At 39.9% G+C, this 269,042-nt stretch overlaps 15 protein-coding genes and 2 long non-coding RNA genes across 28 annotated transcripts; 12 read left to right on the forward strand and 5 right to left on the reverse strand.

Moving 5' to 3' along the window:
- Positions 1-420: 420 nt before the first annotated feature.
- On the forward strand, positions 421-23,114 carry fstl1b (follistatin-like 1b). The gene is made up of 11 exons (XM_038720693.1): positions 421-575; positions 715-771; positions 13,080-13,181; positions 13,270-13,399; positions 15,109-15,141; positions 15,442-15,572; positions 17,841-17,959; positions 18,303-18,415; positions 19,038-19,148; positions 19,248-19,342; positions 21,703-23,114. Exons 1-11 carry the CDS (start codon positions 573-575, stop codon positions 21,742-21,744), a joined length of 936 nt encoding a protein of 311 aa, XP_038576621.1. The 5' UTR covers positions 421-572; the 3' UTR covers positions 21,745-23,114.
- Positions 23,115-25,149: 2,035 nt separating this feature from the next.
- On the forward strand, positions 25,150-40,902 carry lrrc58b (leucine rich repeat containing 58b). Its single transcript, XM_038720694.1, has 4 exons — positions 25,150-25,889; positions 37,545-37,673; positions 37,835-38,112; positions 39,057-40,902. Exons 1-4 carry the CDS (start codon positions 25,432-25,434, stop codon positions 39,251-39,253), a joined length of 1,062 nt encoding a protein of 353 aa, XP_038576622.1. The 5' UTR covers positions 25,150-25,431; the 3' UTR covers positions 39,254-40,902.
- Positions 40,903-44,963: 4,061 nt separating this feature from the next.
- Positions 44,964-56,909, forward strand: gpr156 (G protein-coupled receptor 156). Its single transcript, XM_038720695.1, has 10 exons — positions 44,964-45,243; positions 47,765-47,917; positions 50,987-51,114; positions 51,215-51,350; positions 51,435-51,545; positions 51,886-52,011; positions 52,287-52,382; positions 53,183-53,419; positions 54,118-54,276; positions 55,030-56,909. Exons 2-10 carry the CDS (start codon positions 47,801-47,803, stop codon positions 56,404-56,406), a joined length of 2,487 nt encoding a protein of 828 aa, XP_038576623.1. The 5' UTR covers positions 44,964-45,243; positions 47,765-47,800; the 3' UTR covers positions 56,407-56,909.
- Positions 47,924-50,950, forward strand: LOC119904209 (E3 ubiquitin-protein ligase TRIM21-like). The gene is made up of 2 exons (XM_038720696.1): positions 47,924-48,671; positions 49,057-50,950. Exon 2 carries the CDS (start codon positions 49,059-49,061, stop codon positions 50,709-50,711), a length of 1,653 nt encoding a protein of 550 aa, XP_038576624.1. The 5' UTR covers positions 47,924-48,671; positions 49,057-49,058; the 3' UTR covers positions 50,712-50,950.
- Positions 56,910-59,356: 2,447 nt separating the features above from the next.
- Positions 59,357-93,289, forward strand: gsk3ba (glycogen synthase kinase 3 beta, genome duplicate a). Of its 2 annotated transcripts, none has more exons than XM_038720698.1 (11): positions 59,357-60,206; positions 69,586-69,779; positions 78,463-78,546; positions 84,465-84,575; positions 86,159-86,289; positions 87,395-87,501; positions 87,746-87,843; positions 87,975-88,082; positions 89,034-89,220; positions 89,947-90,045; positions 90,192-93,289. In XM_038720698.1, the coding sequence occupies exons 1-11, from the start codon at positions 60,119-60,121 to the stop codon at positions 90,260-90,262; spliced, it is 1,278 nt and encodes a 425-aa protein (XP_038576626.1). In that variant the 5' UTR covers positions 59,357-60,118; the 3' UTR covers positions 90,263-93,289. The 2 variants fall into 2 exon arrangements, with proteins under 2 accessions (XP_038576626.1, XP_038576627.1); XM_038720699.1 differs by having other exon boundaries at positions 59,358-60,206; positions 87,975-88,070.
- Positions 93,290-94,457: 1,168 nt separating this feature from the next.
- Positions 94,458-102,421, reverse strand: nr1i2 (nuclear receptor subfamily 1, group I, member 2). Its single transcript, XM_038720702.1, has 9 exons — positions 101,832-102,421; positions 100,348-100,541; positions 99,528-99,658; positions 99,182-99,351; positions 98,854-99,098; positions 98,595-98,740; positions 95,553-95,669; positions 95,266-95,371; positions 94,458-95,178 (listed from the first exon to the last, which is right to left on the reverse strand). Exons 2-9 carry the CDS (start codon positions 100,533-100,535, stop codon positions 95,022-95,024), a joined length of 1,260 nt encoding a protein of 419 aa, XP_038576630.1. The 5' UTR covers positions 100,536-100,541; positions 101,832-102,421; the 3' UTR covers positions 94,458-95,021.
- Positions 102,422-102,980: 559 nt separating this feature from the next.
- cfap91 (cilia and flagella associated protein 91) lies at positions 102,981-109,843 on the reverse strand. 2 transcript variants are annotated; one of them, XM_038720701.1, is made up of 17 exons: positions 109,763-109,843; positions 108,624-108,700; positions 107,965-108,122; positions 107,733-107,813; positions 107,487-107,543; positions 107,210-107,388; positions 106,848-107,025; positions 105,822-105,979; positions 105,528-105,704; positions 105,269-105,408; positions 104,652-104,765; positions 104,489-104,560; positions 104,206-104,352; positions 103,904-104,125; positions 103,664-103,812; positions 103,481-103,572; positions 102,981-103,286 (listed from the first exon to the last, which is right to left on the reverse strand). In XM_038720701.1, exons 3-17 carry the CDS (start codon positions 108,096-108,098, stop codon positions 103,075-103,077), a joined length of 2,112 nt encoding a protein of 703 aa, XP_038576629.1. In that variant the 5' UTR covers positions 108,099-108,122; positions 108,624-108,700; positions 109,763-109,843; the 3' UTR covers positions 102,981-103,074. The 2 variants fall into 2 exon arrangements, with proteins under 2 accessions (XP_038576629.1, XP_038576628.1); XM_038720700.1 differs by lacking the exon at positions 109,763-109,843 and adding an exon at positions 108,821-109,691.
- Positions 109,844-114,075: 4,232 nt separating this feature from the next.
- si:ch211-214p13.9 (cell surface glycoprotein CD200 receptor 1-A) lies at positions 114,076-118,541 on the forward strand. 2 transcript variants are annotated; one of them, XM_038720703.1, is made up of 7 exons: positions 114,076-114,438; positions 115,575-115,631; positions 116,261-116,572; positions 117,021-117,290; positions 117,464-117,560; positions 117,661-117,709; positions 117,803-118,541. In XM_038720703.1, the coding sequence occupies exons 1-7, from the start codon at positions 114,372-114,374 to the stop codon at positions 117,887-117,889; spliced, it is 939 nt and encodes a 312-aa protein (XP_038576631.1). In that variant the 5' UTR covers positions 114,076-114,371; the 3' UTR covers positions 117,890-118,541. The 2 variants fall into 2 exon arrangements, with proteins under 2 accessions (XP_038576631.1, XP_038576632.1); XM_038720704.1 differs by lacking the exon at positions 115,575-115,631 and having other exon boundaries at positions 114,077-114,438.
- Positions 118,542-121,078: 2,537 nt separating this feature from the next.
- On the forward strand, positions 121,079-124,267 carry LOC119904214. Its single transcript, XR_005444664.1, has 4 exons — positions 121,079-121,269; positions 121,688-121,783; positions 122,188-122,275; positions 122,914-124,267. It is a non-coding gene; the product is annotated as an uncharacterized LOC119904214 (long non-coding RNA).
- Positions 124,268-132,963: 8,696 nt separating this feature from the next.
- On the forward strand, positions 132,964-138,721 carry LOC119904215 (cell surface glycoprotein CD200 receptor 1-B-like). Of its 3 annotated transcripts, none has more exons than XM_038720705.1 (7): positions 132,964-133,117; positions 135,673-135,729; positions 136,337-136,648; positions 137,403-137,672; positions 137,887-137,983; positions 138,076-138,121; positions 138,207-138,721. In XM_038720705.1, exons 1-6 carry the CDS (start codon positions 132,973-132,975, stop codon positions 138,077-138,079), a joined length of 885 nt encoding a protein of 294 aa, XP_038576633.1. In that variant the 5' UTR covers positions 132,964-132,972; the 3' UTR covers positions 138,080-138,121; positions 138,207-138,721. The 3 variants fall into 3 exon arrangements, with proteins under 3 accessions (XP_038576633.1, XP_038576634.1, XP_038576635.1); XM_038720707.1 differs by lacking the exon at positions 132,964-133,117 and adding an exon at positions 133,948-134,099; XM_038720706.1 differs by lacking the exon at positions 135,673-135,729.
- si:ch211-214p13.7 lies at positions 138,672-142,538 on the reverse strand. The gene is made up of 5 exons (XM_038720708.1): positions 142,467-142,538; positions 141,806-141,948; positions 141,062-141,081; positions 140,928-140,968; positions 138,672-140,587 (listed from the first exon to the last, which is right to left on the reverse strand). The coding sequence occupies exons 2-5, from the start codon at positions 141,823-141,825 to the stop codon at positions 140,399-140,401; spliced, it is 270 nt and encodes an 89-aa protein (XP_038576636.1). The 5' UTR covers positions 141,826-141,948; positions 142,467-142,538; the 3' UTR covers positions 138,672-140,398.
- A 181-nt stretch (positions 142,539-142,719) lies between these two features.
- Positions 142,720-147,173, forward strand: LOC119904218. Of its 3 annotated transcripts, XR_005444666.1 has the most exons (4): positions 142,731-143,730; positions 145,706-146,023; positions 146,099-146,142; positions 146,229-147,173. It is a non-coding gene; the product is annotated as an uncharacterized LOC119904218 (long non-coding RNA). The 3 variants fall into 3 exon arrangements; XR_005444667.1 differs by lacking the exon at positions 145,706-146,023 and having other exon boundaries at positions 142,720-143,730; XR_005444665.1 differs by having other exon boundaries at positions 142,726-143,730; positions 145,706-146,142.
- Positions 147,174-151,687: 4,514 nt separating this feature from the next.
- Positions 151,688-156,862, forward strand: si:ch211-214p13.8 (B- and T-lymphocyte attenuator). Of its 2 annotated transcripts, XM_038719704.1 has the most exons (7): positions 151,712-151,865; positions 153,337-153,654; positions 153,746-153,784; positions 153,876-154,004; positions 154,103-154,134; positions 155,066-155,293; positions 155,884-156,861. In XM_038719704.1, the coding sequence occupies exons 1-7, from the start codon at positions 151,772-151,774 to the stop codon at positions 155,887-155,889; spliced, it is 846 nt and encodes a 281-aa protein (XP_038575632.1). In that variant the 5' UTR covers positions 151,712-151,771; the 3' UTR covers positions 155,890-156,861. The 2 variants fall into 2 exon arrangements, with proteins under 2 accessions (XP_038575633.1, XP_038575632.1); XM_038719705.1 differs by having other exon boundaries at positions 151,688-151,865; positions 155,066-156,862.
- A 1,386-nt stretch (positions 156,863-158,248) lies between these two features.
- Positions 158,249-173,820, reverse strand: zgc:113337 (uncharacterized protein LOC503741 homolog). 3 transcript variants are annotated; one of them, XM_038720712.1, is made up of 7 exons: positions 173,259-173,820; positions 172,516-172,629; positions 172,096-172,416; positions 168,147-168,476; positions 164,747-165,031; positions 163,576-163,677; positions 158,249-160,484 (listed from the first exon to the last, which is right to left on the reverse strand). In XM_038720712.1, exons 2-7 carry the CDS (start codon positions 172,595-172,597, stop codon positions 160,477-160,479), a joined length of 1,128 nt encoding a protein of 375 aa, XP_038576640.1. In that variant the 5' UTR covers positions 172,598-172,629; positions 173,259-173,820; the 3' UTR covers positions 158,249-160,476. The 3 variants fall into 3 exon arrangements, with proteins under 3 accessions (XP_038576640.1, XP_038576638.1, XP_038576639.1); XM_038720710.1 differs by having other exon boundaries at positions 173,211-173,820; XM_038720711.1 differs by having other exon boundaries at positions 172,516-172,599; positions 173,211-173,819.
- A 691-nt stretch (positions 173,821-174,511) lies between these two features.
- On the forward strand, positions 174,512-180,545 carry si:ch73-390b10.2 (Golgi pH regulator). Of its 2 annotated transcripts, none has more exons than XM_038720715.1 (14): positions 174,512-174,754; positions 175,683-175,742; positions 175,905-176,008; positions 176,092-176,198; positions 176,306-176,407; positions 176,556-176,676; positions 176,811-176,891; positions 176,970-177,079; positions 177,198-177,286; positions 177,677-177,769; positions 177,920-178,015; positions 178,374-178,463; positions 179,593-179,658; positions 179,756-180,545. In XM_038720715.1, the coding sequence occupies exons 1-14, from the start codon at positions 174,713-174,715 to the stop codon at positions 179,960-179,962; spliced, it is 1,368 nt and encodes a 455-aa protein (XP_038576643.1). In that variant the 5' UTR covers positions 174,512-174,712; the 3' UTR covers positions 179,963-180,545. The 2 variants fall into 2 exon arrangements, with proteins under 2 accessions (XP_038576643.1, XP_038576644.1); XM_038720716.1 differs by having other exon boundaries at positions 176,970-177,070.
- A 387-nt stretch (positions 180,546-180,932) lies between these two features.
- Positions 180,933-187,334, reverse strand: pdzk1 (PDZ domain containing 1). Its single transcript, XM_038720714.1, has 8 exons — positions 187,231-187,334; positions 184,876-185,093; positions 183,989-184,202; positions 182,193-182,522; positions 181,887-182,083; positions 181,582-181,806; positions 181,182-181,505; positions 180,933-181,073 (listed from the first exon to the last, which is right to left on the reverse strand). The coding sequence occupies exons 2-8, from the start codon at positions 185,086-185,088 to the stop codon at positions 181,020-181,022; spliced, it is 1,557 nt and encodes a 518-aa protein (XP_038576642.1). The 5' UTR covers positions 185,089-185,093; positions 187,231-187,334; the 3' UTR covers positions 180,933-181,019.
- Positions 187,335-193,501: 6,167 nt separating this feature from the next.
- Positions 193,502-217,634, forward strand: LOC119903476 (cholecystokinin receptor). The gene is made up of 5 exons (XM_038719697.1): positions 193,502-193,970; positions 205,080-205,331; positions 211,660-211,921; positions 214,378-214,505; positions 216,582-217,634. Exons 1-5 carry the CDS (start codon positions 193,808-193,810, stop codon positions 217,115-217,117), a joined length of 1,341 nt encoding a protein of 446 aa, XP_038575625.1. The 5' UTR covers positions 193,502-193,807; the 3' UTR covers positions 217,118-217,634.
- The last annotated feature ends 51,408 nt before the right edge of the window (positions 217,635-269,042 follow it).

Consider the following 269,042-nt stretch of genomic DNA (forward strand, 5'->3'; position numbering starts at 1 on the left):
TCTGTCTCAAGCTTTATTTGATGCATAACTCTTTTATGTTAGGATGTGCATCTGTCAGCTTGGATTGGAGTTCTTCTGCCCCCTAGTGGCCACAGGTTAACTAATACAGTTTTAACTGACTGGTGAAACTAACCTGACTATTGGTGATTTTAAGTAGAAAGCAACTGCTGTATTCTTAGGGCAACAGAAAATAATGGCATGCGAAATATTCTGAAATTATCTTCTATAGGATCAGCGTGGATGATAATGTGGTAGTGATGAAACTGTGCATGAATATAATCCAGGCAGCAGCCTTTAAAGAGGTGCGTAACGTTTTAGACGTTTGCGCACACTATTCAGCCTCACTCTCCCCGGTTCCTCCCCCTCCTCTACTCTTCTGTAAACGACGAATCCAGACATTTTCATTGGCCCCGGCGGTGAGAGAGGAGGAGGAGAGACTGACGGACTGGCACGCATTCCTCAGCGCTCCTCAGATTTCTTGAAATCACGGACCTCCTGCTCGCCTCTGTCCCGACACACATCCAGACCAGCTCCCCACCTCCTCCGAGCCGAGCAGAGCAGCTTTTTACGAAATGGTAACACTGAAAGTTGCATTTTTCTTCAAGTTTTCTCCACCTGCTGAGGAACTGGTGTGGAGACGAGTGGAAATGTTAAACTCTTCCCGCCTTTCTCTTTCGCTAAACCTGACTTTTCCCTTCTTTTTTTAATGTGTAGATGTCGCGAAGTGTCGCCGTGCTCCTTCTGCTGGCCGTAGCGGTCTGTAACGCGGAGGTAAGTTTGGCCAAGAAGGCTTTTTTTGATACTCTGAAACAAACAAAAAATCTTTGTAGGGTTTCAGTTGAGCACCAAATGCTGCCATACATGTTTACTAAGCTCATGGTTACCTTTCCACGCAAAGCTGTCCGTCTGGAGTAACATTACTGTCACAGCAGCTTTGCTCACAAAGAGGAGCTGGAAAACATCTGGAAAGCGTCAGAGTCAGCCTCTTATCCGACACAATATGGGGCTGTGGTGAAAATTAGACGTTTACAGCTGGGGTGTACAGAGCCTTAGCTTAGACTAAGTTATCTTCATAAGGATAACCAATTATGTTGCCACTCAGGCGCAATTATTAGCTTAATTGTAGAGACAATCTGACTCACAGTTTAACTAAATTGCCTCTGGGACAGTTTCTTTCAATAGGGACACCATTCGCATTTCTAAAAATGATTGCACATATGAGATGGTTTGATAGTTATTTTTGTAACCTGAAACAACAATATTGTGGGACCACACACACACACACACACATATACACAGATATACTCCTCCTTGCTTTTTTGTGGAGTTGTGAAGTTAACAGTAGTGACAGACAACTGTGAAAAGAAAAGAAGGGAGGCTGGTGTTTGTGTATATCTCCCGAGCTCTGCTGGCCTTGGGAGTTTCATGGCCCTCATCATCAGTATTGTAGGATGCTAAGGTGCCAAACTCTCCACCGACTGACAGCTGCCCTAATGGTATACAAACACCGTGTTTGGGTGGTCAGTCAGTGCGAATGTATGTCTGTGTACTCAGTGGCGGCGAGTGTGCTCAAGGGTTGTGAGAATACTCACCTTATGGGTCTCGCACTGCGGTGCTAAGTAGTCCAGGCTCCGAGTAAACACAGAGATAATGTGCTGTTAGATTAGCTGGCCTGATGGCACCAAGGGACCGCCTCAATCTTCTCATCTAAGTTTGTGAGAGAAGCGCATTTCCCAAAAAATGATTCCTTCAAGAAATAGAAGCACACACACACACACACACACACACAACACACACATACCAGGTGGTGGTTGATGGCTTCAACCTCACCGGACACAGCTGTTGAACACCTGGCTTTGTGTTGACACCTCTGTTGACCTGCACAACAGTTGTAGGCTGAGGGAATAAACAGGGGGAATAGCTGTAGCCTAATTAGAGGATCGATCTTTGAAACACTTGCAGCCATGCCAAATGCCAAACACAAAGATAAACCAATTGTCTGCTGCCTAATCTGTCTTTATAGCTTCACGCAGATGGGCATTTAGTGTCTCATCATCACTCATATAGCCTGGCATGTTAGCCCTACCCCGCTGACCTTCCACTGCTGCCCCTACCTTTGCCTGCTGGCTGGAAAATGTGCCATTGTGTGCGCCTTTATTGGATTCGTGGCCGTGATCTGTGAGGTATGGCATGGCGAAGCCCGAGCACACAGCAGAGTGTGTTGAGCGCACCCACGAAGTTAATAGGGAGGCATTAGAAAGACGTTTATTCTCCAGAGGTAATTACCCTGATAATATATGGCCTGTTGACTGGCCATGGGAAGGGCCTGAACTTGCATTCCAGTGTGCTGTCTGAAGGAGGTCAACAAGTTGCAGCAAAGCTATCGCAGGAGGGAATGTGATGAACCTACATTGTGAAGACTGATTAAAAACAGGATTATTTGTGTGTGAATGTGGTTATTTCTTGGCACAAGTTGTAGGTGATTAAAATCTGGACACCAACTCCTGATTTATTATGAAGGAGCAAGCCTGTGTGCTTCCTGAGGTGAGAAATTGCAGCCTTTGAAGACAAGCAGCTCAGAGATGTAGTATGGCAGGGCGGTCTGGGTCGGGACTCTGTGTAGAATCTGTGTGTGTGTGTGTGTGTGTGTGTGTGTGTGTGTGTGCAGGCTGGAAACGAGATATGGATCTTATAATAAAAGTCTTACTCAAGCACACCAGGAGCTTGGTATGCAAAGGAGGTCATGATGCAGGCATAGTGAAAGTCATAAGAGTTTGCAGCCTCAGGGGACATGTGTGCACACACACCAGCATATAAACAGAGAGAGACAGAGGTGTTTATATTTCAGTTTTATATGGCATGCAGTGTTGTTGTATTATCCAGCGTCATCCACGGTGACAGGGTGGAATGACACAGTGGTTAATTTAGTTATCTGCGCCGGCTCCAGATCTTGAAAAATACAGACGTCAAGAGGAGGTCAGCCCAACAAGGCTACCATGACAAGCTCTCCTCTCCGCTCAGAGTTGAGAGGATAAAGAAGACAGATTGAAGAGAAGAAGAAGAAGAAGAAGAAGAAGAAGAAGCTGGTTTTCTCGTTAAGGCCCTGGATCTGTAGCCGACTCTGATTGAGCCTCTCAGGCACCCCCGCCATGTTGCCATGTTGGTGCCTGTTCTCTCTCATTCAAGGAGGGCTAAAAATATCTGCCCAGGTGGAAGGAACATAAGCATGAGGGGACGCTGTGTCCTCTGTCTCTATCAGCCTGCTCTAATTACTGTAGCCCAACATCCAGTCATGGATCCTGCGCAGGGATTGTAGAGGGCGGTGAGATAGAGTGATGTAAAACAGAAAGGAGATGGAGCCACAGTCATGCAATTATAGCAGGGGAGATTGGGGGTGAGGTAAGACTTGGTTGTGTAGTGAGGGGGTAGAGAAACACAAAGAGGGGGGTGTACTATGTCTCATGTTGCTGCAGTGTGTTCTCTTCACTCTTGGCTTGGCTTAAAAGGAGTCCTCATTTAGCTTAGCAGCTGTACTGGTGCCTTATCATTACCGGCACTCTGCACTCAAAGGCACTACACACATGAATTAACACACACACACACAAATGACAAAGAACAGCGCTAGTCTACTCAAAGAGTTTGGGAGTAAGAGATAATGAATATGTAACATACTATCTTACTCATGCATACTAAATGTTAAACAAGTGGCAAGCCTTATATCAGTTCAGTCAGGAGAAGGGGACTCAGTGATGCCCCCTGAATGCAGGTTATAAAGGGCGACAATTCCCCATTGTTTTCCTCTTTTTAGCTCACAGTCAAAGGCAATAAATCAGCATCATTAGTGTCACGTGTTAAAATATAGTTTTGAATTCCACGGACTCTCCGTTTTTACCTCAGCGCAAAAATAAATAGCTTTCTGATAAGATAAATTGTCAAAAATAAATATATGCATACTACCCATTTACATCTCTTACATCTCGTCCTGCATCCAGCTGCCTGTGTAGAGGACGCACCTTGAAATCAGGCCCTGCATCTGAAACGCAGTTTGCTTGGTGGAAAGAGGGTCACTGTGGGATGAGTGATTAACTGGCATTGTTCTCTCAATTGTTGTTAAATTCTTCGACAGTTAACCAGAAGGCCTTGACAACTGCTATGACTTAAAAGTGGCTCATTTACACAGTTTTAACTCCAAAGTGGTTTCTGTAACTGGATTTATTTTCTTGTGATGTGTGTGATCTGAGATGTGAGATATTAAAATTCTGTTCTGTGTGCTGTATTACCCAACCATCAATCTAGTGTTCAGAACAAATTTTGTTTAATAACAAAACAACTAGGCTACACTTTATATACTTTTTCAGTTTGTGAGTAATTTAATAATGTTGGGTGCCAGTTCACCTTCTCTTTTTTTAGAGCTGAAACAATTAGTCGATCAACAGAAAAATAATTCCCGACTATTTTGATAATCGATTAACCGCTAAAGTGATTTTTCATTACAAATGCCCTGCATTTCATTGTTTCAGTCTCCATATTGTGAGTATTTGAAACTTTTCTTAGTTGTGTTGATAGTGGTGGAAGAAGCACTTCGTTCTCAGTGTTTCTTAAGTAAAAGTACATTTAATAAGTCATTGATATTATTACCAAGATGTACTGTAACTAGACTCAGACTCGTAGCTGACATGCTTAACTCACACTCACACTATTTTAGTCATTCTGGTCCATTCCTGACCTTTGAGAACAGTATGTAACACAATAATCTAAACTCAAAGGCCCACTTACTGGCTTTTCTGAGCTTTCCACCCTTATATTACAGTCTTTATTTAATGGACCTGTTGTTGCTTTAATGCATATTGAAGTATGAGAAGTGTATTAGGAACGATATAAAGCCGAACATCCATCCATCCATCGTCAACCGCTTATCCTGCGTACAGGGTCGCGGGGGGCTGGAGCCAATCCCAGTTTACATTGGGCGAAAGGCGGGGTACACCCTGGACAGGTCGCCAGTCCATCGCAGGTAAAGCCGAACATGCTGGGCTTAAATACAGAGTAGAAATACCAAAAATTAATGGTTTGAAAGTATGATCAACAGTTACAAAGTATTTTCATTATTGCTTGAAAAATAGTCAGTTGATTATCTTTTGTCAATACATTTTCTTTGACTCAATTGACAATTTGACTATTCGTTTTAGCTGTGACTGAATAGTGTTTTTTGTCAGATACTTTAATCTTGTGTTTATTTGTCAAAGTTGAACCAGGCATACGAGAAATCTCATAGGTTTTCTATGAATATGGGAAAAATAAGATAAGAGACCTTGTCTGTGTCCCAGATTAAATTCTACGGCTGTATCAGGACACACTGACAGTCTGACATGATAAAGGTTTCGGTCTCAGAGCAGATTTTAAATGGCTGCTTCACACACTCTGCAAACACATCCTGCTGTCTGAAAATCTTCCTTTTTCCTTCTACAAACATGTTCCAGCCGTTAGACCCAATACTGGCCTCAAAGACGGAGCAGAGAAGAGGGCAGGGTATCTACTCATTCCCCTGGACTGAGCATAGCATGGGCCCTCCTACCCTCTCTTCCTCCCCTCCTCCCTTTCTCCCCCCTTTTCCTGGCAGTGGAAAAATGCCCAGAGTAGGGGTGGGAGAGAGGGAAGTGAACGGTGGTAAAATGACTGGAGACAAAAAGAGAGCAAAGAATTTGGGGGAAATTAGGTGAGCTTATTGGATCAAGAATAAGAGAAAGACAGACATTAAAGTTGAAATTAAGTGTAGGGTAGATCAGGGGAAATTGAGCTGGGATGGTTCTGTACGGGGTTGACGTAGGTCAGGGGACATTTTTGTCCTAGCAGAGTGTCAGCAGGGTGCATAGGGGAGGGGAGGCCAAGGGTGGTGCTGCGTTCATAGCATTTTATGTTCTGTGGTGACGTTTTAACTGCTAGCAGATGTGGCTCTGCCCAGACCGTGACTTATTTCCTGCCTTTCTTTAGTCTCTCTCTTTCTCTCTGTTTTACTTTCACTGCATGTTTCTCACTTTCTTTCCTTCCCTTCTGTCTTATCTTTCTTCCTTTTGTTTCTTCTTCTTGTTTCTCTCAGGGTGTAGTTGTTAGATTTTAGCTCTTGAACGGCGGGGCTGGTGGGTGTAAAATAAGAGGCTGCAGACCGGGGTGACATCATCCTGTCCGTTGGTGCATTCCTTTGACACTGAATAAGAAACAGGGAGAAGAATAACAGGCTCGATCCGTGTAAACTGGTCGTTACCAAGGGTCCCTTTGTGTCTGCAGTTTTAATCTCAGACCTGGCCCCCTAGAGAGTGTTTAGGACCACCCGTAAAGCTCATATCTTTATGACACACTCAAATTAGTCTTTCTTTGGCCTCATTATTCGAAGGACATATTCGGCCAGTTCTACTATCAACTCATTCTCATATAAATCTGTAAAATACTATAAATAAAACTAAGACTTTCTCAGTGGAGGCTGTGCTACTGTATGTCTGATCTCAAGAGGCTGTCAAGCACAGAAGAGACTGAACCTGATTTGATATGTAAGAAGATACAGATGAATAAATTCAGAAGGAAGAAACAGTTAGAGATTTGAGACATGAGGCACTTTAATTATTGAGGGCAAATGCTACAGAAAACCAGAGCCAATGATAGTCTTTTATGTGTCTCCCCTGTGAAATAAATTCCTTAAAGAAGGAAACTGGTTCATAGTTGGCGCACAGCTTGTGGAGTATGAGTGGTTCTTGTTCTTCTTTGGCTGTGCTCCACTTGTCTTCTGGTAAGGCCTGCTTAGATGGAAAGAGAAGTGAGAGGGAGGTCTGCATGGGCAGAAGGAGCCCAGTTTGAGCCCTCACTGTCCTTTTCGCTCCTGGCGTGAGCCCACATCTCATGAAGCTGACGAGTGTTGGACAACCTAGTGCTGGAGAGGCAACACAGGGGGAAAGCGGGAAATGCTGGAGAGGGGGAGAGCAGGGGCCACCACTCTGACCTAATTACTGAGGAGATTTTGGCTCATAATGAACTCTGGCAGACCCCAGCTGAGGCACAACATAGCTCAGGAATGTTCCCCCCTGCCGCCTGATTCTGTCTCTTGTCTACATCCCTAATTTTCACATCTTTTTTCTCCCTTCAATTTTTCCCCCTCTTGTAATTAAAAACATGCTTGTAAAACACTGGGTTGCATTTTGAGGTTGCGAGAGCGAGATCTTCTTGCTGTGAGCGCATTTGTCAGTCCATCTGTCAGTCCAACTCTGCAGTAGTGAAGTACATGATTTAGGCAATGGAGCCATTGTAGGTAAGAAACAGACAATATTAGTGTTCTGCTTTCAGCTGCATGAAACTTCACACACAAATCTAAATACAGTATGTTTTTACGTGTATAAATTGCACACAAGGAAACATGCTTATTCGCTTTCTTGCCAAGTGTAAGATGAAAACTTTGACACCGTCTTGTCTGTTCGCTATTTCCGAAGCTTCAACAAGCAGCCGGTTAGCTTAGCTTAACATAAAGATTGGAAACTAGGGGCAACAGCTATCCTGGCTCTGTCCTCTGTGTGATTTTACATGTTTTATGTGACACATCCAACTTGCTGTTTATACTCTAGATTTTGTACCCAGCATTTGTAGGCCTCCATATCTTTGTACAGACCCAGGCTAGCTGTTTTCCCCTGTCTCCAGTATTTATGGTAAGCTAAGCTAACCTGCTGCTCCATATTTAATACATACATGAAAGTGGTATTTATCTTCTCTTTAATCTTGGCAAGAAAGTCAGCAAGTATCTCCCAGAAATGTCAAACTATTCCTTTCATGCCCTCATCTTTACATAATATCTTAGTAGTTGTAAAGCAAACCATGAGCAACAAAATGTTGATCAACGATACTGTTTTAAGCACACATTTTACATTTTGCTGATTATAAAGGCCAGCTAAAAAGGCTCTAAAAGGAGTCAGATTAATGCCTTCAGAACACAGCTGGAACCCTTAATGCCTGCCTTGACTTGACTGCCTCATCTGTTCATGTCAGCATCATTGTTATAACTCCCTAATGAGTTTTGAAATATAATTTATTTGATGAATAACTGTGAGTTTGGGGGTATAAGCTGTTAAATAAAACATCTGAGCAGTTTTTAGTTCTTGTAATCACGTACCCTTTTTGTTTTTCTCAATTCAACAGTCATTATTTTGGCAGTGTTTTTGCTGTTGCAAATTCTGAAGGGAAAGCAGGTCTGTGAATGAGATCTAGAGCCTCTTTGCCATACAGACTTGAAATATATACTAGTAACCAGAATGAATAGAAAACATCATTACATGTCCATCCTCTTGCATCCTTCTGGAATGATTTTTTGTTTTAATATTTCAAGTTGTCAAATGCCATAATATTTTATTCATAAAAACACTCATCAGACTTAGTGTACCTTAGGGGAAAGAGGAAAATATTTTGTCAAATGTTTGTGTCTTTTACACGGAGGTGCCAGTTTAATAGATACATCCAGCTACATCCAATAAATCCAATACAGCAGCTCTGCAACCCTTTGTATCTTTATGCAGCTTATCATATTTAGTTATTGTTGAAGCTGATGCAACTCAAGCTGAACCACCTTTCACCTATTTGTGATGCAGTTAGGGGTAATTCAGCAGCACTAGAAGATTCAGCCACCGCAATGAGCATAGCACTGAATCAACACCTCTCTAACACAGTTTCAAGAAAAGCTCATTATGAAAGGATTTAATCCCGAGCTGTTACATTGGATTGCATTAAATGAAGCCCTGAATGGCCAAGAAACCGATCAAGCTGATTAAACTGATCTTGATCGCCATAGAAAGTCATATTGTTGTACAATTAATTAATAGAAAGGTTAAATTCAGTATTTAAAACATTTAGTTTTTCAAGTAATTTTCATTATGCTGTTTGTCACTGTGGGCATATCCATGGCAGCGTGTAAATCAATGTTTTCTATGCTAATGTGGGGCATGGTGCATTGTGGGAATGGATTCACAGTGGCTGTAAAGTGACACCCACAGGAGAGGAGCATTGATTGGTCTGCTAAATCAATGATGCTCACCGAGATACACACACACTCAGACATACAAGCACATATATATGCACAAAACACAAAACAGTTAAGAGGTGGATGGGCTCTATTACTCATACTATTGTGTGTATGGACAGATGCACAAAGACATGCAGATTGATGTTCTCATGTGTTTTGTATGTATTAGTGAGGGCAGATTTAGCCTGGCTGCTGTTGTACTGCCTGTGTCCTTATCAGCAGTGGAAAGTGACATTTTTTTTAACTGAAGTGAAAATACATTGCCCTTTAACTGTAGTCTGCCTCAGCATGGAGCCATTCAACACATGGCAAGGGAGAAATTGACTTCAGAGCGTGTATAACCCCGCCTTTCTTCTTTTAGCTTCACCATCTACCTGTTTCTTAATAGTGAGACTCTCAGCTTCCTCCTTTAATTCTTCCTCTCTCTGCTCACCTTTTTTCCTCCTTCGACTTCCATCTAGCTCTGCAAAGCAGGTCTTGCCCCAGTGGCATGCCTCTCTGCAGCCATAAAAGGGCATGGCACTGGGAATAAGATGACAAGACAGAGAGAATTACAGCAGAGGAGAAATTAAAGTACACTAGACTTGAATTGAGAGGCACCACTCAGAGATAGGAAGATGGAAATGAAGCACTGAGGGTTTTGAGAAATATCACTTAAATCTTTTAATCTTCTTAAAACCTTTAAATACTTCTAACCTCCTGACAAAAAGATTTGAGGAAAATGAGCTGTGAAATGTGTGTGTGTATACAATATATATAAAATCAGTTTTAGGCTTGAAGCAGCTTTCTGGGTGAAGGCATGATTCACCAGTCACTTATTAGAGTTCCGGCTATTGTGATTGGTTTTAAATGGGAGAAAGGGAAATAAGGCAGCATGTGTTGGCTGCAGTGGAAAAAAAGTAATTTAAGTAGGACACTCTCAGAGGGTGTGTTTTTGTTTGTGCTGAATTTGTACATTTTTCTAATGTCTGCTTAGACGGTGATTGGGTTAATGAGTCTGTTTACATGCTCTCTAGTATCCCAGTTATGGTGGGGTTTGTGGAGGATCCTGTTTATGTGAATAACTCCATATCTTGGTTTTGAGAAACGTGAATATGCTACCTATTGTTATCAACAGGCGACCTTATCCAGTTTTCTGATCACTGCTTGCCATATGCACAGGAGTGTTCTTAACTCAAGTTACATCATAGTTAGTTTATTAAAACAAAAAGATAGAATGACAAATGATGCAATGATGATCTACACACCAAAATGAGAAATAACATTCTAAAACTGGTCAACTGGTCATCAAGGACAAGTTTGACATTTTGGTAAATAGATTTGCTTTCTTTCCCTGAGTTAGATGAGAAGATTGATTCCACTCATGACTGGACAGTAAATATGAAGCTACCACCAGCATCCCGTTAGCTTAGCTTAGCCAATAGACTGGAAATGAGGGGAAACAGTTGATTTGGCTTGCTCCAAAAGTAACAAGATCAAATCTGCCTACCTCTAAAACGCATTAATTTACATCTCTTGGAGTTTTGATGTCACTATGTGGTCACCAGGCAACCAAATAAATAAATGCCATATCCTTAATTATGAGTGTACTTAATGATGGTGCAGGTAATGGGTCATGACTTCCCACTCCTGTTAATGGCAACAATGAAGGCTACATGCAGGCATGATTTATGACCACATAAGGCAGTCTTATTTCCCTGGTTTGCTGAACATTGGTTGGGGGATATTAGAGTGACTTTGTCCATAATTTTCTAGTCTATGTCAGTCATAAAGTCAGAACAACATGCTCGTCTGTGATCTCATTATGGGGTTTGGTTCCATTTGCCTCTTTTGATTGACACTTCTGTGATCTTGCCACTACAGGAACCTGTACATGCTCTCACCATAGCAACAATCCACTTGAATCAGATGAAATAAGAGCCTTGTGCCTCTGTATTCATTAGCTAAATGCCAGGGATCCTCTCCTGATTCTACTCAGAGAGAGATGGACAGACAGAGCTTTGCTTTTATCCATTATTCATGTTCTCATTGAAGGTTTCTACAGGTTTCAACAGGCTTCCAGCCCATCTGTGTCTAACAAACTAAATTGTACAACATGCTCAAAGCCACAGGGATCGCTTTGAAGATTTTCCATGACCTCAACTTCGTAGTGTGTGTGTGTGTGTGTGTTTAAACCGTGTATAGAAATGGACTAAAAACCCACAATCCTTCTCCTCTAAAGCTGCAACACTGTGATGTGTGCATGTGACTGCCCCCCTCCCATCTTGTTGTATTCTATCATTAGTGAGCTTAATAAGAGTTTGGTCACAAGAATAAAAGTTTCATTTTAACCTACATACCCGAACCTGGATGCAGAAACGCACTTGGCTTGAAAGCCAGCTCACGTGCACTCATACACAGGAGGCCAACTTTCTGTCTGACTCTTACAGGAAACAGCGGCTTAAGGAGGAGGAGGGGAGTCTAGAGAAGCGGGGAGGAGAAAAGATTTCACAGAGCATGGGAATGGGCCCAAAGGAAAACACAGCTCAGACTCCAGATGTGGAAACACCCTATACACACACACAAACACAAACCCAGACACATATACACAAGACACAAATAGGGAAAGGAGGAGGTAATGAGGGTTATAAAGCAGCTCTTGGAGTCTGCTTGGCATCTTGTGATTGGTTGGTTTGTAGCTCCAGTGAACTAATTTTCTACAACAAACAAGCAAAAGATAAAGTAACAAAGGCTTGGAAGTGTCAACAGGAGAAAATTAGACTGACTAAGTGTATTAGAAGATAAAGTTTAACTGCAACAAAAACGAAGGAGGATTTTTTAAAGCTGACAGCTTGGTTGTAGTCTTATCCCGCTTGCCTGTATGGTCTTAATTCTGTCTTCATTGTTCCCACAGCACTCACATACAAATACAAAAACCCGCAGCCTTGCCTTGTTTAACCTGCACAAAAAAAGACATCTTCCCTTCTTTTCTAAGTGGAGTATGGTCAGCTGTCGGTCCTTGAGCTGACTCTGACCATCGTTGACATGGCAACTATGCTGGCAAACATAAGTGACCAGGGGCCTCAATGAAAGTGCAGACACTAAAACATGAACTAGGTGTGCTAAAGAACATAGATAAGGCAGCACATAGGAAGCATATTAATCTTAATTTGTTATTTTAACAACAGAAGTGTTTTCATTTTAGAATGTGCATCTTGATCCAGATCTGTATCAGAATACCTAGTGGTAGGTAATGCTGCTGATTGAGAGATTGCGTCATTTTTGGAGAATATCTCAATTATGATGAGGAATATTAGGTCTTTGTACTGGTTGAAATGTGCAAATTTTCAAGTCAGAATCATCATCTTCATCGTCATCATCAAGCATGTTGGCAAGGTAGCGCCACCTAGAGGGAAAATGCCATAGAACATTGCAGGATGGCTCAGAGTTGATATATACATGTGTCTTGGATTTGGCTGAAATTAAATGCTGCGTTTAGTATCAGTCTGTGTTACATAGGCCACACTTACACGTACATATGTAAGAGATAAAATATGTAAAATAATTACAAAAAGTTTGAATTGAAAATGGATAGATATGTGTTACACCAAGGAATTCAGGGAAAGAAGTATTTTGAATTCCACAGTTGAGGAGCTAGCACGACAAAGCATACAGTTCTTTATAAATGGCATCATAAAACTAGACTAATCATTCTTGCTTTGCCCTTGGTCTAACTTTCCACAAAATCTGTAATGTAGTTTTTGAGATAACTTGCTGACTAACAGAAAAAAGGGAGTGCTAAATCAGTGTGCCTTTATTTTGAATGTCATCAGTGAAGAGGAAACCATATCTCTAAATCTGTGACAGAGGATCAGCTTTGATAAACATAGTTTAATGTGAAAGTATGATACATTTGTGTTTTCTAAGTGTTTTAAAATGTGGTCAATGACAAATGGGCCTCTTAATAGGGTAACAGCGCTGCCCTGTGTGTGGAACCTTTAGAAAGCAACAGTATTTCTAAAGTGCCAGCAATGTCTTTCCTTTCTTTCAGGAGCTGCAGAGCAAAAGCAAAGTGTGTGCCAATGTGTTTTGTGGGGCCGGCAGGGAGTGTGCTGTTACCGAGAAGGGGGAGCCCAGCTGTCTGTGTATAGAGGTGAGTGTGAGAAAAGAGTAGGAATGTAAGAGAGATTAAATCTTTTCCTGGCTGTCACTTCATTATCGTTCTCTTTCTCTCTTTCCAGAGCTGTAAGCCCCACAAGAGGTCAGTGTGTGGCAGCAATGGTAAGACCTACAGAAATCACTGTGAGCTCCACAGGGATGCTTGTCTGACTGGCTTGAAGATCCAGGTGGCCCACGATGGACACTGCCAAGGTACAAGCAGCAGCACAGGTTCCATTAATAGCTGTTTTGGAGCGTTCATTTGTATCACACAATCTTCCCGGGCAGATGGGAGTTTGCCCAGTTATCATGGAATTGAAACTGCCCTTTTCCTTGAACAACTTCTCATCCATGTTGTCTTAAAAGTTGAGATTGGAAGTTCCTTATTAAATTCGGTGCTAGTTTCGTCAACTGTGGTTTCCAAGGTGACTTTTACTATCCAAATAAATTACACCCACAAGTGTGGTTAAGACCATAATAATGTTATCATCAAGAGATGTTCATATCAAGGGCAATGAAGTGTTCTGATAGTGAGTGGAAGACTAGGGGGCCTTCCCTAGAAACCTTGTGCCTACAATTTAACATTGATATTCTAAACATGTTTCAAAATGATTTAAATGTGGTGAGACTTTAAAAATACCCTTTACATTTTTCTTTGCTACTGCTTTCTGATTCTGTAAAAGTTGGTGTTGCTAAGTAGAGACACAGGGAATCTTTTTGTCAGAAGGTTAGAAAGTTTTTTTCTCCTGATATCAATTCCAATACGTTAACCCTGTAATGTAAAGTCTGTAGATACCGAGCAATGATCCAATACCAGTGCTCTCTTTTATTCAAATTTAAAATATTTCACTGCATTGAGAATTGTTTTGAATAGAGAATTTATTTGTTTAACCAGAAACATTTGCTGTATCACTCGTCAAAAGCACCAGACTCCCATGACAAAAATAGTAATTTTACAAAACACAGAAGTTGCAGGTCTACCTAAGTTACCCTTTAATGCCATTGACCAAGAAACTGTAAATCGGCCATTATAAGTGTTCTGTTGTTGGGAGTCAAATGTCACTTGCAGGGTGGAAGCTCAAATATTATAGTCTAATTTTGTTATTGCTTTCATATTTCAGCGTTGGCTCAATATGGGCAGTAACCTCTCAAGTTAATTATCCCAACAGGACTTTCTACTGAGCCTGAACCCCAGTGCAACCAATTTTCGTCAGAACACACATTAAATTAGATTGGGAATCTCATATTCTTACTACGCTTTGATTTGTTATAGGTGTGAGGTAGAGAGGCCAAAAAGCCAGTTTTGTGCCCTTTAAGTGGGATGGCATTTTGCTCACCTGACAGATGGTGCAAGTGCTGATAACACTGTATATAGTAATTGAACTGATTAGCATGTGATCTCTGAACTAGCTCATATTCATGGAACTGATATGCGAGGTGACCGGGTTGATAGTGACCCATGTAAGGCCACCCACACGTCACTGAGACAATCTGCCGTTCCATTCACACTCCTAGCCTTGACTTATCTATTAATGTGTCTATGAAGATTCTCAGTCATCCAGGTCATAGTTATCCAACGAAGGTTAAAATGAAGGGCAACTGGACTTGGTTGAAGCTACTGGAAACATTTGCTGTATTTGCTGTATCTATTAATGTGTTTAATATTAGCATCTTATCTTGAACTTTCACTGTTCACACTTGCACACTTTGTGTCCCCGCTGGCCTGAACATTGCTCTGAGCTGTTGCAGAAAATGTAGTCAGGGAAAATAGTTTTATCACACTATCATCTTAACAGACCTTTGGCCAAATGCTCTATGACAGCCAAGTTTATCTCCATTAATCTGAATCAAGTCAATGCTGTTCAATTGATTTTTACGTGCCTCAAATGTACTATTCTTTCTCTCTTTTTAATCACCTTTAGAGAAGAAAAGAGAGCAGGCAGCTGCCAGCCCTGGTGAGTTTGTGTGTATGTGTGTGTGCGCGCGTACGCCTGGTCAAAATATATATGTATTAATTTATGTTGAGGACTTTAAAATTTTAATGAGATATGAAGAAACTCCAAATGTAATTGTTTTTATTTGTGTTCACTTTAACTTCAGAGTTATTTTTTGATTTACGTCATGGTTCACAGATGGGTGATGGGTATGCACAGAAGGAGACAGGGGTCAATCATGAAATAGCTGAAAAGATAGATTTCATCCTTTGGATTATACATTAATGCTGCGGACCTATGGAAATATTATCACCCCTGCAGTGGTGTGCTATGCTGCTGACCGTAATGAGCTGAGGAGTCGTGTAATTCAGTGGCTGCAGACTGAGGTGGTCCCAGACGGCTGGTTTGTCAAGGGATCCAACTTCTCTGAAATCCTGCTGAAATACTTCAAGGTGGGCTTCTTTTCTCTGTTGGACTGCAGACAGATAGAATGGACCTTGGTCTCTATTAGTGCACACAGTTGCTCCTTTGCCAATATTTTTATAGAATACCCCGGTTTATTTATCTGTGTCGACCTCCTCCTAAAGCCACCTCAGACTCTAATTATTCATGTGACAGACCATTCAAGCTTGTCAGCTGATGGTTTTAATTCAATTTAATGAGGATCTCTGTCCTGCAGAGGAGGATCCCTGACACTCTATGGGCTGACATGAATGACATTTAAGCAAGCACAGATGGTTGTTTGAACAGTTTGTTTAAACTGCAGTATATATATATGGCTGGTCTTTCCCATAAAAATATGCTGCATATTTGAGAGTGCACACATTGCACACATATACAACTGTATATAGCGTCATGAATGTTTCCAGGTTAATCTGTCTTCCTCACACACATCACATGGTCATATAATACACTCACCTAAAGGATTATTAGGAACACCTGTTCAATTTCTCATTAATGCAATTATCTAATCAACCAATCACATGGCAGTTGCTTCAATGCATTTAGGGGTGTGGTCCTGGTCAAGACCTCTCCTGAACTCCAAACTGAATGTCAGAATGGGAAAGAAAGGTGATTTAAGCAATTTTGAGCGTAGCATGGTTGTTGGTGCCAGACGGGCCGGTCTGAGTATTTCACAATCTGCTCAGTTACTGAGATTTTCATGCACAACCATTTCTAGGGTTTACAAAGAATGGTGTGAAAAGGGAAAAACATCCAGTATGCAGCAGTCCTGTGGGCGAAAATGCCTTGTTGATGCTAGAGGTCAGAGGAGAATGGGCCGACTTATTCAAGCTGATAGAAGAGCAACTTTGACTGAAATAACCACTCGTTACAACCGAGGTATGCAGCAAAGCATTTGTGAAGCCACAACACGCACAACCTTGAGGTGGATGGGCTACAACAGCAGAAGACCCCACCGGGTACCACTCATCTCCACTACAAATAGGAAAAAGAGGCTACAATTTGCAAGAGCTCACCAAAATTGGACAGTTGAAGACTGGAAAAATGTTGCCTGGTCTGATAAGTCTCGATTTCTGTTGAGACATTCAGATGGTAGAGTCAGAATTTGGTGTAAACAGAATGAGAACATGGATCCATCATGCCTTGTTACCACTGTGCAGGCTGGTGGTGGTGGTGTAATGGTGTGGGGGATGTTTTCTTGGCACACTTTAGGCCCCTTAGTGCCAATTGGGCATCGTTTAAATGCCACGGCCTACCTGAGCATTGTTTCTGACCATGTCCATCCCTTTATGGCCACCATGTACCCATCCTCTGATGGCTACTTCCAGCAGGATAATGCACCATGTCACAAAGCTCGAATCATTTCAAATTGGTTTCTTGAACATGACAATGAGTTCACTGTACTAAAATGGCCCCCACAGTCACCAGATCTCAACCCAATAGAGCATCTTTGGGATGTGGTGGAACGGGAGCTTCGTGCCCTGGATGTGCATCCCACAAATCTCCATCAACTGCAAGATGCTATCCTATCAATATGGGCCAACATTTCTAAAGAATGCTTTCAGCACCTTGTTGAATCAATGCCATGTAGAATTAAGGCAGTTCTGAAGGTGAAAGGGGGTCAAACACAGTATTAGTATGGTGATCCTAATAATCCTTTAGGTGAGTGTATATCTTTAATTATCTGAAAGGTCCACCTCCATTACTGCCAAACTATTTCAAAAGGCTTTGTTAAGTCACCATGCAGAGACAGTATTACCGGTAGGTTAACAAACAGCTCCGATGGTAATTCAGTGTGAGCAATGAATAGGTATTCATATTGAGATGTATGCCAAAAATACTTTGAGTAGAATCTTTAATGCTCCTACACCAATTTCTGATCCAGCCTAATATTAAAATTTTACAAAATAAATACATACAGTAGCTAGAGCTGGTACTTGAAATGCTCATATTAAATTGAAACCACTTAACATCAGAGTTAGAGCATGATTGTCATGGCAACTGGTGTGCTATTTTTTCTGGCAGTGACTGCAAATTTACTGGCAGCCTGGACTGACCGGTCTCTTAGAAACACCAATGATTTCATTCAGAGTAATATTTGCAGTACACAGATGTACATGACACAAACTGATCAAAACAAAGTGTGACCCTCTGAAGATGTAATGTTTGTATCATGCAGAATAAAAGTTCAGTATGAACAGTTTTTGTGTACATATGTGTTAACTGGGCCTTTCCCACGTCTGTCCATGTTCCTACAGTCGTATGACAATGGTGACTCTCAGCTGGACTCCTCAGAGCTGCTCAAATTCATCCAGCAAAATGACTCGGTTGTGGAGTTGCAGTCTTACGCAGACCAGGAGAGCAACAAGCTGCTCAGGTCAGTGTTAGTTTGGGGAAACTGCTACTGTTTGCATTATTTTATTTTGTGTCCCTATTTCACTTCCCTTCAAACTCTATGAATATTTTCTTCTGTGGCAATGCTTGCACATACAGATCCATGTCTGTGTACTGCTGTGCTATTTTAAGCAACGTAGTGTAGCGCAAACTTTACTGAAGGCCTCCTGTGGGAGCGCGCACTTGCATAAACACCTGTGCTCTGTGGAATAAAACACTCCAAACTAATTATCATTTCTACAGTATTCTTATTTTTTTGTTCTGTTGTCACTGTTTGGAGCAGCTAATGTTTATTCTGCATTTGCACGTATGTTTGTGCTTCACAGGAGCCTGTGTGTTGATGCTCTCATTGAGCTCTCTGATGAGAACGCCGACTGGAAGTTGAGCTTTGATGAGTTCCTCAACTGCCTGAAGCCTGGCTTCAATCCACCAGAGAAGAGTGAGCTTATACTTTGACATAATGGAACATAAAGTTACACACCAGTAGATACAGTATGTGGTTGCATTGACATAAGCTCAGTCAGGCAGTCCTGACTCCCAGAAAACTGTGGAAATGAGTCTCAAATTGCTACTCTTTTCTGAACAGCTTGAGACACAGTCAGAGTTTTGTGGTAGTCACTTCTGATCAGTCATGTGACGCCGATATATCTAGGATAAAGTTCACAGGAAGTGGAGAGAAAACTAACATTCACTATGCAGTACTCCACTCTGGAGATTTACCAGACACACACACATGCACACATTTGACTTGCTTTGTGTGTTTGTGTTTAGAAATTTCACATATACAGTGTTCCTTTTCTAAAAAATCTCTGATACACATGCTTGCCACAAAAGTTCTGCTTAGTGTTGGTGTCGGCAGATTTGCTGACTTTTCATTTCTAAGCTAAAACTTGCCAAAGACCTGTGACTTTAAAATTAAGCTACTGGATGAATTATATAGCATTTTGAAATGCTGACGAATCTTGGTCATGGAAATTGATTACTGTGTAATGCTGTTTCTGTTATCATTCTGTCACAGCCTATTATCTGTGGTTTTGGCTGAATAGTTTGTCATTCTGCAGAATGTGCCTTGGAGGATGAGACATATGAGGATGGAGCAGAGACCCAGGTAGAGTGTAACCGCTGTGTTTGTGCATGCGGCAACTGGGTCTGCACTGCAATGACCTGCACTGGTAAGTTAAAATACTGGAGATTATCTGTATTCTATTTATTCTTTTAAATCAATCACACATTAAGACAAATGCCCCGTGACTATTTTGTTATCTGTCCAGACAAAACAGCAACTGTGGATGAGTCAGCAGATGCTGGGGCAGAGATGACTGAGGAGGAGTGGAACCTCCGTGTGGCTGAACTCAACAAGCACCAGGTCTGGCTTTTGCAATCTGAAAACTGCTGTAAACAATAAAAAAATGGAATGTAATCAATCATATCAATGTGAAGATAAGTCAGGCTCTGAAGTGCATACCAGAATTTCTCTCAGGACAAATCGCCTGACCATAGTCACAACTTTTAAAGTACATTTCAAAGCTCCATCACAGCCCACAGCTCATAAGATTCCATGTGGTTATAAGGTCCATAAATATTACTGATATAAGCCATATCCCAAGTGTCTGCTTTAAGATTCCTGTTGGATATAACCTTTGATTACTTGCAATGTGTTTCTGAACTTAAAGCATTTGAAATCAAACTGCTCAGCTAGCACAAAACGATTCACACAGAGATGGGTAGGTGTACATTTTTATGTCACTGTGTACCAACTTAACACAGCTCAGTGAGCCAAGGTATCAGCAGCTTTATGACTGCTGGCATGAAAAGTGAAACAATAAATCAAAAGCTGTGGAAAAAACATTTTCTAAATTAGATCGATAAAACTTTGGAATGGCCATGGATATGAAAGAGGGGCAGATAGGAAGAAAAAAAGAGCCAAATGATCACCAACAGTTTCCTTTTTATTATGGACTGTAGAAGGGTAGGGATGTCTTCAACTAAAAATTTGTATGGATGATTCAGAATCATCAAATCGTATACTGTAGTTAGTTATTCCTAACTGTGAATATAATATGCATTGGTGAAATTAGGGAAGAGGGTCTTAAAGGGCAACTCCAATGATATTACACATCAGAGTCTGTTTCCAGGTCTTAGGGAGTACTACTACTAAAAAAAAAATTGCTTCAAGTAATGTCACTTGAGACAGTGTTATCTGGTCTACAGGCATCTGTAGCCCACTCCTAAGCTCTGCTTGTGGCTAGCAGCTCAAGGCTACATTAGCTGCTACTATCATTTAACCCAAATCTCAGACCAAACTGTCAAGGGTTGAGTTGAATTGTGGGTAATGCAGGCACCAGGTTTTGACTAGGAAGATGAAAGCGTGGAATAAAACAGACAATATCTCTGATTCTGCTGCATCGATTTTGTTATTTTTAACATTATAGTGGTGCAATTCTGAATCACTGATGTAATCTATTAATTAAACAGCCTATTATGAGGTACAACACTGTGATAGAAACACTTGGCTTCAAAAAGGCCTAAAAATACTGTACTGTAAAGTAGTGTCGGTACACTGAACATAATGCCTATGAGAGCATGAGGCTCACAAGGAAGAACTAGGGCTCGGCTTGAGGCCATGGCTGAGTCAGCAAAGTCATGTACTCTGTACTCCAGAAGGGCAGCTTATAAAGCCAATGTAAACAAATGTTTGGATTTGTGTGACCAGCTGTGTGCTAAAATCAGTCATGAGGACCTTGCTCCAAAACACAATGTTGCTTTGGATAGATAGAGTATTCAAGTGATATGTGTACTTTTAAAAAATTTAAATAAAACTCTTAACAAGCTTATTGATGGTTATACAAATATGTACTTATATCATTAAAGAGGTGGTATTATGCTCATTTTCAGGTTCATAATCTTATTAAGGGGCTGTACCAGAACAGGTGTACATGGTTTAATTTTCAAAAAACACCATATTTATTTGTCATACTGCACATTGCTGCAGTTCTCTTTTCACCCTTTGTGTTGAAAGCTTCGTTTTAGCTATGGAGTGATTAATCTTGCCTCTACATGTTCTTGCACATGTGCAGTTCCTAGTTAAGGACTACTAGTCAATCAGAAGCAGAGTTGGGAGGGCCCTGAGAAGCCATAAAAACTGCTTCGGTTCAGCTGTAGATGTTTCCCTTACCAGTTTAGCAACATGGACTGGAGCAAGAGTTCCAGAGTTATGAGTTATTAATCTGTAACAAAAGTATCTTTCATCCTTAAAGTTTTAACTGAGCTCTGTCTCTACGTCACAGTAACAACTTTATGTCCATTGACTGCCTGGAGGGTAGCTAGTGTTTGGAAGGGAGAGGAGAGGCAGCAGGCAGACGTCTTGTCATGTGTGCTGCAGCACTCGTGTATTTGAGGGCGTGTCGGACTAGCCGCTTAGCGAGCGTTATGATGCGTATTTTGCTGTGTCGTCACAGGGATGAAAGGGAAACGGCTGGACAACAAACAATCTGTTTTCATGCAGTTCAGAGCAGTGCTTTCTGTGAGAGATGGGAACTCCCTTTGTGGTGGACTTTGGGCTTTTTCACTTTGAAACCTCTTACATGCACAAAAAAGATATATAACTTAATAAAGGAAAGGGAAAAGCTAAAAAGCACAATACCACCTCTTTAAGTGATTTTATTCATTTATTCGTTAAATGATATATCATTTTTTTGTCAACTCTTGTCATTGTTTTAAATACAGGAAACAGTTGAGAAGATGAAGTCCAGCACAAAGGAGGCCTAAATAAGGACGCAATGAAGGAGAGGATGCACCCCATCGCCATTTCTCCATACTTGATTTACCTTGCGGCCATGTGTTATTCATGTTTCTCTACTATGTTAATTATTACACATTTTTTACAATGTTTAAGTGTTTGTGTTGATGTTTGTTTAATTCAGGGGCAATCAAAGAGTATAATAGGATTGCCTTGTGTTCAGTACTGTCATATTTTATTGTATTACTGCGCCTCTACACTAGCCCTGGGGCTATTTTTACTACAATCCTTATATTTTTACAGGTATTCTGAAAAACTGTCAAGTTGTCACTGTTTTGGAATATGGAAGTCATTGTTTGAGAAGGTAGTTAGGCTGGGGGGCTTAGAGAACCCACCTCTTGAAATGAGGGAGCTGTCTTGGTATAGAGAAAGCTGACTACTTAAAACCTTGTGCACCATGTTTCTCCACAGCCTCATAAGTTTTACAGTCAGCAAGTTAGTTAAAGAAGCTGGGATAAGAGGGTAAAGCTTGTGATTTTGATGCCATTTAGAACTGCCACAGTGGACCACTACTTGACCAATACACTTCTCTTTCTTTCTCCCAGGCTTTCTTAGGCTTTAGTTTATCACAAGCCTGAAATATTGTTTGCATCTTACTGCGAAAGTAATAATTTTGTTGTAAGTTTGTTGCTTCTATGTACAGTATGTTATTGGCTTGAGTTGAAACTCATCTTGTTCCCATGTTATGCTCAGGCAAGTCTCTGGTGCTTTTCGGTTAATCTTTTCAGCGTTGAGCAGCACAACTGCACCTAAGTGAGACCTGACCTGAATATAGCATGGTGAAAACTGAAACCAAAGTCTTGATGAAATGTTTGATGATGATTCTCCAGGTAAAACATTACTCTGGACCCAGCAACAACACTATACCTGTTCTTTCAAATCACTCTTAACAGAAGGACTAGCCTCACTGTCAGCTAAAGTAGCTTAGACGCATCACTAACTGGGTGCATATAAATGTGTGTGTGTGTGTGTGTGTGATTGCTTGTGTTATTAAAGTGTGATGATGAGAGTAGTGTGGCTTGTTAAATGTGTTTATTTGTTAAAATCCTGTGTGTGCATTGGGAGATTTGACAATAAAAATCGGTGCCTTAGACCTGCAAACAGTATAGGTCTCTACCTTTGCCTGCACGTAGGCTATAATGCCACGTGGCATTGCAAGAACAAGCGTGCTTTGCTGTAGTTTAGCAGTAAACTAGTGCTTTGTGATTCCATCCTTGATATGTCTGTGTGAAATTTGCATTACTAGGTTCAAGCTAAATCTTTATATTCTAAACACTAAAAGTGCAGAGACTGTAAGGAATACGTATGTATGCCAATAAAGCCCATACTCCACAACAAAGTTTTGTCATTTTGTATGTGTGCCTACTTTTTTCAATTTCAGTTATTGTGAGTGAGAGGAAGAAGGAGTTGCCCTTGGAGAATAATAAATAACTGACTAACAAATGCAAAGTGCAGGGAAACCATTACTTCACTATTGGACTGTCTCCTTTGGCTGCCAGTGGAGTTTAGAATCCAATATAAAAATGTGTCATTATTACCTATCAGGCACTACATGGTGAAGCCCGCGAGTACATTTCTAAAGTGTTGTACAGGATGAATATTATCTACAGGGTGATCCCAGACCCAGCTTTAAAAGACAGCTCATTTACTGTCTGTCACAAAAATTGAAAAACGCTTTCTCTCATGACATTATTCAAATAAATTGTCATTTTTAAACAAAACTTATCAAGACTCACTTACATTCCCTTGCTTTTCTTGTTTTGTGTTAGGGGTGGTGATGGTGCAGTGGATAAGACACATGCCCTTAGTGTGGTAGACCCTGGTTCGAATTTCCATGTGACATCCACCAATGTGTCCTTGAGCAAGACACATTATCCCTAGTTGCTCCAGAGGCATGCGACCTTTGACATACATAGCAACTGTAAGTCGCTTTGGATAAAAGCATCAGATAAATGACTACTCTGTTGTGTTATTTCTTAATTCAAGTGGTGGAAAGTAACTAAGTACATTTACTCAAGTACCGTACTTCAGTAAAATTTTGTGGTACTTGTCACTTGAGTATTTCTATTTGCTATTTTATGCTTCTACTCCACTACAATTCATAGGGAAATACTTAACTTTTTCTTCACAATATTTATTTGATAACAGGTTAGCAGTTACTTTGCAGATTCAGATTAATAATACAAATTACAATCAACAAATAAATGATGACATTTTTACAGGTTAAGATAAGGTGAGGCTTTATTGACGTGTGTGGGAAATTCACAAGCAACCCAGCTGTATATAAAGTAATTAATAATTAGCCCCACCTTTAGCTTGCCTTGTCTTACAAGCTGCAACATTAAAGTGATGTCCATACAGCAAATGAAATTTAATATACATTATTCTGAAATGTGCCATTCTTCATGCTTTTACTTTGTGTGCGTCAGGACTTACTTGTAACAAAGCATTTGTACACTGTGGTATTGCTATGTTTGCTTTAGTAAAAATCGGAGTACTTCCACCACTGTTTAATTCTCTTTTGTTGTGTGCATTATTAGGCTTCCTGTTTGATATTGTGCTAAATTCGTTTTACTTGTAAAGCACTTTGAAATGTTGCTTGGAAAAGTAAATACATATACCTTTACATACATACTCTATTAAAATACATAGTGTAGTAATGTTTGGGCAAGTGGCATACTGCATTTTCAGGCTTCCAGTTGTAAGCAATATTGTTGTGTTTTAGCTGATCCAAAGGTGGCACAAAGTCTACTTTCAAATACTTGTTGGTTGTTTCAACAGTCATGATGCATCTTATGATATGAGTATATGTCATTTTTATTTTATTTTATTGTAAAAAAAATTAAAAATAAAATAGCCTACATATTAACTAGTAACTAAAGCAGTCAGAACATGTTCCTCAAAACTACTAAATCTCCCATTCCGCCTCTAGAATTTACGCCAATTCTCCTCATAAAGAAATTTGAACAGAAAAGAGCTGTGACAGCCACATGGATAGATCTGAATGCAGTGGGAGGAACCCAATTATCCTGTACCTAGTTCTCATTCTATGCACATCTAGGTCCTCAGAGTATTGCACAATGTAACAGAAGAGGGGTATTGCATAATGGCAGACCCAGCAGGGCATTGGGCATGATGGATAATAGGCCACTATTCTCCCGTTGTTGCAAGACTTAAATACTTAATCAGTGCAATTACACACAACACCATGGAAGTATACAACTATGAAAATGTAAATAAGTTGTGCAATAAACCTGTTATAAATCCCCAATTAATAGTTATACCGTAATATGACAGACTGGGAGACTAACCAATCCAGCGGTTGAGTGGGCGGGGTTTGTCTTAAGAATTAGCCAATCTCTAAACATGGAAGCAAATATTTCACTCAAAGAACGGCTGAATTGTAGGTCACTTCGACCTGTGTAGTTACATGTAGCCATAGTAGCATGTCCTCAATACTAAATTAGTGACCAGGATTTTCACTAGAGATGTGGTTGAATGTTGCGGGCAGGTGCATAGAAATATCCCACTTCTCCTTGTCAAAAAAAGGCGTAAAATCTCGGAGCTAACTCGCTGTACACGGGGGCGTTCAGCCTAGAGCAAAAACTTCCGCAAGGACTTTTTTCAGGGTTTAAATTCACGCAAAAATTCCCAAAATGGAGATCCACGAAGGGGCAGCGGCAGCAGGCGACAGCGTGCTTGACTTTTCCCACTTGAGTCTGAACACTTTTAGCGTTGACACTATCAGCGAGGAAAGGAAAAGGGACACCAAACAGCTCTACCTGAACTACAACCGGCTACCGTCGCTCCCCTCGTCAATCAGCCTATTCTGCAACCTCGAGTTTTTGGACATCAGCAACAACGGACTGTCGGCCATCTGTGAGGGCATTACGCGACTGAGCAGGCTGAAAACACTGATAGCGAAGAACAACCGCCTGGACGAGTTTTCGCTGCCCAAAGAGTTCGGCTCTCTGCAGCTGGAGGTGTTGAACTTCAGTGGGAACCGATTTGAGGAGATCCCGCTTCAGTGTATGAAGCTGCTGCGTCTGCAGTCGCTTTCACTCGGCGGAAACAGACTGAAAAGTATACCTGCAGAGATAGAAAATCTAACCAGGTAGGTCGTGGAGGGTAACAAATACCACAAACAGTAACGTTAATGGTTAGCTAACGTTAACTTAACACAGTTGTTAAAAGTCCAAATCAGTATCTAGAAAGGCAAGGTATCCAGCAAGCGACCACTGTCAAAATAACGTGAACTTAACGTTACACTCACATTTACTCTGTTGCTAACTAACTGCTAGCTGGGTTCTAGTTAGCGGTTACGTGGTGTAATCGAAGATAAGTAGGTTATAGATAACGTACTGATAAGTCGTAATAATGGACTGAGTGGAGACGAAGAGGCCAATAAAATGACCTCAGATTCTATTATTTTATGTATTAGAACACCTCAGATTATATTATTGAGGAAAGGAAATTGTGATTGGCATCTTTCACATGTATATGGCAGACAATAGACCAAATGATTTATCAAATAGTTGAGTAAGTAATCAAGAGTATCAACTGACAGTGAGTAAGTAGCCAAACATTAGTCCCTTTATTCTCTATATTGCAAAAGATGATCCTGATGAAGGAAGTCTTCTCTGCTTACTTTCAGCTTTTATCTGTTGCAGTTGTTATATATGTTGCATAAGCTCCATATGAAAAGTTTTCACTCCCCTTTTATCAGTTGTGTCATAGAAAGTAGAAAAGCGTGATCTATACTTCTGTGTTGAATCAACGGCGTAGCCTACGCGTAGCCCTGTATCCTAAGAAGTAGCCTACGCTATAGCCTGACGTGCACCTCCTTAAAAATGTAACTACACATCGGGGTGGCGTATAACAACTGTGATTGGTCGGTAGCCCCACAATGCCTCTGAGCCGACAGGAAGTGCCCCGTGCTTTGAAGTAACTTTTACTAGTGGTCAAACCCGCAGCTGTAATACGGTGGATCAATGTATTTGAACGTCACAACCCAAGCGAAATGAGTCGTTTCACTATCAGACTGTGATCCATTCAGTCAATAACATTTGAAAAGTCGAACGTATATAATTTTACCCACGTTCAAGTTAGCAGAGGGCTAAACTGGAAGTTAGCCTGCTTCGCTGGCAACAGTCAACACAGTGGACACTGTAGCTTTACCGCCAATTAGTGTTAATTGCAGAAAAACACAGACACCGATGCACAAGTATAAATGCATGGCTACGTGCGTAGCTGACGCCATAGGCTACGGACAAAGAAGTATAAATCATAAATCACACTTTAGTCACACTGCTGTTTCACATGAGGCAGCTGACCCACCTATTTAATCAAGCAACAAAATGTAAAACCATTTACAGTATCCATTACACAGTGACACCCAGGCGACCTGTAGCTTTTTTATGGGGTTAATAGTATTTACCACTTTCACTTTTACATCTATTTGTATGTGTCATGTTAATTTCCTGAGAGTTTATCCTGTAAACACCATGATTCATAGTGTGTGCACTGTGCAGGATAACTGTCGGTACTGTTCCACTAAGTATTCCTGGACTGGTTTTGGAGATATTCAAACTAACAGTACTTACTAATGCAGGAAAGTGGTAGTGTCATGGAAAATATTTGAGATACAGTCATTATTATAGTAAAATGTATTCAAAGAAATTTACACATAAAATTACTGCAAATAAAGGCGGAGACACGTGGCCATGCAGGAGAGAAAAATAGTCTTCTAGTATATCTAACAATTCTGTAAAGAAAAAAAAGTATGGGGAAAGAACATGACTGATTACAAAACAGACAAGAGAATTGAGACAAATGGAACTCATTTTAAAACAGCAGCAAACAGTTATCGTGTGCATTTTGCTGCAGCAGTCTTTTTAAGGCTTTTTTCCTGTTGATAGAAAAGGAGGCACGAAAGTGGAGGCGCTATGGGATTATTTCTGTTTTACTCAGTTTAACAGTAGAAAGTGATGTGACCCACTGTCGGAGATCAAACACTCAAGCCTCTTCACTTCATCACACACACATACAAACACACTAGTATCGCCCAATCACTAATGAAGTGAGTAAGAGGATGAAAAAAAGTTTGGTAGGATATCAGGCTTCTCTACATAAGTAAAAATAACACAGAATAATCGATTGCATAAGTGTTCACCCCCTGGCCACTGTTTATCAAGACAACTAAGAAAGTGTCCTCATTGGGTAAGTATTGTATTTTATAATAAGATAGTTTTTCTCAAAATTTAAATTCCCTATTATTTTGATGCCAACAACTAATGGAAATACTTAAATAGTCTTTATATTGGCTATCTGGCTTGAATTTCCTATTAAAGGATTTTTATTATTAATTAATAATCAAGCACCAATGTATAATTTCCAGCCTATAGTTTTATTTGCATTACATTTAATGTGGCACCAAATGTTATAGATGTTTCTTTCACAATGAAGTTAGTGTTGTTGATAATCCTGAAATGTTCCCTCTGGAGGGGAAATTTACTTCAGTTAGAGCAGCACAGACAGATAGTACAATGTACAGATAGCTACATAGTTAAACCTAAGATAAAATAGATACATTATAAGTCAAAACTCAATCTTCCAGGCTATAGCAGTACACATATGGTCCCCACAACTGGTGTTGTATATGAACTGTGCAATATCATCCCAAGCAAAGTGACTTGCTTTATTAAACTTAGAGTAAATCCGGTGTATTTGGAAGCATACATATTGACTGATGCACATAATCATGTGTTATGATTAGTGCTGGGCAACAATTAAATCTCGTGATTTTCTTTTTCTTAGTTATGCACAAAATTGAATAATGAATTCTAAAGTAGTGTATTGCCCACTTTTAAATTAAATGTTCTGCTGTATGATCAAAATGGCGGCTGCCTGCTGAGACTCGGCGCAACACTCTCCCAAAACGTTCAAATAAACCTTGGTACGTGTGACAAGATTGTTATGTAAAGAAGGACATTTTCAGCTTAAACCTATATCTTGTCAATGCGAGAAACAAGATAGTCGTCTGCAGCCAAACAACATATTATGACTGAAGTAAACAAGCAGCTGGGTGAAAACAATGCGACCCTGACTCAGGCCATTGATGATTTAATGGCCAAATACTTCAAAGAGACTGACGAGAAAGCCGAATCACGCATCAACAGGCTTGAGAAGCGAATTGACAGTATGCATTCAACTTTATCCAAGCATCCAAGAAATACGGATAATAAGCTCAGATACAACCCAGTTAAAAGAGCGCGTGAGTGAGGCTGAACAAACTGTCTGACAGTGTGTGGAAACAATGCACAAATATCAAGCAAAACTCACAGAAATGGAGGAGAAAAGAAGGAGTTGAAGGTGCAAATGCTCTGGATTATCTGCAAGAACACCTTCCCAAGTGGTACCCTGCTCTCGCTGACACCAGCTCCGGAGCTGATGTGATGTCACCGGCTTGGACGTCTGCCCAAGCCAGGTACCGGGAATAAGCCACGGAGACCACGGCCGCTGATTATCAGATGTTTCCGGTACACTGACAGGGATCGTATCCTCAAAGAATCCAGGAAAAATCCCCCAGAAGTGGCTAATATCCAACTTCAGTTTGCCGCGGACTACAGCGAGGCCACTTCAAAGCATCGTAAATCATGCTACAAGGTGATGCATTAAGCCCATACAAAGGGGTTTCAGGCTTTCCATCTGTACCCCGCGACAATAAAGTTCACCAAAGGGAATGACAATCATCTATTTCAAAACGCAAGTAAGGCTGAGCTTTTCATTTCAACTATAGAGGACTAAAGTAACTCCAGCGCAGTGACTTGGTAAGGCTGCTATGAGGCAATTTTATTTAGACTTTTTGTCTTGCACTTATGAACATTTGATGATTTTTTCTTAGTTTGTCACAATGACTGTCACTTTGCTAAAATTCCTGGGAGACTGGAACTATTATGAGCACTGACTTATTTTATGAATGGGAGGGTGGGGGGAGGGATGAGTGGGGGATGAGTGGGAAGGGAATGTTCAATCACCAATATTTTGTTTTGGTGAATTTAATAAATTTTTTATTAATATTGGGGAAAATATTGCCAAATCAATTGATACATCTAACCAAAGTCAAAATGCTACCTGTAGAATGGAAAGTAGATTAATGCAGTTCATGTTCCTGGGTGAGGTTCAGGAAAATGATATTTTGTCTATTGTTAACAAATGTGAAAATAAAACATCTACTGATAGTGATGGACTTGACATGACCATTGTGAAAAGGACCATTGTCTGTATGATTAAACCACTGACTTTTATTTGTAATTTGTCTATACATTAGGGTGTCTTTCCTGAGAAGATGAAGGTCGCTAAAGTTGTTCCACTTTTTAAAAATGGAGATGTACATCACTTCAACAAATACAGACCAGTGTCATTGCTCTCTGTTTTCTAAAATCCTTGAAAAGTGGTTTGCTCAAAAACTAAATACTTTTTTAGAAAAACATAAATTAATTACTGAAAAACAATATGGCTTTAGAGTAAAAAGATCAACAGCTTTAGCATGAATTAAAAATCACATCTGCAACTGAGAATAAGCAATACACAGTGGGGGTCTTCATCGACCTAAGCAAAGCATTCGACACCATAAATCACAGTCTGCTATTGTCAAAATCATACAACTATGGCATCAGGGGTCCAGCTCATCAATGGCTTAAAAGTTAACTCAACAATCGACAGCAGTTTGTTCAAATTAATGATCAAAGTTAAAAGATATAATATGTGGAGTTCCACAAGGGTCTGTTTTAGGCCCGTTACTTTTTATTTTGTTCATTAATGACCTCTGTGAAGTGTCTAAAATATTACAGTTTTTGTTGTTTGCTGATGATACTAATATTTTTTTACTCTGGAAATAATCTGTCAGAAATTACTGAAAAAGTTCAGAAATGGTAAAAAATTAGGAAATGGTTTGACAAAAACAAATTATGTTTAAATTGGGAGAAAACAAAATACATGATTTTTGGTAATCGAAAAAAGAACGAAAATGTAAGAATAGCAATTGAAAGCACTAATATTGAAAGAGTTGATGAGATAAAATTTTTAGGTGTTACTTTGGATGATAAATTAAATTGGAAAGCTCACATAGATTATAATAAGAGTAAAGTTTGTAAAAGTATTGGGGTCTTGTATAAAGTTAAAGATGTTTTAGACTATTCTTCGTTGCATATGTTGTACAATTCCCTGATACTCCCATATTTTACATACTGCACTGAAGTCTGGGGTAATACATACCCTAGTAACACAAAACCTCTGTTTTTGTTACAGAAAAAAGCATTAAGGATCATCAACAAGACAGGCTACAGAGAACACACCAATAGTTTATTTGTAAATTTTGGACTTCTAAAATTCAAAGATTTGGTTCTGCCTATGGTTTTACAAAATTTATTCACTCTCATATCAGAGGAAGATGGCCATAGAAGGCAATATTATTTTACTCTTTTTGCACGTACTACACAAAAACAGATGTGTTTGTCTATTTACGGAGTTAAACTGTGGAACACCTTGGACTATGAACTGAAGTGCTGCAAAAGTGTTTGTAAATTTAAGAATTTGTATAAGAAAAAAATACAGGAATGTTACAGGAAAAATGATGCTAAACACGTTTAAAAAGGCAGAAAAAAAAGATGAAAATTAAGTGTAAAGATAGATATTACTGAAAATGTTGATTGGGGAGAGGATTGGGGTTGATCCATTCATAAAGTGGCTGTTTTTCTGTTTATTTTGATGTGCACAAAAAGCAACAGGCTACTACAAGATTTTTCTTATTCCTGTTCCTTTTTTTTTCGCTCATGAAAAAAATTTAATTATATATATATATATATATATATATTTATACACACACACATATGTGTGTGTGTGTGTGTGTGTGTGTGTGTGTGTGTGTTTATTGTTGGTCTGAAAGAAAGCCGAACAAAATGTTGTAAAACGGCATGAATGAAATAAATAAATGAAAGTGCAAAAACACGTGGTTTTCCAAACACTTTAAACAAATAAGGTGCTTTTTTTTTACCAGCAGTATTCCCTTTACACAGTAGCAATAAAATATTTCTTTTAAATCTCAACTTAAACATTAATGTAATGAAATCAAATATAAAACGAAAGCTATCTAACACAGGGCATTACCTTTTATAGCTTGTTAAAACAAGTTAGTCCAGAGCCATGATCATAACACAGTTTACATTACAGTTAACACATGTTTAATGTTACTGTACAGACAGGTGTATTGATAAAGTATTGTCTTTGTACTTGCGAAGGTTTTATCGCACATACTTACAGTAACGAGCGTAGCTGTCATCAACTAATGTTACAGTAGTTTGGAGCTAACTTAACCCTCACCGTATTCCATGGCGACGGCACAGCCTCTCGCTCTGCTGCCGCTGTGTGTGTGTGTGTGTGTGTGTGTGGGAGCCGACATCTAAATTAGATTTGACGCTCGAGACTTAACGTTACATCATAGGACCCGCAAGTCTGGATAGCAGTATCGATAAGCTCGAACCTTATTGATTTTCGGGTTTTGAGAAATTTTGGAACCGGTTCCTTTTGGAACTGGGGTCTCGATCCCCTTCACTAGTGCAGGTGCCAAGTCCTGTTGGAAAATGAAATCTGCATCTCCATAAAGTTGGTCATCAGCAGGAAGCATGAAGTGCTCTAAAACTTCCTGGTAGACGGCTGCGTTGACCTTGGACCTCAGAAAACACAGTGGACCAACACCAGCTGACATGGCACCCCAAACCATCACTGTGGAAACTTTACACTGGACTTGGATTCTGGATTCTGTGCCTCTCCTCTCTTCCTCCAGACTCTGGGACCTTGATTTCCAAAGGAAATGCAAAATTTACTTTCATCAGAGAACATAACTTTGGACCACTCAGCAGCAGTCCAGTCCTTTTTGTCTTTAGCCCAGGCGAGACTTCTGACGCTGTGTCTTGTTCAAGAGTGGCTTGACACAAGGAATGCGACAGCTGAAACCCATGTCTTGCATACGTCTCTGCGTGGTGGTTCTTGAAGCACTGACTCCAGCTGCAGTCCACTCTTTGTGAATCTCCCCCACATTTTTGAATGGGTTTTGTTTCACAATCCTCTCCAGGGTGCGGTTATCCCTATTGCTTGTACACTTTTTTCTACCACATCTTTTCCTTCCCTTCGCCTCTCTATTAATGTGCTTGGACACAGAGCTCTGTGAACAGCCAGCCTCTTTAGCAATGACCTTTTGTGTCTTGCCCTCCTTGTGCAAGGTGTCAATGGTCGTCTTTTGGACAGCTGTCAAGTCAGCAGTCTTCCCCATGATTGTGTAGCCTGCAGAACTAGACTGAGAGACCATTTAAATGCCTTTGCAGGTGTTTTGAGTTAATTAGCTGATTAGAGTGTGGCACCATGTGTCTTCAATATTGAACCTTTTCACAATATTCTAATTTTCTGAGATACTGATTTTGGGGTTTAAATTAGTTGTCAGTTAAAAGGAATGAACACTTGAAATATATCAGTCTGTGTGGAATGAATGTATACATTATACAAGTTTCACTTTTTGAATGGAATTACTGAAATAAATCAAAGCTAACCAGCTAGGATCATCACAAACAGACAGACAAGACAGTAATACTGAACCTGTCGTTTATGTGGAACAGCAAAGCTAATGTTACTCACCTGTCCAGCAGAAACAGAGCAACCTCAGCATCGGTTTCCATTCCTTTCTAATCTCGTAGATTTATCCGGCATTGAAACCCCTCACAGATGTTAACACAGGTCTTCCCCACACCTGGTCATATAACTTCTTTCACAGTTCCTCAGACCTTTCCCTCTGTGACTGTTTCTCAGTCCTCTTCACAGCTAAAGTCCCGTAACGAGTCCAGAGGGCTGTTTCACAAAACCAAGATAGCAGATTAAGCCGGGATTTTCCAGATATCCTGCCTGAATTAAGCCGTGACTCCGTTTCACGAAAGCAGTAGCATTTAAGTTACCATGGCGATTTATTCTGTGCAGCTAGCCTGCTCCAGACCAGGCTAACAGCCAGGCTTAGTTAATCCTAGTCCCTTATCTGTTCAGTCAGCGGTCACGCTGATCAGAGTGTTTTTTTCCCCCAGTTATTCCATGTTCTTTTGTATTTGTTTTGCATATTTTTAATTAGCCTGTATTAAAATAGCAGTTTGTGGTTATAAGGTTTCATAATTGGAGAAGACGCGTGCACCATACTTTTCACACAAGGAGCATCAGCGAGTAGGTTTACGTGGAATGAAAGCACATGTAAAGAAAAATGATAAATAAAATAAAAGGTAACTCAGGCACAGTAATAAGAAAGTGTGGCAGCCAATAGTGGACCGACTGAATGTGTGAGAACCTAAAAATATCACTGCTCTTAACTGAAACTCAGTCATAATTGTAATGTTATATTGTGCCTTAAAAATGAGCACCGGATGTTATATGTCACTCAAGAAATTTATGGCACACACACTATATAGGAGATATATATAGGCCTAAATAATTTTCATTAGGTTTCATAATTGAATAAAACTCCCAAATTACAGTCCCACTTCAGTAAGGAGACTATATTGTGCACTGTTTATTCATGAAATAACAGGGAGGGGACACCACAATGTTTTTTGACCTTTTTTTTCTCCCTGGGATCACTCGTCTGCTGGGAGCTTGGGAGAGAAAACAATGATTAATACATCATGCTACAGTTATGCTACAATGTGCTTTGCAATGATCACCTCTCCTTGTAGTTGCTGGATTTCCAATTTCCTCAGTGCTTCTTTTTATCTCCATATCTAGGTCCAAGTCCTGTTTATAATTTTGTTAATTTTTTCAAGTGTGTGTAGTTCAGACATCAGACAGTTTGTAAAACACATTAATTAGCACAGCAGGAATTGTTCACCTGTGAGTGTCCTTATACTTAAACTAAATTGCCAGACTGGCTGTCAGACTGTAGGACCACAGCCTCAGGGTCAAATATCATACAGTATTTTCTATGAGCAACACATCACTGACTTATTATCTATTATCCATACTGACTTAACAAGTACACCATTTTCACACACAATTGACATATCTCCAGCCTCTCTAACAAAGAATACTATACACATTTATATATATACACACACACACACACACACACACACACTATTTTTACACTATTTATTACTCTATATTTGTTAAAAATGTTGCTTGCAATAAAAAAAATGGTAAATAACGGAAAAGGCTTTAAGAAAGGTTTATTTGCACAAAAATAAAACATGCAATGCAATGTAAACATAGAAGAAACATATGTGCATTGTCCAAAAAAAGTAACTTAAGCTAAAAGAACAAGCTTCTGATTACTGCATTATATTGTTATATTTTGAATTGTAACCTGCCAGCTGAATTTTGTGTTTCCTTTTTATAAAAATAAAGACATTTCCACCACAAATTGGTGCAGAATATTTCTCCAGAAGTCAGAAAATTAAGTGTTTAATGTTCAAAAACATCTGGGGGAGGACCCTTAGACTCCCCACTCATATATCTCAGCATTGAATACTTCAAAATAGGGTTAAATGGTCACATGGTCACACCCCTAATCTGAGCTCTTCCCCACCACTTTTCAACACAAAGTTACTTTTTCTATCTGTCTATCTGTATATATACACAATACTATGAGTAAAAGAAATGCTTGTTTTGAATTGCCGCTATAAATACAATTTAATTGAATAGATAGTATGTTGATTAGTGGTTGTAATTAATACATTTGCTGAGTGACATATTAATGTCCACTGCTCAATTTTAAGGTCTGACATAATGTTACCATTCATGGTAACATTTTAATTATGACAGCTTCAGTTAGGAGCAGTGACACTTTTAGCTACTTACTTATTAAGTCGGTCCTCTATTCTCTGCCACACTTTTTCTCGCTCTTTTAATACTTCTTTCTTTACTTTTTAAAAAATTATGTGCATTTTTTCATCATAAACCTTCTTTACACATAGTGAGTAACAGCGAATAAAGTATGCTGCACACGTCTTTAATGCGTTTCAATATCAATGAATCTGTGATCGACCGTGTGGTCTCTTGAAGAAAGCTGTTAACGCCCATTTATCTGAATTACTTACACCTGGCTTGACATAGTTGCACCTTCTGAGCCTGGTTTGGCCTTTGTGAAACTGATAAAGCCAGGTGCACTGATCACACTAGATCAAGTCTAGCTTTATCTCTTATCCTGGATTTCTAAATTCTGCTTTTGTGAAACAGCCCTCAGCATGTTCGAATGTTCCGCTCTTTGTTTACATTCTCTCTCCCACTGCTTTGAGCGCGCCACCGCCACCTGCTGCTCGCTCTGAGCAGCTTTGTTTGTGCTCAATTTACCGGAAAACTGGACACATACAGTCTAAACATGAGCGAATACTGTGGAACAGTTCTATGAAATAATATGTCTTGATGTGTGTAGAGAAGAGAACATGACCCTGGGTTTCTTAGGTGGAATGGCCCCCAAAAAAGGCTTTGGTGTAGTATACTTGTGAAAATTGACGGTTTTGTATATTGTCCTTAATACACACTATAAGTTACCACTCTCAATATCTGGCAGCTGATTTCTGTCACTGTGTCGGGGAGGGCATGGACTAGACCCTGGATGTCTCAGTTCCCGTCACAGAGGGGGCTAGTCGGTGCTCAGCCACCAAGGACAGTATAATGGCTTCCTGTCTCGTAGTCGCTGTGTCATCAGTTCCTGCAGGCAGATGGCCTGACAGCTTACTTTCGCTGACCAGCCATCCATTGCACACTCCCTGTCTCTCTGTTCCACTCCCAATTACTCCCCTGTGTACTCCATAGTTCCATTAACCTACTAGGGTGCTTTTGTTTTGTTAAGACCAAAAACATGTACATATCAGTTTAGTTTAGTTAGTTTAGGAAGCAGATGTTCCCTGGTCATCACATATGTAATCAAGTTTATCTTTTGTAAAGAAAATTATTATGTAAATTTATTCCATGTATTCACTTTTTTATAGTGCCACTCTTCCAGTGAGTGGGAGATGCATAGATGTGTGTGCTGTACAGAACATGTCCTGATGATCAGAGCTAATTTTGGACCTGTATTTGTTGCTGTACCCGTTAACCTCTGTCTTTGTTTTTTTTTGATGATTTCTAAGCATGACCCCCACAAACAAATTTCAACACACAGAAACACAAGCGCACTGACACATTGAAACCGTGCACCTTTAGCTCCCCCTTGTGGTATGAATTAGTTTTAATCACTCTGTTTTGTTGACCAGAGCAATGTTCTCTTTAAGCATTATTAAACATGGCTATAGCATGACTTTGGTGGCGACAACGGTTTGTTTGAATAATATAAGATTTTATACTTTAAAGTACTGTTTTCTAAGTCTGGCTCCTGACCCCCCCTTAATCACAGGACCAAATGATGTTGTACAAAATGATCAGCTAAATGATGTCAAGTGATCTCTCCCATTAAAATATCTTCATTGCAAAATATCTTCATCCCCTTTGGCCTGTAAAATTCTGTGTTTTTCTTTTTTCAAACTCTAGCTTACGTTAAAACAAACTCGACCTCAGCCAAACCACAGCAGTAGTCAATAAAATGCAGTTTGAGAAAAATAATTGGGATTAATTTAATTTGGGATGCCATAAAATAGAGCATCTAAAACAAAATTAAATCACTGTTATACTGTGAGGTATTATTCAGAGGTAAAGGATATTCAAAATAGACTGTCTTCCTCTTTCTGATTTTTTTTTCTGTTAGTCTGGAGCTGTTGTATCTGGGTGGAAACCTCATCTCAGCCATTCCTCCAGAAGTGGCCAACCTGCCCTACCTGAGCTACCTGGTCCTATGTGACAACCGCATCCAAAGTGTCCCCCCGCAGCTCACCAGGTAACTGCACATACACCACCAATATCTTACCAGTGTAACCGGCAGTAAACCTTAGAGATTACATAGCTAGATATGTATATGATAGTGATTGCCCTGCCTGGATCCTGTAGTCATGTTTCATAGGTGACAACGTTTCAAAGTGCCTCTCTGTCTACTTTTAGGCTTCACTCGCTGCGATCTTTAAGTCTCCACAACAACTTGCTCACTTATCTGCCGAGGGAGATCCTCTGCCTGGTGCACCTGCAAGAGCTCAGTCTCCGGGGCAACCCGCTGGTGGTGCGCTTTGTCAAGGAGATGACCTACGACCCCCCGTCATTGCTAGAGTTAGCAGGACGTACTGTTAAGAGCAGAAATATTCCCTATTCCCCCTGCGACCTGCCCTCAAACCTGGTGCGCTACCTTGACTTGGCCAGCAAGTGCCCCAACCCCAAGTGTGCCGGTAAAAACACTATTTTTCACAGTATCTGAATAAAATGCACAGATTGATGTTGTGCTGTTTTTTTCTGTGAGATGTTAGGACTTTTTGCCAATTCTCAAGAGTGATGATGCTCGTGGTCTTTCGGCCGTTTCATTTTTCATTTTTCCACCGATATGTGATTATGCATGGTTAGGTTCTCAATCAGTCGCAGATGTCTACCAGTTGTGACTTCTTTAAACTAGGGCTGGGCAATAAAACAAAAACAATAATTATTGCGATATAATGTTCAATAAATGTTTGATTTTTTTCTCATTCATATTTGTTGAAAAAATATTTAATTGTTATTGTTTTGAAAGTTCTACTTCAGATTTGTTAAGTGATCCACTTTTTGGCACCAATCATTTGTCATGTTCTGACCATAAAGAAAAGAAAACTACAATTAACCATCTAGATTCTTCAACTTTCACTCAGGAATCAGCCTTTAAACTTAAAGAAATAATGATTTATCATTTATCATTTATCATGATTATCAATATTGAATATGTATTTGTTTACCTTACTGAACAGAGATCTGAAGAAGTAAAAAGTATCCAGTTATTTACCAGAACAAAAGGCAAAGATTAGAAAAACATCTGATATATAAATACTATTTGTGTAGCATAATGTTTTGGCGACCCGGCAACCCTGTACACAGGATAAGCAGTTGACTATGAGTGAGTGATGTTTTGGAAACTCCTTAATTTTGTTGTATGGGTGACCCAGTCAGCAGGTTGAGAACCACTGTCGTAACATTTGCTGTGTTTGTTTTTGCCTTTACTGTTTGCTGCCTGTTTGGACCGTCTTGCTTACATCTGAGTTTATGACGGTGATTTCATGTATGAATATTGTTTCACAGAACAATACAAGCCGCTGACGTGCCACCTGAACCTAGCTTTCTTTTTCCTGTCACTCTCGACTTTCTCCAGGCGTCTACTTTGATTCATGCGTGCGCCAGATCAAATTTGTGGACTTCTGTGGAAAGTACCGGCTGCCCCTCATGCACTACCTGTGCTCCCCAGAATGCACCTCTCCCTGCAGCTCCAACCCCCCAAGCGATGCGTCGGAATCAGAGGATGAGAGCAGCGTGCCCGCTTACCGCCTGCAGCGGGTGCTTCTAGGATAGTACGACATGGAGGAGCCCCTGACTCTCTCATCTGGCCAAGCCCAGCCCAATCAGTCTTTCACTGTGTTCAGCATTTATACAGAGATGAACTTGGCTGTCAGACTTTACTACACATAAACACACACAAAAACACTAATACCGTTCTACAGGCAGCCTAAGTGGAGGTATCTAACACACAGAATGTGAGCAGCACTTCCCATTGTGGCCCTGAAAACATTGTTTTGGAATGGAATCCCTCACTCACCACACACCACTCTACATAACATGAGTCAAAGAAACATATCTCCCATGTAGCCTTGCAAATCCAATCTGTCAGTCATGGCTCCATGAGGGTGCTGGTCTCATGGTTGACCATAGGAGGGCAGTAAAACTCAGTGAAGACTGAAGGAGCGTCAGGATTCTTCTTTCTGTTTGTTCAGGGCAGCATACTTTATCCTTCATAGGACATGTGGTGCTTTTAGGTAGCTACAGCACATTATTCTAACATCTGCATTTTCTGAAAGTTTGGATATGAACAATGTGGGTTTTGTCCAACTGCTAGTTACACACAGCCTACTTTCATTGAAATGTCTCTTACCAGGTGAGCATCAAAGCTGCTTTGCCAACTAAGAAAAAAGGTCTGGGTCAGCAGAAACATTACAGTATTCTGAATTGATTGAGTACAATGTGTGAGATGGCCTTATTTACGCTGTGTGTGGTCCTGCTGGGGGAATGTTTCATGCAGTAAAGCCGTACAACGCAATATCAAAAGACCAAGGTTTATCTGTTTTTGCAGCACCGTGGTCATAGCACACCAGCCTTCAAAAATTTGTCGTTTTAAATTAACCCAGAGTATGGGTTATGTGAGGATGTGGAAGAAGGCTTGTCCAGGCTTACTCACAGGAAGTGGATGTGGGGTGGACCAGGGAAAACCGTTGCTATGCTAGCACAGAAACAATAGCTATTCAGCAAAACACAGTGGCAACCTTCATGTTTATGTTGAGGGCTGTCTGTTTTCTGTCTGCATACGAATATAGATGTGTGTTAACAGAGAGTTTGCGTTTTCTCAATTGACTTTTTTTTTTTTTTTAAACAGAAGGTTGTTCATTTCTAACAGGAAATTACTGTTTCTGTTCCTTGTTACATCTCTGCTTCATCTTCCTGCTTGTTTGGAAAGCTGGGAGATTTTATACCCTCTCAGGCAGTTCATGTCCATAAATGAGAAGGAGGAAAAACTACCCCTGGCTTCACAAGAGACTGAAGTGTTTAGAAAACAGAAGACCGCTCCTCTATGTTACAGTCACACCTATGCTAAAGCATTTTATAATGGTGACTTCTAACACAGCGAAACAGAGTTTGAAGAAACATGTATATAGTGATATATGCACCCTTAAATGTGATAAGATTAACATTATGAATTATAAAATCCTTTTTTGAGTGATTTTGTAGCCATCAGCTTAACAAAAGTAACGAGAAAAAGTAACTGCTTTTATAGAAATCCTTTTTCAAATGTTTGAATGCACTACATGTTTAAATGATCTGCAGAATAGACGGCACTTAACATAAGATATATTGAGATATTAGCTGTATTTACTTGTACTCCATTCAGATAATGTAAGTAGACTGTACAGATTATAATAACAATAAAGACTGATTGCAGAATCTTTCAATTGTGTTTGTAGTGTGACCTTTTATGATTTGATTCATGTGTTGATACCAAGAACATGTTGAAAACATTTCCATTTGACTGTTGTACCTTTTTTAAGTTTACATCGTATAAGCAGTTTTTCTTGCCAACTGCTAAAAGGCAAGATATCTATATATCGAACGTGGGTTTTTGTGCATAACAGATACACAGCAACTGTTGAAGAGTTTACAGAACCCAATCCAACCATTTTGTCGTTTTGAATGTGTCCAGGTTTCATTTGCATATGAAGGTGAGTTCATTATCGAGGCTGAATACTGAGAGACCTTTTCTGTAACCCAGAACCAAAAGATGCCAGGGCGAGTGCATTCTGCCTCGCACAATCTGCTAATCCTTTAACATCACCCGCCAATAGCCACTAACTACTTTGTTTCCCCTTCTCTAGTCTCTTTTCACCCTTTCTGTTTCCCTCTCAGCATCTCATTTAATTTCTTTTCACCTCACTGTTTCTTTCAGTCTGGCTGGCAAGAGTGATGTTTTGAGTTTCACATATTTTGTTTGTTTTGAATGGTCTTTGACCAAGTCACAGCTGGGTTCCAGTGTTTTTGCACCGTTTCTTTTCCCTGACCTCCTCTGACTATCTTTCAAAAACATGTGCATATACGACCCGTCTACCAACAGCCGGCACCTAGGAAACTTTCTAGCACATTGTGTGGAGTTAAATTACAGCAAAGGCTCGTGTGCACATGCGCTCACACATGCGCATGTTTTGTGTGTTAGAGAAGAGGATGCTGTCACAAATGCAACTTGAGACGGAACTGTGATGCAACCATGATGAACTGGAAGCAATGAGCTGTGACTGGCAGATGAGGAGAGGAGCTGTCCCCAACTCTCAAGCATCAAACCAGCTTCAGTTGAGGTTACACTCAAACTAAAGCGAGTCTTGAATTTGGGGCGTTGAAAACTAGAATTTGAAGTGGGATTGGTCATTGGTCAAAGAAGGAAGGTGCTGCTTCTGTTTTAGCCGTCTGCAACTCTGCAAGGTAAATGTGTGTCTCTGCGTGGCCACATTTTTCATATATCTTGTTGACATCTCTGTCATATTCGAGGATTAATTCCATCTAAATTATTATTTTTTTTGTTGCTTAATTTCATTGGGACATCAGTCTTTCGACCCTCTCATTGACTAAGAACAAAAGATTCAGTATTGCAGGTGATCAGCAGATCAAAAAGTAAAGTGCTTTGGTATACTTTGCTTTGAAACTCTAAGCCTCTTATCGCCCACAGTCAGAGGCATACCAGCTCATATCAGCTCACAGTACAGCCAGTGTGCATGCCAGACCTCACACATGACAAGTCTCAAATATACACTCAGCTGAGCCTTAACACACGACACCCACACACTGCAGACACCCTCACAACAATCAGACGTTGTCCTCACACTGTTAATCTTACAAGTAGAAAGTCTGGTTGGAGCCCAAGAAACGGTTAAAATCTGTGGAAAAAGCTCTGATTTTTTTTTACTTTTGTCAATTGATTTTGTTATTTACTGTTTCCAACATGACTGAACTTTCAAGTCATTGCTGAACCTTTGACACACTTAAGAATGCAAAGCCTCGCTGTCACACTATTAGGAGAAATTGTGATTGCAACTTCAATTTAAATACTTCAAGCTGCTAGTTTGCAATATTAATAATACCATTAATAATGCCAATATGTCAATGTTGTATCTACAGCTTGTTGCAGGGCCTCCAAGTGGCCAAAAATGAATCTAAGGAAGGTTAAAGTAAATAACATAATCTGCTAAACTGCACATGAGTTTATTTCTACTTCAACAGCCTTTTCATCTCATTCACAGGTTCAGCTATTATCTGCCAGTTATTACGTCATTACTTGGCATGCTGCTTTTTCACCAAATGAAATGGAAAATCATTTTTGAAAATGGAATGATTGGATTGATGTTTCTCCCCCTATGTTTACCATAATTACCGCCTTCAGTAGAAACACCGTGACTTGAGCCTGCTGTGGGGCTTTGATCCAGTGCTGGTAATCCAGGTCCATAGCAACACTGCAGGAGGAGCTTCAGCGTTCCAGAGACGGATTTCGTTTTGGGTATGTTAGTGGGCAAACCTGGGCATGTCAGGGGGGAGCGTCCAGGCTCTGGCAAGGACAGTATAGGCCTGGAAGGGGTTGGAGATGCCTCACACAAAGCACAATGCATTTACACCCACACGATCTCAAATACTTCAAAATGGTGGGACTCACTGGCACCGTGTTCAGATGTTGAATCACAGCTGCAGATGCTTCCATGTCAGGAAACGGTGTCGCTGCCTGTCAGGAGCGGTTCAACAGGAAATGGTGTGTCACATGGCTTAAAAAACTTTGCTTGCAATTTATTTAGGTTGGTGGACTTCCAGCTGATACATGTCCACAATATGGTAGTCCAAAAAAAGATGCAGACTGTAAGTCGCACCTGTATTTGGTAATTACAACACGTTAATGTTAGAATCGCTCTCTAGTAACCTCAGTAGAACGACATGTGTCCTGTTTCATCCAGCTCACCATCCCTCCCCTCTTAGACTCATGCTTTTTGAGTAACTCAGCCTTGTGTCCCCAGATGAAATATTCAAGATCCTAGTAATCTGAGCATCATTGCAGTCCACCTGCCCCTGGTGGAGTCTGTCTTGAACCTGATCTTGAGGGAAACCTGAGAGTGATTGCCATGCTTTGCGTGTAAAAGAGCTGGCAACAGTGTTGTCCTTCAATGGGGTGCTAACATTGTGTCATTTGATCTGATTCTCTCTTGATCTTGTTTTGCAGCGCTACTATCTGTTTACAGCTATTGCAGTTTGCAGCCAATATGCAAAAGTCTCCATGTATAGCCTACAGTACAGTGTATCTAGAGTAACACTTCACTGACCTGAATATTTGAGTGCATATTTGACTGATGGTGATGCTGCTTGACCTGTTGGCATGGTCTGCCTATGATGTTTCCAGCACTTTACAGATGTTTAAACCAAAATGTGTTCTAATTTTCATACATTGAAATTCTGCATGAAGCCGCTTTGGTAGCTTCAGTTTTGAAAAACCTTCTTGGATTTTGCTGGAACATCTCACTGTGCTTAAACACAATTAAATGGGTGTTGTAGACCTTGAAAAATCTTCTTTTAGAGAACAGGGAGCTCACTGGATTGTCAGACATCACCATGCTGGCTTTTATTGGCAAAACCTGGAATTTGTGCAAAAGTCCATCCTGAGAGAAAGAATGATTGATGATGCTTTATAGGTAAAACCTACGGTTGCTTAGGATGTGAACCTTATGTTTTAGAATACAACTAATTATACTGGTTTCATTCCTGAAGGATTTGGGGTTTAATCCCAGGGAAACGTTCTACACTTTAAAACCCCAAATATTTAAAAGAGATTAAACATTTTAGCAGAGTCTGAAATGAAGTGCACCCACGTGAAAGAAAACTGTTGGGGTTGATGACTGGATGAATGAATATCCGCGTATTCTCCTCTTCTTTAATAATCTCTCTTTGTGTCTCTGCTCCCCTTAAAGCTTCCAGTGGTGGTGACACTCCCTCATCAGGAATGACCTGTCAATAGACTCACACTGTAAATCTCTGTGACGTCTTAATAACACCTTTATGCCTCTTATGACTGGCGAAACAAATACAAATAGTTCTGCTAGCTCACTGCAAGAGAAGTTTTTATGTGATTTACCATCAAGTAATGAGGTATTTTGCCAATGTCTCTGAGACCAGCGTTTGAAAAAAAAAAAGAGATGATGTGTGTTTCTCTTTCCATTAAAACAAGTGCTGTTATTCAGTTTAGCCTATTTATTTGCACTGTGGACACAGAGTGTCCCGCCCTTTCCCATATGCCACCCTGTCCCCCGGGGGCTCCTGCAACATGCTGCACCCACACAGCCACGACCCTCCTACCACATAGGTTACATCACATTCCCATGAAACCCATGTGAGTTGGAGCTTGAAAGTTTAGAAAAGAAAGAGAGAGGGAGACACACACGCGCTCACGCACACACACACACACACACACACACACACACTCCTATGGGTGACACACGCCTCCCTCCCTCAATTCTCAAATGAAAACTCCGGCAGTCTGGTAAACTTTTCCTGAGTGACAGGATCTTCCCGGGCTGTGGACTGACAGTTTAACGGGCAGATTAAGTCGTTGGATTCATTACAGCTCTGCAGCTATGGGACCTTTGTCGCTATGTTAGATAACATAATACACAGCTGCTTGTTTTCCATTTTTATTATAACGTTCCTGAGTTTTGTGCAATGGAGCCTGGATCTGGACGAGGCGATCGGATCCTCCATGCGCTTTGGAGACCGAGGTTGGCTTTATAACATTTTCTGTTCTTTCTCTCTTATGGTTACTGGTTTACGTCTTAAATTTTTAAGTTCACGCGGGTTGATTGGGGACGTTTGCTGTTTTACGGTGCAACGTCACCAGCCGTGAGTGAGCACATGTTTTTACGCATCTCTTTCTCCAAACAGGATCACTTGAACTAACAGTTGATTAATCCGCTGTTGGTGGAGATCACACATTCAAATAGATGTTACACAATGTACAGTATACCATCGTTATATTCCCTTATAATAATTCTCTATTATTCGTGTTCTTAACGTATCTTTTCTAACTAATGGATAACTAGGCTATTTTATGTAGACCAACCGAAAAGTTGCATCTCCACCGTGGTGCTTTGCGTCAGCAGTTTTCCTTGAAATGGTCACATGGTTTCACACAGCACCGGTGCAGACTCTTCATTTGGACCATAGATGACTTTTGATGAAATTCTGGCAATTTGGGGTGACTTTTACTGTAGAACCAGGCTGCAAAATGCACCATACCCAGAATGATGTGCGCCGGGCTTGAGGCGGGATTTCAGTGCCAGTAATTGCATTCTAACTCAGCTTAAAGAATAAACTTATAAACGGATTATGGACCCGCTGAGGAGGAATGTTTCAATATTGGCCCCTGAACCGGGCTTTACATCTGGCAGCGCCCGTGGTTTCAGTGCTCTAATCTTAAAAGAGAAACAGAGAGATTGACAGGACAATGAATGGGCTTTACCTCCATTTTTTATTCAAACGTCTTATGTTAAATTCCATGTAAAACTGTCTCTCTGAGCCCAGAGGCCTGTCAGAAATGGTTGAAATATTCATAATAATATTAAAGTAACAAATTAGAGAAAATGGGATATAAAGACAGGCCCAAGGGTAGGTGAACATGTGAAAGCTAGCTGTACACAGGTTAGGCCCGCCCTACATTTAAGTAGGCTAAAACATCCAAGGCCACAGGTAGCTCAGGTATTACTTGCGGTTTAGCCTACAGGACTTAAAAAGACACTCCTCATGACTATTCTGAACTGTCAAAACATGTCTATAAAACCTATCTCAGCCTGGGGAAGGGCCTGCTTCTTGCTGCTCACACAGTGACCCCCACAGCTGGATGTTGGCCCACCTTTGTTGACCTCTGCAGGGTGGCAGGTTTTCTCCCAAACTGAAAACTACAGAGGCAGGATTTTCAAAAACTGGCGGAAATGCCTCTCTCTGCCGGCCTTTCCTGCGGGAAGCTGCAGAACTGTGATCTAAACTTGGAAAATGACGAAAGGACATGAACAGGAACTCCAGACATTTCCCAGAGATGCTGCCCGGTGGGCTTCCTTGTTCTGTTGACACCATAAATTTCAGTAAATGGGTCACTGTGAGCTTCACTTAATAACTTAAACCTAGCAAATCTTTCAAACAGAATAATAGAGAATATTCAAATCCAGTTAATGGAAATTTCCCACATTGTTCTTTTGATTGAATCCCATAATCCAACTAGCCCTTTGCTTACCTTAGTCATTCTACAGACAATGACGAGACACGTGTTGCCTAATAACATGCTACTCATGTAAACACTCACCTGTCTACCAATTTGTATCGATACAAGTGGTCTAACATCGTCTCAGCAACATGCAGCTGAGTCACTGCAGCATTTTCAGTCTGTAGTTACAGCTCAGAGTATCAGTTGATACCATGGCGCATAATTAAATCTACAACATGTCAGTGCAGCACCGATAGCCTCATAAAAATGCCTCTGGCAAGAGTGACATTTGTTTAGTGATAGTTTGTCTTCAGTCTCAGTTGCCTTAAATAACTGGGCTGATTTCAGATGATGATGCACGCAGTGAAACTGAAAATGATAGCTTTGGTATACTTATACGTTTTCCTTAGTTTTGCTCTGTCTTTGGCCTTGTGCACAGATGTGTGTCGCAGCAGAGTGCATCCCTGTGTTGGCTGGTTCAACTGACTGATGATGTATTGCTAGTGGAAACTGAGGATAAGCAGAAACACACAGGCTTCCTGTCACACAGGCTGATTTCTGGCTTCTCCGTTTGTTTTGTGGTGATAAATAATTTACATTTTATTTGGGATTTTTTAAAATTCTAATCTTAATTTGATCCTGACCTTAGTATCTGTTGGGTTTATTTGTATGTATGTTCTAAAGTAGTGCAGAATCACATCCATACTCACATCACTCCTTCTCTCAGAGGTTTCTGTCAGAGCACCACACTGTGGTGGCTACAAGTCTTACAACTGTTTAGTGAATTATAGACCTGGAAATAGAAGCAGGATTTCACCTAATGTGTGTTTCCCTGGTCTCCAGGGTCTTCTGTTTTGGAGCTCAGTGAGTGCTCTCATGAGATATATAAAGGTGCAGTGAAAATGTTATGGCCAATCTGGGGACTTGAATGGTCAGAATGTATGGGTTGGCCCTCTGAATGGTTGTAGGTCAGTTTTACAAAGATTAATGAGTTTAATCTTCAGGTGTCATCATATTTGTCCTATCATTTGTTTTTTCCGCAGGATGTGCGTGTGAAAGTGGACAGACTGGGGTCAGTCATGGAGCCTGAGTTGAACTGCAGCTCCCAGTGTGATTCCCTACTCTGCTTCATCAACTCAGGAGTCAACAGGCAGGAGGGTCTCGACATTCTGCAAAGACTATGCAGTCTCAGCACGGTAATCACACAGGCACAAATGCTCAAAACATGCAAATCCACTAATAACAGTTACAGATACACTGTGCATATATCTTCCATATGTAAATACCATACACACGCACATACATGGTGCTTGCCTGTATACACACATATATAGACACACAAATGGTGGTTCCACACAGTCCTGACATATGTCAAGGCTCATATATCCACACATGCTGGGAGAGCCTGTTGGTCAGCATGGCTAACCAACACGCTATTTTTGGCCCTCCCAGAGATTAAAGGGTAAAAAGATATCCAATATACATATATTCATTTTGAATATGTAGTCTATCATTTTGACAGCACTTGTAACAAACCAATCACAATGATGACCTAAATTAACCTTTTTTAATTAGTTCAAAAGTCATTGTTTGCAGTTTTTGTTAAGCCTTTGAAACTTTGAGCCATAGCTTAAGATCTTATATTGCCGAAAACACCCAGGCCAAAAAACAAACAAAAACAAAAACAAAACATTCTAGAAACATGTTATTTACAACACAGTTCAATAGCCGAGATCTGGTAACGCTGGTGGACTAGTGGAGCTATGTTTAGTGTCGTCTCTGTCACTTGTGCCTTTAAGAGAAGAGTGAGTGGAACGCAGCAACATGAGGCGGACAAGTCTAATGTGACTTTCCAAATAGAAACTAAAGTAGAAGAGAGACTGTGTCAGAGAACACAAACACTCTCCTACAGAATCCTTTCCTCTTCATGCTACACCCCATAAGAGCAAGGTGAGTTATCTTTTTGATTTGTTATGTTCATTAATGCATGCATCGGTTGGGGCAAATATCATCCTCACCCATAAGGGGAAGGGAACAGTGAGCGCAAAATTGTGTTTGCATTGTTGTGGTAATGGATTGTGTGATGAGATTGTATTTTAATGTACTGTTTTATTTTATTTTTATGCACTAACAATACCTGTTTGTTATTGTCTGAACTCAGTGGACATGAAAAATGTTGAACTGAAATCTCCTTTGATGAAATTTAACACCATGCATTTGTTACTATTTGTAGACGTGGACAGCTCACCAGGCACAACTGTTTCTAACTAATAGGGTTTAGAGCTGGCTTATTCCATAAAATCCCACCTGCTTTTCTTTCTGGATGTGTTCCCAGATATGGCGACTGCTGGCAGCGTGCTGTCTGAAGAGCAGCTACTTTGCCCCATCTGTCTGGATTTGTTCAACCAACCAGTGTCCACTCCTTGTGGGCACAACTTCTGCAGGGACTGCATACAAGGATACTGGCAGAGTGCTAATCTGTCACAGTGCCCCATGTGCAAGCAGAAGTTCTACAGGAGGCCTGAGCTCAAAGTTAACACCTTCATATCCGAGGTGGTTTCTCAGTTCAAGGAGTCACTGGAAAAGAATGAAAATGAAGCCAAACCCCTGGACCAATATTCAGCCCACAAAGGAGAGGTTTCATGTGATGTGTGTGTTGGAAAAAAAGTCAAGGCTCTTAAATCGTGCCTGGACTGTTTGGCCTCCTTCTGCAAGACTCATTTGGAGCCCCATCATGTTCTAGGCACCTTCAAGAAACACCTCCTGACCAACCCCATGACGAACATGCAGGACAGAGTGTGTAAGAAGCACGAGAAACTCCTGGACCTGTTCTGTAAAACCGACCAGACATATGTGTGCCAGATCTGCATTAAGAAAGACCACAAATCCCATCAGACTGTACCTATAGAGGACGAGAGCAGAGACAGGAGAGCTCAAATTGGAAGGATAAATGCAGAGGTGGAAGAAATGATCCACGTCCGACTGCAGAAAATCAGTGAAATCAATCAAACGGTTGAGCTCAGCAGAGGAAACACAGAAAGAGAGGTCGAGGAGAGTTTGCAAGTCTTCAACAAACTGCTCCGCCTAGTCCAGAGAGGCAAAGCCGAGCTGCTGGAGGTGATTGGTGCAAAGCAGAAGCAAGTTGAAAGCAGGGCCAGCGGGCTCATCATGGAGCTGGAGCAGGAGATCGGTGAGCTGAGGCGGACAAACGCTGAGCTGGAGCAGCTCTCACACACAGAAGACGACCTCTATCTTCTCCAGAGCATTCCAACTTTCACCACGCTGCCCGCCACCAAAGACTGGTCTGACGCCAGCATAGAGAGTGTCGTATATGTGGGCGCGGTGAGGAGAGCAGTCAGAAGAGTAGCGTGCCAGCTGGAGGAGACGGTAAAGGCTGAGGTGATGAGGCTTTGTGAGACCGAATGTCAGAGGGCTCAGCGGTGTGCTGTCGATGTGACTCTGGACCCTGATACTGCTCATCCCAAACTGGTGCTGTCTGAAAACAAGAAACAGGTCTATCATGGCAATGCAGCGCTGAGCCTCCCAGACAACTCAGAGAGATTCTACCCTGGGGTCAGTGTTTTAGGAAAGGAGAGTTTCTCCTCGGGCAGGTTCTACTTTGAGGTCCAGGTGAAGGGGAAGACAGAGTGGGATATTGGAGTTGCGCTTGAATCCATCAACAGAAAAGGAGGGAATATGCTAAACCCTGAAAGAGGCTACTGGACGCTGGGGATGAGAAAGGACAAGAGCTACTGGGCCCTCTCCAGCACGCCTATCTGTGTGCCGCTGGTGGAGAAGCCCCAGAGGGTCGGGGTGTATGTGGATGTGGAGTGGGGGCAGGTTTCTTTTTACAACGTGGACTCTTCTTCTCATATCTACTCATTCACTGGATACTCATTCAATGAAAGACTCTTCCCTTATTTTAACCCCCGGCGTAATCATGGCGGGGTCAACTCTGCTCCTCTGATCATCTCGCCTGTCGACATCTAAAATCTGACAAAATTTCCTCTCTTCCTGCTTCTAGAGTTATTCAGTTATTTTTTAATCATCATTTTCAGATGAAAGTTAGCGATGGTTGGCGTGATGTGTGTGGCTGTTTTTCTTAATAAAGTTTGTTTACTCATCTAAATCCTGTGTAAATCTTTTTGTTGCTTTTGCGTCTGTTATTTACAAAAAAGAGAGTTTAGAAAGTCATGTCTGTGTATATGAGCTACACCTGTAATGTTTCCGGCTTGACTGACACATGTGCATATGTGTGTGTGCAGATGGCAGTGGAGCTCCCACGGCGGCCTCTCTCCCCAGTGTTAAGCGCTGTGGTGTGGACGCTGCTCTCCTGTGGCATCCTGCTGGCTTTCTGCTTCCTCCTCTTCACGCTGCGCTTCAAAAACAACAGGTAGTCTACAAAGTGAAACACATAGACACGTTGAAGAGATATTTACAGGAATGAATTCATCGATCAACTATTTGTATGTTCGCACACGTTGTATTACCAGGATAGTGAAGATGTCCAGTCCCAACTTGAACATCCTGACTCTCTTCGGAAGCGTCCTCACCTACAGCAGCGGCTTCCTGTTTGCCGTGGATGAACGAACACACTCACAAGGTGGAGCATTCACAGCCGTGCTACAAGTAAGCCCCACAGTCTCCCTCAGTCCTCCATTATATTGTTGGATAAATAATTCTAGGATAATTATGCAGCATTCTCTCCTACAGGCTCGGATGTGGACTCTCTGTATTGGCAGTACCCTGGTGTTTGGCCCAATTTTGGGGAAGACATGGAGACTGTACAGAGTGTTCACCCAGCGAGTGCCTGACAAAAGAGTGGTAGGTATACTCCACTGGCCTCCCGGTGGTCGTGTCTGTTTCCAGCATTGACAACCTTGTATTGTGATTATTTTATCCGGGCGCTTAAGGATACATTAATAATTCTATTCTATTTTATTCTATTCTAAATGAGTTTTCAAAGGCTAGCGGAGAAGTTTTCTGTCAATTTTGAGGATTTAGAAATTTAAGCCTTGGTACTCTGAGATTTGTTTTTCTTTCTATAGCTTTCTTTTATGTAACCAGAGTCTCCCAGAATGATATGCATGAAGCTATATAATGACTAGATTTGTTTTGCAACAGTATGACACTGACGTGATTGGTGACTTTACTTTCTGCTCAGATCATCCGAGACATCCAGCTGATGGGCATGGTGGCTCTGCTGATCCTGGTGGACATGCTTGTTCTCACCGCATGGAACCTCACAGACCCCATCAGGTGTTCACGGTCTGTTGGAGCTGTTGTCAAGGTAGAATTTTTTGGGGGGGTGCTAAAAAGCAAGTTGTAAAACCATTGTTTGGTTTTTGTTTTGAGTGACTGCAGAACATAGTGACGATTATAACACAGTGCTTAGATCTGAATGTGCAATGCTGTCAAATAATGATTATTTGTATGAAACTGCAAGAAAGCTTGATTTTGTGACAGCAAAATCCCAAACTCCCACATCCCATCCTCCCATCTTAATATAATTAACTATTGAGATGACAATTTTATTCAGGATTCAATATGTTTTCTCTACTCTAGGTGATGGAGAGAGACATTTCATACTCTTTGTCTCAGCTGGACACCTGTTCCTCTGTATACTCGGATATATGGGTAATCGTTATAGCTGTTCAGAAGGTAAGTAATCTCTTTTCTATTTAAATACTATGATGAAATAAATGACTTGAACTTGTGATTTTATTTCATGCGTTCTCTTTATGCAAAAGTACTTTGTTTCAACGTAGAGATAACAGACTGGAGAGTCAGTCTGTGTAGTGAAAGAGAGGTTTCTTCATATTACAAAACTGATACTCTGTGTATATTACTACAAGGACCTCAGACGGTTAACTCAATATGTGTGAGGTGAACTGCTGTATGTCCAAGATCAAAATAAATATGTAGAGTAAAAGGCTTGCATTTAAAATCAAATTAAAGTAAAAATACAGAAGTATGATCAGCAAGTATGAAAAGCAAAAGTTCTGCAGAAAAATTGCTCCTGACAGACATAATTTTAGACATTATTAGATTGTTAATACTGATGCAACAATGTGTAAGCTGTTTACTGTTGTAGCTGGCTGAGGCGGAGCTCAAACAGTTATTTGAATTAAACCATCTTAAAGGTTTGGAGGGGAAATATTTTTTTGGTGGAACTACTAACAACTTATTGACATCTCAAGTCAAAAAGGTTAAGAACCACTGGTTAAATCTTTAATATTAATATGAATTAATAATGATATTTGTATTTTATAAGCTTGTCAAATGTTGTTTAATGATAAATCTTAATCCGAAAACTAGTAGCTATAGCTGTCAAGCATATGTGATAGAGTAAAAAGTATACTATTATTTCCCTCTGAAATGTAGAAGTAGAAATATATGGATAAATAATATAATAGATGGATTTTCTTTGTCTTTTCCTTTGTCCCTGCATTTCTCCTTAGGGTTGTCTTCTCCTCTATGGGACTTATCTAGCTGGGCTGACCAGCAACGTCAGCCACCCTCCTGTCAACCAGTCTCCCACCATCATAACAGCCGTCACTTTGGTCATGCTCTTTTCGGCTGTGGCTGTCCCTGTGTCCAGCTTCCTGCAGGCCTGGCCCAACCTGGTCTACAGCACGGTGGCTGGAGCCATTTTCATCTGCACGCTTGCTATCAATTGCATGCTGTTTGTGCCCCAGGTACAAAAAAATGCACAAGATCAAGATACACATACAAGTTGCACTAAAAAAAGTTTGTAGCTTTGGAGAAAGTGCAAAAACTCTGACCAAAAAAACGCTGACATCTCCTTGTTTCTGGCACTTTTGTAGTATCTCTAAAGTAGAAGCCACTAGCAAGGTTTTTTTTTATTTCAGGCAGAGCTGTCATCTACTCATAAGAATCTATGTCTGGAAACCAGCATTAAAAACAGACAGTCAGAAACTGAAGATACACATGCGTATGACAGACAGACATGAATGAGAGATGCTTGTATGACTTTCTCTTTTAGTTTTGACAAAAGTAGTAAATGCTATGACTGACGGTTTTGCTCACACCTCCGTTTTCCATATATATGTCAGTTTGCCACGTCTTTCATGTCTGTCAGTGGAGTGTGACTCACCGCAGAAGGTGTTTATGAGTCAAAACTACGTAGGCTGTTGCAAACAGGTTTATGACTCTTTAAGTGTCTGGCAGTGGGTTTATGTTACAATAAAGGAATGCATCTTCAGTGGAAAGGAAGGAAATATTTGAACAGTGAGCAACACACTCAAACACACCTGGTCAAAGGTTCCAATGTCAAGTTTACTGTGTGTGTGTGTGTGTGTGTGTGTGTCTGTGAGGTTGCCGTAACACACACTGTATGTTTTTGTAACTCCATCTAAATATCACCATCATGCAGCTGACCCAGTGGCGGCAGTTTGAAGAGGATCAGAACAACCCGAGTCAGATGGCCAAGTATTTCAGCAGCCCCAGTAAGAGCCAGCCCTCGGTGTACAGCCAGGATGAGATCTACTACCTGCTGGGGGAGAACAACTCCATGAAAAAACTCCTAAATGAGGTACTGCATTGTTTTTGTTTGTTAGTGTTTTCACAAAATACACCGCTCAGTAAGAAAACCTTGTAGAATATTAAGTATAATTCATACGAGCCTGTCTTAAGTCTTGAATTTTCTAAATGGGATGATGACACAGATGTCACTGATGTCATGTTGTCACTGATCTAGGGGACACTTCTACTAAATATTATTTTTCTGGTGTTTTCTGCAAATTTGAAAATAACAGATCTTTTTGTTTTCCTACTTTAAGCTTTCTGCTCACGCTGATTTTCATTAAATACAAAACACAACTTTTACGGTTTAATGATTTTTGGTTGTGCCGTTTGTTTGGAAATAAAACTTTTAGTCTTTATTGTGTTTTGATCCTCAGTGATTGTAATTACTGCTGCGCAGTTGTTCTGTATTTTTAATCATCAAATAAAATCAATCAACTTCTCCAAACTTAAGCTAGATAATTTATACGTGATGCCAAGTGAAGCCAACAGTGGCCATAATCCCTCAAAAAAAACAGTTACCTCATAGATTTTACTATTTTTATTAAATGTATCTATGTTAGCTTTGACCTGCACCTAGCCATCAAATTGCAAATGCATACATAGAAAATTTGCTGACAATATTAAAATTTGTATGGAGTCCAAAATAAATCCATATCTGCTGTTTTATAATATCTTGACAATTTTCTCCCAGAGCATGACTGTGCTGTTTGTGTCAGTTTAGAAGAGTGTTTAAGCTTGTGTTTTTTGTTACAATTTTCAGAAGAACGCTGTGATTGACAGCCTGCAGGAGCAGGTGAACAACGCCAAAGATAAACTCCTGCGACTCATGTCAGCCAGCCGACACCCCGACGACCAAGACATGGACTCTTCCAACACCATCCTCAACTCCTCCTCCACTCAGACCACAGAGCTTCGGTCTGACAGCCCCTCTTCTTCTTCTCTACCTCAGAGAGACGCCAAATCCCAACACTCACCGCCACATCTGTCCCCACACCTTAGCACTGCTGCTGTTTCATCATCTGCTGTTATGCCATCCTCTGAGCCTCCCTCTGCTCCAAACTCCTCAAACCACATTTCCCCTTCCTGTCCTCTCCCCAATGATATTAATGAGAGTGAAAACCAGAGAGGTGGCCCCAACACAGGCCCTACAGGCAGAGACACATCTGAGCCCAGAACAGGGGAGGAGATCAAATCGCCAGTGCCCCTCCTGTCCCCAGGTGTTCTTAGGACAGCAGAAGAGACTGTTCACTTTGTCACTTCCCTACAATCCCATAGAGGGTTAAACCCCTCTCAGGTTGAAACTTTCAACAATCAAAGTGGCCTCACATCCCAGCTGGGACCAAATGCCAGACTGACTGGTTTCATTAGCAGCGAGCAGTTGCAGGAGATCCTCCAGGAGCTGAGTGTGGAAGCAGTCACGGGAACCAAACTTCGATCTCCCGGTCGGATGTCCAGAGCTCCTTCTCAGCTAAAATTTAGCACAGCCTCCACACTTTCCCCTCTCTCCCTGCGGACACCACACTCTCCTCATCCACCTGTCATCTTCCGCTACCCCAGCATCTCCCCTTATTCGATGAGGAAACGTCGGCCGCCCTTTCACTCCTCCAGAAGAGGTTTGGCCCCTCCCTGCTTTTACGCCGGTTGTGGGAAGACACAGGACAACTGTGAACACCAGAATCCAGGCACGCACCCTGATGGGGTCACTGCGGATGGCACCCTCCTCCAGGTTCACAACACTGACCTCGAGCTTGAGGACGAGGGGGAGGATGATGCAGAAGGGAATCAAGCGAAAAGAAAATGTCGGAAGTGTGTTTCAAGATCCCACAGATGTTTAGTCTTGCCCTGTGCAGAACACAATCACACAGCTCCACCTGATGTGGAAACGGGGCGTGATAATGAGCAGCACCACAGACGTGTCAGAGACTCCTGTGGGTACTGGGACTCTGACTCCAGCAGCTCAACAGACTACTGTTACTACCACCGTCCCTACTGCGAGTCCTGCCAGCAGCGAGGCTCTTTCCTGTCCTCAGACAGCTCCTCAGACTCCTCTGACAGCGAGTACGAAGGCTACACCAGCCTGTACCACCCCCCGCACCCTGTGGTATTCAAAGAAGACCTCAAACCCACCTTTGTGTGAGCACAGGTTTACTGCACTTTACAGGTTCATCCATTTCCACCACTTGTATTCATGTCTTAGCTTTGAGGATAAAGCAAAGCACAGAGTTCATTGTGCATCTATAATGGGAGATAGTTTGGGTGTAGCGTTCAATAGGCAAGTGTTTTGCATTCTCTATTGTATTCTTGAATCTGGCATTGTGGGACAAATTGGTTCTTGTACTCACGAGACCATTAGAGTTGTGAAAATGTGTGTAACTGAAAAGCACACCATGCTGTTTACTTCACTGTAAAATTACTGATGGCATTATTTGTACATTTCTGTTGTAAGCCTGACATCTAGAGTGGCAAATTAAAAAGGCCAGAGAGCAGAATTTAAGGTTTTCACAGAACAGTTGCTTTTGTGCAAATGCTGTATTTATTTTGATATTTATTAGTAGATGTTTCGGTGTACAGAATTACTTTCTGCCTCCTTTTTTACTGTTTTGCATTGTCATACACATTCCTTAAAGTGTTGCTATGCCATTTTATTGTATCGTCTGAATTTTGTTGTTTGAGTTTTGTTTTCATTTTCTATACAGTGTTCAAAGGTGCTTTCAGTCTATAGCTGGTTTACAAGACACCACATCCACATCGTCACACAGGTCACATTATTTTCTCAGTATTATTGTACTGACTTATTAAGAATACTTAATGTGCAAAGGTCATAGTTATCTGAAGTGTGGGTTTAACCTGCTAAGGGGCCACAAGGCAAAAATGAGCCCCTATTGAGCTCATTTTGCACATAGTCCAGCAAACCAACCAGTATTTCTGTGCTGGAAATAATGTAATGTAGTGTAATCCAGACTTGACTTGATGTTGAATGTAGCACTAAACCTGAAGTTCATTTGTCTTTCCATGGTAGAAGCAACATCTTCCCAGGATTAGAATATTTTCCAGCCTCCATGTCATGTGACTTTAATCATGACCAAAATTTAGATATAGATTGAAGAGTTTTACTGCAATACAGACAAAAACAGAGCACTACTCTCTCCCTTTCTTTTTTAGATTTCTTTCCTGACTTGGCCTCTCTCTCTCTCTCCCTCCCACTATCTCCTCTCTGTATCTGTTTTTATTTCATGTGCTAATGGGAAAATGTGTGTTTGCCCGGGGAGGTATATGAAGGAAAAACAGTGTGTCTCACATTATTTCTGCTCTGCTACCTGTTTTTGAAACGCTACTGCTCCCTATTCTGCATATGAACCATTGAAGGGCAGCCTGGGAGAAATTCCCTTTGATACAGAGCATAACAGAGTATAAATAAACTACACAAAAGACAGACTACCAGCATCACTGTGCAGGAGGAAAGACTTTCCTACCAAACTAAGATGAGTGGCCTGTATTCTGTTCAAGATGAGGAATACTAACATATTGAGGAATTGTGGCATAAAAATAGTTGTCAATCAATCACACATAGCCTACATTTCTCAAAATAACACAATAGTCCATGGCTATTCACTCTATTCTTGAACATTTATTGCAAAATTAATAAGGGAGATTAGGACACCTGAAGTTATTTTAGATCACTAGAGAAATATTAACGGTACCACTTACTAATAAGTCACATTTTGTAATGGGCTTAATGTAACTAATGGTTTTATTAATGTAATTAATAATTTACTAATGCTTTGTTGTCCAGTTAAAAGCCATTAATAAGAAAACATGGGTTGCCAGACTGTGAAAAATTCTTTGACTAATTGGACTGTGACTACTTACCTTGCAAAAAGGGCTGCAGGGAGCTGGACCAACTGTACTATTGACAATACAATTCATTTATAGCTTACCAACATTTACAACAGCATTATTACCAAATAGTAAGAAGAAACACCAGCTGAGGATATTTGCCTGGGACCAAATGTGTTCTTATTAACATCTTATAACTAATCTATAATGCCTGAGTATAGGTTTAAGGTTCAGCTTTTTGTCATTACACATGCATACAATATAGGAATGCACAGTGAAATTATGTTGTAGTCCGCTCCATGCTTCACACACATTTAGGGTACAAATAAGTCAATTATATACATTTTGAAATAAAATACAAAAAAATACTTGAAAACACAACAAAGTAGTAGCAACATTAGGCTAACTCAGTAGGCCGAGTAGCACTGAAAAAAGAAACTGCACAGGAAAATATACACATACATGTAGCTATACATTATGTAGACTACAGTATCACTGCAATATCACTCTAAGCTCTGGTGAAAATAATTGTGGTAATAGTGGGAATGAGGGTGGTGCAAAGTGACTGATATGGTGATGTGCAAACCAGAAAGAAAAAACAAAACATGCATTTATTTTATTTAAATGTATAAATATGTTTACCATTAATTAAGTGGCACCTTACTAGAAAGTAGTAGGCTACCGCATAAAAACGTAGCAGTGACAACTGAAATGAAGAGTGACGAGGCAGTGGTGCACATATTTTTACAATATTAAGCATTATGACTAATTAAATGTTTGCGCCAGATGGCTGCGTGTCTAAAAAAGCGTGGAAGAGAAACAGAGGAAGGGCTTTTGTAACTAACATAGCAACAGCGCTGTGTGACCGCCGGTACTCTGTGACAGCTGGGGCCATTTGAACTGACAGTCTGGTTTTTGGAGCTCCATTGGCCGAGAAAGTCATCAATCCTGGGAGCAGATACGCCCATTGTCCCTGCCGCGGCACGGGGAAAAGCCTTTGAAGTCGTGAGGGCGGCGCCAAGCAAATTGTGCCATGTGGTGCTCAAGAACGGCGTTCTCATTGGACCACAGGAACACGGTCAACGCCCATCTCCGAAGGATACCCTTCCTGATAGGCTAAATCTGCCACCCCAGATTCTCCGTTTGCGCGTGCACAGTTTACCTATTCCCCGTCGCGTGTTACGTCAAAAGCGTGAACCTTCTCCCATGGCAGCGGAGCAATCCCTGTAACCCTTTACGGAAATGGCGTAGCAAACGTGCGCAGCGACAAAGACAGCGAGCCCGAAACCTATGGGGAAGGAATAAAAAAAGAATTTCACTACCGTCGCACTCTGTACCTTAAAGACTATCATTTTCTGACGAGCTCGCTGCCCCGGAGGCTCGTTGAAGACACCGAAATTTGACGGCGACGAGGGCGGATTTAGAGGCAGCGCAGAGCCATTGAATTCGTTGAAGAAGACTGGCAGATTTTCCGTTGGACTGTCTGTAGGCTAGGGTATAGCGAGGGAGCCGCCATGGCAGTCGGATCATTGAGCCTCCACATCGGGATATGAAGAGGATTGTCAAGAAAACGCCGCATTTACCTTTGATCCGCACCGGATCGGCACTCTTAACATCTGATCTCACACTTCTTCGTCTTTGTGAAACTGAATTGAAGAAATCTCAGTTGGTTTTCGGGGGGCCACAGGGAGAGGCCAGATTCATGACTATTTTAGTCGGAGACGTGTCTTTAGAGGCCCGCTGAAAGAAAACCTGGAATAAAGGGAAGAAATGCTGCTCTGATTGAGCTTTGCTGGGAAAGAAAGGGTAACGTTTATTAGGTAATACGAACTAGAGTGAAATATCGTGGGGTAAAAGGGGACGCTTTCTGCCTAAGTTACCCTGTGTGAATTATAGTGCTATTCATTTACTGGCATCCTTTTTTGGATGAGAAGGTTCGGCAGAGCGATCAGCCCCGCCGTTTAGCAAGTCACAGTTCTCCGAGTCGAGAGAGAATCAAAGGGGATTGGATCATGTCGGGTCGGCCCAGGACCACATCCTTCGCGGAGAGCTGCAAACCAGTGCCGCAGCCCTCGGCTTTCGGCAGCATGAAAGTCAGCAGTAAGTACACCCCTGTGATTCTGGAGTAGCCTACCTTCTCCTGCATGCGCCAGAGGCCCAGTGTGGGCTACATACCCTCGCAAAATGTCTCCCCACTAACCAGGCTGAAAATGTGTCAAGCGAGCATGACGTTAGCTCCGGATAGCTTAGCCCTGTCATATATCTGTGTCACTGACTGAGGTTGGCCGGTGCTGAGTGACACACACACACACACACACACACACACACACACACACTGTTCGCCTCCCTGTGAGCACACACCGCTGCGCTCTGACGCGCCGGTCAGCCTGGCCAGGGTTAGCAGGCCGCGCCGGGCAGGGCTGGGCCAGAGGGAAGGTAGTGTTGGCAACGGACCAGGTCAGAAACCAAGCCTCCTCCTTTTACTGCAGATCCGGTCTCGTTATTGTCCACTTGAATGTAGATTAGAGCTCATAGGGTCATTACTAAGCGGCAACCCTCCGTATGCGTAAATCAAAGCAAAAGGGCCGGCGTCTGTTACGCAACTGTCAAAGCCGAAGGTGCGCCCATAGTTGACTCGGGTGAAACTGACGTGATCCCGGAGAGGGCTGGTTTACTGATCCCATAGTCACTGTGTCGAAATCAGACGGCGCGACGGCTGGAGGGAGCGTGACACAGAGGATCCTGTTCATGAAGCCACAGTGGCACCGTGCCGGCTGGCTGCAGAGATGTTTGCCCACACACACATATCCCCTTTTAATTTCTGCTTTATATGATCTGTGCTAATACTTCAAAGGATGTCACACCCACTCACCTTTCCACTGCCTGTTTTATATGTCAAATGTCATTTGCAAACTGGCATCTTAAAGCATTTTCATCGCTGTGTGTATCATAGATTGCAGATACTACTAGTTCAAGTATTCACGTGTCCTCATTAGAGCTGGACCATATGACAATCTCTTACTAATATGGTGAGATCATATCAGTAACAGATTGTCTTATGGTATTGGATGGATTGTCTGAAATGAGAGTGGATGTCTAGATACTAGAAATCAGACTGTATCTCACAATAATATAGTTCATGTTTTCTTTCTTTTCTTATCTTGCATGCAGGCACGCATTTGGATGTGTGTGAGGGGGGAAATATAGGCTTTTTGGGATTGTTGGTGTTTCTTCAGGGCTGTGATGTGATCACGATGTGTGTTAGTGGGGTGAGGCTCGAGGCTCTCCTCTGGGCCTCTGCACTGGAAACCACCTAGTGGACTAGGACACGCTCTGGGAGACACACTCTCCCAGCCCAGATCCAGTACCTATTTTGCCCCAGATATGGGCGTTGAAGCATTGGTGTGTTCCTGTCAGTGTGTAACGTTCATGGTTCTGTTGCTGTTAAATGCAAAGGGCGTAGAGAACTAGAGGACTCTTAAGTCTTTGGCTAATTTGTTGTTCAGACATAAAATACTGAATTGGCAGCAAATGCGAGGCAGACCGTGTGGACTTAACATTACATAAGTTGTACACCAGTGTTTCACTGTGCTTATTTTCCTCCGTGAGACACATCTGGTCAAGTCATTACAACATTATCAGTCATCAAAGGCTGAAGCTGGAGTCACCCAATTAATTAGTTGTTAAATAATCTGATTTCTACTTGCTGGCGGCAGCTACATAGAGGAAAGTAGCCTGTTTGATTGTGCAGATGTCCCCTGTGATAATCAGTAAATACATGAAGCATTTATGATAATGAATGATCTGTCCAACTGCATTTTACATAGGAGGCATTGAGAGACTGTAACCAAGAGCAAGAAGTTGGTTAAACTGAGGAACATTGGACATTTTAAAGGACAAGTCTGATAACTTTCAACTGTAGCTTTGTTTGCCTACTTTTTAGAATCATTATTGAAGTTGATACTTTGTGCTAATCACATCAGTGGGTTCCCGGCTGTTTTTACCATGCCATCCTCACTTGGTCCAACAAAAATAAAAAAAATATCTGGGAGCTGTACTAGTTAACTCTGATTGGATGCTCTATGGGCCCAAAAACATGAAAACCAGAAAAACGTTGCCTGGTGAGCAACTTTCATTGGATTAATGCGGCACCATTATTCAGTTCTCTTTACACATCCATGGAGTGAAGTGGTTAAGTAATATGTTTTAACACAATCAACTGTTATCGTGGTAAGAATTGGGTTAGAAGGTGCTTGTTGAAATAATCAGACTTTCCTCTCTTGCGTCCAGCTGAGGAACAGGTTTCAGGAATTGGCTTGATGTCTGCCATGCTGGCCTGCGCAGATCCTCTGGGTTTGAGGATATATAGACACGCAGAATAGAAGCAATTGTGCATGCCGGCTTAAACTGAAATCTAGAACTGAGGCAATACAATGATATAATATGAACAATGACATATAAGAGTATGTAACAGTTTTGGCTAAAAGTCACACCCACATGAATATTATCTGAGTATTGCACTGAAGGTACTAATTTAAGACCTCATTTTGTCGTAAGGATGTTGTCCAGCTCAAATGTCGGCGTTCTGATTATCAGGCAACCTGAAATGGGTTTTCTCAGAAGGGTGGCTGGCGTCTCCCTTAGAGATAGGGTGAGAAGCTCGGTCATCTGCGAGGAACTTGGAGTAGAGCCACTGCTCCTTTGCGTCGAAAGGAGCCAGTTGAGGTGGACATCTCCCTAGGGAGGTGTTCCAGGTACGTCCAGCTGGGAGGAGGCCCAGGACTGGGTGGAGAGATTATATCCCCACATTGGCCTGGAAATGTCTCAGGATCCCCCAGTCAGAGCTGGTTAATGTGGCTCGGGAAAGGGAGGTTTGGGGCCCCGTGCTGGAGCTGCTGCCTCTGCAACCCGAACCTGGATAAGTGGTTGAAGATGAAGATACCAAGTAAAATAGGAATCGAAAAATGTACTGTTGTGATCAGTAACTCAACCTGTGCTGGGTTCTACTCGCCCCACTAGAGACACTTGAATCAATTTATTTTTGTTGATTAATGAATAATTATTGTAAAATAAAATATTGGTTATTATTCAACACAATGGGAATTAGCAAATCCTAACATTCAATAAGCTGGACCCAGAAAATGAAAAAATTATCAAAACTTTGGTTTATCAATTAACGCATTGTTTCAGCTCTGCTCAAATGAAGGGTAACACTTGCTTTGGTAAAAATAATTGATCAACCATTCACTACAAAAATGTATATTGACTTGAAAAAAAATCTAATATTAGCTTCGTCACCCAGAGGAACACGATGTGCAACGTCAGCTGAGTCGTGATTGGACTTTGGACTGTATATGAAATGCCTTGTTAGTATCTACCTAGACTAGGGCCCCATCCTACTAGAATTAAAACGAAAACAATCTCCGTCCACAACAACGTTTTAGCTGCGTATCAGAGTTGATACTCCGTCTATACTAAAACGACTGAAAACACACATCTAGTGGCCGTTCACGTACTCTGGACATGTGCGTGTCGGTGTAAATGAGCAGATGGTCTATTCCGTAGTTACAGAAGATTTGGCGAAAGTACTACAGACGAAGAACCAAACCAGATCTTGTTTTGCATGCACCAATAACGAGCTGGGACTGTTACTGAATGTAACATGGGAGTTAAAAGCAGCTGTGGAGTCGGAAACAGACTGGAAGTTGTTGCGCAGTAAATACGGTGACATACACAGTATAAGTGTAGGTTATAAGTGTTATTTGCACAGTACAAAATATTTAAAATGAAATACCAAGTCAAATACTCTTTCAGTAGCATAGTGTGTCTGCTTTGCATGACTTATAAGACCAAATCAGAGAGCCAAATGTGAGCGTCTGCTTCATCGTTTCTAAAGTCACCATTTTTGCCTGTCTTCACTAAAACGGTCCCCGGAGTTTCAAGACGAAAAACGGGAAAAGCAGCGTTTTCAAACTTCTCCATTTTAGGTCTTCGTTTTCACCGTTTTAGTCTGGACGGGAGGTGTGGATGGGGCCTTATACGTCATCTACCATTACCCTGACCTCCCTCATCCCAATACACACACACACACACACCTACATGAGCACGCTTTGGTTTGTTTTTTGGGGTGAGGCAGCTGGCCAAGAACAACGAGCGGCCTGTTTAGCATTTCAAAGCTGCAGCCCCCTCTCCGTCTCTCTCCCTCTGTTCTCCCCCTTCCTCTCTATCCCTCTCTTGCATTTTGCAAGCAACGATGGGAACAAAATTAACTAATTATACTCTTTGATTCCAAATGTAACAGAAAGGACGAGAACTATCAAAATCACCCGCTGAGTGTTGAGGTAAAGCAACATGCTGAACCTTCTCTGGGCAGTCCGTTGGGTATCGTCAGTTGTGGTGTCAGGTCTGGGTAGCCATGGCTCTACAGCCTGCACACCACTCTGATATCAAAAATCTGTGCACCCCCATCTTATCTACTCAAAAACCTCTCTGATGTCTTGATCTAAAAATTGCTTAGCCAAGTGTCCCGATGTCAGTGGCGACATTCCTGTGACTAGATGTTCCAGTAATGTGGTGAATTATCTCATCAGTGGTGGAACACTTTGCACTGTGCTGAGTTTGTGTACCTGCACGCGTTAACACAGTGCGTGCACGCCTTTTCTTGTGGCGCAGTCTGTTTGGTTGTCCAGGAATTTAGCCAATCTCTTCATACATTCCTCACAAATGTCACTTGGCCCTGCAGTCCCCAGCTGCCATGAGCTGAAACCATTTCAGGTACATTTTGTAACACACACGCACATATCCCCTTTTTTTAACATGTCCAGCATGATGATGATGATTAACTGGGATAGCCAAACAGTTAATACATTCTGTATATATGCGTATGACTGTATGTGTTTGCCAAACTTCAGAGAGGAATAAACACATGGACAGTTTGGCAGGTGCTCATTCTGTGATATTCGCTCGTAGCAATTCGACATCAGTGGTGTGAAAATGATGCCTCATCGTGCAGTAAATTCATGAATGATGTTATTGCTCCAACCTGCGTCTCGTAGATTAACTCTGCACATGTTCTACCTCTGTTGCACCTCAAAGGTGGGTGGCTTATGTCAGGGGATTTCCTCTGGATATAAATGAAAAGCGTTCTCTTGTTCAGACCCTTCTAATTCTAGCGCGACAGAGTGCAGCTGATTGTGAGTTGCTGCAGACACTTCAAACGCCTCAGTATCAAGAGATCCTGTCACATCGGGTATCAGTCTCCAGGCCGTTTTTTAATTTCCTGTAGTTTGCTTAAACACCCAGTCAAACTTCCTAATAATGATGGATTATTTTTGCATACGTGATACAGGATGTCAGTGTGTAACTTTTAGTCTAATTTTAGTAACCGATGATTTATGGGCTCAAATAAGGCTTAATAAAATGTTGAGCATGTGAAATTTTGTTTAGTAATAACTTCAAAGCCTACCTCATACTGTGTACACCTGTGAGAAAATACTGCAGGTAAAATGATGGTTTGTAAATGTGCAGAAAACATTTGCTGTTGGCAAAAAAGAAATGCTTTTGTGAACATCAGCGCACAGATCTAAAGCTGGAAAGTGTGAGTGAGACTCAGTACTTAAAGTTCTCACGCTGTATGTAAAGTATGTGATACTGCCATTACGCACATTAAGCACATATTCAGGAAAGAAATAAAAACAGAAATGATATATATATATAAAAGCACAACATCTTATCTGTTATTTGTAGTGCGTCCATGGTGGCTTTGCGTCGTCATCCTCATTAACATGGCACCCTCATTACAGTCAGTAAAATTCTCCCGCTGCTCAGCACTAGTGTTGTTTTGGCCCCATTGTGCAAGCCATTTTCAGTTGTGGCCTCCGAGTCTAGTGACCTGAATTGATTATTGATGCCTCTGGCTAAAAGTCGCAGCAGCTGTCTGTCCTGTGTCACTTTGTAGCTGAGTAATATGGCACATGTTCACGAAATCATGCTCTGTGATTAGTCACACTAATTATATTCTTGTGATAGGCTGATTGGCTAACTACAAGCCCTTACTATCAGTGATGCTAGCACATGTTGCAAGGCCTTTGTGCTTTCACGATTTTCTCTGAAGAGGCTGTGATTAAATTTTTTATTTCATTATGCTTTTAACAGGGACCTAGGGACATCTCTTAACACTTCTGATGGTTCACTTGGGGATAGTTGATTTTAATAGAAAGTTGCTTCTAGCTTGAAAACAATTGAAATTTAATTTGACATGTGAAATAAAAGTGATCTTTCACTTGTTGTAAAAATTTGTATAAAAAATGTCATGCAGGCTTCAAACCAGTCACTTAAAATGCAAAAATCAAATTTCAAATGAAGTCTGATTGCTTGGTCATTCCTTATTTGCACCAGTGTAAGATCTCCTGTGTGAGTCTGCACAGACGTTTCTCACGGTTTGAGGAAGTGCAGAGGCGTCATAGAAGTGGCCCTGCTGGAATATGTAGGCAGAGTCATATTCTTCTCTCTCTTTCTTTCTCTCTCTCACTCACGCACACACACACACACACACAGTTTATAAAATTATTATTGTATGTCTTGGTTGTACCATGGAGGGTTTCTTTCTTTTTTTTTTTTGCTCATTTGTGAGTGTATGTGTCTACGAAAGCACTATTTGCGTCAAAATCAATAACCCTGCTGGAAAATAAGCCCAGCGAGCCAATGAAAATGCATAGGGCCAGTAAACCTCTGCAGTCTGTGTTCCTGTCTCGGTCAAAATGTCAACTTTCTGGTGTTAAAATAATTCAAGCCATGCAGGGTTAATTAACCTAATAACTTTGTTCATTTAAAACTCTCACACAGACTGGTCACACGCTGGTAGTTTGCGTGAAGTCAGCATTAGATAGTCACTTCCTCCTCATATGGATAGGAGGCTGTGGCAGTGAAGTTTCCATTGAATAACGCCATGATCTGGAGCAGTCACGGTTATTAAGCAGCACTAATCCACCCATCAACATGATTCTGCACCCACTGTGAGCTGTTGACAAATGTGTTTGTGGCTGAGTGTGTCAGCAGCTCACCTAAAACTGGACCAATCCAACACAAATTTTCAGATTCTTTTAGGTTCATGTCCAACCCTTTTTCTGCTGCAGTTTGTGTGAAAGTGGAATATGCTAATAAGACTGCTAAGTAGATTTAGAGGGGAGAGCAGGTGGTGTGGTAGGATTTTAGTCGCAGATGTTGCGAGTACGTTTTGGGGTTAATTTGAAAGTCTGTCAGACATTGGATGGAAGGAGCAGGCACGCGACACACTCTCGTCCTTTTACTGCCACCTAATGTGAATTTTGCCCCTTGACACTTCGTTGGGGAGGAGGAGGGGGAGGCAGTCTGAAGACAGAAGGTGAGAACCCACTTAAACAGGAGAAAGCCTCCACGCCGTGACCTCAGGGGAGCAGAGCCAGCTCCTCACCAGCTAGTGAGGAGGGGAATGAGAAAGCAGATTCCGATCTATAGTGCATTAGCATCAGATACAAGAGCTCATGACTTTTCACTGATAATAATCTTACGTATTGCACCGGCCCATTTGTACTCCACGGTTAGTGAGTCTGTCCAAGGTAATGAGTCTTATCCAGTGGGCATAATCTCAGAAAGCTAGGCCTACTGTATGCTAATCCCTATTTGATGGGTTGATTTGGATAAAAGCACCCATGCTTCCTGATGTAAAAATAAAAATCTATAGCATTTAAACAGGCACAATGCAGGATTCAAGTGTCTGTCTTCAGATAACAGTGTGATTGTTGTACTCTAGATATTTAATTTTCCTACTACTCAAAGTAGATCTAAACACTACAAACATTTCAGCGGTTGCAGTTGTTTTTTTATACGGACAATTTTTATTTTTTTTTTTAGCTTGAATGCTCTGTTTCAGCTCAACCATGATTCACACTGAAGTCAGTCAGCTGGGAGCTGATCAGTACAACCACAGCTGTTAACCGATATAGTACTGCTGGGGGTTAAACTGGATGTAGCTAAAGAAGGTGTTCTGTTTCTCTGAGCCAAGAAATTTGTCAGCAGCAACGTTCAAACCGCCAACCTGTCAGTCGAAACCTGTCAGAATTCACATATTGGCTTCTCTAACAAGCGCCCTTAGATGCTCCAGTGTGACTCTGTGAGACAGTGACTAGTAAGAGAGTTTAGCACCTAGACCTTTTTTTTTTTTTTTTTTTTTTTTTACTGAAGACATTTTGACATGTCACTGTAGGAAATAATGAATTAAGTATTAAAATGAATGGTGGCTGAATTCTATTTAGCTGCTTTACTGTGCAGAAAATATGAATCAACAATTTAATTTTGGGCAAAAATTACAAAACCTAGCTGGTTCCAACCTCTAAAATGTGACACTTTTTTTGCTTTTCTGTGGGGATGCACCAAAAGTTTGGCAACCAAAATGAATTGGCCGAAAATAGCAATAAATTTTACCGAACAATTACGTTGACATGTTGGCAGTGTGGAAGCATTTTAAAGTGTCCGACAAAAATGGCCGTTTGCAGACTCTGTTCTGCTGAATTGTCTCCTAGCACATCCACTCCATCTGTGGCTGACTTCTTAGAAAAGGCAAAAAACTGACAGGCAGGTGAGTGACTTTATCCTGTCTTTTTCTCTCTTTACAAAGACAAGTGTTGCAGTGTGAGAGTCCTACCTCAAGAGAGGCTGTGAAGTCTTCATGTTACGTGATACAAGAACCACATACAACATTATTTACCAAATTGGGTCGGATTTGATCAATTTAGCGCGAGGATACACGTGACAACGTCCGGTTTTCAAAATAAGGTGTCTAGACAGTATGGAAATAAGATTAATTGGATTATATTCACAGAATACATGTGTACATGTCTATTTAATTTCATGTAATGGTAAAAAATGTATGTCTATATTGTTTTGTTCATAGTGTGTATATTAGTGTTGTCTATTCTGTAGTTTGTCTGATTTTATTTTATTATTATTTTATTATTGTGTTATTGTATTATTGTATAAGTAAGCACATCGTGAGCAATGTACAATCCTGAGTCAAATTCCTCGTATGTGTACACATACCTGGCAATAAAACTGATTCTGATTCTGAAAAATGGCAAAATAAAAAACCTTATTAGGTATTTGGGGAAAGTTTTTCATCATCTTCGGTTTCAGCTTCGGTCAAGAATTTTCATTTCAATGCATCCCTACTTTTCTGTTTTATCGCATTGTAAATTGAATATGTATGGGTTTGGGCCTGTTGGTTGGACGCTACAAGCATTTTGAAAATGCCGCCTTCAAAATTGTAATAGGCAATTTTTACTATTATTTTTTACATTACCTTATCTATCATATCATCTCTAAGGTCTGTTTGTTCTCCCTCCCATACCTGTAAACACTACTCCTTGATATACACTGTTGTATTTGTGCATATGACTACTTTTGTTCTGAGCATGTGCATGTCTTTGGCTCTCTCTCTCTTAAGGAGATAAAGACGGCAGCAAGGTAACAACAGTCGTGGCCACTCCAGGCCAAGGCCCAGACCGACCACAGGAGGTGAGCTACACGGACACTAAGGTCATCGGTAATGGCTCGTTCGGCGTTGTCTACCAGGCTAAACTCTGCGACTCCGGAGAGCTGGTTGCCATCAAGAAGGTCCTGCAAGACAAGAGGTTTAAGGTAAAAGATGCGCACAGACACAAACACACTGTATCGTTCAGCTAACTCAACTCTTGCTTGAAACAAAGGGAAAGTTACAAGCAGCATGTATAATTATGGTGCACACTCTTTTCTCCTTGTCATCCTTTTTTTTTTAAAACAGTGTAACAAAGTAGAGATTTGCGGCATTAATGAATGTGACAGAGGAACTGTGAAAGAGACATGAATGGAGTGATCTTTCACAAGAACAGCGAGATCAGAGAAGCTGCGACAAGGCAAAACTTCTTAGCGTTTCGTTTTTGCCACATCCTTGCTTTAATGTGCGTATTTTCTTGCAGCAAGTGTGTGTGTGTGGCGGGGGGGTAGTTTTCTCCAACAAACAAGAACCAATGAATACTCATCTGTCAACTTTAATTCTGTTGCCACCATGAAAACGTCATATTTCCTTCCAAGCCAAGCTCTGCTGGAATCTTCCTCCTGTGCTTTGAATAGATTTGACTGATGGCTTGTTGTTCCTCGGCTGGGCAACATTGTCTCTGCTCCCTTTGTGGCGGCAGGCGGGGGGCAGCGTCCCTGCTGCTAGCTCACAGCACACAGATAAAAGACCCGAGACTGCCAAGCCTGCAGGACAGCTGTTAAGATTCTCATTAAGTTTAAAGTTGTCAGAGTTGAGGGTTATGGGTGCACAGTAACAGTCACGTTATTGGTCTTGGTACGGGATATGATCTCAATATGTTATCAAATTGGGACCAGTGTCAAAATTATGCCTGATATTTTGGACATATACATTCATTAGGTACACATAGCTTGAACTAATGTAGTCTAATACAATAGCCATAATTTACTCCTAACTTGGTGAAGGTTGTATTAAGCAGGCTGGCCTACCCTCATTTATTTCAATGGGACAAATTATTACTAACACCTCTCAGTAGAGCACAATATAATTCACCAGCACAACAAACTGCATCCTCCAAAATGGCCCTAAAGTTGAATCAACCACTCACTAAAACAACAAAAGCTGAACATTTTATTGCAGGATTGTTGGGCTGTATTAGTTTTAGACACTTGTACCCAATACACTGACAATTGAGTGTAATAACATGTATATAGCAATTACTATCCAATTCCTAATGGGTTCTATTAGATCTCACTTTCTATGCATTTCTAAAAATGTTCACGGTGATCAAAGGATGCTGATTTCCCCTTTTGGATTTTCAGAAAAATATTGTCATCTAAAGTGTGTCGGTCAACAGTGTTTTTAAGGAATCGCATGAAGAAAGAAAAGCCAGACCAAAGATTTCCCTAAATGTTATGCCAAGGGTTAAATTGATCTCTTCTATGCACACCACACTTCAGTTGCTTGTGTCTGTCACATTCCCTGGCTTTCAGAACAAGGCAGAGCATATACAGCCAAAGTGCACAGTTAAGATGATGCAACACAATGTGTGTGACTATAATGTTTTCCATATTGCGCAGAAAAACATACACAACCATACCTCTGTTGTACGCAGCTATTCAGCTCATTTAAACAAGCTGTGATTATCATAGAGGAGATTAGAAATTGGTGAGAGGCCCCTTAAAGGAAAAGTTTGACAGTTTCGGAAGAAGGCGTCCTCGTTTCACTGCTGAGTGTTACATGAGAGGATTGATACCACTCTGATGTCTGTACTGTAAATATGAAGCTACAGCTTAGCTTAGCTGGTGTGGCTTTCTTCAAACGTAACAAAATCCTATAGAAGAAGGCATATTTTTTCACTCTGTTGTTAATGTTAGTATATTATACACACACTCAGGTCTGAAATACACACATGCACAAACACAGTGTGGCGCCCCGAGCAGTTGGGGGTTCAGTGGCTTGTTCAACGCCACCTTCAACAGTGCCCAGGAGGTGAACTGGCATCTCTCCAGCTACCAGTCCATACTCTGTATCCGTGATCCGAGCGACCCTCCGCATATGTTGTTTCTTTCACCCTAACAAAAACTGAAGTGTAAAAAAAAATACCTGTTGCAGTGCCCCCAGAAAAATCACCACATTTCCAGCAAAGCTGCTGTTAGCTTAATATTTACTGTGCCGACACTAGAATTGTATCAATCATCTCAGGCATTGCACACTAGCTTAGGCTATACATGCTGTGGCATGTGGTGTTGTGTAAAGAAATCATTCCTTGAATAAAGAGGTAAAGTCATTTGGGTATGTAGGGTAGGTTTATCTGGACTATCTTGATTTTAATGGGTAAGACAAAGTTAGTCCCTTGATTAGAGGGTAGTCATTGTCTCTTGCTCATTATTTTACGTCTACTTTGGTTCTCTCAGGAGAATCAGGGTGTGTTAGCAAGAGAGGATGAGAAGGGATTGCAGGACAAGCCTAGGTGTCCCCAGTTGTCTCCGGGACTGCTGAGCTCCATCCCCATCCCCCGTGAGAGTCACTGAAGTTCAGTCAAAGTTTAGTCAGGTGTCTTGTCAGTACCCATTGCGTTTTCGCCCTGGGATAGTTGTGCTGAACCAACCGGTTCAGCTAAATAAAGCAGCTCAGTGTCGTAGGTTTAACCTTTTGGAGGGTTCAGGGAAGTGTTTCAGCAGGTGCTAGTCCTTCGCTATCCAAAACCACACAAGATAAATGATGCCACCCAATGGTGTGGGGGTGGACCATATGTCACAAAATACACAATTGGCCTCATGCAAGAACATTTTCGTATTCTTATCTGACTTTTTTGTGTAGTGGGCTCATAGTGTGCTACGTCAGATTCAGCAAACGTTACTAACTTTAGATAACTGTGTAAATTACATGTGTAATAAACATGATGAAGGCCTTCTGTGCATAAATTAACACGCATTAATGAGAATTTATGCGTGTTAATTAACATAATTAACACCCCATTAATACCATTAAGGTTACGCACCTACCCTGTTATGTCAGGAAGTGTTCATTCATGAAAATGACATTGAAGAGTAAAAAGAACTTTACGAGTTTGATTGAAGTCCTACTTTTGGAGATCCATAAAGAAAACGCTACCATTTCAAAAGTGTTGGCAGTGGAATTAAGGGAATATGGTTTGACCCTTTTTGTCACATTTGCAGAAGCACAGCCCGTGGTAATCTGATCTGCAACAACCATTCATCTGTCTCTGCTAATGTATCAGCACACTGTCACTTTCTTCCAAGGACCTGATGCACTAAGGCATCCCAAAGATTACATTTCCAACTGACCTTATTATATCCAGAGACAAATGAACCTTCAGATGGTGCATAATTTAAGCAGAGTTTGAGATGTTCATATTGATATTGTGGCGTTATACAGTAATATCAGAAGCCAGTTTAAATGATGATAGAGTTAGGCTAGTGTAATTTATATAGGAAGTAATGAAATATACAAACCATTAGAACATTTAAAATTCTGTGAAATTGGAGAATGCACAACTTCTTTCAAAATCACTTGTACAAGCCACTTAAACACAAATCTATTTGTATTGCCGGTTCTTGCATGAGGCCAGATGTTTCTTCTGAACTAGGGATGCATCGAAATGAAAAATCTTCTAAAAAATAATTAAAAAATTTGCCAGATACTGAGGTACATTGACATTATTTTACCTTTTTTTTTTTTTTTTACCATTGCATAAATTAAATAGTCAAACTTTGCTTTTTACTCAGTGTGTCCCACAGGATTTGGAGAGACTATGATGGGTGGGTGTGTCCATTTACTTTTAAAGGACACATGTAATATGTTTTATACTGTCTGTGAATATAATCCATTTAATCTTATTTCCATAATGTATAGACACCTTATTTTGAAAAACGGATGTTGACTCGTGCTAAATTCATCAAGTATGACCCAATTGGATAAATAATGTTGTATGTGGTTCTCGTATGGCGTAACATGAAGACTTCACAGCCTCTCTTCAGGTAGGACTCTCATACTGCAACACTTGTCTTTGTAAAGAGAGAACAGGATAAAGTCGCTCACCTGCCTGTCAGCTCGCACTGGTCCGTTTCAGTTACCATAAAAGCTTGAATACGTGTGCACTCCAAATTTAGGTGCGGCTAGCTTAATCGCCATCTCACAAACGAGTGACAGAAACACCGAAAGCGGGTCAGACCGTTTGTTGCCTTTTCTAAGAAGTCAGCCACAGATAGTGGATTTGCTAGGAGTAAATTCAGCAGAACAGGGTCTGCAAACGGCAAATTTTGTGTCTTTCTCGGACACTTTAAAATGCTTCTACATTGCCGACATGTCAACGTAATTGTTTGGTAAAAGTTATTCGGGCTTTTGATGTATTAGGCCGAACACCGGAAGTGCTTTTTTAGCTATTTTCGGCCGATTAATTTTGGTGGCCGAACAATCGGTGCGTCTGCGTGCTGACCATGATGAAGTCATATCCTGCTCTTCCTGTTAGCTCGTGGTTAGCATATCATGCCAGCAGGTTGCATCTTCAAACAGTGGTCCAGCTGAGGATCACGCTTATTGTTTTATTATTTTGGTGTTCAGTACCCTCTGTATAGCAGACCCCCTGCCTCAGCACGCGCCATTAAGCGTATGTTCCCCCCCAAACAAACATACCGAAACACCTGTTTTATTTTCTTCTTTTTACTTCCCCCTCCTCTTCAATAGCCTTTTCTTCTTTTTTTTCTGTCCCGATTTTGGTGATCATCTATGATCCTGGGTGAGAAGAACCATGCAAGTCCAACATGAGTAAAGTCAAACAGGGTAATCATGTGAGTAGGCTCTGTGTTAAGGTGCAGCTGATGAATGTGAGTCTTTCTTGGTTTACAGTTTGCTCCTGGAGCATTATGGGATAGGTTGTCTTCCACTCCCATCATAGGGATCACATATCAGCCTATTGGAAAATGGGTGCTCTCACACACAGACACAGAGTGAGGGTATGTCTGGTGGTAGTGGTGCCTAGCGGACACAATAATGCAATAAAAATGGATGGACATCAATATGGGTATTTTTTTAACCATTATTGTACCTTGAAATACTTATATTAAAAAAAGTGTTGCATCTACCTCAATTAATTACTGATTTAATGCACCACCAGGCGAGCATGCTAAGTGACACTAAATCAAACGCACATCTAGCACTGACATATCATTCCAATGGAGTCGCTGGGATTGGTGGATTTGCTTGCTGGGGGTGAAATACTGTAAATGTGCATGAATCTTTATCGTCAAGTTCAAATTTGGTACATTTGATATGTGAATTTGTGCCGTTCACCAATAGCAGGCTGTCTTTACAAAGCTGATTTATAAGGAATTGTCATTATTCCATTTTATTTAACCTTTTCTGTCATTATTAACTGCTCAACAAAAGACTGCTATGAGACAGGTTCATGGTACGAATGTGACTTTTTAATAAATTGTCTGAAAATATTGTCCTGTGAGTGACTTAGCTATCAAACATGCTAGTTGATAGAAAGCTAGCTAGCAAGAGAGCTTTTCCCCTTCAATCTTTATTGAATTAAATAAAAGATAAAGACACCAAAAGATACCAGAGTGGAGTAAACAGTCCGTACAGAGAAAATGGAAAGAAGCTCATTGTGACTGACTAGTTCTAGGATGTGTCTCCACGGCAGACGGCAGGCTAGTGCGTTAGCCATTAGCTTGCCACCTACAGCATTTCACCAGCTATCTCTGTGAGCACTGTTGTGACCAGGGCTTTACACATTATTGTTTGTTGACGATAGCAAAAATACAGACAAACACTGGCCTTATCCTTTAAGTTAGATGGGCTGTTTACGTTTCATCATCCATAAGCTATCACAGAACAGTAAAACCGTGTGTGTGTGGTTTTGTCTTGACTGTATCAGCACCATGAAGGTGTATCACTTCTAGCAGGCTTCACTTGAGGTGTCCTGTCTCTCGTTTTCTCTCAATCTGTCTCTCTCTGCCTCTGCTGGCTGGGCTGCTGACACACTGGAGGATGACAGGTCAGCAGGAATGACTGCAGTATAACTGGAGCTGGGCGGGGCTTTACTGAACAGCCTGTCTGCTCCTCCTCCATATGGTACAATTTTTCTCACACATAACAACACACACAGACACACCCTAAAACTCTTCCACCGAGCCACTACAAGAGGACGGGGGCATTGCCCGCAGTGCACGATGGTTCAATGGCTGGTCTGTGACCCGCACGCTATGTCACTTTATGATGAAGGGGGTTGTGTGTGTGTGTGTGTGTTGGTAGCGTAGACTGTATAAGAAAGGTTGGTAGTAGTTGTGTAATGGGTGGAAAGGTAGTGGGAGTACTGTGGGAACCATTTGTGTTTTCCTGTAAGTGAAATCGACTATACCAGGCTATTGAGCTACAAGATGCGCTGCTGCAGCTGCTAATGCTGCTGCTGAGATGATGAGGTCTTGTTTTAGAGGACAGACAGCTCATTCTGCTCTGTTAAAAAATGAATGAGCAGGGATTTAATCCTCAAAGTGGCAGAAAAGTGTGGAAGGGACAGCAGCATATCTCCCTGCGCCAGCCAGCATGGTCCTGACCCACATAACGAGGGATCTCATTAGCCAACAGTCTACCGATCAGCTGACTGAGTAATTGGGCTGCCGCTTTTATCAAAAGCGTCAGCCCAATTACACTATACATGTCAGAGGTTGCACACCTCAGGAGCAACTAGGGGTTAAGTGTCTTGCTCAGGGACACAACGGTGGGAATCGAACCCGGGTCTCTCACACCAAAGGCATGTGTCTTCTCCATTACACCATCACCTTGGGTTTTAGACTGCTGGTTAGATAGAACACGCATTTTGAAGACATCACCTTGGACTGTATTTCAGTTTCTGTTAATCTGCCTATTATTTTGTCGATTTAATTGTTTCTATTTTGGCATCTATAAAACTATACTAGTGAAAAATAAATCCAAAACCTAAAGATATTCTGTTTATTATCTCATAAGACAAAGAAAAACAACACATACTCACAGTTTATAGGCTGGAATAAAGGAATGGGTTTTTGGGGTTTTTTTTTTCCAACAATTACGTAATTATTACTTAAGCAACTGGTCATTTCAGCTCCAAAATAATTAATCAATAAAGTAATTGTCAGGTTAAACAATAATGAAGATATTTGTTAGTTGAAGCACCACATAATTATGCATATAACGTAAGTACTTATTCTAAAACAATTTTACTCTATAATGATTTGTATTTTCCATGTTCAGTCTATATTATTTGTTCAGATACCGGAGGAATTGTGTGGGAGTTTACACAAAATGCAGGTCAGATGGCGCATCAGGCTGCGACCAGTTAACTGCATGTCCCACAAGAGCTCCACCAACTTCACCCAGAAACCCACACAGTGTGCCTGGTTGAGCTGTTGGTGAGAGGCAAGACGGTTAGTCAGTAAGATTATTAGTCAGATAGTCATGCAGGGGCCTGTTCATTTGATCATTTTGTCAGCCAATTAGTTTGGTATTCCGTCTGCCAACTAGGGAATTAGTCAGCGAGCTAGTCTGCTGGTTAGTCACTCTGTCTCACTAAATGTAGGCTGTACGCTGATTACATTGTGGTTAGATTCATTATTAATATTCTGCACTCCATTGAGTTTTTACATCCCACATCCAGATTGAAACCTAACTTTCTGTAATAAAACTCATTCAGACTATTAAGTAGTCATTACTGTCAGTATAGGTGCTCTATATGGCTATTGTTCAACAATCAATCATAAAAAATAACCATATTCTACTATTCATGCTGCTCATGACTTAAAAAACAAAAGTTAACAAAAGATTATTATGTAATGGCTTCACTGTTCTGCCACTGTCTGATTTTACCTTTTGTCCCTGTATTCTGCCTTATTTCCTGGATTGTGACCACACTCTGTGAATGTTACACAGGCACTTTAGATCAAGTCAACACAAAGCACTGTGAATAGGGCGAGGAGGGAAACTGGAGAAACGGGAGGAAATGTGAACTATAATGGAGCTGTTAAAGCTTATTATAATGCTTGAATTCTTGCCCACCCTTGAGAGTGTTCATATACACAACCATTTTCCGCATGGACACACTGTATATGAATTTAGATGGTGTGCTCTACCGGGGTTCAGTGCTTACATTTTGTTCTAGTGGCCTTGTGAAAGCCTGCGGTTCGTCACAGTACGGGACCCAAGACAATTCTTACTTTAACAATTAATCTTTCTGTTGTAGGTCTGTGTTGCGATCTCTTCTTGCTTTCCAGGGCCCTTTCTCTGTAATTATTTATGGCTTTCATGGAAACAGGCAACATGCCGCGCAAAACAAGATTGTGTCGTCATGTTTTTGCCTGTGGCATTTATCCATCCATGAAGAATGAATGCCCATTTTTTTCCTGTTTATTAGCATTCTTTTGCTGCTACCAAATCCAATTTTCTCAAATCTTGATTCCTGACAAACTGGCACATTGAGCTTGTGACAATGATGTGGCTGACAACAAGATGATTATTTCGAGAGATGATTAGGGGCATATGTGTTTTCTATCATAAGATATGAAGTGTTTTTTAAGTGCTAGTCTGTATGGCCATACTGCATGCATTAAACCATGCTAGTGACATGTCTAACTTTTAGTCTGGTAAATAACACTTTGAGGAAACTGTTGTCATGTTGGAGCAACAGAAAGCTTTCAAGGTCTCCAAAAGATCCACAGATTCAAGTCTTTAACCATGAGCATGAAACGTAGATGTGACTTGAAACAAAATGTAATGTGTCATTCATGTTTTTGTTTTGTTCAGAACCGTGAGCTGCAGATCATGAGGAAGTTGGACCACTGCAACATAGTCCGCCTGCGCTATTTCTTCTACTCCAGTGGAGACAAGGTCAGTTGGCTTAGTGTGCTCCTTTTTATTCTTCATCCGCTTGTCTGAGGGTTTGTCTGCATAATTCATTGTGCTTGATGCCACACTGCAATTTTAGTCTCAACAAGTAGGACATTAGAGTTTGGGCATTCCCTTGTTGAATTTTGGCTGAAATGAAACAGCACTCTTAATGCAGAACAAGCGAAAGGGTTTATTAAATGTCTTTATTTAAATGTGCATATTTTGTTGTTTAAAACACAGACCTTGAATTCACAGTGTTTTTATCAGGGCAGTGATAGACAGATATTTTACATCTAGTAAACAACACAGACATTTCACTGGAAGTGCACATTATTTCATCCTTTAAAGTAATGACAGTGACAGAATTGAACAGTGGACAACCCGCTCCACCTCCATTTAGTTGGCTCACAATAAAAAGTGGGATGGAAATTCATTGTCTTCTCCTCTGTATATTGCCAAATCGGAACAATTAATCAATTCTTTGGCATATTACAGTTTAAACAGCTGTTACATTCAAGCAACTCTTCTTGAATGCCCGAAAGGAGGCAGAAAAGATAAATCTCTTCTTGCCCTGCATACGAGTGCCTAAAGAATATTTCTTTTTAGTACTCGCTTTTTCATCTTCAAGAGCGCCTTAAGGTTCCCGGGACTTACTGTGTGTTTAAATGATTTTGTGCTTCAATCAAAAGAGTAAAATAATTTAGCTTTCTAAACATCTCCAGTACTTATTGTAATCACTATGAATAAACACAGTATCTAACAAGGTAATTCATTTTAGCATTTTTGCTGTTTAGCCATAGTCTGTCTTTTGTTTTCCTGGGACTTTTAGTTTTTGATGTTGCCTGTGTTGCCTTTTGAACTCGCTGCCTGTCAGCTGCACCACCTCCCATCATTTGTCTTCCTCTTGGCCTGTTTGGCCATAATAAATTCATTAGCACAGTACATTGTGACAGGGACGTCTTGCTGTCTGTGTCTGCCCACCATTGGAGTTCCCCTGGAGACTACAAGGCTGCACTATGTCATTCAACTAGCTGACAAGCAGGCAAAGGTCCATGTGTCAAATATAGACACAAGTGAACCTCGCGCGCGCACACACACACACACACACACACGCTGTTGGGACTATACTCATGACACTGCAGTCAGGAATGCATCCATGTTGCACACCTATTGAGGCCAAGGAAAGCTGTGGGGGGATTATGGGGGAGAGGTGAGGGTGGGTGGGAGTAGAGACGACTGAGAGATGGATAGGGGGCATCTATTTGCCAGACTAGAGGGTATCTGTTAATTATAGAGTCACCCGAGACCTCGCCTCCATGCAGTAGGCTCCACCCACTTATCACCCTTTGCCTCATGTGCCATGTGCTCACTGAGCTCTGGGAATCACAGCGAATTCTTGGTATACTGACAGCCGTGACGTGTCACAGAAATGACCCTACACCTTCCCAACTTGACTTTTGCAACCACAGAAATAAGTTATTTTGATAATCCACAACTTTTGTTTGTGTCTGTTGTTGCTTCCCCATTTACGCCGTGCTCCTTTTCATATCCATTTCTTCTCCCTCCTCCCCTTCCCCGCTTACCTTATCACTCTGGGCTAATTATGGACACTGGTACCATGTTGTTGGTATGGGGATTTACCTCCCATAGAGCCCAGAGTGAGAAAAGAGAGGGGGGAGGGCTAGTGGAATAGATCACTAAATCATAAAAGATAATGTCGCCTGGATAGGGAGGTTAGTGGATGGATGGCGAGTTGCATACAAGTTGATGGATAGATGGCAGACGTGTTTAAAAGCAGAGGGTGAGACAAAGATAAGATAAAGTCAGGTCAGGTGTGCTGTTGGTGTCTTAATTGGAGGGTCTGTGCAGGGTTAAGGCAGCACGTGCTCAGGTAATCTTATGTAACTGCTGGCATACATAGTGTGCTTTTGCGTTTACTCTTTAGACACTTGTATAATACTGTTTAAACAGAAGGCCACAGATCCAAACAGCATAGGCAGGTATGTAAATAGAGGTTTGACTTTTACCACAATATGTAGTTACCTCCACTGTGGTTGCTTCTCAAAATCTCATCTGTGTACATCTGTGTGCACAGAAAAGAACACGCTTGCTTGTAGTGACTTCACTTTTTTCCCCAACATGCAAAAACACATGCATCAATAATCTTGCCAGAGTGCTTTTTAGTTCACCAATATGAATTACAACATTCATAAACCACTGGAGACATGACAGCATTAACCTACTAGCGGATGTTGTTGCGCCCCTGTTGACCCCCGCCTGTCTCACCTACAATTACTACAATTGGAAGCTTAATTATTTGCAAAGAGACCCAGAAACCAACCAGTCCTCCTATGCTGGAATAATTCTGCCTGACCCCAGGTTCCCTGCATGTGCCTGGTAATGACTTGTGTGGTAATTTGATCAACTACACCCTCTTATTTAGGAATATGTAACAATATAAAGTGCAATATAATAAAAGCTCTTAAAACTAGATTTTGTCACAGGACTGAAAGATTAAGGCAAAAGCATTAATGATACTATATTGCACCTTACTGTTGGCGATTATACAGCATGTACAAATAACGGACAAACACTACTTGGTGCTTTCACCCTGTAGGTATGTGGTGAGAGACAGCTGCATGCTTTGTGTTGTTGGTGATCCATCCTTGAGTGGAGGGAGGAACTGCCTGAGCTGCTTTGAGCAGAACCGACACGTCTTTGTATTTTAATGTTTCATCCTCTGATGCTCTGACGCTTAGGGTGGATAACCAACCAGGCAAAGTGGACAACTGCCTCATGCCCCCTTTGTGGTAATTTGATTGATAATAGCTAATCTGTTTGACAACATGAACCACTAAAGCATTATATAAACTGAAATTATACAGGCTCTAACGCCCTGTTAAAATCTAGCCTTAAATCTTTTCAGTTGATATTGTCTTTAGGTGGTGCATATAAAGCTATGTTAACTCAGTACCTCACACTGTATCCTGCCTGGGGCAGAAAAGTATTCCAGACTAGTTGTACTGGTTGGTTTCTGGGGCTCAAGGCATAAATACTGAATGTCCATGTGTAGTCTGCTTGTTGCATTTTACATTATGGTCACTTGAAGACGACAGTAGGGGTAAAGGTGGTTGGATGGGCCCACAGCTTATTATTGCCCTGGGCCCTCACCATCCCAGTGTAGCTCTCTAATGGCCTCTATTCCAACACACACACACAGGATTTGCCAGCGAAAGTGAGAGTTTATGGTAATGCTAATGCCCGGTATCTGGATGTGGCCCCTGCACATACTTGTAGACTTATTCTTAGATCTGTAGTGCCGAGTTGCAACTGTCTTCATTAGTGTGTGTCAAAGAATGGATAATTCACTCACTGTATGGCCCTCTACCTCTTTCTGTGTCTATGATTTCACAGATTTATTAACACTGACTGTTGTGTAAATCATATGGATTCACATGTGCATGATGTCAAGTGCTAACTTATGTTATGTGTCCAGTATGATTGCCATACTTGGCAAAGGGCACATGACCAGGAATCACAAACCCACATGCTAATATAAGCTTGTGGAAACTGACATGCATGCTGTATATTACATACTGCCCAGATTCCATCAGTCCCCGTCTTTTACACACCGTAGCATGGTGATTGTTGTTAAGACAGCTGAGCCAGTTGTTCAGGTGCAAGCGTTTATCTCAGCAAATTAGAGTCTGAGTTATTCAGTCGGGTGTGAGCAAGGAACCAATCAGATTTCCGCTTGGCTAACCATTTGGGAGCAAGCCAAGGAAGTGGCTTTGTAGTGAGGCAGGAAGTGAGTCATTGCTGTTGCTAGGCTAAATATAGCTTTAGTTGTGCTAGCAGGAGGCGGAGTGGGTCTTCTAGTCGTCACAGATGTTATCAATGGGAGTTTTGCTAGCGGAGAAACGCACATGGCTGGAGGAGAAAGGCACACAGAGAAAGAGTGTCGGGGGGAGGTGGTGCCAATAACAGTCAATGTGTAAACGAAGCTACCAATGTCTGAGAGCTGTCCGGGAAATGCTGCTCAACGTCATTGATATCTGAACCTGCTCGTGTTAGGCTGTCTGCCCGGCCCTGTGTATGTGTCTGATTGAGTGTGAGCGGGAGAGAGCAGTCAGTACAAAGCAGGGCATTGAGCTGACAGAAGTGTACCACGCAGTCTGTCTGGGAGCTCTTTGCGGGCCTAGCTCACTCACTGTGCAATGCAGACATGCAGGAAGAAGCTCTTTCCACCAGGCTAAGCTGCTGACTATTGCTAACAGATGGGGAGAGGAGGAAATGGGGAGAGAATAATTAAATTAACTGAAGCCCTGACATTTTACTCCAAGGCAATATGTCCCACAGGTGTGTGTTTAATGGTTGGACGCTAGTCAACAGTACTAGTCAGTGACACTATTACATGTGGCACTGGTTGTTCATTTCCCCGCTGGTGATGTCCAGCTTTCTAGTGCTATCCTTTGAAACATTAAGCATTAAACATTAATTGATTAAAAATCACTTAAACAGAACAAATACCCATGTGTGATACCCACAATAAAGCACTGCAGGTGAGCTGTGTTACAAGATTTGTGCAGGTTATGTTTGACACCTTAAGGCTGGCAATATTTTATATTTTCCTACTGTCAGGAAATCAACAAGTATTGCCTGTGTATCCAAATCCTCATACAGCTTATCATCCGTGCCATAGAGCTCCGTCGTTGTCTGAAAATGAAATCAATAAGGTCACTGGTTGACATGTAAGAACATGTCCACTGCAGTTCATTCAAATCAATTCCACATACAGTGTCCTGCTGTTAAATAATTACTGTCTGTATTCATCCAACACTGAAATTAGTCCCCAACAAATGCATTACTTACTACTATTATTATTATTATATTAGTTAGATGGACTGAACTATTATTGGTTTGTGGATAGACGGTAAAATCTGAATCTGAATGCTGATGAGGGAAATGTATAGAGACACTTGTTCTAGTGATTAAATGGTGATTAAATCAGCCTTCTAAAACCGTAATGTCCCTAGATTCAGCCTGTTGCTGTCCCATCACCCAACCTCTTAAGCAGGCCAAAGTGTGTCATCTGAAGGCTCGGCTGTTCCTCTTAACAAACCATCAGGGACAGACAGGCTAAGTGTGAATACACAAATGAGTATGTGAGTGAGTTCATCTGTGAAGATGCTTTGTATGTAAAAATATTGACAAACCTGCGACTTCGTGACTTACAGGTCTCAAACAATTGACTCACAATAAATACCCGGTGACTCAGTGCGTGTTAAACTATGTTCAGAATCAAAGGAAAAAGGAAGTCCTAGAATAATTGGGTGGAGAAGCCTCAGACACAGCATCCTGTCAGGGTCAGAGTTGCTCCAGAGTTGAGCGCGCACACCCCGACCTCCAACAAAGGCCTCGTCCAACCAGGAAATGATATCATTGTCTGTGGCCACTCTTGGAGTACAGGCCATCATGACCATACAGTCTATGTCATGACGCATGGCTGTGCGTTTCCTGCCCTCTGGGAAAGAGTCCTGTACAATGGATCCCCAGTTAGATTGCGAAAGAACATCCAGTTACATCAGCTCACAAACGGCCTCTTCCTCGTCACAGCTCAGGAGAGAAACGACAGACACAGAGAGGGAAGAGGAAGGGATGGGAAGAAAACATTCTCCAAAATAAATTGACATACTGGGCAGCTGGTTCATGGGTGTGTGCATTTGTAGGCCATGAATGAGATTTTTATTTAATTTCTTTTGTAGGATTTGTATTGTTGGGAATTGCAGGGATTTTCTAGTCATGCTCAGTGTCTTGTAGGGGTAAATTTTGCTTGACATTGCAAACAATAATCATTTTTTTAATAATATTGTTTTGTATGTGACCTCTGTTTTCTTGTATTTGCTTCTCTCCAACAGAAAGATGAAGTGTATCTGAATTTGGTTCTGGATTATGTCCCTGAGACTGTCTACAGAGTGGCCAGACACTACAGCCGAGCCAAACAGACTCTGCCCATGGTTTATGTTAAGGTACAGAAGTGTGTGTGTGTGTGTGTGTGTGTGTGTGTGTGTGTGTGTGTGTGTGTGTGTGTGTGTGTGTGTGTGTGTGTGTGTGTGTGTGTGTGTGTGTGTCATCACAAGAAGTGGTGCGCTCAACTTTATAGAGCATCCACACAATCTCAGTAGGGTGCCATAAAAATGTCTGGACCCTCTTGAACTTTTGGTTCAACAAAATGTTATTTTGTCTGATTTTTCTAATGATTTATTTACTCTAAAGTAAGATCAGTCTTTAAATATTGAAATAAAAGAGTAAAAAGTATGCTAAAGTGTAAATTACAGTATATTGAAAGTAACCAAAGTATATAATAAACACAGGTTTATAATTTTTGCGTCATTGTCTTAGTGAAAATATAAATTTTTATCTCTATAATTTTCTCTCAGTATTGTAGCAATTATTATTATTTTTTTTTTTTAGCTGTCTGATAACGGATCTCACTAGAAACTCAGTGGATTTGAAGGTGCAGGATGTATTCTGATTTAGAAAGCATGAGCATCTAGTGTTGAATGTGAGGTACACGGGATCGTTTCAGTGACTGTATCTCCCCAGACACTGTACAGGACTCGCACCTGTATATTCTTGGATGAAGTACAGAGAGTATAATCATTCATTTTATTAAGATATGAACCTAAAGCTTCCATAAACGTACAACACATTCCATACTATGTTTGTTTTCTAAATCCAAATTTCAAAATCTACCAAAGTTCCTCGGAGACCTGCTATCAGCTTTTATTTGCTAAAAACGCCTGCACCTATAAACTAAAAGAGCTACAACATAACATGACTTTATCTTCTCATTATCACTAGGCTTCTGCTTCTGGGTACATAGGGGGGTATTGACTTGTGCTTACACTACACGCACAGATCAGTTGTCACTTTTCAAGACAGAAATGTGAAACGAACATGAGAATAATTTGCAAAGGCAAAAAAACTCATTATAGACTCCTCATCCCAAATGACTCTCATATCTCAGTGAAATAATTGAAAAAACACCTCCAGTTGATTAGTCCCACAGAGCAGAAGAAGCACTCAGTTACCTTTTGAACTACTATGCACCAATATAAATATTCATTAGCCCAGGAAGTGTGGGATGAGAAGACCCTTGCACATATTGGCTCAGCATATTAACACAGAGAAGCAGTTTTAGTCATCCTGCAAGAAAATAATGACCATGGTTGAGATGCTTTAAAGCAGAACTGAGCTGTATGAAGACTGTTGCTTGCTTTTATTTTAAATTATATGATGGTTTAAAAGAGGCAAATGAGTTTTTGTATACATACATCCCCATGTACCATCCATCAAAATCACCCGGTTTCTAATTGAATCTAAGAAGAGAAACAGGCCTTGCAGTTGCTGAAGTGTGTTTCATTTTATCCCTACAAGGCCGGTTGTCAGCAAGGTTCAGGAGTTTGAAGAGGCAATGTGAGCCGCTGTAGTCTAAACATTTGCTGATAAGATAATTGATCCTTGAGTGGTTCTTTCCAGAGTTAAAACCCTGCAATGAAAGCTGAGCTTGCTGCTCGTGTAGTCGTAACCTGTGTTTTTCTTCGCGTAGTTGTACATGTACCAGCTGTTCAGGAGTCTGGCCTACATCCATTCGTTTGGGATCTGTCATCGGGACATAAAGCCCCAGAATCTGCTGCTGGATCCAGAGACCGCCGTGCTCAAGCTCTGTGACTTTGGCAGGTGAGACGCAGAAACCAGGTTTTGTCAAGTTTCGACGGCAGTGTTCTGGGTCTTCCTGCCAGTTCAAGGAATAGTTTTGCATTTTGGGAAATACGCTCATCCATGTCTTGCCGAGAATATGGAGCTACAGTCAGCAGCTGTTTTTCTTTTATGGATTAAACAAAGAATATATAATATGTTTGTGAGCTGGTTCTTTTCCTTTTAGACAGAGCCAGGCTAGCTGTTTTCAGTCTTTATGCTAAGCTAAGCCACTCATCTCCTGGTTGTAGTTTCCTATTTAGCATATAGGCATGAGAGTGGTATCTGTCTTCTCATTTAACTTTAAGCAAGAACGTAAATTTTTCCAAAAATGTCAAATCTCCCTTTAAATAGTCCTTCAGATGAGACACGTGGAGACTGTAAAGTGTTCATCCCAATGTGTCATCCTAGTGCTAAATCCTAATCACGAGGCTTTGCTTTAGGTAGGGATGCACCGAATGTTCGGCCACAGAAATTAATCGGCTGAAAATAGCAAAAAAATTTGGAGTGCACACGTATTCAAGCCTTTATGGTAACTGAAACAGACCAGCAGTGCGAGCTGACAGGCAGGTGAGCGACTTTATCCTGTCATTTTCTCTCTTTACAAAGACAAGTGTTGCAGTATGAGAGTTCTACCTGAAGAGAGGCTGTGAAGTCTTCATGTTACGCGACACGAGAACCACCTACGACATTTTTCATATTGGGTCGGACTTGATGAATTTAGCGTGAGGATACACGTGACAACGTCCATTTTTCAAAATAAGGTGTCTATACAGTATGGAAATAAGATTAATTGGATTATATCCACAGAAAGTATAAAACATATTACATGTGTCGATTAAAAGTAAATGGACACACCCACCCATCATAGTCTCTCCAAATCCAGTGGGACACACTGAGTAAAAAGCACATTTTGACATTTTAATTTATGCAATGGTAAAAAAAAATGGCATAAATGTATGTACTTGTTCGGCCAAGAATTTTCATTTCGGTGCATCCCTAGCATTAATTTCACATTTTCCTGTTTTTGGCCAAAATGCCGCAGTGTGGTGATGATAATGACTGTGTGCTTTGATTTTGTGTGCAGTGCTAAGCAGCTGGTCCGTGGGGAGCCTAATGTGTCCTACATCTGCTCTCGCTATTATCGAGCCCCTGAGCTCATCTTTGGTGCCACTGACTACACTTCCAGCATAGGTAGAAGTCACCATTTAACCCTTAAACCCTTAATAAGTTTAACCTCAGCACATATATTGAATTTATTATATGTTACATATGATGCATTTGTCACGTAAATTGAATATTAGGGGATATTCTGTATTGTTTGCTGCTCATCCAGACTATTCCTTTGTAGCACAAGTGGATTATGGTAATGTCTGCCCCTCATTTGCATGTATCCGACTTCTTTTTTCATTTTGGTAATCTTCCTTTTCCGTTTTAGATGTGTGGTCAGCCGGCTGCGTGCTGGCAGAGCTGTTGTTAGGCCAGCCAATCTTCCCCGGTGACAGTGGAGTGGATCAGTTGGTTGAAATTATCAAGGTAATGACTGGGGTAACCCACAGGGTGTGAAAGTCTTCGTATATGACACTAAGTGGTCAGTTTTTCCAAATGCTAATAGGAGTTTAAGTTAAAATCATAACATTGCCACCAATCTGTACTGTTCTACCCAGGTTCTCGGCACCCCAACCCGAGAGCAGATCCGTGAGATGAACCCCAACTACACTGAGTTCAAATTCCCCCAGATCAAGGCACACCCATGGACTAAGGTGAGTCAACAGGTACAGGAGCCCTTTTACTACTTCAACATCTTTTCTCTTCATGCTTGTGTTGCCAACATGCCACTTCACACCCACCCAACCTCATCACATCCACCCAGCAGGGCTGCATGAGGCCTGAATAGCCTAATCTGAACTTTTTAGACCCTATCAAGAATGACAAAAAAGGATAGGAAATTACAGGCTAAACAGTCAACCTCACACAATTGTCATAAAACTCACCTCTTTTTTTTTTTTCAATTTGTAGCACCCTTTAATAGCAGCAGTAGCATGTCATATGTGTTTTTAAACGAATACATTACATTAGTTTACATTTATTTAGCAGATTAAACAGAGCAGATTTAACATGCTTCTAGGGTTTATTGAGTATCTTGAATCTGTGTCATCTCAGTCACAGCACAGTGTCTTGAACCACAAACTGACCAAAGTCTGTTCCGCTCGGTCAGTCCTTACTTTGCGCTGCTTTATCCACCAGTCTGATATCGACAGTACAAATTGTCTTTAAAAAACTGTCACAGTAGTTCTCCACTTCATGCTCTCATCTTGGTGCATGTTTTAAGTCGTAGTCAAAATAAAACGGGTGGGGGAAAAAAAGGGAAATTTTCTCCTCCAGACTTCCCCTCAGCAGTCCCACCCACAGCTCTTGCATTGGAGAATAGTCTTCCATTCAGCAGGCTGCAGCAGGTCCTGCTAATGGCCTCTCTGGCGCCCTGCTGTGGTCGCTCCCCGCAACTACATTCAGCCAGTACTACAGTCCACTCCTGCAGCAGTCAGACATTCATTCATTCATCACAGAGTAGGTTTTATTAAATACACTGAAGATAATTTGGAATGCACAAGCTCATTTATGTGTGTGTGCATGTGTGTTAAAAAACATTGGATTGTCCTCGTTTGTTTGCCAACACTTCAGAACTGACTCCATGTGTTCACTGTTGACGCCGTCCTTTGTGTCAGGTGTTCCGGCCGCGCACGCCTCCGGAGGCCATCGCCCTGTGCTCTCGCCTGCTGGAGTACACGCCCACGGCCCGTCTCACCCCTCTAGAGGCCTGTGCACACTCCTTCTTTGATGAGCTGCGTGATCCCAACGTCAAACTGCCCAACGGGAGAGAGAAGCCCTCCCTCTTCAATTTCACCACCCAGGGTATGCACACACACACTCAAAACAGAAATCATTAACATGTGCTCGGAGGCAAAAAATAAAAATAAAAGAAGAAGCGTGCTCTGAAATTTTATTAAAAACTGTTTGTGCAGGCTTGGGAGTGTGCAGTCTCTGAGTGCTCTTGAGTTTGAAAATGATTCCTTCAGTTTACCAATATATACACATATTTACTGGCCTTGAAAAACACAACAGCCTGTCACATCATCTTCCATCTATGTGAAACTCCTAAAGTGTCAAAATATATATCTAAATGATTTGTCGTAAGAATAATGTTTTTAATTGTGTGACAATCTGTCTAGGTCTGCAACTATTGACTATTGTCGTTATCGATTATTTTGGTTATGAAATCTATGTATGTGAAAAAAGTGAAATATCCATCAAGAGTCCAAGTCTTCTTTTGTCTTACGAAAAGCTCAAAACTTATTTATTATTTTAGTAATGTTATTTTCTGTTAATTATTATAGGAGACTAAGTAAACACCAAATATTAACATATAGAACCAAAACTTTTTTTCATATTTTAGCTTAAAAATGAATTAATAATCAAACCAAATTCTTTCCACTGACTAACCGTATAATGAACTAATAGTTTTAGCTCAAAATCAGTCCAAGCATATTAGTATTGGGAAAAAATGATCTCTGTCTGCAATCTATCCAGGAAACCTTGTGAAAACATGACCTGGTGTAACGGTTGTTCTTTCTCTTTCAGAGTTATCCAGTAATCCCTCTTTGGCCTCCATACTCATCCCTGCCCATGCACGCAGCCAGGCCGCCGCCTCTACCCCTACCAACGCCTCTGCGACCACAGGTTACCACTTTTATGTACCGTGAAGCTCTATTTATCTGTTGGAAGTATTGGTTGTGACTTATCTACCGTTATCTACCAATCTCCTAACAAACTTTACATAAGTAATTCTTGGGCTCTAAATTATTCTCTCCCCTTCCTGTCCATAGATGGCAGCAGCACAGAGCGAGGTCCCAGCACCACCACCGCCTCTGCCTCGGCCTCCAACTCCACCTCCTGAGTCCACAGAACACCCGCCCTGCCCCGGTCTCAGCCCCAGCCGACGGCCTCTCCATTGCCCCGGCCAGGGGGTGAGCTCCGCTCGGCTCTGCTCTGCCCTGCTCTCCTCTCTGACAGCAGCGGAGCGATGCTGACGCGGTCCGGGTTCAACAGCTAGCCATCAGCCCCGTGCCACAACCACAAACCAAGCATCCCGAATCAGCCTCTTTGATCCCTTACTTGGCCCCTCATCCAGCTGTTTGAACTCTACTCCATCCTCCGTCAAAGACATCTCCCCGTTCCCTTTCAACGGGGAAGCAAAGTGCAGGGCCAGAGGTGTTGTCGACTGTACTATTTATAAAAGTACACTGTACATGTATACACAATGCTAGCCTGCTAATGTTTGTAAGAGGACAATCTGTAGAAAAAGTCCTAAGCTGTTCCCCTTGGCCCTCACCCTATCCAGTCTTCCCCTTTTGTCCTACTCCACATTGTCCCATTTTTCTGCATTCTCACCCTTTGACCCCTGACCCCTGTGTCCCCTGGCAGATGCCCCACCCCCCTTTGGTTCCACCTGTAGTGCATGGCCTGAGTATGGTTAGGATCACCCGTGGGGTCACCCCGCCCTCTCACTTCTCACCTCCACTTCCGCAGACAAGGCATGAGGCTCGCTCACGGGTATACACACATACACACTCATAAACAAACACACACCCACATCCTCACACACACATACACACACGCGGATGCATGATGATCCTGATGTATGTGGAAAGAAGCAGTCCACTTGCAGGCATAACGTTTGGACAGGTTGTTTTTGTTTCGTGTCCTGGGATTGTTTTTTAAATGGTTAGCGAGCTGTTTTACTCTACCTTGTTTTTAACTTTTTGTTTTGTACTCCTGGGCAGATGTTTTTGGATTGCCATGTACGATGGATGTGACATGTATCTGGTCCTGTGTGCTTGTAAAATATATACATACAAATACAAAACAAACATGCGTACATACACAGTTTATATATTACTTTTCCTTATGTATAAAAGTATATATAGATATATGTATATTAACTACAATGGTTCAGAAATCATTTATGGTGAGCTCATATCTGGCTGAGCAGCGGCAATATTTGCTGCTGTCTAAAGAAAATAGATTTAGATAAGATGGTGTTTTGTTTCTGTTGCTGGAGTGTGGTTAGATTCCAGCAGTCACTTTCCTGTTCTACTGTGTTGTCTGTATTAAGGCTGTAGATGGATTTAGGGCATTGCTCTAAAATTCCCTGTCTTTGTACCGACTCTGTCTGTGACAGTGACAGTGCAGTGTCTAGACAAACATCTTGCCCTATCTGGCCCTTCCTCTTTCTCTCAGTCTCTGTGAAGAATTCAAGATGTTTCTTAACACTTTTCTTTCCTCTGCTCCTTGGGAAGCCTCAGCAGCGGTCTCTGGCTCACCGCCGACTGTCTCCTGTGTAGTGACCACTGACTGAAGCGTTAGCCTAGCGTTCTTTCTCCTCCACCTGCCGCACATAGAGCCACTCGGTACAGTCTGTCAAAGCGTCTTATTTACAGAGAATACTCACTACATAAAAAAAAAAGAAGAAAGAAATAAAAGAAAAAAGCAGAATTTGTATATACAGTATAAATGCTCCTCACCAAAATTCTGACTTGTATGTTTTTTTTTTATGTTGTTATGTTGATTATTTTTTCCATGTTGTGTTCAAGGTATGTATATATGCAGACCCATGTACTGTTTATGAGCAAAAACAAAGATGACAAAGGGTAGGGGAAGAAATGAAAAAGATTTAAAAAAAAAAAAAAAAAAACAGAATCAGGGCAAAACTGATGTTGTTTATGGATATTGTAGATGATGATCAGCTTTATCCAGCCATATGTTCAGTCTTACCTGTACAGTACAGTAGATGACAGCTGTATTATTGTAACAAGAACTAGTCATGTATAGTGTAACTATAGTTTGGAGTGCCTTTGCTTTCATACACCTTCGCCTCCCCCTCCCCTATCACCCTGCTGTCACCCCCCTCCCATCCTGATATTGTGACTCTCCCTTTGGTGCTGTTGAATGTCCTGCTATCCTAAAACACATGCACACACACATCCACACTCTTCCACTTGAATATCAGTCCCCTCCGCCCGCACCTCTTTTTCCTCTTTCATTGCACACTTAACTGTAATACACAGACAATGCTAATTGTAAGGATATTTTCCTTAACTGAAGATACAGTAGACGTGTTTATTTTAACAGATGTTTTATCTTGGACACACATGCACATCACAGTCCTGGCACGGACTCCGGGGCATGAAGTGGGTGCGGGGGCGGGTGTTATGGATGACAGCAGGGGTTCAAAAAAGGTCTCATATACTGTATATATACAGTAGTTTCTGTATTACTCGCAGTGTTGGTTCTGTTACCAAAGCCAAACTAAGATGTAGTTGTGATGAGCCATCCTCAGAGGCAGTCTGGTATTCTGTCTCTCTTCTACTCTCTGGATATTTTGTTGTTTCTCTGTCCTCTTGCTTGTTCTTCTCCCCTGTCTGCATATTCGGGAAGGGAGGGGGGGGATTCAGTAGCACCTAAGGGGTCGAGTCATGTAGCGTCTCTCCTGTCTCCTGCTTGCTGTAATTTTGCATTCATGAACGTGTTGCTACCACCAGAAAGTTTGACCACCTCACCCTACCCCTAACTCCAGTTCAATAAAAGCATCACAAAAGTTACCAAAAAAGAAGACAAGCAAGTATATATGCTAGTATAATGTATACTAGCATATATACTACTTGACTATGCTAACTGGGGTTAAAGAAAAGAAAAATCATAGAAAATACTACAAAAACATCCTGTATAACAGTACTACTACTTGAATGCCTCTGTTTGTGACTGAACTTTTTATTTCTTTTGTTTGTTTGTTTTTCCTTTGTTCTGTGAAGATATGCTAAATGTGCACCTCTGTAAATATTCCCTCTGCGTGCTCTGAGGAATAGTTCCCTGGTACTGTAATTTGCATTAAATAAAGAGTAGGATAGCCTGGAAATGAACAAGGTCCTTGTCTGTTCTGTCTTCTTTTAGCGAGTGCGCTGTTGTCTCTTCACATAGCCAGAAACTTTGGAAAACTTTTTTGAACTTTGGAAAGCAAACGGGATGTCAGAGTCGCTATGTATGAAGCCGCTCTAAGTTTTGGCCTTAAATACATCAATACTTTAAGATTGATATCATTTTAGGAATATATGCATACAGGAATGTGATTCATACATGTTCCTGACTTGGTCTTAGCTGTCAAATTGCAGCGGCTGAAGCTTCACGCCTAAGATATCTTGGAAAACTGTTAGAAGTTGATAAAAGATACAAACACTGACTACTTAAACAACATAAAAGGAGGTCATGAGATGAGCACTCCGGCATAAGTGTGATTCTTCTAAATGTTAACATTAAAATGTATGTTTATTTGCCAGGGGATCTCAGGCAGGCAAGCTCAGTATCCTTTTCTTTTAAATATCTTCTTAAAACTCACTTTTATCTTATCGCTTTTTCTTAAACTGATTTTATTTGTTGTAATTATTTAAATGATTTTATCATGATTTATATTGTATTTTATTTACTTTTATTATTTGTTTTTATTGTAAAGCACTCTGTAACTTACTTTTCAAAGGTGCTATATTAATAAAGTTATTATTTTATAATTATTACATATTATATATACCATACTAAGCCATGCTAGCAGCTCTGTGACACTGTACTTATGCACAGTGGTGCTTTGAGTTAAACCCTAACATCAACATGCTAACATGCTCAAACGACAATACTAATATACTTATGTCTAGCAAGTATAACGTTTACCACATTCACAATTTTAGTTTAGTGTCTTGGCCTGCTAACATTTAGTACTAAACACAAAGTACAGCTGAGACTGATGGATAAGCTTTTAGTTTTGCAGTTATTTAGTCTTAAACCAATATTTTGTTGAGATGATGGTGCTAGATGAAAGGTCAGAGGATCACCAAAGTTATTTCAATTTACCATATTACGGACACATCTATAGCTGTAGTCCTTATTTTACATTTTAGACTGCAGTCTGCCCCTAAGAATCACATGTACTAAACTTTGTTAAATACTAGACATGACTTTCCAGTCATCCTCTGTCTTAGTATGACCACAGTGGGGCAGTGTTTGTCCTATTATACTGTTAATGACCCTAGAAGCACCATTACACATTTCAATCTGAGGAGTATCTTTATTTAGTTTAATTCATAATAAATGTATAGCATTTCTGTCACATGACGGCATCAAAACACAAAACAACCTGAGGTAATAAATACAGCATTTTCCATTCTCTGAGAAAATACATACTTCACGGCCTCTGACCATGTGACATTTAAAAGAACTTTAAATAAACATTAATTCATATACACACAAATGACACAATGGGTACTTAAGGTGAGCAAAACAATTAACATGTCAATGACAAATCTACCATCCACAAATACTGTAAACTGTTAACAAAATAAACTTTGGAAAACTTAAAGCTGCTTCTGACTTACAGATATAGTGCAGAGAGCAGACATTTCAGCAGGACTTGCAGGACTCCAGCAGACAGTGAGGCCTACTATCATCTTCTTATGCATTCTTTAGTATTTTGACCCATTTGTACAACAACAAAAACAGAATCCTTTGCTTTGAATCAATGGGCACATTCTGCTGGTTTTCAGTTTGTGGTTTCCGTTATTAAAAAACAGAGATAGACCAAGAATGCTTGAGCTGTCCATGTTCACTCAGTATTATAAGTCATTACAGTGGTCTTTACTGACCACCTCCATAATGAGAGGAGAGAGAACGTCAGGCTGGATGTCCTGGATGTGCAGAACCTGTTTGCTGTACTCCTCGTTCATTGTTCTCATCTCAGTAAGACAGGACATCACTTTAGGGTACAGCAGGCTGGAGGCGTAGAGGAAACAAAGGAGGTTCAATCTGTGAAAGGTTCAGACTGAATGGACTGAGAGTGGCAGTTGGTATTTTACTCACTGTTTTTCTGACCCTGTTCTCTTGCAGTCAATCCAGGATTTTAGTGTCATCGCCAAGTTTTCATGAAGCACATCAATCACGCTGTGTTGCTGCACACCTGGACGGTCTGATAGATTGAATAAAAAGAAATCTCTACTAATCCAAAGCAACCCGAGAATTTCTGAAAATGCATTTTTATGTTTGGCTGGGTAGAAATGCACACTGTATTCTAGCGTTTAAATATTGACAGGGTCCATAAATAATTGATTAACAAGGGCTGGGATGAACCGATGAAGACCTGCAGCTACCTGGAGAAAACAGGGACATGGCTTGCATGAGAACATACTCTTCCTCCTGCAGGCCCAGTTTGCGCAGTGTGTGGTGAAATTTGAGCAGAGGCTCCAGCAGGAGAGGCTGAAAGCCCGCTACAAAACACAGGTGAAGAGAGGTCAATGATATGACAGAGATGGTAAAACCAGAAAAACAATAATTGTTGCAGCAGCCCTTTTATTCCACACATTCATCTTCCTTTTCAAAATATGGCGCCTACATTATCCACAATGCACCTCCACCACCGAGAGTTCAGTCTGAGATTGATTGATGTGTTATGTTAGTAGCATCTAATGTAGCCTGTAGTCCAGCAAGTTTTCTTTCTTCTTCTTTCTTTGCAAACACCCCCAGATTGGTTTTCACACTTGTAGTCTTCAGCCCCAACTAACTCTGACTCAGGCAATTTATCTGACTTTGTGCTGCCACATAAGGCTTTTGCCTTAACTTTTTTTCACATAGGCTAAGCAGCAGTACTCCCCAAGACCTGTTAACAGACTTCGATGTGTAAAAATCAGTAGCGTTCCCCTGCAGGGGTGCGGGGGGAACCCAGCAAGGCCTTTATTGTGAAATATCTTCAGGAAATGATTCATTAACACAAAACACCAAAGTGGAATCAATTTTAAGTAATCATTGTTTGAGAATAGCCTTCTGGCATTACTGTGTTATTGTATTTAGGAAAATAATTATATGGAAATGTACATCACGCTGAGTTTTCCATGGTAAGTATTAAAAAACACATGCTAAAAAGTTTAAGTGTCATCTAATGCAATGCTAGGTGCGTAGGAAGACGTGAAAGAAAAGGCAGAGGTTTTTAAAGGTGCAACATTTTGGTCTTCAACATTTCATAAAAAAACACCACCCCTTTCCTTAAAGCGGCTATAATCAATAGTTTCAACAACGGATCAAATGACTACTTGTATGTGAAATTAGTTGCTCATATTGACCTACAGAGAATTACCAGCCCCCAACTTCACTTCAGTTATGGTTCAGTTTCATGGCTCCCATCAGCAACTATTTTTAGCAAATAATCTCTCATCAACCCACTGTACACTTCCTGCTCAGCACCAAACAGCAGACAGACACAGTTAGAAACTAGCTAGTGAACAAAGCGGAGCATTTAGCAGCTAAAATGCCAGCTATTTTCCTCAGGTGTTGATGGAAACCAAAAACAGCTAAAAGGAGAGTCAATATAATAATGATAATAATAATATCTTCATTTACATAGCCCTTATCAGAAAAAAGTGCTTCACATAGAAAGCAAAGAACACAGAAAACATAACAGAAAACCTAGAATCAGATGAAATCAGGGAAGGCAGTGTGATAAAGTAAGTTTAAAAGAAGTTACTGCCAACATATCCTCAGGCAGGATGTTCCAGAGCCTCTGGAAGCTCTGTTTCCTTAGTCTTCAGCTGAGAGTCTGGAACAAGTAAAAGGCCCCTGCCAGAAGTGCGAGCAGGGTCGTACGGGGAGCTGAGCTGAGATATACTGAGAAGTCAGACGATGTAAGTAATTAAAATAACCTTAAAAGTAATTCTAAAACATACTGGAGGACAGTGTAAAGCAGCTACAAATGAAGTTTATTGAAACTCCTGGCAGTATGAATGTTTTTATTGGACTTTATTATTTGTATTACTTGATCCACAAATATGTCACTGTCCCCAAATATCTATGTTTTAATTTGTGTTGGTGAAATCATGTCAACGAGAATATTGCACAAATACAGTCAATTAACTCTGTAAACAAGTATTTTAGTTTCACATGTAGAGTAATATTAACGGATATCCCATTTATTATTATTTTTGTGGATCCATTTCTACACGTGAAACGTTTTTGCACATTTGTGGAGAAGTGGAGAATCTTTATTAAACCCAGGGGCCATGATTCAGGATTGGGTTCAACATTGTAATTTCCAGGTGGGTTTGCTAGGCAGTGCCCTAGTGTCTCCCTCTTACTGGACTGGATGAGTGAAAACATTCATCACAGGAAATTGTACTGTGATTGGTACATTGCTTGTGGAATGTGGGACTGGTAATTTTTGAACCAGGTATGGATACACCAACAGGGGATGACATCGACTAACAAAACAATATCACCACAACACTTTATAGTGATGTTTCAGAGGGTTGTTTCCGTCCCTACTAAATTCTACAAATTCTACAAATTCTAAATTCTACAGTGGATGGTGCATCTATCCACAACCTGGATGAAAAACTATTATAAATTGTAGTAATAATTTCTCCGGTTCACATGGATCTATTTTTAGGGGCATATCTGAGTGAAATTTTTGCACTTTAGAACCCCGCCTCCTGGTTGAAACCAGGCTACAGTCCTTCATCTTGTTGTCTCCTACAAATGAGAATGATGCTAGGTAGTGGTAACCCCATCAACTCTTGTGAGGGAATGTCACCGTTTTTTTGTTTTTTGTTTTCTCAGATTTTCACGGTACACATTTGACAAAATTCCATAAACGAATACAAGGGGAGTCGCAAATGTTTCTCGACCCACAAATTGAAAAGAAGCAAGCCACAAATTTGCAAAACATGTTTCACATGTACAAATTGCTCCCTATTTTGTGGATATGATTTTACACACGGTAAGGTAAAAATACACATTTGTGGATAGTGAAATATTTGTGAATCACGGTACATGTTACACGACAATTCACGTTTGTGGTTTGTCTTCCATGGGATACAAATAATGAAGTCCTAAAAAAAAAATTCAACTTTATGAGGTGATAATATGTCAATGTTGTGTTAATAGCTTGAGCACATGATCAAATTATTTAATTCAGGTTTTAATATGGTGAGTCTGTCATTTTGATACACACAAAGGTTAGTAGTTAAATTGATAATCATAAAATTTGCACAGAATGTTATGTAGTGTAAATCTGTATCCAATGCGAATTATGTGATGTGTATGTACTCGTGTACATTTTCAAACTGCACAGCGGAAACAACCAAGCCTACCCCTTTGAATATATAAAAACATGCTTTGGCTTTTGTTTGTGTAAGTAGCCTCACCTCGTACAGCATCATCTATGCAGTATGTAAAATGGCCACATTCCCAGATGCTTGTTTTTGTGTTGAACACCATGTTGAAACGGATCTGCATAACTTCAAATGTGGCTCCCTTCAACAAAGCAATTTGGTCCTCCATGGTTAGAGACCTGTCAGAGGCCGGTGTGACACGCACTTAATGGTGAATAAGTTCTTCCGAATAGACATTAGTCATAAAAAAACCCAGAGACATATTTGAATATGCATTGAGGCACACATTTACCGAAAGTCCTGAAGGTTTTTGGAGAAACTTATAATGTCCTGGATCATGTAAGTTGTGAGGTCAGTCACGTGTGGAAGAGCAGTGAAAACATTGCTTTCATCGCCCTCATGGTTCTCTAGTTTTTTAGAGGTACCACAGAGACACGAGGATGACGACGAGAAAGAGGAGAAGAGGGAGAAGGCGTACGAGGGCTTGCCTGCAGACTGGTTGTACTCACTCACAGGAAGGACGTTTCTGTCCATAGGCTAAAATAAAGAAAATGTCAGTAAGATGAGTTAAAACAATGACAATGACAACACCTAAAACATGCTTGCAGTCATTCACACACCCTAAAGCCACTGAAGCGGTAAAATGCGGAGTCAAATGTGTTGCGGTGGCCACAGAGTAGCTCCTGAATGGTCTCCTCTTGTTGGGATGAAAGCTGCATTGGAGTGTCGACCATCTTTTTCTTCTTGATTCGGATCCTCCTCTCTGATACCTGCTTCTCAGACATGACCACTACAAAGACACGCACAAAAAAAGATTGACCGCCACTCCAACAACTGAATGATGCGTTCCTCACATCACATACTTCTTATTGTCGATTTTATGTAAATATATACACTTTAAAGTCACAAATAAAGATTTGTTTTAAAATAATAAGGGATTATTTGGTGTCTCTAGATGTTACTTACTTTCTTTGCGCATGCCTATGGCTTGGCATTTACGGAAGCGGCAGGCTTGACACGACCGCCGGTTGTTTTTGGTTATACTGCATTTATTCAGGTACGGACACTGGAGCTGCGTTGTCCTCTTTATGGCACGCCTGAATTTATTAAAAATCCACCAAGTAACTGAAAAGCTTAAAAACATCAATCTGAATATAGAAATCACATGCATTAAAACCCACATTATAGTATTACTGTGTGCCATGTATGTCTGTGACACAAATGCACTGGCCAGTTAAAAATTCAAGAGACTACTGAGAATTATGGAATGAAAACATATTTACCCAAACCAGTTAATGTGAAAGTGGCTGTTTGTGGTGATAAACCAAACTGGTTTTGTATGGCTTCCTTACTTTGTGTATTGTCCACATACAGCTTTTACAATTACAACCTTTGACTGTTTTGAGCTCTGTGATCAATAAGAGTTTTTTCTTTCTTCTCCTAACTATTGTATGTGTGTCTGCTTATCTGGGTGGCAAAATGCTGCATAAATAAAGCTGTATTGAACTGGATTCAAATGAATTTGTATTTGGAGCAAGAGATGGACAAATTAAGTGTTTTGCGACACAGTATAAATTTAAATTCATGTGCTGGTTACACTTGTTTCTTTTGGTAACAGTGTTTCAGAAATGTGCTTTAACAGCGGAGAAAACTATTATATTTATTTTCAATTGTATTTACAAATTGTGAGAAGCATCTTGTCACCTCTCTTCTACATCACAGATGTTCATTTTGGTTGTTATTAATAAAGTCATAAGAAAAATTGAAGAAGGGTGAGCAACCTCACCTGAAGAAGCCCTTGCAGCCTTCGCATGTCAAGGCATTGAAGTGGTATCCCTTGGCCAGATCTCCACACACACCACAGGCTCTGGGCTGCTCATCTCCTGTCATCTTTCCTTGCTCGTTCTCATCCTCTTCAATTTGCCTTGTGAGCGCTTCTCGGATGGTCTGCACTCCAGTGGCCTTCTTACTCATTCTAATCTGAGAGATGGTTAAATGATTCGGTCAGGACTTTTATTTCAAGCGCAACATTGCTTTTTGTAAGAAGTGGCAGCATTTGATTGAAGTGAGGTTTTGTGCTTGTCTGGTCTGGTATCAGTTTTTTTTTTTGCCATGTCACAACTAATTTACAGAGGACGTATGATCTGCAATACTGTGCTGTGATGCTCTTCTCTTAAAATATAAGGATTACAAAAAATCTTGTGGCTGAATTATATACTGTATGTATTTTTTTCAAATACAGGTACCGTGAAGCATATGCATAAAGGTTCAGTGGATTCATTTAAGTCTATTAAAAGCCTTTAATTCTAACTCATTCCCTGTGGCTAAATGGTGACCCTGGGGAGCCTTTTCAAACTCCATCAAAGAGAATAAAATAACACCAAGTGCTGTGAAGTGTCCGGAAATTGCAGAGCTGCAGGACAGTGCCCTCTCACAGTCGCGAGGATAGGGAAAGTGAAGTTTCAGGCAGCTACAGCAGAGAGATCTGACACGCGCGTTGCGCAGACAGATGTCACACTGCACTAATAAAATAAATATTTGGTAAAAGATCATGATTTACTTACATATCCACAGTTGTATTTTTACTAATACCAAACAGGTGACTGAAAAAAAATAATTAATTTAAGCGTTGTGTTTTGATTTTCACGTGTGTTAATGGTCATACCGGTAGCCACGCCCCTCCCCCCCTCCCGAATTTCACCCATTCTCATCTGGTCACCCTAACACTGAAATGAGGTGTAGAAATATGACAAATGGAGTGATAGAGGTTTTGATTAATCATTTAGTATAACTAATATTTTGTCACACCTTCAAGCCAATAAAAGAAAGCTTTTATCTGAAAGACATTTATTTTCATTAATCCTCTAACTGCACGCATTAATTACCCTGAAACCACTGATTATGTGTATTTTATGTAGGCCAACTGTTTGTGTTAACCAAGTGTAATAAGCTAACCGTGCATAAGCACCACAACTAACCCATTGCTTTCACTTCCAATAGCCGTGTGACAGTGATTGGAATGTCGATTCACAAAAGTGGCTTGTAAAACCAATGTTAAGTTTTGGTCAACGCACCGCTACCGTCGTGCCTTTCAATTGGCAGGCAGCAGTAACTTTGTGACACAGGACATTGACATTTTCAATCAGTTAAAACATGTAAGACTCTTCTTTTAAGATAATCTGAAAAGACCCAGGCTATTTAACTACCTCTCATTTACCTGGTTAAAGGTCAAGTTTTAATCAAAACGGTAATCAACATCATTCAACTCACTGATTTGGGGATTCCAGATGCCCGAACAGCTGTCTGTAGTCAACACCGTTTCGCCCCTCGGCGGTTAAATCCTGTGGATTTCGGATTTACTCTACACGCAACAGGTGAGAACGAAAATCGCCCTTCCTGCTGGACGTGTTTTTTTGGCAGGATGATCCAGGCTCGTTGTTACAAGTATTTATCGCGGCAGCCCGGAAGGCGCCCGCAGCCATAGGTTTCCTACAACATTTTTGTGGTGTCCTGTAGTCATCAGTCTGTAGGCCTGTTGCTTTGTTGTTTGCAAATTCCCGGTGTACTTAAGCCGCCTTTCAGTTGTTTAGATATGGTTGCGCATTTATGCAATTACGGTACTGGTGCTGGGCATGACCGAAAATGACGTTTAAACGCCAAACACATTCCTGAAGTCCTTTAAAAAATAAATTCACCTCCACTGTAAATACACACTGTAGTAGGAATATTCGATAATGTTTTAACTATGATGAAACCGTTTACATACGAGTTTTGTGGAGAACCCCAATGGATTTATACTCAGAATGCACACAATTATAATTTAAAACGTAATAAATTATAGAAAAATCATTGTAGGGTACATGTTTTGAGAAATTTAAAAGGAAAGTCACATCCAAAGTCAACATGAATTGTAACATATAGAATTGTCCCCCCATATTTGAAACTCTCAAAATAACCTTTCCTTATGAGGTTTTCTGAAAACCAATCAAAGGCCAACTATGACCATATTACATTTGAAGCAATTTTATTGTATAACTTTGGAGAAAAGTTTTGAAGTCACTTCCAAAGTAAGCCTTTGACTCTCAAAAAAAATATGCCAGCCATATGTTTCTGCTGTCTGCCTGCTTGGTTGACTGACTGATGCAGCTCTCTTGATAAGGATGCATGCTCTGTGATCCATTTTCTAGTTAATTCAAAGTCGAGTGTCTAAATTTTGTTTCATTACAGACAGGCTGACAAGCTCTATGTAGAATGCAATCCATGAGACCTCCCGGCGAGGCATCAAAACAATGCTGTGTAAGTGATCCTGAGTCTCTGAGACCTTCTTCAACACTGCTCTTCTCACACCTGGTTCATTTTTTATTTCTATAACATAAGTAGTACCAATCAAAAGGCCATAATTAACCAATAAACCCACAATGATTATTACAAAACTTCTATTTTACTAATATGAGTCAACAACAAGTTTAGACATCAGTCTGCATCTCAGCATACTTTCTATATTTTTAGTCCTCTACTCGGTTTGAGTGTGGTACTGCTCTGCTTCCTTCCCTTGCTTCTGCTCCACTTGGCTGATCATCTCCTTGAGGACTCGGTTGGAAGCTCTTTCAGAGGGAAAGATTGACCGAGAGGCCCCCAGAGTACTAGGAAGGATCCCAGAATGCTCTGCAGTCCCCTGAATAATACTCCGAGCTGCCTGCAAGTGTCTATGCTGCCTCTGGTGCACTGTGAGAGAAAAAACACATTCATTATTCAATTGTCATTTTTTATTTGTTTTTATTTAGGCGCATTTATCTCTTTATTAATCTTTATTTATCTCTAAGACATGTGATGTGTGGTGCATAACTTTTAATCATTTTGATATTGTATTCTATGATAATAATGTGTCAGTCCAGTTGAAACAGAAAAATCTGCCAAACCTCTTTGTCTGACGCTCAACTTCTCCACCTCTGGGATAAGGAAACTGTACACCAACTCTGACACAATCTCCTCCGACTGAAGATCATTTCGGCTACTCAAACAAACATACCAATGATATGTTTACTATAATTGGGTCTGAATTTCCAGATACAAAGCATTAGCAGACATGAGCTAGCCATTACCTTTCCTCCATGGCATAAGCAATGTCATTGACCTCCTTTGCCCTCCTGTGAATCTCTTCTCTGGCCTGCTGGTCAGCTGTCTGCTCCAAGGTCCCTAAGATGATGTCCTCCAAATACAAATCCACAGTTTCCTGGTGTACCTGCACCACCTGCAACAACGCCACATTACAACATGTTCACCACACACAAACACATACCTCTTTTTCACACTCGTAGCTAAAAATCTACACATGTACGCACTTGTCTAAAGATCTCATCTTCTTCTCTGCGTCTGCACTCCTCCACCTGCCTCCGCCCACTCTCCTCAGCCTCTCGTAGGCGACGGTCTCTCTCAGCCAGCAGGGTAAATGCATGGATCCTTCGCTCTTCCTGGAGATGAATCAGCTGCTTGGACAAGGTGTCGAACAGGTGTTCAAGCTCTGCACCAACCACTCTAGCCTGAGATGCCTCCTCTTGAGAGGTCTGGGCAGGGGGAGAGAAGGTGTAATGAGACTGTTTGGAGTTTGTCAAATTTTGCATGTGAATTTGTCTGTGTGTTTCACCTTGTGTCTATGTTTGTCTCTCTGTATTTTTAAGGTCATGACGAGCTCTTTGTCAGCTTTCTGTAGCTCCTGCTCTTCTCTCTGAAGGGCATTTACAGTCCTTAGTTCCTGGATGAGTGCCAGATGGTTTTCCTTGCCCATAAACATCTGCACAACGACACAGACAGAAACTAACAAAGATGTATTTACAACTTGCAAGCAAACATTTCTGTGGGCCCTTCAGGCATAAAAGAAGTCACAGACACGCAGGTAAACACACATGTGCATGCAGACATGTTCAGACCTCGTATTGGATGCTTCTTCCTCTCAGTAGCTTCTGCAATTGGATGATTGCGTGGTCTATCTCCTCATCCCCCTAATGAGGAATATATAAGGTAATTAACAAATAGAATCTCAAATACATGTAAGATGAACAAGGTCAGTGTCAATGAGAGGCATTAGCTGACCTCTGGTGGCTCCTCCAATCTGGGAGTGACAGGACGAGGAACGGGCTTCTCCTTCTTGACAAGAAAACGCAAGGACTTCCTTGTCAATTGCTTGTTCTTCTCCTCTCTCAGGGCCTGTGGGGCAAGAGTTGGTAATCACTGTCTATCTAGAACTTAAGTGATATACTTAATAGGGCTGACCCCAAATAGTAAGATTCAATGCAATTCAATGCTTCGATGGGCGGAGCCTGATTCAACGGTCAATCTCATAGTCGAAGCTTCGCAGCGAAACAAGGATCATGCCATTTCGGCGATATGGGGCTGCTCAACATCTGATTTTACATAGAACTACCAGTTTTCTCCCACTAACTTAATATACAGCCTATTAACAATATACATTTCAACATTTAATGCTGTAAATAAACATGTAAAAAGAAAAAAACTTTCAGTAAAGGTTTTTGCAGTGCATGCAGTTGTCGCCAGCACGGCATGCACGCAAAACTCTGCAAAAGACCGGTGAATGGCAGGCGAGAGAGAGAGAGACAGAAAATGGTCAACAATAAGCCTCAGTTTAGAAAAGCCGAGCCTTAGTTGGGGGCAGCCCAAATACTTAATGAACATATATTTTTCTCCTTTACCTTGTATTTCTTCATCAGTTCTACTGCTCTGCTCACAGGGGGCTTGATCACATCCTTGCTGATGTTGACTTTGGGTTTGGGTCTTTTCACCTGTGGCTTGAGGACGGAGGCAGATAGTCCTGCCTCTAATTCTAGCAAGCCTATGATTGACAGAAATTTAAACATTACGTCAACAATAATGGGATACTGTTTTCTCTAAAATGCTATTATGGAAATTAACTGCTAAATTCTATATGTCCAAAAGCATTTAGATTCAGACCTTCATATGTGTCTAAGTAGTAGCTTTTTAACTCATTGTTGCGAGTGTTCCTGTTGGTGAATGTGTCCCTGCGGATCTGAAGGGTATGTGTCTGAGAATCTGTGTAGTCTCTGACAATGCCACATTGCTCAAGCTTCCCCTCCACGTTTCTCCTCTTGGCTTCCAGTTTCCTCAGTGCTACAGAAAAAACAACAATGAAAAATAAGAGATAGATGAGAAGGAGTGAAACCAAGCCTTGAAATATATATTTATGAACCAAATGTTATGTTACAGCAGAGGCAGCAGTTGTCTTACACCTAATGTAGTCATTGTGAATCTTGTGTAGTTTGGTCTCCTTGTCTTTTTGGTGCTTAGAATATATCTGGTTCAGTCTCTCACTTGTAACATCTTTCTGGGCCTTATCTCTCTGCTCCAAGAGGTCCTTCAGCACAGCGAGACGAGCCTCTTGCAACCTGCAACCACCCACAGAAACAGAGAGCATTGCAAAAGGACTGTTTTTTGCAGAGCAAATACAGCGGGAACATCAAGTTTGCTTAAAACGCAATATATATATAGCAAGAAGTAGTAAATGGTTGTGGCACTTTGATGAGAGAAACTGCCTTTACAATGGAAGAACTTTTAGCAGACCCATGTGCCAGCATGGAGTAACCTCCAACAGCTACTTTTTTCTCAACTTGGGGACAAAACATTAACGTTGACTGCAGCTGAAAAACCAAAACAGTAAACTGAAACATGCTAAAAAGCTTTGCAGAGATGAGGGGAGCCACAGTGTCAGGTGATAATTCTCTGTGGGTTCATAACATGGTAGATTATTTTTTATTTGTCATTTTACAACACAGGGTTGTATAATGAGCTGAAGATTTTAGTTCCCTAAATGCTACTCACAAAGACCAAACATTATACACAAATTATATAGAGAAATTAAACTATTTTACATGGTGCAATGCTGAGGATTAATTAATCTCACAGCCTGGGGGAAGAAGCTGGTCAGACCTCTGGTGGTACGACAGCAAATACTTCTGCATCTCCACTTGCCAGATGGCAGCAGGGTGCAAAGGGTGTGGCAGCCTGTGTGTGACAGTAAAATAGCAATACATGGCACTACGCAAGTTCTGGGCCTTTATGGTTTGCTGTGGGGCACTTGTGATGGCAGATGGCTTAAGATATAATGCTATTTGGTCAAGAGGTACATGCTAACAGGTGGCTTAAATCTTTGCCAAACACTGCACCAACTACATTTTAGGTAAGTGGTGTTTTTCTGTGTTTCCAGTTAGACATAAAAAAGTTAAATAATAGCAGATGAGGTACAGCACCACTTACTTCTGGATTTCTCCTTCTCTGAAAGCCCACTCTTTGGCCTCCATCTCCTCCATCATACGTCTCCTCTTGTCAAGCTGACTAAGGTCATCCAATGGAGGAAGGGTGGCCTCCCAAGCTTGTTTGGCACGTGCCCGCTCAATCATTTCCACTTCTGCCAGGCCTGCCGGCAGACCACGACCTGAGAGGAAGTGTCATCAGGGAGGGTTTAAATGAAATTTGCAGAGGTGAGGAGAGGCATTGGAAGACAATTATGATACAGTAAAGATACATGTAGACTACTTAGTGGGAAGGTTGGAGATGTTTTAACAAGGGAAATAATAATAGTCTATAACTGGTTAATATCTGAACAGTTCATCATGTACCCCAAGTCAAAGCTGCCAGTTGCAGGAGCTCTGAGGGAGTTGTACCAGGTTGTACCACATACTCAGGGCTGTATGGGTCTGTCTGTGCTTCACTTTCCCTGTAGTCTGTCTGGACCCCCACAGTAAAGTGGGTGGGCTGGTGCTCAGTATTGTTTCCACCAGCGGATAAAAAGTCTTCCCTGAGGAGACAAAAAAAGAGCACGTACTGTCTACCAGCAAAAAGGCATAACAGAAATGGCTAGCAAATAACTAAATGCAAGGAACCTGTTGAACTCACTTTGGCAAAGCAAAAATCACATCTGGGGGAACCTGCTGTGCAAAAGGAATCAGAGGGCTAAAAGAAACAGAATGGAACGCCACGTCAGAGACTGTGTCAATATTTAATGTAGAAACCGGGGCAGCCTGACAGTTATCTTTTGTAAACTATCCTAGTGTCAGGCAGAGGTAACTGCTGCAATATGAAGTTAGTATTATTGTATCCCACCACATTCACAGCTTAAAAGTATATGCTGGCTAATCAAACCGTTTAAAGTATTTCCAGCGATCAGCTCCGGTCACTTGGCGCTCCTCCCTTTTCAGCCATGGTTGAGCATTTGGAAAAACCCTGTCAAGAAGATAATCAAGAATCACAACCAAAAACCGATACATATGCAAAGGGACAAAGTTTATATTTGTTATGAGTAGTAGAGTTAACTTTGAATTAATACAACTCAGTAACTGCTGCTGTTCCTTAAATTGGTGTATAGTTGTGTTACCCAGCCAGCTGCTGGAGTGCCCCTCTGCGCTGTTCTGTGTGGCCTCGCCAGCGACGATCAATAAAGACTGGCACTGGGTCTACAGGGTCCAGTTGAACAGTGTACCGTGGATGGTGGGGCAAGTTACTGAACATAGACTCAAACTCAGGCACTCTTCTCTGATAAAAGGCAGAGAGAACTGTCAGTTCAAAGTGTTAAAGCAAATATATTAATTTAACTCAAAGTTACACAGTAACGTTATAATTTTACAGTAAAAACTTACTATTCATGCTATTATCTAATAAATGTATTTGTAAGCTTAAAAAATGGGTCTGTGGTATTCTGGAAATAAAATGGTGGTTGAAGTTTCTAGATGGGTTTATCTTGAAGACAACCCTTTGTCATTTTAACTCATCTCTGTGCAGTTTTAAGCAACGCAAAACCTATGGTAATAACAATACAGTTTATCCCAATTTAATGTCTTGTGTTAAAGAATTACTGAGCAGAAATGCCAGTTGCCTTTGAGTTAGTAACTTACTTCAAGGCCTACTAGTATTAGGTTAGTTTTGGTGAACCTTGCAAGGGCTTAGCCTAATTATTACTTATAACATGACCTATCTTTAATGTTGGCTCCACAACCAATATATTTTTGCAGTAGGACAAATATGGACACAACTTACTACTCGGTCCTTAGACGCATAGGCCTTGACGCTGGACCTGGCATGGTCTACCTGCGATGACACCGTGTAAACTGGATCTGTGGTTCACAACAGTTTAGTTAGTGTCAACCAAGTGAGCTAGCTAACGTTAGCTGAGTTTTCAAATGGCAATGTTAGCGTTAGCTTGCGTCAGTTGGCGTTTAGTAAAGATTACTTACCGTAAAAGTAGTCATAAACCCGCTGGCGCATAACAACTTTATTAGCATAATTTTTCTTAGGAATTGTACGAGTGACATTTATGCTCATTGTTTCTGTTACAATAAATATTCCGATTTCTCACGCAGGCGGCGTTATCAACGGTCTCTGGTATTTAACACTGTAACCATGGTGACAGAAAACTCACTGTTGAAAGAGGGAGGGGTGATCTCTCCGCTCATTTCCTGCATTGAACGTTAAGCGACAGGCAGTTGTAACGTAACGGCACCCTACAAATTTTGGAAAATACGTGGTTCTTTGATAAAGAGTCAAAATTATACGCATTTACCGAACAACGCAATGGGAGAAGTCAATTACGACTCCCAAGCACCACTTCGGTAAGACCCATCCAGTCACTGAACTTATAATTCAGTCGCTAACGGCGAGCAGAGGCTTAAAATTACGTTTTGTAGATTGGTAATGACACACATCGGTTGGGATAAATCAACCCACTTCCTGCTTCAACGTAAATGTATGAATTTCTGCATTTACGTGTTCTGTATTAAAGCGTCCGTTTGCAACAGGTTTCTGCTTCTACCTTCTTCTCCATAGGCTCATGGGAACTGTAGTTTTTAAAGCCCATTCTCCGTACTAAGCTGACGAAAACGTTTATTTCTCAGACCGGAAGAGGAGATTATTAAAACAAATGGTTAGAACCTAAACATATACCCGCGTTATATTATCTACGAGCCTCCCGCGATTTATGTTAGAAAAAAGATGACTTTCAACTGAGAATAACAGTGAGGAAAATATAGGGGAGACCAGGTATGGTTGTAACACTTTTTGCTTCAGCAACTGTAACTCGCTGAATGTTTTAGCTAGAGTTCACAAACTTTTATACAAAGTACCTACATTTGTTTACTACAAATGGCATCAATTTAGTCCTATACAAAAATATCACAGACCATGTGAGTTGATGTCAAATCCATGGTGTTCTTTTGTTACCACACCGTTAGGTTGCCACACTGATATGCCTCAAACCTGTCTATGTTCAAACCAAGCGTGAAGCTTCCGGTCTACAATATGAAGCCAATGCGGAAGTCCCTGAAACCTGCATTCTATTGAAAATCCAGCAGGGGGAGACTCTTCTGGTTGCAAAGAGAAGTCCGGCTCCATTAGAAATAATGGGAAAATGACTCTACTTCTCAGCTGAATAATTACCCCAGTCAACACTTTCCTGATGAGTTTATGGTCTCAGTCACTAATTTCAAGTCTTCTTCAATACAAAGGGATGTTCATTTAGTAAATTATGGTCCCATTTATTTTAAAATAGACCACAAAGCAGAGTATGTTTCAGGGTGGGATTATCTATGATTGACAAGTCATTAACATAGCGACTTGTCAATCAGGCTAGAGCTGACTCTTACCCTCGGCGCTGTGTAAATTTAACCAGCGCCGCAGAAAAATCTTATTAGGAGTTTGCTGTTCACTTTTATGGTGAGTATATTTAGTTTTAAGACTGGTGTTCGCTAGACAAAGTTATCAGCCCAGTTAAAATGACAGTTAACGTGAGTTACAGTTGCACTTAGCTAAGCAAGCTAGCTAGCTTCACACATGGCCATTAGCTCCACCGTATCGTCACTTCCGGGCACTTCCTGGTTGAAAAAACTCGACATGGCGGCGCCACCCTGGTGCTCATTTCAGCCCTCTAAATCGGTGGAGACTGAGTAGGGAAAAGATTGGGTGCCAGTATATACACCAACATTTGAACTACATGCGAATGGGAAGCACTGGTCACAGAGCTGACAGAGCAGGCTTGGTGGGCCCTGAGACTGTATAAGGCACTAGGCACAGACCCAGAATAATGCAACGTTCTTCCATTCCATTTTTATATATTTCCACATTTATTTATGTCAACTGTATATTTGTCCATGTGTAGCACCTTATCACCACAGCAAATTCCTTGTATGTGTAAAACACTACTTGGCAATAAAGCTCCTTCTGATTCTGATTCTGATTCTGATTCTTCTAGGGGATGGTTTTTACAACCCACCACACTCCTGTCTGGCATTGTTTAGCTAGCTGTATTAGCATAGTCGTTTGAAATTATCAGGGTAAAAATGCATCATATGTTGCCTAAGAAACTAATGTTACATTTTAATCTAACTTAAACAGTTTATCTGCAATAGTATAGGTACTAAACAAAATGTAGTCTTGGTCAAAAAATTACTTTCTTACCTCAAAATCAGTTTTTTCTCTATATATTCTGAATGTAACTGTTTCCAACCTTGACAACCACCATGCCTGATCGTGGAGGAAGTAGGAAAATTCTGAAATTATCACATGACTCCTATCTTATCTCTAATAGGTGGAATTGGTGTGGGCTGCAACTAACGATGATTTTAGTACTCGAAGCTTCTACAGATTATTTCATTGATGCATCATTTAAGAAGTACTTTTATTTGGCACTGGCGATGATAGATGATGAGTGGGTGCTTTCTGATCAGATGCTGTTGTTGCGGTAGGCATCATTATGGTGGACAGACTGTAACATTACAGAGTTGTTGTTTTCTTTCAGCTTGAAATAATCCCATACTTTGGACATTTTCTTCTTCGTCCCTAGCTATTTTCTCTCTCTTCCTCCACTTTGCAAACAACAGCATCATAATCACGTCATGTTCACACAGCGTAAATGCAAAGTGCAACAGTAATAAATGCTTAAATGTTTCTGTGCAAAACAGTGTGCTATATAGTTATGTGGATTAAATGAAGCATCGGTGCAAAGAATTTGCGTCAGTGCTATTTAGTAAGCAAATTAATTGATTTAATCGATGAATCTTTTCAGCCCTAGTGTTGTTACAACTCTCCCCGTGTTACAACCATACGCAATCTCCCCTACTTCCTCCCATGGATCGATCCTCCCCATTCGTAACTCCCGTTTCTTTTTTTAGGGATGAAATATATTATTATGTTATTATAATGTAATTATAACCCTAGTGCAATAAAATAAAATGTCAGAAATGTGTTACATGTTATATTTGTACATCTAACTTTAATTGACATTTTCTTGCAGAGTCACAACATTTTAGTTGGCCTACAGTAGCTTACACATTCTGAAAGGCTAAGAGGCCAACATATGTGTGCACTTAGACCAGAGGACAGAATAATGTGCTTCTTTGTTTATGTGAAAATAAATCATACTTTTATTACAGTAGTAATACATTGATTATAATTTTAGTAAAATTGTAGTATTGTATTTATTTGATTTCACAAATTTCGGTCACTTCTTTCTTGAGGAAAACTAAAAAATCATTGTTCCACTAGGTACTAATGCAAATAGTCATTTATTCTCATTAGACATATCGTTTCACTTCATACGTCTCATTTTTTTCTTTACCCTTCAGAGCATAATTTTGGGTAGCCAAAAAGGTTGATTTTGACACTAACAGGAAGTCTGTGTTATCAAAAGGAAACAGAGCACACATATAAAGACACACACAGATGAGGCACTGAGAGTATTCTCCTCTTCTAAGTCTGAGTTTTCTTTGAAATGTGTTGCTGCATGTCAGGTTTTGTTTGGTTTGTTTGTTTGTATTTGAAGAACACAGCTGACCAAAGCAGCATTACTCTACAGCTGGAAGGTTTTGCAATTCTGGATAGGCTGGTTTTAGTGTCAAGTGTGCCAGCTCACAGTCAGCTGAACTGCTGCTGCCTATAGGTTAAATAAACACTGTCTAATATTAGATCTCAGAAAAAGGAGAACAGCCTCGTAGCTGGTTAAAGCCTAGATTTCTGCAAATATACTTCCTCACATTAGTGCTACTGTTTTTGACAGCCTGAAACCACCATCTGTAGATATTATGATGACATGCAAATAAGTCAGGGTGTTCTAATCGTGGTTTGATTTATATAACCAGAAGACTGTTTACAATATGTTAGTTTTTCATAGTTTTTCTGTGGCACACGCAGGCAGGGTGAGAGTGCAGACAAGAAAAGGAAAAGCTGAGTTTCTATGGTTCATCCGCCCTATCTCATCATATATGGGACAGTTAATATCACAATGTCTCATTGCAAGATGTACTCGTGAACCACAAACTCCCCGTAGCGCTTGCAGATCATAACCACATACACCCGCAATAACTACCAAATGCAGTGTGTCAGTTAATCTCTGATCTGCAAACTGAGGATGGAGTCAATAATAACGCCTGCACACACATTAATGCTTCATAAATTGCGCATGTAAGCAACACTGCATTGGGTAACCCTTTAACATCAAGATGTTCTTACACCAGCAGATTTGAGATCCCAAACAATGACTTTTATCAAATTTCCCTTAACTCAGCATTTCTTCTGAAACCTATGACACCAGTTTTGAAGAAAACTACTACTACTATGGTTAGAATGTTTTGATAAAATTGTTTTAGAGAGGTGTTAATTCAACTGTATGGTTGTTTTTGAGGCTGTATAGTTTGTTCTGCTGTTAGAAAGGTGTTTCTGATATTTTGTCCAAACCATTTATATACAGTCCAACAGCATCACAAACTACAGCCTCCATCCATGAAGAATCAACACCTCTGTCTCACAAAACTTGAAAAAACATGAACTAAAACATTATAACCTTAAAGACAACAGGATTAAATTATTAGTTTTAGCTTGGCAGTCTTATAGTGTACAGCCATCTTATCAAACCTATGTGATTGATGATTATTATTATTATCGTGTAAGCCCAAACAGGCTTACAAGACACCATTATTTAGAAAAAGACAACCAGAAACCAGAGTAGCAACATAAATTACAAATAATACTAATCAAATAAAGCTTTAGAAATAAAGTTTGCCAGCTTATAAGCATTACAATTAAACATCCATTCCATTCTATCATCGCAGTGCACCAAAACGTTTATGGGTTTTAAACAGACATTTAATTTATTATAGATAGTCTTAGCTTATCAGAATAAGGGCAATACAGAACAAAATGTGGTTCATTCTCAACTTCTCCTTATTCGCATACTTTACCCAACCTGTTGTCCTCCTGACCATGTTGGATTTTATAAATGCTATAATACAAAGCCATATGTGTCTAATGTGACTTTATAATGTGGTATAGCTGTGAGTGTTAATGCACGCTGCTTTGAAATAGGGTGTTCATGTGACTAGCAAGAAAGGAAACTGGTGTCTTGACTTATCAGACGTCATCCTGTGTAGGAGAAAGAGGCAGGCAGTTTGAGTGGAAAGCGATTTGGAGAGGGAGAAGAGAAAGAAGAAGGGAGGTATTTATTGGTCACATGTCTTTTTATATTTCTTTATCACGGGGAGCATAAGGGATTTTTGGTTTGTCTGGATGGGGTAGAGAACCTGCTTTACTCCAACCCTGAACGTACTGGGCATAAATAGAGAAAGTAAAATTGCTAAACTAGGGTAACTGACATGATAGGCCAGGCAAAACTCAGTTTGATGTTACTGTAGACAGCATTCAGAACTGAGGATTAGGTAAAGACTAGACTTGATGTTTTTCTTACCGGTTCGAGAGGCATTGTGGTAGCCAATTTACAGAGGAACCTGAAGACAACTGGAGATGAGGGACATGCCGTGGATATATGCTGCGATTATCCTCTTGTTGCCTAAGGCATGCCATGTTTCAGGTTTGAACATTAACACATTTTACTCGCATGTGGTAGTACTTAATGTTTTTAATGTTGGTAAGATACAGCTTTTATATGATATGATATGAACCTTTATTTTTATTTTTTGAGATGTACAAAACCTCCACAAAGGTGACCTCGTAAGGAGTTGTCTTCATAGAGAGATTTTTATAATATAAGTTGTGGTATTTTATACTATGTAAATACAGTATGTTGTGTGAGTGTATTGCCAGTAGCGTGCACTGTACTGTTAGTACTACTAACACTATTGTTCAGATATTCAGATACGTAGTAAACTGTAAATGTGAGTGGTTAGCCACTCTGAGATTTCTGTAAAGTAATCGTGATGTGACTCACAGACTGTCAGTGGAAAGAACATGCATGGAGGTGGGGTAATGCAGAAGCTGACACAGGAGAAACTTGTTCCATAACAGATGTGTGAAAAGCCCGGCCCATATTTTCTGAATGAACAGGTAGCTGAAGTGGAAATCATGATTTCAGATCAGAGGAACACTATGATGCTGATTTTTTTCCTCTTTGGGGTCTCTGAAAGGGAACCTTCTGTTTGAAGTCTGTGGTTTCGCTACCCCAGTTCACACATTGTGTTTTGCTTATACCTGTGTCAGAAGTAAACAAGTCTCAGACCCCCATCACACTGCTGTGAAAATGCCCAATGAACTGTGAATTTTCCAATTCATTTCTTTGAAATAGCAATAATGTCATGAGCTTCTTCTACAGTGTAGACAAGTAAATGGGGGAGATTATGCCAATAACATTTGCTTGTTTTATATATTTAGGTTTTGCTGTCACTGATTTCCTTAATCCAGACCAATGTTTTAGTTGCTGGCTTACAAAAACTCAAACTATTTTCTTCACCAAATAATGCATTTTCTGTGATTTAGCCCTGCTGCAGCTGGTCATGTCAGGCCACTTTTAATTGTAGAACCTACTTTTAAACACACCACATCTAACTAACTTAACTAACTAAACAAAATAACGAATGACAGATAAATCACCTTGATTGTTGCTCTGCTAATTGAACACTTGATGATGAATCACTAACTGCTGCTTTCTGACGGAAGAAGATCTGACTGGCTTACTAACTTTTCCCTTACATCCACCTCCATCTCTCTTAGGAACTAATCAAACCATCTCTGCGAACTCCGACACATCTTCTTCTCCTAAACTTTATGGTAAACTAATTTCAATGAAATCAAGATATTTTCAAGAAGAGAGATTTAGTCATTATTTTTTTATTTTGGAGTGTAATTATGAAACATTAAGACACTATACCAAATGTTTGCCAATTTGAAAAAAATATTGCAAAAGCAAATTTTATTTAGTAGATCTTAGCCTTGCATAATTGTTCTTAAAGATCATAGTTTATTGGGTTTGAGATTATTTTAAATGAATCTGAAATATTTTAATTTTAGACTGAGCTATGTTTAATCCAAAAATAAATGATAAATAGGTTTCCTCATGGGACAAATTTTCTGCAACATATTTCTGTATGGGGATATATTTATAGTCAAAAAGTATATATATGATTTATTTTATAACTGTGTGTTTATTCCTGTGTCATGCTTCATATTTAAAGTTATCTTTATATTTTGTCTGTGTTACATGCGATTTATAGTTTGATATTTTCATTCTTTTTGATTTTGTCTTTGCATGGCCTTTTGCCATACAGAATTTAATCTTTATGAAGCTTTTTGTGTATATTAGGGCATGTGTACTGTGGATATTGTCTTATCAAACCATTTGATCAGCACAATCATTGCACCACTACGTCCAAAAATAAAGCAACTTTTCTTTTTTTCAGTTGTCAGAAATGAAGCTTTCAATGTGGGGAGTGATGTTAACCTGACATGCAGCAATAAAACATGGAATGAGATGATGTATGTCATCTGGACAATAGACATGAAATACAATCCAAAAGAATGTAAGATAGCCTTTGACACTGAAGGCCGAAGCGATGACTCCTGTAAAGATGGAAAGTCACTTCGAAACACATCCAGTGCTCAGTCATACCTGCACATCCCAAACTTCTCAGATTATGATGTGGGGGTCTACAAGTGTGAGTCAGTTTACAGAGGAGCAAATGAAAATTATAAGATCCACGTGGCTATAACAGGTAGGACCTTTCTCCTCATAAGGACAGATTATTTCAAAAACCATTAATAAGGTTCACTTCTTAAAGGGTCAGTTCACCCAAATCACACTCACAAAACTGAATAAACAGCAAAATCTGCTTACCTCTAATGACATTTGTTACTGCAGATAGTTTATTTTTTGCTAGTTGTTTGCTTGCCTAGATTTAAAATATCTATTACATCACTACACAATGGGGGATAATGGAATGCAATTTCTGTTCTTGACACAATGACTCTGTTACTCTGGATAATACACCAACCTTACTGTCCACAGCTTTCATCTGGGACAGGTTTATACTTAATGTAAGAAATAGTTGAGCTTAGGCAAGCCAATTTAACCTACTTAATCTGCATGGTTAGGTACTATTAGGTGTAAGTGCAAGTAAAAGTAAGTAGTTAATTTCTCCTGGTTTGTCTTCCCTTGCTCAGTTCCTCCCAGTATATCAGCCTGGTTAGAGCGCAAGGACAACAGGATGGTGGCAGTGTGCAAAGCTGAAAGTGGAATACCTGCTGCCAACATCAGCTGGAGTCACATGGGAAACTCATCAACTGTGAAAACATCGAATGACTCACGTGGATTTTATACAGTAGAAAGTCTTCTGGAGCTTCCAGAAGGAATGGATACAGTTAACCTGAGCTGTGTGATCAGGCACCCATACTGGAAAGGGGAAAAGATTTTGGTACCAGAGCTCCAAAAAGGTCGGGTTTTGCAGAGTGGATAGCAATAGAGTTTAGTTTAGTGCAGAAGCAATAGATTTAAATATAAAAAAGTAAAGTAAATGTAGGTTTTTTTTATCAGGGGTTTTATATTATAATGGTAATTGATGTCCAGCAGATTATTAACAAACCTTTCATCTTCGTTCTTTCTGCAGGGTATGTTCTATGGCTCTGTGTCCTTATCGTTGTGGTGATCATTGTGTTTTTGGCAGGAGTATTATTTTTTGCACAAAAGAAAATAATAATGTTAAGGTACGAATAGTCATTTGATGAAAAATATATTACAGTGACTACTTGCAGTTGTTTTTTTTGCTGAGTCACTGAGCTGGTTTTTGTATCAACCTTTTGCCAGGCAATGCCAGCAGTCCGACGACACCTCATCACCATCCAAGTCTCCACCGGTAAGTAATCTTTCTGTAACTCTGCAGCTTACAGTTCTGTGTGTTTAACTGCACACTGTTAAGCTTTGTTCACGACACCTCTGTTTTTTACAGATAGAGGATGTGGAGGAAGTGGAGCCCTATGCCAGCTATATTCAACGTGTGAACTCTATCTATAACTCATCTGATTTGTACACATAAAATCCTGCACATGCATCACACACACACACACTCTTTGTGAGAAACTGAAGGCTGTGAAACTGAGAACTGATGAAATAGTAAAGAGCGATGAGTGTGAGATGAAAGAGTTCCGAGAAGAGAGGGAAACCTCTCAGTTTGATTCTGTCCTAAACTCTTGACTGGTGGAACAGGGGATGTACCTAATGTCAGACCCATGCACAGTACATGCAGCCCACTACTCTCATGGAGAACTTTAATAATAACTACAAATGCAGTGAACGGCTGAATTGGAAAGAATACCGCCTTCAGCCAGACGCAGCACGCCAAGACTACAGAACTAAAGACTTTTCATGCTGTCATGAAATACATAGGTTGCAATTATATAATGATTATTATTGTTACTATTATTATTAGTTATTTAACTGTATAAAGATGCTCTTAATGGATTCTTGCTGCAGTTAATCCAGTAAAAGTGCCAAGTAGAGAACAGGTGTAATTTAGTCACAGAAGTGTCTCAAGATAATGTAGACATTATTATATTAAGTATTCATGTTTTTGTATGTAATTGCACACGTTAAAATACATCTCTGCTCAAAATGTACTTGTTTGAATGCCTACCTTTTGTAACTTTTTATCAACACTGAACAATCCAAATAAATGGTGAGTAATGGAATATTCAGTACTTTCATAATCAGTGTAAACCCATTTCTGACAGAATTGAAATGGAAACTAGAGAGAGGGACTGTTCTGCCATCTACTGGTGGAGATCCGATAATTTCTCCTGTTCATACTGGCCATCAAGAGAAGCCTTAATGTGCTTCCAACGTAGGTGATCGGGGACAAAAACGACAGTCTCCTAATACGCAGCCATGGTCTAGACTTCCTGTTTGAATTCTGCTATTAAACTGTAGGATGCTGTAAGCATAAGTAGTCTTACTTTCACATTGATTATTTAGTTGAACATAAAAGAGGAAACATGACACAGTTGGACTTTCTTAGTTTTTCACATTTCTGATGAATACATTAACATGATGATTTCCTCTATGAAATGTAGCAAAGAAACTTACTGAAGGGATTATTGCCATGACTCCTTTCAAATGTTTTCAGCGATGCAGTTGATATTTTTTATTTCAAAGGTTTAATCAATACAACAGAATAATGAAGACGAGTACTCTGTAAACTTTTAGTTAATTTAACCAAAATGAAACAAAAGGCAATGTACAGTAAATTACACTGCTCTACCACTTCATATGGATCCAGTCAAAAAGAATCCTATAGGTAATTAAAGACAAAAAATTTATGCATACGCATACAAAACATAAAATATATGAATACTCTAGCCCTAAAAATCTATTTGTAGTACATTTAAGTGGTGTGCAACAATTCTCAGGAGCACTACGTTGCAAAATGTTTTTTGATGTGGTTACTTCCTACAGATGAAAAAAACAGCCCCACAGTTTCTTTTACAAAAGAGGCCTCACACTAATGTTCACCCAGTATGCAAATCTAACGAGGCAGCACCTCTGACTGGGTTATCATAAAAGCATGGAAACACACCCCTGTCCCATGAAAAGCTGAAACTGATGAAGATTTATGCTCAACAAAAATAGACTCAACATTGATATGGCCAGGTCTCCCTTATTATCTGTGCTGCTTTTACAGTCTGGTGCAGAACCCCCTGAAAGAGAAAATGCTAATTGAATAAAATTTATAATAATCTATATAATGTATATATTTAATCCCCTTTTCATTGCTCCGGGGAACGATATGCACCCAAGGCCCCAGTCTGACTTTGAAGCCAGGATGTCACAACTTCCTGCTGAGCCACTGCTGACAAGGTTGTTGGTTGACATGGTGAATTTGTGCAAATTACAATGATCAAGTGGCAAGCCCACTTATTAACCTTAATAACTATTTGTCTTGTTTTTTTGTTTGTTTTGTATTTTGGTGAGGATGACCTGAATCTGTGTAAATAAGGATTTCTTTAAGGTGTTTACAGAATTAAATTGCAGATATAATACACAATGTGTGATTTTCACATTGTAAACTATATTATTTCATGACACAATAAAATACACACAGGGTGGTCCTGGAACAGGCCTTTTGAGTGTCAAAAAGGTACATATATGTACCGTTTCTTTTAAAAGTTAAAGTACAATATCAAGAGACAGCCTATGCTAAGCCACATTTATTTTGTAAAGGTTGTTGTTTTAATTTTAATTTTAATGAGAAAAAGTTTTGTAAGTCAGTTTGCTGAAATAAAATCATTATAATACAATTCGCCAGCTGATGAAATTATGATATTATATTGATTATGTAAATAAAAAACAACACACAAATGGCTGATTCTCACTGTTATAGTGTATTTTATAAGAAACATTTTTGTATTTCATAGCCTGAGTATGTTATTATCTCTAATTTACTGGAGAGCTGGAACTGAGACTGCCAGCTCCCTGATTGGCTGCTTGAATCTCAACTTAAAAGAACGTCCAGTTCGCGGTCTTTCTTTTTTTTTTGGCCATCGGTGGAGAAGAAGTCATAGCAAGGTTACTCATGGTTGTTGCAGGGCTTTCAAAAATATCAGGCGTCGAAGCCCTTAGATTCGCAAGTTTTTATTTAAATGCAATTTTAGTTGACAAAATATTTGTGGTAGCTACTGGGCTAATGTTAGCTAGCTAATGGGCTAAGGTTCTGCTTTTAAACGCTATACTATTCTTTGTGGGGTTCATCTATAGTGATAATTGATCTGCATATATTTAATGAACGTTAACAATCGATAATATATTATTAAACTTAGTAAAAGTAGCCTACCATTTCTTGAGATTCAGCAAAAACATGTGGCATTAACCACATTCAAACAATGTGAACAGTAAAGTGTCTGAAAAAGACCTTTAAAAAATGAATGCATTCGGCAAAACGGATGTTGTAGGCTACCTACCGAGATTTGCATCCACCTCTTTTCTCAGTATAAAAGAGCGTTATTATAAATACTAAAATATATAATACTTTAAAAAATATTCAGTCTTTATGTTTTTGTCCCAAATTAACGTTTAAAAAGCGTTTTTCCTTATTAGACCCTTCCGTCAGTGGAACCGCACGAGTGGCTTAAGTTAGCGTTACTAGGTTACCAGTCACTGCTATTAAAAGCAGACGATTGTCTTTCTTACGGGAGGGGTGGGGAAATCGCTATCTTTGGTGTTACGGGCTCTCCCTATGCTATGTAACGTTAATGAGGATTTTTGAAGTAGCTTTTCTCTGATATTAAAACTTCTCTGGCGTCGGTCGATGCACCGTCCTTGCGCGACGCAAGACATGGAAATTAACTTAAGGGTTTTATAGCGCAGCGGTGCCGTTGTCGCGGTGTGAGCGCAGCGCACATTGCATCCTATCTGTAAGCCTAGGTGAGCTTGTCCCGCAGTTGTCGCTAGCATCAGGGCTGTCAGTTGCTGGTTAGCAACACACGGGAGCTTAGCTTAGGTCTCAAGTGTACGTCATTCACTGACTGTGGGGTAAATTAGCTGTCTCCGTCGCACACACCATGGTTCACGGTATTAACTTTACTGCTAGCCTCTATTATAACGTTATGCTCCTGTCGCTAGTCTCTCTCTCTCTGTGTTTCTCTCATTGTGTCTGCGCCTATTCTGAATGAATTCGGTTTTTGTATGACACATTTTAGTTAAACGTACGAGAACCTAGCGTGGGCATTGGCCTCAAAGCTAATGTTGCTATTATATGCTGGTCAAATTATTTCAGTTTGTTTGGATTACTTTTTAGTCAAGTGTACAGCTGTTTCATATCCCTCTGTTTACTTTTTCTCAGATAATGATGTGGACATCTACAAACAAAGCTAGACAACAAAGAACCATGCCAGAAAATAATCCGCTTTCTCTATGAGGCTGTGGCACAATACACAATGTACGTAAGTGCGTGGAAGGCAATGTTAGACATGGGAAAGCGATACAGTGATTCGCAAGACTTGAATGTCAGTGATGTATCCACCTAAACTAGTTTTAAAAAATTAAGTTAATCCTCATGTGTAAGGAGATGTCACCTAGCCTTGAAGCAGTTGAGCTAAGGCTAATCTCTACTTCCATTAAAATTTCATCTGATTCTAGGAAACCACCAGAAATAGTTAAATTCCCTAGGGGGAAAAATATTTTTATAGGTGTAACTGGAATATTTTACTGAAGTCTTTTTAGATCATATTTGCCCCATGAAACAAAATTCATGCTGACAAAATAAATGGATGGAGTTTGTCCTGGTGCATGATTATTTCAAGGCAGGTGGCCTTCAATTGATTTACATTTCTTCTCATGTAGGTATCCCACAACTTCCGAATATGTTCAAGTTGTAAAAATGCTGATTGTGAAATATCCTTTCCTGAAGGATCTCAAGGGAAATGGTTATGTAAGTGCATTTGCAAATAACTACACAGTATTTTTAACATGAACAACATTATCTTCTATATGTTATGTGCAGGTCTGTCATAAAAGGAAAAAACTAAGCAACATTATTTAGTATTATCTTCAATCTAAATAGGAATAACAGTTATCTGTTTGTTATTTAGTGCAAACAACTATGGTATAGCTGTCTTTGGTAATCAATATTTCTGTTTCAATTAGCATACATGGCACATGTCTCTGAGGCGTAAATTCTAGTGGAAGCGTGCACCTCTTGTTGACAACAGTGAAGTGAGAGGTAGTAAGGAGAAGTTTGGCCACAAAAAATCAAAGCAACTTGTATAAACAGCAAGGTCCAATCAGAGAAATGTGTTCAAGGTCAGTGATGCCCAGCTTGGTGCATTGGTAATAAATGAGGCTTAGTTAATTTGTAGCCATTGTTAGTTGGTTAATGTGTCTGTCATATTTTCTTTTTCACAGTTTTGTAGTTATCAGTTATAAGGTTGGTCAAGTCAGTTCAATCATATTGATAGAACATTGGTTCACTCAATTGAACTACACAGACAAGACAATTTAGTGTTTAGTTTTATGTCAGATGTGTTTGTAAGTGTATGTCTCTCTCTCTCTTTTTCAATTCCCATAAAGGCACCAAGTGTTGTGTTGATCCATCCTCCATTGAGGCTCACGTGAAGGTCTTGCATAGCCAGTACCAGAAGATGCAACCTGACTTCAGGATTTTACGGGACCAAATGCAGCAGATGTTTGCATGGCGGCAAAAGGAGATTGCTGATGGCATGACTGTAGAGGACACAGTTAAGAAGTACCCTTTCCTAAGGACACCCACCGATGACATCGACCATTGATTTTAAGCTGGAAATTGTTATGAAGGATGCACAACCACATGTGTGCAATAGTTTTGGGCACACTTTTTAGCCAGCTGCTTTGTGGAAGAAACCAAAACAAGTGTGTGGTGTGCACCTTTAACAGTACAGTACTTTAGCAGTACATTCCTGGTGAAGCTTTCATGACAGGGAAGAATTTATTGGGTCAAACTTGGTGAATATATTGTACTTAATAAGCAAGCAAAAACTATTATGTAACTGAAATGTTATTAATAATCATTCAAAATGTGACAGTGGAAATAAATTATTCAAATTTTAATTGCTTTATAGCATGAAAACTAACATGTAGTCTACATACAAATGTCACATATCTTCCATATGCCATTAAGTAGCTGCTTATTAGATTAGTATCAAGCTGCATGAACTCTGATACGGAATAAAGCTTAATGGGGTTTTTTTTCTGTAGTTGCGCGATGTGTTGGAACGTATCCATCCAGCAACAGGGAACTTGTATCAGCGATTCAATGAAGGCTTCAAATGTATTGTACCAAAGGTGCTTCACCTAGCTCAAGGGAAATCCCCACTATTCCACTTTACCTGGAGACAAAAGAAGAAGCTCTCACTGAGGATCTTCCAGGTATTTATTAAATGTTAATGCCTATACCAGTGTTTCCAAGTTGTGGGCCTTAATATGTCTTTAATTCTATTTTAGATTTTTTATTATTCCTATGTCATGAAACGGTGTACTTCAATTGACAAGGTGTTAATTAACACTCAATTTGCACAAGTTCTGTGGGAAAATCCTCTTTTATATTGAAATTGCTTACCTGAAATTGACATCTACACTGGACCAAATGCATAGTGATGACTTTCATATTTACCTGGAATGCTTCTGAATTAGAAAAATGGTGTTTAAATATCAAGTATATGTTATGTCTTGAAGATATTGACTTTAGGGCACCCCTCATCTTTCTACCTTACATCTTCAAGGACTACAGTGATTGCTTTATTACACTTGGAGAGGTATGTCTTGCTTGCTCAGATCTCTTTTGTTCACCTCCATAACACCAAATACACTTGACAAACGTACTGATACTGAGAAAGAAAATCACATTGTTAATACTACATATCTCTACTTAAAGGAATACTTAATCCACTTTTAAATGTTTCATTTCTTTTAAGTGGTATGTAAAGTGGTAATGAAGCTGATCACCTCATCATAGTTGCTACGCTGAAGACTTGGATGGTCCTATTGCTTTTTGTCTTCCACCATTGTTAACTTACTTTAGAATCATCAGTTCTTGCTTAAATCCAGTTTAAACAGCAATTCATATCTGTTTTTGTGTGAAAGGAAAAGGCAGAAGTTTATTGAGTACATAAGCACAATAAAAAATAAAATTTTACTCTAATTGTGTAAAATGAACACCCAAAACAAAATCTAATTTACTAGCTGTCTGCACAGCACATCAGAATATATTCACAATCTAATTATAAACTACTATTTGAGCATATAATGTGTAAAGAAAGAAAGTAGATGATGCATGTGCTTGGCAATCTGGAGTATCTACCCAATAACACAATGCTAATTATTGCTATTTTATTTTTTTTATCACTGAACAACATCACAACAGCCTCACATTCCTCCTTAAAGAGCAAGTGCAAAATGTCAGAATGGATTAACCTTTTGTTCTTTACCAGATTTGTGAGGTATTAAAGAGGTGGTATTATGCTTTTTGGCTTTTTCCCTCTCCTTTATTGAGTTATATCTCTTTTTTGTGCATGTAACAGGTTTGCAAAGTGAAAAAGCCCAAAGTCCAGCCCAAAGGGAGTTCCCATCTCCCACAGAAAGCTCTGCTCTGAACCGCTTGAAAACAGCTAGTTTGTAGTCCAGCCCTTCACTTCCTTTACTTGTGATGTCACAATGAAAACGCGTCATAAAGCTTGCCAAGCGGCTAACGGGGTCAGGCACGCCCTCAAACCAAGCTAGTCTGAGCGGAGGCCCTTTGGCTTGACTCCATAGTAGAAATGTTGTACCTGTACCTGCTTCCAGGTACTTTTTTTCGTATCACCTCACCTCCATCGAGGTTCCAAGCGAGCTGAGGGATACTAAAATGTAACGTGAAAACACGACAGACTGCTGATTGGTTAGAGAGAATATTCACTATTCACTGCATCATCATTGCTGCACCAGACAGAGGCCAGCAACAGAAAGTTTTATATTTTACAGTTTTCGTATGTAATTTCATCACTAAATCCACTTCTGAGAAGTTTTGAGGTGAAATCAGCTGTGTAGATTTCGAATATTGACAGTTTTACAAGAAGCGAGAAGTTTTAACTTAAAGGCAGGGTGGGTAAGTTTGAGAAACTAGCAAGAAACTACCTGATTTTTGAAAGTATCCAACAGAGAAACTCCCACCCCCTCCCTTCTGGGCTCCTTTCAAAGCCACGCCCCCAAAGCACGTGAACGTGTGTTGCCGACTCTGCCGGAGGACGAGCACAGTGTGACGAGCGGAGGTTTAAAAAGACTGACTTTGATTCAGTAACAAGCTGGCTAGCTAACTGTTAGCAACAGGTATCTGTGCTAACAGCTGCGGTAACATTGGGCAAAGCTAAAAACAGGCTGATACACATTTTCCTGTTTCCATCGGTGTGTATACAGGTGCTGGTCATATAATTAGAATATCATCAAAAAGTTGATTTATTTCAGTAATTCCATTCAAAAAGTGAAACTTGGATATTATATTCATTCATTACACACAGACTGATACATTTCAAATGTTTATTTCATTTAATTGTGATGATTAAAACTGACAACTAATGAAAATCCCAAATTCAGTATCACCGAAAATTCAAATATTACTTAAGACCAATACAAAAAAGGGATTTTTAGAAATGTTGGCCAACTGAAAAGTATATATACCTGTATATATGTAATTTAATATTAGTCTGTTATTTCCTAGTGTCCCAAAACCCTGTGGGTGTCAAAAATAAAGTGCTATGTAATCATCACTATTATTACTTATTTATTGTTTACTGATTACAACAGCTACAGCTCTGCTTCAGCCATCAGCTCATCTGTGTCATGTACATTGACCTGGTGTGTAATGTAGACACAGAAGTCCTGTTACAGAACAACAAGCCCCTGTTCAATAAAAATAGCTGATCTTGTTGATGAATGAAACATCCAGACTACTGTGTTTCCATGCACCACACATGGCTGATCTTCCAGACCCAGGACAGAGAAACAGACAGTTCAGTCAGGCAGCAAACAGACAGTTTGTAATGTGGCAATGTGGAGCACTTAGACACAGAGTCGTGATACTGAGTTGCTGTTTCTGGAAGATATGCAACTGTTCTCCTGATCCATTAGGGCAATACAGAGGTTTAATCCTAGCAGGGTGTACGATGGAATGTCACTACACAAATAATTCCATCCACTGTGTGGATGAATATGTGTACATTGTTAGTTTTATTCCCAGGAGGGTAGAGAAAATACAAAGTACATTTTTCCTGTTCTGGACAATATTTTCATTCTTTTTTTAAATAAAACATTGAAAATGATAAATGCCTTTTCTTTACACTTGCAGCATAAACAATAAAGCAACTACATGTATATCTTATGTCTCCAATAATGACATCCAAATGTGGTATAACACTTGTTTGTTGTTATTAAATAGTACTAAAACTACAACCTATATCACAAATAGATCATTTTTGTCCTGACTGATTATGAGTTCAGACTGCATGTAGCATCATATCGCTGCTGTGGAGATGATTATATATATCACTTATGTTACATATCACCTCTCTGACATGATTACCACATTTAAAAACCAACCATATTACTTTTTGATTTATATTTTGCTGTATCTAGCTAAACAGTTGGGGTAGGGACACCTGACTGAACCCTATGTTGACAGGGATCATCAGGTCTCCTGGCTCTGCTTCTAGGCATCTCCTCAGTAGCAGACAACCGTCGGAGGACGGGGATGACACTCTGGAGGTCTGCGATGTAACTGTAGTCCTTCTCCACCTTCAATGAGTACAGGCTCCACCTCCTAAACTTTTTGTTGTACACCTTGCTGTACCTGATAATACAGAAAGGAGGATCAGCTTAGTGAAAAGTTTGTAATACCTGACATTATTCTCTTATAGAGTAGTTAGCATTTCCACATAAAATGCAATCAATAACAATAAATCAGCACCATCTATCTGTATTCCTCATACTGTTTAATATTTTTTGACTCATCACTTACTTATTATATAAATGTATTGAGTAAAATGCATAGGAGTACTCATAATGCAAATACTGAACTGTGTCATCAGCTTTTCTCCTGGCTGGACTGTGGATATGGTGGTTGTAATCCAGGCTAACAGCACTGAACAATGTCAAACTATATTATAGGTAGCTTATATACCAGAAACACAGATACTTGGGGACCTTTAGCCATCATTCTTTATGTATACTAACGTTGAAATGTCTTTCTCATAACTACAAACACACAGCTATATCACCTCATTCGTAAATGTAACATACAGTCAAACCATCAACTGCAGACACAAGATAATCTCACAAACTGATTAGATACAAGGTAAAGATAACATAAAGTTAGGTGTAAACATAGTATAACAATAAACCTATATGGTGAATAACTAAACAGCAGTCTACACTTACATTGTCGCGCTGCTGTTTTCCAGCTCATCTACAGCTAGATATAATTCGTCTCTGCTCTGGCTCCCACCCCTATGCACCATAGACTGTATAAAAAATATCTGCACTCTTAGCAACAGTTAGCTGTATGCTAATTAAGTAGGTAGTGTTGAGTTTTAAAAAGTTACAACAAACTTAATTCCAGTGTTTCAGTGTTTTTCTTCAAATGTAAAACTGCAGGATTTTAGGCCAGGCAATTGCATTAGAATGTTGATTAAACCATTGTTTGTATCCTCTTTGTAATGTGAAGAAAACTGACACCTCTTTGTTTAGTGCCAGAAGGACTGTTTTGTTTTGACTGTTTCATTGACACTTAAGATAGGTCAAGGTGTCAACCATTTTGGAGACAAGCCCAGTTGTTCTCTATGATTAGTTTAGAGCAAAAGACTGTTTATTCCTGTAGATTGAAGCGGGGTTTCACGTCTGGGATCGGTGCTCTTTTGTTCGACCAAAAGGTAGAACAGTAAGGTACACCCTTCCCAATTGGGTGAGGACCAATGGCTATGGACCTAAGCCATTTGGAGGAAAATGGACCCGCCCACATACCTGGAGGATATTAACAATTTATTTTGTGAGAATCAGGACTGTAAGCTGTGGGTCTGGGAGGAGAAGCAGCTTTTCAGTCCACTGCTGGAGGCGGCTTTAGCTCAGTCTGTTCGGACTTGACTGAAAGCTGTAAATCTGAACGGAGGACCAACTTTTCAGTCCACTGCAGTGTTATTTGTTTGTTCTGTAATGCCATCTCTTTATTCACAAATTTTTGTAATTAAATCTTTTTGTTAATTTTCATTGGACTGAGCCTCTCCTTTCTCAAAATCTGAAAAAACGCAACAGTAGCTACGTTTGCTAGTGATGAAAGTAACAAATTACCATCAAAATGATAAAAGCAAGATTACCTGTCCAGCAGAAATAAAGCCACCACGCTGTGTCAGCCCCTCGGTGTTCCTCAGTTGTCACTATCGTTGAAAAGCCATGCAGATAACACCCACCGATCTGACCGCTTCGCTCGTCAGGTTTGAGCGCGTGCGCGCATGGGGGCAGCTCCTGTAGCAGCAGTGCTGGTAGCCATGGCAGTGAGGGAGAATGACAGGCAGCCAATCATTGCATTCGGTCCGAATGGAACGAGTGGCTGTGTTTACTGCAGCCCTGAGAGGACTACAGACAGCCGATTTTTATATTCTCTTTTTCAGAACACCTTTTTAATATGTATTGGTGTATATAATGACAAAAAGTGTTTTAGAAGCAACTTGCCTACCCTGCCTTTGACAAAGAGAGCTGTTTGGATCGCTGGTGTGTGTGTGTTGCTTTGAACATTATTTCGCGGCTGTTGTGTGTAGCGTCGCTATGACGACAAGCTACGTACTATCTCTGGTACTATCTGCAATGGAAAACGGAGCAGGGCCGAGTAGAGTCGAGTCTATCGATTTGCGCTATGGTAGCATTTTTCAGCAAGGCAGCACAGATCGTCAGAACACTGGCAACAGTTCAACGTTTAGTCCTAATGGTAAGATGTGGAACAATGATGTTGTGTGGTTGTGGATTGGTAATAATTTATACCATCTGCTAGGTTAAGGTCGCAGTCTGAAGCGGCTTTGATTTGGATCACACTACCTTGTTTCTTACGACCCGCCCTTCTCTGCTTCTGATTGGCTAGTAGTCCTTAGCTGGGAACTGCGCATATGCAACTCCCAACAAAGATTTTGTACAAGTAAGATGCATCACTCTGTAGCTCAAGAGCGGAGAGTACAACACATAGGGTGAAAAGAGGAGCTGCAGCAATGTGCAGTATGAGAAAAATATGGTGTTTTTGGAAAATTAAACCATGTAAACCTGTTCTGGTACAAACCCTAATTAAGATTTTGAACCTGAAAATAAGCATAATGCCATATTTTTCACCAAATGGTAAAACTGTCAGGTTAATTTGCTTTTTTCCTTTTGGCTTTGAATAGACTGATCTTGACAGGCAGTACCCAACTATTCAGTTGACCGACTGAGACTGGAAAATGGCCTTTGCCAGGAGAGCTCCAAACATTCTGAAAGTGGACCACATCGAGGAATGAAAGAAGGAATCATCTCAGCCTTCTGCACATACTTCGTGTTCAGTCTTGCATATCCAAGACATCTGAAGAATACTGTTTCTCCAAAAGTACATTGCCAAAACAGTTGTGGACAGCCTCTGCTAATAACTGGCAAATAAATCTCCTCTACTGACTCCACCATGCCTCATCCATAACAGTGCTCCAAATGCTCCAGGAGGACATTCACCTTGATGAAACTAATTCAGCACACAGGACTTGCATGTGGACTAATGACTGCCAGTCAACATTTAAAAAATATGAGTCTTAGGCAACATGTATATTGAAAACACACAGACCGTGTTTTACGTCCTGACAATGACGATGACAATGGAAATACTGAGATAGTCGATGAAGATTTTGATCAGCCTAGGACATACCTGTCACTGAAAATCCTCCATGTATGGATGAGCTGTTAAAGAATTTAAAAAAAAACTTTTCTGAAATGTAGAGAGGAAAATGTTTACAAAATTTCTGCAGTTATGGGCACCATTTTAAAATATTGGTGGTTGGCCTCAAATCTCATGCACCATAGCAAACGCAGGGGCCCAACATAGCTACAACACTGAGCAACAGACACCAGCTCAGACAGTGCTGGGTGTTTTGTGGGAGTCTGCTGGGTGAATCTGAGAAAGTGCCGGTAAAAAATCATTAGAATGTATAACCCTTTTCAGTTCTGGACTTTCTGACATGTCAAAACCACTTTTCTGCAGGTGGTAAGCTATAAAAGCATCATAGTTCTCCTTAAAAAAACACAGTAAGAAATTGTAGCATACCTAATTTAGTTATGCATTTTAATAAATTTATGAGAATTAATACCCAATTATGAATTTTAATTTTCATAAAAATCAACAATATTCCTCGTTTCAGGGCACCACCGGAGTTGTTATAATCCTAGAGTCTCCGGACCTCTAGGTAGCTTTTAATAATTATACAATTATTACTAGTGATCAGTTAGTTAATAATCGCTCAATTATCTTAAATCAATCAGTCAGTCTCATATCTAAGGGTCAATTCTCTTGGCAGGGACGTAGAAATAGGCAACACACACAGTTCTTGATTATATTACAGTGAATTTATTCTCTAACTAATGCGATATAAAAGGTGGTTAAATACAGGCAAAATAAACAATTGCTGAACAATGAGAAATGGAGGTTCGATTGTGGGATGCATTTGACTCATACGGCAGAGGAGAACTAATGAAAGTAAGCTAACGTTTTTAGGAGTTAAAAGGAAATATTAACATTTCGGTACATCTCTGACCACAGAATGTTGGTTAGGTCTTACGGCTTGTCGACGGCCTGCTTTGGCCTGTTGCATGGGTCCCACACTAGCTGACAAAACAAAACAAAAGAAAGAAAGAGAATAAAACAAACTGAGGGGCAGATCGATGTCGCGGCACTTCGCGTGTGTAGCTTCAAGCGAACAAAAGGCCTGTTTCGCTGGCCGACTCTGAGGACGTTGCCTGGCGAGGCATGCCGGACGCGTGCCGAAGCATCCAGAGAGCAGGGAAGAGACAAGAAGAGAAGAGAAGAGAGCTAACAACGTCACGTGTCGCTCTTTTGTTGCCTGGGGCGTGGTTCCCCAGAGGGCGTTTCAGGTTTCCCGAGGGACTGCCTTTCTAAACTTAATGTCTAAAGGAAAAGAAATCTATTTGCGCGTATTATAATCAAATATTTTCCACAATCGAACCTCAATGGTCAAACAGTTGTACCGTTCTAAGTTAAGCATTTGGTAAAGGAAACAATTGTCACATTATTGGTCAGGATATTTATACATTAAACAGCATTTCCAACGACGGTATGTAATACTTATGTCGTCCACTTGGGGGAGCTCAGGTTACATGAGGAAAGCTTTGATTAATCCAAGATCATCTCTCCTTAGGAACCGGGGAATATTGTTGATTCATCCTTAAATTCAAGCTGAGTATAGTAAAACATTCCTTTATCATCATTTCTAAAGGAATTTTGTAAGAAAGTATTATGAACAAGCACTGATTCCATTAGATGAGGGAGTGTCTTGCTGAAAATAAAAACACTGCAAAAGTAACTTATTTAGATTCTTTTCAGTACTAATATCAACAACAGATAGCAACAACATGTTAACATAACTACTCAAATAGAGGCAAACGTAATCAAGTAACTAAAGATTTAATTAAACTTAATTATCCCTTTGATGGGGTAATGAAACACATAGCAAGGTCAGTTACCACGGTTACATGTGTGAGGGGGCCACTTTTGATAGGCAGTTCAGGGAAATGCTAATCCCCCCCTTCCGTTAGGGTCTCCCCAGCAGTCTGTTGAAGTTGATCTTTAACATCCCTGGGAGAGGAGAGAGGAATTTGGACTAGCTCCAAATTTATTCAATATAAAATGCACAAATCCACACCGTTGTTCTCTACAAAATTAACATTATCAACAATTTCTTCTTGAAATGACAATGGGAGGTGGTTTTTCTCTCTACATTTTTCTTTTACCTGTGGAGCTACAGAGAGCCCCGATGGTTAATCACAACCTCTGTGATGTAGATTTAACAGAGAAAGCTATCTGTGTGTCTGAAGTAACAGTCAACAATGTGAAGTATGCTGTCAGAGATGTATTTGTCATAGTTGTACTGCATTCTGGGCGCATTCCATTGTATTGGCAAATCAAGTACATCTTTAACATAGACACCATGTGGATCCTTTGTGGAAAAATGTTGATTCCTCTGTCCTATGACTGTCACTTTCATGCATTCAGTGTCACGATTGATAAAGAATGGACTTTACTGAAATGGACTTTCAGGCAAATGACACCTACTCAATTGTCAGTTAGACATTGTGTTTAAAATGAAATGTAAAATGTGAAAATGAAAAGGATTTAATAAATTCTGATTTTAATTCAGTGTGTGTGTGAGAGATATATAAATAGATAGATTATAAATCTCATAGTCAACGATTCTACCCTGTCAAAGCCAATTTTTCTGTACCTTTGAGGGTACAGCCCCAGTGACAAGCCATTGTACCCCTAAAGGTACAATTATGTACTTTATTTTCTGAGAGTGTAGGAAGTCCGGTGGTGAGGTTGTCAAAAGGGAAATGAGCACTTGCAATAGCATCAGTTTTAGATCATCTGTAAAGTTTCATGTAATGAACTTGTCAAGCCAAATGGATAGACTGCCCTACACCTATATGCTGATATTTTGCTCTTTTACATTTGTCTGCATCGTTGGAAGAGCTCCAGGTAAGCATATTAGACTCTTTTATCTTGTGATGTGACTTATGGGGCACTTTTAAATTGACTGGAGTTATTAACAGGAGAAAACAATAAGGCTTTAGGTTACTGACCGCAACTTACGTTGTAATTATTTAGTAGCCTATAGGCTACTATCATAGTCTTATAATATATGAGGTATAAATAAAATTAGTATAGCTAATAATATTAGGGTAGTCTACCCTCAGTAAACACCAGCCAATGAACTGAATTTTTCGATTCATTTCTCTTAAATAACTATGCTAATGTCATGAGCTTCTTCTACACTATGGACAGTAAATGGGGGAGATTATGACAATAGCATTACCTGTTTTTTATATTTACGTTTTATTACATATATATCTATAGTGTTTTTACTTACAAAAGGTAAAGAAAACAAATCTTCACTAAATAATGCAGTTTCTCTCACAAGTGTCTGTGATTTAGCCCTGCTGTTTTAATCACACCTTTAAAACACAACTACATTAAAGTGGAAGATTTTAATTTAAATAAATGTCTCGGTATGTCACGAGGCCTATCTATCGCCAAATGAGGAAACAACTGTGATTGAGTCCAGGCCTCTAGGCCCACAGATGAAAGCATTGCAACTTGTATGCATATACAGTGGGTGTCACATTCCCGGAAAAAGAAATGCTGTGTTAAGTTACTGCTAATGCAAACCGAACACGTCCTACTGGGGCAGCTTCACATTAAAAGCATTTAACTGGAGAAACACGAGTTCACCTTTATTATGAAGTAGCCGCTGGAAATGCAATGTGTTTGTGAGCTTCTTTGACAGTGAGCGCTATCGTTAATCAAAGATGCGTCTGCAAAACAAAACGTTCTTTTCGACATTTTTTGACAGCGAATCAGTTTGAAATATTGCAGGAAATAATGATACAGTCAGGAGCAGCCCCCCGTGAGCTGTTAGAGCTGCAGGGGAAAGGCTGCACACCTCCAACTTCTCAGAGAGGTAACAACTCCTTTCATTGTGCCCTGCTGTTCGTAGACTCATGCTGTGTGCACTGCAGCATAAAATCAGATTGCTCTAAGAATGATGGAGGAACGAAAGACCAATTATTGCCTGACTTATTTATCAAAACGACAATAGTTTGCGTTTGCTGCCCCCAGAATTCTGTGAGCTGTAATGTTGAACCGTATTCACCACCAGTAACAGTAGGTGTCGCCAAATCAACGAAATCATAATGAAAGGATATACAGTATATATAAGGATTTATATAAGGATTGCCACTTTGACTAACTAAACTAAATAGTGAATAACAGAAAGGCCTCCTAGATTCTTACTATGCTGATTAAACACGTCAGAATGAATCAGCCGGCCCCAAAGAATTTGACAAGGAGGGATACAACAGGAGCAAGTAATATACGTATTTACCCAAAAAAATGCAGTGTGTTGGAACCAGTACCTCAGTGATGTAGAGTGTATAGCATGTGTGGCAGTGTTTCCTTAATATTCTTTTTAAATGAATTTAAAGAATTAAAAAAAGTTTTGAAACAAGTTATTTCTGCACTGAAATGGTGTAGTCAATATTTTAGTTTATTTTGTAATGTCATTGAGAAATATTAAGAGGCTATGCCAAATATTTGTCACTTAATTAATACAAAATTACATTCTTCACTTTATTTCAAATGAAATGTAATTATTATGTTTATTCCAAAATAACTGATAAGTAGGTTCCTCGTGGGACAAATCTTCAATGATATGGTGATATTTACAGTAATAAACATAAAGCAACTATATGATTTATTTTATAACTGAGTTTTATTCCTGTGTCGTACTTCATGCTTAGTTAACTTTATCTTTGATCTATGTAACATGCTATTTATATATATATTGTTTTTATTATTTTTTAAGTTTTTGTCGTTGTATAAACCCAATCCATTTGATCAGCACAATCATTTCAGATCAGAGGATTTTTTTCCTCTTTGGGGTCTCTGAAAGGGAACCTTCTGTTTGAAGTCTGTGGTTTCGCTACCCCAGTTCACACATTGTGTTTTGCTTATACCTGTGTCAAAAGTAAACAAGTCTCAGACCCCCATCACACTGCTGTGAAAATGCCCAATGAACTGTGAATTTTCCAATTCATTTCTTTGAAATAGCAATAATGTCATGAGCTTCTTCTACAGTGTAGACAAGTAAATGGGGGAGATTATGCCAATAACATTTGCTTGTTTTATATGTTTAGGTTTTGCTGTCACTGATTTCCTTAATCCAGACCAATGTTTTAGTTGCTGGCTTACAAAAACTCAAACTATTTTCTTCACCTAATAATGCATTTTCTGTGATTTAGCCCTGCTGCAGCTGGTCATGTCAGGCCGCTTTTAATTGTAGAACCTACTTTTAAACACACCACATCTAACTAACTTAACTAACTAAACAAAATAACGAATGACAGATAAATCACCTTGATTGTTGCTCTGCTGATTGAACACTTGATGATGAATCACTAACTGCTGCTTTCTGACGGAAGAAGATCTGACTGGCTTACTAACTTTTCCCTTACATCCACCTCCATCTCTCTTAGGAACTAATCAAACCATCTCTGCGAACTCCGACACATCTTCTTCTCCTAAACTTTATGGTAAACTAATTTCAATGAAATCAAGATATTTTCAAGAAGAGAGATTTAGTCTTTATTTTTTTATTTTGTAGTGTAATTATGAAACATTAAGACACTATACCAAATGTTTGCCAATTTGAAAAAAATATTGCAAAAGCAAATTTTATTTAGTAGATCTTAGCCTTGCATAATTGTTCTTAAAGATCATAGTTTATTGGGTTTGAGATTATTTTAAATGAATCTGAAATATTTTAATTTTAGACTGAGCTATGTTTAATCCAAAAATAAATGATAAATAGGTTTCCTCATGGGACAAATTTTCTGCAACATATTTCTGTATGGGGATATATTTATAGTCAAAAAGTATATATATGATTTATTTTATAATGTCATGCTTCATATTTAAAGTTATCTTTATATTTTGTCTGTGTTACATGCGATTTATAGTTTGATTTTTTCATTCTTTTTGATTTTGTCTTTGCATGGCCTTTTGCCATACAGAATTTAATCTTTATGAAGCTTTTTGTGTATATTAGGGCATGCGTACTGTGGATATTGTCTTATCAAACCATTTGATCAATCATTGCACCACTACGTCCAAAAATAAAGCAACTTTTCTTTTTTTCAGTTGTCAGAAATGAAGCTTTCAATGTGGGGAGTGATGTTAACCTGACATGCAGCAATAAAACATGGAATGAGATGATGTATGTCATCTGGGCAATAGACATGAAATACAATTCAGAAGAATGTAAGATAGCCTTTGACAATGAAGGCCGAAGCGATGACTCCTGCCAAGATGGAAAGTCACTTCGAAACACATCCAGTGCTCAGTCATACCTGCACATCCCAAACTTCTCAGATTATGATGTGGGGGTCTACAAGTGTGAGGCAGTTTACAGAAGACTAAACGAAAATTATGAGATCCACGTGGCTATAACAGGTAGGACCTTTCTCCTCATAAGGACAGATTATTTCAAAAACCATTAATAAAGTTCACTTCTTAGTGTCAGTTCACCCAAATCACACTCAGAAAACTGAATAAAACAGCAAAATCTGCTTACCTCTAATGACATTTGTTACTGCAGATAGTTTGCTTGCCTAGATTTAAAATATCTATTTCACTACACAAGTGGGGATAATGGAATGTAATTTCTTGACACAATGTACCTGTTACTCTGGATAACACACCAACTGTACTGTCCACAGCTTTCATCTGGAACAGGTTTATATGTAATAAATAGTGAAATAGTCAAACTTAGGCAACCAAATTAAACCTACTTAATCTGCATAATTAGGTACTATTAGGTATAAGTGCAAGTACATTTTTGGGTGGATTTAACTTTTAATACAGCATGTGTAGTTTTAACCAAATTAAACTTAAGCAAGAAATTCAGCTTACCTCTAGTTACATGTCTTAAAGCAGATATTGTTGTTATTTTACTTGTCTGGATTTTGACATAGCAACTTCACAATGAATAATGATGGGATTTCTTTCCTGCTGCTGTGAAAGTCTCTGAAAAAGTGACTCAGGATAATGTACTGATCTTACTGTCAACAGTGATCATCTGAAACTATTGTATAGTTAATGTAGTAAAACTTAGGCAAGCAGATTAAAACTACTAAATGTGCATTTACTTATTAGGTGTAAGTAGTCAGTTATTTTAATTTCTCCTGGTTTGTCTTCCCTTGCTCAGTTCCTCCCAGTATATCAGCCTGGTTAGAACGCAAGGACAACAGGATGGTGGCAGTGTGCAAAGCTGAAAGTGGAATACCTGCTGCCAACATCAGCTGGAGTCATATGGGAAACTCATCAACTGTGGAAACATTGCTTGACTCACGTGGATTTTATACAGTAGAAAGTCTTCTGGAGCTTCCAGAGGGAATGGATACAGTTAACCTGAGCTGTGTGATCAGGCACCCATACTGGAAAGGGGAAAAGACTTTGGTACCGGAGCTCCAAAAAGGTCGGGTTTTGCAGAGTGGATAGCAGTAGAGAAAAAGATTTAAGCTTTGGGTTTAGTGCAGAAGCAGTAGGTTTAAACACATAGTTAATGTATGTGTTTTGAGTCAACATTAGCGGTTTTATATTATAGTGGTCATTATAAATTTATAAATAGATGTGTTGCAATGATGCCCAGCAGATTATTAACAAACCTTTAATCTTCACTCTCTCTGCAGGGTATGTTTCTTGGCTGCGTGTCCTTATTGTTGTGGTGATCATTGCGTTTTTGACAGGAGTATTATTTTTTGCACAAAAGAAACCAGTAATGTTCAGGTACTAATTTTCATTTGATGAAACAATGACTACTTGCAAGTTGTTGTTTTTTTATTGAGTCACTGAGCTAGTTTGTGTTTATTGTTTGCCAGGTGATTCCAGCAGTCCGACGACACCTCACCATCCAGATCCCCACTGGTGGGTAATCTTTCTGTAACTCTGCAGCTTTGTGTGTTTTACTGCACACTGTTAAACTTTGTTTAGCCTCTCTGTATTTTTTCAGATGGAGGATGTGGAGCCCTACCCTAACCATACCTGTTCTGCCATCTAGTGGTGCAGATCAAAACATAGTTCATCATCATGATCAGCGCTGTATAACAGTCCATGATAAGATGTCTATATAATACTAATAACACACTTAAATCTAGTATTGCTGAAAAGAATAAACAAATAGACAGCCAGGGTCTAGACGTCCTGTTTGAATTCTGCTATTAAACCCCACGCTACTGCAACTATAATTAGTGTTACCCTCACATTGACTATTTAGTTGACATGGTCATAGTTTATGGAAAAAAAAGAGGAAACATGACACAGTTGAAGTCTCTAATCTTTCACTTTTCTGGTGAACACATTAACATGATGATTTCCTCTCTGTAATGTAGCAAAGAACCATACTGAGGGGATCATTACCTTTCAAATCTTTTCAGTGACGCAGTTGATTATTACAACAGAATGATGAACAAAAGTATTGGTATTCTGTAAAGTTTTAATCAATTAAAAATATCAATTAAACCACAATGAATCAAAGGCAACTCATATGCATCTAGTCAAACGTATAAATAAACCTAAAGGTAGATAAAGGCAGACAAAAATGTTTCCTACATACAAAACGTAAAAAATATACATTCTCAAGCCTATTTGTAGTATTTTAGGGTGGTGTGCAGCAGTTCTCAGGGGCACTATGTTGCAAAATGAGCACAAACTGAAAAGCAGATTACGGTATATTGTGGACACAATTATATAAACATGACATTCTTTGGTTTTTAAGGTGGAGAAAGGCGTTGCGTCTGTTTCAACCAAAACAGACTAGAGATAAAGATCAAACTTAGAATGACAGCAGATGTAATCAAATTAGCCAACCTGACTACGAAGTCACTTCACTGTCAACTTTCTGTTAGACGGTAACAGAGCTGTTCTTTTGCTGTCATGGTAAAAAAAAGTTTGACCACTTTTGCAGCACACACACCTGTTGAAAGCTGAAAGTTACAGACTTAAGACAAAACTTTTGTCTTTATAACAAAAATGGATGCCATCAAAATAATTGAAAAAATTGACACATTAAGATTCTCAGTCAATCAGATCATGTAGTTTGTCAGAAGCTACTGGGTTTGGTGTTTTGAAGACGTTACTGTTGGAGATGTTCTGAACTGAACATGCTCTTGCATGATGTGCAAATATTCCTCATGTCTGAACACCAAAGCTATGTCCAAAATTCATTCCACATACTAATTCTATATATTATGTATTACGTATTAATTATTATAGTATACTGTTTAGTCAGTATACAAAAAAAATACTTCACCATTTTATGCTAACAGGAAATAACACAATACGTGCAGGGCTGAATGCCAATTAAACTGTGAAAAGGACATTTAGTATAGATTTAGTATGCATTCTGTCTGCTTTGAGTAAACTTATTTTGTCACTTTTCCAGTGTGAACACACTACACACTAAAAACCTGCTAAGAATCTGCTAATGCCAACATTTTAGGAATTTATTTTTAGTATATACACGTATCATCACTGTATCATGTTCACCAATATTTACAAATAAAAACAAAATGTATGCTGTCAGAAGTTTGCAGAAGATGCTATAATCACATAAATGTTTGACACATAGTGGATTCTGTCATTTAGGTCATGGTGTGACATATAGTGTGTATCAGAAGCTGCTGGATTTGCAGGATTTTGGAGCCGTTGCTGTTCCTGAAGATGTTCAGAACTGTCCATTCCTTTTGTGTGATTGGCAAAAACTCCCCAAGCCAAACACCAAGTCTAGCTTCCTTTGACTTACTTATTCCAAATAATGTGCTAATGTCACAATGTTTTAGAAATCCAGGCATATTAGACTAAAGAGCTACAGAATCTCCTCCTGAGGTTGAGTTTCTTCTGTGAAGAGGTCAAATGCGTCGCATTTTTGTCCTCTTGAGGAAGGAACACTACAGTTGTGTTCAGGCTTGAATTTACCTCAAAGTAGAGAAAAAAACATCTTGGGGCTTGGCTTTTTCACAACCAGCTGCTGTTGAGTTCATTTTGTCACCGTTTCTTGATTGAAGAGTTTAAGAGTTAAACTGGAAATGTCGCAGTCCAACTGCAAACAAATTCTTGAATGCCGTTACAAAATATTAGAATGAAGGTTATCTGTAAGTCCTGCATCTTGCAATAGACTGAATGAGCTTTTCTTCTTGTTTCTATTTAACCCATGAGTACATAATCGTCATCACATTCTTCTTTAGACGAGCACTCAGACTCGGTTTTAGGTTGAAGCGCTGCTGGGACGTTAACTGTTGCATAGTCACAATCATCGTCAGTAGTAGCTCTAGTTGTTCTTGATCCTTTGCCAGGGCCGTGGTCAATAGAGGCATACGTTACATCCTCGTTAGGCTGCCATGAGATAATACACAGAGTGAGATACTAATGCCTTAGTCCTGAACATTTGTTACACATAATTTCTTATTCTTTTTTATACAGAGCTGCTGCAGCCAACATGTTTTTTGATATGGTTAGTGGTTATTACTTCCGGCTGAAATAAACTGGCCCACAGTTTCTTTTTACAACAGAGGCCTCACACTAATGTTCAACCAGTATGCAAATCTAACGAGGCAGCACCTCTGACTGGTTTATCATAAAAGCATTGAAACACACCCGTGTCCCATGAAAAGCTGCAACTGATGAAGATTATGCTCAACAAAAATAGACTCAACATTGATATGGGCAGGTCTACCTTATTATCTAAGCTGCTATTACGGTCTGGTGTAGAGTCCCCTGAAAGAGAAAATGTAAATAAATAAAATGTAGCACAACTGTGTAAGGTCTTTGTATACTTTATAGACAAATAATATATAAATGTAGTCTTACCTTTCTTTTTCTTCTTTGTCCTGACAGTAGAACAAATTGAAATGTTCGTTTAGATCAACATAGCATTATACAGCCTCTCACAGTGTGGGATAAATAAAAAGACTGAAAATGGTAATTTAACGTCCACTTAGTTCATAATGTCTTTTACATTCTAAAATATCTTTAAATGGGCTTTTTATGGGTGTATGTTTTACCACACGGCAGGACTTTCCTTGACAGCTTAACAGATGACAACTTGTGGTGCAACAGGAAACACTTTACATATGCCTACAACCCACATCTGTCTATGTCCAACTGTCTATATCAGTGACTAACAGCACAGGGCGTTGAACTTTGTATACTTCCAGGGTAACGTCTCACATCATGTTTTAAAAAGTACATACTGTAGTGCACAGCAAAATTGCTAATGTTTGGCCTGTTGTTCACAAAGATACTGGGTGAAACAGAGTCTATTCTTAGCAAGTAACCACTATTTCCTTGATGAAGCAAATGCAGAAGCTGCTTGCCCCAGTGCCTAATACAACATTGTTTCATTTCATCAAGTGCTTCCAGCTCTCTAATACTGATTTTTTAATGATCTTGACAACATTTTCTTCTGATTTACTCACTCTCGTTTTAAATAAGCTTTCTGTATATGCAGCAGTTTAAAGAATTTTATTTTAGCTAATTACATTATGCTGAATATTGCTTTGTGGCATGTGAGTGTGCCCTCCACTATGTTTATATCTAAGCATGATTACTTACCCTGAAGTGCAGTTTCCCATGATGTGCCCACAGACTCTGGATGTTATAAGACTGTATTTGTCAGCAGGTGGCAGGTGCCGATGCCTGACAACCCCAAGCTACTGTGGTAGACACTGATCTCACTGATCTCTCTACTGCTATATCTGAGTGAACACCAGTAGAGAGATAGAGATGAAAGAGAGAGAGAGAGTGAGAGAGAGAGGGCATACAACAGCCTTTTTGTGTGCTATTTTGATTTCCTGTGCGAGAAGGTTTCTAACATTACACACACACATGCACGCATACAATGATGTCATAGGAGAAAACTGCAAATACATTAAAGGATCAGTTCACCTGCATCTATAAAATTAACCCCAAAACAAAGTATAGTCCAACAATTTTCACTAAATAAATTGACCCTAATAAAAACTGTTGGTGGTGATGCCTGTGGAGATGTCAAGACTTTGCTTCTAGAAAGACACAGTTTAAAGTGTCAGCAGTACATATCTAAAAACATTTGCAAGTAAAACTAAAAAAACATTACTTCATACTGCAGGGGGTAAGTATAGATTTAGGTGAGGCAACCGAACCCATAACTGTAATGTTTGCTCTTGTTGCTGTGTTGTCTCATTTGCATGATTGTGCAAATTTTCTTGATGAGGAATATGAGGAAGTCACTGACCTTATTTTCACGTTCAGTCGTTCAGTAGAAAGTCCAGTTTACGTTACGTAGTCACAAGTCTTTGTGAGGAGTAAAATATTCCTAAATTCATTGTAATGATTATTATGAGATATTTCTGAAATATGCTCATAGTAGTAAAATCAACAGCTCAGAATGAGGATGATTCACTGTACTGAAACATTTGATCATTTTCAGCAGTCAAATATCAGATGTTTGAGATCAGATAGATAAAAAAAACTTACACTGTAGTAGTCTGGGTGATTCACATACCACTGAGCAAGAACATGTCCTCATTCTACTATAGGAAGTTAAGTATCATCTTACGCCATCTACGGGTTGCACTGAAACAAAAAAGAAAATTTAAAAATCATTTAGAATGATAAATCATGTCCCGTGAGAATACACAAGATTATGCAGTATGTCTACATACATCCACCAAGTATCCACAGCTGTGATGAAAACAATCAAAATTGCCATGTATGTTTAGTTGTTTTAGAAATGTGTCAAAAATTGTTTATAGTAACCGCTTGTGAGTGCACTTTGGCAAACTTTTGGCTATTTCTCCAACTATAGGAGCTGCAGATATTTGCACAAATTGGATAGGGGAAGCAAGCAGGCATCTTATTATTACATAAAGATGATGAGAACTTTTCATCTCTCATGGGAATGATAAGGCCTCAGTCGGACTTTGAAGACAGCCTGTCACCACTTCCTGCTGTACTGCAGGGATGCTCCTGAGCCACTTTAGGACAATGTTGGATTGCAAAAGTGAACCCCAGCACACCAAGACAATAAACGTCAAGCCCACTTATTAACCTAAACTAACTGTGTCTCATCTCTATCTTGCAGATGATCTACATCTGTGTAAATAGAGTGTGTGAGTGTGTAGGGGAGACTGGGGACGGTTGCAACAACTCTGCAAAACCGACCTGCATCTATGTAATTAGAAAGCATGTGTGTATTACAGAATTAATTAAAATGCAAAGATACAGTAATACACAATGTGCATTTTTCACATATGTGCACTTTGTAAACAGTGTTATTAAATGACATATTGATGTACACACACTTGCAGGAGGGTCTTTGAATATATCTAGGAGGTCAGGAAGTGGTGAGCTCGTCACAAGTGAGAGGAGCCCATGCAGTAGCTGCAATTTTAGATCATCTGTAAAGTCTTTGGTAATGAACATGTCAAGCCTAATGCACACCTATCTGCTGATAGTTTGCTGTTTTACATTTGTCTGCATCGATGGAAGAGATCAAGGTAGGCCATGACACTCTAGGCCATGACTTTTATCTTGTGACATGATTTTCAAGAGAGCGTGAGGGGAATTAACTGGACAAGAAACAGTTACACTTGAGACTACAGCCCGTAAATTACAGTGTGCGTTGTCTATATGGGTAAGGCCTTAAATGGTATTATAAAAAGTATTGGGGACCTCTGTCTTGTATTGAGAGAAACATTTATCTTATCTTCAGAGAGTTACATTTACTCCGTTACATGTATATACGAGTAACCTTTTTGAGTTGATTGTATGCTACTTGTCAGAGTGGTTTTAATGCATCATACTTTAGCTCTTACCGGTAACGGAGTAGATTTTTGTCAGGTTTTCTCAAAGCGTCATTATTTGACGCCCTAGGAATGTGTTGGTGCGGCAGGCTCTGGTTGTCATTTATGTTACATCAGAAGAGTGTCATGGATAATTGAGTGCAGTGGCAGGAGGTAGGGTGTGGACCCAAACACAGACACTAACAGGAGGATTCAGTTCAACAGTAAATATTTATTTAAACAAAACTTAACTGCACAGGCTAATCAGATCTCAGAGCAAAAGTCCAAACAAAGGTAATCGAGAAGAAGGTAAATCCAACACAAAGACAGAGTAATCCAAAACAGGGGAACAAACCAGAAACCCAGGGAACAGAGCACAAGGCAGAACACTCAACACTCAAGGACATGACAAAGACTGAAGAAACAAGCAAGCATATATACACACACAGGAACTAACGAGTGGGGTGGGAGCAACACAGGTGAAGGGAATAAGGACTAATCAGGCACAGCAGACACACAGTGAATAAGACAGAGTGCAACAGCAAGGAAACCAGACAGGAAACTAATACAGAACAGAATAAAGAATAAACTGAAAAGACTACAAACACAAGCAGACACAGAAAGGCAGAAGTAACAAATAAATCATCAAGACAACAATATACTAACTAACAACAGGAACAAAGCTAAACAAAAACACCAGGCACAGAAGACTACAAAATAAAAAAGGAAGTGAAGTTCACGGAACACACAAGGACAGATCTACCAAAGTAAAACATGGAACGACTGCAAAATCAGGACATGGACAGGATCAAACTAAAACATGGAGATAAAAGACTAAGACACAGACCATAAGTAATAAAACACAGAAGTACATCCACTGAGAAAACACTAAACATGAACCAAAGCACAGGACTAAGAACTACGGTAAGAGACAAGACAGTTACTAAGAAAACTTAAAGCAAATGAACATAATAATAAACTAGACTACAAAACTCCAAACCATGACAATATCAAATATACACAGGAAAAAACAACAGCACAAAACCAAATCCTAACAAAGAGTGCTGAGACTCAGCTGAAAGACAGCTGTGTCTGTTGTGTTAATGCTAATATGTTTAATAATAAATAGCTTCACACAGTATATTATGCTTCAAAACTACTCCTGCTTTGTGCCATAATATAAATATTCAAGCTGACAGTGTATGAGCTGTGTGGATTTAACTAGTAATGATGAAGAGAGACCAAATTATGAACACACACAAAAAGACTACTTTTATTTCATGTAGATGTGATTGATATAATGTTTAAACCACAGATGATCTTCCTCAAGTAAATGTGAAGAAGTGAACACACTTGTATTAATATGCAATAAATTATGAAACATCACAGTATTATGTCCTAATTTCATTTAACTGCCAAATCATAATTAATTTCATCACAAATAAATACAAGTGTATATTCTTTACCTTTACCTGAGGAAGACCATCAATAGCTGAAATAATTACAGTCACATCCACATCACATAAAAGACTTGGGGGAAAAAGGACCCGTTGTTTTAACAGTAGCCCACTTTAGTAGCCTATAGTTTTGCTAGTCTGCCACCTCTGCTTTTCTTGTATTTTTATTGTGAATTATTCAAAAAAAAGACAAGTTTTGAGTGAAATTTGATTTGCAATCATTTTTATTTTAGACTTGTTTCCTTCATGTGAAGTTACACTGATGGTCCATAGAGGCACGACAGTAAAAACTGCCTCACGACAACCACTGACAGTCAAATGTCCTGTCAAACACTGTGGAGAATCACTAGATGTCGCCTGGTGTAAACTGCTCAACACAAACAGATGTGAACAGATTAATGAAACTGGGAATGTAGAAATAATACAGGATGAAATGATCTCATCTTTGATTTTCAAACGGATATCCATTTATGATGACGGCCTCTACAGATTTTATATAAAAGGATCGAAATATGTGGCGTTCAGTCACATCATCAACATCTCAGTTTCGGGTAGGCAGTTTTTTCTCCTTCAGAGCCAAAATATAGATATAAAATGTCTTCTAAATTCTTTCTATCAATCTACAGACTCTATAGACACCATGGGGTTAAAAAGTCTGACAATAATGCTGGTAAGAAACTTTATTTGTCAAATTACATACATACATGTTAATGGAGACAGACTAGGACTTCTGATCTGGTTCTTCTTCTTTTCTAGATGAGTTACCAAGTGCTGCTGGTGATGAGGAAGAGTCCTGGCAGCCATACGTCTACATCTGTGTTAGCATAACTCTTCTGGTCGTCAATTGACAGTGTTATCCCTCTTAAGTTTTTATGGCTGGAAATTTAAGAACATTAACATGTATTCACAGTCTGAATTATTGTGACAAAATGTATTGATCTTACCAAACAGTGGAGGACTTGTTGTATTATCTTCTTCACAGGACAGGAATACTGACTTACAACCACGCAGAGGGACAGGAAATGTGATGAATTTTGAGAAATGTAGGAGCTCCCTTTCATGCTTTGAGTTGAGAAGATTGATACCATTCTATGTGATAAATATACAGTTACAGGCAGCAGCCAGTTACAGTAGCTTAGCATCTCTAAAGCTCACCATCTTGTTTGTTTAATCCGGACTAAAACTGACGTGTGAAACTGATGTACTGCGGTTTTATGAGGGGTTATGTGCTTTGTGTCACAGAGAGGTTGCCAGGAAACCAGTTGGCGACTCCAGGAAGTTACATCTCTCTGCCAAGAAATAGTTTGGCGCTCTGTAAAGCCAAAATGTGTTGTTTTAATACTCTTTTTTGTAAGAGTTGAACAAATGATAATGTGTTAACCCTTAAAAGCATAAATCAGGACTTTCATGACCCAGGACTATATCTAATTCTTTCATGTCATTCGGTTAAGCAGTCACACCTGGTCAAACTATTAGTTTTTAACAATGTTCTGGTGTCATAATGTAAAAATTTATGAAAGCGTTGTTATTTTAAATGTTTTTCTCTAAAAAGTTAATATGGTCGCAAGAGACTTGAGTTATGAATGTTTTTATCCACTTCATGCTTGATGCACATGATAGCGGAGTAATGTTGTTTTTTCCTGTTTGGCTTCATAATGGTGACGTGTCACTGCTACTATCACAAAATAAAGACACAATAATGAAAATGCTTTTTCATATTAGCTTACTGAAAGATCTCAGACGACATACAGTGTGAAAGGGACAACGGTCAAGATACCGACCAAGTAGCAGAAGAGATGTTATGACTAATGAGGGAATTTCATGTAGTTATCTCAAGAACCGCTAACTTGCTGCTATAAGTGCACAAGTAGCTAGTTTTCCTCTTTCCTGGAGAACCTTTCAGCAGTTGTGGCCATGGCTGGAGAAATATGGGATGATAATCATGTTTCCAAACTGAAAGAAAGCTTTGAAAGGTTGATTTTCAGTGTTTGAAAGCCTGAAAGATAATCAAGTTTTGCAAGATTGAAACTATGTTTTGAAGACTTGCATAATGTTTTGATAGCTAAAAGAAATTTTCTGATCTCTGCAAAAATCATTTTGTATTTGAGGTTTTAACTGCAGCACTCTTTTTACAGTTTTTCTCCTACACACTTTCAAATTTGCCACTGTTCTCATTGTATTAGTTTGTTTTCCAGGTTACAAACCTTTTAAATGGTGATCTGAAAACTGGTGCACTTACAGCATTTTGGGAAAAACATTGTGCAATACAATCAGCAGCTCAGAATGAGGATGATTCACCATAGTGAAAGTTCTGATCAGTTTTTGCTGTCAAATATCAGATGTTTAAGATCTGAAAGATAAAAAACTTACATCCTATATCAGTTAAGATCATCTAGCATCTAGATGATGCATTCATGTATACAACATTGTGCTATAATTTAGAGGGTGCTGTTGGAGCAGTCTGAGTGATTCACATACCACTGAGCAAGAAAATGCCCTCATTCTACTATGGAAAGTTAATTATCATCTTATGCCATCTACTGGTTGCATTGAAACAAACCATCCATCCATCCATTGTCAACCGCTTATCCTGTGTACAGGGTTGTGGGGGGCTGGAGCCAATCCCAGCTGCCATCGGGTGAAAGGCGGGGTACACCCTGGACAGGTCGCCAGTCCATCGCAGGTCCACACAGACAGACAAAAACTCACACTCACATCTACACCTAACGACAATTTTGGTGACATCAATTAACCTAGCATTGAAACAAACAAGAAGTTTTTAAAAAATCACTTTTGATATGTAAAGTATTGATGCACCATCTTATCATTACATAAGATGAGTTATTGTGAATTATTCAAAACTAAGGTGTGTTTTGAGTGAAATTTGATTTTTATTTTAGACTTGTTTCCTTCATGTGAAGTTACACTGATGGTCCATAGAGGCACAACATTAAAAACTGCCCCACGACAACCACTGACACTCCAGCACATGATTTAAAGCTAACTGGGTACACAGGCAATCGGTCTTAAATTATCATTTGACTAAAAAAAATTTCCCAATGCCAAACACTTACCGACCTCTGTACAAGACTACTGTTTCGTTTTCACAACATATTGTAAAATTATGTCATTATTTCAGAAAAACAAAGTTTCGTTACCTCAAGATCTCAAGAAAATGATCAATCAATAAATCAATCAATATTTATTTGTATAGCATGTTTCATACAAAAGCGATGTAACACAAAGTGCTTTACACTTTAAAATCAAAGACAATGGCAATAATGCCCCCCCATACACACACACACACACACACACACACACACACACACACACACACACACACACAGATAATAAAAACATGAGGTGAGGAAAACGCTCCCATGAATGGCCACTACCAGCATAAAACTAAAATGTGCCTTGGGAAAACAACATTTGTTAATTTGAGACAATGACATAAATAACTCGATCTTGAAAAAACAATTTAATTGAACTCGTTATCACAGGAAAACAGAGTAAAGAAAATGTATGAATGTATGGCCTCTTAGGGCTTCTGTAATTTCTTGCATGTAATTATCAGAATTTAGTATTGAGAGAAACATTTATCTTGTGTTGTATTTTTATTGTGAATTATTATTACTGTTATTATTTTTCATTCAAAACTAAGGTGTGTTTTGATTGAAATTTGATTTTCAATTATTTTTATTATTATTATTATATTATTTTATTTTTATTTTTTTAATTTTTTTTTAAAATTATTTTTATTTTAGACTTGTTTCCTTCATGTGAAGTTACACTGATGGTCCATAGAGGCACGACATTAAAAACTGCCCCGCGACAACCACTGACAGTCAAATGTCCTGTCAAACACTGTGGAGAATCACTAGATGTCGCCTGGTGTAAACTGCTCAACACAAACAGATGTGAACAGATTAATGAAACTGGGAATGTAGAAATATTACAGGATGAAATGATCTCATCTTTGATTTTCAAACGGATATCCATTTATGATGACGGCCTCTACAGATGTTATTTAAAAGGATCGAAATATGTGGCGTTCAGTCACATCATCAACATCTCAGTTTCGGGTAGGCAGTTTTTTCTCCCTCAGAGCCAAAATATAGATATAAAATGTCTAGTTTTAAGTGTTAATTGTAAATTCTTTCTATCAATCTACAGACTTACACCATGGGGTTAAAAAGTCTGACATTAATGCTGGTAAGAACCTTTATTTGTCTTTTGTAATTACATACATACATGTTAATGGAGACAGACTAGGACTTCTGATCTGGTTCTTCTTCTTTTCTAGATGAGTTACCAAGCGCTGCTGATGGTGAGGAAGAGTCCTGGCTGCCCTACTTCTACAGCCGTGTTATCACAGCTCTTATGGTTATCACATTAACAGTGTTAATACCTCCTAAGTTTTTATGGCTGGAAACATAAGAACATTAACATGTATTCACAGCCTGAATTACTGTGACAAAATGTGTCGATCTTATCCAACAGTGGAGCATTTGTTGTATGTCTTCTAAACAGGAATACTGACTAACAACCAAGCAAAGGGACAGGAAATGTGATGCATTTTGAAAAATAAACATATGCACTCCCTTTCATGCTTTGAGTTGAGAAGAATGATACCATTTTATGTGATAAATATGATGGTACAGGCGGCAGCCAGTTAACTTAGCTTAGCTTAGCTTAGTGTCTCTAAAGCTCACTAATCGGCATGCTGTGTCTTGTTTGTTTAATTTGGACTAAAACTGAGATGTGAAAATCACATGTGGCTTTTATTAGGGATTTAGTTGCTTGTTGTCACAGTGAGGTTGCCAGGAAACCAGTGGAGACTCCAAGAAGGTATTTTGCTCAGCCAAGAAGTAAAACCACAATGTGCTGTTTTTGCACTTTGTTATTTGTGTACCAGTTAAACAAATAATATATATTTGTTAACCCTTAAAAGTATACCTCGTGTTTTTCACGATCCAGGACTACATCTAATTCATCTCTTTCAGTTAAGCACTCTACCCTTAGGTCAAACTATTGGTTTTGAACAATGTTCTAGTGTCAAAATGTAAAAAATGATAAAAGCATTGTTTCGTAATGCTTTTCTTTAAAAGTTCAGAGGATCACAAGAGACTCGTGGCATATAAGAATGTTTTTATTCACCGCATGCTTGATGCAAATGATAACGGGTAATGTTGTCTTTTCCTGTTTGGCTTCATAATGGCACTGTTGTCTCATTGTTACTATAAATAAATAAAGACACAATGATGAAATGTTTATTCATATTAGCTTACTGAATGACAGTGATCTCAGATGACATAAGATTTGAATGGAAGAGTCAAGATATAGACCAAGTAGCAATCCTAAGAGATGGTAGGACTGAACCTCATGGAGTATAGAGCATTATATTGTACACTGGAGGGCACTGTTGGAGCAGTCTGGGTGATTTACACAAAGTTAAGTATCATTCTTTGCCATTTACTGGTTGCACTGAAAAAAGCAAGATGTAAAAAAAAGTATCAACGCACCACATGTCTACTGAGAATAAACAAGATGATGCAGCAAGTACAACTGTGATGAAAACAAGTAATTGCCATGTACAGTATATTTAGTTGTTTAAGAAATAGTCCTGTGTTGAAAATGTTTATCCAAGTCACAGTGACCGCTTGTGAGTGCACTTTGGCAGACTTTTGCCTTTTTCTCCATCTACAGGAGCTGCTGATATTTGCACAAATTAGATAGGGGAAGGAAGCAGGCATCTTATTATTTCATAAAGATGATGAGAACCTTCAGGTGGCCTCACTGCTAACTTATGTAACATGTTCACTAACATGCATGTAGCCTGTCTATAGTGGTAATACTTTTTGTGGTAAAACTGATTTTTTGTCACTCATGGGAATGATAAGGCCTCAGTCTGACTTTGAAAGCAGACTGACACCACTTTAGGACAACATTGGATTGTTGTTGGTTGAAATGATGAATCTATACACAAAGGTGAACCCCAGCCCCCTTACAGGAAGTGACAAGCCCACTTAATAACCTAAACTAACTGTGTCTCAGCTTTATATTGAGGATGATCTACATCCTTATAAATAGACAGCGTGAGCATGTATTACAGAATTAAAATGCAAAGATCCAGTAATATAGATTGCATTTTTCGTGTGGGTTGTCAATGTAAAACACACACTCGTGCAGGAGGGTCTTTGAATATATGTAGGAGGTCAGGAAGTGGTGAGCTCGTCACGAGTGAAAGGTGCCCATGCAGTAGCTACAGTTTTAGATCATCTGTAAAGTCTCAGGTAATGAACATGTCAAGCCTAATGGATAGACTGCTGCGCACCTATCTGCTGATATTTTCCTGTTTTACATTTGTCTGCATCGATGGAAGAGATCAAGGTAGGCCATGACACTCTTTTATCTTGTGACATGACTTTCAACAAAGCATGTGGGAACATTTTGAATAGATTGGAGTCTTTAACTGGACAAGAGAAAATGTATGTGCGTAGTCTGATGGGGTAAGGCTATGTGGGGTATCAATACAATACCTATACATATTGGTACCTATATGTTAGTACAAGAAGAAAATATGTTAACAGTAAGGGAATAAGAGGGTAACAACTTTGTGTTTCAGAAGGCCTGGATTCATGACTGTAACAAGGGGTAGTAGTGATGTTATTGCTATAAAATTATTAATGTTATTGATATTTCCCCAAAACAAACAAGCAGTATTTGGAATAATTCTAATATATTCTGAAAATGTTCATTTCTTACAGAAGCCATAAGAGGCAATTCATTCATGCATTTTATTTACTCTGTTTTTCCGTGATAACAGGATTGTTTTCTCAAGATGTCGGGATATCTAAACTTTGTTTTGAGAAAGCTCACAATAAAGCATGAACTGGAGTGTTTGTGTCCTGCCGATCGATCCACATCCAACCTATAGAGACTTATTTTCATTTCCCCAGCATCCCCAGGCAGAGGAAATTCCTGCGCTTCTCATTCAGGGGAATCTGATCTCATATTTCTCAAAGGCTATTTAAGAGGTGTGTCAAGCAAGCCTTTTTGAAAGAACTTTTCAAAGGTGCTTGAAATTAAAATAGGTGTCCATAGGTTGATAGATGTGGACCATTTGCTGGGACGCACACACTCAAGCACATGATTTAAAGCTAACTGGGTACACAGGCAATCGGTCTTAAATTATCATTTGACTAAAAAAAAATTTCCCAATGCCAAACACTTACCGACCTCTGTACAAGACTACTGTTTCGTTTTCACAACATATTGTAAAATTATGTCATTATTTCAGAAAAACAAAGTTTCGTTACCTCAAGATCTCAAGAAAATGATCAATCAATAAATCAATCAATATTTATTTGTATAGCATGTTTCATACAAAAGCGATGTAACACAAAGTGCTTTACACTTTAAAATCAAAGACAATGGCAATAATGCCCCCCCATACACACACACACACACACACACACACACACACACACACACACACAGATAATAAAAACATGAGGTGAGGAAAACGCTCCCATGAATGGCCACTACCAGCATAAAACTAAAATGTGCCTTGGGAAAACAACATTTGTTAATTTGAGACAATGACATAAATAACTCGATCTTGAAAAAACAATTTAATTGAACTCGTTATCACAGGAAAACAGAGTAAAGAAAATGTATGAATGTATGGCCTCTTAGGGCTTCTGTAATTTCTTGCATGTAATTATCAGAATTTAGTATTGAGAGAAACATTTATCTTGTGTTGTATTTTTATTGTGAATTATTATTACTGTTATTATTTTTCATTCAAAACTAAGGTGTGTTTTGATTGAAATTTGATTTTCAATTATTTTTATTTTAGACTTGTTTCCTTCATGTGAAGTTACACTGATGGTCCATAGAGGCACGACATTAAAAACTGCCCCGCGACAACCACTGACAGTCAAATGTCCTGTCAAACACTGTGGAGAATCACTAGATGTTGCCTGGTGTAAACTGCTCAACACAAACAGATGTGAACAGATTAATGAAACTGGGAATGTAGAAATATTACAGGATGAAATGATCTCATCTTTGATTTTCAAACGGATATCCATTTATGATGACGGCCTCTACAGATGTTATTTAAAAGGATCGAAATATGTGGCGGTCAGTCACATCATCAACATCTCAGTTTCGGGTAGGCAGTTTTTTCTCCCTCAGAGCCAAAATATAGATATAAAATGTCTAGTTTTAAGTGTTAATTGTAAATTCTTTCTATCAATCTACAGACTTACACCATGGGGTTAAAAAGTCTGACATTAATGCTGGTAAGAACCTTTATTTGTCTTTTGTAATTACATACATACATGTTAATGGAGACAGACTAGGACTTCTGATCTGGTTCTTCTTCTTTTCTAGATGAGTTACCAAGCGCTGCTGATGGTGAGGAAGAGTCCTGGCTGCCCTACTTCTACATCTGCGTTAGCATAACTCTTCTGGTCGTCATTTTGACAGTGATAACCCACCTGAGTTTTTATGGCTGGAAACGTAAGAACATTAATATGTACTCACATTCTGAATTAGTGTGACAAAATGTATTGATCTGACCTAACAGTGGAGGATTTGTTGTATTATCTTCTTCACAGGAATCCTGACTTTCAATCATGCAGAGGGACAGGTAATGCAATGCAGTGTGACATTTTGTGAAATAATATTGTTCCCTTTCTTGTGGAAAGTTAAATGAAAAGAATGATACCATTCTCATGTCTGTATGATAAATATAAGCAACAGGCAGCACCAAATTAGCTTAGCTTAGCAACTCTAAAACTCAATAATCAACATGTTTTATTTTGTCTGTTTAATCTGGACTAAATCTGAGTTGTAAAAGTTACATGTTAGTGCTTGTTAAGTTCAGGAAACATCAAGCAGATGGAAACTCAAGGATACTGCACCCAGCCAAGAAGTAGGCCGATGCCCTGTAAAACCAGAACATATTTTTTTTAGTCTTTGGTTTTTACACGGATGAAACAAACAATACATAATGTGTTAACCTTTAAATCCATATGTTCGGGTCAACTCTTTCCTGGAATGCCTTGATCTTCTGCTGCCCATGGTTGGACCAAAAGAAAGAGGTACCATGACTTCAAAATGCTGATAGATGCCCTAAAACTGTTTCAGCTGAGGAACTCCGGTTTATCCACACTCAACTGCAAGAAAAGTGAAACGTGTGCTGAGTAATTTGGGTTTGGTAGGTGGCAGTCTCTGCAAAGTTAAAATAGCATATGTGTCAACTAGGAAAGTATAAACATGACATCTAACAGGCTATGCTGGATCATATGAACGTTTACAAGCAATATGATCTTAATATGAGCCAGAGTAGCCCCTTTTTCCTGTCTTTGTCCTAAGCTAAGCTAACTGGCTGCTGGCTTTGAGCTTATAGACATGGGAGTTGCATCGATCTTAATCTAACTCTCGGTAAGAAAGCGAACAAGCACATTTCTCAAAATGTCAAACTATTTCTTTAATCCAGATGTTCAAGAGTCATAATGGTGTCAAGCAAAAGTATGATTTTGCTTATTTAATCTTGTTCTGGTGTTTTGTTGTCATAGGAAATATCTACTCATGTAATACCCAACCTTCCCAAGGGGAATGCTCCTTTCTCTCCTGTCTTGAAAACCCACTTCTCCATTCTGGATGACATTTACTATCCAAGTACAGCAAGAAGACCGCTACCACAACCTCCCCTGATGAACAATGGGAACCAACCTGCTGTGGCAGATAAAAGTCAAACGTCAGACCATGCAGTCTATGCTATCATCAACCACCAGCAGTCTAGGGTATGTGCCAGAGAACAGCAAACCGTGACTGAACAAAATAAAAATTCAGAATATGCTACTATCAACATTTCCTGAACACTTTTGATTAGTCATTGCCACATGCAGATGAAAACATAGATGGAAAAATGTACACAAGTAGGTGGTGGTGTCATGGAACAGGCAAGGAAGTTAAGCAATCAACCACACCGCAGAAGAGGCGAACAGGGGATTCTTGTGGTCATGCAAATGCACAGTACAGTCATATTGAATTAAACTGGCTAGACAAGCAGCATAGAATTTTTTATCCTACCTTGTTCCAAGAAATGCTGCTTTTAATTATTAATGTCTAGGTTGTTTTTACCTTCAGTCATTTAACTTACATGACTTGGAAGGTTTCTTATGTACTTATTTAACTTTGTTGGCTAAAGGGTTGAGGGTTTGTTGTTAAAAAACAGTGGGTAAGTAGATTTGTCATCTGCAGGCTCACTGAACACTGCTTGTGCATTCTTGTTTCCGATTTGGTAGTATGTGTAGCAATATAAGCCAATATATACATTTTGTTTTTTGTTACAGATGTGATGTGCTTAATATTTATTTTTGCATTATTTCAGGTGTGATGACCATTTGAGTATTTGAAGAGCAATGACATTATGAGAAAATATAATGACGAGTCTGGTGTTGTATCTCACGTTTCCTGACGAACATACTGACCTCAGTGTTTTTCATTTCCACCGGTGGAAATGCTGTACCTGGCCTGCAAACCACACCCGTGTGGTTTTGTTTAAATGTGTAGGGCATTGAAAGATTTGTAACATTGACATCATTTGTGGTAGCAAATGCCCCGCTTCTTCTCAACCACACATGGTTTGACTACTGAGATCATGTCATGTAGTGGTCTTACCGTGTGGTCTTATCATTACAGAGATCACACGCTTAGCAATAACATACAGGAAAGAGGATTATTGATTGGCCTGATAAAGTTAATTCACATAAACGCTTAACAGAAACACAAAGAGGGGAGGCAAAGATTTGTCTTTCTTATACAATCAATTATCTTGAGGCTCCTTCAGATTTGTCTTAAGATCCCTAGAGGAGGGTCCTGACCCTAATGTTGGGAACCACATAGACTATATCTAGGCATTTCCGTCGGTTTGCACTCAATAAAATCATCAGCAAATGCACAATTAAGTATGCAGAAGTTATCTATTATTATGTGCTATTAGGCCTTTGCCTTATCTGGTAAGTGATGAAAATGTTATTATGAACCTGGCTAAAATGATGTAATATGAAGCTGTCCACTTCCATGATCAGTGGTGAAAACCCTGATACTTGTGAAAATTGCTGGAAAAGAAAACCAAACCTTTCCATTTTGAGTGAGTACTATACTAATAAATCAGAAAAACCACAATATTTTTTTCTAATCTGGTGACTTTTAAGATTTTTTTTGTTTGTTTATTTCACAGGTAAATTGTGAATGTGTTGCTCCCAAATCAAATCACTTCTTTTAACTTCTATTGTAGGCCATGGGCCAATTTTTCTCTCTCTGCTTTTAGTCAGTCAGAAAGCAAATAAAATGTAATGACAGAATTCAGAACAGCAGGAATTACTGTTCCCATGTTGCCCTGCTCACCTTATTTAACCAAATCACTCATCACTGCTCATCATGTTGAATACATACAGTGTGCATGAACACACTTTAGATGATGTCCAGTAGAGCACAGTGTTCCCCGAGTTGTAAATCCTGACCATAATCCATTTTCAGATGTTCACAAAAGGTCTTTTCACTAAAAAATGTGATGTGGAAAATGTCATGAAATGCTCCTGAATAATGTGAGCTGGCTTTTTAATGGTTCTTATAGTAGTCTCACAGGGATGCATTCAAAAGAGAAGTTGAAATTAGTCTACATGCTTTATGTGAGTCCTGAACATCATGTGAAATAAGCTGGTGAACTTCTTTTCTGTCTCTGAGTGGAAATGTTTCATCTCAGCAACGGTGTCTGGTAGTCACAGCCCACACACAAGTTCTGCTCTTATACGCTCTCTCTCTCTCTCTTTCTGTCACACACACACACACACACACACACACACACACACACACACATCAGTAATAGTGTTTTTTCTTTGGTGGACAAAGCCCTGGTTCACACGGCAGAGAGACAGAGGCTGGAGGCTTGTGCGAAGGCGGCGTTTGAGACAGTCCTGATTAGATCGAGCCTGAGCTTACTGAAAGAGTGTGTGGCTGCAGAGCACTGTGACTTAAAACTAATCTGACAAGGTGCATACAGATGCTGTATCTAGAGGATTATTAAATAGAAATAGAAGTGGATCATTTGGGATTCATGAAGAAGACATTCATGTTATTAAAAAGTAAAAATCTGAAAAGTATTTTTAATAAACAGCAAGTTTGTAACAGCTTTAATTGTAAATAATGCCTAAAATAGCATTATAATAGCATTATAATTTCATTGTCTAGGTTCCACTTTGATCCAGAGCAACATTCAAATCAGCAGGCATTGCTTTAGGGATTTGTTCAATGATATTTTAAGGACACTTTTTTACCCCACACATGAACTAGCCTGACAAATGCAGATAAGCAGACATGATGAAAGAAAATGGTTCAGCATGCATCTTTAAGGAACAGATTTCAAACTTGATCGTAACTTGATTTCAAACTGATTGTGGACACATAACCTCATACAATCAGCCTTTCAAACATACAGAAATAGCTTATGAATTAGAACAGAATTTACAACAATTTTCTACAGCCTGTGTGTCTGGATGTGTGCACAACATGTGTGTTTTTTTGCTCTTCGAGGTCCACCAAAACCCGCCTGGCTTGGGATGAAAAAGGACCCAGAAATTTGCATCTGGAAGCCAGGTTTGGCACACCAGAAAGGAATTTCATGTTTTTTTCTGAGAGGTACAAAGCTGAGCTGAAAGAGTGCCACTAGATTTGAAATTCATCAAGAAACTTGCCATTTTTAATATTTTTATTATTCTGTTTGCTCCATTTATTACATCAATTTTACATGGTCATAATGCATCGTTTCATATTTTCTTCTTCTGTTACGGGCCAACAGTTGCTCTGTACAGGTTTGGATGCTATGCAACATTTCCATTTATTTAAAAAATGTTTCAAAAAACACGTTTCAGGATTAGTTAATGTGCATATAGTGAAACTATACAGACAGGGGAATGCTGCCTAAACTCTTTTTAATTGTGAGGAATGTGATGTGCCCGATTGAAGCACAAAGCTTGAAGTCTGATAACTTGCATGTTATTCAGTTGATAACTGACTCAAATTCAAATCATATGCTTTGATACAGAAGATTATTTCAGCGTAAAGCTTATTTTTTTAAATACCGCTGTACACATGCAAACATGATATATTCCAAAAGCCTCATAACACATATTTTAGGCATTCTGGTGCCACTTTGATCCAAAGCAACGAACAAAAAAAACAAGAGGTTCAAGAACAATCACAGCAGCACATTGGCTCTTTAGGTAATTTAACCATTATCAAACCACCAAGCCACCCAACAGTCCAACCTAAACACTCACATCATCACACACATGAACTGGCCTGACTCTGTCTGACTGTAGACAGGCAACATGACACGCATTCCTTTCGGGGGCACCAAAAAGGTTTCATCGTTGCTTCTTCAGGGAATTGATTCAAGCCATCTAACCTCTGAAAATATGCACACATTCTCTCTCACGACACACACAAACAGACTTCCAACATGTAAAAAAAAGTTTGCAATAGATATTACACAAACGATAGATACGCTTGTAGCCCTCTTAGTTGAACTAATACAGAAAATCCGTAACCCCACCCAGGTTTGACAACACACAGAAGTGACTGAGGCCTTTGACTGAGGTAAAAGAAGTAAAAACTTAATGGTGAGTTCATAGTGCCAATTAGCTTATTTAAAGGACAAGTCTGGCGATATTCTATACTCCCATGTAAACATTACTAGTTCAGTCAGGGAACTTACTGAGAATAAGAAGTTAAATCATTTTCTAAAACAGCTGGGCATTAGCCTGGGAACCGGACAAATCTGTGAGCACATGGTTCATTTGCTCTGGTAGATACTCATGTGCATCATGTGGCTTGTTAATTTGTTTTTAATCATTATTGGACAATTGGATAGTTTTGGCTACACAGACAGTTTTAAGTAGAATAAATTGTTAGTTTTAGACCTTGTTCAGACTGCTAGCCCAAATAATTTTTTTTTGGCATATCCAGATTCATCTGAAGTATGGACAGCAAAAAAACCAAATTGGATACAAGCCACATTTAGAGGTGGTTTGAAATGTGATTCCAATATAATTTCTATAGATGTGTCTCAGTCTGGATGCTCTGGCCACTCAAATCGAATTTCAAAATGTCATTTGCACCACTTGCAACGCGACATGCACTGTGACACGCAACGACGACATGAAATCCAAAGCCACGGAAGAGCATAAAATCCATTCTTTGTTCTTTCAAGTCACATTGCAAGACTTCTCCATCGCACCAGACAAACTCAGCGACGAAGGAGTGATAATCTCCATTTCTCATGCTTCCACATTAAAAAGCCACCTTACCTCCGTACGTAGTTACTGATGCCCACATCTTTACCACAGCAAGCCATGCAGATTGGTTGGTAATGTCTGGACACACAAATCTGATCTGGTCACTCACAAATAACTGTGCAGACAGTCTGTCTGATTTGCCTGCAGTCTGAATAAAGCTTTAGGCTTTTCATGGGATTTGCTGTATAAGAAAAATAATAAATCACCAGACTTATACTTAAATGACCTGGTAAATGACGAGAACAACCAGAGTGAAGTATTTTAAGTGACTCTGTTGTGGGCTGTGGAATGTGTAGCCATCGCCTCAATCAATTACAGAGCCAGAGAGGAAAAAATCATGCACTCAGCATTTTCTCATTGACTTCATGTGAGGACAGCCTGGAGATTATATAAGAGTCTGGTAAGAGGCAGAAGAGCAGAGATGAATGTCGCACAGTTGGCGCTCATAGGATTGTATTTGACATCCTGTAGAGGTGTGTCAGAGCATTTTCCCTTGATGGGGATGATGATGATGATGATGATGATGATGATGATGATGATGCAGGGAAACATTTCTGCAAGGTTGGCCTCTGGGAAGCACTGCCTCTTCTTTTCAGCCTCTGGTCTCATTGGTCTCATCTAAAAGATTAATCGGCTGAAAAGAAATACATGGAGAGAACAGGAGAAGTAATGACATAAAATGGAAGAATGCAACATACATTTTTTTCAAGTTCAGTGTTTTCTCACATTTATATTTTCCATTAAAATGAGATTTAAAATTTTACAGCTATTGACAGCATGACAAGGCAAATTCAGACCCCCCACCTTACACTATTCAGCTTTTCAAAAGACTCCTGCTTGTAAGGAAACATACAGAGACATCACAGCTGGACATTCAGTAGCTATACTTAATACTCATACTTATCTAATGGCAAATATAATGTTTCACCTGATTATGGAAAAAATTCTGGGTTTGTACAATACATGATCTGAAGTGATGAAGTTGGCATCACACGGCAGATTATTCATCCATCCATCCATCGTCAACCGCTTATCCTGTGTACAGGGTTGCGGGGGGCTGGAGCCAATCCCAGCTGCCATGGGGCGAAAGGCGGGGTACACCCTGGACAGGTCGCCAATCCATTGCAGGGCCACACATAGACGAACAACCACTCACGCTCACATGCACACCTAAGGACAATTTAGGGTCACCGATCAACCTAGGCCGCATGTCTTTCGACGGTGGGAGGAACCCACGCAGACACGGAGAGAACATGCAAACTCCACACAACCCATTACCTTCTTGCTGTGAGGCAACATTGCTAACCACTGCACCACCGCACCGCCACGGCAAATTATTGCTTAACATAAAAAAGCAGAGTATGAAGAGGCAGTGGGAGAAGGGTCCAACTACAGGCCTCACGTTTGGGGACCCCAGGTCTGTGAGCAAATGTGAAAATGTCCCGAGGTGCGTTACTTCCTTTTCTGCCACAAAAGTCTAAAAGCAAATAGGCCTGCTTTTATGGTTGATCTAACTAATATTTGTAAGTTAACTTCTGTGCAAAAAAATAAGAAGTAAAATAAAATCCAAGTATGTTTAAATATTATTGGGCAAATATAACTTTGAAATCAGTCTTTTATGAAGACGTTTGTAACTAAGATATGCATTTTAACCTTATAGCAGATTGTGGAAAAACACGCCTTAATGCTAACATTAAATGTGAGTTGTGCTGTTAAAGATTAGCTTGTTGTATATGGTGATTTTGTGTTTAACTACCGGTATTGTTTTAACTTTAGTGGTAAGTACTTAAAAATACATTTAAAAAATATATTTCTTGTAAATGTTTTTGAAGGCAGCATGAGTTTAGGCACAAACCATTAAAACTGATACCACTGACACTGATAGCACAAAAGAGGTTTATGTTTCTTAACTATATGTTAACATAAAAACTAGCTTCACCAAAAGGCTAGTATAATCTGCAGTGCCTTTTCTTTATGCAATTTAGCATAGTACTTATTTTACATCTAGCACACTACAAGTAAGAATGTTTAGCTAGTCTAGCTAAGTCTTTAACATATGAACATGAGCATTTTCACATATGCTTAAATAAATAAATAAACAGACAGCTAAAGGAAGTGACATGCCTGTGGACCCTACCCTCATTGGCTCGCAGAACTATGGTTGCCAGATGTTTACTGTAAGTTGTCTGTTTCCTGCTAATAACGGTCTGTCTCTCATTGGATGGACAGGTTCTTGCCATATTGTCACTGCATAAAAAACATTGGAACCATCATAGAAAATGTCCTGCAAACATAATCATAAAAAACACCTGCACCTTATTAAAAAAACATGTGCACCAGGCCTCATCATTCCAGATCCAGTCTCAGCTGTCCTGTCCATTAAGACACCAGAGCTCTGCCTCAGCTGTTGTGCAGCTATTACCTCATTGTGTACAATACATATTGCACAATTAGCACGACTATACAGATCCATGGTTAAATGCGCAGACAGAAAACACTTACTAGACCTGTGAATAAAGTGCAGATGGAGTGCAGGTTGCAAAAAATTTATGTTTTATGTAAATTAAAAATTAAATAACTGTCATGTTCTCATATGTGGACGACATAAGCATGATATCATGCCACTAATCTATTTGTCCCCAGTGTTCAATATTAAATAAATTGAGAAGACATTATGAAAGAAAAAATCATATGAATAAATTATGTAAAAAATATAAATGAACAAATAAATTCATTAAGTTTCTATCTTTTATTTTATTAAACATTGTTGCCACTTCAGGTTGTTTATATTTCATGACACTTTACACTTTTTATTCCATAATGTCATGAAAATGTAGTTGTCACCAGTCCCCCAGAAGCAAGAAAACCTAATTTAAAATCCCAATGTCAATTTTAACTATTAAAACAACTAAAAATATGTCATGTGTCATGCTTATATGTTTAGACAAGGATGCAAGTTTTTAGAAAAACTAATCGTTGTTCATTCCATGTTTATGTTTTTTTAGCTTTGACAATCACCATGGCCCATAAGCCCTAGACGTTCCCAGGGTAAATGGATTGCATTGTGACTTTGGCTTTCTTCCTCATTTCACAAAATCTCAGGGCATAACTAAGACATGTCACACCTTCTGCCCTCTGAAATGTGGATTTCTGACCTTGTTTAATAGCAACAGTTTTTATAGTTAAGTCAGTGCAGCAGCACATCCACATAGACCACTGTTCCCTTTCATTGTTTCTGTAGAAACCCGGGCAGTTTGCCAAAACCCACAGTAGGAAGGGAGCCCTACAAATAAATTTTATTGACCTACAAATGATTTCTTAAGTTCCTGATGATGGATGATCGTAGTGTGGTTGTAAATCTGCAGAAACTTTCCCATATAAGTCAGAAGAACATCAGCAACTTCTGAAAAGGTAAAGTACAACACAAACCTCCAAAGAAAATATTTTTTTCATTCCCAGCTCAAAACCATTATGTGATTAAGCCATTTAACATCCCCTTAAAGTTAAATAAATACATTTTCCATGTTATAATGCATTGTCGTTGTGTTAATTGTTCACTTACCTCTTCTTGAATGGCAAATATAATAGTTTAAAAATGGTATGTCTTCCAGTTAAACAGTAAAATCTTCTTGATATCTCGTCTGGAATGCCACACACACATGCATACGCACACACACACACACACACACACACACACACACACACACACACACACACATACTGACCTTCTTTCCGCAAGAAACACTTCCAAAGGCAGAAACAGAGGGACATGACCAAGAGGGCTGCCACTGTAGTGACTGAGATCAGGATGGTGAGAGCCGTCCCAACTATGGAGGGAGAAAGATACACATTTTTATAAAAATAAACTCTGGTGTGTAAATCCGGGCCTTGCAAAAGTCAGATTAAATGTCATGAGGGGCCTGTGCTAGTCTGGACAGTGTTTGTCTTTTCTGGACCCTCACTGATTATATTTGAGACTTAATTTATAGTGTATGCACTCCTGACACATGACACCAAGGTCAACTAAAGCTTATCAGCAGACTAAAGCCACACACATTTCCCTATTGCCCATTAAAACTAGTTTAACAGTTTTACAGATTTTTATTTTAGTTAAATAAAGCATATTTTAGGTATTAGTTTTACTAGGGAACTTTGTACATTTGAGAAATAGAAGTAGTAGAAGAAAGTCTGTGATCAGGACTTCCCTTTTAGTCTGAAGGTAAAAGTCAGAAAAAGATCCACACTGTCCCGATAGTTCCCAATAAATTCAACTTAACAGAGCAACATTTTGTTTCATTTCAGTAAAACACTAATGTATTGGCATATCAGCATTGCATTATAGTATTATTGTATTTTTTGTGTGCTTTTTTTGATCTCCTTACTTTTTATATTTTCATATATTTATATTTATATTTATGTTCATGTATACTGTAAGCACCAACTTATACCAAGGCAAATTCCTTGTATGTGAAAATGTACCTGGCAATAAACCTGATTCTGATTCTAGCTTTGTGATGTTTATTTGAAAAATAATTAATTAACTTCTTCTTTTTTTACGGCAATTGGCATCCAGCTTATTGATGCATTACTGCCACTTACTGAGAGCTATCACTACAATCTGTCAGCAAAATATGCAGATCTTTTGTTTTCAGTTTAGTTTTGGATCCAGCTCCTGTAAAGGTTTTCTGGATGTGCACAGTCTACACTCTGTGTCCTTTATAGTCTCCAACAATCTCTGGTGCTTTCTTTAGTATTCTTGGTGTTACCCAAGAATACTAAAGATTGCTAGTATGGTTCTTTTTCCAAAAACATCAAAGGTAATGACATAAGGTACTTCTGGTGTATACCAAAAGTACAATTTTGAGTGTCTTATTGAAGCAAAGGTTTGCTACTCACTTTTAGTGTTCATAGATACCGCAATTGGTGACTCAAGCCCTTTGTGATGCACCAAGCATTTGATGGACACATCTTTCAGCAGCCCTGACTTGACAGTCAGTGTACTGATGACAAGAGTGGTCCCGTCACTCTGCGGGAGCTGGGTCGTCACAGGGGGGCCCATGGTGCGGTTATCCCTCTCCACATTCCACACTATCTCTGCTGGGGGGCGGGACACTGAGGTACAGTTGGCTTCGATCACACCTGGAGAGGTGGTCTTGTAGCTCACCTGCGGTTTGGGCAGCACTAGGAGAAAAAAACAGAAAAAAATTAGATGAAAACAAGATTTTGCATCACAACAACTGGCGTATATATTTAAACACAAGCAAGCTCATACAGTGACAGATTACGGCACATATGACAGGTTCACTGAAATGCACTATTAATTTATTCTACCTTCTTCCTTTGTTCTCATGTGCTGTGTGTGAAATGCACAAGCTAGAAAGCTCTGGAAATGTTATCACAAAATGATCAAACATTAAGTGAATTATGGAAAGCACGCTGTGGAAGAACTGTCAAAAATTGGCAAGAATTCACATTGTAGTTAGTTTTTATTTGTATATAATTCAAAATGTCTTTGGGTAAATTGTTAAATGATACCTGGGAAAACCCTGAAGCCTTTGGATCAGCTTGGGTATGTGAATTCCTGCACACTTACTGTAAGATCCATAAGTAAATCTCTGACTGTTTTCAATTCACTGTTCTCAGGGCTGAGTGAGGAATGTGATGCACTGGAACCGAGAACATTTTTGTTGGCAAGAACACATTTAGCCACAAATATTTGGGCCTCCTAGTTTCAGTGTCTTCTCAGAGTTTTAGGTGGGGAACTTCAGATTCAGATTCAGACAACTTTATCAATTCCACAAAGGGTAATTCAATTGCAGCTTACCTGGTCTGTTCACTTGACTCAAATGTCCCAGGCAAGGATATGTTAGAAGCAAAAGATCAACATACATACAATACAAGGACATAACGAGCAGCAGTAAATAAAATGAAAACAAATTTCACCCACTGTTGGTCTGGATTGTATCAAATTTGGGGGTGGGTCAAACCACAACAGGAAAAAAACTTACTCTTAACAATCTTCTTAACAATCCAAACCATAATGCTCTGTAAATATGCACAAAACTGGAGTGAAGTTTGGGCTCTTATTTTTTCTCCACAGTTTTTCCCTAGCTTTCCCTTGTCATTATAGCACCTTTGTAATACTCTAAACTATCATGATGTAATATAAAAGCAAGTAATGTAAAAACAAGCTGAACACAAAACTGACATATTTTGAAGTTGATATGGTGAATATGGTGATATGGAGGTTTTTGATGAAACAGTTCCTTATTTACACATCCAGTCATGTTTCTGGCCACCTGATGAATGTAAGTGCAATATTAACTCTATTTTAAGATCACTCATTTTGACTAGCCTACTTCTTTTTTATTTTCGCAAGGTGCCCCGGCAATTAACATTTCTTAAAATGTTAGCCTAGTAGGTGGCCCTTAGCTGTCACTGTTGGGAGGAGGGGGGCATCACGTCATCCACAGTGGGACAGGGGTGGAAAACTGTTGGCAGCAATACACAACAAGAAAAAAAACCCACCATTTACGCTAACCATGCCTCACTACTAGAAACACCTACTGTACTGTACAGTTCAATTTCAAACAAAAGCACATCTGTTTGTTGAGATAACTGAGAGAGAAAGGGATTGAGACCGAAGTGGGAAAGCAAATGAGCATGGAGAGACAAAGCACAGAGAGAATCACTGTCTGCTGCAAACACTGGCACAGTCATGCATCAGGACCTCACTCCCTGCCTCCATCATTCTTTCGAATGGCCCATTCTTTACATGGACACATTGTTCTGTGTTTGTGTGTTAACCTTGCTGTGTGTTAGCCTTTGCTTTATCATGAAAACATTCAGCAGCCACAAACAGGAAGATAAGATCAATATTCCTGTCTAGATCCCAGGCGCACCTGTCAGTTTGTCCACACGTTTGACACCTCCATTTTCTCTTAAGGATACTGTCGTCCCAGCACCTACATATACTTTGTGACAGATTAACTCACAGCTACAGCCCTGCAAATATGTGCATCTGAATAACTGACATTTATATTTCATGAAAAAGAAAAATTCTGTCAGTGAGGTGAACACAAAACTGACACTCTAGTGAAACACTGCAGCGAAAGGCTTATGACTGGAGTAACAACAGAAGCATTGGCAACACATAAATGTATCTGCCCCGAATGTCATATTTTTACATTTTTGCAGCATGCCTATAGGGATGGAAGTGAGGGTCAATCTGTTGGTCCACATCTATGTCAATTGGATAGACTGCCATGACATTCATGATGCCCAGACTAAGAATCCAAATAACTTTGTTGATCCCTGATGTAACGCTTCCACAAAGTCAAAATGTCCATTTGTCCAACACTTATTTAAAGGATTACTCAGAAACTTACAAATTAACTCCCATCTGCCTAAACTGTATATTGAGATTAAAGAATGGGTTATGTGTTTTTTCCCAGGAAACTAATGTGAGGCTTCAGAAGTCAGAGTTAGCCAAATCAAGTAACTATCTTCAGTCTTTTTAGGACAAACTTCCCTCTTTGTGTTTCCACAGACAGTCCTTACTTTTACATCCAAGGCAGTCTAAAACATGGATGTAAAAAACATGGGAAAACACCAGGCATAAACCTACGCGTGACAAAAAATAAATACTACTTGATTTGGCCAACTCAGGCCACAAGACACATATTACCTTCAGTTGAATTTAAATGATTAGTTGGATATGTTGGGATTACCTTTGTGCAGAGCCAGGCTAGCTCTTCCTCTGTTTCCAGTCTTTTTGCTAAGCTAAAGCTGCTATGAGTAGCCTCATATTTACCATACAAACATAAGAGTGGTGTCAATCTTCTTCTATAACTCTCACATTTCCCAAAATGATGACTAAAACATTCTTGCACAGTGAGGACTTTGTCCCCCATCTCTTACAGTGGAGTTTCACTAGGAAGATATCAACATGAACAGGAGGAATGATTACAATTCCCAATAACTCTTTCAGCGTACATGTGAGTATTGTATTAGGCTGTAAGTAGTCTTGAAGAAATACAAACGTATCCTTTAATCCAGCCTTATGGCCTTATCCCTACATTGCATGATGCTTCAGTAAAAATAAAAGAAATGTCACTTTTTACAACATCACAAACACTGTATGATAATTAAAATGTATGTACAATATATTGTACATAACCTGCCATAACCTGGTGATGTTTTCCACACCCATTTTGTTTCTGGGTGGGCAATACTTTTTTAAAATGTAAAATAAAATAATCTTCAATAATGGCTGGTGGGGGACATAAATGTTTACCAAAGGTGGCGAGGCAAACTGTGGAGCTCTTTGGCCCGTCGGGATGTGTGGTATACAGGCAGGTGTAGCAGCCCTCATCCTGGATAGTGACAGGCTGGATGGTGAGCTGACTGTCGGACATGGAGGCACTTAGCCAGACTCTCCCCTGATACGGTGGCTCTATCATGGGGTCGCTCTTCTTTGCAAAGGAGGCCACCTCTATGGAGTCTCCTTGCGCAGACGTGTGTCTCCATATGATCTGCTGCACCTTTTCAGGCAAACCATAGGAGCACGAGAGGGAGGCCTTCTTGCCGCTCACTGCTGTCTTGTTGCTGTCAACGGTGACTTGCGCTGGGAGTGAAAAGACCCCCCCCATCCAGTGGAAGAAGATGAGAAAAAGAACAGGGAGACAGAAGGTGAATAACAGGACAATATCCCGAAATATGAGGCACCTAAACAGAAACCAGTCACTGGAATCTGCAACAGCTGTTTCTGGTTAGAAAGATAAGCCCTCCTTCTCCCACTGCTCCACAGATCTTTATTAACATGACTGGCTGAGGCTCAATGGGCTCATCAACTTGTGTTAAGGGGTTAGGGACATCTGTATTCACATATTTTCACAAACCCCCACAGCAGATTGATATTGAGGTTGCAGGGTGGAGTAGGTGGAGTATCTGTCCCTGGAGTCTACTGGAGAATTGTTTTTGTTTAATTTTAATGGGTGGATTCCAAGGACAGGTAGCCTATCCAAAATCATCAAAATCAGTTACTGTGCGTTCACTGTTCATGTCAGCCTCCAACTTGTTATTCCAAGTCTGAGAGCAAGGCTATTTATGACACCGACAATATCTCCCACTTAGTGAAAAGAACAGAGGGGTCAACATACTGTTGGCAAAATACAGGTGCTGGTCATATAATTAGAATATCATCAAAAAGTTGATTTATTTCAGTAATTCCATTCAAAAAGTGAAACTTGTATAATGTATACATTCATTGAACACAGACTGATATGTCAAATGTTTATTTCATTTAATTGTGATGATTAAAACTGACAACTAATGAAAATCCCAAATTCAGTATCTCAGAAAATTTGAATATTACTTAAGACCAATACAAAAAAAGGATTTTTAGAAATGATGGCCAACTGAAAAGTATGAACATGAAAAGTATGAGCATGTACAGCACTCAATACTTAGTTGGGGCTCCTTTTGCCTGAATTACTGCAGCAATGCGGCGTGGCATGGAGTCGATCAGTCTGTGGCACTGCTCAGGTGTTATGAGATCCCAGGTTGCTCTGATAGTGGCCTTCAGCTCTTCTGCATTGTTGGGTCTGGCGTATCGCTTCTTCCTCTTCACAATGCCCCATAGATTTTCTATAGGGTTAAGGTCAGGCGAGTTTGCTGGCCAATTAAGAACAGGGATACCATGGTCCTTAAACCAGGTACTGGTAGCTTTGGCACTGTGTGCAGGTGCCAAGTCCTGTTGGAAAATGAAATCTGCATCTCCATAAAATTGGTCAGCAGCAGGAAGCATGAAGTGCTCTAAAACTTCCTGGTAGACGGCTGCGTTGACCTTGGACCTCAGAAAACACAGTGGACCAACACCAGCAGATGACATGGCACCTCAAACCATCACTGACTGTGGAAACTTTACACTGGACTTCAAGTAATGTGGATTCTGTGCCTCTCCTCTCTTCCTCCAGACTCTGGGACCTTGATTTCCAAAGGAAATGCAAAATTTACTTTCATCAGAGAACATAACTTTGGATCACTCAGCAGCAGTCCAGTCCTTTTTGTCTTTAGCCAAGACGAGACGCTTCTGACACTGTGTCTTGTTCAAGAGTGGCTTGACACAAGGAATGCGACAGCTGAAACCCATGTCTTGCATACGTCTCTGCGTGGTGGTTCTTGAAGCACTGACTTCAGCTGCAGTCCACTCTTTGTGAATCTCCCCCACATTTTGGGGGGTTTTGTTTCACAATCCTCTCCAGGATGCAGTTATCCCTATTGCTTGTACACTTTTTTCTACCACATCTTTTCCTTTCCTTCGCCTCTCTATTAATGTGTTTGGACACAGAGCTCTGTGAACAGCCAGCCTCTTTAGCAATGACCTTTTGTGTCTTGCCCTCCTTGTGCAAGGTGTCAATGGTCATCTTTTGGACAGCTGTCAAGTCAGCAGTCTTCCCCATGATTGTGTAGCCTACAGAACTAGACTGAGAGACCATTTAAAGGCCTCTGCAGGTGTTTTGAGTTAATTAGCTGATTAGAGTGTGGCACCAGGTGTCTTCAATATTGAACCTTTTCACAATATTCTAATTTTCTGAGACACTGATTTTGGGGTTTTCATTAGTTGTCAGTTATAATCATCAAAATTAAAAGGAATGAACACTTGAAATATATCAGTCTGTGTGGAATGAATGTATACATTATACAAGTTTCACTTTCTGAATGGAATTACTGAAATAAATCAACTTTTTGATGATATTCTAATTATATGACCAGCACCTGTAGATGCTAATGCACCACCTCAATCCAATATTAACACTTTCGATTTGATTCAGCTAATTTAAGAAGAACTAAACACAGTTTCACTGAACTGATTCTGGATATCTGAGCTCCTCTGTTTGTCTCTTAGGGTGAGATCTGTCTCCCTTCAGTGTGTCACCATGATCACTAAGCAACACCAAGGACATCACTTTGTGTTAAAAAGTGGTGGGGACGTAAGGGGCTCAGATAAAAAACTTATTAAACAGACTTCTGCATATGCAATTTTAGGAAGTGTTACAGTATTGGTTTGAGGTCAGAGCAGACAATAACAAATTATGGCGGGTCAGGAAAATGTTTTCATAAAGGTGCATCAAAAGAGCCTAGCATGCAGTAGGTTGCTACAGATTTGATACATAAAATTCACAACAATGTGGACAAGTCATCCATCACATCCACACCTGCAACACCACGTCAATCGAACAATCCCGAAACCACATACACTGTAGTGCATGTAAGTCAGCCCAGCGATAACAACAGGCCTATCCAGTCTCACTGCCCTAAAATATGACAAAATAAAAAACAACTTAAGCAATAATGTTGACAATGTTAGCTAAAGATAATAAATCAACCATATCTTTGGATATTAAGGGAAAACCCGAGTCAACAATATCTCTGTTTGTCTTGTTCAGAGGGAGATTATGGAATACCTGGACAAGAAGAAACTGTGTTAATTTGTTCAAGATATTGATCGCCGCATGCACATTTTGGGTCATTTTAGAATCATAAGGTTTCTTTTTTTAGCTTAAGTTACTTTTTTTTGGAAAATTCACATTTGTTTCTTCTACATTTACATTGTATTGGATGTTTTCTATTTGTGCAAATACATCTTTCAATAGCAAACATTTCATTTGTTAGTTAACATTTCTTGTTGTAAGCTATTTGTTTTTATTTTTATCCTTTATACTTATGCTTTTAAAAAGTGACATGCCCACAGTGTCCCCAGTGTCCCCTGTGGAAATGACACCTATGATCAACACATTCACAACTTTGTCAAAACAGCAGAGTCACTTCCTGGCTCGTGTCACAGGCTAAAAACTGTTTCTTCTAAGTCTCTCCTGTCAGGGTGAAATATATGTCAGAGATTGAGACACTTGAGGCACTAGATTGCAAGGTCTTTGTCCCATACTGGTTTTTGAGCACCTATTGTATTTTTATTTATTTTTTATTTACAAAGCACCAGATCCTTTATTCCTTCTAAATATGTTTGTATGTATTTGTAAATGTTGAATTACACTGAATGACATTTGCCAGTTGTTTAACATTAAATGTAATTTCATGATCTATAAATTTTTAGTTCACATGTAATAATGCAAATTAGTATTCTTCTATTTACAAGAACAAAAACAAATTGGTATTCTTCTATTTACAGAAACTGCATACTTGTACATAAAATTAAAGGTGCTGTCATTAATGGCCTTACTCACAGGTAACAGTGAGGCAGGTCTGTCCCTGCTTTGAACCGGAAGGATGCATGTCAAAGATGCAGGTGTAGCAGCCTTCGTCACGGAAACCCACCCTGCGGATGGTGATGACCGAGGTGTCTTTTGGGGAGGAGGCGAGCTCCACATGCTGCTGTCCACTCACACTGTCTCTGAGGCCGGGCTGGTAGCTCAGCAGGGTCTGGTTCTGGACATCCAACCAACGCACCTGCCTCAGAGACTCACCTTGTTCCCTCGAAACACTGCAAGTCAGATTGAAGGGCTTCCCCACGGGAGCTTCCAGACGCTCTGGTGCTTTTACCCTGCCTGAAACATCCACCAATATATATTTTTTAAAACATAATTTAGTGTGACATTAGGTCACTATTTGAGTTTTTCTGTATCTTTTAAGCATGGCAGACTCACCCTGCAGTCTTCCCACCATCAGTAGGAGTAAACACACCTGAAGACCTTTCCTACAAGAGGCCTCGATCATCATCTTCTTCATTGCTTATTTAACACGGAGGGGGAAGATTGGTACTGAGGTATGGAAAAACTTCCTGAGTTATTATATTCAGCCCAACATAAACTCTCCTATGTATATATATATATATATATATATATATATATTTTTTTTTTTTTTTTTTTTTTTTTTTACAACCAGTGATCTAACAGTGACACAGAAGGAATTTTGATGTGCTAACCTAATCTTCTCCTACTCCCAAAGCTATGTCAGCTCCTGTGGTCACTAGATGCTGTCCAGCACATTTAAACTATTCAGTGGTATGCAATGTAAATTAATATTCTCAGGTGCTATAACATCCTATGCACAAAGGTTTTCAGATGAAAAATCAGTTATCAGTTGGTCTCAGAGTTATCAGTTCTTTAAACATTTTCAGTGACAAAACCTTTTCTCAAGTCTAATACATCATCAACCAATGAACTTGCATTAATAAATAAATACAAACATATTATTACAGTCAATTACACACCAAAGATACACAGCAATTAAAAGTACCACAATTTATGATTAACTTAGATGATCTGCAGCTGATAAAGAGCTACCTATCATATGTTTTCTATTCCCTGTGTCTTACAAATTATACACCCATAAGACTCACCTCTACTTGTCCTCAAAAGATAAAAGCCAAAAGTTGAAGATGTACTACCTCTGAAACATCTTTCTCGTCCTTACGACCCAGCAGTATTTTGTAACATCTCTCCAGAACGAGCGAGAAACTATTTCTACGCTTCCGAGTGTTTTCTACTCTGCGCACCACCAGCACAATGAACACCAGCCAGTGGCAGCTCCAGACTTTACGAGTTTACTGGATATGGTGGAGTTCTGTGTGCAGGCACAGCCACAACGCAGTTTTGGGCTCACAGCGCCCTCCAGTGTCAGTAAGTGTGTATTATTTTGTGGGACAGGTGGCGATTCCAGGGTAAATGTAAGATTCTTGTTTTACGCTTTGAGTAATTGTTCCATGAATGCAGCCTTCTCGGCCTACCCCTGCTACGTATCTTCCAAATGTTAATTATGTTTTCCTTGTTAATAAATGGTTTCAGGCTAAAGTTAGACTCATGTGTCTGCTCACTAGTAACTCAGTGTGTAGTGAAAGAAATAGCACAGTATAAGTAGTTCAGAGGTTGCCTACTATACCCTGCAACTTTCATTTTCAATTTTATAGATATTTTAAAAAGATATCTGTCATAAACACGGACATAAATAATTATAGAGTAAATAAACAAAATGTTTAATATATAAAATGCATGCATTCAAACTGTAAATGTTACAGTTGTAGCATTTGAGTAAAATCAAAGAAGTACTTGCAACAGTGTATCTAAAAAGTACAAGTTGTGATGTGCTTACTGGTTCTTAAATTCATGGTAAATTTTGGGACTAAATATAAAAAGATTTAATGCACAAAAACACCTCTTGGATGAGCCAAAGCATTCAAACTAAAACGAAATGATGAAAAACACAAAGCACAACAACAGCAACAACAACAACATTAACGACAACAACAGCAACAGCAACAACAACAACAACAACAACAATAATAATAAAAACTTTTCAAACTTTGGCAGGAAATACAGTGTTCATAGGACTCGCTCATATAAGTAGGATTAAAAAAAGTGTATTCTACGTTGTTATTATTATTATTAGTAGTAGTAGTAGTAACGTTAGCAGCTTGATTTTTTGTCGCCCTCTGTATATAAACATAGTAATTACAATGACACCGCACAAATCCTCAGGGTTAATTAAAAAAAAACAAGTTCAGTATTTACTATCAAATATGTAGGCCTGTTTATAAATGTATTTAAATGATTCCGAAATAATTTATGAATCTTGTGATTTACCTTTGAGTTTTTTGTGAACCGTCACAGTTTTGCGACGGAAGTATGTGTCGGACTCATTTTGGTGACGTACCCACATGGGCGACGGTTGACAGCTGAACAACAAATGCGCCTGAAATGGGCTTTTTACCAACATAACAAGCATTTTAAACAGTTAAAGCCTGATTGTTTTTTTTACATCAGCATGAACTGCAACTGTCCTTGACCTTATTAGACTTGTACGGTCAGTTTTTTGCGGACTTCAGGCTGTTTTACAGACATCATCATGTCGTTTCTGGTGGACTCAGTCATCATGTTCACCTCACAGGTAACGTAACGTTAAGCTAGCTGATGATGAAGCGGTGAACCCAACAAGTTGTAACGTGTCTTTCTGTCCCTGAACAAGAATACCCAGTATGTTGCAAGCCAACGTTGCATTAAATGTTATCTACGTATCTCTGTGAGCGTTATTTAACTTAGCGTCCTAAAGAAGTTTTACTTTAAAGTGCTAAATACGTCTTGAAAACAGTCAAAACGATAACTTACCACTCTTTCAAAACTGTTCACACAGTCAGCACAACAGCACTCTTTAAACTGTGAAAAACTTTATTGTCTGGACACAAAATGTATCAATTTGACCACAACCAAATCCATGTTAAATTGTTTTCTTACTCAAACTCAACCACCAGCAACACCTTCACAGTTCATTTTCCACATGTTTTATTATATTATATTATTATTATTACATACAGTCGCAGTTTAAAGTATGTGAACCCTTTAGAATAACCTGGATTTCTACATAAATTAAATAATGTAATAAAATGTAATCTGATCTTCATTACAACAATAGACAAACACAGTCTTTGTAAACTTATACCACGCAAACAATTATATGTTTTTATGTTTTTATTGAACACAACCTGTAAACATTCAAAGTGCAGGGTGGAAAAAGTGCAGTATTTGAACCCCTAGGCCAATGACTTCTCCAAATGCTAATTGAAGTCAGGATTCCAATCAATGAGACAAGATTGGAGGTGTTGTTTAGAGCTGCCCTATAAAAGACACACACTAATTGTAATTTTTTGCAGAAATCCAGGAAATTCCAAAGGGTTCACATACTTATTCCTGCGACTGTATATGTTTGTATTGAATCTAAACAGGTTTATTGGAATAACTAAAGTTTTATTATTGTGAAAATATTGTTAAGCGTATTGTAGCATTTCTGATACATACCAAATGCATTTAATCTAACACAGGTGCTGTTCTTTGGATTTGGCTGGTTGTTCTTTATGCGGCAGCTGTTTAAAGATTATGAGGTACAGTGTCACAAGTGTCACAAGCATTTATTTACAGCCATCATGATGAGTCCAATGAGAGAAACACACAAGTGCATTTCACCTGATCATTTCCGGTAGAGCTGTAGGTCTGCAACAATCACAACTAGTCATCCAGTCTTGACTGTTTTTGTTTTTTGACAGGTGCGACAGTACGTTGTCCAGGTGGTTTTCTCTGTTACGTTTGCATTTTCATGTACCATGTTTGAGCTCATCATCTTTGAGATTCTGGGTGCCTTAAGTAGTAGGTATGTACATTTTATGTCGAGTGTAACAGTGTGTTATTGCTGCTTCTAGTAGAATTTTAACCCTCTTTCTGTCTTTTCCACAGTTCTAGGTATTTCCACTGGAAGCTGAATTTGTATGTCATACTGCTGGTTCTAATCTTTGTGGTGCCTTTCTATATTGGTTACTTTGTTGTCAGCAACATACGCCTGTGTAAGTATAGCTGGTTGACTATTAAAAATAAAAATAAACATTCATGATGCTGTTGATGATTTTATTTCAACCATTATGTCATTGCTGTTTGCTTTGTGTCTTTGTAGTGCATAGACAGAGGCTTCTGTTCTCTTGTATGGTGTGGTTTACCTTCATGTATTTTTTCTGGAAGCTGGGAGACCCATTCCCCATCTTGAGTCCAAAACATGGTGAGTGTGTATCCTTCCTCTATCTGGGCACCTTAATGACTGTGGTTGCCTTTTTTTCTCATAATGTGAGAGTCCTTGATCTGCAAAAGTGTTTAAAGGTAAGTGAAGTAATGGCGTTTCTGTAGCCAGTCTGTTGTCTTTTATTTAGGCATCCTGTCCATTGAGCAGCTAATCAGTCGTGTTGGTGTGATCGGAGTCACACTCATGGCTCTGTTGTCTGGATTTGGTGCGGTCAACTGTCCCTACACGTACATGTCCTATTTCCTCAGGTAAGCTTGTATCACACAGCCTTTTAATCTGAGTCTGCTTATGCATCAGACATTACCATCCTGAATCACAATACTTGTTTGCATTACAAACTGTTGCCATTGCTTTGATGTCTCCTGCTTTGTTGTTTTCACAGAAACGTAACAGACAGTGACATCCTTGCTCTGGAGAGGCGGCTGCTCCAGACTATGGACATGATTGTCAGCAAGAAGAAACGGTGAGGGGGGGTATTTTATTTTTTATAAAATGAATAAAACAAATGATTGTTCCATTACAATTTGTTCTGTACGTGTAGGATCGCTATGACAAGGAGGCAGATGTACCAGCGTGGGGAAGACCAGAACAAACAGACAGGATTCTGGGGCATGATCAAGAGTGTAACCTCCACACAAACAGGCAGTGAAATTATCCTTTATACTTATGGAAAATGATTGCTATAAGATAATTAGCTGTTACCAGATAACTATGTACTAATTGTCTACAGTACTTGTAGTAGATGTCAGCCTTGACTTCTTCCCTCCAGACCTCTCTCAAATCCAGCAGGAGGTTGATGCCCTAGAGGAACTGAGTCGACAACTCTTTCTTGAGACTGTGGACCTGCAAGCCACCAAGGTAACACATGTGCATGCATACATACAAATGCATGCAAGAACACTTTGTTCCACTTAACTACGTACACAGACACATAGAAAATTGTAAACAAAAAATAATATTCAGATGGATGGAAGGATGTGTAGAAGTTCACCAAATCAACTTAAAAGGTGATAATGTCATTGTTCTGTTCACAACTAGTTTCCACTGGCCCTAAAGTGGCCAAATAAATCAGTTATCATAGTTTTAATTGTATTTATGCATCTCTAGTTGGACAGGTGACAGCATTGACAGCAATGGCTGCTATTGCAAAAACAGTTTTATCTATACACACCCATGTTGATTACCCCTGTTGCTCATGTATGATAAATGATTAGCTAAATCTTTAGCAACACCTTTCCTTATCTTTAGGAGCGAATTGAGTACTCAAAGACATTCCAGGGGAAATACTTCAACTTCCTCGGCTACTTCTTTTCCATCTATTGTGTTTGGAAAATCTTCATGGTGAGAACATGTTGTATTCTGGCATTGTGTCTTTCCTTCACACTCTCATATAGATACTGTGAGTGCTATGGGCCAGTTACGTAATCACATTTGTTGTGTTTTTTTTATAGTTTAGGAAGTTAAAAAAAAGTACTCTTCTGTCTGTCATAGGCCACTATAAACATTGTGTTTGATCGAGTTGGAAAGACGGACCCAGTGACGAGGGGTATTGAAATTACAGTGAACTACTTGGGCATCCAGTTCGATGTAAGACACACACACACACACACACACACACACACACACACACACACACACACACACACACACACACACACACACACACCTGCAGAAATGGTCACATGTCACACAGCATGACCTTATGTAAAGATAATTACAGACTCATTATGATCTCTCTGCCTGCTTTTTCTCTCAGTCCTTTCTTCATATAGACAGTTATTTGAGTTTTCAAAGCTCACACTCACAGATCATGGCATTAGATTTAAATTGAAATGAATACATGATGAATGCCGATTGAAAGTTGTCATCCTCTGTCCCTATCCTAATTTAAATTGTTCATTGCTTTGCTTTTTATATTATTTTGGTGTCTTTCTCCCCGTCTCAGGTAAAGTTTTGGTCCCAACACATCTCTTTCATCTTGGTGGGAATAATTATCGTTACATCCATTCGTGGCTTACTCATCACCCTCACTAAGGTAAAACTATCACATGATAAATGTCAAAATGGCTACAGAGCTTGAGGTTAAAGGTGCTTTACAATACTCATTTCATACTTGTATTAAGGGTTTCTACTAGAAAATACTGATATGCTTTAATGTTTAAAAAACACATTATTTTTCTCATACTGTCCATTTCTTTAGCACCTCTTTTCGCCCTCTTTCTGAACACTCAGTTTTAGTTCCTGTCTCTTTAAGGTCCCCCTCACTGAAGCACACTTGCTTCTGCTTGGCCAACTTCTCTGAGCACAGAAGAGGGGCGGGACCTAGCTGCACCGCTATGCAAGACTAGCCATCACTCATTACTCATTACTGTACAAAAACACAACTTTATTCACTGGTTTTAGTGAAACTGGATCAGTTTTGTTGTAGAAAAATTTGTCTTGTTTTCCCTTTGATGTCCTTCGGCTGCTCTGCCTCCACTTTTGTCGATTTACGGAGTTTGTATGTTACCTGTTACTTTAGCTGCTAACTAACTTACTGCTATCAGCAGCTGCTATTAGTTACTCAGTAAGCCATGCAGCTAGCCGTTCTATTCTGATTCTGACCGGACTGGAAGCTAGATGCTCTGGGGTTGTGTTGGTGTTAAACCTCACATTAGTACAGAAGCTTTGGACCACTGGTTCAGAACCAGCTGATAATAACAGCTACTGTTATCAGCAGCTAGTGGTTACTGTAGCATTAGTAACAAGTAACGCTATCTGTCCATCAGGAAATTTCGTAAATCACAGAATTGAGGCAGAGCGGCCAGAGGGAAAACCAGAAAATATTTACCTTACCTTCATAACTGTAAAAACACTTTCTGTGAGACAACCTCCAGCTCTAGCTCTATGAGCTTGAATGACCAGTTCTCTGGAACTTGGGCTGGTATATGTAAATTGTGGTGGCGTAAACATTAATGATCCCAGATGTTATGATGTACATCTAGTGCTTGTTGGCATTCACCCGTTTTTCTGGGGTATTTTGCATGAACGAGATTTACATATGAAGAAAGAAACAATGATTGATGTTATGTCATTTCCATGTACTGAACTCTTTTTATTCAAGGTAAATACAGTTTTCCATTCTATGGTACCTTTAATTAATCTGTTTTGTTCTTCCCTTTTAGTTCTTCTATGCAATATCAAGTAACAAGTCCTCAAATGTCATCGTGCTTGTCCTCGCTCAAATCATGGTGAGTGTCTCACTTTACAGTTGTCTTGTAACACAATGCACAGCCTACAAACAGCAGCTAAACCAAAACATTCTCTCTCTGTGTCTCACCCCACTAGGGGATGTATTTTGTATCATCCGTATTGCTGATGCGCATGAGCATGCCGCTGGAGTATCGCTCCATTGTGACGGAGGTTCTGGGAGAGCTGCAGTTCAACTTCTACCACCGTTGGTTTGATGTCATCTTCCTGGTCAGCGCCCTGTCCAGCATCCTCTTCCTTTATCTCGCCCACAAGCAGGCACCAGAGAAAAACATGACCCTCTGATTCCCTGCATATCTGACTCCTGACCCCTGAGGTGACTTTGAATATGGAATTTAGGGATTTTTTTTTTTTTTTCCCTTTTAAATATACAAGACATAATTATCTGGACTGCCTGTTCCTGAATCAGGAATGGCTGATGGTTGAGTGCAAGTGATGGGGGACTATTAGAGCACATGAGGAACAACTTTGAAGTGGATTCTCCTGAATTTAAGTATGTACAGAACAATCATTACTCTTAGGAATTTAATTTTACCTGCAAACTCAAACACTCTGTTCTCTGTGCTCTTCAATTGTCATTATTTTGGCCAAAATGATCTTTACTTTCTTTTGTCTGAACACACTGGAGCTGTACTGTCCAAGGCACATCTCTGCTGCACTCCCACTGAGGTGTAAATGGACTATATGAAGGAAAAATCAAGATGTCATTAATGATCTCCATCCTGAAGCAGCTGTTATTTTAACAAAATATGTCATTTAATTTGGAAGAAAAACAAATACCCATAAAGTAAGCTTAATTCAGATATTATGTGTTCATTTATTTGTGTTCATGGAATTTTTCAATCGTTTACTTTTATTTAGAAATGGGTTTACTTTTATTTAGAAATGGGAACAAAAAAACATTTTTGTAGAACATTAAATAAAGGCAGCAGTGTTTTGCATAGAGAAAAAAAATACATGGAAGACCACAGTATTTACTTGCAATATTAATGTTAAATTCTGTAGGCTGTAGTTATTCTGGTAAGATTGGTAATCTCAGATTATTGCACAGACTCATCTACGAGTAGATCTACTGTTTGCATCGAAGGAAGACAAAAGTATTTAGAAACATGTTTTGTTCTGAGCCCTTTTATAAATGCAACTATTCTGCTGTGATTGAGATATTGACTGTGAATTTCAAAAGTCTTTACTGTCCTAGTTCTGTTTTGTTCCTTCAGCTTTTTGTCTCATGTAATATTAACTGTATGTGTGAAGCCCTTAAAGCTGATTCTTTAACAAAAAGGATGGATCAACATTAGATTGACAAAGGCCAAATCAGGAAATGGGTCCTTTCGGCTGCTTCTTAGAGTCTCTCATCAACACTGCTTTGAGATGCAGATGATGATGCAGATGAAGTCTAGAAGAGAAGGGGAATAAAATCACAATTATTTTAGACGTTGAACATTTTCAAGGACATCCCTATAGCGAAAATGTTACCTGTGAACATTTAAGAAGTGTCACTCACCCTCTCTCTTGCTGGTTCAGTGGGGGTTTCAGTTCTGGCCCCCTCCTCATGTCTCTCCTCCCTGCTGGCCTTGGGAGTGTCAACCGCGTGGACCTGAATATAAGATGTTTCTCCGAGGAGCAGGCGTGTGATGGTCACTCCTTTAGTTTTGAGTTGGTCATAGACGCTCTTTTTAGCCACCAGCATCTCCAGAGAGCTGCCACTGCTGCGGATTAATGCCACCACCTCCTCGTGGCTGCTCTGCTCCACATTTACTCCGTTCACCTCCACCACGATGTCTTCATCCTCCAGACCCGCCCTGTCAGCCGCTCCACCCTTCACCACCTGAAACAAATTGTTGTCTTACCACTTTGCTTTCAAATGGTAATGATTGCATGGTGGGCACTCCTTTAATCCTTACCTCCTTGATGTAATGTCCAGACTCACCCTGGATGCCGTTTAGGTGAAAGCCATAGCCAGCTGAGGTCGTCTCCATCTTACACAGTTTAGGCTTGAACCCCTCCTCCCTCTTCTGAACAGCCGTGGATGGTCGGACAGGAGCAGGTAAATTGAGGGCCTCTGTGTAACTGGGCGGTGAGTTGGAATCATTCATCTCATCCCAGAAAAGCATCGGAGAAACTTTCCCCTGTGAGGGACACAACAAGGATGTTATATAGTTTATCAGCAGTTTACATTAAAGTTGAAGTCAGTGGCACCATGACTCACTTGCTTATACATTTTGTCCGTGTCCTTGTCCACCACGAGGAGGCAGCATTTGTTGCCACTCTCTCTGATCCTGTCCACCACTTCCTCATGGCTGCAACAGTCCACCTCGTTGCCATCCACAGCCACTAGTCTGTCCATTTCCTTCAGACCTTCTTTTTCTGCTGGACTGCCCCAGTCTATGTCTTTAATGAAGTGGCCTGCGTGGAGTTAATGAGCATACTGTCAAAAGACAGCCTCCTCTCTGCAGTTTAATGTTTGTTAAAATACAAGTTATCTGTAATATTAACATATTTATTATGGCCTTGCCTGTTCGAATGGGATCCTCCCTAAGCAGGAAGCCATAGCCATCAGGTCCTTTGGTCATGTCGACAACGCGTGGCTTGCGTGGGAGATACTTGGTGGTGGCTAACCATGCTCCTATCTTGTGCTTGTTCTTGTAGTACTTCTCCGTTTCCTCGTCAGCCAACAGGAACATCATGCGGCTGCCAGCCAGCTTGATCTTGTCCACTACTTGGTCGTGTGTGGAGCTTTCAACGTTCTCCCCGTTGACCTCCAACAGGCGGTCGTTGATTTTGACCCCCGCCCTGTCCGCCATGCCTCCCGGGATCACCTCTGTCATGAAAAAACCCTCTTTATCTAGAGAGGATGTTATAGAAGAAATATTCAAACATAAGAGATATTACAGCTGATAAAAATAACTTCTTAAGCATTACTAATACTTTATAGATTAGTTACAAGCAATTAATAAGAACAAATTTTGGTCGCTGGGTTATGCAAATCCCATTGGCTGGTTTTCATCCTCCAATATGGCACTTATTTTGCCTTTCATTTTGCTCCAACAGACTGTCTGACCTCTGACCTTCTGGAAAAGAGGTGCAGAGCAACTGAACTAAAATACCTTTATTAAAGGCAACATCCATTGATTTTACACTTCCTGTTTATGGACATTATTAGAAGTTCAATTCTGAATTGGTGTACTCTTTTAACCAATTATTAACATTTACCTCTGCAAATTTGATTGATTATTGTTGGGGTTTATCACTTTCTAATTAGCCATGTCTGGAGTACATCACTGCAGCAAGGTTAGAAGTTAAACCACTGGAGGTCAGCAGAACTGTTCCTGTTGAGTTCAAAATCTAAATGCAGTAAATAAATAATAAATGAGAGATTCACATTCTGGCAACCCCAAAAGTTGTTAATTATTAATTACTTGTTACTGATCTGTAAAATTTGAAAATATTTTTTAACCATTGCTATTAATATTTTTTTTTTTCGTATTTCCCGACCTGAAAATCTGACCCACATGAATCATGCAGATCTGTAATAAAAAAAAGAGGAGCTGGCCGAGTGAAATGGAAAGGATTTGAGGACATCTATTGGCTGACATGAGTTTTCTTCCTTTCCAAGTATCAACAAGGATGTTCATTTGCGTTCAGCTGCCAATTCCACACCTGTGCAGTGTGTGCCGCAGTCGCTCTCTCGCATCAGTAGAGATGTTGTGATGGGGCAGTGGATTAGACACTTGTCTTTGATTCCCAATGCAACATATCCACCAAATAAGTTATTGTCATGTTTTACCATCCATGTTATAATATAGCCGCCGCCAGTTTTATCGGGGTGTGGGGGGGTCTCAGTATATTTTCCTGTTTGCAGGATGTTATGTATGGTCACATTCGTTGACTTCCTTCCTCACTGACAAACAAATTTGTTGGTCGTCACAGGCGACCAAATAAAACACACCGCTAATGTGAAAAAAATGACGGATTTCTCTGGGGCTGAACATTGCTGGAAACATTTGAGATAAGTACACAACTCAACAAAATATGTAACAGGTCTACAAGTCAGTTTTTAGATATTTTAATGCAGAAATGCAACATTTTATACCTTTAACAAAGCCATTAGTTACATTATATAAACTCTTTTTAAAGGATTATTAGAACGTGACAGTTCCCAGCTTCAACTAGTCTTTTTTTTATCATCCAGTTCCACCCACATAGATATAAAACAGTAACTTTCTGTGGTAATCTGTGGTTTTCAGAGGTTTTCTTTTTTTTATCAGTTGTCCTAAATTGTGATCCTTTAACTCTGCATCCTCACCTCACCTTTGTCTGAGCGAAGAGAAAACCCAAAGCCTGTGCTGGACTTAACCAGGTAGCAGAGTTTGGGTTTTGGAGCCTGTATGGCCACACCATTGGCAACTGGTGTGCTCTGAGGGCCGGACAGGTTCACTCCCTGTGCTTTGGCTTGCTTGTACGAAGCTTCATCCAGGATGTGGAATGTGACTGATGCTCCACCGTTTCTCACCATGTCCACCACCTGTCCCGAGGGAACACATACATAACAGAAGGGTTTAAGGGAAGATGCCCGTCACATGCCATCAGTCATTGGAGCCCAGAACCTGACAAAATGTAGAAAAAGGGTATCATACAAGTCAAAAAATAAAAAGCTGAAGATGCCCCATGCACAGCAGTGCTTCTCTCCTGGGTGCCAGCTGGTGCAGAGCGAAACACAATTGGTCTAACCAAAAAGTAAATATTCTTGACACACATTTAATCATTTATCTATTCTATATTCTCCCCGTGCAACATTTCCATTTTTCCTCACCACTCTTGCATTAGAGCTAACAGTTTAGCAATGGTAAGCTAATGCTAATATCAGGACCACAATGGGAATAAGTCTTGGACTATTCTTGTCATCCAACACATTTTGTAGTTGTAGATTTAATGTCAAATATACTAAACTAAAAATGTTTAAGTAGTGTTAGTTTGCTAACTTTGTTGCCTGCTAAATGTCCATCTAATTATCATAAAAGCAGTATGGAATTTGAAATGGGGTAAGGAATTGTTGCATGGAGAAAATATGGATAAGATAAAGGATTAAATGTGTCAGATAACCGTTTACTGCATTTGGTCTTTTCCCGGCTCCAAATACATCTGAAAGTTATTATTGATTTAAATAATGCACTGCAGTTATTTCACATCCTGCTTACCTCTGAATGGGACAGTCCATCAACAAATGTTCCACTAACCCGCAGGATGCGGTCTCCATCTTTCATGCCAGCCAGTTCAGCTGGACCTCCCATTTCCAGGCAGCGGATCAGGTGACCCTCCTCACCCTGCTCCACCCTCAAGTAGAAACCAAATGTATGACCCGGCCTCTTGGTTAGAGAAATCACCCTTGGCTTGTACCCGGCCATATCCATGGAGCCTGGAACATGGAGGAGAGGGTTAATAATCTATACACACCATCACTTATATCTTGTAATGTCCTTTATGCGATGTGATTTTGTTAGTAACACATCTTGCTGTCTTGTCATTACATTTAACTCCAAATTACTCAGTTCTATCATTTCAATGATAGAGAAAGTACATATATGATGATGACAGTTTTAGGTTCCTGGGAATCAACATCACAGAGACAGTAGTTACATAGACTCAAAAACACGGGAAAATAAGGTCCAGGTTGAAAAATAGTGAAACTATCCTGTAAGAAGGCGAAATTCCTGTGCCAAGTTCTTATTTACAGAGGACCAATAGAAATCATAATGACTGGAAACATCACAAACTCGCATAGGGTGAATAAAACTGCTCAGAAGATCATTGGTACCCATCAACCAAGCTTCAGTGAGACAGAACCAACCCCAGCCACAGCCTGTTCACCCTGCTGCAGTCTGGAAAGACATACAGAAGTATCTGCTGTCGCACCACCAGACTCCAGAGCAGCTTTGTCCCCCAGGCTGTGAGACTCTTAAATGCATCCTCAGCACTTCGTTATGTAAAATTGTTTCCTTTCTATAACTTAACTCATTATTTATCTAATGTTTGTACAGTTTATCACGTTTGCTTTTTATGTGTTGCATACAGACAACTACAACTTCATCTTGCTACACAACCCTGTGTTGTAAAATGATTAATAAATCTACCTTGTACAGACATCTTGCAGTTATGGATTTGACTTCAAATTCTGTTTTCTGTCTGCCTCTACTGTCAGAATTTAAACATAATTTAATAGCAGATAACCCTGGAGCTAGAGCCATAGAAGTGCTAATAGCATCAGATGAAAAGGTAATCTTCCATGTCAGCGCTCTAGTGGCAGTTAATAGTTAATAGCAGGCACAGCTGGCTGTGGTGACGATTCTCCTTTAAAAGTCGGCATGGACTTTGAAAGCACAGTAAGGAATGAATCCCTTTATTAGACTGGACTGGATGTTGGTAAAGGATGTGTGTGGACAGGTGTGTGCGTGCTGATGTGTGTGTGCCTGCTGACTGACACAGTTAATGTAGGATACTCAATGTTCTGGTAGTTTGTTACAGCTTTGTTACAGCTATTCTTGTGTTGTCTCTGTGTTAATCTGTAATTTGGAAAACAAGACACATCTCCATGAAAATAACAGAAACTATTGTAATCCACCAGAAAAACTGTGTGTATATATATATATAATTTAAACACTGTAATCTAAGAGAGTAAGAGTAATGTCTGCACACTGACTCAACACATTTATTTAAACAGATGGGTCCAAATGAACCAGCTAAGATCCAAACAATTAGTGGTTTGGAGTCAATGCGCAGTTGCACCTTCATGTGATATCTGCATAATGCCATAATTACACTGCTTGTTTTACAAGAGTACAGCTCATGCCATTTTATCACACCTTGTATCCTTAAATTCTTGATTACCCCCTTAACCTTTTCCTTAAACGAGTTTAAATTAAATTAAACGTCTTTGTTAACAACTTGCAAAGATGCAACCACAAGATGGCACTTAAGAGATTATTACCTTTAAGGATCCAGTATCGCAATTACAAGACAGTTGAAATTAAATAAACACACCTATATTTATTTCCGATTTTTCCTTCATAAAAGTTTACCTTATTTAACAAAAGCAACTCAGCTCACTCTCAACAAATTAACTCATCCACGAAGTTTACATAGCAGAAGTTTTTATTTTGCACTACATTATAGTGGTTTCCAAACTTTGGCTTGTGTGACAAAGTTAAAGGTTAAAAGTCTACCGACTCTTACCAACATTTGTAACCAATTCAGCCAAAACGTTAACCATTGCTTAATTTTAAGAGGCCTAAAGAGGTAAAATGATGCAGTAATTTACAAAAAAAATAGCAAAGACTAGAGGAAAGTCTGAAAAAAGTGGGTTTTCTAGCCTGTTCCTCGTGTCACAACCCTTCAGATTTATCGTGCAACCCCTTGTGGGGGTTCTGACCCTGAGGTTTAGAACCACTGCTGTATGTGACGTTGGATACTTTTAGGAATCTGAAATTGACCTTTAGATACATAAATACATAGATACATTGTTCTATGTTTTGCTAGTGTTTTGAAATTAAACTCACCAGTGCGTCTCTGCTCAGTTTCCCAGTCGAAAGGAGGAGTTCACCTGTCTCTGCTTTGCTGTTATCTATTGTATCTTCAACCTGTCCTCCTCTTCCTCCTCCTACTCCTCCCCTCTTCCCCGTCCCCCTCCTCCTCTCTCTGCAGGGACTTTGACAGGCCAAAGGTAGGCCTAAAGGCTGAGTTATTTAACAGTGTCTCGTGTCTGGAATGTCTCAGGAGGCAATGGCCCTGTGCAGTCTGTTTGGTGGTCAAAGGTACATGACGCAGGTGAAAATCAGCAACGTCAGGAATCAGTATCACAGTAAGCACTGCGTTAAGGGAAATGCATTGTGTGCATACTCATTTCAATACATCTAACTGTTGTAAATCTTAATGATTTGTGGATTGAATTTAAACACATTGTCTTAACATGAATTAAAATGTACTGGTTTATGTACAACAATTTATAAACAATCAAACTTATGATAATTTTTTTAAAATTGGAAATATGGTTTATCAAAAGAGGTGTCCTAAAAATGTGTATATATTTATATCCATGTAAACACCTTGGAGAATGTGATTCATATGTTTATGTATTTTGACACCTGTAGACTAAGTTGCTAGTTTATAAGGTACACATAAAACTGCAATAAATCCATCATGAAGGTTATAATGTTCAGGTTTTGTTAAAGGCTTTTAATGAGGTGATGTTTCAATTGTATGATCTCTTGGGAAGCCGTGGTCTGTGATTCTGTCGAACTGCACAGTGTAATTCTTTATGTTTCAATTCACTTCATTAGAGTTATATTGTTCCCTGGAGGAAAGCAGCAAGATGTAAACAAAAGCAATTCAAATGCAACCTAACAGCAACAACAACATGAGCAGTAAAAACCAATACAAATCTAACTGTGTCTTTTTTTAAAATCTGTGCTGCATGAAAATGTTTCTGCTACAAAATTGAACCTCTTAGAGAGAGATAAAACAACAGTGATGTTCAAAAACAGTGGTGGTTCTTCATTTTTTACTCAAAAATGGGCACCTCCTTTACACCTGTCACCATTATAGTTGGTCAAAACTTGGTGATATAAATGTTTTAAGAGTTCAATATGTCTTTAACTAATTTTCTAAGAAGCAGCTCTATGATTGGCACCATTAACACAGGTTAAAGTTTTACCTTACTGCCTTCTTGCATCACTTTCTACGTCAAAACAATACAATAGTAAGAATAAAAATCTGCTTGAACAACCCTCTACTTGAGTGGAATTAATGGGCATTATAGTCAGAACAACATTCACAAGATTTACAGAGTCGATGGTTAGCTCGGGTGTAGTTTAGTTTTCCAGATTTATGGTTGTAGTTCTCTGGTTATAAAAGGCTTGTGATACTGCTGTCCTTGGGATGGGACAAAGGTGACAAAAACTAAAGCCAAGCAAAACGAATCTGCAAACTGTAAAAGTTAATTCATTACTGCACTGAAGTCTACACAGCAACACCTTTTTATAGGATGGTTCTGTTTAATAATTGTACTCAAAATTCAATTATCACGATTCTCATATCATCCTTCTTTTCTCACAGCCTCCAGGGAGACTGTAATTCTCATTTAACAACATTGCACAGTAATAACAACACTTTATGGTCCACTCAGTCATCAGCAGTTATTCTCCTTCCCTTTCTAAAACAAAACTCATTTTAACATTAAGTAGACCGAGTCTAAACAAAGATGAAATTGCTATGGACTGAGATGACATAACCAAGCAACACCATTTAAAAAACCCACAAGATGAAAATCTGTTGAAGTGAGACTCTGGGTGCTTTGTCTGCCATCTACTGTTGTCATTAAGACTACTTCTGGATGCTCTCCAACAATGCATCCTGGGTGGGAAAAATACTTTACTATGTCAGAGAGGTGCATTGTATTTACTTTGTATGCACTAATGTAACATGTACATGTGTGATGATGCGTGCAGTTTTGTGTCCATGTGCGTTTTGACTATTTGCTGACTGTGTGTCACATTATTATCATGTTCCTTCACAGGTTGAAAAAAATCAAGACGAGAGACTGGGAGGAACCATTACATGAACCATTTTAAAGTTCTTCAGCTTGTTATGCAAATATTATAGTGAGTAATATAGTATAATATAGTATATAGTACACAGTTTATTTTATTTATGTTCAGTGTAACATTTCTCATGAGTAGCCAGAGCTGTCAAATAAATGTAATAAAATAAAAAGAACATTTCTCTTTGAAATGTGTAACAGTAAACGTATCAGTTCTCCTAAATAGAAAAGGACAAAAAGTACAATACACACTCATTCGGCTCCTGTATCTAAGTATAGTTTTGAAGCACGTTTACATAGCTACTTCAGCATTTCCATATTAGGGTGCTTTATTTCCAATAGTTATAGTTATAGTCACTAGTGACTTCACACGAACATTAACGCATATTAAAGAACACACGACGAGTATGAATATAAGGCCTAATACAGCAGTCAGAAGTAGCACCACCTTGGTTTATGGTAACACTTAAAATATGTTTACACATTAATGCATCAATATTCTCACACTCAGGGGCAATACACTGGGTGCTTCAATACAGAAACAATTAAAAGTACCTCAAAATTGTACTTAGGAGCACATTGCATGTTAAAAACATTTACACTTTGCATTTCTCATAAAACACATTCTGTGTATCTGTAATGGACTTCCTCATAAAGCACTTGCAAAGCGTTTTAGTTGATGCATTGAAACCTGCATTAGTTGCACTACTGTATTTTCCTCATCTTTTTGGCACACTGCTACCTTTTACAACGAACAGCAATGTATATCGACAGATATCCATTACCATCCTCTACAGTCTGCAGAAATGTGTGTATCAAGTCACCACATGCTGATGATGTAAAGTTCATGCTGAATCGGTGATATAAACAATACAGGAATCCTCTCATTAAGCTTCACTACAACACTCTGCCTTTAAACCTACAATAAAATTTTTTGGGCCATTTGCGAGCTACGTAAACAAGCTGTGAAGAAAACATTGACATTTGATCACCTTTTAAGTTGACACGGTGAACTTTTTAGCAACAGTTACTTATTTACACATCCAGCATTTGCAGAGAAATCATTCATTTGGAGTTGTGTTTTAGCCACATGATCAATGTGAGTCCAATATTCCCTCTCTTTTATCTCTGTTTGTGGTCTCTATCCAACTCCTGAGGAAATTTTTTGGTTCTTTAGCTGCTCAGTGCTCTGCTGTGTTCACCAGCTAGTTGCTAACTCTGTCCATGTGTTGCCCCTAGGCTGTGTACAGTGGGCTTTTAGGGCGTTTTCACTGAAAACAGGTGCCTGCTGTGTCCAGAAATTACACTATGAGAGAGCTGAGAGTGAACAATTAACCAAAATTGCAGATACAGGTGATAATTCTCTATAGGTTCAACAAGTGACCCCTTTCACACTGTCAGATTGTCATTTGATACAATTTTGTTTATAAGGCATTTTAAGGAATAGTAAAAAGCAAAGTAAAGCAAATTAGGTCAATTCAATTATTTTCCTCCTCTTGTTCTGTGAATCTGTGCATTTTCACACAGGAGAAAATCGTGATGGTGCAGGACTGTCTGCCACAGACTGAGAACAACAGGAAATGGCAGAATCTGTGCAGACTTTAGGGCGTCAGTCTCCCTGCTTGAGCACACACACTCAGGTACAGGTGTATGTACCTCTAGTCTGGGCACTTAAAACTGCTGATGGTTTGGTGCTCTGAGTGCCCCCATGATAACACACCTCCACCCTTGTAGCCACACACTCACTACCGGTCTGGAGCCATGTTTGAATAATCGATCCCAAGGGTTCAGGAGCCAGGACCACAGGAGAGATGAAGTGAATGGAAGGAGACAGAAATTCTCTTTAGCTCAGTTTAGCACTGATGCATTCACTATCCATTACCCTCAGTCGTCACCTTGTGTTTGCCAGCAGAAAAGAAAGTATTTCCGTGACGCTCCCTGCCTAGATTAATGATTCCTCCAGAGCTGAAGTTGTGTATTTGATCTGAAACCCAATCTCATTGGTGTTTACAGTAACAGCAACAAAGTATGCATATACTGTAGCACTAGAAGATACAGACATGAGCTGTAAAGTGCTACCCCAGAAGTGATGATCTCCAACCTGTCTTCATCAGCAGCAGCAATCAACACGTCCTGCCAGTTTGTGATTACTGCACTCAACTGGGAGCACTAGTCTCTCTCTGTATCTTGATTGGCATCCTAATATGGCTTGTTTATCTGGGGTAAGTGGCCCTGCACATGACCAGCCTGAGCCAGCTAACTAGACCAGTAGAAAGATTAGAGGTGGGCTGCCTTTTTTTTTTCCTTCTCTGGGAGTCATTTGAGCATTCAGAGGCGAAGCTGACTGCCCCCGCTCTCCACAGCAATAACATGTCTCAGACAGCAGCGACATTTCAACCTCCCAAATGTACAGGTGGCATGAAGGAGACAGCCTCTCCATTGCTTTGTAGGAAAAACAAGCATGTAACCTGTCCAGGCCCAAGGCACACGGCTCATCTCAATATTAGATAGATTTGGCTTCTGTGTGTTTTTTGCTTATTCCCAAGACATAAGGCACAGTGACATCTACAGTATCCATGCTGACTTGAGATGACAGAGAGAGTACAGTGAGGTCAGGGCAATTTCATTATGAAGAAATTGGACAGATTTTAAGGAGTCATGCAAACTGTTGTTAACTGTATACCAGTCAGAACTAAATGTCTTGAAGAGCCGCGGCACCCACTTGATATAACAAGATTATAAAAAACAAACATAGTCAAAATATCAGAATATATTATTGTCCATAGTGATGGTATTATCTACCACATCTGTGGTTAAGGTTTGGTTAAGTTTAGGCAATGACCATTTGGTTAACCTTACTTACCATTAAAGAAATTTAAATATCATAGGATTTAATCACTTTATTCTAGAGGATGAGTTAATGGGGTAATGATGATGATAAGCAAGATTTAAAATGTAGGACTGCAACTTTATAAACAGGAATCCCACAATACATGTATGCTCTTACAAAAGACTGAGACAAGAATGTAACATGTATCTCTGCAGACCAGACACATTTTTTTCTTCAACACAGAGCTCTGTAACAACATGTTGCTTCATCATCCACCTGGCAAAGAAAGGATGTGCACTCATACGCCACGCGAGGGCGGCAGTGCACATGTTAAACCACGACAGGCACTTTGGGCAGCATGAGATCATCCATCCATCAATTAGCTGTGCATCGTCTGATAGGCTACTTGAAGGGCGGCGCCAAACCCAGCTGACATTAGCGGTGCATTAGTCTATCCTGGACAGGTCGCCAGGCTGACACATTGAGACAGACAACTATTCACGATCACATTCGTCGTCAATTAACCTAACCTGCATGTCTATGGACAGTGGGTGGAAACCCACACAGGATAACTTGCGAACGCCACACAAGCTGCTGGCTGCCAGATTCGAACCCGAACCACAGTGTTATCCACCACATTAACCACTACATTAAATGATCAGAGCTTAAATAAGGTGGCAACGGTCCTGCACAATATAATATGCATACTAAACAGTCATCCGTTTTCGACCCACGATGCGTTCCAAACCAATGGTCTGCGGACAAGTAGAACTGTTACTGCTAAAATGATCATAATGCCTGCGTATAGTGCCTCATATGTTTCTCTCTACATACATCCTAAACATGTTTGGCTGTCACTGTTAGATATGACAAGATGATAGCTTTTTGGACTCAAGTAGGATAACACATGGCAGATAGTGGGGTTGTCACTGAAAAGAACAAATAAGGCATTCAGTTGTTCTTTCTTATTAACTGTAGTGTTTCCACCCCATTAAACCCCATAATTACTTTTAACCCCACAATGTCATCTGTTTCTTCTATCCGAGAAATGAATTACTTCCCCTTTATGAATGATTTAATAATATTATTAGAATTCATAATATCCGCACAGGGAAAATGTTTCACACAGAGAAAAGTATTGTTTGCTTGTGTTACACTGCCTCAAGAACATCTTGAACTGTATAGGTTATTTTAAATCTCTGCAGTAGGATGTGTGCGGTATGAGTTGACATATGTTTAAATCAGTAACTTAAGCATTGATGTGCCAAACACTGATGGCGAGTGTCCACTCACAGACCAATGATGTCCACCTCTCTCTCTCTCTCTCTCTCTCTCTCTCTCTCTCTCTCACACACACACACACACACACACACACACCCTATATGACATTAGTCTTCCACTTCACTCTGATCTCTCGCTCTCTCCATGCGGTTGACAACGCGCAGCAGTGCGCCGAGCTCCTCCTCTCCTGGTGCGCACCGATCCTTGATTAACGCGTGTAATGCCAAGTCAGACACATCTACAGTAAAGGCGGAAAAATTTACGAAAGTGATGTTTTTTTCGTTTGAGAGGTTGGAAAGGGATAACTTTCTTGTCTCAGGTGTGTACAAGCAGAGTCCAGTTATTTTACCACTTTAGGGACAAAGACGAAAATTGACACATGGTCTGAAACGAACGTTTTTGTGACCTTACATGCAACACTAAAAACATGGATCTCTATGCGCAAAATGAGACATCTACGTCCCTGGAGTGCGTCGGAGCGCAGACTGATGCGCTACAGACCGGAGCCAGTAACGGGAGCTTGGAGACATCAAACATCACCTGCGGCAACGTTTCCACACTCCTCATACCTCAGCGTGTGAAGGAAAGAGGTGAGCAGACACGCAGATAACTCAACATGTATCACCTGGAGGTTAATTAACAGGTGCAACTATGACCTCATTTTGTGTCTTTCACAAATTAATTAATTAATTAATTGTGAAGCACTTTGTGACGTCTGCTATGGAAAGGTGCTACGGATGTGTAACTATTCCTGCAGGTGATCATAATTGAGACAAAACTAAATTATTGTAGCTTTCTTTTGAAAAACCCCTCAGTTTAGTGTTGGGTTGTTGCGTAATGAAGGTTTACTGAGATATGTTAGGCTGACAGGCAGATTATCTCTGAGTTGAAAGGAGTGTTTAGATAATTGCAGCCAAAATAAAAAATTGGCTTGTTGGTTCACAATTAAACATTCTACTTTTTTCTACATTCTAACATTGTAGTTAATAAAAACTATTGGTCTACTGTAGCTTTATGAGGTCCATAAACTTACTAAAACAGCAACAGTAAATACATTTGACACATTTGCAATCAGTGTTCATGCAGAGCAGAATAGGCCTTAGTAGCTTAATTCACTGATATCTTGATGTGCCAGGCTGTCTTTTCAAAGTAAAGCTGTGTTATGTTCCATTTTGCTGTAAGGAGAAAGCAATGTAAATATACTGAAACAGGGATGAGAGAGAGAGACAGACAGAGAGAGTCACAGTCAGGAATCAAATCCTGGCCACACAGGGGATTTATTCATAAAAAATATGATGCTGCATGGCATGCTCTGTTTCTATTTTCCAAGCATTTCCGAGCACTAAAATTAAAAGCGTATGACGATCTTTCTGCGTGTTGTACGTTGTACATATTGTAAAACCCTCTGAGGCAAACTTGTGATTGTGGGCTATATTAATAAAGCGAACACAAGCTTATGAACAAGAAAGAACATTAACGTGCGTCACCGCTCTTGCATTTTCCTCTCAGTCCCATCTCCACCTGCTATTTTATCAATCAACTCTTACTATTTTCATCCATCTCCATCCCTTAATGGCTGTTTGTCAGTGTTTCCATGTGTTGATGAGTTGTGCGTGTGTGTGGGGGGGCTACATGTGTGTAAAAGACATTGTAGAGATTGAGCACTTTCATTATGCTGCTGAGTGTTGACAGCTCAACATCATAAGAAAAATATATTAGCCTTTTAACTGTTGATTCACGCTGTATTATGTTCTGAATGATTTCACTGTCCCTCATTCCAACGATAACCTCACATTACACCTGCCAGTGATGAATAATTTCGAGCACCCAGTCATGTGTACTGAGCTAAATCAGTACCTTGTAAATTACAGATCCACTGAGGACATGTCTGGCAAGATATGTACGGATCAAGACCTCTGTGTCTTGTGTCTGGTGAGAACTGCCGCAGCAGAGGTCAGTTGGGAGCTTAATCCTTTTTAATACTTAACTATTAAGTTATTTCCACCCACAGACTGGTTCACTCATAGATTATCACTTCTTTTTCAGTTTGCCTTTTTTACGGCTTCATTTGTCTCTATTTAGCATTCCTGCTGTATCTTCTAACAGGGCCACACACCCACATTCATAAGTGGAAAGAATTAGGATGTCTGACCGTTTACAGCTGCTGTCACCATCATTATTCACTCTGTCACTCCGGAATTTGATTACTTCTTCACCACGGTCACTCACTCTCTGTCACTCTGTCCATAATGTTTAGTGTTTATGGAGCAGACTGAGTTGTGTCACTGTCAGATTCCCACTCGGTCACGCTGCATTTTTTCCACAGACCAGGGAAGTCAAAGCAAGTCACATGGATCACACACTCAGACATATAGTCTGCAGGTTTTCATTCTCACCAAAGGGATTTCACAAATTAATTATTTCTTTCTGGATGACATCTTTTGTAATCAGTAAAATCAGCTGGGGGTCATGCTCAGACTTGCTGAAACCAACAAGTCCACCAAACAACAAAATATGTCGCTTGAGTGTTTTCTGATCTAACATCTCTCTCGGCAGGATGATATAATTTCTTTGCGCCCTTCAAAACTGTTACAAATCAGCAGTGACATCACAACAAGGTGGTTACGGTTTGGTTGAGTTTAGGCACAAAAACGACTTGGTTCGGTTTAGGCAGAGATCATGGTTTGGGTTAAAGTACTCCTACAAGGTTACAATAACTTTGTTGTCATGGTTACAATATCAATCATGTGTTTAAGGTTATGGAATGTGGTCATGCTTAAAAATAAATAACATTTGTAGGAAATTAATTGCACTCGTCCTCGTTAAAGTTTGACAAAACCCAGTTGTTGACTTTGTCGCTCTTTAATAACGTCATCTGACTTCCGCCTTTACTCACAGTGAATTAGAGTAGCTAATAATTACCACGGCCGATGGAGGGCTTTGCTACTTTTGAGAGTGCTTGCGGAAACAACTGATGCTGTTTTAATTGGGAGGACAGATGCAGAAACGCATTTCATAAAATCTTCTGTGGTTCTGGAGGAGTTTTGTGTTGGAGTAAATAACCTTGAAGATTTTACGAGGCTTAGGGTCTGAGACTCCAATTTGTTAAAGAAAGTGGTGACGTGGCGTTTGAGCGTAAAAAACATTCTTTTTTTAATATCTCTGGAGCACGTCCGCCATTTCAACGGAAGTGCAGCACTGAATGGCAGGATATCACCTAACTAGACCAGTGGAATGGATGGATATCTCTGTGAAACATTTCAGTGTTTAAATATGTCATTGCTTTGTGGGATTTACACCATTCATACTGGCATTGTCCCCTGACACACAAACCAAACAGGAGCAAACACATCTTTAAGCGAGGAAAAAAGTTGCCCACCACTGAGATGAAACACTTCGTTCAACCACAAACACCTTTCTGAATGTTTTTACATTGCAACTCAGGTATTATTTTTGATTTTGAACAGAAGCCTGCAGAAGGGCTTCATGGGACATGGTTGCACTGCTGTAGAATTAATATTAAGGTAACACTTTGTAAAACGGTATATAAAATTGTAGGTTGTTACTAAGGAACGAGTGAGGAACCAATCAATTGCTAATAAGAAGTGAGTATCTCCAAACAGAGGACTATAGTAGATAATGATCAACTGACTGGGAGATAATGAATCATCAGCTAATGATCACTTGATAAATATCTTTTAATTGAAATACTGGCCACTTTCTTCATTAGTCATTCCTGATTAACTCTGAACCAGCTGCTGAACGGAAAGATATTAATGACACATTACTTAATCATTAGTTACTCTTTCCTCAAGTAAAATGATACATCCCTTATTACATCATGATTATGACAAGTACCTACACAGTTTTTACTGATGAATTTCATGAATTTTATCTGTCATGATTACTGCAAAAGACACAGGTGAATTACTTTATATTTATACAGTGACAATAAAGTGTCAAATATACTGGCTGATTGTAGTGCAATTCATCAAACAGTGGGAGGTCATCTTTTGTTAATGACGACAACAAAGGAAGGGTTATCAGTCACTGCCAGGAATAAATACACTAGTTCAATGCCTGAACACAAAGCGGTTTATTCCTCACAAAAGGCATTTAGACTAAATAAATAAATAAATAATATCCTCCTGTGCTTTTCATTTCCCTCTTCTCTCCCGCCACTTCTCCTGTTTTGAGTGTATTTCTCTATCTCCCTCACTCACACTCTCTCATCCCACTGCCTGTTGAGAGCTGAGGTGTTTAATACATGCCTGCACTGTGTGCCAAGCAACCAACATGTTGTTTTGTGGTCCGACCGCTGTGACCAGGGGGCTCTGCAGCGGCTTGTGTTGTTGTCTGTCAACAGAAAGTGGATTCATTCGGTGCCTCCATCAACTGTTCTGGGTTGCAGTTGGCTTAGTGACAAAGCTTAGATGACATTTACAATGCTGGATTAGCCACTAGCTGTGACATTTACCAATAACCCGGTCTTACAGGAGCAGAGCTGGCTTTTCCCTGATAGGTGCAGTGATACATGGGCGAACTGGGATAGAAAGACACACATGCTGCATATGTATTAGACAGAGGTGGAGAGTAATTCATAGTCAGTATCTGATATACTGAATGAGAAAAACAGATGAAACCTTAAATATTCATGGCTGGAATACGAACCTCATTATTAATTCATCCACTATTTCACTATATCTCATAATGACTTTTTCACTTGACTTATTTAGCAGTTAGTTAGCAGTGAATCTTTTCACCTGCTTTTCACATCTGACCCTTAAATTGCTGGTAACAACGTTCCTATTGATGTCACACAAAAGGTGGAAAAGTTTTTATGAAAATTGCTTTTGCACAATTGAACTAAACTGTGTAAAATGTTTGAGTGCACAAGCGTGTCCGTATAGCAGATATGTATGTATGTGCTGTATGTACAGGTAATGAACTCTAATAAGATATAAACTGGAGCAGTATATGCAGACCTGTCAAGATTTTTTCAGATACACTAACTGCAAGTAGAAAACCTCTGGAAGCTGCAACAAAGTAATTTCCCCGCAACCTGCACACCTATTCACAGTGCCTCTAGTCGCTGAGTCTAAAAAGAGAGCAGACTGTGTGACAGAGCAAATGGTCAGACATGACTTATGAGCACTGCACACACACACATCTCCAGTGCTACAGGCTTCTTTTCTGTCATTTAGTTCTTTAAACTGAAAACAGTGCTCCAAATAATTGGCGGAGCAGAGTACATAGCAAACATCGCCAAAATTTGTAGCAGTATAGTAGCTTCAATGTTTCATATATTGCATCTAGTATTTTACTGTAACAGAACAATTTAAGCCCACATTAAGCCTTTAGTTTCATTGTGGTGAGGTTTAGAGGTTTGGGCTGGCAGAAACAGCACCAATGGGGTAATTAGACTGAAATGGTGTGGCAGAAATAAAAAAAAGAGATGTAAGAGTTGGCCCTGCACCAGCAGTTCAGCTACTGATATCATGAACGTAATCACAGTTTAAAAACTTTATGTGTAAATGTTTAGTTCAACACTAAAATCCATCAGCCTCCAGACAAACAAATCAGATTTACCAACAGCTCCCAGACAGAAACAAAAGGGAAATCATTTGCTCCATTATCCCATATGCTGTCAAATATTGACAAATGTGACTAATTCTTTGAGCATAGAAAGAAACAACAAGCCTACATTTGGAATTATTGATAATGTCTAATATATTTCTGTTTCATGAAAAGGGCAGGAAACACATTCTATTTGACTTTATTTTGATTATATGTAAATAGGAGAACAACAAAAAATGACGTGTGTACAGGTGAAAAGTATACCTTACAGGCTGCTGGTTCAGTCTGCTGAGGCAAGCAATAGCCTTACCTAAATGGAAACGCTATCAAAAAGTGCTAAATCATTATAATTTATAATCAATAGCCTATGTTTAGCCATAAACCAAAGTATGGGGCACACTTAAATAGTGGTGTGATTATGGTGATATCTGCCAAGTCAGAGAATCACCAAATTGTTACAATTAATTTTAAGGAGGACATGAATGTGTGCTCTACATGTCATTTTAATCTATCAATTAGTTGTTGAGATAATTTAGTCTGGACCAAAGTGGTAGACCGACAGACCGAGATTACTTCAAATATTACTTGATATTTTGCTTTTAGTATTTCATATTTATTAGGGTTTTGTGACTTTACACTGAGCTCATTTAGCTACTTAAATATTTTCAAATATTCTTATGGCAGGCGCTCTATGGATAGTAACCATGGCAACAGCTTCTGTGCGCTATACAGTGGTAGCCTATTTAACTTAATTTAAACTTATAGGTTTGACATTTAGCTGACACTTTTATCCAAAGCAACTTACAATTGCTTTATATGTATGTCAGAGGTCGCACGCCTCAGGAGAAACTAGGGGTTAAGTGTCTTGCTCAGGGACACATTGGTGGATGTGTTGCAGTGGGGAATTGAACTCTCACACCAAAGGCATATATATTATCCACTGCTCCATCACCACCCCCCATATCCACGAGCGTGACCGCATAACGGGAACGTGCCCACTGGTGCTCCACCTGTCAGAAAGCCTGTGCCTCCATTCACCTTTCCAAATCCAAGCATTTGTAGCTGCACACAGAGTTGATTATATACCTGCACTATATACTGCAGTACATAAGGAAATGGATAAATACAAACTCAGATATCAGTGGTGGAAAAATAATTCAGATTACTTAGGTAAAGGTAGCAGTACCACAGTGTAGAAATATTCTGTTACAAATAAAAGTCATGCATTCAAATTTTGAGTTAAGTAAAAATACAAAAGTATTAGCTTCAAAATATGCTTAAAGTAACAAATGTAAAAGTACTCATTGAGCAGAATGGCCCACTTCAGAAAAATGGATTGTATTTATTGAATTGGATTATAATTAATGGTGGTAATAATATGAAATCATCCCTTTGCAGCTGGTAAAGGTGTGTACTTATTCTGTACATGATGTACTTGACGAAAGCATCTGATAAATACCCAAAATGTAAATGTAATATAATGTAAAGGTGGGGCTAATTTTAACTACTTTATGTACTGCTGGGTCAGTTGTGACTTTTCCCCCAGGGGTCCATGAATTTTTATCATAACCTATAATAATTCATCATATTGCATTGATTATATGTTGTAGGCTATTATTAATCTGAATTTGCCAAGTAACTAGAAACTAAAGATGCCAAAATGTAAATGAGTAAAAGCAGCAGCAGTAGAAGCAGTGGCTGACTCAGGCTGTCTGAGAGGCAGGGGTAAAAAAATAAGGCCAGGACACCAGCGCACAGACAGTTGTGATGCATTTATGGGGCAATTTTAAGTGGCTCCCATTGGTTCCCTGCATCAAATTTTCTTGCGCATTGGGCCACCCTATAGGACACTTTATCAGGTTTTATCTACCATAGGGGCATCCAAGAGAGCAGTTTTCCAGCATTTTTTGGGGGGTCGGGGATACATTTAAAACAACTTACAGATAGATGATGAAGACCATCATGCTTTTTAAATGCAGACCTCTGTGTCTGTTCTTTCTAGAAAAGAAATCATTCTCTGCTATATTCTAAGAACAGTCATTTCAGGATTTAAACAGTCTTGTTGAACACTGTAGTTTCATGCATTCATTCATGCATTAGTAATCACTCAACGGTGGCTGTAGAGCTGAAAGCTACAGTGTAAGAGGTGTCTGCTTTATATATCAGAAATCAGTGGGGCAGTACAGGTAGAGCATTGGTGAGCAAGGTAATTCGTATGAATGCTGTGCATACGTGAGCAGGAGCAGCTATTGGAAGTGATGGCCTGAAGGAACAGGTAAATGTGCAGAGGGAGTTATCAGTGTTTCCAGCACCGCCTGCGAGCACAGGGAAAGCTAATTGGCTTCAATTAGGTAATGTAACATATTTCATTAGGCAAGACAGAGCGAGAGAGAGACAGTAAAGAAGGAGAGAGTGTTGGTTCCCTTCTCCTACCAATCATCTGTCTGCACATTATCATTAAGCTCATGCAGATGTATGTGCACCCACATGAACACACAAGCACAAATTTAAACGCTTTTAGTTGCTGTTATTTGCACACCTGTTTTGGTGAGGAAACCCTGATGTTCTGTCAGCAGAACAGTACCAAAAAATCAGACTGACAAGAGCATTAGATCAATTAAGTGACACTCCATGATCCTACTTTCATATGAACTATGTATCTACCCATGTGGATTTGGAGAAGCCCAATCCTGTCTTTGATGTTCCTCTTTTAACTTTATGCCAGCTCTTGTGCAACAGTTTTTAGATTTTTGAGCTCGACCTGAACTTAACGCTTTTTTTTCATAAACAGACAGAGCTCTGAATATGTGCCCCAACCAGTTGTGTACAATTCATGTATGTACATCCCAAGTGAATTACTGTAAATCAATATGAATCAAGTTCAAGATTACTTTAAAGAGATGTGACACAGGCTCAAGGAAATACAGTTATTATGTTTTGTGTTTTTGATTCAATATATGATGTGGTGAGTCAGTGAGGTGTGATAGTGATAGAGTTCCACAAAGTTCTGTTCTTGGACCAGTTCTATTCACCTTGTGCTTCCTTTAGGCAATATTATTAGGAAAAACTCCATAAAAGTGAATTGTTGTGCAGATGATTAAACACACATTTAGTTACACTTATAGCATGCCTTAAGGACATAAAAACCTGGATGACCTACAGTTTTCTGAAGGTAAACCCAGACAAAACAACAAAATATTGTGGTACTTTCAGAAAACTAGTCCATCCATTTGTTATTTCTGGATTATTGCAATTCCTTATTATCAGGCTGCCCGAATAAGTCCCTTAAGACTCTCCAGTTGATCCAGAATTCTGTTAAATCTATAATAGATAATCCTTCTCCTCACCTACAAAGCCCCTACTGGTCAGGCACCATCATATCTTAAGGAGCTCATGGTACTTTACTACGCCACCAGAACACTGAGCTCCCAGAGTGCAGGGTTACTTGTGGTTCCTAGAGTCTCCAAAAGTAGAATGGGAGCCAGAGCCATCGCCTATCAAGATCCTGTCCTGTGGATCCACGTTCCATGTTTGGGTTTGGGCGGCAGACATTATTGCCACATTTAAGAGTAGGCTTAACACTTTCCTCTTTAATAAAGCTTATACTACGGGCTTGCTCTGGTGAGCTCTGAACCATCAATTAGCTATGCTGCTACATGCCTAGACTGCCGGGAGACTTCCCATCATAGAGTGACCTCCTCTCTTTTGTGTTTTCTCCTCTCTCTCTTCTCTCCTTTTGTTGCTTTCTGCAGGTATTTCTGTAGACCTGTATGGTCTAGATCTATGGTTGCAAGCCACCAACTGCTCCCATGTTCCTGCTTGACACCCGCTGCTACAATTTTTCAGGCATTCTGACATGATGAAAAATTTCATTAGATATGAGTCACGTGGCTGTGTGGCTATAGCTTTGCTGCCCTGTTGCTGGAAAAAAACCCAGAGAAATAAAGCAAAGAATGCAATAAGACTCCTGAATTGGAAAAGGGTAAAGATCAGGGAGAGATGCCTGAAAGATGAGGATATCCTGTGAAAATAGCCTCATTGAAATGGGAGTGCAGTGAGCGAAAAGAAAAGACAAGAAGGAAGACAGATGGTTTCTATATTGTACAGATTGTAAAGCCACCAAATTTGGGATTTGTGATCAAGGCTATATAAATAAAACTGACTTGACTTGACAAAGATAGCAATACATTTGCTTGGTGTTTTACTAGTAACAGACCCTCTTTAAATATGTTTGCAGATTTTAGTACTCTGTAATTTACCAGTGCCTTCAAGGAGCTGTTGGTGGTGCATTTACAGGGGATTAAGGCTGGAGTGTGTTTGGTTGCAGATGTCTCCACAACTGTGTTAATGAAGTTTTCGGTTTACAGTATGTGTGTGATGTGATTTGTGTCCTGCAGATACGGCGCACAGGTGCCTCTAATCCCCAGGATTCAGATGCAGTGGGTAACCCATTAAAAAGTGCTGTGTCTAAGCAGGGGGTGAGGTGAAGATAACAGAGAAAGCTGATAACATGGACTTTACAGGATATGATCCAGTGAAGCTGCTAATGACTGCAATGACAACTTTGGGGTACAGGCTTGAATTTGGAGGGCTCAACTTGTGGATGGTGGAAAATATTAATGCTGGGACCCAAATTTAATACACAGCAGAGGAACTGGTACAAATGGCCCTGGAGGACTGAAAACTAGCCCTAATTATTTGTAATTGCCTGTGGTGAGCTGCCTTTGTATGAGCTAAACGCAGTGGTGGAAGAAGTACTCTAATTGTTTACTTAAGTAAAAGTAGTAGCAGCACCACTCTGTAAAAATAGGCTGTTATAAGTAATGTACAGAAACAGTACAAGTATTAAAGGCAAAATGTACTTAATGTATTAAAGTAAAAGTATTTGTTGGACAGAATTGTCCCTTTGAAAAAGTTATATTACTATATATATTGTACTATTACAATATTATTACCGATGATTTAATATGTAAGCAGCATTTTAATGTTACAGATGGTGAAGGTGGTTCACATTTTAATTACTTTGGATATTTTAATTCTAAATATATAAAGTAACTAGTTACTCCAGCTGTCAGATGGGAGGCTAAAAAGATTCTCATATGGTATCTGCAAAGTGCATGGACTTAAATTTATGTAGGTATTTGAATAGCCTGCTCCTGTTTTTTTTTCAGTCTGTGTGTCCTATCCAGATGTTCTCCAAATAGGGAAGAGATTTGTTGGTCTTTTGGATGCAGCTGTCACAGGAAATACAGACCAGCTGTTGCCATAGACCTGCTTAACTCCCCTCAAACTTTTTCTTAGGTGGTCTTGAGTTGTGCTTTATTGGATTATCTAAATGTTGTTTCTGTTTTGGTTTTTCACGCTTGTTTTCAACTGATATGGGACCGATTGAATAAAGAAAGACTAACTGATTACATCTTACGTTAGATGAGCTATAATGTAATTGCCAGATTGGCCTTTCCCCACCTCCAATTGGGCTACTTTTCATAAATCATGAATTAATCATTGATTCATGTCTTCATGCAGAAAATGATGTCAAGATGTCAACTTACAATAGCATTAGGAACTGCAGTTCAAAGCCTTCCCTTTCTACATTATGTGGCTTATTTACCTGCAGTCAGTTGATGGTCATTGCCACCTCTTGGACTAGCAAAATTTTTTGCCGTCTTTATTGTGGGTGTAATGTGCAGTCTTTCACAAGCAGCTGATGTAATTGGCATTTTATGAGCATAACATCAGATTTTATGGCATGGTTAGCTTTGCATTTTCAGGAAAAGCACTATTGTACAGCAGCAACAACACTACATTGCCGTTGTTGATTTAGCTGTAGTGCTGTTGGCAGTGCAGTCAAACACCCTGTGGAGACAACAGATTGGATAAATGTTTGTTATTAAGACTATTCATCAAGTATTACACGTCTGTGTTCAACCTGTGGATTAAACACACAAAGGAGCAGCTATGAGAAATAACTATACACAGCACAACTGGCTCTAGGCTTTTAGGACCAATAAAGACAGCGTAATGGTATTTATCTTTATGTAAAACAGAGTTGATGAATTGGTTTGGTAGGGCAAACATGTTCATGCTGTAACATATCCTCTACTCCTCTTTTTCTGTACCAGATGGGGACCACACGCTGCGGATCCTCCTCTACTCACTCATCTTCTTCCTGAGTGTGTTTGGCAACCTGCTGATCATTGTGGTGCTGACAGTCAATAAGCGCATGCGTACCGTGACCAACACCTTCCTCCTGTCGCTCGCTGTCAGTGACCTGATGATGGCTGTCTTCTGCATGCCCTTCACCCTGATTCCCAGCATCCTCAAGGACTTCATCTTTGGAGCCGCCATGTGCAAGATAGTGTCCTACCTCATGGGTGAGAGAACGGGGAGTGGTGAGGGAAAAGGGTGGTTGCTAGAGACGGTGATGAAGGAATAGTGATGAGAAGGCAAGAAAAGGTGATACACTTTGGAGGTGAAAAATAGTGGCTAGAAGAAAGATTAAGACTTATATCCTATACAATATATTTTCCACCAAGTCCTTGTCCCCTTTATCACTCATGCCTGTACTGCAATAGACACTTTAAATGTTTACAATATTGTAAGCAGCAAATTAAGGTATCTGATACATGGACACTATTTTTTTTTGTTCCATTATTAAACATTTTCAGGGCAATATATAGAGCATACATTACACACTGAAGATTTGGACATCTTATTAAATTGGCAGAGGGTCTAGTGCCCCACCAGAGAGGGAGTGATTTTAGAAACAGCTCTTGACTCAATCAGGCAAGAAGAATGATTCTTGTTGATTAGTCAAATACTTTACTCAGAGCATCAATTACATCAATCAATAACCAACCATAAATAACTACTTGTTCTCACATAGGGTTTGTTTTACCTTCTTTCATATTAATGGGCATCTGTCTTTTAAATTTGAAGAATTGAAGTGAATAAAGTTTTGAGTATCTTCAACCAAGTCCAGTTGCCCTGGATCTTCCTTGGAAAGTCACATTAAAGACATGGTATTATGCTCATTTTCAGGTTCAAAATCTTAATTAGGGGTTGTACCAGAACAGGTTTACATGGTTTAATTTTCAAAAAATCACCATATTTTTCTCTTACTGCACATTGCTGCAGCTCTTCTTTTCACCCTATGTGTTGTACGCTCCGCTCTTGAGCTACAGAGTGATGCATCTTACTTGTACAAAATCTTAGTTGGGAGTTACACATGCGCAGTTCCCAGCTAAGGACTACTAGCCAATCAGAAGCAGAGAAGGGCGGGTCGTAAGAAACAAGGTAATGTAATCCAAATCAAAGCCGCTTCAGACTGCGACCGTAACCTAGCAGATGGTATAAGTTACTCACAAGTCTAAACCACTACAAAAATCACCATATTTCAACTCAATTTTACATAAAAATTGGCCAAACAATTTGAACGTTTGCTCAGTAGCTTTCACATCAGGTGTAACGTTAGAATTATCGCTGTAACTTTAGCTGTGTTAGCCAACGTTTACAACAACTCCGCACTTGAACATAATCTTATAATTATAAAAAACATAATAATTAAATATAATTCACAACCAATAAAGCATACTTACAGATTGTGATTGTGAATTTCCAGGCCCAAACACCGTCAGAGTTGCATCGTCTTTTAGGACTAAACCCAGAGATAGTACGTAGCTTGTCGTCATAGCGATGCCACACACAACTGCCGCAACGTAATGTTCAATGCGACACACACACCAGCGATCCACACAGCTCTCTCTTTTTTAAGTTAAAACGTTTCAACATTACTCAGAATGTAAAGACAGATAAGCGGTATGAAAACCTTCCAGTTGTGTTTTCCTCTGCCGTTGTTGCTGCACGAAAACTGTAAAATATAAAACTTTCTGTTGCTGGCCTCTGTCTGGTACACACAATGATGATGAAGTGAATAGTTAATATTCTCTCTGACCAATCAGCAGTCTGTCGTGCTTTCACGTTACATTTTAGTATCCCTCAGCTCGCTTGGAACCTCGATGGAGCTGAGGTGATACGAAAAAAAGTATCTGGAAGCAGGTACAGGTACATTTCTACAATGTAAAACCAAACAAAGGCGTGTTGAGCCAAGTCGAGCTGTTACTGTGCAGTGGAAAAGGGGCTTAACTAAAATCAAAGGGCCTCCGCTCAGACTAGCTTGGTTTGAGGGCGTGCCTGACCCCGCTAGCCGCTTGGCAAGCTTTATAACGCGTTTTCATTGTGACGTCACAGTGAAGGAAGGGAAACAGCTGGACTACAAAGGAGCTGTTTTCAGGCAGTTCAGAGCAGTGCTTTCTGTGGGAGATAGGAACTCCCTTTGGGCTGGACTTTGGGCTTTTTCACTTTGAAAACCTATTACATGCACAAAAAAGAGATATAACTCAATAAAGGAGAGGGGAAAAGCCAAAAAGCATAATACCACCTCTTTAAAAATTTTGTAATATCACTTAGAGCTCTGTTTAAAAAAACAAACTAAATCAGGTAAAATTTGATTCCTAAAACACAATGTTAGCTTTAATTAAAGTGTTAAATGATATTCTTACATTTATTCATACTAGCATAAATCATATCACAGGGCATTTCAGTATGTAAATGAAAATTATTTTTGTTGAAGGTCATGCAGTGATTCAAAGTTAATTTTGACCCAATTTTGTAATATAAAACACAGCCTTAAAAAAGGCTTCATATATTTATAATAGTTAATACAATTCCAAAAGGGCAACAGTGTATTTTAGAGGGACCAGCACTATCCATCTCTTTTATTGGTGTCACTGGGTTAAAGTTACCAATTGGAGCCTGAAGAAAATAAATATAACTGTTTCATTTTTATTTTTATATGATAGGATTTAGTGATTCATGTGGTAAGGTGCTGGAATTAAATCTCTTTTTTGATAGAGCACGGCTATGTTATATAAGTATATTCAGCAAAATGTAAGGGATAATCTTTTTCTTGCAACTTTTGCTTCATAGCAGAAGCTTCTTCAGTGGAATTTGCCATGAAAAGGCATTTGTATCTGATCAAACTGAATGTTAGGCAGCTCAGCCGTACTTCAATGCTTTGGGGCGAATGCTTGCAGACAGGAGGTCAGTTGCCTTTTGATGGAGGTTAGAAATATATCTACCGATGGGAATTTCAGTCAAGATATGCAAAAACGTGTTTGGAATAATTTTCAAAGTAAAATGTAAGTTCAGGATTTATGCCACGATTCAAAAAGACCTGCTTAAATCGATGAAATAGGAAGAAAATCCCAATATTTATGTTGCTATTAGATAAAAAATTTCATCAATTGTATTGCTCTTGGCATGGTAGGTACTTGGCAAATCCTTCAGATTTAATCAGGCTTTTATGTATCAACAATATAGTGAAGGATGACACTCACCCTTTGTTTAATGGGTTTAGAGTATTCAAAGTTTGTTCATTTACTATCCAGAAAAATAGGCTAATGCCTTTCTCATAGAACTACGGAGACCCATTATATCTAGACATTTGCTTCCAATTAGGACTTCCATATCTCTTAACTATTACTCAGTATCTCATAATAATGAGAATCCAGCATTACTTCTTGAACAAAACATTTTCAATATTCATATCCATATGTCATAATATAGTAATCACAGACACAAAAGATGCCAGGAAGCAAACTTCTGTCAGCAAACTGATAAGTGATTAGCCTACTCAGCTTGAAAAAAAGCATTGTGTCAATAAACAATCATTTCCATGCTTTTGTTCTTAGCAGCACCTCATTTTACTTTGTCTTTGCTATTGTGGGGACAAGAGTCACACAACAGAGGAATCTCAGAAACTGCATTCATGTCCTCTACTGACGTTTTTGCATGACTGGTAAAGACAAAGCTTCCTGGTACACCAAGACATATTTGTCACAGTTATTTGTGAATTACAATGGCACTTACAATGGCAACGCTCAAACTGGCAGTAAATGTTTCTTTCATCAATCTTCAAAACGAAAAATTATTTTGGCTCCTCCCTTTATCTTACATTTCAACATGGACATTTCAACCTGATTATTAGGCTAATCCCATATTGCCTTGAGAAGTGATTGATTGGCAACCAGTGGGACTTTGCAGCCCATTATTTTAGGACGTTAACAAGTTCTCTGACCTCCTGTGCAATGCTTACAAAAGATACAGATTGCCCGTATCACACACAGACCATTTTCATTATTTTCCCCATTTGGGGGAGCTTAATTGGAGTGCATTCTCAATAGGATGTGTTTGTACCTCTAATATTCACTTTAAGTGAGTATGGTAATTCTCCAATTCATCAAGGGGATATTTATGACTCTGGGAAATGTGTTGTCTTCCTTGGTGCTATGACTCATTTTCAGTATCTTCAGTTTCTGTCAACGAACAACTTAAGTCTCTGGCTTTTCCTGCTAGTACTAGTTTTTGTGCCTTCTAAGGCAGTCAGTTTTTCTAAAGATTAAATTTTTACCTTCAAGAGGTCTTCTTTCAGACCCTTTATTTAAGGGAATAGTTTGACATTTGGGAAATACACTTATTCACTTACTTGTCTCAAATGAGAAGATTGATACTACCCTCATGGCATTTGCCTTGAGGTGCTAGGCTGAGAGATACTGAATGAAGTTCAGATAAATGTACTCATAAATGTACTATACGTATTGTCACACTTGGCAGATGTCGTAAAACACAGTGTTTTGTCTGTAGATTTTACAACCTTCTGTCTAGAGAGTCTCTTTCTGCCTCTGTCTTTCGCTGACAACATCAGCCGGGAAGCCAAAGGCTGAATTCCATGGGAGGCAGAGAAACGACAAGATTTTAGACTGCATTTTGTCTAATATAAGACAATATAAAGTCAATATAAATTTAAATGGTAAAATGGTCTGTACTTGTATAGTGCCTTTCAAATCTTTGGGACCACTCAAAGCACTTTCTACTACATCACAGTCACCCCTTTCACACACTGATGGAGAGAGCCTAAGTGCCTTCACATCAGAAACTGAAATACACATTCACAATTTGGGGTATTTGTGTATCTTGCCCAAGGGTACGTCAACATGCAGGCAGTGATGAAACTATGACCTTCTGATAAGTAGAAGACTGCTCTACCCCCTGAGGTGCAGCCACCACATTGAACTATTTCTTTAAGTAAAAGTATAGTACTATAACGTAAGTCCTGCATTCAAAATGTTACTTTAGCATTAGCAAGGTGTACTTAAAGTGTCGTGTCAAAAGTAAAAGTTTCTTTTATGCAGAATGATCCCTTATAGAGTTTCTTATTCAAATATGTATTATTATTACTTTTATTCAAATATATATTATTATTGCTAGATCATTGATGCATTAACATACAGTATATATCAGCATTTTAATTTTATAGTAAATACTTTAACTACATTACATACTGTTCTGATAAATCTACAACAATGCATCATAAGTTGAAGATGTGTAGATATAAAATATACAAAGTAACCATAGCTGTCAGAAAATCATTAGTGGAGACTTTTGCAGCACACAAGAAAAATAAAGAAAGGGAGTTAGGGGAGGAAACATTTCATTAAGCTGTAGAATAATAAAGTAATAGATTAAAAAATAAACTCAGATCCCTGGAAGTAATAGAGGTAATGGAATATGTTCATTCTCTCCTGCACTTGGAAATGAAATGTTACACTCATCTATGAGGAGGAATAAAAGTAAATATGAACTGTAGAGTGCATAAAGATGGAGAGAAAAAAAATCACCAACGTTAGTGACAGAGAGCATAACAACACAATGATTGTGATTATGTGAAAGTTAGAAACAAATAAAATGAACGAGAATAGGAACATTGAGCTGACCCTGAAAGAAAAAACATCTTAGAAAAGAACATGGCCTATGATTGAAGGAGAGCCATCATGTTGATGCACTGAGGAAAAAAATGGAGAACCGCAGGGGAGAGACTGGCTGATTATTCTTTGCTTTACTGGGATCTGATCTAAAGATGTCCTCATAGGCACAAACAACATAGTCTGGGTCCTGACTCTCTCTCTTTCTCTCTCTCTCTCTCTCTCAGACACACACACACACACACACAGAGTCAGGTTCAACTTCAGAGGACTTCAATTAATTTCCTGTAGACTTACCCTAACCCTTACTCTAACCACCACTTGCCTAAAACCCTAACTCTCACCTTAACCTAAACCTAGTCTTTAATATAATGATTTATGTTACAGGGACTTTTTGCGTTTTTGTCCTCAAAAGAAAGGCGACCCCCCACAATATGTCTGTGTCAACAGATTGATGTCCCCACAACATGATTAATACACGCTCACTCACACACACACACACACACACATACTATTTGTATTCTCGTTGAAGAAATGGATAAAAGAGGTAAAGAGTAATTTCCCGTCTTGGCCTGTCAGGAGGCAGATCACATCAGTGGGCCAGGCCAACATGACTTCTTCTACCAGGACTCAGATAACCATCCCCGCCTCACACTATATTCATTTGTAAGCACATCTCTGCAGAGCGCCACATTTTTTTCTCAGTTATGATTGCAGATATTACATGCACATCAACAAACACGCTTTTATTACAGGTCCAGACTCTATTATGAGCACGGAGCAGTAATAACTTTTCATTCATCATAGAAAGGATATCTGAGAACAGACAGTAGCATGTATGTTTGTTTATTTCTAAATAATGTGTTTTGTCTTCCTACAGGCATATCAGTGAGCATATCCACATTTAGCCTGGTTGCCATAGCAATTGAGCGCTACAGCGCCATCTGTAACCCCTTGAAGTCACGGGTGTGGCAGACACGTTCACATGCCTATCGAGTTATTGCTGCTACATGGGTGCTGGCCTTCGTCATCATGATCCCCTATCCAATCATCAGTCACTTAGAGTCTTTTGAGCGTCCTGACAACACCACTGCTCACCAGTGTCGCCACAAGTGGCCCCTCGCAAAGGCAGAGCAGACCTGGTGAGTGTTTGGGTGTGTCCTTCAAGCAAGGAGTTACATGACTATGTTTATGTGCAACATGAGGAAAAACAATGTGGGTATGTATCAAACTTTAAACTTTAGATTAACTGCGGTGTGTGTGTGTGTGTGTGCTTTTAACAGGGCACACTACACTGAAACATCTCAATTACTTCCATGTTTAGACAAAGGGCCTGCGTGTGTTTTTGTTTTGGTCTTAGGATGGAACAGACTTTGGGGTAATTTCAGTCAGCTGTGTGTTTATCTGTGTGTATATGTGCACAGTTTAATATTTTATTGTTTGTATATTTTAATACTTTTGTGTTTGATTCTGTGTCTTCATCTGACATGGGTGTATAAATCTGTGCATGGGTCATTATCTTACTCACTTATCATGTGGATGAAAGACTTATTTGTCTGCTACATGATGAAAGAACTATATATACATATATTTTTTAAATTATTTTTTCTTTATTACAATGTGTTGTCCTGCAGACACTGAAGCTGCTTAAAAGGCTGGAACCTTGCATGGCATGGGTGTGTGAATGGACGAATAAGAGGCAAAATTTTAAAAGCACTTTGTCCATTAAGGTGGAAAAACACTACATACAGTTGCAGGAAAAAGTATGTGAACCCTTTGGAATTACCTGGATTTCTGCATAAATTGGTCATAAAATGTGTTCTGATCTTCATCTAAGTCACACCAATAGACAAATACAGTCTGCTAAACTAATACCACACAAACATTAACATGTTTTTATGTTTTTATTGAACACACCATGTAAACATTTATAATCTTGGGTGGAAAAAGTTTGTGAACCCATAGGCTAATGACTTCTCCAAAAGCTAATTAGAGTCAGAGTCCAATCAATGAGATGAGATTGTAGGTGTTGCTTAGAGCTGCCCTGCCCTTTAAAAAACAAACACCAATTTTAATTTTGCTATTCCCATGAAGCACTGCCTGATGTGAACCATGCCTCGAACAAAACAGCTCTCAGAAGACCTAAGATTAGGAATTGTTGACTTGCACAAAGCAAGAAAGGGTAAGAAAGGTATCCGAAAAGCCACGGTAAGACAAATTGTCTATGAATGGAGAAAGTTCAGAACTGTTGCTACTCTCCCTAGGAGTGGCCATCCTGCAAAGATGAGCACAGCGCGGAATGCTCAATGAGATTAAGAAGGATCAAAATTGAGCTGTTTGGAAAGAACATACAACCCCATGGAGGAAAAAAGACACAGCACACCAACATCAAAACCTCAATGAGGTTAAGAAGGATCCTAGAGTGTCAGCTGAAGACTTACAGAAATCTTTCGAACATGCTAAAATCTCTGTGGACAACTCTACAATACATCAAACACTAAACAAGAATAGATTTCATGGAAGTTTGCAAAAGAGCACCTGGATGTTCCACAGCACTACTGGCAAAATATTCTGTGGACAGATGAAACCAAAGTCAAGCTGTTTGGAACAAACATACAACCCTATGTATGGAGGAAAAAAGACACAGCACACCAACATCAAAAACTCATCCCAACTGTGAATTATGGTGGGGGGGCACTCATGGTTTGAGGAAAGAACATGGACTATGAATGAAGGAGACCGATCATGTCAATGCACTGTGGAAAAAATGGAAAAAGGGTCCATAATTCCTCCTTTGGTTGAGGTTATTCCTGCCGAAGGAGGATCAACCAGTTATTAAATTCAATGGTTTAGTACACTTTTTCCACCCTGCTCTGTGAATGTTTACATAGTGTGTTCAATAAAAACATGACAATATATAATTGTTTATGTGGTATTAGTTTAAGCAGACTGTATTTATCTATTGTTGTGACTGTGTGATGACCAATTTATGCAGAAATCAAGGTAATTACAAAGGGTTCACATGTTTTTTCCTGCTTCCTCCTTTTACCATTTACTATGCAGTAGTAGAGAAAGAGAGAGAGAGAATATAAGGGTCCGGGTCCAGGTTAGAACCAGGGACACTGTGGTTCACGGTTAACTCCTAAGCCACAGGGGTGCTCCATTAAAAAATATTTTATCCTATTTATTTTGTTTGAAAATTAAAAAAGTCAAATCAGTATACATTAAACTGAAGATGCAGAGTTTTTATTTTTATTCACATTGCAACTGGGCAAGGACATACTGTATGGATGCCATTTTTGTTTTGGATCAGAAAGGAATTGCAACTTGGGAATGGGTTTGAAAATCTTTCTTCCTTGAGGATTCCTCAGAATAGCAGTACATTTTGCTGAACGGCATTGTGAGTTTTTCAAAGATCATCAGGTATTTAGTTTTCTGCAAAAAACAAAACAATACTTAGCTCTGTGACTTGAATGTACAGGTAACGTTAATACATTAATATGTGAGAGGTACAAACTGGGGCTATGTGAGAGCCGTGCCTGCCTGCACCATTATGCTGCAAGATTTTTAACTTTTGTTTTGTCTGTGTGTCTTTCAGGTACATTCTGCTTCTACTTGTGCTGTTTGCAATCCCGGGGTTGGTGATGATTGTGGCCTATGGACTGATCTCCAGGGAACTTTATAGAGGTATCCGGTTTGAGATGGGCCACAAAAAAGACTCCACTGGTGAGGTCATGTATACTACATATGAAAAACATAAAGAAAATAGCATGGTAAAGCTATAATTAATGCAAGGTTTCAAATTTTCCCCAGTATGTTTAGGTTTTTTAAATAAAAAGCTCGCCATATGTTGTGCACCTGAAAATGGGGCCAGTAAAACAGGCAAAAAATATGAAATGAAAAATTGTAAAAGCAATACATATGATACGAAACCTTACAAATTGTGTCAAAAGCACAATTTAAAGTATTACATGTCATTCAATTTTAGACAACTAAAAACACGGGATGACCTTTAAACTGAAGAATGGTTTCAACTCTCCAAAGTTATTTTCCTACTACTACCTAGTACTTTTCTAAAGAAACAGGAGTCAAACCAACAATGGAACTAGCCTTTTAAATAAACAAAAATAAATAAAAATAAATAAATAAACTCTGGTTCCTATCATTACAGTAATGCAGTTACCTTAACATACACCAGAATAAAAATGGCACTGGTCACAAATCTCTGATTTAAAAGAATTCTATTGATGTCAGAATACTTTCAAAAGGGAAAACATCCTCGACTGTGCCTTTTTTTGCATTGACCTTTTCTGACCAGTTCATTACATTATTGGCTTGTTATTTCAATAATGTGGAAACAATGTGAATATATGTATATATATGAGTCTAATCATGGAGCAATCCACATTTTACTTCAATGATGTTTTGAATGCAATGTCATTTGAGTCAAATTGTCTGTTAATAAATGTCAACACACTATTCAGCACCTATCAACCAGACTCTAAGGTTAGCATTTACATTTTTCCCCCCACATGAGTTATGCGAATGATAAAGAATTTCATTAGCACTACAATCACTGTAATGTGTGCCGGCTAAGTGAAACATAACCTTCTGTGGGCATACGAGAGTGTGTCTGGAGTGATAGCAGCATGGAGTGTTTGCTGGTGCTCCATTAGAGGACGGAATTGGCTGGCAGCTGCAGGCCTGGACATCCCCATCTGTTTGGTCTCAGAGAGAAAGAGCATGAGAAACAAATAGCATGGGGTAAAAAACAAACAAGCAGGAAATTAGGGAAAAATGTGTTTGATTTAATAATCCAGGAGCGGTTTGGCAAATATATTCTCTCCACACTACCCGTTCCTGTTTGTATTTACTTGCCTTAGACCTCTTACTGTACTCAGTGTACTTTGTCCTTTGTAGAAGGAAAGTTGGACTATTACATTTTATCAATAAATTGAAATATCCCCTGATGGATGATTACTGTGTACTTCTTTCCATTGAGGTTAGCTGAACTTTGAGGTGCTATGATTTATTCGAAACAAACCAAACAGGTGCATGTGTTCTCACAGAGCTGTAGTGCTTTGACTTATTTGTTCATTTAAGATTAATTGGCTGCAGGACAACACATGATTTGCGGAAATATATTTTAACCCATTCGCAGAAATATAAGGTATGTGTTCTACTACAACATTTGGTTCAGATCCAATTCCAACTTTTTATTATTAAAGCGGCTAATGTATTGTCATGTAGGGGAGAGCCTTGTGTCAGGATGTATGAGATGTGTGTGCAAACAATAAGCATTTTGTTGAACTATTCTCTTAATTACATGTGTGTTAAAACACCAGACAGTTTTAATGGTAAGTTACTAATGTTAACTGTGTGAATTCTAATAAAGGAAAAAATATCAGAACGTGATCTGAAAGTGAGATGGATTTTGGTCTAAATGAGCAATCCGATGGACGCTAGTACCGACACTCAAAACAAAACTTGATATTGATAGTATTTATACTGTAGCTATCTATTGAGTATGGGGAGAATATCTGGCCCTGAACAACAAAGTAAGGTAAACGTGTCACAAAATAGAAACATTACTTTCATATGAGGGGTGTTTTAAATACAACTCTTAAGTATGATAAGTAATTATGCAACTCTATCTTGCAATTGTGACAAAAGAATTTCCCTTCGGGGATCAATAAAGTATTTCTGATTCTGATTCTGATTCTGTATACAACTCTTAAGTACTTTGTTACATATAATTTATACTTTTATACTCTTCTCTTTTTACTCTGCTCTCCCACACAGATGTGAAAAATGGTCTGACCTCAACTGTGTCAAGTGGCAGTGATGATGGAGATGGCTGCTATGTTAATGTGCAGCGGCCACAGTCGGTGGAGATGTCCACCATGGCTGCATCCGGCAGGGCAATCAAGGCAGAAAGACCACGCAGCAACACATCTGAGGCCAAGCTGGAGGCCAAGAAGCGAGTTATCCGTATGCTGGTGGTCATTGTTGTCCTGTTCTTTCTCTGCTGGATGCCACTGTACTGTGCCAACACGTGGCGGGCTTTCGATGACACCACTGCCAAACACGCCCTCTCGGGGGCACCCATTGCTTTTATCCATTTGCTGTGCTACACCTCTGCTTGCGTCAACCCAATTATTTATTGCTTTATGAACACACGTTTCCGCAAAGCTCTGCTTGCCACGTTCTCGTGCTGTGCTGCACCTTGCCATCGGCGTCACCGTGGGCTACGGGACAACGAGGAGGATGTTATGGCAACTGGTGCATCCATGTCCAAGTTTAGTTACACTACAGTCAGCACCATGGGAACCTGCTGAGGCAGAAGGTTGCAGGCACAATCCAGAAGAGACAGTTAATACAGCACCCCATATCCTTTATCTTTAGGCCAACTCTGTGCTCATAGGGACAGGAGATTGGAGTAGAAAAGCAGGCCATATAGTGTAGCAGTAGAGAAGCTTCACCCATGACCGGGAGTAAAATTATGTAGGAATAATTTAATGACACAGAATCTTACAGTGTAAATATACAGTTATCTCTTGTCACAGTGGACCAAGGCAAATAGTTTGCTTAGATGTTTACAGTGGGACATGTGTGTGTTTGTGTGTAGTGCAGAGGATGTGAGTGGTGGTAGGCTGTATAATATGTGAGGGAGGCAGTTTGATAACTTAGTAGTCATTATGTAGCTACTGTATAAAAATAGGAAGGCCATCTGATATGTCATTTTTTAACCGTGTTTTATATTTTTCAGTTGTTAATGTGTGTCTATGTTAATGATGGTAATGCAGTTGCCTTGTGGATTAAGTGCCTGGTTCTAAATACTACATTATATTTTTCTGAATGTGTATTTGCCTCATTCATCACGGGAAACCACAACCACAGGCAAATTGTGACCTGAAGGGTCTGGAAGTGGAGTTTAAAGACTCAAAAGATCTTCTAAACAAAACGTATAAATGAGTGGGTTGTCAGTTCTACATGGCGCGGCAGCTTACAGAAAACACTTAAGTGGTATAAACAGCTCAGAAGGGCAGTGGTGAAGCCTTGTTTTATGGTTGTATACTGCAATGCTTGGCATCTTTGTGTTTTTGAAATTTTTGGAGGCAGATTTTTCTGTGTATGCTAAAATGTTAGTTTGTATTGTGCCCTTGCAGATGAACACATAGCAAAGAGACTTGACACTTGGAATGGTGGTTCTTTCTCATATTAGGGCCTCTACTTTGAGGGCAGTACAAAATTGGCTGATAAGTATCCAGGACTTTTGGAGAACATCTGGGTAGGACGTGGTTAACCTTTGTCATGCTAAGATGGCTGTATAATAGTCTCAGATTGGTAATTGAGTGACAGAAAGATGACCGTGATTGTTAGTCACAAGTATACAGTGCTTACTGACGACAAAACAAATGATTTGAATATACCCAGCTAAATATTTTACTCATAATGACATCAAACATGAGGTTAGGCTAAAACAATGTATGACATTATGTTAATTCTGTTGTACAGTAGCTTGTACGGACAGTAAATGTTAATATATGTGTATATATTTGTCACCATGCAACAGTATGGAAGAAGGTTTTATGAAAAGTAAGTTCATGGCAGCCTTACAGTCAGTTTTAAAAGAGGCAACAAGAGGATCAAGTAACTGCAGTATATAAAAAAGTTCAGTTATTGTTCAGTGACTTGCAGTCCCTGTTGAGCTCACCTGCAGGCTTCAAAATGGCAGCCAGGTTTCGAAGGTCTCTGTTTGCCAGGCCTTGTCTAGCATGCCTGACTCTGGCTCCCCTGCTCACCTCGCACTAATTGTGTTACAAGCTCAACCCTGCCAGGCTGAATGGAAAATCATATTTCACCAAGTGCACCAAAGCACAGTGCTGTCCATCTCACAACTAAAAGCCTTCGTGAACATATTTTGGAAGATTCTAGATCGGCCTGCAGCTTTATTGGCTTATTGTGTGCACTGTTCCCTTTTGTTTAAATATGAATAATAGTGATGGGTTACTGTGGGAAAACTACAGTAAGACTTTCATCAGCTGAAACCTCAATCTGAGCAAATAACAATCTCATCAACACATGAAGACTAGGACACAAACATCTTACACTTACATGCATCCAGTTCATGTCCAGTGTAGAGAGGAGGACAACATGATAGCCAGAACTTTCCCCTTGTCTCACTGTAAAGAATCAAGCTGTATCATCTTTCAAGCACACACTCAATTCAAAATGCTGATCTCACAATCTTATTATGGAACCACAGAACAGCAGACATTTCTTGCTGTGTATTAGGTTCTCCTGCAGGAAACAGCAGACAGGAGTGTTTATGAGTCTGCCAGCAGCATTTTCCAGATAGAGAAAAACTGTCCCACAGCCGTCTGTGTTGTTGTTTATGAGTGACGCTTGGAAAGTGTTTTTTTATGGAGTGCTGTGAGAGGCTGATTTCCCTGTGGTGTCACAGAGGCTGTTTGACGTTATGACTTGCGCCGCAATCCACCCCACCTCATCCAGTTGCCACAAACACACACACATACACACAAAGAACTCCAACAGTTTTTTTATACACTTGCTCTTAACCAGTTACTGGCAGATGCCAATTATTAGTTTTTTCCCCTTCTCAAAATTAATACTGGCCATGAAGATCAAAGTAAGCAAAAAGCACTTATGTATGGATACATGTCAATGTGAACAGAAGTACTAAATGTTACTGTAAATGTCTTCTGTTTAAAAATGTCACACTGATGATCATTTTCACAAGCCTCATATTACATGCAACATGTATTCTTCAATCAGAAATGATGATGGCAAAAAAAATGCTTTTGTCAAAATCACACAAACAGGAAAGTCATGCATTAAAGAATTTGACCTGGTCAAGGGACTAATGTGTTCAGATATTATTTAAATGTAGGTTAAAGAGACATGGTAAAATGTGACAATTGAATTACACGGTCAAATCTATCCTTCACCATATCTGCAGATAGTGTTGTCTATAGACCTTCATGCTGAGCATGGCAATCTTGCAGGTTTAGCAAGATAAATGAGACACTTCAGGTAAAAGTACAAACATGCTATTGTAAATGCCTGTTGCTAATACTACATGGAGTTATGTAAACTGAGGTTCAGAAACAGGACCAGGCCTCTCTCACTTATTCAACCACCTGCGCTTTATTTAATTCCTCCAATCAACCACCCGTGCTTCACTCATTTCATTCACCTGTGCCTCTCGAATTCAATCACATGCACTCATGTACTGTATATAAGCTGTCTAACCTGTTTTCTTTCCCGTTTCTCAGTTCTCACGACCATCAGTTCAGACTCAGACACACACTGAAGTTTCTCAAAAGTACTTGCTTACCTTAACACAGATCACGAGCTGATTCTCAGCCCCTCTAACCAATATCGATCAATACGACGATCAGCCCACGGTCTCTAATCTCCTCCGTCCATAGTTAATTCCACTCCCACGCGGCCAGCTACTTGTCCACCGCAACAGCGCTCCGTTATCCAAGTTGTCAAGAGGGCATCGTCCAATATTGTTTATCCAGCAGCTGTCCGACCCCACAGAACACACACAGGCCACAGCACCCACAGCTGACTTCCAGACGCCGACTTCCGACCGGCCGCACACTGGTCAACCCGATTACGGCTCTGTCCAATGCCAGATCCATTTTCGACCAGACAGTCGTCTGCCTCCACTCAAGGAAAGATAACTTTCCACCAAAGGTTTTCCAGTTTACCCAGCCACCTCCAGCAGGCCGCTCATTTCCGCATTCCCGATGCAGTGCCACACGCAGTTCGGCGGCACAGGGTTCTTTACATACCATATCCATTTTGCTTCCGAGGCTGCATGCTTCTTCCGCCTCAAAGTGCAAACTCCGGACCTCATGCATAGGCATTCTCAATGCGCCCCACCTCATCCACTGCTGTCATGCCAGCATCTCCGCTGCCCCCTCTCACATGAGAGCCCTGCATAGTCAACACCAGAACCTGCCACCCCCATGGCCCTACCCAGCACAGTTATGGCTGTGCACAGATACCCCAGACTATGTCTTATCCACGCCTTAAATATGCTCTGAAGACAGTTCAGCTGCCAGTTCGTTCACCTCCACTCCTGGTTCCAGCCAGACAGTGAGGCTATCCCAGATCAGAATCAGAAGAAGCTTTATTATCTAGTAGTGTTTTACACACACAAGGATTGCTTTGGCGATAAGGTGCTACATGTTGACAACCATACAGCTGACATAAATATATGTAGAAATATATACATACAGAATGAACAACGACTTCCTCCCCTTTCCCAATCAACCGCACCAGCCATCAGTATCACCACCAGGACTTACCACAGCATAGGCTCATCTCTCTTCCCCCCTGGCACCACAATGCCAAGCACCAATTGCCCAGTCCTCAGTCCCATATTCCAAACACCATGCAACCCACCCACATGACACCAACCTTAGCCTTCTTGCTGGCCAACGCACGTTTGGCTCAATCTTCCTTCTTTGAGCATTTCTTAGAATGGTCTATTTTACTCAGTCAGCCCAACATTGGGCGCTAGAGCAGTCCCAGGTATTTAATCCACTCCCTTCCCAAGCTCACATTTCTCCGTACATTCCAAACTATCTTCCCTACTGTTGCACTGTTGTACCAAGCACCTATTTCTCTCTCTCTCCATCAGACACCTAAACTCCCCCATCCGCATCATCCCACTTAGCGCTACTATTTGCCGCGACTTCCTTTCTTCTTGGAAAGGCATTCCTTTCTCTACGAAAACCACATAGCCCAAACCGAAGACATCACATTATACTGAGGCAGAACCCTCACCAGTCTCAGAGGCCGCGGAGGCGATGCTCACATCCAACCAGCCGCCGGAATAGTCCTCTCCTTCCTCCACCCTTTCGAACCACATCAGATTACCACCGCTGCCATTTCTTGGGGGCACGAGGTCCAGCCATCCTGGTACACACAGACAACCACCACTACATCACCAGGCCGCTCCACAACACCCACTTTTACCACTGAATCAGGCAGAACCGTCTCATGCTCCTGCTCGCCATCTCAACCCATGTAATTCAAGATTCTTCGGACCCGTACTCCGGTCACTCTAACCCCATCGGGGACTAGACCACACTGCCGAATTCTCAGCTGCCGCTCTTCCCATGCCTACCATAGCTACGTCCACAACAACGAACCAATTTCCGTTCCGCAATTCTTTTGGGGGTTCATAAGACCTAGCCGCTCATCGAGACGAAACCCCACCCTGAATCTCACACCTCGGCTTCCTAGCCGCTCCGGCCACCAAACCCTAAACAACCTCCTCGACCCCTTCATCCCTCCATCCTCTACCCCTTGATCCCTCTTCTCTCGACCCCTTCATCCCTATTTTATCGACCCTTTCATCCCTCTTTTCTCGACCCCTTTTCATCCCTCCCCTCTCGACCCCTCCTCATCCCTCGCCCCTCTCGACCCCTCCTTTCATAACTATTCATCATATCAATAAACCACTATAAAATCTAACATTTGGCGTGGTCCTTGTTAGTGAATATTCATTTTAAGAGAGGTAAAATTGCCTCTACCACAAATTTTGTATACTGTTTTCTTATCACTATCAGGGACCTTTCTCACATTCACAAAAGTAACCAATCATGTTCAGTCAAGATAATGAGGTGGCCTTTATAAAGTCAAACCCTCAGGCATTCTTTTTTTATTTTGTCATTATGCCCCTGCTGATTGATTTCTCCCTCCGACACTCAGGTCATCCCCCCCGTTCTATTCTTATTAAAATGCTTGACGATGGCATCTCCTACCTTTAGCATTTTGTGAGCTCATATCTCAAAGATATATCTGCTGCGCTCTCAGGGGCTTTATTGGATTCTCTGCTGAAAGTCTCACCTACACTTGCAGCACCCTCACGAGCGGAGCCTGTTCGTTCAACAAAAACTATAACCATTTGTTTCAATAAATGGTCCAGTATTCGTTGACAAAAGTGTCACTGACAAATGGTGTAACTGGGGGAGTGCTGCTAGAGATTGATAAGAACAGCGTCCACAGGTGTTGCAGAGGGAGTCTCTGGGGCACAGGGTTGGCAGTTTGGGTATAATTGCTTAAAGTGAGCAAATTTGCCTGACTGGGCTCCACAGCCTGGTGCATTCATGACAAATTTGCTCACCTGTGAAATAAATAATTAAATAACTAACACAAAAGCTTGGTTATCTGAATGGCAAATAAAACTCCTGAATTGAACTGCCTGAATGCTTAGGCAATGTCTCACTAACTTGTAACTCTTGGTCTTGCCTTGCTTAGTATTACTTTCAGCTTGCCATTTAGGAGAAGGTATTTGATAATTAAGTTACTTGTAAAGTAAGAGCTATTAATATTTTTATGATAGATATTAATTCAAATCCTATCTGTTTTACATTCTTGAATGTACCTATTAGGAGACCTCCAACAAATTAAATGTTAAAAAATAAATCACTTATGATATAACAACGTTATGGTTAAGCTTTGGTTATGTTTAAGCACAGAAACAACTTGGTTAGGTTTAAAGGAAAAATCATGGAGAAAAAAGTACTTTGTTAAGATAAAGTGACCTGATAAAGTGACCTTCATCATCATTGTTACAATAATAAATGTGGGAACAGTCATGGTCACGCTTTAAAATGCAGAAATCATTTTCTTAACCAGCCCATCCAACCCAACCTCTTTATAAACAGATTTATTTAATTCAAAAATGTCACATGACCTGCTCCTGCTTCCGTCAAAATTGCTACAACCGCTAGAGGGCTTTGTCACTACAGTGTAAACATATATTGTTTTGGGGCACTTGCTGAAATGACGGATGCTGTTCTTAATCTTGGGAGGAAAGTCTCGAGTCCTCAGGGCAACATTTGCTGTTTGGCCCCTATGATGACCACCCCACCTACCGCGTAATGTGTCTTCAAATTCCAGTAAAGTCCTGTGAAACAAGTAGCCCAGTGCTAGAATCAATACTTAGTGTGATAGTGTTTGATTATGGTAATTCAATTAAAAATAGCATTAGAATGTATATATATGAATGTAACTATATAAACTAAAATAAGAGAAGAACTAAAACTACATTGTGACACAGGGGACTTCTCTACAAGATGGCCACAACCGCAACTTTTACTCGTACTTTTGTGATACAAATCGGCTGACAAATTATACTTAATCAAATTACCAAAGCAGCTTTTGGGGCCCCTGGAGGTCTGAAGCCCTGGGATTGCTTTGCTTGTTTGATAATCCTGCCTGGATCTTTTAATTACTTAATACTACATATTTACTTATAAAATGAGAATCTAATTTCTGGCACAACAAAAGCTTGTTTCCTTTCCTTGTTCCCTTGAAAGAACCACAAAAGAAAACACAATGCAGGCTTTTTTAAAAGGCTTTCACAAGCTTTTTGTTTTGAGTCGTCAAGACGAGCAGACTCGACAGCTCTTGTGCAGATGTGAGTTATGATTTAATGTAGTCGTCAGGGTTAGGGTGCAGGGTAAGTCATTTCAGCCATCATATTAATATGATCCATGTGGAGTGAGTGTAGAAATAATATCGTGGAAACATAATGATGAGGATTAAAGACGGCGTCATGTGAGAGTTATAGTAAGTATCTGGGTATTGTTTCATTGTTGATGTTTAATGTCTCTGGGGTGGATTTTGGATTAGTGCAGCCATCTTGCTGTGAATGTCAGCGACAATATGTGGAGACGCAAGCCTTCATTAACAACATGCAAATATATATTATATCCGCTTTATATATGTGCCCAACACCTACTCATTTGTATCCTCATCAATATACACATAGTATTGTGAATTGTACTGAAATCAGGTGTTAACAATATGGAACTAAATATTCTCTTGTATATTTCTGCTGTGATGATGTTCTATAAAGGAAAGAAATGATCTTGTGTTTCAGTCATATGTAGTAGTGTGCCATTTTTCTAAGCAGCTTGTTCAGGCCGTAGGCTCATATGGGAAGAACAAGGATAATGGGTTATAGAAGCATATGAGGGCACATTTAGATCTACCCGAACGGTCACAGTTGCCAGGTCACCATTGCCTTAAATGTGTTTTGAGTGTATAGTATCTGTATGTCAGTGTGTGTGTGTGTGTGTGTGTGTGTGTGTGTGTATATGTATGTGTTCCTCATGCATTGGCTGTTGTTTGAGGCAATACGAGAGCTAGAGGTGAAAGCATTTGGAATCCATGAAATCCCATCCATGGAAAAGAACATGGGTAACCACTCTTGATCCTGTCATATTCAGGGTTGGCTTAACATAATCAACTGTCTATGGGTGAATGGTAACAGAATATAGCTTACTGTGATCATTGTCCTTTCTGAAACAGTGACAACTTTGAGAAAACAATCTGTGAAAAATAGTTGATGTGGTTTTCTTGACTACTGTCCACACTGTTATTTTAGTATGTTTCTGCTGCTATGATGCTATAAGGCCTTCGGTGTTTACATGTGGTTTGGAATGTGTTGTTTGCCGTTCTGGTTTATGCTCTATGGAGGAGGTTCAACAGGTCTACCTCCCTTATAACAGCAAAGATTCATTGTTATGATTGTCAGTACAGCACTAATCATTGTTTTGACTTGAGGAGAAATGTGCAATCTCTCAGCACAAGGATCATCTGGATAGCATTTGTATTCTTAGTAAGAAGAGTGTGTGTATGAACGTGTGTAGGTACTGTATGTGTGTCCGAGAAAGGAGCTACAATCATAAAGAGATTTTGTGCCATTTGTTATATGTGATCTTTGAGATTTCATGCCGACTGCTATGACTTAGTAAATCGTCAGTCCTCATGTCTGACAGATGCCCATTTTACGTTTTCCTGTCTTAGTCTCTCTCTCTCTCAGACACACACACACACAATTAAAAATGTGTATGTACAACTGGGTGACTGTCCGGCTGATAGTACTTGCTTTTGCTTTTTTGTGTAATGTTATTTAATGCTAATAAAGTCTCTATGTCAAAGTGTACCAAATCTCCTCCTGTATTCATTGACATTCTACTGCAATTGCAAGTGATATTCCTTCTGTGTCGTGCAAAGGCTGAGTGTAGTGGCAGAGAGCAGAGGTATGGACCCAAATGCAGACTACAGCAGGATGCAGTTCAATCAAAGATTTATTAAAGAAAACAAAGCAGGCTTACGCTGGGAGCACAGTGGCAAATGACCAAACAAAAGTTACTCCAAACAAAAACATAATCCAAAAGGAAAATCCAGTGAAAATCCAAGAACAAGGTATAATCCAAAGTGTAAATCCAAAAAAGCGCAGGGACAGGACAGAACACTCAACACAGACAAGGATGTCACAAAGACTGAAGAGAACTGAAGGCTTAAATACACAGGCAAACGAGTAGGAAAGGAGTGCACAGGTGAACGACATGAGGAGCTAATTAGGCACAGCAGACACACAGGGCCTTTCCGAAACTTCTTGCTAATCCCTCTCCCTACATAGTTACACTCCGTTTGCGCGTTCATGCGAAGGGTCCACCACACTGAGTGCCATCCGAAACTAGTGAGGGCGGAGTGGTAGTGGGTTGTTAAACCCTCAAATGCAGAGTCAGCTCCGATGCTGGCATGTTGAAGGTGTGTAACACCCTTTGCTGCACGACGGGGGACCTTTCTTTCAATTTGTGTTCCGTGTGACTTCGCCGGTTAATATGTAGGATTTTTTATTTCAAAACTACACTAACATTGTCACGTCACCATTCACAGGTAAACAACGTAGCCCATATGATTTATATTGAAATGCTGTATTTGTGAATGTAACAATTTTCATATAGGCTAAGTTAAAGAGGTTCAAATATATAGGCTTTTCATTACAATGAATATCAAAAAAGAATATAATATTTATTTTTCGTAAATATATAAAGTCATGTTCTTAAAGAAATATTCGACACAAACACAAAAATAATGACAAATGCTTTCATTTTCGTTATTGCAAAAAACACACTTTTCCTCAACATCAATCCTGAATCTTAACAGAGTTCACTCTGTGTCGGAGTGGAAGTGGCGAGGATCTAGTTTCGAAAAGACAATTAACAGGACAAAGTGTAACAGCAAGGCAAACAGACAGGAAACTAAAACGGAACAGAATAAAGAATAAATCAAAATGATAAAAAAAAAACTAATATTGAATAGACAAGACTAAAATATACTAATAGAACAAGAACAAAGCTAAACGTGAACACCAGACACTGACGATATAAAGCATGCAACAATACTTAAGGACGGACAAGACAAAAACAACAAAGGACAAGGAACGAGAGGAACAGAGGCACATAGAGAGACACATGAAACAATGGCAAAAACAAGAACCTCACCGGGAAAATTATACAACTCAAACATAACCCAAAACTATGCCAGACTAAACACAAGTAAAACATGAACACAGAACCACAGTCCTAACATTCTGTGCCTTGGATGCTTTCATGAATTTGAAACTTTTTTACTGACTATTTAACTGGGAACAGTAGAGCAACAAATTCATGCCTAATCTGAATAGGTTTCAGCTCCAGTGAGCACTTTAAGCAATGTACGAGGCAATGCTGAAACTCGAGAAGGTAAAGTGCACAGCCTTTGCCATTGATTTATTTTGTTCCTAACATAGTGGTTCTGCTTAGAGTGGTCTTAATGGGATCAAAAAGAGAATGACTTAATGTTGGCTTATAGCTACTCTTTACAAAGCTCCTCTCAAAACACTAACAGCACAGAAAATGTAAATAAATCTATATCATGAACTTTGAAATTACCACATATCCTCAATGGACAATAAAACATACAAAAACAGAGCATTCCATCACATGCAGTAATGAAAGACTTCAAGCATCAAAGCTAAGCAGAGATGTGCTTATTTAGCACCCTTAGCTTGACCTTCAAAAAACAATTCCCTTCCAGTAGGCATCTCCTGACAGCATTTTAATTGTAATGGATAACACTGTGTGCACAAAGAGGTACTCACTGCAAACTGAATATGATTCAGATGACTTTGAATGAAAGGGGTACTTGTTATCAATACAGTGATTGGCACTGCCTGGCTAATTCATGAATGGATAAGCATTCACACCAGAATCAATTTGGAGTTTGGTGGAATTCATCATACAACCTGTGCATAATAACACAAATCCCTTCCATCTTGTCTGTTGCTGTCATTGAGATACAGCTTGGCTTGCAAAAAAAACAAAACACTTGAAAGACTTAAAAAGGTACAGTACTAAGCATCTATTTTCCTCATCTCAAAAGAAACAGACTTTTGATCTCTCCTTGAATTAATAACTACAGATACTATCAAACTTATGAAAACTCATTTTGTAACATAAAGGGACAGTAAGCAATTCAGCAGAAAGATTGTTCAGCAAGTATACTTGATTGAGCAAATATTTCAGAATCAGCTTTATTTGCCAGGTATATGTACACATACAAGGAATTTGACTCTGGATTGTACATTGCTCATGATGTGCTTATTTGAACTCAACTGCCAAAGAAATACACCCCTCCCTCCAATGCACCCCCCGAAGCCCCCATATTCATGGTTGCGCAATGCCATGGCAAGCAATACCACTAGTTTCTTTGCTGATTTAAAGGAATATGGCTGAATCCAAAGTGTCTACTTAGCTACAATATTACAGTACTGTAGAAAGCATGACAATAATTAAATATGTGTTAAAGCAAAATACGTATCTAAGCCAAAGTCTGACCCATGGAGTCTAGTTTATGTATTGTTAGGATTACTGCTACTAATGCAAGCACAAAAACACAATGGAGTAAAAAAACTAGTGAGTTATTTGAAATTGAAAAACTACTGTGACAATTTCTTTGTACGAGATACTAAGTGAACAAATAAGGTAACGTCTCTGGTAGGCTACCTATTTCGTGTTATGTTGTTGTGGGTTAGCAAACTGTCACTGCTGCTGCGGCAAAGCTAATCATGCTAACCAGTTGGGATCAGCCATTGCAAAATTAGCTAACTGACAACAATACTGACCTAATGTTTGTGAGAACCAGCAAAGCTAAGATTACTCACCTGTTAAATAAACAGAGCAACCTCCGTCTTGAATTTCATTTCTTTCAAATCTCAAGGTTTCTCCACATCGTTTAAATACCTCACTGATGTTAACATGGGTCTTTGCCCTTGCCTGGTCATATAACTTCTTTCTCAGTTTGTACTCTTCAGACCGTTTTTCTCTTTGGCTGTTTCTCAGGTGTCTCTACCTCCTTCCCCCTAATCCTCCTGTGCAAGAGCATGGCAAGTTTGGCTCAGTACAAACTCCCAGGAATGGGAGCACGCAGTCTGTCATTGCAATTGGAACTGCAGCGGACTTGATGACGGCAGGTCCCATTAACTGATGGTACCTCACATCTCCAAAAATGTCATAGCAAATTTTAAAATTAGCTTTATCTTGAGATATTAACCACACATTTGGAGTTCAAACAATTATATTCCCGCATAATAATAATAATTCCCTGCAGGTCCATCTCTCCCCGAACACAACTTGTTCCAGCTTCTCCCCTCTGGCAGGCGCTACAAAGCACTGTGCGCCAAAACCAACAGACTCAGGAACAGTTTCTTCCCACAAGCCATCACTCTGATGAACAGCTGACCTCTGACTCACAGTATCAGGAACAATTCCTGTGCAATAACCCAGTAACTCTGTCTCTAATCAGCCACCTGTTTACCGATTACCACTTATTATTTATTTATTCATCATTCTCTGTTTCTGAGCTGTTCTTACTGTTCATTCTATTAATATTGTCATATTGTATATACTGTGTATCAAATCCTCCTACCTCAAGTACATAACACCTGCACATTGTTATGGCAGAAAATTGTGTCCTCTTACATTTAATATTTTATGTATGTTCTTTTACTATTTTTATTATTACTAATGTTATTACTAATTTTGTTATGGCTGATAGATATATATTTATTGTGGTTTTATCCTTAACCTTTCCTCTCTTATACTCCTTATGTTAGTCTGTACACATTTACTAGGGTTTAGGTCAGAGCTGTGAGATTGTTTTGGTGTTTTCCCCCTCTTGTTGTTCCTCTCCTGGAATGTTCATTCAAGGCTGAGCGAGGATCTCTGTTCCCTAAAACATAGAAACTTAGACTGTGTAAATGATTATGAATCCCTTTGCTCGGGACAAGGTACCCGAAAGCTGACATAGGCAGAAGGTCACTGGACCAACTGTATATGTGTTTAAGTACTTCTCTGTTTATTCTCTTTTGTTAATAAATACTTCAAAGACAACGGTTGGTTGTTACTCAATTATTTGCTTAATCCCTCACCAGCAAGATAAAATTTCCACGACACACATTATACTTGTTTATTCCAGCATCATTTGCACTATTCTCCATTGCAATGTGTACATGTATACATGTATGCATGTATGTGTATGTGCACCTGTACATTACATCCACCTCCGACATGTACGTACATAATTATAATAATAATAATAATAATGATAATAATAATAATGATAATAATGGTAATAATTCACTCCTGCATCCTTTGCACTCCGCTCATTGCACTATTGTCTCAATCTGTCAACATTGTTTTTGTTTATAGGGTGTGTCTGGTTTATTATTGTATTATTGTATAAGTGTATCATGAGCAATGTACAATCCAGAGTCAAATTCCTCGTATGTGTACACATACTTGGCAAATAAAGCTGATTCTGATTCTGATAAAAAAAAATCTTCAAACTGCATTCAGGGATAAAGTAACGGCAGTATTATAACTTACAGTTGTGTCCTCTCCTCCGCCATTTCCGTTTGTTGGTGCGAAATGGATTCTGGGATACTTAGCTCTCCAAAGTCCACATAAGTCACAACCCAATTCATGCTCAGTAAAATGGGTAGAGTGAGAACACTCTGTGACTGTACTTGGCTAGATGGCTAGATGTACTTGGCTGACATTTCACAAGTCCACAACAGCTTATGTATGAATCGTTAGAGAGGTCAAAGATTGCCAGAATGCTCTCCTCCAAATATTTTATAGAAAAATAACAAATTCATGCTTCATCTGAATAAGTTTCAGCTCTAGTGAGCACTTCAAGCAAAGTACGAGGCCATACTGAAACTTGAGAAGGTAAAGTGCACAGGCTTTGCCACTGACAAATTTCTTGCTAACTTAAGCTAGTGGTTCTGCTTAGAGTGGTCTTAATGGAAGGAAAATGACTTAACGTTGGCTTATAGCTACTCTTTACATATCTCCTCTCAAAACACCAACAGCACATAAAATGTAAATAAATCTATATCATGAACTTTAAAATAACCTAATGGACAATAAAACATCAGCATTCCATCACATGCAGTAATGAAAGAAGAATAAAGAGATGAGCTCATTTAGCCCCCTTAGCTTGACCTTCAAAGAAAATTCCTCTGTCACTGCACATTGTCCTATAAGCCTTTAATTACCTGGTTTGTATTTTAATAGGTAACCTGTGGCAACACACCACAAAGAGATGCAGAGACTTTGTCAAGGGCCTATTGTCGGTTTGAAAGAGCCCTTACTATAGTCATTTAAATATAGAATAGCGAAACTGTGTGAAAGTGGCTGATGAGCAATCGTGTACCTCTGTGACCCTGTGTCCCATAGGACATGTCATGGAATGGAAATCTCTCTCCTTAACCTTACTTGTACTCTGGGCATACTGCATATTGTGAATTGAAGGGGAATTCATCCTTTGCGTCTCTGGAAGGAAGAAAACCTGCACAGTAACATGATGAACTAAACACCTTGTCAGAAATGAAGGCTGCAGACACACCTTTGGAAACAGGGTGTGTACACCATATGAGCAGGATGATAGATATCTAAGGAAGGATAAAAACAAGGGCAACTGGACTGGTTGAAGATACTTGAAGATGTTTCGAGAGGCGAGAGGCGAAACATGCAAGTATCTTCAACCAGTTGCCCTTGATTTTAACTTTCCCTGGATCACTGACATAGTGAAGATACCGTGAATATAGAAGCCTGTAAGAGCTTCAGCCTACATAGTTTGTTGCCAAGACTTATCATAGGCAATAACCCTACACAAGACTAGTAGGACATGGTGGTGGTGGTCTTAGTGAACAAATACATAAGAGCTCACACACCTGGTAGACTAAGAATGCAGTATTTCTGTTGTTTAATTATCAGGAGGAAAGATAAAATAGTTGTAGCAAAGATAAGTTGTTAAATCCTTTGTGAGAATAATATGTCTGACAGCCTTTAAATTCACTGATCTGTCAGTCAAACTGGACTGACAGACTTGTATTTCATTATCTCACCAATGCCCAAAGCAACTCGGCCCAACGCAGGGCTGTTTTTGGTCTGAACGCCCGATTAGGGTTAGGAACATAGGGACTCTAAAGAATTAATAAATTGTCCTCTGTAGTGATTCAGAAAGCTGTGAAATAACACTACAGAATGAGAGTTTCTATTCTTAGAAAAATGTCAGGACCCTTGTGTACAGAACCAAAGGCATTACCACAAGTGAGCAGCAGTCAAAAAGGCTACAGCTGTGCTTTGCTGTGAAATGACACTTAAATTCAGAAACCACTCCTATGAGTTTTGACAAACTGTTGGGACTTTGTGCTCCTGGCCACTTCTGACTAGCTAGTTTGTTGGCTGAGGTACTTAAATTATAGTAATCACTCATTTTGCATGTGAGTGGCTCTCAGTTGACAAAATGTTGTTCATCACATTTATATTGTAAATACTAAAAGCTTCTTATGAGAATGAATACAAGGACATTATCAATTATATAAATATATAATATTATATTATGTTGTATTAAAGGTTAACAGTGACAACAACACAAATTATGTCTTTTATTTTTATTCCATGAAACAGCAACACCACCAGATCCATGCTGCTGCTGAAAGTGGATTTGAAGCACTTTTTAAAAATGCTTTTGCATTAACTTCTGTATGTGTTTTATTTACCAAAGAAGCCGGTTTTAGTTTAGTGTAGTCTTTATATTGGCCAGCTAGAGTTTAAACAGCTACAGTAGTTAGTTAAAAGCTTCCATCCCTTTATGAGATACAAGCCGGCAAATACTCATAGGCAAGCATGTAGTCATGCTGATGGAAGCAAGTAGCACTCTAACTGGTAGGCAAATATACGACATAATGACTCACTTTGACACAGCAGCCTGCAGTTTAAACTTTTGGGGAGGCGTTTTTTCAGTAGACTTGTTTTTGAATGAAACATTTCATTAGCCGATTTCTGTTACTTAGCAACTAACTGTGATAAAAAGAGGGACATGACATCTTTTGTTTGTGTCACTGTAGTGAGATGCAAGCTTCTTACCAGACTTGTCTGCCATTCATTTCAAAGTCAATGGATACTGTTCAAAAAAATGAAGGGAACACTTAATCATCACAGTCAGTTAAACTTCAGGGAAATCTGTCCATTCAGGAAGTATAAGGAATTGTGAATCAATGTGTCCTGTTTAGGTGCAAACTAAAGTGACAACAGGTGCGTTGGAGAAGCAACAGCAAGACATCCCCAAAAAAAGAATGGTTTTGCAGGTGGTGCCCACCGACAGCTCTCTCATTATCTTTCCAATTGATTGTTCTATAGATTTGCGTTTTGCTCGTGTTACTACTAGTAGCATGAGGTGTATCATCCAGCTCCTCCAGGCACATCCATACATGCCGTCACAAGAAGGTTCCTATGTCTCCACAGCTTCAAGAGCATGGAGGAGATACCAGGCAAAGGGGGCATAGAAGGGCATCAACCCAGCAGCAAGACCTGCATGGTTGTGCGACGAGGAACAGGAAGAGCACTGCCAGAGCCCTACAAAATGATCTCTAGCGTCCATGCTACCTTCATGCAGACTGACTGTCCAAACAGTCAGTCTGCATGAAGGTAGCATGAGGGCCCATCGTCCTCTAGTGGGATCTATGCTCACAGACCAGCAACGTTTAGCTTGATTGGCATTCGCCACCAGAGTTGGCAGGTCTTTCATTGGCCCCCCTTTCTCTTCACAGAGGAGAGCAGGTCCACACTGAACACATGTGCAACACGCAGTGGCAGACGTTATGCTGCCTTCAACATCATCCAGCGTGACCGGTTTGGCCGTGGGTCAGTTATGGTCTGGACAGGTATATCCTTGGAGGGTCGCACAGACGTCCACGTGCTAGCCAACAATAACCTGAGCGCTCTTAGGAACTGGGATGAACTCCTCAGAGCCAGTGTCAGACCTTTCGCTGGTGCAGTGGGCCTTGGGTTCTGGTGCAGGACCATGTCGGGCCTCATGCTGACACCATCTGCTGTCCCAGACATTGTCAGGAGTACATACAGGCATGTGGGGACCATACACACTACTGAATCACATTAGAGTTGCCATAATGAAAGTCATACAGGTTGGATCAGCCTGTGATTTAAATTTTTTACTTTGATTTTAGGTGTGATTTTGAATACAGCCATGGCAATACAAAAAATAATAATACATTTCATACATTATTGTCTTAAAAATGTATTAAATTATACAAATTACAACAGTCTACATCTGATTTATCATAGTCCAATCAGCCGTATTGTCAAGTCATGTTCGGTAGTTAAAGCTGGGGTACACAATTTATTTCAGAAGCAGTTTTTGTTATATTTGTTGAAATTCTCTTTACATCCCAACAGCAATCAATAAAACAAATGCTCAGTCCCAAAAATGAAAAAAATGTGTTTTGGGAAAGTTGCTTCGGTGGGAAGCCTGAAGGGAGGGGGTCTCTAGCTAGTTCTTCAACACTGTATGTGTGTGTATATATATATATATGGTGCATGTAGGCTAAATATCTAGGTTTTTTTTCAGATAATTTTTGTTTCATTTACAGTATACTCAGATGTTTACCCATTATTCTCATAATTCAGGTGGGGAAGAGAAGAAAAGAAGAATGATAGGCCTAGAGAGAGGGAGTTAATCATGTATATCCTACAATAAAGACACATCAGAGCTGTAAAAAGGAAAAAAGGGGATATAGAGGTGATTGGTCAGTGACTCTTCCATTTCCTCTTACCTAATTGCCACATTAAAAAATAGGATGGAAAAATGGACAGAGTGCTCCTGAGAGCTGTGGAAAAAGAGACAAGAATGCATTTTAATGCAGAGCACAGCACAGCAACATGTAGATATTATTACCACATGGCTAAAAGCCTACCTCAGAAAAAACTGAGCTCTTTTATTTTCCAAACCTACTACTTTAAAATCCATTATAGAGCCCTTGCATTTCCTGCCTAGAATATAGATAGACTCCAATCACTATAGTTAATTTACAAAATTAGGGAATTTGAGTAATTCTCTTCTAAAATTAGTGCTGAAATACATGCAAAGTGACTGTATGGCAGTGCCATTGAAATCAAAGCTTTTCAAGACTCTTAAATAAAGCTTTTAAATATCTTGCTCTTAAATATTAATTCAGCACTTTTTTGGTCACCACTTCTTGTGGAACTTAAAGTACCACAAGAAGAATTATCAACATTTAATAGAGAGGCAGACTCAACAAAAAACAAAAACACACGGACCACAGTCTTTACAAGAAAGTAAGATATATCCTTTTCATCCAAAAAGCAAAAGCCGTCTATGACAAAGTATACAGTACAGCAGCTAACTTGGAAACACTTAAGGTCCCCTAACAAAGTTATGTTTTTCGTATTTCGTATTTCGTCTCCAGCTTGTGTGATTAACCTGATTTGTTTCACCTGTTGCTCATTGCCCTTCCTCCCTTGTGTATGTTGCCCGTATGCTATGTCTGCAACACAATACATAGAACTCTTTGACATAACATCAGAACTGTTCGTCTCATTCTGTTGATAATGTTAGTAAATTCTAGCCAAATCTTTCACATTGAGCCAAGGCCAATGAGTTTTAGGTTAAAAAGATATTAACTTTACAGTTTTTCTCTTAGTGAACATTGAGAATGTGTGCTCTTATGTGTTTTAAGGTCCATTATTGCTTATGTTTTATTGACTATTAAGTTTTTTATGTTTTACTGTTTGATTCATTTTTACGATTTAACAATGTTCTACTTGTTCTACAATCTTTACTTTTCTGATTGTCTTATATCTAATACTTTACTCTTGTAAAACACTTTGTGACCTTGATTTGTTAAAGTTGCTGTATTAAAAAAAACCTTACTTACTTACTAACAACATAGAAGAAGATTTTTTTATCTATGTTGAAGACAAAAAGGAGTGGTAGGTAGCTGAGTTTATTGTCACAATATAACAAGTTATAGAGTGAAATTGAGTTTTGTAACTCCCTTCTGCTACATAGCAGGCAATATACATTAATAAAGAAACAATTATGAAAAATGGTAAACAGAAATAAACTATTATCACCGGAGCAGTCCTGAGGATAATTTAGAGTTTAAAAATCTGATAGCATGGGGGGAAAGGCTGCTCTGCAGTCTGGTGGTGTGGCAGCAGAAACTTTTATATCTCTTCCTATAAGGCAGCAGGGTGAACAGACTGTGGCTGGGGTGGGTACTGTCCTTTAGTATTTGGACATAATTAATATGAATCAGTGGTAGAAAAGTGGTTGGAGAGTTTTCTGTGTGAACATTTTGATGGTTTGAAATATTGGGATTACGTTGGAATCCATTATAAATTCTGAGTACAGATGCTGCCCTCTGCAACGAAGCAAAGGAGCAAAGCAAAACCACTTCTCCACCTTTTAGTGGTTAGTAGTATTTAACATTCAAAGGGGAGAATTCCTTTAATTTATGAGTTCATTTAAATGTTTCAACGTCCGATTTTGATATACAATTGTGATGTCGCCCAAAAGGACACAGTGTGACTCTCACTCTGAAACATATGGCATGTGCTAACATTGCCTTATTTGAGCAGTGGCAGCTGTCTTATTGGGTGAGTGGGTTGTAAGGAGGTTCAGTGTTAGGAGGGCTTTACATAGACCTGCCCATGAGACAGACAGGTGACCTTTAGGTTGTTTCATCTTGCTAACAGGATATCACCACAGGGAGTGTAAAGGGCATTCAAGTCACGAGCGATCATCAGAGATGTCATGTGATAAAGAAAATAAGCTGATCATTGGGACAATTAATAGTTTTGGGCCTCAACACAGTGCTCCTATGATTTTCATACATTCAAGTAACTTTAAAATAAATGACCAACTACACGAATAATGCTATTTGATTTGCAAATCCATTTTGAACATCTTTGAATAAATATTTGAATCACTAATTCAAATAGTCATGCTGCATTTAGTATCACTAAAAGTTACTATATCCCCAGACAATTTAACAGGAAAAATTTGTGTGTCAGTTTAACCTTTTCCCTATTCCAACCTTTGTTTTGTGGATGTGTTACTGTCAATTACAGCATGTGTAAACTGCATGTGTTGCAGCACAATACACAACCAATTTCTGCTTGGAAAAAATATACATTTTACAGTTTCACGTGTATGGTTTCCTTTCCATTTAAATAGTTATGTAGGCAAATTTGGTTTGTTTAGTAATGTGCTTGTATTTACAAGTGTTTACATGTTTCCTAAACGCAAAGCATGTTGTCAAAGTGGATTATGTTTTTTATCCATTTAACTATACTTGTTGCATTATAAACTAGTTATTTGTCTATGATTAGGTGACTTGTGTCTTCACACTCCCAAAAGTGAATTTTTCATTTTTGACATTTCAGATAAAATGAATCATCCAACAATGTGAGCCAAGCAATCAGCCTCTTTTGATGCATGAAGATGACTGACTGTCCTGCTGCACCATACTGAAAACCATAATATGTAATGTTCTATAAATGAGTGAAATCTCAGATCTGAGAAAAAATGTCATGACTGGGAAACAAACCAAAGTAAAGCAGGTGGTTTAACTTCACTCGATAGTACAGGAGTACAGAATTTAGTTACTCATATTCAGCTGCTCGATCATGCATGATATGCCAGGGCATATAGTTTGTGCTAAGGTACCTAAACATTTACATATGAATATACTTGAGACCAGTTTTGTTGTAGAAGAAGTACAGTGGAAGGCAAACATTTCCTACTATATGTAATAAGGCGTATTAAGTTTACTTTGAATGTTCAACGGTACAAAAACATTTTTTATTTCATTTTCTACATCTGTGTTAAGCCACTTAAGAGGGGGCCGAGTTCCTTATTAAATAAAGCAAACTTTAAGGTTAAAAGATAAAAAATGATAAATGAAACTTTCACTCGTCATCTAGATTATTCAATTATAGTGAATACCAGACGGTTAAATTGACATTGAATTAATTAGCGTCCAGAGAGGCACACACGCGCACACCAAAATAGTTACATGTTTGTGTATGCAGACACGCGCGCACACACACACACACACACACACACACAGTACACTGAAATCCTAATTTTAGTAGGGAATTCATCTGCTCAAAATAGTTCAAGGTAATTACTGATGTCACCTGCACCTCATTCCCTAATGATGACTGATGCAGTCTGAAGGATTGAAGGAAATGAAGAAGGAGGAATGAGCAAGTGCAATATTGCTGCTTGCATTCAGGATTTTCTCTGTCCGCCTGTGGGATGCTGGTAAATGGCAACGACAGACATGAATCCTAACATGTTAATCAAAGAGGGAAACTGTCTAGACTGAAGGGAAATGAGTAGTTAATTAAGCACTGAGCACAATATGCACAGACACCATAAACTCTGGTAATACACAAGCTGGCGCTCTGGAACACATCCATACTACAAACACAGAGAACATTTGCTAACACACTACATATTTATTACGCGATGGCAGAAAGCTGATCTAAACTCTGCTTCACCACAATGACTTTGCTGTTCCAAATATGATACAGTATGTGAGTCCAAAAGGTTCTGTTTCATTGCATAAAGAATAAACTAGCAATGACCTGATAAATTAACTCATGAGGACTGAGCATGAGGACTGAGCCAAGGTATCTTGTTTTATTGAACATTAATATGTGCTTTCTGCCTCAGGCATGAAAGATCTCATCAACCTTCAATTAACCTTGCGGATCTTCATCTCCTCTGTCCCTTTCATCTGTGCTTAGAGGTGCTGATGACCAGAGGATGTTTTATAGTCACACTGCAAGTTGACAACTCAGGTAATCACATCAGCACTAATTGCTGGCTTCCCCTCCCTGCCTCTCACTAGAGGCACAATCAGTGTTGGAATAAAAGAGAGCACTCATGAAACGCAGCAAGGATGATCCCACCAGCGAAGGTGAAAAAGGTGTCTTTGTTTTTCATCTTTCTGCCTCCCTTTTGTACCTTTTGAGTCACCATTTTCCATTTCTCACCCATCTGACCTCACTTCCTTCCTCTGTTTGATTTGATTTCACACCTGCAAGTTTTCACTTTCTTGCCCACTATTTATTTTATGATCAGGCTACTTACTAAATGAAATTTGCAATGTTGTTTATGGGGCTTCAAATTACAGCTGTTGCAATAACATTTAAAAGATACAACCCCTAAAATAAAAGATATTTACAATTTAATTACAATTATTAATCTGACGGTGTTGAAATGGTCAGATGAAATTTTAGGAATAAGTGAACACGACCAAGGTAGATGTGTTTTTTTTTCTCTGTGTGTCAATCACAATTTACTTCACTTTTGACCACATTACTGAACAGTTTAACCCTGCTTTGGTAAAGAAGGTCTGGATATGTTTTTTCACGGCCTGTTTTTTTTTGTCAGCAAATATGAGATGTTAGCATCACACATGTCTGCAAGTGAAAAAAAGTGAGTGTGCTGATGTATGACAATGTTTTGTGGGAAATAGCTGCATTAGTTCATATTTTTATACTTCTGAGCAAAGTCATCCTCCTTTAAAATTTAATTTGTTCTAAGGATAAACTGCATTTTAGGTTGAGGGGTCATTTGTTTGTCTGGCAAAATGTTTCTCACAATTTTTCCCCCTTTATCTGTAATTCATTTGGGCTGTCTATGTTTGTGAAGAATTACAAAAACATAGACTTGCTGTTAACAAAGGATGGAAGGCACTCCTTCCAAATATTGGTGTATAAGGTCCTTACAGCTAGGTGTTATCAAACAGTTGCCTTGTACTCATTCAGCAGACACAGTCATAAGTCCTCTTTCTCACTGTTGTTGAATGCCAGCATTCACTTGCATTTTGCTGTAGTTTAGTTCACAACTCAGCAACTGAGAAAAGAAAAAGAAGAAAATTGAAGAAAATTAACTGTTATCGCACATATAGTATGAGTTTCGTGCAGTCAACTTCTAGCAGACTGCGCATTAAGAGAAAGTGATGCCTTGCACATGAGATACTACAGTTTGTTTCATTTTTTTTTTGCAAACAGACTTCATGTAACTACCAGTCAACACAAGGGCTTGTGTTACAAAGCAAAAGATAACTAAGCTACCTGGATAACAAAAAGCCTTAACTCCCTTAAAATTTGGAACATGGAATTTATATAATAAAAGAGATGTTACAGATTTTACTCTCTGCAGGTATCCAGGTTTCTAATTTTGCTTTGTGAGCAGACTTTCTTCCCAAGAAGAATCCCAGCATCACTTGTTTGAGCAAGCGCCCCAAAACAGCATGGAAATAATAGTTGTGATTGCGACATTCGGAAATGTCAGGAGGGACTGTATGGTACTGGTAAACTGTGGACAGGTATTGTTTGGTGAATGGAAAACGTCTCGGGTTACGTATGTAACCCTTGTTCCCCGAGAAGGGGAACGAGACACTGCGTCGGTGACAACACTGTGGGAACGCCTCTGGGCGTGGCAGGGCTGAAATATGAATGAAACTACTCCAATTCTATTGGTGTTGCTAGAACGGTAGCGTGTGACGGCGTAACCGGAGGCGTATATAAGCACGCCGGCACACAGGACACATTAGCCTTTTCTATGTAGCAAGGCACTCCAGGCAGGGTGAGGTGTGGCGGACCGACGTGTCTCGTTCCCCTTCTCGGGGAACAAGGGTTACATATGTAACCCGAGACATTCCCCGACACTATGGGAACGAGATACCGCGCCGAAACCCCGCTTGCCCCCAGCGTGCAACTTGCAGGCATGACTAAGAGGAGAGCGCACGGGTGTCGGGTGCAGAAGGAGGGTCCAGACTGTAAACCGGATGAAGTGTGAGGGGTGGCCAGCCAGCCACGTCACACAAATCCTGGAGCAACGCCCCTGCGAGGAGGGCCCTAGAGGCCGTCATGCCTCGAGTAGACTGTGCCCCAACGGCCATAGGTGAAGGCAAACCACGCACCTGATAGGCCAAGGAAATAGTCTGAACGATCCAGTTGCTGATGGCGTGTTTAGAAACAGGGAGTCCAGCCTTGGGTGACCCGAAACACACCAGCAACTGGTCTGCTTTCCTCCACCGGGAAGACCTCAGAGTGTAAATACTCAGTGCTCTGACAGGGCAGAGCAGATGAAGTCTCCCGTCCTCCGCCGTCACATGAGGTGGGGGATGAAACGCTTGCAGCACCGTGGACCCTGCCAAACTGGACGGAACCTTAGGGACATAGCCTGGACAAGGGTGCAGGATGGCCCTGACCCTCCCCGGGGCAAACTCCAGGCATCGGGGAAAAACCGAAAGTGCCTGGAGATCCCCCACCCTCCTCAGAGAGGTGATAGCGAGGAGAAAGGCCATCTTAAGGGTCAGGTGCTTGGCCTCAGCCGACTCCAGGGGTTCGAAGGGGGCCCCAGCCAGCGCTTTGAGAACCACTGCCAGGTCCCAGTGGGAACCCTGGAACGAGTCACGGGTCTCATCCTCCGGTCTCCACGGAGGAAGCTCACGACCAGTGGAAGCCTCCCCAAGGGCCCATCCCTCAGAGTTGTGTGGAGCTCTGCAATGGCAGCCACGTACGCCTTGAGTGTGGATGATGAAAGGCCAGCGGAGAAAAGGTCCTGGAGGAACTCCAGTACCATAATCACCGAGCAGGTAACTGGGTCCACCGCCCGTTCTCTACACCAGGTGGCATTTTAACACATTCCACTTCAGGCCATACATCCTTCTCGTGGACGGGGCTCTGGAGCTGAGCAACGTATCGACTGCTCCTGTCGTCTAGGAACTGCGCCCCCTCAGGGGCCAGACACATAGCTGCCACAGGACGGGGCGCGTGTGAAAGGCCCGGTCCTCCGCCTGGGACAGCATGTCTCTCCTCAGAGGGACCTGCCAGGGCGGGCCCTCTAAGAGCAATATTATGTCCGAGAACCACACTCGGGCCGGCCAAACACGGGGCTACTAACAGTAGGCTGACACCGTCCTGATGGACCCCCTCCAGAACCCCCGCAGAGCAACTGGGGGAAGAGCATACAAACGCAGCCTCGGCCACGTCTGCACCATGGCATCCAGCCCTAGCAGGCTGGGGGTGAGAGAGAGAACCAGAGTGGACAGTGCATAGTCTCTCAAGACGCAAACAGGTCCACGGCTACTGGGCCGAACCTTCGCACAACCATTCCCCGGGCCTCAGCCCCTGTCTCGACAGCAGGTCTGCTCCCTGATTCTGGGTCCCAGGGACGTACATCGATCTGAGGGACAGCAGTCTCTGCTGGGACCACAGGAGGATCTGATGTGCCAGTTTGCATAATGGGCGTGAGCGCAGACCCCTCTAGTGATTCAAATAGGCCACCCCCAGGAACCAAGATTTCCTCCATACAGACAGGGAACGAAGGCACCTGCTCGTAACCCGTATCAGATGGAGAAGATTTCCCCTCGGGGAGAATCCCTTGGATTTTAGACAGGTGGGCCCGCATCGTTGTTGAGTCCCACACCACCCCTAGGAACGGAGTCCGTTGGGCGGACGTCAGCACGCTCTTCTTCGCATTGAGCCGCAGCCCCAAACGCTGTAGGTGGGCGAGGACGACATCTCCATGCCGAACCGCTAACTCCCGAGACTGGGCCAGGATGAGCCAGTTGTCGATATAGTTTAAAAGGCGGATGCCCTGGAGCCTCAGCGGGGCCAGGGCTGCATCCATGCATTTGGTGAACGTGCGGGGAGAGGGTGCTAGGCCAAATGGAAGAACCCAATATTGGTAAGCCACGCCCCCGAAGGCAAACCTTCCTGAACTTCCTGTGAGAGGGACGGATGGAGATGTGGAAATAAGCGTCTTGCAGATCTATTGTGACAAACCAATCCTCGGATTGGATGTGACTGATGATGGCGGGTATGGTGAGCATCCTGAACCTGAATCTCCTCAGTGATTGGTTCAGGGGCTGCAGATCCAAAATCGGACGCAACCGGATAATACAGGCTGTAGAACCCGGACTCCCTGACTGGCGGAGAAATAATCTCTCTGGCCCCGTTTTCCAGCAGAGAGGGAACTTCTTGTCCCAACACCTGGCTCTGCCCCGCGTGCACGGCAGTCCATACCACCCATACCAACTTCTGCGGGGGGTAGACTCCGAACAGCAGCCTGTAGCCATCCACTACGGTGCGCTGGACCCACAGGGAAATGTTTGCAAGGGTTCCTCGGGGCTGGTGGCCGGTGTTATGCGTAGGTCCCTGGTGGCACCCTGAAGCGGAGGACCGCCAGGGAAAACTCGCCAGCGACCCACGGTGTGTGAGCCCGATCGATTTCCAGCTGCAATCCCTCGAGGCGGGCAGACTGGTGAGAGCTCGCTGGCGGCTAGCGTGTCCCGAGTGCCAAGACGGTGGGAAAAAAACAGAGCCTGTTGCCTGAGCCGCCACGAGGGATGGTAGTGGGCCCCCCTACTCGAAACCTCAGGACCTCTTTCCTGCTGACGACAGCATCCACTGCCTCACCAAACAGGCCAGTAGGAGAGAGGGGCACATCCAGGAGAAAAGCTTTCTCCTTCCCCTGGATGCCCGAGAGGTTGAGCCACAGATGGCGCTTCATAGCCACCAATGCTGCCATGGAGCGGCCCATGGAACGGGCCGTCTCCTTAGTAACACGGAGTGTTAAGTCCGTAGCTCAGTCAGGTCTTCCTCAGAGGGACCTCCCCGTAGGTCACAGTCTTTGAGACGATGCAAGATGGCCATAGTGTGCAGGCTTGCACCAGCTCGACCCGCTGCCATGTAGGCCTTGCCCACTAAAGCAGACACGGCTTGGTGGGGAGCGCCGGCGTCTGAAGGAATGAACAGAGGGTGGGAGAAAGATAGCTCGCGAGCGCTTCCTCCACCCAAGGCATCGTTCCAAAGCCTTGCTGCTTAGTTTGTGTCACGCTGCTGTAGTCCAGCAGAGGGGATGCAGTCAGCCGTGCATAGCAGCTTCTTTTTTTTTTTTTTCTCTTGGTCTGTTCCATGATTTACACAACTCATTGTGTAAATCAGGAAAGAATGGCAAGGATCGATGCGGGGTTGGCGCTCGGGCTGCAGAAAAGCTCATTGAGGTTACTGCCGGCCCGCGGCTCCTGCCCCGCCTCTCATAGCTGGGCGTGGACTGATGATGTCGGCCCGGCTCTTGGAAGTCATCCTCCATGATGCTAAGCACGTTTAGCTCCTCAGAATCAGACTGTGCAAGCCTCTCCAGACTCATACCTCAGGCGTGAGAAGCCGAGAAACGGGCTCCGAACAGGGAAGACAGGAGGCGGAGTCAGTAGACGAGGACCGGAAAAAGGCCTCAGCCGTCCCGACGCCCTTGGAGATATCACGCTGCGATCCCGCGGGGCCTGAGCCACGGGGAGAGTGCATCCGACCGTCTTCCGAAAAGAGAGCCGCACAAGACCTCAGGGACTGGGCCTCACCATGGCCGCAGGCAGCCCCCTGGGCATGGACATCCCCAGACAGGAAACACACATCTCATAAGTCTTCCCAGACGCAATGTAGCGTGGGCATGGAAAAACACATTGTCGGAACTGATTACGAGACATGGTCTCTACTGCTTCATCAGGACTTCCAGGTAAGACAACAACTTTCTCGATAGTGGAGCTTCCAAACATACTCAGAGTGCGTGCTGAATAGAAAGAAGCTAATGTGTCCTGTGTGCCGGCGTGCTTATATACGCCTCCGGTTACGCCGTCACACGCTACCGTTCTAGCAACACCAATAGAATTGGAGTAGTTTCATTCATTTCACAATTCAGCCCTGCCACGCCCAGAGGCGTTCCCATAGTGTCGTCACCGACGCAGTTCGAGTTCCCTCGAAGGGGAACTGAATACCACTGAGGTTTCTATAGTGCTTTTAAAATGAAGGACACTTTAAAGGCCCTGAAAACACATTTTCTTTATCAGCTTCGTATGAATGAGGGTCAAACTTGAACACAGTTTCTTTAAACTTTGGGTTATTTCATATTAGATATTTTCTATATTTTTTGTTTTGTTTGTGCTTTTCTTACTGGTTTGAAGTTGGAAGGGTGCAGTTGGGAAAAGATGACATCACAAATTTGTGCCAACCAATCTGGTTTTAGCAATATATGAATAAAAATGTTATGACAATTGTGGAGTTTTTTGCTGATGTTTCCAGGTCATGGTCAATCAAATCAAAACACACACAGTCCTGATGAAGCAGATTTTCTGACTTTATAACAGTTACAATTCTTAAATTTGAGACCATCCATGTTTCTTGGGCTTTAAGTTGATTAGAAAACAAATCCATTTGATCCTCACAGTAAATGTATAAAGTGGTCAAACATGACTCCTTGTTGACCAGTTAAATTTAATATAAAATTACAATTCTTACTTTTTAACTCTTCTTAAAATCAATCCTGCATATTTTAATATTAATTCTATTGACCATTAAATTTCAAGGACAGTTGCATTATGTGTTTTTCACTGATGACCTTCATATACTAAAAGTAGACAAGGTCACCGAAAAGTACCCCGCTGATGTCTTCAGCTGTCTCCGTCTGTTATATGACCCTTGACTTGCATAGCAGTCCCATGAGCCTCCAATTTTAGGCAGCCATCCTTGGATGATGACAGATCTGAACTCAGCCCCTCAACACAGATCAGGCTAAAACGGATCCAACTTCATGCCTATACATTCAGTTTAATCTGGACATCAGTGAGGAAGCATGTGAGAGATGCAGAGCAAAAATAATTCCACTGAAGGTTGCTTTCTACTGGTCTACATGAAAGAAAGAAAATAGACAAAAAGTCTTGAGAAACATGCCTTTTTGTTATTTTTTTAATAGACTTTAGCTTTACATAAACTTTGCACACATCAACAAAGGGAAATACAACTAGTTAAACGGATAATATAAATGTAAATGTGTATAAATGTTATGAATACAATTGCTTTTCCTTTCCCACTCTTTTTTAAGAGTTTTCAAAATAAATGTACAGAGATTTGATGATGACTGTGTCAGAAAATAATACCTGATATTCAAAGGATTGTGGAGGTATGTTTAAAAACATTCTGTAGTTATTACATGTTAGTAAATTGTAGATTGATGTTTTTACAGTTCAGGTTTTTGAGGACATGAATATTGGGTTTGTCCCAGGTGAGCTAAACACCTACCATGGAGACTTACTGTAACACAGCCTCTGCCTTCTGTCTACTACCTATAACAAAAGCCTGGCCTTGAGACCTCTCATCGGCCCTTCTGATGGAAAACACTGATGGTGACACTGCAGACTTTGATAAGGACTGGTTAAGTGATAAAGTTTCCATTTCTGGGTGGAAAAGTGTGTGACACAAATAACGCTCAGCCTTGACAGGTAGGTGTGTCCACCCACAACAGCTTAACTGGCTGGAATCCCCTGTTGACGCACTGATCTGCATAATAAAGCAAGCAAAGGAAAATAGCAACATGTCCAAGAGGCTTTACCCACCGTGCCCTTTGCATTGCATTCACAATCACACAGTGTATATACACATGTGTACGAGTATAGCAGAAAAAGAACAAGTGACTCAGGAACAGAAAGGCAGAGACTGAACAAAGTACTTCCATTTATAACACACAAAAGAATGTCTAACACAGAAAACGACAATTATTTTATTAAGCTAAAATTTGAAAAAGCTCAAATTTGTCTAAAAGATTTCAGATGCGCTTTGATTAGATTCAACTGGCTGAATTTGGCAAATAAAAGCAGTTGGTATGATTAACACAGATGTACAGTAAATAAGAGTCATAAGACAAATTTATGTAGGTTAACTTTTTATTTAGTTTAAGTTATTTTTTAGTGGCCTTAAAGGTTCAGTGTGTAAGTTTTAGTGACATCCAGTGGTGAGGGTTGCAAATTGCACCCCCCTCCCCTATCCAAGCGAGTAGTATAGCTACAGTGCCTGAGACAAGACAAAGATGTCATCTATGAGATAGCAGAGAGTTGCCAGTCAAGAAATCAGTTTTCTTTAGATAGATATTTTAAGAAATTATATTTTCTTAATTAATAATTCAGTAAAACCATATGGTTTTACTGAAGCTGCCCCTAACTGCAGAGCTTAAATCTGGGAGGTCAGCTGAGCAAGCTCATCACACACGTTAGACTGCATGCTTGCCTGCTGCTCCATAAAAACACACATCTCCTGGCGGACTGTAGAAAGGACCTCTTCTTGCTGGTGAGACACTGTGCCTGACTACGCAGGGTTTTCTTCAGGGGTTCAGAGTTGGCTGAGTCCTTTGTGTGGCCAGTTCGTACTATCAGAGCTAACACTGGGGTAATGACTCACAAGGCACCACTCAAGGTGGTTCGCAAAAGATCGTTTATTGAACAAGGTTCAAAAAACCTGCAGTCCGTAGTACCAGATCGTAGGGTAGTAATCGTAGTCAAAAAAACAGATGCTGAGGTCAAAACACACTAAGGCAAACGCTGGGAAAAGGGTATATATACACATGGGGTAGGGGAGACAGTGAGGCACAGGTGGAGCACATTAGGGCGGGGAGGGAAGGCAGATGAAGACCTGGAACAAGACACAAGATGAGTCACTGAAGCACAACAGGAAGTGGTAACAGACAAAAACTGAACACATAAGCTGCATCCGAAAAGTCAAAAAAATCTCCTTTCCTAACCACATTTCCTTGACCTCGATGGAAAACGTCATGAGGTCAAGCAAAGATGTGAAGGAGAATCCGTAAGGACTTAGGAAAAGAGGACGGCGGGGCTAAGAGAATTCGACTGCTCTTTTCTAAGAGACATCATGCGACGTTGGATTTTACTGACGTGACCTGCTGTGATGAAACTACAATGTTCTGAAGATGGACTACAAAAAGCGCATCTTTGACACTGCGCCCCATGTTGTTGTAATGCAGGCCTTCTAGGAAGGTGGACAACACGGTGGAATATATTACTTAATAACCAAGATAGCAAAAAGGCAGATAAGGTAGCCTACCAGTCACTAAATAATGGACAGGGTTGTCACATTGAGAATGCTTGCTCACACTTACCCTCCTGCCCAGCCATAGGCCTATTTATCAACATGAATCCCAATTGTATGTAAATACAGTGTTTCCCACAGAATGTGATTTTACCCATTTTAAATAGTAACAAAATCAATCGAAAATCAGCATTGATAAAGTGGCAGGCTGCCACAAATAAATCAGTGTGTGGGAAACGCCTGCTGTAGAGGTTATCCAGCTTGATCTTTGTTTTTATTAAGACGAGGTTGTCAACATCTTTGACTGAAGTAAAATTAATTTGGTGAAGGCTGCAGTACATAACGTGAGTCTACACACTGCAACATTATCCTCACTTTGATCATGTTACAAGACTAGTAACAGCTGGCATGGGTCTGTTATTGTGGACAGTTTAAGATATATGCATATTAGCAAGTTATGGCATAAGAGAGAAAAAGCTTAATAGCCAATGGTAACTTACTAACATGGTGATCAACCTCCTTTATCCGTCATGGTTGGTGATTTATTTATTTTTATTGTAGAAAACACTTGTTTATTGGTTTATTTCAACAACCTGAAACATAAAATGGTGTTGAAACAGTATTAGATTACAAAAAAGGCTAAAGGAAACAAACCAATAGAAAGAAGGTAGTCTTATGTGAGTCTTATCAAAGTATCATAATGTGTGTCTGTATTGCAAGGATCTTGCTAAATGTGGTTGATGGATTTTATCATTTGAGTTTGAGAATGTGCGCTGCTTGAAATGTTGCTGCCGCAGGGAATTGTGGGAAGGCATTCTCTCCTTTCCTTTCGTAAAGGATGGTCCGGTGTACCCTATGCTAAAGGAGATATGAAAGGAAGCATTGAGGCACCTTTCCTTAGCTTTTAGAGAATTCGACCAGCTCTTATCATGGCTGCCACGGAAATGCTTCCGGTTCACTTCCCTCAGTTAGGAACCTTCCTAAGCAAAAAAGACTTTTCTAACGCAGCCATAACCTAACTTCGGGAGCTGGGCGTGACAGGGCTATTGTAGAAACATGACCATAGCAACCTCCATAGCAGGGGGTTCCCGCGGTTATGTACATAAAAAGAGCTCATTCTAAGTTAATAAAAACATAATGGCTCATTATGTAAGGTCGTTATACACCACTGAAAACATAATTATAGATCCTCAAAAATATTACACCTTGAACCTTTAAATAGGAGTAGGCAGCTTATAATGCAGTGCAATGCAATGTATCAAAAACAAAAAAACACTGAGCATTGGAGTAATGGATTGAATGTTTGGTGCTATGTGAAAAGACTTTTGCTGTGAATGAGAGCCAAGCTGTGTTGCCAGGACTGATATGAAAAAAATATGAAGTACTTACCTACTTTTGCACTTTACTGGGTCAGTAATTAACTTTTACTACATTTTCCTTTCATACCTTCATAACTTACAGACATCAGTCTGTAATCTGCAATAGGCTTCGTCCACCGAAGCCAGGCTGTGTGCGCGCAGTTACGCAGAAGAGCCCTGGTCTCCTCTGTGGCACAGAGACGGGCGCTTATCACATGAGCTGGCCAGATATAAACATTTAGAAAATCAGGCAAATACCTTTTCACTTAAAGGCTTAATTGTTCTACTGAAACTTAAATCCAGTGAACGCTCACCATGGGACTGGTGGCCGTCCTGGAAAGCAGCCTGCGTCCCTCTTTAACAAGCCGGCCAGCACCTACTTTCACTTTCCATTAACGCATTAAAAGCGTCTTAGTCTCTGCAGAGAAAACGTAAACTTCACACTGTAACATCCAAGTCTGATGATCACTAGAATGATTCTGATAAATTAACAGTATCCTGTTGTTGAAAAGAGCATCGCTTTCTTTTGATGGACATTATCCTGTTTTTTTGTTTTGTTTTTCATAGCCTACTGTTTAATAGCGGTGTGTCGATAAACAGAATGTCGCCGGTGAAACGAATCTTGGCTTTCACCCAGCAGCTACCAGCAGTTATTTATTCAGGAAACAATCATATTGGAGATGCACAGAGAGAGAAAATGTGGTAAAACAGTCCTGTTGGGCTTTACGCATCACGCACAGCTTCCTCTGTATGTAGGTTTACCTGCTTCAACAACGAGCTGCTCCGTGTTACTGCCACTATGATTCTTTGCGTTGTAAAGATTATTTAGATGCTTTAGGAATAATCAGATTGTTTTGGCTGCCTGTGCTGCTGCAAAGCAAGTGGTTTGCTTGGCTACATGTCCATAATAAAATTTACAGGCAACAATAGTCGGCTGGGCAGCAAGCGTGATATTTTAAAGTGATCTTATCAACACATTCATGGAGATTTAAAAAGGAAAATAATTATTAAACAGAAATAGTTAAAGATAATCAACCAGCAAAGCAAATTGCATTCCCTAGAAATAACCATGTTGCAGCTGTTTCAAACCTGATGAACAGCAAATAAAATATATTATTATATTTATACATGAGTAGGTTTGTCATTTTTGTCTTTTCCTTTTTATGGGAGTAATTGTACTTTTTCTTGAGTAAAGATTTTGAGTACCTGCCACTGGCCAGTGCACCAGTACTAGCGCTGACATGGTGAACATGAGACAGACAACAGAGATGAGGGCAACAGTACAACAGAGTCAAAGCCAGTCCAAAGCAGAAGTTTATGGTAAGATTGATGATGATATAGCTTATTTTGTCACCTACTCAAGGGCTCAGCTGAAGTGATTACTTTACTTTAGGGGTATTAGAGGGATGTTTCTAGTTTTGAAAATATATTTTAAAGGTTAATTTAGTTATGTACTCAACTTGCATAAAATTTTCAAGAATCCAGGAATCAAGGTCCCTAAACACCCAGAGGCCCCGACTGATGCTTTGTCTGGAGAGTGGGCTGACCAGAGACAAACTCCTGGGCCACTTTTTTGCCTCTGTCTGTGACCATCCTTGACCTTAAAAACATGTGCCAGGAGGTGTGTATGTGTCTCTGCTTTGTGTCCATAAACAATTGAAAAGTAGTCAAAATGTTCACACAGAGACGAGCATCCTGCAGTATTTTAAGAGGAAGAGGACAGAGGTCACAGGAGCAGGAGTAGAAAAAACTGAGGAGGACGAGCTTGTAAGTTGTATGGACAGCTAGTAGACATAATATATTTTAAAACTCACTTGGTAAAAAGACTTTGTTAGGTCAACGGCATGTCATCAGAGTTTGCATTGAAGACTTTTCTGTGTTCACAAACATTTGTTGCAGGGAGCGTCAGGGCTAAGTGAGACACAGGAAATATCACAGACAGCTCACAAGTGTAACATTAGGATAACTAAATACATTTGTACTGTGGCAAGCTACATTTACTAGCAGCTGTTCCATGGTTTTTATGGTAGTCTGTTTTGTTCTAGTTATATTATACTTACTCTCTCTGACCCTCTTCCTCTCCGAGTTTTCATAATCTCCCTTCTCCAGTCTATTTTCCATCTTCTGTCACTACAAAGACCCTCTTTTAGCCACACTAATAAGTACAATCTGTTTTCAAAAGTAATTAGAAATGACCATTTAAGTGCTTTATTTAAAATAAAAATCGAACCCCCCTAGCATTTCAGTGTCCCCCCCAGGTTCAAAGTCGCTCCTACGCCCCTGACGTCAATTCATATTTTTATACCTCTGGGCAAACATCTGTTTTACTTCCAGTCATCCTCCTTTAAAATTTAGTTGGTTCGGAGGCTAAACAGCATTTTAGGTTGAGGGGTCATTTGTTTGTCTGGCAAAATGTTTCAATACGTTTCAATACATTACAAAAACATAGACATAATGCTGTTAACAAATTGTAAGGATGGAAGGCAGTCATTATACAAGTGAAAAATATTGGTGTGTGTATAAGGTCCTTACAGCTAGGTGTTATCAAACAGTTGCCTTGTACTCATTCAGTAGACACAGCATAAGTCCTCTTTCTCACTATTGCTGAATGCCAGCATTCACTTGCATTTTGCTGTGGTTTAGTTCACAACTCAGCAACTGAGAAAAATACCTGGGTCCCTCAGATTGATTTGAAGAAAGTTAACTGTAATCGCAATAGTATAGTAGACTTCATGTAAATACCAGTCAAAGCAAAAGGTAACTAAGCTACCTGGATAACAAAATCCCTTAAAATCTGGAACATGGAATTTATTTAATGAAAGAGCTGTTACAGATTTTACTCTCTGCAGGTATTCAGGTAGCTAATTTTGCATAATTTTGCTAAATTTACAGAATCTGGCAAAAGATTAAAATGGATTTCATATCCATGGTCTTGTCGCTCAATCTCTGAATGTAGCATAACTTTAGCAAGCTCCATAGAAAGGTCATAAAAGTACTGTTAAAAGATTGGAGCACTGACTGATATAACTTGAGAAAATCCAATCTGAGTTTATAGTCACTTGTGTTTAATGTGCATTGCTACCTTGTGAGGTGTAATAACCAGACCTAAAGCCTGTAGGTGGCTAAATAAAAGACAACTCAGAAGGTCTTCTGCACTGCTGTGCTGATGGAAACATCAAATTAATCCCTGCTCGGCCATGGTCTTTCTGCCTGAAAGCCTCCAAAATCCTCTTTTACAGTCGCATCAGTCCATTTAGCAGAACAGACTGCAGGTTAAGTGACTAGAGGTTTGTAAAGTATCTACTGCATCTAGTGCATTTTATTAGATTAAATTTGATATTTGATTCAATAGATGTTTTGGAGTAATACTGCCATTGTTAAATAAGCACTGGTTTCAAGAATTTATTTTTAACTTTTGTACATGTATAAAACATTTTGTCTTATCATGTCTTCCTTAAGATTTTTCTCTTCACCCTTTTGTTCTCCCATTCAGAGAGATACAATACTCTTTTTGTCCTGATAATATAGACAGAGAGATATGAAGAGGGCAGTGCATATGAGATGTGCACTGGCATCTTCAAACAGATTCAAATTTTTAAACTTTTGAGCAAGCAATTTTTTCTTGACTTGATGCTCATCTCCCGATTGCTGTCACAGCACTGCCAGACAGCTGTCACACAGAGAGACGCAGTGACAGGCAGTGCTAAACGACGTCATATACTGTATAAACACAGTCAAAACATGCCGCAAATAGCTCAGTCTGAGACAGATCAAACTGTAGCTGTAGATGCTCCAGACTGCTGAAATGAAAAAGATATTCTGACAGTAGCTTTACACAGTGTGTAATCTACTTTGAGTGCCTTATGCTGAAAGGGTAACTTCCCCTTTATGTGACTAATGGGGATGAGATGGGGACATACTTTGAAGGTGCACAATTTCCCATAAGGATTAAGTTGCAGCCGGGTTTCGCTGCTGCCAACGGCAGCGTTCTCACTTAAAACTGGACAAATTTTAGAAAACCTTGTCTCCATTCATCACATAGACACAAAAATTATGGAATTAGGGTCCAGGTTGAAAAATAGTTACCCTTTACATGTCTAATAGCCCTATGATAGTTTAAAGGGGTAATATGTTGTTTTCAGTGGCCACTTGTGGTATGGTTTAAGAGAGCATAATCTGAAACACAACCACTTTCATACAGAAATCCCACAATGAAAGCAGAAACACCGGCATGCAGGCTGCAGCCTTTCTCCAGAAATGTTCAGGCTCAGTTACTTCAATGTTCCCGGCTCAGAGGCAGATCAACACCAGCTACGTACCTTTCATACAGTGTAGTGAGCCGCATATTGGTACAATACTCCAGGAAAAAACAGCAGTGTGAAAGCAGCTATAGACAGACAGGGAGACAGCTCCTGACCTGGAAACTCAGGTAAACTCCCACTGCAACGTTACAGTAATAATTTTATCAGCTTGATGTTGAACTAGTCCATGCTCGTTACATGATAACTTTCCTATCTGTGTATCTTTCACCGGAGGCACAGCAATGTGAGCACAGCCAAATGTATTGGGTGATAACAAAACAGGTGGTGAGCTGGACTGAATATTGTAAATAAGATTGTTGCTACACTTTCTAACAGTTAGACCGCAGTAAGGAACGTTACTGTGGTCATCTACATCTACGTTAGTGGATGACTCTTTCTCTGTGTTGATGCCGTTTTGTAATGTGGGTCACATAAGTTGGTGGAGAAGCTGTGTACCTGAGTACTGGTAAAACAACAATAAATCTAAATTGAACGTTACGAAGCAAACAGCAGCAGGTCCGAGCTAATATAGCGTTAGCTGGCTGCCCTGTAGGCTAGTAAACAAATATGTCCATATTAGCTTTGTGCCATTATATCCTTTCTTGCAGGCTAAAATCAACATTATGATATAATACCCGTGGTACACAGGGCTACACCCCGACCTAGGGTCCTCACATAAGAAGCAGAACAGTGGCTGTTGCAACAGAGGAAACAAGCGTTTACTTAATTTCTAAGTGAGGTTAGAGCCCACTGACAAAAAGGAAGTAAAAATTTTATCTATTAATTATTTAAATTAATTCAAAAACTACAAATAGCCCCTTTAAGACATGACATTAAAAGAGTCAGGCTAAACTTAAACATGTTAAACTGAATACAATGGAGAGCAGAATGGCTCAAAGTAATTAACACGCAAAAACACACACAGGGCTCTGCTCGGGCCTATGTTAGGCGGAGCTATGCAGGGAAGTATGTAAGTACCAAACTTAATAAACTAATAAGAATGATAAAACAAGTATGGGATACATCAAAATGTATCAATAAGAAATCTTGTCTTGTTTTCCAGAGTTATAGATGGACACAGTGGTGAAGAATATTTTGAAGCCACTTATTCTAAGCACCCCAAATTTGGACTCACTGATAAAAATGGTTCAGATATATAAAGGATATTAGAAGACTAACTTTGAAGACACCTGGTTGAATCAGATAATATCACTCTTCTGATTGCCATTAGGTAATGCCGGTAACATAACAATATCAAAACATCATAGAGCGGAAAAAATACCAGCCCTCACTGCCTGCCAAAGTGATTTATGGGAGGAAAAACAAAAAAGCCAATCACGCTGATTGAACCAAACCTAAGGGGTATGTTTATGCTCCTGAATTCAAGACATCGTCCACTTCCTCTGTATTAGATTTTCTATGTATTAAGAAAACAGTAATGCTTTACTAGCATTCTACTTGACTTCAAGGACACAAGTGAATCCAAATAACTAGGTTTATAGTATCTCTCTCTCTCTGTGTGATGTAATTTTTTTTGTGCTGGCATTATTCTGCCAGCAGCGGTTAGTTTCAGTTAAATATTCTGCTGCTAGTAGCAACCACAGCAGTCTAACTGACATTGTTATCTTACCAAATATATCTTGTATCTTTTTATTAATAATAAATAAATATTTTTGTAATGTTTAAGCCAGGTCAACTTGAATGATCACATTAAAGTTATTTCAGAGTCCAGTCTTATACTTTAGTCAGATTTTGTTGTTTAGCTGGACAAACTTAAATGTGAACCTAAGAAAGTAGGTTAAATCCATGTTCAATCCAATTGTTGCTAAAAAATTATAGTCGTTGTCTTGAAAATCTTGATAACGTTTTAAACATACAGCGTAATTCTTCCAAGTTTGCAGTGTACAGTAATGGTCTACTTGTACAGCATACTGATACATAAATGCAGATACAAGGGAACAAGATGTGACGTTGGGGAAATAGGGGGAACTTAAAAAAAATGTATCTTCTCTAGGTATGTCAGCCTACGTTCAGCCAGTAAGACTATCTTGGTGCTTCATTCATTCACAACTCTGTTATGTATGCCGTCTCTCTCTCTCCTGCCCTCTAGCAGCAGACTAGTTCACTGTTTAGTTTTCCTATATTTGCCATATATGATATATGATTGGCTGTCCTGATATATATATCAGGACAGCCAATCACATAGTCACTCTGAAAACTTAAAACCCTTTCTTCTCTCTGCTTTCAGCTGTCATTTCAGTATAAATTACTGCGGCCCTCGTCCACCCTATTCACCCCCTGCTCATCATATCCAGGCCCAGTCCAAACTCAACTGAAGTCCTCTTCTCATCACATTTCCTCAGCATTTTCTTCACCACTAGTGTCTAGCCTCAGGGGTTTTTCTATACTTCTACAGCTTCACCTCTTTTCATATTTCTCACATTCATTCATAGGCGTCATTTAAACTGGGGACATGTCCCCACCACTTTTTGAAAGGGCTGATTTTTCCTCAGCACTTTTTAAAGCAACATTAGTTAAAAAACGATCTCAAATATAGCTTGCAGTTAAACAAACTGCATTCTGCAAAAGAGAATGCATGAGAGCTGCACTGCATTATATATATATATTTGAAATGTCACATGCTACCTGAATTTTGTGTTTCCTTTTACATAAATTAAAAAAAAATCACAATAAATTGGTTTAGAAACTTTTACCAGAATGCAGGAAATGATTAATGTTTAATGATCAAAATTTCCTGGGGACGGTCCGCCCAGACCCCCCGTGCATATATCTTGGCATTGATGATATCTTTAAAAAACTGTTTAAGTAAGAATCTTTTCATCACATTCTTGGGAACCAAATATTGCATATTATGATGTCTCGCAAGCTAAAGTCTCTTCACACCCTAATCTAAGCCCCTATGTCCCACTTTTCAACACAAAGTGACGCCCCTGCATTCATTGTTTCATCTGTCAATAAATTAGTATTGTTCACTCAGACATAGTCTCTCCTGATTGAACTAATTAATCAATCAATCAAGTTTATTTAAAGTGCATAATCACCAAAAGACATGGTCCCAATACACTCTACAAAATGCACTGAAATTAAATTAAATAAACCATAAAATATGTAACGTAATAAAACACACGATAAAATACAATCAAAATAAAATCAGCAAAATAAAATCATAAAACGATTTAATAATTTAAAATTTGCACAATCCTGCCCTAACTAAAAGGTTTATTAAACGGAAAAGTTAAAAGTTTTTTTGTTGTCCGATTCCCGAACCCAAATTGGGACCTGGTTCCATAGTAGAGGCGCTTGATAACTAAATGCTCTTGCTCCAACTCTAACCTTAGTTACAATAGGCACCACAAGCAGCCCTGCATTTTGAGAGCGCAGTGCTCTAACTAACAGGTATTGCCTACTGAGCAAAAAGCTGGAGGTTTGCAGGAAGATTGGGTAATGATTTCCAAGTAGCATTTTATAAATCTGCTTACCTTACATTTCTTACCTACACAGGAGGGGTACCCATGAGTAGGCCCGATAGGCTAACTTTAGCTCCTGAATAACTATGGGAAGAATTACGCAGTATGCTGCGGGCCACAATCTAAAATGTTAACACACTTTTTGTTTTCTCACCTTTTTCCTTTTTACAGTGGTGCTTAATTTGTAGAGTATATTAAACAAACCAGGATATTTAGTACTTAATACTTAATCTGTTTTGAATAATATTGGCTGTTGTGGTACAGAGCGTTCTTTTGTACCATCATCACCTTGACTTGAGCAAGCTTGAGCTTGTGAAAGCTCAGCGGGGTACTCATCTGGCACAAATAAACATAATCAACCATGCTTTAGCTTTGTCCTATGTCTTTATTCCATAGAATAGTTATGAGCTAATACAAGCTGGATAATGTTGACATTATCAAAAGTTGCACAGCCCCATCCTCTTATGAATATATTATTTATCATATTTATCACTTGGAGTGTTGTTCTAGTTCCGTCATCATGTGATGTCTTTATGGATTATACTCTGCAAGGACTGATATCATGTGTTGGTACATGCAAAAATCCAGAGTACTGTAGATAGAAGGATGGTTTGCTGGGTGGTTTGCTCTGCACATTGTCATATTCGGTGTCACGCTCCCGCCTTCCTGTACACCTTTCATAACTCGCTTTAAGGTGAAAGTTCAGCCTTTGCTAATGAGTTAATCAGGATCAGTCGTGCCTCCACTATGATTAAGTTAATATCCTGTTATCAACTGTCTGATGTCTACCAGTCTGAAAAGTGTATGCATCTGTTTGTGTGTGATGTGTAAGGGTTTTTTGGGGGGCAGTTTATGCTTAGAGGAAGTGATAAATGTGATAAATGAAAGAGAAACATAGTCATTACTAATGTTCATGAAGGAGCAGCCATTAGATTCATGACTGATTGTTTCATTTCCTACCATGATGGTTAGTTACACTCTTGGTGTGGTACGTTATTTACTGTATGTGATTCACTGTTAGAATCAGTTCCCCTGAGGCCACACAGGCTGATTACTTCTGAGACAGCCTAAGGTGTGTTCCTGGGCAGCCAAAGTGTGTAGCCTACACAGTAGAGCTGTGGCTTGTCTAATGAACGCTGGGCATGCAATCATGCCCTCAGCTATTAGTGAATCACATGTACTGACCAGTATGTTTAAATTAATGATTAATGAAATTTTTAGGGTTTTTTTTCAGGTCATCATCTGAGTTTGTGTGTAAAGTCACAATCTACGCTGTCACTATCACTATCTATCACTATCTTCAACATAAGACGCTCTGTCACTGTCACTAAGAATATGGAATGAGTCACAATGCTGATATTGCAAGAGAAGGAAACTTGTTGGGAACAGCTGTGGGACTCAGACTGGAAGCTTATTTATTAGATACAAACCACTGCAAACCCACAATGTATGAAACAAATTAATCTGCGCAATAGATTTATTGTTTTGTCCGGCTTTACAATTTATTACAGCAGGAGTCAACAGCATATTACCAACAGAATACTTGTTATCAATCAATAACTTATCACACAGTAACTCCCTATGTTCTCCTCAATGCGTTCTTAGTCATTGTAGTTTGTTTTTCTCCCCCAGCCTACCGTAACATCTCATCATCAGGTCTTTTTCCCCACAGATATTTTAACATACTAGGGCAAGCGCGTGTTACAAATAACATCAACGATGACTGTTCTATTCAAGTGTCCCAGTAAGTCATGACAGTGTGACTGTGAGCCAGCTTGCACAATACAAGGACTGAAACTGGGGCAGCTAAATGGAATCCAGCCATATATTATCATTCACACTTGTGCTTCTCCTCCTGCGACATCTCAAAATATCTTTTGTGAAAAATAGATGGAAACCCATCCATGTGTTGATACTAGGTCCTTAGTTGTCAAGATCACACCTTTGACAGATTAAAAAAACAAAAAAACAAATATGCATTCATATTTTTCAGCAGAAACAATGTTATGCAAGTCTCACCACTCCCAGTCAATTTATTGTAGATACAGTCAGTCAATCATGAGCCAGATGGCATTTGAAACAGATGCTATCAGTCAGGGTTCATCTCCATTTGGGTCTAATCACTGATTCTGTGTATGCGTGTGCATGTGCTAATGCGTGCATACATGCGGGACATGATCCTCATCATGTGTGAGTGTGTCAGTGAATTTAATCCCTCTACTCCTGTTAAGACAACTAAAAACTGCTTGTTACATCGGCTTGGTGGTGTGTCTGTCTGTCTACTTATATACATGCATGTGTGTGTATGCGGGATTAGTCTGTCCAGAGTGCTAGACCGACGACAATGTTTTACCCGTTACCCACTAACTTTGAAATCTTCTGTCTGTCTGTTTTGTGTGGCTTGTGACCTCTTCAGTCACTGTGATACAGCATGCACACTATCTCAGCTATAACAGTAATTACAAAATTAACTGCAGCTGGACATCGCTATTCAAATTACTTCATTGACGAACACAGTAGGAAGGAAAGGTCAGGTGACATTTCAAAGAGGAAAGTGCAATTTGATTTAGTGGTCTTGCTCTGTGATATTTATGTGTTTTATGTGTTTGACCCAAAAGTGACAGAAAAGACAAAGGAACAGAAAATAGAATGAGAGATTGAAATTGAGGGGTCTACAAAATCTCAGTAATTGGACAGAGCATTATGTCCAAGCTTTGAAGATTTTAACTCTCAAGAGACACACAGTCTTATTGGGGACAAGAATATGAAGGCATGTGGTTCCCACTCTCCATTATGCCACAGTGATATGCAAACTTTTGTGAGTGCAGCATAAACACTCAGCTCCATCTATCTCTCTTTCTCTCTATGTATCTTATCTTATGGAAATTGGAGCTTCAGACCAGCTCTTTGAAGTGGTACCATGGTGATGAGATGATGGGAATGAAAGAACGGCACCCAGTTTGTGGTGTGTGTGTGTGTGTGTGTGTGTGTGTGTGTGTGTGTGTGTGTGAGAGAGAGACAAAGAACTTTGGATCTCACCATTACCTCATCTGGACAACATACACATGAGTTCACATGAGCTTTGTCACTGGTGTTGTAGTGAAGTTTGTGTCTTTGCTACATTTTGTCTGTGTGAGAAAAAGCAGGATAGCTCATTTCCAATGGGATTTGCAAGTCATTTTGTAAATAATATTCATTTCTTTACTTTTTCTTTTCCAAAATTTGGCCACAATCCTAATTTTGCATATTAGCAGGATAATGTTTGACGAGAATAGACACCTTGCCTCAAAAGTATGTATACATTTACAATTTCAGAACACTTGCTCAGTTGCATCCTTATCTTGAGCTCCTTACTCCTCATCTGTGATGTACAGTATCTCCTAGTTCATCAGTGGATTCTTCTGTTTATTAATGCCCCCAACTCTCATTGGCTCTATGGCATCCTTTGATGATCCCATCAGATCAACTAAACTATCCAGTTATGAAACAGAAATCCCGCCCTTACACCAGCTGATGCCTGATAATAAATGGGACAGAATAGTAATCTCATTTTGATGGGGTGTCCCTGCTGTTTGTCCAGTTGTGGCAGACGTGAAGAAGGAGAATTTATATGGATGATCTTCCAATAAAAACAAATTTCACATACAATGGACTCATGCTATGCAAACTGCTCCATAAACTATGTCACCCATTGAAACTTATTTATTTATTTGCACATATTCACAAATGCAAAATATAATAATTTCCTTCGGCCTCTAGTCTTTTGCTAAGCTTTGTTTGCACATTCTGGATCTCTGCACCTAATGCATAGACATATAATAGATCTGTCCAGGTAAGACAGAAAATAGCATATTTCTCAATGTCATGTAGAGTTTCATTATATTTGCTATTAGTCACAGCAACAGTAGTCACGGGAAACAAGAACTGTGAATAGAAAATGTTTCCATTCATCTAATTATTATCTAAATGTCAGCATACCTTGATTAAATACCTAACAAGCCACACTCTACTATTTAACAGAACAAAGAAATAAACTATAGGCAAGATTTTGTGTGTGTGTGTGTGTGTGTGTGTGTGTGTCAGTCAGAAAGCTGTTGAGCATTGGGCCTTCCCCGTCCTTGCTGTTTACTGCATTATTTATTTTTGGTAGGTTTTCTAAAAATGCAAAACACACAGAAAGAAAAACATAACTTATTTTCTTCATCCATATCTTATTTGACCATGAACACAAAATGAAACACACATGAAAAACACAAATGTAACACGATTTTGTTTGGGCTAGTTTCAATGCTGTCAAATTATGATACCAAACAACTGCACTGAGATGAAGCCTGAAAAGGAGGACCTACATCCACTTCCAAGAAGCCTCTGAATGGCAGGAGAGGAGCCATAAAAGGCTTCATGATGGTACTCTGGTGGTTACATTCTCTGTCTCAGTTCAGTCCTGCCATCAATACAGTGAGTAGAGGGCACGCAAGCACACACAGATATGAAAACACACATCAGCACCATCCATGCAAGCATCCTCTTTGATGTAAAGTAAGCTTGTGAAATATGCAGTCAGTATGGCACCAGGGGAATGGCTAAATAGGATGTCTGCTCCATCCAGGTTGATAGTTCTAATAAACTGTGTATGTCCATGAAGCTGGTGTTACTCACTTGAATAACATCAACATTGGGGATACCGTCTGTTTTCCCAACCACGCATATTATGTAATTCACAATTATAGTGTAAACCTCATTCTAAGGTCAGAGATCTACTTGCCATTTATCCATCATATCTATTGTTCTCCATTTTTCTTTGCCATTAGTATTGCCTTTTCTGTACCATGAAGCAAAACTATCCTGTGTCCAAATGTTGGCACCAATGAGAAGGCCCCCCTTACCTGTGTGTTTTGATGTGAATGACTGCCTGTGCTGACACTGATTCTAGGTATACATGTAGGAGTCCAGGGGGAGACAAGTGATGGGAATTACATCTGTTTGACAGGAGCCAGATTTTGTATCTCTGTTCTTTTCCAAGAGCTGGCTCTATTCGCCCTCAAATGGCTCTTCATTTAGTACCACTACTGTTGGTCGCTTCCTAAATTACATTCTTATGTGTTGCAAGAAATAAATATGCAAGATTCTTTATCTACAATACATTGAGATATTCTGTGATATTAGTGGTTAAAAAGTATGATGAAGAAAAACTCAAGTTGTATGTAGCAAAATAACAATGTATATTATATTAAAAATAATAAAAATTAAATAGTATGGTTAATATATAGTTACACAACTCTGTACAGACACATGTACTTCAATTAGTAAAAGTAATTCGTATAAGTGTGGAGGGCAGCTCCCATAGTTAACCACAGTGCAGACAGATGATTGAGGACAGAGAAATAGTGGAAAATAATGTGAAAGAGAGTCAGAGGGATAAAGACAGAACATCAAACCGAGACAGTGCCCTAAATGGGTTCTTCTCATTATTTCTTCTCATATGCCAAAAGGATGTGAGTTGAGTGGAGGGTGTGAATGCATCAGGCACATGTTAGGTGTGAGGTATCTACGCAGATACAGAGGGATGTATGCTGGAGAGAGTGCTTCTGCCTGGCAACCATATACGAAACACTCCATATTCAAAGGCTTTGGACTCAAATGTTCAAACTGCATTACCTTTTTTAACGACTGTTAACACACAAAATTCAGAATTTAGCCCACTGTGTCAAAACTCACACAAGCCAAACAAGACACACTTGAAGATAAACATCTCACTTCTATGTCTCGGAAGACAATACAGTAAAATTATGGTGTGCTGATAAACAAAAAATAGTTGTGTGAGAGATGGGGTGGATAGTTACATGGATCACACCTTTAATTAGGGTCTGGTCATGTCACATCATCCACATCACAAGCGACGTCTTCCCTGGCCAAGCAATGGGGAAAACATCATCTTGCATGTCGTGTCCGACAGTGGACTGACCCCACCTGAATGTCTCCGCATGCCTCCTCCATTGGCTGCAAGACTAAAAGAATTGATCGGACTGAGAAATGGGAAGTCAGGGCGCAGCTTACCTGAAGTCTATTTTAAGTGCTACAGCTGTGACTAATTGGTTAATATGTGCGTGTGTGTGTGGTTGTTTCCAATTTCAAGTGTGTTTTGCATTTTGAATGGAAGTGTTTTCCCAATAACTGAAAGAGTTTTAATCCTAGAAGAAAGTGTGTAATGTAAGAAACTGTGTGTACTGTTTTGCATAATGTGTGTTGCAGAATTGATTACAAAGTGCAAGGCTGAAAATGTGTTTGTACTTTCGGTGCCTGTTTGTAAGGCATGGTTGCAAAACATGGGAAACATGGTGTGTTAACAATCAGGAAAAACTGTAACTGTACCCCTTCTCTCATTCTCTATCCCGAGACCCAACTGCACGGCTGCTTTATACAGTTTGAGGACTCACACCAGCTCCACTGATGATTAAAGGTCTCAGTGTTGCATTGCACAATATTGAGTGATGTTGCTGTTGCATTATGCAGGCGAAATGCATTTTATCTCTTGAAAGTCTAGGGCCCTAGTAAACAGTATATTGCATTATCTGGTCGTCTATGCCTAAAAAATGCAAATCTATTGTTTCACATTATTATGTAATCCATATGCCAATCACAGAAACAATGGACTGGTGAACCCAATGGCAAGGATTGTTAAGGTAGCTCCTTGGGCTAACTTGTTTATTTTATTAAGGTCATTCCATTTAACTGCCAGTGATGGTTTCTCTCTCCTTCCATAGTAAAATCTAGGGAGACCTAGTGATTAGATGCACCTCATCAGTAACCAAGGGGCAATAAGAAACAATTAGTGTGTAATTGGGTGTCTCTAGCTGTGACTGACACTTGCCACAGTGCCACTCGCACTGCCGTAAGCAACTTTTACAACCCAGTGCCCAACTCTGCTGATCTAATCACCTATAGTTAGGCATCTGTCTAATTGTGCCTCATCCATTAAGCCGTTATTACTGACTGTAGACAGCTTTACTGTTTATGTGTTTGGACCCTAGAGTGTTGCCGTATTTGGCTCGGATCGGGAGAACGGGATGGGGGTGTGTCAGTAGTAGTTAACCTGGCAGTACTCACGGTATCCTCTTGTTGGCTTTTAACATTCATGTTAATAAAGGTAATTCGCCTTCAAAAAAATAAAAAAAAATAAATGAAACGTAATATATACGAAACATGAAAACCCATCAACAACAACAACAGCATTTGGGGGAGCTAAGATCAAATCATTTGGGGCAGTGACTTTATGTTGTAGGCTAGGTGAACAGCCATACAACCTGCAATTCCAATTGGTGAAAGAAAATGTACAGTCCATCCTAGGCCTCCAGGATAGCCTAAGGATGAAGCTGGTCACGTTCAGCAGAGAAGTGTATCACATAGACACAGTTCAGGACCAAACTCTGTCACATAGAATATTTCAGGAATAAGCAGACTTATTCAGAGATGAAGTTGGCAACTTACCTGTAACATACTCGATGAAAGTAGATCCAGATATGACACCAGTCGTTAACCCCCCCATTGTGTGTCCCTGCAGCGATGCAGAAAAAGGTGAAACAAGAGCTCCAGAGAATGCAAGCTCTGGGAGTTATTGAACCTGCGGACAAACCCAAAGAATGGGTCTCCAGCATGGTGGCCACACATAAAAAAGAGGCCGACGACATTGGCATATGCATAGATCCAAAAAACCTCAACAAGGCATCGATGCGCCCCCACCATCCCATGCGCACAGTAGAAGAAGTGGCAGCACAGATGTCAGGCGCTACTATATTCTCTGTACTTGATGCAAAAAGCTCTTTCTGGCTAATCAAACTGGATGATGATTCATCTCTCCGCTCCGACTTTTGGCAGATTTAAGTTCCTGAGGATACTCTTTGGCATCAACACAGCCTCTGAGGTTTTCTAAAGAGCCATGGAACAAATCTTTGCAGGATACCCATGTGCCATAATCGTGGATGACATCATCATTGGTGGCAAGGCAGCCGAGGAACATGACAAAAACCTGAAGAAAGTGTTGGATCGAGCCAGACAAGTAAAACTAAGACTCAAACCAAAAAAGTGCAAGTATGGGCTCAAGGAGGTGAGCTATGTCGGACATGTGTTTACGGGGGGGGGGCTCCGAGCTGCCCCAGCAAAAACCACAGCTCCCAAACTTGATTGAACTATCAAGACCACTACACCAACTCCTACACAAGGATGTGGTCTGGAGCTGGACACATCACCACCAAGAGACTTTTGATGAGCTCAAAACATGCGTCACCAGCCCACCTGTGCTCCAATATTACAACGTGAAGAAACCAGTGACCCTCACCTGCGACGCATCCCAGCATGGCGTAGGAGCAGCCTGCCTTCAAGACGGCAAGCCTGTGGCTTACGCATCACGCACACTGACTCAAACAGCGATAAGATATGCGCAGATAGAGAAGGAACTGCTCGCAGTGGTGTTCGCCTGCTACAAGTTCTATGACTACATCTACGGCAAGCCGGTTGTGATTGAGACTGATCACCAACCGTTGGTCACAATCCACAACGAGGATTTTCACACTGTCCCAGAACACCTGCAGCGTATGATGTTGAGACTGCAAAAATTCAACCTGACTCTCACCTACAAAAAAGGAAAACAACTCTATCTGGCCGATAGCCTCTCATGTGCACCAAGACGTGATGTCCCTCCTCAAAAAGAGGAACAGCACGAATTTGAGGTAATGACCATCCTTAATATCTCCACAGCGGCTCAGTGAACTACGCGAGCACACAGCTGTGGACGATGCCCTCCAGACTCTCACCTGCTTCATCCAAAATGGCTGGCCACGACGCATATCCAGTATACCGGCAGAAGTGAGACCATTCTTTGGTTTCCGTGACAAACTCACTGTGGAAGATCACATGAGCGTGAAGGGCAGCAGGGCGGTTATTCCCACATCTTTGCACCCTGACTACTTGAAAGCACTCCACCAGGGACACCCTGGCGTGGAATCCACAAAGAGACGGGCGAGGGAAAGTGTGATAAATTATGATATCATGACCGCCATCTGCAACAGTCTGAAGCCCCACCAACAAAAGGAATCACTAAAACCACACACAGTTCCTGACCTGCCTTGGTCTGTTGTTGCCACAGACATGTTTGAATGGAACAACCACCACTATCTCGTGCTCGTGGACTCATATTCAGGGTGGTTTGAAATCGACCAGCTAAACAGCCTGTCATCCCCAAGTGTAATTAACAAGCTAAAACACCACTTTTCAGTCCATGGCATACCCCAGAAGCTGTACTCAGACAACAGCACCCAGTAATCAAGTCAAGCTTTCCAGGAGTTCACCAGATCTTGGGACTTCGTACATGTCACTAGCAGCCCTGAATACCTGCAGTCCAACGGGCTCGGTGAAAGAGCCGTGAGGAGTGCAAAGAAACTGTTAGAGACAACACAACGAGATGGGACCAACTTCTATCCGAACCTGCTGAACATCCGGAACACGCCCCGAGACAAGATCCTGGGCTCACCTGCACAAATACTGTTGTCCAGATGAACTAGAACAACCCTGCCTGTTTGCAAACAGCTGTTTAATACCAGCAGCAAAAGCAATAGCCATTATTAAGGCCCAGCTCACAAAGAAGCGTGGAGCACAAAAACTCTGTTATGACAAGACAAGCAAGCCCCCCTGACACCAAACCAAGTAATAAGAATCCAAACTCGAAAGAGACATGATAAACTGGGCGTTGTAAAGAGAAAGTGCAACGAACCACGTTCATATGTGGTAGAGTCTGAAGGAAGGGAGTACAGGCGCAACCGACGCCAAAGCCTCTGGAGCCCACCACACATGAAAATGAACTGAACAGGTCACAACACGCACCTGAACCAGAGGTGGACAGCACAAAAGTGGCTGGAAACACTGAACACACACCACCAGGACAATGTCAAAAACCACAGACGTGTGTAGATACACAGGACGACAGCTCAGCTCAACCTACTACTTCCACCAGTACTACTTCACCAGATCCGGCAGAGTCTCAAAGCCAAACAGAAAGTACCTAGACTAGACGAGAAACTATGCATTCCATGTAGCCTATAGTATGCACCAGAATAAGTGGAAAGCATGATCCATTTTATTTTTGCATTGATTCATTGAGTCACAAGTTATATTGCAGTGTGCAACTGCTCCGGAGTTATGCATTTAATTTCAAGACACAAATATACTGTTCCACTTTCAGGTATAACACGAATTGTTGGTTCATTGAAGGTTGTTAAATGTTAAGAAATAACTGATATAGTGTTTCTGTTAAGTCGAGTTCCAGCTAAGGAAGGGGGATGTAGACAGCTTTACTCATTATGTGTTTGGACCCTAGAGTGTTGCCGTATATGGCTCAGGTCTCGGGAGAACAGGATGGGGGTGTGTCAGTAGTAGGTACTCACGGTATCCTCTTGTTGGCTATTAACATTCATGTAAATAAAGGTAATTCGCCTTCACCACGACTCTGAGTTAAATAACACTGACCAAAACTGATGCTTGTGGAACAGCGCAGCACAATCAAGAGATCTTTTTTCCATGTCCGTCAATGATGTGAATGACACTGCTATGTCCAGTGTGTTTGAATTTTCACTGAGGCAGATGATCTTCTTAAATCCCTGCAGTCCTAATGTTGCTTTCCTCCCCTCCCTCTTGTTATAAAACCTGAACACACAGTACACACACTTTGCTTCAAAAACAAGTGTGTGTGGGGGGGAGGGGGCGGGTAGGAGGATGTGCCAACGAATTGGCTTAAATCTGTTACGAGGGACCATTACATAAGGACTTCAGAAGCTTTAACATTGGGAAATTTTAAACCAGGCTGACATTTCTCAACTCTTCATACAAGCGAAGCCTAAAACGGAAACATCTAAGTATACACCTCCGTGAGAGAAACCGTAAGTAATTTATGCATGATTAAAACTAGGGGTGGTGAAGGAGAGTTTGAAGCTTGCGTAAAATGCTTATATATTTCTGTTATTCCTCTCACCTGCAAAGCTCCCAGAAAAACTGACAAACAGCTGTTCTCTGAAGGATTAGCTTACAACCAATCAGCAGCATGCAAGCTGGTGGAGAGAAGAAATAAAAAAACTTGTCTTAGTTCAGCCAAGCTCAGCTCAGCATGGTTCACTGGTTTGGCCTTTTGATTTAAGAATTGTTTGGGATTTAAAGTAAAAGCACACATGCATAGGCTTTCTGTTTTTAAGACACAATTCTGCACTTTAACAACTGAAGCCATTCTAAATTTCTGTGTTTCCTTTAATGCCTGCATAGTACTGACCTCTGTTGGTTGTTATATGGCAGCACAGATGACCCACTACGTTCAAAATCTCCTGACATAAAATACTGATAAAGCAATTTCTAAAATATAAATACCTATAATACCTATAAATAATAGGAATGTTGCTGATAGAGGATTTCAAAATTTAGCATCAAGCTTGCATTCGTTTTATAATTGTATCAATAGTGCTGCATGCCAACACGTAACAATCAATTTTCCTTACAAAATATACAGGGCCTTTTAATAGCACATGCACACAGCCTGTGGTCAGGTGGATCCTGACTATTGGCGAGCTAGTTGAGGATTAGTCAGCTGAGTACATCATCCCCCCCAACAAATTGAAATAGAAATGAAGGCTTTAATCCGAAGTGGAGTGGCCACTAACATAGAGCGGAAGGCAGATGAGAATATGTAATTTGGTATTGTTCCTCAGTTCTGTAATCCACCACTACCATAGCATTGAGTTTAAAGCCTGTGTGTATGCAATATAGCCTACCAGTAAGAAAAATAAAGGTCAGGCAGCCCATCTCACTGACCTGCAATAATTTAATCCTTGCCGGTTGACACAGTTGATGGGACATCATAAGTATGAAAAAACAGCCTTGGCTTCACTTTTCATAGTCAGGA

This window comes from Micropterus salmoides, unplaced genomic scaffold (assembly GCF_014851395.1).
Source record: "Micropterus salmoides isolate LMB-PRFRI ecotype aquatic unplaced genomic scaffold, ASM1485139v1 Ms_hic_scaffold_15, whole genome shotgun sequence".
Taxonomy (NCBI): Eukaryota; Metazoa; Chordata; class Actinopteri; order Centrarchiformes; family Centrarchidae; genus Micropterus; species Micropterus salmoides.

Coding starts and splice junctions, on each gene's coding strand:
- zgc:113337 (XM_038720712.1), bottom strand. CDS start 172,597: ATGAAGAAGATGATGATCGAGGCCTCTTGTAGGAAAGGTCTTCAGGTG. Junction 172,417..172,515: donor GATGGTGGGAAGACTGCAGG/GTGAGTCTGCCA, acceptor TGGATGTTTCAG/GCAGGGTAAAAGCACCAGAG. Junction 163,678..164,746: donor GGTATCTATGAACACTAAAA/GTGAGTAGCAAA, acceptor CTCCCTCCATAG/TTGGGACGGCTCTCACCATC.
- nr1i2 (XM_038720702.1), bottom strand. CDS start 100,535: ATGAGTAAGAAGGCCACTGGAGTGCAGACCATCCGAGAAGCGCTCACA. Junction 99,099..99,181: donor ACCGCTTCAGTGGCTTTAGG/GTGTGTGAATGA, acceptor TCTTTATTTTAG/CCTATGGACAGAAACGTCCT. Junction 95,372..95,552: donor CATGTCCCTGTTTTCTCCAG/GTAGCTGCAGGT, acceptor TCAATCTATCAG/ACCGTCCAGGTGTGCAGCAA.
- si:ch211-214p13.8 (XM_038719705.1), top strand. CDS start 151,772: ATGAACATGTCAAGCCTAATGGATAGACTGCTGCGCACCTATCTGCTG. Junction 153,785..153,875: donor AAAGTCTGACATTAATGCTG/GTAAGAACCTTT, acceptor CTTCTTTTCTAG/ATGAGTTACCAAGCGCTGCT. Junction 154,005..154,102: donor GAGTTTTTATGGCTGGAAAC/GTAAGAACATTA, acceptor TCTTCTTCACAG/GAATCCTGACTTTCAATCAT.
- si:ch73-390b10.2 (XM_038720715.1), top strand. CDS start 174,713: ATGTCGTTTCTGGTGGACTCAGTCATCATGTTCACCTCACAG. Junction 176,199..176,305: donor TGTCAGCAACATACGCCTGT/GTAAGTATAGCT, acceptor GTGTCTTTGTAG/TGCATAGACAGAGGCTTCTG. Junction 176,408..176,555: donor CATCTTGAGTCCAAAACATG/GTGAGTGTGTAT, acceptor TCTTTTATTTAG/GCATCCTGTCCATTGAGCAG.
- gpr156 (XM_038720695.1), top strand. CDS start 47,801: ATGGAGCCTGAGTTGAACTGCAGCTCCCAGTGTGATTCCCTACTCTGC. Junction 51,546..51,885: donor GAGTGCCTGACAAAAGAGTG/GTAGGTATACTC, acceptor CTTTCTGCTCAG/ATCATCCGAGACATCCAGCT. Junction 53,420..54,117: donor GCATGCTGTTTGTGCCCCAG/GTACAAAAAAAT, acceptor ACCATCATGCAG/CTGACCCAGTGGCGGCAGTT.
- LOC119904209 (XM_038720696.1), top strand. CDS start 49,059: ATGGCGACTGCTGGCAGCGTGCTGTCTGAAGAGCAGCTACTTTGCCCC.
- gsk3ba (XM_038720698.1), top strand. CDS start 60,119: ATGTCGGGTCGGCCCAGGACCACATCCTTCGCGGAGAGCTGCAAACCA. Junction 87,502..87,745: donor TGACTACACTTCCAGCATAG/GTAGAAGTCACC, acceptor TTTCCGTTTTAG/ATGTGTGGTCAGCCGGCTGC. Junction 90,046..90,191: donor CAACGCCTCTGCGACCACAG/GTTACCACTTTT, acceptor TCCTGTCCATAG/ATGGCAGCAGCACAGAGCGA.
- LOC119903476 (XM_038719697.1), top strand. CDS start 193,808: ATGGATCTCTATGCGCAAAATGAGACATCTACGTCCCTGGAGTGCGTC. Junction 193,971..205,079: donor TCAGCGTGTGAAGGAAAGAG/GTGAGCAGACAC, acceptor TTTCTGTACCAG/ATGGGGACCACACGCTGCGG. Junction 214,506..216,581: donor CCACAAAAAAGACTCCACTG/GTGAGGTCATGT, acceptor TCTCCCACACAG/ATGTGAAAAATGGTCTGACC.
- cfap91 (XM_038720700.1), bottom strand. CDS start 108,908: ATGAGCATAAATGTCACTCGTACAATTCCTAAGAAAAATTATGCTAAT. Junction 105,409..105,527: donor CTACTTAGACACATATGAAG/GTCTGAATCTAA, acceptor TGTCAATCATAG/GCTTGCTAGAATTAGAGGCA. Junction 103,813..103,903: donor AAGATGAGATCTTTAGACAA/GTGCGTACATGT, acceptor GCGTTGTTGCAG/GTGGTGCAGGTACACCAGGA.
- si:ch211-214p13.9 (XM_038720703.1), top strand. CDS start 114,372: ATGAGGGACATGCCGTGGATATATGCTGCGATTATCCTCTTGTTGCCT. Junction 116,573..117,020: donor GATCCACGTGGCTATAACAG/GTAGGACCTTTC, acceptor TCCCTTGCTCAG/TTCCTCCCAGTATATCAGCC. Junction 117,710..117,802: donor CACCATCCAAGTCTCCACCG/GTAAGTAATCTT, acceptor TGTTTTTTACAG/ATAGAGGATGTGGAGGAAGT.
- pdzk1 (XM_038720714.1), bottom strand. CDS start 185,088: ATGGATATGGCCGGGTACAAGCCAAGGGTGATTTCTCTAACCAAGAGG. Junction 182,523..183,988: donor TTCTCTTCGCTCAGACAAAG/GTGAGGTGAGGA, acceptor CATCCTCTCTAG/ATAAAGAGGGTTTTTTCATG. Junction 181,807..181,886: donor CGGACAAAATGTATAAGCAA/GTGAGTCATGGT, acceptor TGTCCCTCACAG/GGGAAAGTTTCTCCGATGCT.
- fstl1b (XM_038720693.1), top strand. Junction 13,182..13,269: donor CCAGCTGTCTGTGTATAGAG/GTGAGTGTGAGA, acceptor CTCTCTTTCCAG/AGCTGTAAGCCCCACAAGAG. Junction 13,400..15,108: donor CCACGATGGACACTGCCAAG/GTACAAGCAGCA, acceptor AATCACCTTTAG/AGAAGAAAAGAGAGCAGGCA.
- lrrc58b (XM_038720694.1), top strand. CDS start 25,432: ATGGAGATCCACGAAGGGGCAGCGGCAGCAGGCGACAGCGTGCTTGAC. Junction 25,890..37,544: donor GAGATAGAAAATCTAACCAG/GTAGGTCGTGGA, acceptor TTTTTCTGTTAG/TCTGGAGCTGTTGTATCTGG. Junction 38,113..39,056: donor CCCCAACCCCAAGTGTGCCG/GTAAAAACACTA, acceptor GACTTTCTCCAG/GCGTCTACTTTGATTCATGC.
- LOC119904215 (XM_038720705.1), top strand. CDS start 132,973: ATGAGCACTTGCAATAGCATCAGTTTTAGATCATCTGTAAAGTTTCAT. Junction 133,118..135,672: donor CATCGTTGGAAGAGCTCCAG/GTAAGCATATTA, acceptor CATCTCTCTTAG/GAACTAATCAAACCATCTCT. Junction 137,673..137,886: donor GGTACCGGAGCTCCAAAAAG/GTCGGGTTTTGC, acceptor CTCTCTCTGCAG/GGTATGTTTCTTGGCTGCGT.
- si:ch211-214p13.7 (XM_038720708.1), bottom strand. CDS start 141,825: ATGGGAAACTGCACTTCAGG. Junction 141,082..141,805: donor ATGGGAAACTGCACTTCAGG/GTAAGTAATCAT, acceptor TTCTACTGTCAG/GACAAAGAAGAAAAAGAAAG. Junction 140,969..141,061: donor GACAAAGAAGAAAAAGAAAG/GTAAGACTACAT, acceptor TTTCTCTTTCAG/GGGACTCTACACCAGACCGT.